At 43.1% G+C, this 229,433-nt stretch overlaps 30 protein-coding genes and 3 long non-coding RNA genes across 65 annotated transcripts; 19 read left to right on the top strand and 14 right to left on the bottom strand.

Moving 5' to 3' along the window:
* Window positions 1–333: 333 nt before the first annotated feature.
* On the top strand, window positions 334–2,471 carry LOC100116209 (UDP-GlcNAc:betaGal beta-1,3-N-acetylglucosaminyltransferase-like protein 1). Of its 2 annotated transcripts, XM_001600697.6 has the most exons (9): window positions 334–721; window positions 788–1,010; window positions 1,072–1,136; window positions 1,217–1,282; window positions 1,350–1,513; window positions 1,584–1,739; window positions 1,813–1,942; window positions 2,043–2,192; window positions 2,253–2,471. In XM_001600697.6, exons 1-9 carry the CDS (start codon window positions 692–694, stop codon window positions 2,331–2,333), a joined length of 1,065 nt encoding a protein of 354 aa, XP_001600747.2. In that variant the 5' UTR covers window positions 334–691; the 3' UTR covers window positions 2,334–2,471. The 2 variants fall into 2 exon arrangements, with proteins under 2 accessions (XP_001600747.2, XP_008207961.1); XM_008209739.4 differs by having other exon boundaries at window positions 2,043–2,466.
* On the bottom strand, window positions 1,948–4,708 carry LOC100679130. The gene is made up of 5 exons (XM_003426764.4): window positions 4,013–4,708; window positions 3,686–3,939; window positions 3,001–3,611; window positions 2,830–2,935; window positions 1,948–2,756 (listed from the first exon to the last, which is right to left on the bottom strand). Exons 1-5 carry the CDS (start codon window positions 4,249–4,251, stop codon window positions 2,608–2,610), a joined length of 1,359 nt encoding a protein of 452 aa, XP_003426812.1. The 5' UTR covers window positions 4,252–4,708; the 3' UTR covers window positions 1,948–2,607.
* On the top strand, window positions 4,590–8,445 carry LOC100116284 (inhibitor of nuclear factor kappa-B kinase subunit beta). The gene is made up of 12 exons (XM_008209743.4): window positions 4,590–4,730; window positions 4,821–5,153; window positions 5,223–5,413; window positions 5,588–5,746; window positions 5,826–6,043; window positions 6,132–6,239; window positions 6,332–6,461; window positions 6,563–6,981; window positions 7,072–7,356; window positions 7,440–7,601; window positions 7,679–7,918; window positions 7,996–8,445. Exons 2-12 carry the CDS (start codon window positions 5,048–5,050, stop codon window positions 8,048–8,050), a joined length of 2,073 nt encoding a protein of 690 aa, XP_008207965.1. The 5' UTR covers window positions 4,590–4,730; window positions 4,821–5,047; the 3' UTR covers window positions 8,051–8,445.
* On the bottom strand, window positions 5,155–6,717 carry LOC103316373. Its single transcript, XR_004226598.1, has 2 exons — window positions 6,628–6,717; window positions 5,155–6,469 (listed from the first exon to the last, which is right to left on the bottom strand). It is a non-coding gene; the product is annotated as an uncharacterized LOC103316373 (long non-coding RNA).
* A 555-nt stretch (window positions 8,446–9,000) lies between the features above and the next one.
* On the bottom strand, window positions 9,001–14,158 carry LOC100116321 (translocation protein SEC63 homolog). Its single transcript, XM_008209741.3, has 11 exons — window positions 13,735–14,158; window positions 13,384–13,486; window positions 13,195–13,309; window positions 12,997–13,102; window positions 12,520–12,905; window positions 12,217–12,445; window positions 11,993–12,138; window positions 11,783–11,924; window positions 11,301–11,708; window positions 10,803–11,221; window positions 9,001–9,858 (listed from the first exon to the last, which is right to left on the bottom strand). Exons 1-11 carry the CDS (start codon window positions 13,856–13,858, stop codon window positions 9,718–9,720), a joined length of 2,319 nt encoding a protein of 772 aa, XP_008207963.1. The 5' UTR covers window positions 13,859–14,158; the 3' UTR covers window positions 9,001–9,717.
* A 428-nt stretch (window positions 14,159–14,586) lies between these two features.
* Window positions 14,587–18,479, top strand: LOC100116360 (FACT complex subunit Ssrp1). 2 transcript variants are annotated; one of them, XM_008209740.4, is made up of 13 exons: window positions 14,587–14,830; window positions 14,915–14,976; window positions 15,171–15,356; window positions 15,439–15,654; window positions 15,732–15,907; window positions 15,983–16,118; window positions 16,199–16,302; window positions 16,381–16,509; window positions 16,587–16,878; window positions 16,966–17,274; window positions 17,356–17,799; window positions 17,972–18,043; window positions 18,127–18,479. In XM_008209740.4, exons 2-13 carry the CDS (start codon window positions 14,926–14,928, stop codon window positions 18,220–18,222), a joined length of 2,211 nt encoding a protein of 736 aa, XP_008207962.1. In that variant the 5' UTR covers window positions 14,587–14,830; window positions 14,915–14,925; the 3' UTR covers window positions 18,223–18,479. The 2 variants fall into 2 exon arrangements, with proteins under 2 accessions (XP_008207962.1, XP_031778511.1); XM_031922651.1 differs by having other exon boundaries at window positions 14,657–14,976.
* On the bottom strand, window positions 18,423–20,087 carry LOC100116397 (TP53-regulated inhibitor of apoptosis 1). 4 transcript variants are annotated; one of them, XM_001600856.6, is made up of 3 exons: window positions 19,770–20,075; window positions 19,077–19,241; window positions 18,423–18,930 (listed from the first exon to the last, which is right to left on the bottom strand). In XM_001600856.6, exons 2-3 carry the CDS (start codon window positions 19,209–19,211, stop codon window positions 18,844–18,846), a joined length of 222 nt encoding a protein of 73 aa, XP_001600906.1. In that variant the 5' UTR covers window positions 19,212–19,241; window positions 19,770–20,075; the 3' UTR covers window positions 18,423–18,843. The 4 variants fall into 4 exon arrangements, with proteins under 4 accessions (XP_001600906.1, XP_016837792.1, XP_003426814.1 ...); XM_016982303.3 differs by lacking the exon at window positions 19,077–19,241 and adding an exon at window positions 19,270–19,454 and having other exon boundaries at window positions 19,770–20,065; XM_003426766.5 differs by lacking the exon at window positions 19,077–19,241 and adding an exon at window positions 19,270–19,436 and having other exon boundaries at window positions 19,770–20,005.
* Window positions 20,088–20,539: 452 nt separating this feature from the next.
* On the top strand, window positions 20,540–23,636 carry LOC100114665 (probable nuclear transport factor 2). 3 transcript variants are annotated; one of them, XM_003426767.5, is made up of 5 exons: window positions 20,618–21,106; window positions 21,237–21,308; window positions 21,548–21,646; window positions 21,939–22,090; window positions 22,846–23,346. In XM_003426767.5, exons 1-4 carry the CDS (start codon window positions 20,999–21,001, stop codon window positions 22,050–22,052), a joined length of 393 nt encoding a protein of 130 aa, XP_003426815.1. In that variant the 5' UTR covers window positions 20,618–20,998; the 3' UTR covers window positions 22,053–22,090; window positions 22,846–23,346. The 3 variants fall into 3 exon arrangements, with proteins under 3 accessions (XP_001601236.1, XP_003426815.1, XP_031778513.1); XM_031922653.2 differs by having other exon boundaries at window positions 20,646–21,106; window positions 21,939–22,087; XM_001601186.6 differs by lacking the exon at window positions 21,939–22,090 and having other exon boundaries at window positions 20,540–21,106; window positions 22,846–23,636.
* On the bottom strand, window positions 23,327–26,095 carry LOC100116430 (4-hydroxyphenylpyruvate dioxygenase). Its single transcript, XM_008209744.4, has 10 exons — window positions 25,714–26,095; window positions 25,524–25,550; window positions 25,386–25,448; window positions 24,864–25,094; window positions 24,690–24,779; window positions 24,513–24,613; window positions 24,347–24,424; window positions 24,031–24,265; window positions 23,703–23,942; window positions 23,327–23,547 (listed from the first exon to the last, which is right to left on the bottom strand). Exons 1-10 carry the CDS (start codon window positions 25,714–25,716, stop codon window positions 23,473–23,475), a joined length of 1,143 nt encoding a protein of 380 aa, XP_008207966.1. The 5' UTR covers window positions 25,717–26,095; the 3' UTR covers window positions 23,327–23,472.
* Window positions 26,096–27,280: 1,185 nt separating this feature from the next.
* LOC100116464 lies at window positions 27,281–57,308 on the bottom strand. Of its 3 annotated transcripts, none has more exons than XM_031922649.2 (9): window positions 57,063–57,308; window positions 32,622–32,856; window positions 32,322–32,552; window positions 32,143–32,237; window positions 31,985–32,054; window positions 31,733–31,897; window positions 30,250–31,644; window positions 29,943–30,169; window positions 27,281–29,857 (listed from the first exon to the last, which is right to left on the bottom strand). In XM_031922649.2, exons 1-9 carry the CDS (start codon window positions 57,149–57,151, stop codon window positions 29,683–29,685), a joined length of 2,682 nt encoding a protein of 893 aa, XP_031778509.1. In that variant the 5' UTR covers window positions 57,152–57,308; the 3' UTR covers window positions 27,281–29,682. The 3 variants fall into 3 exon arrangements, with proteins under 3 accessions (XP_031778509.1, XP_016837373.1, XP_008207978.1); XM_016981884.3 differs by lacking the exon at window positions 57,063–57,308 and adding an exon at window positions 33,967–34,298; XM_008209756.4 differs by lacking the exon at window positions 57,063–57,308 and adding an exon at window positions 33,691–33,973.
* LOC100116501 (pickpocket protein 28) lies at window positions 34,652–36,666 on the top strand. 2 transcript variants are annotated; one of them, XM_016981886.3, is made up of 7 exons: window positions 34,652–34,860; window positions 34,936–35,127; window positions 35,197–35,338; window positions 35,433–35,663; window positions 35,755–35,985; window positions 36,060–36,356; window positions 36,439–36,666. In XM_016981886.3, exons 1-7 carry the CDS (start codon window positions 34,667–34,669, stop codon window positions 36,643–36,645), a joined length of 1,494 nt encoding a protein of 497 aa, XP_016837375.1. In that variant the 5' UTR covers window positions 34,652–34,666; the 3' UTR covers window positions 36,646–36,666. The 2 variants fall into 2 exon arrangements, with proteins under 2 accessions (XP_016837375.1, XP_008208106.2); XM_008209884.4 differs by having other exon boundaries at window positions 36,060–36,360.
* On the top strand, window positions 37,283–38,276 carry LOC116738502. Its single transcript, XM_032596828.1, has 2 exons — window positions 37,283–37,641; window positions 37,704–38,276. The coding sequence occupies exons 1-2, from the start codon at window positions 37,498–37,500 to the stop codon at window positions 38,223–38,225; spliced, it is 666 nt and encodes a 221-aa protein (XP_032452719.1). The 5' UTR covers window positions 37,283–37,497; the 3' UTR covers window positions 38,226–38,276.
* Window positions 38,332–40,071, top strand: LOC100116567. Its single transcript, XM_001601361.6, has 2 exons — window positions 38,332–39,190; window positions 39,261–40,071. Exons 1-2 carry the CDS (start codon window positions 38,593–38,595, stop codon window positions 39,971–39,973), a joined length of 1,311 nt encoding a protein of 436 aa, XP_001601411.1. The 5' UTR covers window positions 38,332–38,592; the 3' UTR covers window positions 39,974–40,071.
* LOC103316378 lies at window positions 40,312–42,059 on the top strand. The gene is made up of 2 exons (XM_008209755.4): window positions 40,312–41,063; window positions 41,141–42,059. The coding sequence occupies exons 1-2, from the start codon at window positions 40,334–40,336 to the stop codon at window positions 41,851–41,853; spliced, it is 1,443 nt and encodes a 480-aa protein (XP_008207977.1). The 5' UTR covers window positions 40,312–40,333; the 3' UTR covers window positions 41,854–42,059.
* Window positions 42,487–44,159, top strand: LOC100116640. Its single transcript, XM_001601032.6, has 2 exons — window positions 42,487–43,207; window positions 43,277–44,159. The coding sequence occupies exons 1-2, from the start codon at window positions 42,640–42,642 to the stop codon at window positions 43,987–43,989; spliced, it is 1,281 nt and encodes a 426-aa protein (XP_001601082.1). The 5' UTR covers window positions 42,487–42,639; the 3' UTR covers window positions 43,990–44,159.
* Window positions 44,559–50,423, top strand: LOC100677982. Its single transcript, XM_016981890.3, has 3 exons — window positions 44,559–44,768; window positions 44,871–45,229; window positions 45,777–50,423. Exon 3 carries the CDS (start codon window positions 48,843–48,845, stop codon window positions 50,058–50,060), a length of 1,218 nt encoding a protein of 405 aa, XP_016837379.1. The 5' UTR covers window positions 44,559–44,768; window positions 44,871–45,229; window positions 45,777–48,842; the 3' UTR covers window positions 50,061–50,423.
* Window positions 51,635–53,263, top strand: LOC103316398. Its single transcript, XM_008209885.3, has one exon. The coding sequence runs from the start codon at window positions 51,792–51,794 to the stop codon at window positions 53,034–53,036; it is 1,245 nt and encodes a 414-aa protein (XP_008208107.1). The 5' UTR covers window positions 51,635–51,791; the 3' UTR covers window positions 53,037–53,263.
* LOC103316375 lies at window positions 54,367–56,316 on the top strand. Its single transcript, XM_008209751.4, has one exon. The coding sequence runs from the start codon at window positions 54,627–54,629 to the stop codon at window positions 55,869–55,871; it is 1,245 nt and encodes a 414-aa protein (XP_008207973.1). The 5' UTR covers window positions 54,367–54,626; the 3' UTR covers window positions 55,872–56,316.
* A 57-nt stretch (window positions 57,309–57,365) lies between the features above and the next one.
* LOC100114704 (pre-mRNA-splicing factor CWC25 homolog) lies at window positions 57,366–59,882 on the top strand. The gene is made up of 5 exons (XM_001601506.6): window positions 57,366–57,812; window positions 57,889–58,228; window positions 58,298–58,458; window positions 58,525–59,225; window positions 59,309–59,882. Exons 1-5 carry the CDS (start codon window positions 57,795–57,797, stop codon window positions 59,421–59,423), a joined length of 1,335 nt encoding a protein of 444 aa, XP_001601556.1. The 5' UTR covers window positions 57,366–57,794; the 3' UTR covers window positions 59,424–59,882.
* On the bottom strand, window positions 59,421–65,095 carry LOC100116818 (probable phosphorylase b kinase regulatory subunit beta). Of its 4 annotated transcripts, XR_004344584.1 has the most exons (20): window positions 64,721–64,898; window positions 64,504–64,625; window positions 64,282–64,417; window positions 64,013–64,220; window positions 63,587–63,943; window positions 63,320–63,517; window positions 63,114–63,252; window positions 62,773–63,047; window positions 62,605–62,619; window positions 61,923–62,153; window positions 61,663–61,850; window positions 61,485–61,600; window positions 61,271–61,413; window positions 60,926–61,201; window positions 60,662–60,864; window positions 60,463–60,569; window positions 60,244–60,381; window positions 59,925–60,165; window positions 59,740–59,847; window positions 59,427–59,664 (listed from the first exon to the last, which is right to left on the bottom strand). XR_004344584.1 is itself a non-coding variant. In XM_008209750.4 (19 exons), exons 1-19 carry the CDS (start codon window positions 64,762–64,764, stop codon window positions 59,488–59,490), a joined length of 3,315 nt encoding a protein of 1,104 aa, XP_008207972.1. In that variant the 5' UTR covers window positions 64,765–64,898; the 3' UTR covers window positions 59,421–59,487. The 4 variants fall into 4 exon arrangements, 2 of the variants coding, with proteins under 2 accessions (XP_008207972.1, XP_001601216.1); XM_008209750.4 differs by lacking the exon at window positions 60,463–60,569 and having other exon boundaries at window positions 59,421–59,664; XR_004344585.1 differs by lacking the exon at window positions 62,605–62,619 and having other exon boundaries at window positions 64,721–65,095.
* Window positions 64,886–69,307, top strand: LOC100116846 (golgin subfamily A member 2). Its single transcript, XM_001601187.6, has 13 exons — window positions 64,886–65,159; window positions 65,264–65,513; window positions 65,589–65,675; window positions 65,750–66,223; window positions 66,309–66,504; window positions 66,577–66,742; window positions 66,830–67,160; window positions 67,240–67,452; window positions 67,522–67,707; window positions 67,785–68,036; window positions 68,114–68,471; window positions 68,556–68,780; window positions 68,868–69,307. Exons 2-13 carry the CDS (start codon window positions 65,478–65,480, stop codon window positions 69,026–69,028), a joined length of 2,685 nt encoding a protein of 894 aa, XP_001601237.1. The 5' UTR covers window positions 64,886–65,159; window positions 65,264–65,477; the 3' UTR covers window positions 69,029–69,307.
* A 178-nt stretch (window positions 69,308–69,485) lies between these two features.
* LOC100679653 (serine-rich adhesin for platelets) lies at window positions 69,486–76,013 on the bottom strand. 4 transcript variants are annotated; one of them, XM_016981881.3, is made up of 11 exons: window positions 75,710–76,013; window positions 75,210–75,509; window positions 74,887–75,123; window positions 74,542–74,807; window positions 74,216–74,462; window positions 73,917–74,129; window positions 72,300–73,839; window positions 71,964–72,200; window positions 71,197–71,885; window positions 70,999–71,120; window positions 69,486–70,921 (listed from the first exon to the last, which is right to left on the bottom strand). In XM_016981881.3, exons 1-11 carry the CDS (start codon window positions 75,833–75,835, stop codon window positions 69,808–69,810), a joined length of 5,091 nt encoding a protein of 1,696 aa, XP_016837370.1. In that variant the 5' UTR covers window positions 75,836–76,013; the 3' UTR covers window positions 69,486–69,807. The 4 variants fall into 4 exon arrangements, with proteins under 4 accessions (XP_016837370.1, XP_016837371.1, XP_016837369.1 ...); XM_016981882.3 differs by having other exon boundaries at window positions 71,964–72,252; window positions 72,373–73,839; XM_016981880.3 differs by having other exon boundaries at window positions 71,964–72,559; window positions 72,659–73,839.
* A 1,728-nt stretch (window positions 76,014–77,741) lies between these two features.
* Window positions 77,742–118,711, bottom strand: LOC100678037 (zinc finger protein 395). The gene is made up of 8 exons (XM_031922652.2): window positions 117,322–118,711; window positions 109,559–109,722; window positions 101,686–101,876; window positions 100,944–101,386; window positions 100,087–100,161; window positions 84,477–84,595; window positions 84,108–84,342; window positions 77,742–84,012 (listed from the first exon to the last, which is right to left on the bottom strand). The coding sequence occupies exons 1-8, from the start codon at window positions 117,715–117,717 to the stop codon at window positions 83,791–83,793; spliced, it is 1,845 nt and encodes a 614-aa protein (XP_031778512.1). The 5' UTR covers window positions 117,718–118,711; the 3' UTR covers window positions 77,742–83,790.
* Window positions 118,712–124,411: 5,700 nt separating this feature from the next.
* Window positions 124,412–133,990, top strand: LOC100116996 (spectrin alpha chain). Of its 2 annotated transcripts, XM_016981977.3 has the most exons (9): window positions 124,412–124,691; window positions 125,149–125,322; window positions 125,396–125,592; window positions 125,660–125,891; window positions 125,994–129,610; window positions 129,774–129,818; window positions 130,183–133,150; window positions 133,237–133,403; window positions 133,481–133,990. In XM_016981977.3, the coding sequence occupies exons 3-9, from the start codon at window positions 125,440–125,442 to the stop codon at window positions 133,607–133,609; spliced, it is 7,311 nt and encodes a 2,436-aa protein (XP_016837466.1). In that variant the 5' UTR covers window positions 124,412–124,691; window positions 125,149–125,322; window positions 125,396–125,439; the 3' UTR covers window positions 133,610–133,990. The 2 variants fall into 2 exon arrangements, with proteins under 2 accessions (XP_016837466.1, XP_032452714.1); XM_032596823.1 differs by lacking the exon at window positions 129,774–129,818 and having other exon boundaries at window positions 124,666–124,691; window positions 133,481–133,983.
* Window positions 133,619–137,521, bottom strand: LOC103316379. Of its 3 annotated transcripts, XR_512384.3 has the most exons (6): window positions 137,408–137,521; window positions 135,706–137,263; window positions 135,432–135,635; window positions 135,015–135,357; window positions 134,629–134,914; window positions 133,619–134,538 (listed from the first exon to the last, which is right to left on the bottom strand). It is a non-coding gene; the product is annotated as an uncharacterized LOC103316379 (long non-coding RNA). The 3 variants fall into 3 exon arrangements; XR_004226638.1 differs by having other exon boundaries at window positions 134,629–135,360; XR_004226637.1 differs by having other exon boundaries at window positions 134,629–135,357.
* LOC100679808 (matrix-remodeling-associated protein 5) lies at window positions 134,398–140,361 on the top strand. Its single transcript, XM_003426773.5, has 5 exons — window positions 134,398–135,236; window positions 136,623–136,856; window positions 137,054–137,214; window positions 137,441–137,944; window positions 138,308–140,361. Exons 1-5 carry the CDS (start codon window positions 134,997–134,999, stop codon window positions 138,579–138,581), a joined length of 1,413 nt encoding a protein of 470 aa, XP_003426821.1. The 5' UTR covers window positions 134,398–134,996; the 3' UTR covers window positions 138,582–140,361.
* On the bottom strand, window positions 140,006–143,501 carry LOC100114744 (lipoyltransferase 1, mitochondrial). Its single transcript, XM_001601839.6, has 5 exons — window positions 142,626–143,501; window positions 141,955–142,414; window positions 141,760–141,867; window positions 141,450–141,663; window positions 140,006–141,355 (listed from the first exon to the last, which is right to left on the bottom strand). Exons 1-5 carry the CDS (start codon window positions 142,682–142,684, stop codon window positions 141,030–141,032), a joined length of 1,167 nt encoding a protein of 388 aa, XP_001601889.1. The 5' UTR covers window positions 142,685–143,501; the 3' UTR covers window positions 140,006–141,029.
* A 2,961-nt stretch (window positions 143,502–146,462) lies between these two features.
* On the top strand, window positions 146,463–148,391 carry LOC100117110 (N6-adenosine-methyltransferase non-catalytic subunit). Its single transcript, XM_016981978.3, has 4 exons — window positions 146,463–146,631; window positions 146,756–147,250; window positions 147,341–147,723; window positions 147,804–148,391. Exons 1-4 carry the CDS (start codon window positions 146,575–146,577, stop codon window positions 148,039–148,041), a joined length of 1,173 nt encoding a protein of 390 aa, XP_016837467.1. The 5' UTR covers window positions 146,463–146,574; the 3' UTR covers window positions 148,042–148,391.
* Window positions 148,392–148,411: 20 nt separating this feature from the next.
* On the bottom strand, window positions 148,412–166,570 carry Pten (phosphatase and tensin homolog). Of its 12 annotated transcripts, none has more exons than XM_031922463.2 (10): window positions 166,012–166,570; window positions 163,004–163,760; window positions 162,529–162,748; window positions 162,312–162,441; window positions 161,947–162,225; window positions 161,700–161,845; window positions 161,459–161,619; window positions 161,117–161,389; window positions 160,804–160,981; window positions 148,412–151,854 (listed from the first exon to the last, which is right to left on the bottom strand). In XM_031922463.2, the coding sequence occupies exons 2-10, from the start codon at window positions 163,175–163,177 to the stop codon at window positions 151,379–151,381; spliced, it is 2,037 nt and encodes a 678-aa protein (XP_031778323.1). In that variant the 5' UTR covers window positions 163,178–163,760; window positions 166,012–166,570; the 3' UTR covers window positions 148,412–151,378. The 12 variants fall into 12 exon arrangements, with proteins under 12 accessions (XP_031778323.1, XP_031778320.1, XP_031778325.1 ...); XM_031922460.2 differs by lacking the exon at window positions 166,012–166,570 and adding an exon at window positions 164,047–164,543; XM_031922465.2 differs by lacking the exon at window positions 166,012–166,570 and adding an exon at window positions 164,047–164,543 and having other exon boundaries at window positions 162,529–162,745.
* LOC116416117 lies at window positions 157,157–159,096 on the top strand. The gene is made up of 2 exons (XR_004226639.2): window positions 157,157–157,538; window positions 157,636–159,096. It is a non-coding gene; the product is annotated as an uncharacterized LOC116416117 (long non-coding RNA).
* A 2,165-nt stretch (window positions 166,571–168,735) lies between the features above and the next one.
* On the bottom strand, window positions 168,736–170,545 carry LOC100117186 (ATPase family AAA domain-containing protein 1-A-like; the record flags this gene model as incomplete). Its single annotated transcript, NM_001252187.1, is given in 7 exon segments — window positions 168,736–168,758; window positions 168,761–168,884; window positions 168,953–169,128; window positions 169,201–169,397; window positions 169,467–169,668; window positions 169,754–170,002; window positions 170,172–170,545. Coding segments are annotated over 7 exon segments (1,116 nt in total). The 5' UTR covers window positions 170,328–170,545.
* Window positions 170,546–170,863: 318 nt separating this feature from the next.
* Window positions 170,864–225,313, top strand: LOC100117262. 3 transcript variants are annotated; one of them, XM_032596824.1, is made up of 5 exons: window positions 170,864–171,118; window positions 202,023–202,581; window positions 214,991–215,112; window positions 217,244–217,337; window positions 219,341–225,313. In XM_032596824.1, the coding sequence occupies exons 2-5, from the start codon at window positions 202,333–202,335 to the stop codon at window positions 219,506–219,508; spliced, it is 633 nt and encodes a 210-aa protein (XP_032452715.1). In that variant the 5' UTR covers window positions 170,864–171,118; window positions 202,023–202,332; the 3' UTR covers window positions 219,509–225,313. The 3 variants fall into 3 exon arrangements, with proteins under 3 accessions (XP_032452715.1, XP_016838376.1, XP_031778793.1); XM_016982887.3 differs by lacking the exon at window positions 170,864–171,118 and adding an exon at window positions 198,209–198,790; XM_031922933.2 differs by lacking the exon at window positions 170,864–171,118 and adding an exon at window positions 198,227–198,310.
* Window positions 174,732–176,950, bottom strand: LOC100114779 (ATPase family AAA domain-containing protein 1-A-like). The gene is made up of 3 exons (NM_001252185.1): window positions 176,801–176,950; window positions 176,325–176,510; window positions 174,732–175,977 (listed from the first exon to the last, which is right to left on the bottom strand). The coding sequence occupies exons 1-3, from the start codon at window positions 176,859–176,861 to the stop codon at window positions 175,769–175,771; spliced, it is 456 nt and encodes a 151-aa protein (NP_001239114.1). The 5' UTR covers window positions 176,862–176,950; the 3' UTR covers window positions 174,732–175,768.
* Window positions 225,314–229,433: the final 4,120 nt, after the last annotated feature.

Here is a 229,433-nt window from a genome sequence, read left to right as displayed (position 1 = left end):
ATACAGTGTTTTCATTCTGTTATTACGAGAGATAAACTCGTGGGTGAAACTAATTATACTTCGTGTCGGAGCTTATTCGAGCTTGTGGTTTGAAAAATAATAAAGAGGTAATGATTTTTGGCGCGAATTTTGATTTACTAAACGCGTTTATTAGAAAAATCACGACATAATACGTTGGCGAGGCAAAGTATCATGTATAAACTCGAGGGAATTGAGGTAACTTGATTAATTCAATAAAAAATAAAAATACCATTAGCAAAGTATATAATTGGAATCTACCGTCGATATCTTACAACTCGATTGGAGTGCAATATGGCCGGATGTCGATACAGTAGATCACCAACTCAAGTGATATAGTTTAGATTATTTTGCGTGGGAGTATGACTCTGACAAAAATAACACGTTCTTGTTGTCAGAAAATATTTTGTTTTGTTATTGTATGTTATTGTATCCTAGATCAAGTTTTTACTGTTAGTGACACGTAAATACATAAATAATTTTATGTATAATTGCTAATTTAGCGTTTTATTTCTGGCTTTGATTAAAAATGTGCCTTCAGTGTGAAATGTTGCCTAGATTGTAGTTTGACAACCTGTGATAGGTTAGGCCTGTGATATAAAAAAAATCATTAATCAATCAAGCTAACTTGATTAACCCTTTTTCATAAAAATGAAAAATATCTGTGGTTCCAATGGCCTTAAATTCCACCAAGCCACTAGTAGTAAGTTGATTTTTCTTTAAAAAATTTGATCAATAAACTTCATGACATTCTAACTTTGAACTCTAGTCAATCATTATACCTATTTACAATGGAAAAAGTTGGATCGATACCTGCTTCGAAGCAATCACAATGCAGACTGTCATATCTTCTATGCACTTAGAAGTAGCAGTATGTGAAGATGCAAGTACCGATGGAACATTAGAGTTAATAGAGAGATGGAGAAAAAAATTTGATGAGCTATCCATCAGCTTAAAAATATTCAAAAATGAAACTGGGAAGCCAAAAGGAGGTACATATATTTGTTAATTTGAGTTAATAATTGTTCTCAAAACCAACCATAAAATTTTCAGTTGGATATGCAAAAAATAGAGCTGTGGAAGTTTCAACAGGGGACTACTTGTGTTTTCAAGATATCGTGAGTAAAAACAAATGTTAGTTTATCATTTACATTACATAGGCTGTAATAATTCTAACAAAACATTATCAAAACTACAGGATGATATTATGCTTCCTCATCGCATAGAAATTCAATATAGATTAGCCAAAGATAATCAAAGTGCAGTAAGTTTACAATAGTCAAAACTCAAAATAATGTTAAATACGAAAATTAGAAATTTATTCTATTCAGATTATAGGTGGTAGATTTAAAAGAAAACCAGAAAATTCCACAGAGAGATTTGTTCGCTGGGCAAACAATCTTTATCTAGAGCAATTAAAGATCCAAATTTATACATCTCATGGACCAACTGTAATAATGCCAACATGGTTTTGCCACAGAAACGTTTTTAATAAGTAACATTAATTTAATTGAAATATTCGATTTTACCCCAAACCATTGTTAGTTACACACAAAATATTTTAGTGTTACTGGTGGATTTTCTGAAAAAGGTCATGGCACACCAGAAGATTTACTGTTTTTTTATTCACACTTGGACAATAATGGAGACATTTTAAGAACTGATGAAGTTATTTTAAATTATATGTATCATCCTGCTGCTACTACATTTTCTATAAAACAGTATGTGTCAGAGCATTTAATCACTGTATCTCTGTGATGCTATTTTTTGTATGACATTTTTATTCTCTTATAGGCAAACGATATTTGAAATTAGAGTTGCTCGTTTAGAAAAAATAATTTTACCAAACTGGCCTGCTTTTACAATATGGAATGCAGGAAAAGAGGGGCGACAGTTGTTCAGAAGTTTGAATCAAAGATTTCAAGTAACTTACTTTCCTTTCATGCAAATATCATTTATTATAAAATATTTTACAAAAATTCAGTCAAGAAACCGATATTTAACATTTTTAAACTTTATTTCAGAAACGAGTGATAGCTTTATGTGACGTGGACGAGAAAAAAATAGGACGAAAATATACACCATACGATGCATTCAAAAGAAAAGCTAAAGATCCTATCCCTATAGTACATTTCACAGAAGCTCAGCCACCTTTTATTATTTGTGTAAAACTAGTAAGTTTTACAAAGTCAAGTGAAAACAACATTTGTAATAATGAACATTTTTGTTTGCAGGATATGACAAACGGTGTTTTTGAAGATAATCTTAAATCATTGTACTTAAAAGAAGATGTTGACTATGTGCTTTTCAATTGAAGTTTTTACATATCTATTAAATAATATAAATTATATAAAGAGATTTATAACACTTTGTTTACAACGTAAATCTTGCACTTAAAATTGTTTAACTGTATGAGCAAAGATAAAAATAAACTATTAAGTTACTGAACGAAATTCACTTATTTATGACAATCATAACGAAAAAATATTAATTTAACTTTTACTTGCGTCACCTAATAATATTTAACACGTTTGACGAAACTTGGGTAATACTTACACATTATAAATAAGAAAAGTACGATAGATAAAATTACGCAGTCCCGATCGCCGAGACTTTTGCTAGTTCCAAGAGTGTGGATTTCTCTAGAACAACCACATCATTTTCTTCATCATCCTTATCTTTTTCATCTTTTGGAAGTGAAAATTTACCTTCTGGGTCTTGCAGCTGTTCTCTACCATCTGAAAATGAAAATAATTATAAATTCGAGTTTATTAATTATCTCTTTTTACGAGATTCATGATCTATACTTACGCAATATTTTCATGGTGTATTGAGATTCATCTGAACTCTTAGCTAAAACTTTAGCAATTATCACACTTGATAATTGTGGAGTATAATCTTCTGCCATTCTAAAAACCTATATAATATTTTTTAGTAAAAACATTTTCAAAAATAAGCAATAAAAATGAATTTAACTGATACCTTGAAAGATACAGTATCATCTGCTGCACTTTTGTTTGACATTGAGTTCTCTTTTATCCTTTCTGGTTCAATCATTGATTTACTTGAACTCATACTATTTGCATGCGATTTATTTATATTTGTGCTAGTATCTACACTCATGGAAGTTTCATTTATGGTTTCTGGTATGTAATCCCTTTTTATCCTCTTGTGTTGAAAAGTTAAAGGCGTTGAACTCTGTCTCAAATTAAGGAGGGCAGCAAGATCCTTATTTACAGACTGCTTATGTTTAGTATCACCATTTTGAATGTTATTAACATTATTATCTGAAGCTGTATCTTCGTCGTCAAGACCTTGGAATCGAATATGTTTTCCAGAAGAAATCAGAATGGAATCAATAATCTTTGGCTTTTTACCAGAAGTTTCCATGAGAGATGTGTCACTTTCAGGTACTATCTCTGTTGGCTTCCTCTGCTTCCTTTTACGCACGCGTTTCCTTTTGTTTGATACCATACTGTCTTCTGTGATACTATTATCTTCGGTTATATCTTCTGTTATCTTAGAATCCTTGGTATCATCTGCGATTGTTTCATGCAAAGCTGTGCGATACAGGCTACCGGTAAATGAAATTCCTGCCAAGTCATAAATTTGTTTCAACTATACTGCTTTAAATATAAAAAAAAGCAAAAGCATAATGTTCGCAAACCTGATGTGTTTTCTATGGTTTGCATCAAGTTATTCTGTGCTGAAGACTTTTCCGAATTACAAGATTTATCAGAACTTGCATTACTGACCTTTTCTTGGAACAATGTAGGTGGTATGAGAAAACCATTTTGTACTTCGTTGGAAGCTTGGTGTGTTTGGTGTGAAATTTGGTTTAGGGATTGCTGTGAGGTTTCATTATGTCTTTCACTTTTCTCTACTACTAGGCTGCTAGTAATGCCTGTACCAGGAACAACGCTGAAAATACAAAAATTGTATAAAGAAAAATTAAGAACTAACATGTGATCACACCATCGATGATAATACTCACACGACAGTGTCGTTATTTTCCAAAATTCGAACGTCTTCTTCAAAAGGGAGGAAAAAGTAAGTCTCGTCGGACCTCGACAACAAGTGAAACGGCTTTTTGATATCAAATAACTTTCGAACGTGTTCGGCGAGTTGACTAACGTAGAGAATTTTCGAGCTGTCGATATAAACCCAACTGTTTTGTCGGGCGTCCTTATAAATCCTGGATATATCCGTTTTTACTCGGAAATCTCTCCTCATTTTCGCTGTTTTCCTTAATTCTTCGCCGGTTAAAAGGAAGTATCAGCAATCAACAAATAAGCAGCAAAATGCCGGTCCTCTCCTCTCAAGTTTTCTTCGAATTCTAACCCTATCCCTATACATTAACTTTACCGCCAGACTCGAAAGCGGATTTTCAAGTGATGCCTACACCGACAATCTTCAGATCATAACGACAATTTTGTTTTGGTGCTCAGTAACTATCTTCAAGTCACTGAATGTTTAAACGATTTCCCACGATGACTTACGTTCTTGGATTTCCTGAGACGTAGATTTTAAAAATAGACTATTCGAGTCCTAGGCTTATGAATAAATAAAATAGATTTTTAATCAAGTTTTTGTGTTTATTTTAATACATTGTTGTTAATTTTTACTCGAGTATTCGCGCTAATAAGATGGCGCATGTGCGACGTCAGTATTCAGAACGCGCACTGTTGACAGTCTGGCAACAATGTAAAATTGTAAATATAGACAGAGAAGGATTTCAAATAAAACATCGGCATTAGCATTTTTATTATTGTCTTCCTTGTTTTCTTTTTTTTCTGAAACAGGTGGTTTTTCGTATATAGAACGATGGGAATGATCAACAGGACTGTACTTACGTGCATTGGAAAGAATCGATATAAAAGCTTTGCTTATTACTGAAATTGTTTCAAGTGCTGTGCATTTTATAGTTTTTACTTATACATATGCTTTGAGTTATTCTTATCTTATCAGGCATTATCACATATATATGTAAAGATCTAAGTAATTTGATTTTTACTTTATTATAATAAATATGGCACAGAAAAGCTATGGAAATTGGATATACGAAAAAATGCTTGGAGCTGGAGGATTTGGTCAAGTTGAATTGTGGAAGGAAAAATACACAAATAAGAGAATTGGTTTGTGAAATGTCTTAAATATAAGTTTTATTTGTTATGAATTATTCACATGTCACATTTAACTTGTAGCCATAAAGAAATGCATGTTACCAAAAGGTAGTATAACAGATCGGCAGATGGAGCGATGGAAACAAGAGATTGAAAATATGAAACACTTCAATCATCCAAATATTGTCAAATCAGAGCAAGTTCCTCCAGAAATGGTCTTAAATTCACCAGTGCTATGTATGGAATTTTGTAATAAAGGTGATTTGCGAAAGGTATTGTCTTGATATAATTACATTTATGCTTATATATCAAAGAATTACAATTATTCTTTCTAATACATAGTATTATAAAAATACTTTTCAAAATGATCATCAAATTTTACGAATCATACACTACATTATTCAGAAAAATCTTATAAATTGATAAGGAGCATATGTTTTAAATAGGTATTGAGTAATCCAGAAAATAGTTGTGGATTATTACAAAATGACGCCTTAACAGTTATGAAAGATATTTCCTCAGCTGTTATGTATTTACATTATAATAATATAACTCACAGAGATCTAAAACCTGATAATATTGTACTACATGAAAAAAATGGAATGGTAAATAATAATGTCATACTTAAACTAGATAAATTGTGCAAATATTTGAATTATTAAAGAAATTTGTGTAAAACCATAGGTTGTTTATAAATTAATAGACCTTGGATATGCAAAAGAACTTGGAAGCACAACAATGACAGCATCTCTAGTTGGAACATTCAATTATGTTGCCCCAGAACTTTTTTGGAAACAAAAGTATACTTGCTCGGTTGATTATTGGAGTTTAGGTATTACATTTTTTGAAGTTATAAGTGGACACAAACCTTTTCAACCACATATACAAGATTTACCAAAGTGGTAATACTAATTATACCTTCTGTTATTATTTCAATGTACTCAATAGACAATAGACAATTACTAATAGATATTCATACATATTTTACAGGATAGTTTATATGAGACAAAATAAAACATATGAGCAGATATGTGCTCTTGAAATTGGAGAAAAAATTAAATTCTACGATAATATAATTTATCCTAATGATTTATCAGAGTAATTAAAAAAAAATAATAAATATTTTTTTTGTATGTTTTGATTTAGTAAGCACTGAAAATTAATGATTATATAATTTTTTAATATTGCAGAAGTATTTTAAATAAAATGGTTGAATGGTTTCGAGTGGTTTTGCAATGGAATCCAAGGAAAAGAGGTAAACGTCCTGATTCTGATGAAGTTGTTGTGTTCCCCATGTTGAGAGAAATATTTCCATGGAAGGTAGATATCTGAAAAATTAAATACTGTATCAAAAATTTATTCATATGTGTTCAATACCAATTTTAAAATAATAATTAAAATAAGATAATCCATTTTTGCAGACTATCAGTATATTCTTTGTTTCATTGTACCGAATGGTTCAATACACTGTATATAGTAATAGTACCTTTGGTGAATTACAGCTATGGATTGAACAACAAACTCGAATTCCTATCAATAGACAAGTGATAGCTGATACAGCTGGATTGGTGTTTAATAGAAATCAAAATTATGAAAGTATTAACTTGTCATCTATTCCTCAAACAATGTTATATGTGTATGATCACTGTAATTTAGTACTAACAGAAGAGGTATTATCAGATGGTCCTAAAATTCCTGAAATACTTGACACAATGGTATGTGAACCAACTGCAATCAAGGATCGTCCTTTGCTAAAACAATGTTATACTGCTATTATTTACATTATGAGATATGAAGTGATGTTATTTAAGCAATATACCTTCGCTTTATGCACAAAATTGTAAGAATCCTTAAAACTTTCTTGTATTAATTTATTTATGTGAATTTCACTTTCTAAAAAATATACAATTAATAACTATGCTCATTTTAGAGATATGATCATCGAACGATCAAACGTTTTGAACAATAATATCAAAACTAGTCTACCAGAAGCAGAAGGACTTTTAGCTGAAGTGAGCACATCAATAAGATCAATAATACCCGAAATTACACCTAGTGAAATAATGGGATCAATGAACAATCTATTTGATAAGATTCAAACTCTCTACAATACTATTAACGAAATAAAAAATGATACAGATCATTATAGTCAACAGATGAAAGAAGCTTTTGATACTGAACAATTTTTGCAAAACATAGATAAATACTCAAAAATGTGAAATATAAATTTGTTTAATTTTATGCTATTTATTACTATTTATCTAATTTTTTAAATAAAATATTCGGCTTTGATTTTAGGTATGAAGAGTTCTTAAAAATGTATCAAACTTTTAGCAATGACGAGAAAAAGAGTCCTGACTATATTACTGATCAAGTACGAGTACTATCAGAAGTTTTTTATAAAATTGATGAACAAAAAATGCAGCAACTACAAGATCCAACGGCGCTTAAAATTATAAGGTATATATAATTTTAGTATAAAAAGTAACAAAGAAAATCAACAATATTTTGCTTTTTCTAAACTAATATATTTACAGGCAATTAGTTTGTTTTGATGAAAAAATCCATTATCATCATGAGGTAATCAATTCGTGCATAAAATTAATAATGTCTTATAGAAACACATTTTCTGGATTGTTAGATAACGTAAATCAAAGCGTAAATTTGGCACCCGAAATTCCAATATTGCCAAATATGAATGTACAACCGATGGTGGGTAACAATATACCCATTTATGATGACATTGAAATAAGAGACAACATTGCTTTGCGTGCTGCGTAAGTTTAGATTTTACTTTTGTCTCCAATATTACAGTAGAAAAATATATTAATAGAGTCATATTCTCACTTAACAGGATGGACCAGTACTTACAAGATATTCAACAAAACTGGCAAAGAATGAATTTATAGAGGATAAAAACAAATATATTAGTTCATATATATTAGAGTTGTTAAAATAATAAATACTTCTATCCACCTAGTTTGTATCCATAAATAGTGTTATAGTAAATCTCACATAAAGGAGAGATGAGACATTGAAATTAATGAAATGAAAGTATATATTAAGGATGTTAAATTCGTTGTGATGTTAAATAATTTGATTTCTATTTGATTTTGTTAGTAACTCGTTGACATTGTACAGTTTTTATAAAGTTATTATATTTTGTGGACAAATGTTAAAATAAGGAATGTAATGCAATGTTTGTATTGAATAATGCACTATTTATATTTCATAGTTAAAAAACTGTTGGAAATACTTTCATATTTTCATCATCAATATTTTTAATAAAATTTATGTTACAAAATTACCTTAATTTCTTCTAGGTACGTAATGTCGAACGCCCCATTTTATATTAGCTTGTTCATCCGTTTTCACAAAAGAATAAACTGGCCCGTTAAAACCAATAACCGTAAGTCTTGCTTTCCAATCGGGACTAGAAGCTAGGCAATCATAGCAAAAATATTGAACAAAAAAAAAAATATTTATTCAAATTCTGTAATAAAATGTATAGTGCTTACATTTTGAAATTCCAAACAAAAATAAAAATAAAAAAATCGATACAAAATTTAAAACGTTCATTGCAACGATGATGTTGACTGTTAAGCAGTAAAGTATGCACTGATAGGTTAAAGACTCGAAGCCTAAAAGATTTTACAGTTAAGAGAATAGAAAGCGCAAAAAATTTCACGCTTGGTAAATCGTTAAAGGGCTGCGGCTATCGCGACAGCTTTCACTTCTATTCAAGAAAGAAGGTCACTTTTTAGCCGATGACAAACAATTAAAGTAAAATAACCATTAAAATGCTAATTTTTAAATTTAGGAAAGTTCGGGATTTAGAGAAAAATATATCGTTTCTGTATTAAATTAAAAATAAATATTGCTTTATTAATTCTATGAAAATATTTACGCTTCATGTAATAAAATTGGTGTTGAATAATCCGGTAAATCGATAAATGAATTAAAAAGTTACTCTAATTCCCAAAAAAATATTAACATAATCAGTGATTTCGATTGAAAGTTGACATTTGAGCAAATAAATAAGTAAAAAATCGGAACACAGAGCATAGTTGAGCTGCCAAAAATTAAAATTACTTAAAAAGACTACTAGTAAAAATTTATTTTCATCTTAATCAATATTAGACATTGTATAGTTAAACATATAGACAATTCCATTTTATTAAAAAGTTGTGCACACATGCTCTCCAAAAATCAATAATCAATTAACAATGATAAAATAAATATCGTACTCTGTTCCATTTCTTTCGATTTTTTTCATCATATATACGCTATGCACGATTCAGCTGAAAAATTCCACGTATTGCGCTACTTCCCCAGTATGTTGTTAAATTATGCACACATCAACTATATATACTATATATTTTCACATACAAAACACCCGTCCAGTCTATAGTATTTTTTCATGATCCTCTGATTCATCCTTCTCCTGGTTCTTCGTTATATAGTTTTATTTATTAATATCCCTTTCATGCGCAGAAGTCGACATGAGCCGTTGCGCTTGGTGCGCTCACGTCGTCGGCGCGTCTTTTGCCTTTCTATTCGGAGACACAACAAGTGTTCATTCATTGTCACTGATGTCTTCGTCAGTCGTGAACTCGGAATGTTCGTCTGCGGCGTCGACGTCCTCAGCCGTATCCTCGTCCGACATCTCCCATTGCGGGTGATCCATCGGAATGGGCGCTGCCTCTTTCACGTCCAACTGTTACAGATATTGCGATTAATTAATAAAAGAAATGATGCTTAATGGAAGAAGACACGAACGCATTGACGCCAATTATTCTGTAAACTTGTATTTATAAAGAATTTGAACTATTCAAGCGTGCAGAAATTACGTAAGACATTTCAGTTGATACATGCGCTGCCAGAACGTAAAATTTGCTTTGAAAATAGATAACACGAAACGCTTTATCGTAAAAATAACAAAGCTACCATTTTCTCTCAGCACGTTTTATTGAACTCATGATTATCAAACAGCATAAAGATTAACATAAACTTCGCGGCACCAAGGTTGTTGCGGAACATGCAGACGAAATAGTATTTAATTTTTTTGTAATTGTAGATCCAATAAAATACGAATTTTTTAATTCGCTTTTAGATATTGTTTATTATACTTTTCAAAGAATATTTTACGATCCACATATGTGATTTATAAATGAGGAAAATTTGGTATTTTTATAAGAATTCACGCGTTAAGTAAACAGTTGCTCAACACTGACGTGGTGATCGAAATTCATTCTAGAAATGTTCAATATAGAAATGCAAATACAAGAAATCCATTGAGTAGCTCAACGGACACGAAGCTGTGTAAAAATATGTTATAGCAATATTATATTATATTTAATAAGTTCTTCAAAAGTTATGCGACTGAATACTTCGTAATAGTAGATTACGCACATTAACGAGTTAACCGCGTTAAATAATGGCCGGTTTTTGTTGAACCATGCTAATTTACCGACCAATAGGCATGAGCTCGACAAAAAACGAATAAATGACTAGCTAATTAAATGCATAGTCATCTTTGTACTTTTTGCAAATTTCTTTCTATAAAATGTTTTAATCAAGGATTCTCGGGTATCGCATCTTTTATAAAAACTAAAACCACGTTAAAATTACGAAGAAAAAATAAACAAAACACAGCCATACCTTAATATCATGTAGTTGGTCGAAACCAAGGTAGGAATCGCTCCTGAGACAGACCGTGAAAGTATAGACGTTGGGCCAAAGAGGCGCGGTAAAGCGTAGCTGGAATTCCTCGGTGTCAACGAGCGAGGTCACATGAACCGGCGCCGTCAGCAGAGTCAAGCTCTTGCGATCGCAGATATACACCCACCAATATTCTTGCTTCACCTCGGGGAAGTAGGGGCAGTGTACCTGGTGCGAGTTGTTACTGCGACCTTCGAGAATGCGGTCGCGTTTCGATAGCCGCTGCTGGAACTTGTTCCATTCGGTATCGTCATCACCCACTTCCGAGTCCTGCTGTCGTTTTTTCGCAGTTTCTGGCGAGCTATCCTCGTCATCACTGCTGTCACTCTTGTTAGCCTCACTGTCGCTTGCGTCTGAAGCTAAATTAAGCGTTTTATTACAATCGAATATTTGACGATATCTATGAAAATCGTCCAGTCATTTTGAGCTGAAGCTTACCATTCGCCTTTTCCTTGGTACTTTCCTTGGTTTCCTTGGCTTCCCTGTCCTCCTTCTTTTCCTTCTTGATTTTCGGTGATGCGCTATTCTGTTGACTAGAAACGCCGTTTTCGCTCGCTGCTGTGGTTGGTTTGGTCGATGCTGGCTTCTTGTTTGGCCCCTTCTTGCTGTGCGACTTCTTTTGAACTTTACGCTGCCGCATCCATGCAGGCTTCTTAGCTGCTGCCTGGTTCTGATCGTCTACCTCGTCCTTCTCCTTTTCCACGTCTTCCTTTGAATCCTCGATGACTGTCTTCTCCTTGACCGTGTCGTCGCCAAACAGGTGAGCCATATCCTTGCGAGTGAGGGTAACGGTTACAGTTACGATTGCACCTGCCGTGTAATCGGTGGAGTTCTCGTCGTCGATAACTAGAATTTACGGATTCGTTACCACGTTGGCCGATGCAATATAAAAATAAGTGTATCTCAAAATGTTCAAGTACCTTCAGATCTAACTTTGAAGTCAATAAAAGGCATATTTCCTAATACTTTCATTATATCATCAAATTGACTATCAGACAAACCACGCAAAATTGATCTTCTATCCTCGCGCTTGAGCTGCGCAAATTCTTGAAGACTTTTGACCTACAATGAAGATTCATATAAATACTTAATTGAACAAGTAAACAATTTGATAGTTTTCTGATATATACCTTCTTAGCTTTGAAATATTTAAGGTGATCTTCTGAAATGTGAGGTAGCTGCAGTAGAGGATTCTTAAACTCCCAAAAAGCTTGGACAATCATAGGAGAAAGCTTCATGCAGTTTTCAATTGTTGTTATTGTTGGCAAGTGCTGAACTGAAATTGAACGTAATGTTAGATTGTTTTTACCAATATAAAAGTCATAAATTATATGATACTATTTTGTTTACAAACCTTGTCTAGCATAAGCTAATACAATGAGTTGATTTACACAAGAAATCATTTCTTGAATCAAGTATGGACATTTTTTTACAATATATTGTCTATCTTTTTCTAGTGTCTCGGGGTTCAAGTTCATTCGTGATAGATGAGCATGTATCAAAGCTCTAGCTTTGATAGAATACATTAGGCAAAGAGGATATTCTCTGTTTTTCTCGCCCAAGTTTTGCAACTGTCTAATAAGCTGTAAAGCAAAGATTCAATGATTGCCTGTCATGATATTCAAATAAAAAATCAACAAATAACATGCATACATACTGCAGGTACTTCTTCATTATCCGACAACCTCTCCACTATATCAGCATTGTGCTTTTTTTCAAATTCAAAAGAAGCTCCAAGAACCATGATGATTCTCTTCAAAGTCATAGTAGGAGTATTATGGAAGAAGGCATAGTACATCTTTGTTGTGGCTAGTAAAACCTGGTCACCAGTGTATCTGATACTTCTGTACCACCACATTCCTACAGCAATGGGCAAGGCCAACATAAAGACAAGCGCATAGGCACCTAACACCCACATAGAATTTTCTTTCTCAACAATCCATGATGGCAAGGCTATACCAAAACCCATTGCACCTGGACCATCAGGATTTCCATACTTCTCCCAATTCGCCATTGCTTCTTTATCAGTCAATGCTTGGTAAGCTGAAAAATTCATAAGACAACATGAAAGTTCAGTTACAAAATAGCACTAAGTGAATAATAATAATTAAATGTTCAACAGTTAATATTTCACCTTTGGTTAGTCTCATAAATGCTTTTTCATTTCCAGTCTCTTTATCAGGATGGAGAATCAAAGAAAGCTGTCTGTAAGCTTTTTTGATTGAAGCAGCGGAAGAACCCTAGAATGTTAATATCCAAGTAGTCAATAAGAAAGATTGATTTACTTAGTACTTGCAAGAGAATCAAAAATAAAAAGCAAGGTTCAACTTACCGGTGAAACACCCAATATTTCATATGGGTCGAAGTTAGCCATCTCATAATCAAATTGTGAGACTTTGTAGGCAAGGAAGGCAAGCAGTACCCATCCTGAGATGATGAGTAATTTCCTGAAATATAGAATCATTATATTAGTACATTATGGACGTATCAAATGCTTACAGAATAGCCAAAGTGCATATACCTGAAGAGAGCTTTGGTTTCCTTCCAAGGGTCACTCTTCTGAAGAATGATTTTCTTCTTTTTGCATCCATCGCAGTGACACTCCTTCGTTACCTGTTCAGGATCTAAAACAGCGAGAGAAAACTGTTAAGCCTCAAACTCGTGCACCAAGGCACACTTTTCATTAAATAATTGGCGAAAAAACCGTTAACACCTTGCTCATCTCATTCTCTCAGCAGCCAATCCGCACACACATAGCGACATAACCAAAAACGCCCGAGAAATATCGAGCTAAACCGAGGAGCGGATAGTGGCTGACATTGTGAGTATGGAAAATCGTCGAAAATTGCAAAACGATATTATACATGCTTACCTGGCTTTGGGCGACGTGGCCACAGGTAAAATGTACTGGGTATAAGTAGTAGAGCCAGGAAGGAGAGCAGAAAGTAGAAAAACGTTCCTCCGCTCTCGTCATATTGAAATTTTTGACCGCTCATCTCTCATTAAATACTGGCGTTTTTGCGAACGCGTTGTCTTTGGTATTAAGTACGGTTCATTAAAGGCCGCTTGAAATTCCGCCAGTTTTCTCTCACAGATGAGCTTTTTCTAGGTTACACACGCCACACTCTATACTATTATACACAGCGCGCAGCGGACAGACTTGTCACCGCCAAGCGCAAGATTGCCAACTCAGCTCGGCTTTTCCGTTATGTGCCACGATTTGAAAAACACACGCCAGCAGCAGCACGGGCAAATACGTGTGCGGCACGCATATGTAGCGAGAATAATGAAACAGAAAGAGATAGAACGAGAGAGCTTATGGAGGAAATGCTCACGGAAAACCGCATGTGCTGACACCTGCGCTCGATAAAAAATCAACAAGTGATAAAGTACACTGTATACTTTGTTGTATTGAAAAATGTTGCAACAGCTGCTGTTCAGCTGATTGACGTTTTGTTGATTTTGTTACTGAAATTAGGTTTCGAGATAGCTTATTGTAGAGGTTATCGAATTGGGTTTTTGAGATCTTCATTACTACAGCTTTTTATCATTGGATTTACTTTTAATTTGGAAAATCAAAAGATGTTTTATGAGGATTTCCACAAACATAAACATATTATAAATAAAGCTACAGCTCACGGTCGAATGATATTTGTTTGGTTTGGTTTTTAGCGCCGTGTTACAAAATCTTGATTTTGGCGCCAACTCCAGGTGGCGCAGCAAAATTGTTATTTCCGGCCCACCACTACAAATTCTCCTGTTTTAGCAGAGGTGTATCGTATATGTGTGTACCTAGACTGTAGAGCGACTTTAGCAGCGAGAGCACCGCGCTTTTCCGCGTATAGCTTGTGAATGACGCGCCCGATGCTTTTGTTCGGCGACGTTTGAACGCGCGTCGCAACTCGTTTCTAACCTCCTAACGCAAGTAGTAGTTTATATAAAGTGTTTTTTGCCGCAAAGAAACGAAAGTGAGAATCCGCGAGTTTGTTCTGCGAGTATTTTGCACGTGCTTCGTCTTCGTTACTTATTCATACGTAATAACTTTCTTTTAGTCATTGCAAAAATGGATTTCCTGGACTATCCCGACATAACCGCTGAGGTTAAGGGCGCGATGGTGAGTTTGTTACAATTAGTTTTGCAACAAAAGTACACTTTGCTTGCCGACTTAAACATGTGGTTTTATATAAAAAAGATGCTCTGCCGTGGAAAATTGTTTAGAAAAACTTGTGTTATGCCGTGTAATACGTGTATTTTTGAAGTGTTCTGGTCTTCCCATGTATACATATACTGTATTTCTTGTATTTGCAGACCCCTGGAAGATTGAAGTTGACCGATCAGCATTTGATCTTCAAAAACCAAAAAACTGGAAAGGTAGAACAAATTTCTGCGTCTGACATGGAGATGGTCAATTATCAGAAGTTCGTTGGAACCTGGGGTCTTAGGATATTTTTGAAGAACGGAACTTTACACAGATTCAGAGGATTCAAAGAAGGCGTACGTTCATTTACTTGCTTTAGATGATAGTTTAATTTGTAATTTCAATCCAGATTATAATGATAGAAATATTTGCTTTTAGGATCAAGAAAAGATAGCCAAGTTTTTCAGCACAAACTATAAAAAAGAAATGTTGGAGAAGGAATTAAGTTTGAAGGGTTGGAATTGGGGAACTGCTAAGTTCTATGGTTCAGTACTGAGCTTTGATGTTGGACATCACACAGCCTTTGAAATTCCACTTTACGATGTTTCACAGTGTACAACAGGAAAAAATGAAGTCACACTCGAATTTCATCAAGTTAGTTTTTCTTCATTATTGTCCTTAAATCACATTTCATATTATATTTTTATCCAAAATATATTTTTACTCAACAGAATGATGATGCTCCTGTTAGTCTCATGGAAATGAGGTTCCACATTCCAGTAAGTGACACCAGTGATCAAGATCCTGTGGATCAGTTTCATAAAGAAGTCATGGAAAAAGCTTCTGTTATCAGTGTTAGTGGTGATGCAATTGCTATTTTCAGAGAAATTCAGTGTCTTACACCTCGGTAAATATTCTGGACATAATATAATGCAAATTCAACATTAATTTTCAATCTAATGATATTAATTTCTCTTTTCAGTGGTCGTTATGACATCAAAGTTTTCCAATCATTCTTTCAACTTCACGGTAAAACGTTTGATTACAAGATTCCCATGTCAACAGTGCTTCGACTATTCTTATTGCCGCACAAAGATAATAGGCAAATGTTCTTTGTGGTAAGTTAATTATTTAGTTATTTAGTGTCTTATTTTAATATTCATGCATGTATATTAAATGTGTTTTTATTCTATTTCAGGTTAGTTTAGATCCACCTATTAAACAAGGTCAAACTCGGTATCACTATTTAGTTTTACTTTTCAATCAAGAAGAAGAAACATCAATTGAACTACCTTTCTCAGAGTAATTAGTCATTATTATTATATTTCTCCATAATTGTATTTTATTTCGTATCTATTTATAGTCGATTTTATTTTATAGAAAAGAACTGAAAGAAAAATATGAGGACAAATTAACAAAGGAACTTTCAGGTCCAACTTATGAAGTTTTGGGAAAGGTCATGAAAGTCATTATTAATAGAAAACTCACTGGTCCAGGAAGTTTCCAAGGGTATATAGTTATACTTGATAATTTTATGAGGTTCTTATTGAATGTTTTTTTTTATATTTAAATTTACTTATTTTCAGGCATTCAGGAACACCTGCAATTGGATGTTCATTCAAAGCCGCTGCTGGTTACCTTTACCCTCTAGAGAGAGGTTTTATTTACGTGCACAAGCCTCCTATTCATATTCGGTTTGAAGAAATTAGCTCAGTTAATTTTGCGAGAGGTGGAGGATCAACGAGGTCGTTTGATTTTGAAATTGAATTAACAACTGGCGTTGTACACACGTTTAGTAGTATTGAGAAAGAAGAATATGGAAAACTTTATGATTTCATCAATTCTAAGAAACTGAGAGTTAAAAATAGTAGCAAAGGTGTAAGTAGAACAATAAAAATACAAACAAAGATTGATATTTATATTTTAAATTCATACGGCTTAAATTTGATTCTTTTAATTCTATAGGACAAACCAGGCTACAATGATGACTTTGGAAATAGTGATCAAGAAGATGAGCCAGATGCCTATTTGGCTAGAGTTAAGGCTGAAGCAAAGGAAAGAGATGATGATGACGACGATGATGAAGATGAATCTACGGATGAAGACTTCAAACCTACAGCAGAAGAGAGTGATGTAGCTGAAGAGTACGACAGCAATCCTAATGACACCTCAGACAGTGATGCTGACTCGAATGCATCAGGTGGAAGTGGAAAGATGGAGAAAAAAGAAAAGAAGGAGAAAAAGGAGAAAAAGTCCAAGTCTGCCAAGACAGTGGTTTGTATTTAACTATGTAAATTATTGGATTTCGTTCAAGAAATGAGCATTTTCGTTCATAAAATAATTTTGAATTTACAGTCCGAAAAGCCCAGAAAACCGCGAAAGAGCAAGAAAGAAAAGGATGAAAACAAACCAAAAAGGCCAGCCAGTGCCTACATGTTGTATTTGAATAGTGTAAGAGAGGAAATTAAAGCAAAATACCCTGGACTTAAAGTTACAGAAGTTGTGCAGAAGGGTGGTGAAATGTGGAAGGAATTAAAAGACAAGTCAAAATGGGAAGAAAAAGCAGCAGAGGCTAAAGAAGAATACCTCAAAGCTATGGAAGAATACAAAGCTAGTGGAGGAGGTTCTTCTAAGGAGCCCAAAGAGAAGTCCAAGCCGGAAAAGAAGAGTAGTTCAAAGAAAGAAGTTAAAAAAGAAGTTAAAAAAGAATCCCCTAGCAAATTAATGGCTGGTGGATCTTTCAAGAGTAAGGAATACATCAGTGATGATGATAGTAGTAGCGATGACGGCGATTCGAAGGTGCGTATAATGCACACGTTGTGTGAAAAAAAAGTATTCGATAATCGTACGAGAATGTGATTTCAGCTTTGTGCACAATCGTTCGCACAAGATTAAATCACGTTATCGCACTAATATGGAAATTAACTCTTAAAGTTGTAATCTAAAAATTACATATCTGTTTCTTTTACAGAAGAACGATAAACGAAAGCATTCTTCAAGTGAAGAAGAAAGTGAGAAGAGCGACAAAGAAGAAAAGAAATCCGTAAGTGAACTGGCCTTTTTTAAAATTAAACATAGTTAGCATTATTTATGACTGACATTAAATTGTATTTTTTTTCCAACCAGAGCAAGAAACCTGCGAAGAAAACGAAAAAGGAATCGGAATCAGAAGCCAGCTACGCGGCATCTGATGAAGAATTTAGCGGTGCTGATAGCGACTGAAATTTTGGTCACATGCTGGATATATGACCGAATAATAAGTTGCTATGTTTCGGCAGTGTACAAAGTTAAAACATACATTTGTTTAAGATGCCTTCCCAAGACTATAGAATGGATACGTTTTCAAAATTTGTAACTGCATCACTTATTTTACCTATTTGTAACGAAATATTGCTATTGTTAATTTAATTGTTCATGTCGTGTTTCATGATAATAGTTTTATTTTATAACATTAATAAATCCATTATTGATTAAAACAATACATTTGTTTCTAATGGTCATTTTTTTATCTACAACGATCTTTGTATATTCTTACATTTGTGAGAAACGAAATTTCACTGTGAAACAATAGCGGCAGTACATAAAAATATTCACACGTGCTTCATCAAGTCACTTAAAATTAAATGGAAAACGTGTTCAATTCACATAACTAAATCATTGTAAATACACTATAGTCACATAAAGCAATTATACATCGGTACTATAAGTAGATAATAGTTGAGTTGACTTCTCATCATAGTATTTTATTTGAGGTAAAGATGTTGATGGTATTGCTTGCATAGAACAGGGAGTGCATATCACATATCTTAGCCATCGATTCAGGAGACTAGATTGTTGCCACTGTCAGCTTTGCGGAGTTTTTTCTTTGTCGGTCTCCAAATGGTTTATTTGTACATCATGCAGCTCGATTTTCTGCTCCTTCATGGCATTCTACAATAAAAAAAAATCGTGTTTAAAACCTGAGATTAATTTTTATCTTTCTGCAAGATATAATACTAGTATATTTATTATGTTTCGAAAATATTCTGGAAAGATTATTACTTTTCATACGTTTTTCTAAGTATCATTGAGCTTACCTCGATGCATTCCTTATACACTTTAAGGAATGGTGCACACATGGAATCATTATGATCGCCTTTAAGAAATTTTTCAGCGAACCAACTATTGAAGCAATTGTCATATTTTTCTTTTAAATCCCTGCATGCTTCCATATTGCAGCAGTTAAAGATTTAACAGAAAACCTGTGGTCATAAAAAATAAATAATTTACCTTGACGCATTGCTGGTAGACATTGAATAAGGAGGCACACATGGAGTCATTCGTGTCACCTTTCAGAAATTTGTCAGAAAACCATGTATTAAAACAGGTGTCGTATTGTTTCTTGAAGTCACTGCATGAATCAGCAAGACTATTCATGTGCTCTCTGCGATCCATTACTGAAAGAAGACGTTAGACTCCAATGGTACCGTATTATATATATATATATTATATACACAAACACGCATGGTATCAACATACAGTACATTTGTTACTAAAACAAAATATTCAATAAAATTAGCTCTTAAAGAATAATACTTTGAATTAAGCATTCATGCTATTTAAATTCATCGTTAGATATTAATAAAATCAATAAAAGCAATAATTTAATCGTATGCTAAGTATTTCAAGAATGTAAAAGCAAAAATTAAAGTACTTTTTTATAGCAAGGTTATGTTCTTATTGTTACTGTGCTAGAAAGCATGATAAATAATGATAATCATCTCACTTACTGTCTTGAATTATGGTGAATTAATCAAGCTTCAAATTTAAGGTGTCCATTTGCCATTGACCCGTCAGATTTTGCAATTATATCAAGGTAGATTCTCCAAGTGATGCAATTTGCTCCGAAAACGCGCTGCAGACACAGTAGGTGCGCGCGCGCATCCTATTCGATAAGTATTTCTGCAGTCTGCTAGCTACAAATGCTCCACGTGATTTCATGAAAAAATTGTATTATTTATCATCCAACAATTTCTTTTATAAGCTCGGACAGGCTTTGCAATTATATACGATTATGATTATCAAAGAGTGTATTGATAAGCATACGCATTAAACATCAGTTTACTCCATTTTTAATTAGTTTAGAGAGATAATTATTATTATCTTTATGGGTAGATTTTAAACAAGGATTTATTAAAAAATGCATAAAGCGTTAGCAAAAAAAAAAACAAAACGCGGGTCTAAAACACAAAATTAATTTATTTATAAAATATATATGTATAAGTACTCAAGAACTGGTAAATCGATATTTATACCCTGTATGATTTAATACTTTATTTAAAGAAAAAATCCTTATCACGCCTACTATACGCCGGGGTTCTAGTGGTTGGTCGCCAAATTTTAATGCTTTAATAATTATTTATTTCCAAGTGGTAATAGGATTATTACTCGAGTTGAGGTTTACACTCATAATTTGGATTTAGTATACGTAAATGCAAAGGAAATTAAATATTGCTTGAACGTTTGTTTTTCTCCCTGTCCTAAATTTCACCTTCATTACTAGAATCTAAACTAACAGGGTGGACTACTATTGCGGGGTTCGTTCATGTTGCTATGTATTTGTCGTTATACTTGTACAATATATAATAAGTATAACGGCCGCTGCCGCGCTGCCCCGGTTGCCCGCGCGATTCGCGAAAAAGTGCATGTGTGTGTGTGTGTGCAGTTATACACAATCAAAGGCACGGAGGGAGCCGCAGCCGGGTACGGAGAACCTTCGCCAATATATATATAATATAATCATCGTTCTCCAGCTCTCCTAGCGGATCCACAGTTTCGAGAGAACTAAGTAGCCGAACTCGGACGCCTCGAAGAGGACACGCATCTGTTCCCTCGACAACTACTGTGCGGTTTTTTATTTTTAATTTCTCACATTGTATAGCCGGAGAACAAATTCGCGCGAGCGCGAATAGGTTAACCCGGGGAGAGACAGACAGAGAGACTTCCTAACCTCGAAACCATGGCGCTGAACCCCTCCTACGAGGCCATCGGCAAGGGCTTCGTCCAGCAGTATTACGCGTTGTTCGATGACCCGGCTCAACGACCGAACCTCATCAATATGTACAATGTGAGTACTTGTACGGTGCTAGATCTTGTACATACCTGTATCTCTTAGCCGACTCATGAACGGTTAACCTCTAAGGAGAACGGGCTATACATTTATTTATGACTGCTAATTTGTCCGTTACGCTTTTCAGACGGAGTCGTCCTTCATGACGTTCGAGGGATTGCAAATTCAGGGTGCCATCAAGATCATGGAAAAGCTGACGGTGAGTACTGATTTTGAATGTACCAAAGTTTTGATTTTTCAAAGTCAGCATATAGCGCTGCTGGTTTGTAAGTTTGAGCTTTGCTGCTTGGCATGTATTATTATTCACGCTATGAATTATTATAGTGAGAGACAAAGTTTGATATTCTAGCTGATTGTAGTTGTAAAGAGAGAATATCTTACAGTTGAAGGCATAAGATTGTACAACTCTGAACTAATGGAACCTTAATTTATTTTCAGAGTTTGTCTTTCCAAAAAATTAACCGAATAATCACAGCCATTGATTCTCAACCGATGTTCGATGGTGGTGTACTCATCAATGTACTAGGAAGGTTGCAGGTGAGCTTTAACTTGAATACTTCAAACAATTTCTTTCTAATGAGACAATGGAGAGAGATGTATGATATGAGATTTTTATGGGAGATCTTGTCGCAGAAACTTGCATAGAGCCTTTTATTATTTTTTCTTCTTGTTGTTTCTTAAATGTTGACTGGACACTGTAAAATTTTTAGTTTTATCGCTTAACAATTTTTCATGTTATACATTAAGCTAATGACAAGTGTCCAGCGACTATCTCTCTTTAAATCTACATCTATAATGGAAAACTCAGTGATCGTTCATGGTTGGGCAGACCGACGATGATCAACCACATGCGTACATCCAGACATTTGTCCTGACGCCAATCGGCACGAGCTTTTTCGTGCAGCACGACATCTTTAGACTCGCGCTGCACGACACTGTATAGACAACTAGGAACGGTTGTCCGCCGATCTTCATATCGTGGTAATCGCAGCCCCTCAAAATCTGTTGCAATTATTTTTGCTTTATGTTACATACTCTATATGCTTGGCTTGGTTTTGCCACCATTTGTGTACCCTGCCACACCCATCATGAAAATCTTTAGACTTAAGAGTCTAGTAACACTTCAAACCACCAGGATTTCAAAGAATATCAAAATTGACTCCACAATTGTTTAAGACATTTTGTTTCAAGATAAGACTTCTATTTAAAATAAATGCATGCTTATTCATTCCTTGATTAGCAGTGCTAATCAGAGTATGTTTTCTGAGGTCAGTTTATCAAAAAGCAATAAAATGCTTAACTTTAAGTTATTTTTTTCTTAGATTTTACAAAAACTTTAATTCAAAATCTATTACTAATCCTACTAATTGTACTGATAAAAATATCACATTAAAACTTTACCCTAAACACAACACACTAGTCCATTGTTTGTTTAAATCATAAATTTGCACTGCCTGTATAAATTATAAGAGTTCAATTAAAATGATTTTCTAGAGCATATTAAAGATTATTTTTTAATTTTTTTATTGATTAAGTTTTGATAAGCATGAGACAGAATAGAATATTGGAAGATTATTTTATTTTATTTTGTTAAGGGGATGTTATAATTTTACTAAACATAGTTGTCTTTACATGATTAACTATGCATTATAAATTCCCGCATAAAAATATTTATTCAAACAAGTTGAGATTTAATCATGAGAATTTTTAATCATCAATTAAATTTTGTATTACAGGCAGACGAAGACCCGCCACATGCCTTCTCGCAGACATTTGTGCTGAAGCCGCTAGGGCAATCGTTCTTCTGTCAACACGATATCTTTCGTCTGGGCATCCACGATACCATATAAGCGTGCGATTCTACTGACTCGAAGAGATCAGTGGTTAATAGCAAGAAATCGCGGTTGAAACTAATCGAGGACAAGTGAGCTAATTTTTCATCGTAAAAAAAAACATTTTTTCATTGTAAAGCACAGACAATGTTTGCCCCTCTTTAGATATCACTGTTTTATACAAAGCTGCTTACGTCTCGGCGAAAAGAGGATTTAAGAATAAATAAGTTTAATAATAACTAAGCCTCATTCTTTTATAATATTTTGTATTAAACTAATGATGAGGTTCTTTGAAAAAAAAATGCATAGATTCTCAGCTTTTTAACAACAAGAATATGGCAGGGCTATTATCAGATTCAGACAATAAAAATATGAAGTACATCAGTGAAAGTGATCTCTTCAAAATAGCTTTATTATTTACAATCTTATTTAAACACAATAGCTTTTATCACAAAAACGTCGTTTTTATTAACATCTACAATTAAGTCTTATTATTTATTTCTTAAAAATCCTAATCGACACGTCGAATTATTACAAATTGCCTCTCTTCGCTTGCTCCATTTCAATTGCTTCAAACAATGCTTGGAAGTTTCCAGCGCCAAAACCCTGGAAAAATTTTCAAAGTTTATAAAAGACATGTTTACCTACGTTTAAAAATTGATAATAAAATATAATATTTTTTTCAAAAAAAAAAATACGATTAACAATTTTATAAGTATAATCTGTTGACCATTCTATAATTTTATTGATTTTTTACTCACGTTGTGATTGCGTCTCTGAATTACTTCAATGAAGAGAGTCGGCCTGTCCTGCATGTTCTTGGTAAAGATTTGGAGAAGATATCCATCTTCGTCGTAGTCGATGAGAATTTTCAACTTCTGAAGAATGTCGAGATCCTCAACAACATTGACTCTGCTGGACTGCAGTTTCTTTCTCAGCGCGTCGTAATAGGTGTCCGGTACATCAAGGAATTGTACTCCTCTCGTTCGTAAATTAGTAATCTGTTACAAAAGCGATTAACAATGCTCATTAAAGTTGACGTTTTTTAAATTAAAATAATATATGTATTTAATAAATATGCAAACTTACGGCTGTTATGATGTCACTGGTGTTAAGCGCGATGTGCTGGACACCGGCGCCACCGTAATAGTCGACGTATTCCTGAATTTGCGAACGTTTCTTGCCGGGGGCCGGTTCGTTTATCGGCATCTTCACGGTTTCCTCCCAGTTTGTCATGACGATTGATCGCAAGGCTGAATATTCCGTGTGCAATTGAGTATCGTCGACCGACCAGAATCTGTGGAACTGCAGGAATTTCTCGTACCTGTATCGAAAGATCACGAGCCATGTATAATTGAGTTTACTTTCTTTTCTCTTTTTCCAAGTAATGTGTCATTTCTCTTACCACTTGGCCACTGATTCCATTTCATTATCTGGTTGATTTCCAACGATGTGATCGATAAACTTCAAGTCGATGGTAGGCCTGAAAAATGAAAGTAAATAATGTTAAAATTGTTTTAAAGTTAATGTAAAGTATATAGGAAGTAAAATATAAGCAGTTGTAATCTTACAAAAGTTTGACGATTGGGTCTGCAGCTTCTCTGCGATATCCTGGCAGGAAGAATCCCTTGTATCTCGTACGATCGACGAAAGTGTGCAGCGTGTCCCCATACTACAGTATGAACGTTAATTTATCAAATGTCCTTAACAGAATTTAACGTTTCAAAACTAATAGCGTTCACACTTACAGTCTGTACAGTTGCAAAGCGGACAACGCCGTATTCGTCTTGTTCTTCCCACAGATCCCGCACGATTTTCGCTCCTCTTTCTTTTGCGACCTGTAATTTCACAAAATTTTTGCGATAAGCATCAGATTATAGCCCTCGAATCTAGAAATGCCATTAAGATATAAGCGCGCGTACCTTGAAGATGGTATCGATGTCCTCGACGTTGAAGGCGATGTCGTGGACCCCGTCGCCGTGGCGAGAAAGGTGACTCGCCATTTCCTCGTCGTCAGGCTCGTAGGCTGACTCAAATACGAATACAATCTTATTCTGTCTAATAGCGTGTGATGCTGTACGCCTCGAACCAGTCTCCAGACCACTGTAGCCCAGGGGTTCGAACCCCATCCTCGCGCAGTAATAACTAGCCGCCTGTCCAAAACACATTAGGCGTTACACTTATATTTATAATTTTGAAATTATTCGAAAAATACGTATGCGAACTACGTGGTTACGTCGGGGAAATTAGAATCGGCTCTGCGAACGATAGCAGGATTAAAAAACAAACTTCAAGTATTTCCAGTTCACGCTCTCGAAGCATTGATTAATTATGCATTCTGGGCGATCAGTTTTGTTTGTTGAAATATTTCAAGTTTCCTATCGAGCACCTAGTATCTACTTTTCGATACGTTTAGCAGTAGGATAATTTGGCATTTCACTCACCTGCTTTGCATTTCCGACCCAGAATCTTATGTGGTCGAAACTCAGAAATTTTCCTCCGATTGGCTGTAACAAAATGCGACGATTAATTAGAAATCTACGATTGTTGCCTTTTATCGTGTCTTATTTGCATTTATTTACCTTGGGTCCTTTGTCGGTGTAGCTTGTCTGCGCAAATAAAAATAAACGAGTTAAATCATTGCAAATATTGAATTTAATCAAATGCTAACAATACACGTGTTTTTCCAACTTAAAAAAATACGTGTATTCAAATTGCAATTCTAAATATATTGCGTCCCTCTCATAATCGAAAACTCAAGCCGAAACTCACCATCGTGCCTTGCTAAATTGAGTGACGCTCGTATCCCGCAAGAAAAAGATCCTCGTCCCGGACAAAAACTCTCGGTATCGCTCTTGGTAGGTAAAGTGTCGCGGGTTCGATACCGATCCCGCGTTTAAATAAGCTCGAGCCCCCAACAGGTCTTCCGTGAGCTTGTGAGCCGATTGGTCGAGCCGCGGAGGCTTGTTTACCACCTAAACGAGTCCTCGAATCGCATAAATTGATAGCCGCTTTTTTCGTCTTTCTCTCTACTTTTTCACGTTCCTTTTAACGCGGATCGGCCGAGGTGGGATCGGCGATGCACACGACACCGGTGCGTGACTGGCTGGAGGCTTGTCCTCGCACGCGTACGCGTGTCACGCTGGCTCGTGGACTATTTCGCAAAAATCTATGGGTGACGCCTATTTATGCTTGTTTAGTAGATTTTTGCTTACGTCTGGAGATCGCGCGATCTGTACCGTAAGGACCGGAGGCGGGGAGTAGATGAGGGTGGTTCCGAGGTCTCGGAAATTTTTCAATTTCAAGCCGGACATCTTTTGTTTGTTTCTTGTAAGTTGATAAACTCGTAGAAAGAGATGCTGACGCTTGATTGGGTAAAAAGTTGCCGAGGTATTTAGCACAATAGAAGAAATTCAGTCAACAAAATTTTTTTGATTTATTATAATGAGCCTATTGTCGTTTATCCAAACGGCGTTGTTTATGTCATTCTATACTTGTTGTTTGTGTACAACTTTATGAATCCAAGTCAGCAATGGCGCGTAGTTCTCAAGGATCTGAATATTTAATTTTGCTACTTGTGCTACTTTGTTTATGGTTCGACGTTGCTCGTTGAGATCCTTCGCGAAAATCACAAATATTCTTCTTAGAACTTAGAACTATAAACTTGCAATTTTTACTGAACTATATTTCATGAATCATTGGTAACATCCTTTGTTGGATAAATTCAACTATATGTATACGTAGAAAATAAATAGTTGTTCAATAGAATCGCATGCAACATCATAGTTACACGTATACAAAAAATCCATGATAACACTACTCAACAGCAGCTCACTTTCGAAAGCCATAAAACGCTTCCGCGCGGCCACGAGTTTCGTCGGGTAAACAGGGGAAACCTGTTAATATCGATACCAATATATAAATATACAAATTAGCCGCGAAGAGATATGTCTCATTCGGCGTTATATGCGAGAAATATGATAATCAACCCGTCGAACTGGGAGGCTCGCCTCGCCGTCGACTCGTGCGCGCCCAACGACCGACGCGTGCTAGAGCAGGAATTCAATTCATCTGGATGTGGAGGAAAACTGTACGGTGACGTTGTGCTACGTATAATTTCTCGGCGCTTTGAAATTCCCAGCTTCTCGAACTTTACCAAGACGAGATTTTGTTGGAGATTTTCGAGACAACCTGCACCTCATGTTGTCTTGATTATTGAGATTCATGTCAGCGCTGTCTTGATTTGGTATTGTTCGCATAGTTTAACAATTGTATACAACATTTTTCAGTCCGTTTGAACGAAGCTTCGAGAACGTTGATTATAATAAGAACACCGTCGTACGTTTTTTTAGCAGATTTATTAAATTTTATATACAGATGGAATGGCTTCGTCGGGGACATTGCAAAATATTCCACATACCGATCATACAGCGTTAGTTTTGTCATTAGCAAAATACTGAAAAAATCGCGAATCGCGTTATTTGTTATACATATGAAGCGCAATCATCGTGTACAAAAATTTGCTTGTACATTTACCGTGTATAATACTGAGCGGTTCTTACACATTGCACAATTCTTAAAAATCTCTAACTAATGAACGAAAAAACTTTCTTCGATCTTTCATATACGATCGACTGCGCAGTCGAACGTGTATACAAAATGATCGAAGAGCGAACATGAGCTGGCGACTGATGTGAGACTATTGCACGAGCCAAATAAATTATTCATACTAAGTAAGAAATACATCACTGCTTATTGCAAATGCTCTATCTGACGCAGATTTAAATTACGCTCACAATAAACAACAACGTGATTTAAACATTTATACGTAGTGTGTATACGTATACCAGAGAATATTTAAACTTTCATGCTCAAATATAGCTCTAATAAAAATATGCTTTAATGCTCTCGATTTGCACAGTTGATAAAACAAATTTGCGCCTTATAATGGTATTTATTTATGATATGAAAGAGTAATTTCTGTGGAATCCGATGACCGCTCAGTTGCAGCATAGGTGGTACAAGAATTAACAGTATTTTACAACATAATGTAACGTGATTGTTAGTATGCCCTATCATGCTCACTTTTAGTTCTACTTTATTTGACTTGCGTATATGTGATTTTATGTTCTAATCTTTTTAAAAACATTACATGACACTTTACAAGAAAAAAATGGCTTTTCTTAATAAATTTGTAATCAACTACGTTTTGACTTTTTCTGATTTTTAGAAAATCTATAAAATAAGGCATTTAATTATCGTCCAAAGTCAACAACTTTTTCTATTTTGAATAGCAAAATGAATGAAAAATATGTAGTTGTACTAATTTCCTAAACACAGCTGCTGATTCTTTCTAGAAAGATCATGTAATTTTTCTCAAAAGGTTTATACAACCAATCAGTTGATATGATGCCTGAATTATGATTTTCTTATTACTACAACTTATTTCTAATTGGTGATATCAACAATTTGTAATGAATATTGATATACTCTACACAACAATGATCCTAAAAACGAATAAATTTTTCTTATACAGTGTTCACCTGTAGTTTTAAGCTCTAAAAATGAACTTATATTAATAAAATAATAACGATATATTATAATTTTCAAATTACAATATGGCAAATTCTAATCGCTTGAGTTAACGTTTACATATTTTTATATGCAAACATAAGTTTGTGAATCACTTTATAATTTTATAAGCATGATAAAAAAAACATGCTTTTTGCATCTCAGTGAAAACACTGATTGGCGCATGGAACAGTGCATTACTACGGAATGTTTGGATTTGGCAAGTTAAGTACTCAGCGCTTATATTTTCATTCGAGAAATCACAGAACAAATCTTTCAAAATGGTCCACACTGTCTTTGATTTAATTGGTATTTTTTATTTATTTCGTTCGTTTAGAGGTCTCGTTAAATAATTTGGCAATCGCGTGAGTAAAAGTGTCCACTCCTAACTCATTCGATTACTTATAAATATAGTCACATATACATAATATATCTCTTAATAAATAAAAGCTGCCAACATAAAAGATTGTAGCACATTTTTTGGACGCTTATACAACATTAAATAAAAATGTTTATAGATCATATTTCATAAGTTGGAGTGGACAGTTTTTTCTGAGAATGTAACATTACAATTAGATCAGGCAACGATTTGCCAGAACTTAACTTATGTATAATACAATAGAGAATTTTTTATAAAAATACACTTATAAATTTACTCAAAAATTGTCCTTATCTTATAATATATTATAATATACCTTGTTTTTTCTTAGCAAATTCATTTTTCATCGACTTTAAATCAAACTGGTGTAACATATGAGATACAAGGCTCATTGATCAGTAAGCTTAGTAATTAACAAATTAGACGGATAGATCGCAAGTATAGAATATTGCAATTCTTTCAAATACTTTGATTACCTACTTAATGGCAATATAAAACATTTCATATATTACAGTTAATTAAATCTGGCATTAATTATTAAAAACTTGTGGAAGATCTAAAGTTACATTAAAAATGTATGCATGAGTAAGTACTTTCGATACGGTTATAATTTTTTTTTTTTTGCATATTGCACATAAAGATAAACGAAATCAAACATACGGAATGATTACACTTATAATATCACTGTCAATGTAAAAAAGATCTGATGTTAATTGACTAACAATACACTGTACCTTTGAAAAATCTCTGCATGTATGCACGCTGCATATTGTTTTTGTATTATTATATTTTTATAGTATGATTATCGCATGATCTCTTTCGAGTCTGCGCTTGGCTTTCAGAGGCACTATTCCCATTAAATCAGCCGGTGTGGGAAGACCGCCAGTCGTATTAGGTGCTACAGCTTGTTGATAAAATACTTCAGTGTTTCCACATTGATTTCCATAAACCACCGTATCGTCCGTCCTGAAAAATTGATTTATTTATTTTGTGTATTAACAGTAAAACAGCCTGTGGGATACAAGAGCAATAAGAAACATAAAAAAATTACCTGACTATCATCTCTGTAAGATTTTTGTTTTGCCTAAATCTGTCATGAAGAGAAGATACAACTTCTAGTTCTGTAACGCCCCAGAGCCCAGATCTATGGATGGTATCCCAATCAGAGTCAACACTTAAAACACTGTATAGTTCTTTGCTTTCATTAGAGGGAAGTGGTTCTAAACACTGCTGTAAACGAGTTTCTAAACAGCCCAAAATGCTAATGGAAGTCTCCCACTGTAATAATAATAATAATATGAAAATTACAGTGAATAAATATCTAATAATTATATTGGAGGAAACAAATTGAAACCCACCAGCGAATGAATCAAGTCGGGATCATTAGCGGTGCCATCTTCCATCAATAAGAATAATACCATATTTTGATGGCCACAAAGAAATAGCTCCCCTTTCTCGTAGATACCTTCATCTTTAGTCGTTGTTGTCCAGTCCTCGTCTATTTCATCATCGTTATCACTACAACCATCTTTGCTTACAGCTTCCAGTTTGTTCTTCACAAGCTGATTGCTGACCATCGAAAAGCTTGGCAAATCGCGAAACTCACTAGGTGTAGTCTCTCTACTGCAAAAACCACTCGTTCTCTCGTCGGCTAAAAGGCTCAATTTTGACATGAGTGGTGTAAGTTGAAGGCCATCCAATTTTCTGCGCTGTGGTAAGTCGAAAATACCACCACACTCCGAAGTCGACTTGCGCCTATCATCATTGTCCAATGCGTTTAAGGGTTTCAATGGAAGACTCATGGATCGACGATAAGTTTCTTGCTTGCTCTTGTTCTCTAATCTTACGTCCAAGGCTAGATTTGGTTTCGACTCCGTTTGATTGCTACCGTTTTCAGTGCTACTGTTGATTTTTAAAGCGAGCTTTTCACTTCGCAGAGGCGGTAAACTAGTTGAAAAGTCAGATTTCAAATCTGATATTTTGGAAGTTTGATTCAGCTCTTGATAATGACTTGCAATATACTCATCGTACAATGACTGAGATACAGGTAGACCATCGTTCCTAAATACTGGATAAAACGGATCGGTTATAGTGTTGTAATATCGACGGCGCTTCTGCTTCTTTGGTGACTCATCATCGCAATCCACACTCATACTGTTGTTCAGTTTTGGTATTCCTATACTATAAGTTTTAAGTACCATTTTGCTTGAGTGTTTTTTTATGGAATCGTCCAAATCTGTAAGACTAAGACTCATTGCATTTCGATCTTTTGCCTTCAACATAAGTTTTTCCTTGGGCGGTGCATTTCTTAGTTTGTTCAAACGCTTGCATCGCAACGCCTCTTTTACAACGTCGGGAATATCATCCATATTCTGCTCTTTGCTTTTGCTGTCTAATTTGTTATCTTCATTTTGCTGTTTATTACTATCTGTAGGTTTTGCTTCATTTTCCTCTCCTGCAGCACATATTGATACAGCGAAACCGTGCAGCACTCGATTTACATCTTTTAGAGGTGTCGAGCAGACACTTGGTGTCAGAGGATGTTGATATTTCGGTCGTTCGGTTTTGTTATTGGCTTCTTCTTTACGTTTTATAGGAGAACTATACGCTGTAGGGTACAAAGGCGGAATACAATGCGCCATGTTGTAATGCGTAGCATCTAACTCGGCTTCTTCTGGCACGGTAAAAATACGAGATACATCCCGTTTCATCATGGAGACTGGTTGATCTTTGGGTCCAGGTTTCGCAAGATTCTAAAGAAAGTGAATATTTGTGATCAAATCTATCATGGCGTGAAATTTATATAATCAAGAACTATATCATGATAATCATTTTTATTACCTTTTTATGAGCTTTTTTGGAAGCATTGTCAAAATATGAACTGTAACCACGTTCCATATTTGCCTCTTGGATTAAAGTAGACAACTGTCTTTGTTCAACGTAAACTCGAAACAGTTGAACCCCGACTGGTAAGTGAAAATTCGTTGGTATTCTATCAGCTGGTGCCTACATTTTATAAAAATTATGATACCTATATTAATTGGTGCCAATAATAATATTGTTTTAATACATTCTATAATAAACAATTCTAACCTTGATTCGAAAAGGATCTGTTATAACCAGTTGCTTAGTCATTTCAGCACTTAATTGTGATGCAATTACTCTAGAATTTGTAATAGGACATTTTTTTAGGCATGTCTAAAAGGTTTATTCAAAAACTGTGTTACAGGTGATTTGACAAAGAAACTTACTTGTTGTTATAAAAAAGAGCTCCACCAACAATACCATTTGTTTCCTGGCAATATTGAAGAACTTGCATTGCTTCTAAAAAAACATTGCTTGCACTCTGGAATAATTAATAAAAAATGTTCACTATAAAATAGCAACAGTTAAATTTGTAGCAATATTTTGTAATGAAAAATGTGCATACCCTTGGAAGCTTTAACATTGGAAGATTTGAGAATAAACTGGCGCTGTACTGCAGTATTGGCAAGTACGTTTCAAACATTTGATATAATTTTTCTGTAATTTTATTTCTATCATTATTGAGAGACAAAGAAATTGTCTCAAAATCACAGTGAAAGAATTTAAGTAATGATTCCAAAATATCTGCTCGTCGCTCTAGAATCCAGTCTTGTATATTTCTATCTGTACCTACAGCCTGGAAGCATTTAATGTTTATCAGATAAATTAAAAAAAATCACTTTATCACAGATTATAAATAACTTACAAGCACATATGATCCAAATTTTTTTAAGACAAATTTTCCACCCTGAAGTGATATCATAGATGGAGTTGAAAAAGATGTTGATAAAAACTGGTTCACTCCCATCAACTGACCAGCTAAAGCTAGTCTTTGAGTTGGTGAAACCCATGCTGGATGAAAGTACATAACAGCATCGGCAGGATCATCTTCTTCTTTACAACACCTTGTGGTGTCGTAAACAAACACTATCATCATCTCTCTATAAGGATAGAAAATTGAAATTAGTAATACATCCATGTACTAGAAATAACTTTGTTGAGTTTGGAAAGTTTTGGTTAATTTTCTAATTAAATTTGTTATTACCGCACAACAGTATTACTTGATTGATTACTAAAAATTAGCAATCAATTCAAAATATACAAATATTGTTCTGATTTTATATTCAATTTTCCTTTCATTATTTTAATATTTATGTGAAAAATGTGGCTAGCATTTGTGGCAACAGTATGAGTAGCTAATGAGCCATGAAGGAATTGACAACATATACTGTTCATTGATAAGCTTTTGATACAATCAATCAGTGATGAAATCAGCATAATTACTAAGTATAATGGAATAAAAAAATTGTAACTTCATGTTACAAAGTAGTTATTTTACCCTATTTATTCTGAAGCACGACTTCCTCACTTGGACATCTAAAGTCACAATAATCAATAAAATGATTTTGCAAACTTAAAAGATGCTTTCAGATCTATAAGATTATTGATATGATAAAACCATTGACGTCAATTCCTTCATAATAAACAATCGAACTAACTTATTCTCAGAAAGGAAAGTGACGTTAAAAGAAATAAATGTCTTTCCATTGTTCGATGAGCCTACACTCAAAAATAATTGCATAGCATTCTTCGAGTAATTGAAAATAATAGAAATTGTGCCAAAGGCTAATCTACAAAAGTACAGAGTACAGCAAAACTAACAAAAAAAGCACTAGCGCAGAAGGACTGTGCGTCGATAGTGATCAGCAAAGGATGCTATCAACCCTATCATACTATCAGGAACAACAAGCGCCAAATGACGCACGCGAACTTACGCAATCTTGTAATCAGCATTATCTTGGACAAAAATCAAGGAATTAAAAAGTGACATTTATAAAATCGAACGCCACACCGTTCATCGCCTGTACAGACTATTCTCGAGCGCCCACCAACGATAAGAACAACGACGACGACGAGGAGGAAGCCCCCCCGAGAGCACAAAGTAAACATCAGTCAGTTCGCTGTCTCGCGTCAAGCTCATTATGCTCTCCCACTTTCTCTCTAACATATATCTATCACTTGCACAAAAGGCGATTACGCAACATTCGTACTTTGCCATGATGATGATGCGCTGCGTTTACGTCGTCGGGGCTGTCCAAACTGCTGCAGAATGCACTTCCTCGTCGGCCGGAGCGAGCGGATAGCAGCCGACGCCCACGAGTAACCCGAGTAGAGAAGAGGCACAGCGCACGAGGACTCGCCTGGAAAAATGCACTTCGATGGAAATGCAGCCACTATGCGTTATGCATAATGCATGTTATGTTCATAATAACCTAAGTTGTCGAGCCGCAGCCACGATCTGTAATTTTATCTTATGCTGATGTGCAAGAACAAGTCTATATGACACTCTAAGCGCATTATATATAGGAGCGCGCGTAAAAACAATATGGCGATAGGGGTCTGCACTCTGCACTCTGCGATTTGCGCATGCGCCGATATAAGGAGTAAAAGGAGAGAGTGCGTTTCTGTGTTTGTCATTACCTGAAATTATAATGATAAACTATTCGAATAAATGCACGATCGGTAGCAATTGTGTATCTAAATTCGAAGCTGTATAGGATGTCGGATATTGTGATTGTAACATTCAGCCTGTATAAGCCACAGAAGCACATTATATAATATACTCAACTTTTCTAATGAACTCGAAATAATTGCAGTCGTAACATCGATGATAAAAACTTGACAATATCACGCAATCGCGCAATAAGCTCTGATTGCACTTAATAATTTTGCATGCGGCCATAATATAGTATGAACCGCGCACCGATAAGTATAGGTACTAGAATTCCATCCACTTTTCCATCTCTGAACCAAACATTTCATCCTCCAAACTTCACCAAAATGCATCCACGTAACTTGATCAGATGGCTGGAAGCCTATTTGAAAAGTTCCAATATCCACGGCCTGAAGTATATAGTGGAAAAGAATTACCACTGGACTGAGCGGTAACATTATTCGACGACAATTCTTTTGAGTCAACGTACATTCATAATTATCATCGACCATCGTACATCTTCCAGTTTATTTTGGCTCATCATGTGCGTGTTGAGTTGGTACGCCTGCGTTGCGACTGTCCTTAGCATAAACAGAAATTTCGTGGAGAAACCAGTGGCTATCACCGTCGACACGTCGTACCTCGATTGGCAGTCGCCCTTTCCAACAATCGCTATCTGCAGTAGTTTCAATCAAGCCGCCAAAGAATTCGCGGCTTCGTAAGTTGTACCACGTTCAAATAAGTCAATGTCATTGATATATGCTGATTGATTCCGTTTGATTTGCAGTCTAATAAATAAATACAGTAACAAGAGTTTGAACGCTCATACGCTTTCGGAGCAACTGTTTTTACCCTCGAGAATGGGCTACTTGAAACGGCTCGAAAAATTAAATATACCGGCTGAAGACTACGTGGCAGTGTACGATCGGGTAAATTATAATTTATCATTTAATTACAGATTACAAAAGCTTGTACGAAAGCATCGAAATTAAAAAAAAACAAAACAAAAACAAAATGTCACAGGTAGAACCAAACTGTTCGGAAACCTTCATCGGTTGCTCATGGAACGGCAAAGCATTCAACTGCTGCAACGAGTTCGTCACACTGCACACCGCGGTGGGCTACTGCCAGATGCTTAATTCCAAGCACGCGAAGCCCGCGAATCCAGCGGTGGACTTTAGCGTCAATCGAACGCACAGATACGCTCAGCTGTCGTTCGACTTTACCGAGCGATTCAAAAAGGCTAATTCCGATGTTGGTGAACGATCGTATAATAAATGCACTGTATTAAGAAAAAAAAAAGAAAGATATTTTACAATAACGATTTGTCTTATATTATGTATAGATTCAGATTTTCTTTTTGAACAACGTGGAGATACCGACCATCTCGACGAGCAACAACAAGATACTGAAGAACATCGAGAGGGTCGTCGGTATCGAATTCAACATTCTCGACATCGTCAACGAGAGCGGAGTCAGGAATACACCACCAGACAAGCGTGAATGTCGATTCCCGGAAGAAAACGAGGATACGCTCATCTACAAGCTTTACAGCTTCGACGGATGCATCACCGACGTGTGTATTGCGGCAATGAATAATGACTATTTCAATTTTTTTTTTTAACAATTCAAACGATCGCCACAATATAGATCGACGTGCATCGAATGCAAGAGAGCTGCGACTGCATAAGCTACGCGTATCCGCGCAAAGCCGGCCTGCGCGTCTGCAACATGACAGGCATGCGGTGCATCGGTGAGTACAGGCGCGAGGGGCAAGCTTCCAGCAGCAGCAGCTGTTTACCCGACTGCGAAGGTGCCTCCGTCGATTGGTACACCTACGAGCTTATCAACGAGGAATCGACGAGAGGCTCAGGCCTGAGGATGAGAATGCTGTCGATGCCGCATATGCGCTACCAGCGCTACGTCGTTCGCAGTCTTCTCGATGTTGTAGGTGACTGTCGTCGGATGCATTTTTTATTTTTAATAACTATAGGTTAGAGATATTGTGCGAAATCTAATCGATTTGCAGTGGCAAGTGGCAGTTCGATCGGCTTGTTCACCGGAGCCAGTGTACTCAGCGTCGTGGAACTTTTTTATTGGCTGCTGTTTAGACCTCGTAAATCTGGCTGATCCTCGCGCATATAGGTATATGCTAATGCCGTTTCGAATTAGAGAATGTCAACAAGTTTGTAATTTAATTTCACGTTTAAAACTGTGTTCTCAAACAAAGCAATAAATAATCAACCGAACGAGTGAATGTGCCTTTCATTTCGATGTTGAATCAAGAATTTACAGCGCTTATCCCGTTTTGCGATTGGTCTATTCAGTCGGCGATCATCAAACTTTGCAACAAAATCCTCATAACCATATTTGCCAACCGTTACGTGCTATCGACGAAGCAGGTATTATTTTCAGAAAAAAATATCGATGTGATTTCATATCAGCAGGAGATGAAATAGTTAGACGAGTGTGCATGTGCGGTTTACATCGGTAAAGTGCCAGTATAACATGATGCAGTCATAAAACGCGATTCAAAGTGCACACAAGAAGTGTGTATAACAGAGAGTCAACAGCGCGTGACTCTAATAAAAATTGTAATCGCAGGCAGATATATTGTTAAAAAAGCCTTACTGTATATCAGACCTTGTCTTTTCAAAATCAATGTATAACGACGAGAATGCAGACTATAAAAGGAACCTGGATTTGATGTATTGTGGGTCTATTTGATGTCCTTTTCTAACACCCTAGACCATGACTAGAAAAGCTCGGAAGCATCGCTTTTCCGTGAAAGCGTTTCCGGAAACCCCGACCGAGTTCGAATACGTAAAGGGCAGAGGCGTTTTTTACCGGGAGACGGTATTCTTTCAGAATGCCATTCCCGAGCTGACGAAGGGCGTCGACGTTGAGTCTTGGAGCCCGAAATGTTATTTGACGAACGGCGAGGTTCTAGGTAAGAAAATGACTCTTCAACGAAGAAATTACGAGATCGGCTCTCAAGACACTGGCCCACTTTCACGCCTCTTCCATCCTGACGGAGGCTCGTCTGGGCAAATCCCTCTACGAGCTGTACCCTGATGCATTCCGAGAGATGGGATTCGCGGGTGTCGGCAAGAACCAGGATTGGGTCATGGCTGGCAAAGACACAGCCGTCACAGTAGCCGACAGCCTGGGTCTGGACTCCTCGAAGATTCACGACATGTTTGCCAGAGTCGTTAAGACGGCGAGGGAGCAGGTATAACTGCCTTTCGCGTGTTTCAATTTTCAAAAGCATGATATGATCACGATGAATTTCAGGAACGAACGAAGCCAACCGACAAAACGATGGTGGCCCAACAACATAATGCTCGACGACAGCGAACCACCTCGCTGCAAGCTCGTCGACTTCCAGTTCGCTCGTTACGCTCCACCGCCCAGGACCTCGTTCTACTCCTCCACCTCAGCACCAGTTCGGAGTTTCGCGCGAAATTCGAGCCCGAGATTGTCCGGTTTTATCATTCGACCTTCAGCGACACCATCGAGAAAAACAATCGCTCGATCGAAGTTCGTATGAGCATCGAAGAAATGCGTGAAGAAATCCTGAAGCAGAAGCTCCGCGCTGTGGTCACAGCTGCTCTGTACTCCCCAGCCGTTTTTGCCAACGGCAAATTTGCCGAGGACCTCATCGCCGATCCCGACGAGTTCGAGAAGTTCCAGTACGTCGATCGACGAGAGAATGTGTTCGAGCTGATGCGACGCAACGAGATGTACCGGAGCCGAATCGAGGATGCCGTGAGGGAACTCGTCGACTACGGCGAGCGATTTTTCATGATCGAGTGACACCGTTTTGTTTATGAATAAATATAAGACACGACGCACGTTATCAGAAAATTAACCCGTTCATTTCGCAACCCGTCTCTACATCGAATTGTAAAACAGTCGGAGAAGTTGCGATTAACAAACACGAAGCGCGATTGAGGCCGCGCGTCAGAAAAGCGAGTATCATAATGAGAAATAAAGATTATAAATTTACGAACAGTCGAGGAAAAAGAACGCGCTGATTTACGAATCTGACGAACTTCGTGATAACGAACGTCTATTGATAATACGCGGAGTAGCGAAGATAAGCCTGGAAAAATCTCTCGCTGCAAGTTTCTTTATAAACCTATAAGCAAGAGTGCGCAGACCGGTAACGCAAGGCACAGTCATGTCCAGCCCGACGATCTTCGAGAGTCCGGTGAACGTCGTCTCGGGATTTCCCGAGGACAAGGCCGCCACGAGAAGCAGCGGTGGCAACAACCCCAAGCTCTTCTTCAGAAACGTCGTCTCGCGCGAGGAGGCCAAGACTCTGGCAAGGCAAGTGATATACCCCGACGCTGAGCTGGTGGACTTCTATCTGCGACCCTACTCCGAGGAGAAGCTCGGCTTCCTCGGGACACACTTGTGTCTGATTATCGTGGCCAAGAAGCCAGGCTCCGAGGAATGCGAGAGGCGAAGCTTCTTCGTGAAGACGATCCCGAGAGATGTGCCCGGTCAGCTGGCTTATATCGAGGAGAAGGGAGCTTTCAGGAAGGAAGTTGGGTTCTTCAAGCTGTTGGTTCCGCTGTTGATGGAGGGATACAAGGGCGAGCCCTGGGCACCGCCGTGTTATCTGATCAAGGAGGATACGCTTGTCTTCGAGGACATGACCTGCAGTGGATTCGGGAACAGGCCAAGACTCTTCGACGAGCCCACGGCTAGGGCTGCTGTAGCCTCGCTTAGCCGCTTTCACGCCTCTTCCTTGCTCGCCGAGGAAAGATCGAACGGTCGGTTGCAATATTTTTTAATGATATCGATTGTTCAAGCACTCGTAACAGCTTTCTGCGTGCGTTCCAGGCAAGCCCTTGAACCAACTGTACCCCTCCCTTTTCGAGGAATCCGAATACAAGGATACCGAACGCAGCAGGGCTTGGTTCCTGAGCGCCATCAACCTGAGCATCTCCGTCGCCAATGACCTGGGTCTGGACACGAGCAATATGCTGGAGGCCTGCAAACGCATCTTCGACATGGCCATACCCTCGAAGACCAAACGCAACGTCGTGACCCACGGCGACCTCTGGAGCAGCAACCTGATCTTCGACCCGGCTGACCGATGCATCATCGTCGATTTCCAGCTGCTGCGCTACTCACCTCTGGCTCAGGACCTAATGCAGCTGATCTACCTCAGCACCACGAGGGAGTTCAGAAGACAGCACGAGACGCAGCTGATCAAGCACTACTACGAGTCGCTAGAGGCCGCTTTGAAGCTCAACGGATTCAAGGGCCCAGTGCCGAGCTTCCAAGAGTTGATGGAGGGTGTCGAGGAGCAGAGGTTTCCGAGTCTCGTGTCGGCTGTGATAAACTTTCCCACGATCATGATGGACGGGAAAATCGGAGCCGAGATTATGAACGGGCTGGACGCGTACGAGTCGTACTTCTTCGTTAATAGAAAGCCGTTCGTGGACAAGATCGTGGCCCGCGATCCCGAGTACGGAAGGAGGGTTGTCGAGGTGGTCAAGGAGCTCGCCGAGATGGTGCAGAAGGTTGAGAGCCTGCCGCGACCCAAGTAAGCCAGAGTTCCGAGGTCGGATTTGTAAGATTAATCATGGAGAGTTTCACAGAGAAATCATGCAGCAATAAAATAATTTTTAACAAACTTCAAGATGCATACAGAGTGGAAAATATTATGACATTCCAACCCGAAGAACGTTATGTTCCAGCAAACGTCTTTATCAAAAGTACCAATGCTTGCTCTACCACGTCACAAGAGCAGTAAAAATGAAAAGCAGCGCATCGCGAACACGCGTTATAAACAACGACGGCGCATTTTAATTTACGGTCTTTGATTTGAGATTACTTTTCATTTAACTCACCAAAATAATTCATTTACTCGAGACAATGCATTTATACCGATACGCCGAGCACACTCGATGCGCAACTGGTCTAATCGCGATTGTGTATCAGCGAAATCTCTTGGCATTGCTTCCGACAACCTCAAAAGATATATAACTGCATTAATTGTTCGCGAGCAGCCTTCTTTACTAAAGCGAAGCGAACGTGGCGAAGTAGTACAAGCCATGTCTAGTCAGACGGTCTTTAAACCCCCAGTAGTCACCAATTCGACGGAAATTCCGTTGAAACCTACTCAACTGCATTTCAACGAAGCTTTTCGAAACACGGTGACTCGTTCGGAAGCGGAAAATCTGACGAAATGTGCCTTCTCGCCAGACGCCGAACTCGTCGACTATCACCTGCGTCCTTATTCCGAGGAAAAACTTGGCTTCCTCGGCTCTCACCTTTGCCTCATCATCACGGCTCGAAGATCAGGATGCGACGAGTTCGAGAAACGAAGCTTTTTCGTCAAGAGTATTCCGTACAATATACCAAACCAAGCAATCTACGTTGAAGAGAAAGGGGTGTTCGAAAAGGAGGAAAAGTTTTTCAGGTATCTTGTTCCGCTTATGACGGACAATTTCAAGATCGAGAGCTGGGCACCGCGATGTTACTTGACCAAGGACAGCGCTATCGTTTACGAAGACATGAAACTGAGAGGGTTTACGAACAGGTCGAAGTTCTTCGACTTGAAAACCTTGAGAGCTGCGGTAGCCTGCGTTGCGAGGTTTCATGCCTCGTCTTTGCTAGCTGAGGAGAAGTTAAACGGTAAACCTTTTATCTCATTGATTAATCATCAACGCTGCATTGAACACAGGTTGCTTACTCTGAAATCGTACGTTTAGGCAAGTCAATACATGATCTCTACCCGGAAATTTTGCGAGAGTCCGAGTACAAACAGACAGGTCGCAGCAAGACCTGGTTTGCGGTGGCCATCAACCTAGTGGTATCCATAGCCGATCAGCATGGTTACTACTCCAGTAACATACGTCGAGCCAGCGAGTGCATCTTTGACGCTATTTTACCTTCCAAAACGAAACGCAACGTCGTGTCCCACGGTGACCTCTGGGGTAGCAACCTAATCTTCGATGGCGAAGATCGATGCAACCTAGTGGACTTTCAGTTGTTGCGGTACGCACCTTTGGCCCACGATGTCATTCGGCTAATATACCTAACGTCGAGAAGGGAGCTTAGACGGGAACATGAAGCGCAACTGCTGGAACACTACTACGTGACTCTGAGGAAGACTTTAGTTGACAATGCTTTTAAGGGGGTGATGCCAAGCTACGAAGAGCTGCTGCTCGGAGTCGAGGAACAAAGATTGGGCGCTGTTGTGACGGTTGCTGTCGATCATCCGACAGTTATGATGGATGGGAAGATGGCAGCGACGATTATGGACGATCCTACGACTTACGAGGCTTTCTTCTTCAAGGACCGGAAACCTTTCGTGGACAAGATTATGAGCGTGGATCCGGAGTTCGAAAGGGTTGTCAAGGCGGCGGTTCAAGAGTTGGCAGAGATGTCTTTGATCGTAGACAGTTTACCAAGGCCGACGTAGTGATATATTGCGTGTATAAATAAGAACATAATGTAATATTAATATTGTCAAAAGTTGTGTATTGGTCGCATGAGTATAATTATCATGATATTTTTTAAAGTAAACAACAAAGAAAATGATTATCCGAAGACGAATCATAACTGGAAATCGTCGATTTTTAAAACTATGTGGTTATTAAAAAGCATCTATTTCTATTATACAATGTATAAGGATTGTTTAATTATTTCACCTTAATGGCATGTCATCCCAAAAAACACTGTTTTTCTATTACATAAAACTTTTTCAATAAAGCTTACAAATGAAAAACCGAGTCTGTAGCGCCGTAGTCTTAAGTTTAATGAATCGTTCTACCGAAAGAAAAATTCGATCGGACTTTCTGTTTTTCTATAAGTTTGGAAATACAAAATACCCCGTGGCGGATTTGCGAAGCTTTTGGGACGACAGCCCTTTAATTTCTATTATTAACTTTTATAAACCCCATCTTTACTTTATCTTTACTTCTACCCAGCCTTATCTTTATTTAGCTTGAATGTAAAATTTGTCATTGATTTTTCTACTGATAACGAAAGCAGGATTTTCAATTTATGATCTTTGGAATTAACATCCTTTTTTCGTACTAAATTTGTTATACTTATCAGTTACTCTCCATTAATATGTTTGCCGAATCGCTGATTAAAATTGTCAATACGAGATACAAGATACAGAAGCGTAGTCAAGAGTTTTCTTATAACCCGATAGGCTGATCTGTCCATCAAACCTTCCCGAGACCGTAAAAAGCATACAGTCATGTCGGGGGACACGATCTTCGACATCACGCCGAACAGTAGCTTCAACAAGCAAATCTCTCAAGTGTCGTTTAGCAATTTTTTCGACAACGTAGTTACGCGGAAGGAAGTGGAAAACCTAGTGAAATGTGCCTTTTCACCGGACTCCGATCTCGTCGATTACCACCTGCGGCCTTACTCGGAGGAGAAAATCGGTTTTCTCGGCTCGCACCTCTGCCTCGTCGTCACGGCTAGGAGGCCATCGGGATGCGAGAAACGCAGCTTTTTTGTCAAGACTATTCCACGAGACGATCTCAGCCAAGCGGCTTACATCCAGGAAAAGGGAGTCTTCAAGAAGGAAGCCGATTTTTTCAAACACGTGGTACCGATCATGATCGATGAGTTCAAGGGTGAAAGCTGGGCACCGAGATGTTACCTGGCTACGGATGATACTTTAGTCTTCGAAGATATGAAGCTCAGAGGCTTCGCAAACAGAGGTAGATCGTTCGACGAGGCGACTACGATGGCGGCGATCGCCTGTCTAGCGAGATTGCACGCGTCGTCGTTATTAGCGGAGGAGAAATTGAACGGTAATACATTATCTTTGACTACTTCTTTCGTTTTATAAAATTCTAAAAATCAAACTTGACGTTGCGCAGGAAAATCGCTGATGGAGCTCTACCCCCAAATCCTCCAAGAGACGGAATTCAAACGCACGACTCGCAGTATGGTCTGGTACACAGTAGCCATTGACTTGGTAATCACCCTGGCCGAAGAACTCGGTTACGACTCCAGCAACATCCGTCGAGCCAGCGAGTGTGTCTTTGAGCTTGGTCTACCTTCCAAAACCAAACGCAACGTCATCAACCACGGTGATCTCTGGGGCAGCAACATGATCTTCGACAGCAAGGATCACTGCAAGCTCGTGGACTTCCAGCTGATCCGCTACGCCCCTCTGGCTCACGACGTCATGCAGCTACTCTACCTGTCGACCTCCAGAGAATTCAGACAGAGACACGAGCAGCATATGATCGATTACTACTACGCCGTGTTAACCGAGTGTTTGACCATCAATAGCTTCAAGGGAGACCTACCGAGTTTCGAGGAAGTTATGAATGGAATTGAAGAACAGAGACTGCCGGCTGTGGTTACCGCATGTATATTCCATCCAACGGTGCTCATGGACGGCAAGACGGCTGGAAGGATTATGAACGATTCGACTACGTACGAAGCTTATTACTTCACGAGGAGGAAGCCGTTCGTTGATGCTATCATGGCCGAGGATCCGGAGTACGAGAAGTGGGTGAGGGATGACGTTAGAGAGCTTGCGGAGATTACTTCGAGAATGGATAGTGTGCCGAAACTAACATAGATTCCTTTTGAGGAAATCTATTTTGACGTTGATTGCTTTTGCATGCGATAATAAACTTTTTAGCTATATGCTTTTCGTATTATATTTTCTTTTATATGTAAATTTGAATATATTATAAATAATAAAAATTCACCTTTGTCTGATTTCAATAAAAGAAATACTCGAACATAGCGAAGCTTTTTCATAACTTTTTTCTTGTGTTAGTACATATGGACAAATTATTGGGTATGATACTCAACTGAACTTTTTTAACTGACAAGTGGTTAATTAATTTGTAAAAATCGAATGAACGGCGTTCTTGTACTACGAGCAAAGTAAAATCGAAATTTATTTCGTATAGAACAGAGACAAAAAGGTAATAATAATATAGTTCGTACTTTTCCAAAACAGTCGCCAAACACTCACACTAATACATTTTTTTTTTCGTGCATACTCTATAAATCAAGCGATATTTAACCATTCATAATCAAACATAGAAATCTTATCTCGAATTAAAGTAATCTACTTTCAAACACATCAGGCACTATGGACGGGCAACCTTTCCGACCCTCTAATAAAAAATTCAGTAATCAAGAATAAATCAAATAAGATTGCTCAAACTAGCGATAAAATTAATGTGTTTACAAGCAGTAGTTTCCGCGTCTATTTCTTGCGGAAAATGCCCTGCGATGGGTACGTTTTATCATTACGAGTAACAGTAGCGAGAAGACACCTTCACATCTCAAGACGTTACGATCGCCATTCATAAAATTTTCAAAGAATTTAACAATAACAGTAAGGTACGCGTATCCAAAAAATATCTCTCTTGCAATAGCATACATTTATTATTATAGATCTAAAAATTTATCAAAATATTATACTACGTATGAACTTTTCCACAGGAAGAATGTAAGCAAGCCTAAAATCCTGATTGTCTTCATCAAAGTTGTGACTCACGCTGACAAGAATCAGGCAGAATGCCTGAAAGAAAGCATATTTATCAAGCAGTCGGCGTTCTTCAAAGAAATCATGTCAATAAGTCGGACGTAGGTCTAGACCAATTAAAAATGGTACCCTATATATTCTATTTAGCGAAGAAAGACGCAATGACAATGGAGTAAGGCCCGAGATAGAAAAGTCATGCGTTTCAAGACAGGTTTTACGACAAAGTGTCGTCACTGATGTTGGCCCTCGTTCCCCTGGATCGATTTCACAGCTGCTCATTATTCTCACAGAGGCCCCAGTCAATCAGCAGTGGAAGGTATGAGGCGAAGATTCGTGCTTGGAAATATAATTTTTGCATACATTACGAATTTCGAAATTTCGATTTGCACGTGAGATTCGAAGAAACCGGTATTTTGCTTATTAATATAATTGCTTAATGAATGCATGATTGGAAGATTGTTTAATTAAAACCGTACAGTAATACATATTAATGGAGACACGAAAGAACTTAAATTCGATTATTATCTATAAGTATATATAGTTGAGAAATCTAGCAGCGTATTTTCTCGACGAAGATCGATGAAGATTAATTTGAGAGATTTTTTTATTCTCCAATTCGTGAAATAATCATCAGAAACGTTCCTCAACAGTTCCACTATAAATGGCTTAATTTCGAGAAAAGTCGTATCAAAAAATTCCATACTTCCAAAATTCATAGATCATAAAAGCGATAAGCTCGAAAAAAAAAACATATTTATTGCTCTTTTTCAAACACGCTGCATTTTAAAAATATAATGAATCATTCATCGCAAGGCCACGTTAAAAAAAGTTTACGCATAATAACCATATAATAATTTTTCCAGCGTCCAGTTTTATCAAACGAATTTTTTCCGGACTCCTTCATCGCGAATCTCTCCGTCCGGGAAGGAAGGATAGCTCAGTGATTAATATCCGCTGGCGTTAACGTTAGTTGTCTATATCCACCTCGCACCAGTTGATATTTCTTTCAACGCACCTTAATTTAGGAAGAAAGAAGGAAAAGAGTTGATAGTCTACTACCAGCACTTGATCCTGAAAAGAAACCATCGAGAGAAGCTTTTCAGATCTTATGAGGATTTAAAACTGTTCGAAATGATTAATGTCTGTCTGTACTTCCCAAAAGTTTTCTTAAATGCTAAGATAATAACTGTTTATGGAATTACGCACAAAAGAATCGGGAACGCGCGAGGAATTTATATTCAGCGATCATGCGCAAGTTGCGTTGGATTATAATATGCGGAAGGATGAATAATCTACGACAGTATGATTAAGCGCAGGCGGTCAACGAATCGGCCGATATAAGCGAGATATCGTAAAGATGAAGGTGGTAAAATGATCGATTGCCAATTAAATGCGTATGATTATTGTTGTGCGTTTGTAGTTTTTTTTTTTCACTAACAATGCCCAGCTCTACGTACGTGATTTGAAAAAATAATTTAAAACAGATCATAACAAACTTCTGAAATTTCTCAATCAGTAAACAATGAATCCATTATTTAACCGCGTTACATAATGACACACACATGACACACATAAATCAAAACATCACCACCCCACGAAATACCTAAACGAATATTTGCTCTACGACTTCTACAGCGAACAAAGATAAAACAAACGAACAAGGAAATAAACACGACACAAAGTCGCAATAACGCATCACGTGACATTAAATTGACCCTCACATCACAAGCTCGATCGTAAAGTTTCACAGGTATTTGCGCAATTAGTCTTCGCCTCGCTTTATCTCACGTGTACACGAATACCGAACGCATCGCAAATTACGTCTTGGATTCGCCACATCGTGCGAAGATAAAAGCCGATCCCTTATCGCGCCGACCAGTAGAATCATCAGTCACTTCGCATACGCTTATACTCTCGAAACTAATAGTCGTCGTCGCGTTCTCGTGCATTGATATACTTACGCGAAGTACGGAGTCCGAAGTAAAAATTACCTCGTTAGAATCGAGCCTCGGAAATGGAGCACAGAGTTTTGCTCGGAGTTCAGCTTGGCGATTCCGTGCCCACGTTGCGTCGTTACGAAGAGGAGAGACGAGCCGCACGCGAAAGAAAGGTTGACAAGGAGTTGCCGATTTTTGGTCAGCGGAATGAGCTCACCGGTCTCGTCGTTGGCCAGAAGGTTAAGAGGTTCGTGTCTACGTATCTTCGCAACAAGAGTCTGTTCCCGATGAAGAAGAGCATCATTTTTCGCTGGCGGTAGTTTCTTCTCTGTGAGAAAGGAAGATTTTTTTTTTGCCGATTTTTTGTACGGTTTCATTGTATATTACTCATCGTTTGCTTGATCTCAGGATAATTTGATAGTGATTTAATTTTGTACTGCGATTGTTGCGCAGAGATATGGACTGGGATATACATATTTTATAATTTTGAGAGATGTCGCGATAAAAGTAATCTTTTTTTTATGTAAAAGAGTCATGCGTTATAATCGTTAACATTTTAAAAATTACTGCTGGTACATAGCGATAATAATTTTAATCTTTCGTTATCAACGTCATTACGGTTCAGTGATAACAAGATAATTTTAATTAGTTTTATGTGAAATTGTTTAAACACATGCATGCAAATTGGTACTATTCCATTCCTACATGGACTTTTTGTATCACTTTTTTTATTTCGTATTGTACTCGAAAGGTATTTTTGTAGAAAAAGCATGCTTTCTCTTACAACTAGTTCTCCGACTTAATTTTGAATGTCTATCTACAGTTTATTTTTGTCGAACTACTCTTCTTAAATTAAAACGCAAAGCTATACACGTTGAGAGCTGTTACTATAATATTCAATCATTGTTATCTCATTGATACAAGTTTACTGAATTGATGTGAACAATTCTGTACAAACAAAAGCATGTTTCTGGGTTATATTTACAAGCGCTCTACTTATTTAAATCAAGGCTACTCTATATACAACGAAGATTTTTTAAGTGTAAATACAATATAGTGCAAGTACAATATGTTCTCGAAAATATCAAATTAAAAGAACGATTATTTAAAACAACAAGCTTCATTCATGGGGCTTCTTACATGCATTACTCGAAGCAATTTATACGCATATACATATATATAAAATGCTATGAAAATAGCGCGCGTTGAATTATTAAAAAGCAAACGGTAAAGGCTAATCAAGTGCAGCTATACTTGGATATCATGATCAATAAACAGTTATCTTCCATCAAATTTATTACATAAAATTTCATCCAAACATTGTAAACATTCAGCTTATCGAAAGTGCACAATATCCTTAATTCAAACAATTGACAAAATTGTTTGTATCTTTTGAAAATCTCCTAGCTAATAATACCGATGCTGAAACGTCGCAACTCTTTCAAAAGTCACAACTTTCGAACGCACGTAAGAGAAAATAATAGATCGCGTAAACAACGCCTATACACTTCCCCCTCCTAATTCCTCGCGCGCTTTTCCAAAATTACCAAACGCTCCGCGTCGAGCCCCGCTCTCTCTCTCTCTCTCTCTCTCTCTCTCTCTCTCTCTCTGCCACCAAAAAAACACGATCAAATCTCGCCGATCGATCAAGCGCGGAGACGGTGTCCGCATTATTCCCACTCGAGCTCGAAGGAAAACGATATCAGGTAAATTTCGCCGAGTCATGTGGCCGGACTTTAAAAGTATAAGTCTCTGGCGTGCGTCGATTCAGTCGTATACTGTAGCTCGAGTTTCGCGCGCAACGCTGTATACTTATACCGATAATTGCCGCGCTTGTTATTTCTTTCTTCATATCAGTGCAGTCGCACTGCTTTCCCTGCGCTAATAACTCGATAATAGCATGAGATCATTCACAGAGGTGTATACTGGTTAGATAGACAGTGAAAATACCGAGGAGAGTGTAAAGGCCAATAATTTTACGCGTAAACAAGGATGTCGTCCATCGAAGAAATCCTTGACTCCGAGACGATCAGGAAGATCGTCGTACAGGCTTGCGAGAACGACGAGTCGGTGGAGGTGATCTCCGACCGCATCGAACGGTACTCCGCACACACGGTCGGTTTCCTGGGCAGTCACCACTCCCTCGAGATCACGATCAAGCGTAAATCCAATCCGGAGCCGGTCAAGCTGAAGTTCTTCGTGAAATCGGTACCGCGCGACAGCGATGGCCAGTCGCAGTTCGTCCAACAGCAGAGGGTCTTCAACCACGAGGCCGCGTTCTTCAACGAGCTCATGCCCAAGTTGATGGAAGCCGTCGAGCTAGGGGAGATTGAGCCCTGGGCGCCGAGCTGCTACCTGGCGAACGACGAGCTCGTCGTGCTCGAGGATCTGCGCGCGAGGGGCTACAGTCTCCTCAAGACCAAGTGCTTCGAGGGCCCCACGCTGAAAGCGGCAGTCAAAACCATGGCCAGATTACACGCGGCTTCGATTCTGGCGGAACATCGCCTGGGAAAGCCCCTGGGCGAGCTGTACCCGGACGCCACGAGGGAGCAGATGTTCTCCGAGCACATGGCCAAACACGGCTCGGGCTTACTGGAGTCGCTGATCAGGGACGTCGCCGAGAAGGAAGGACGCAAAGCCGACAACTGGAATCGGGGCACGAAGCACGCGTTCATGTTCGTAAACGTGGGCAACCAAGACAAGAGGGTCGTCTGCCACGGAGACGCCTGGCCGAACAACGTGATGATGGCCGACGACGAGGAGCCCAAGTGTCTGCTGGTGGACTACCAGATAGTGCGTTACGCGCCGAGGATGTTCGACGTGGCCGAGATGATCTGCCTGAGCACGACCAAGGAGGTGAGAGACAGGGAGGAGAAGTTGGCACTGAAGACTTACTGGAACGAACTGTGCGAAACGCTGCGGAAGTGCGAACCCGAACTGGCGAGACCGAGTCTCGAGCAACTGGAGGAGGAGTACGAGGAGGCCAAGATCGCTGGACTGTTTAACGCGATCTTGTACTACCCAACGATTCTTCTCGGCGAGGAAGTCTACCGAGAGTACGACGACGAAACGGCCGTGTTGAAGAAGTTCGTTTTCAGACAGAACAACGACTGCATCATGGAACACATAGAGAAGGACGAGGCTTACGGGAAGAGAATCGCCGAAGTGGTCATCGAGTTTCTCGACAGATGCGACGAGTTGAAAGACTGAGACTTTTTTCGCGCGAGAGATATTTCAGATGTTGATGCGTTTAATCGAATACATTATGATACTGTGATGGGTACTTGTAAAGAAATATTTCAGATGTAAATCGGCCGGTTTTATCGAATGTATTATGTACTGTGATGGATTGTCGTATTATAGATTAAGATTGTACGATCTACTCGAAGAGGCTGGTTTTATCAAGAATGTTTATGAGCATCGGGCGATATCTATTTTGCGAATCGATAAAGCGTACAGCTTACGAGGCTCGAATTTATATTGTGTATTATATATTTTTTAAACTCTTTTGTTGAAGAAGATTTTTTTCATTTTATGTAAATAAATATGCTGTAAGCGTTGTGGTTTTAAAACTTGCCAGTTGATTTGGCACACATTTATTTACATACCATATAACTTTTGATCCCTTATGGTAGTATCCTTATTATAGCACTTGATTTTGACTGACACTTGTCAAGAAATAAACGACACAATGCAGCACATTTAAGGTAACTACTTCTTTATCTGGTCAAATATTCTCACACTTGGTTCATTGCTCTTTGCTACTCACTTTGCACTCGTTTAGCACTTGACGCTCCGTACTCGCTCAATCACTGCTTGTTCGCGCATACTATATAGGCCTGATTCAATATATTCCATTCAAAGAAATCCCAACAAATAGGAATTACTTAATTATTTTACATTAAGTGTACTTGATAGTCCTTTAGACGTGTTCAAGTAGCAAAAAAAGTTTACTTTAGAATATTTAAATCATTCAATTAAGTAATTTTGAAACTGTTCCAAAAATCTTGAGATTCAAATAAAAGAAAATTTGCATCATCAGTAACAACTTTGCGCATGAATAATAATCGGCGAGGAATACAAGAAGCTCGTTTTTATTTTTCTTCGAATTTTTTTGCTATTCATAGTTTTAAACTACTGGGAATCATTTTTAAAAAACTCCTTACGCAGCTTTAGATCCTTCTTTACGTAAATTTAACAATGAAATTCGCGCCTTCATGAATAAACTGCCGAAGAAATTACAAACGGTATTATGACTCCGTCTCAATGCTATTCGTTTCATGAAAACGCGCATTTAGTATTTTTAAAGTTCTTGAAAAGGCATTATCGCAGAGAGTAAAAAATAAGATGATTTTGTTTGCTATCGTCGGCGTAAGAGTGTGTTTTTAGAATAAGCCAAAAATAATCAGACACTCCTATCTTATAAATCACCTGTCAACGATAAAGATTCGACTTTATTTAATTTATTTTCTTGCGACAATTAGGCGTATCTCTAATTAACGATCAATTTAGATGATAAAATAATGATTTCAATAAATCATTTATTAATTAAGTATATAATATTCTTTTTATAAAGTAGTTATGACATGTAATAGACTATTGAATAGTCTCAATGTTCATTTGTCTAAGAAATCACAATTGCAATGGCTGTAATTTAAGTAACGAACGTTAAAAGCGATTGCGATCAAGGCACTAAAATATTCAAGTTCTTCCTTATTTGCTGTTCCGCCATTTTTCAAATTTATAGGTAGTCACGCAAGAGCAATATAACTGACCAGCAACAACACGGTCGGCTTTAGTACGAAAGGAGTACGCGAGCCTTCAAGACTGCTATTGACATTTCGTAGGAAAGAATTTTCCAACTCTTCACTTCAGCAAGACAGACAAGACAAGTCGCTTTTCTGACATTTCTCGACACAGAAAGCATCCAACACAGGAAATATGCCCAGCCCCAGCGATATCAAATCAAACGTCATCACTTCCGACCACGTAAGGACGATCGTCAACAGGGCGTTCGGCGATCGCACCGAGATCGTCGATTACCAGATTCTCCCGTATTCCAACTACGCGATCGGTTTCTTGGGCTCTCACAAGAACCTGGAGGTCACCGTGCAGCGTGTCAATGCCACCGATCGGGAGAAACGCAATTTCTTCGCGAAAGCCGTGCCACAAGAGTCAGTGCGTCAGACCACCTTCATCAGACAGCGCAGAGTCTTCAACCAGGAAGCCGATTTCTACAACGAGATGATGCCTCTGCTGCTGGACTCTTACGAGGGCGAGCCCTGGGCACCGAAGTGTTATCTGGCCAACGAGGACTTTGTCGTGCTGGAGGACATCAGAGGCAAGGGCTACAGGATGTGCGAGAACAAGATCCTCACTGCCGATCACTTGAGATCGGCCGCCAGAGCGCTCGCCCGTATGCACGCCTGCTCGGTCCTGGCTGAGAAAAAACTGGGCAAGTCCTTGAAGGACGTTTGCCCAAAAGCTTGCGTCGAGCAGATTTTCAACCAGAATACCAAGGATCGTGGCCTCTTCGATCTGATGATAGAGCTGATCGAGAAGATCGCGCGAGAACACGGTCGCGATCCGGCAATGATCGCCGCAGCTTTCGAAAAGGCCTACAACAAGATCGGTAATCCTAGAGAGATAAACCAGGTGATATCGCACACGGACACTTGGCCCAACAACTTCATGTTCAACTTGGACGATCCGTCCAAGTGTGTTATACTGGACTTCCAATTGGTGAGATACGGTAACCGTATGTGGGACGTCGCTCAGCTAATCTACTTCAGCACGACTCGTGAGATCAGAGACAAGGGAGACGTTCAGCACTACGTGGTCAAGGCCTACCACGAAGAGTTCAACGAGGTGATTAGAAGACACGATGATGGCCTGCAATTGCCCAGTTTGAGCGATACTCTGGACGAGTACGAGGATGCCAGACTGCTTGGATTCTTCAGTGCTTTGTTTTACTTTCCCTTCTTGTTGGTGGGTAGCGAAGAGTATCTGCGTCTTAAGGACAATCCCGAGGACAGTTACAACATGTACATACTCAGATTGAACAACGACTCGGTGCTGAAGTATATGAAGAAGAACAAGGAGTACGCTCGCAGGATCACCGAGACGGCTTTGGAGTTGACCGACTACTGCAAGAAGTTGTTTCCGAAAAAAAGCAACGGTGCCTAAGGCTATATTAAACTGTCTTATTCTCGAATATCGCCAGTAATCGACATGTCTCAGTAACTGTAGGTATACTTTAAAGGAAAAATATTATGTTATCATTAACATATAGTTATTCAAATTTTAGATATAAGTATACAGATTGTTTTTGCAAAAAGGAATTGTGTATTGAATATTGAATCAGAGTTTTAAAAAATCGTCATTTAATAAACAGATTGGAAAATATTTCAAAACTTGACTATTGATTGATAGAAAGCACTTGTATTGATACTGATATGTCTGTCGCGTGTTAGCATTGGTTATAGGAATATGTACACAGTCATTGTCATTTTCACGGTCAAGGTTCAGGTGATTAATCGAGCAACATCAGACCGGTCATTACTATACTCACGCTCTCGTACGAATATCGCGGAATCGCTTGATGCTCGCAAGGTGTAATCGAAAACTCCATTTCAGCGAGAACATATTTTTTTCTGTGAAAACGTGACGTAAGGGCATAAACTCGAAATCATAATGACTTTGCTTTTTAACGCTGAAGGAATGAATTCGTATAAGCATGAGACAAGAAGAAGCTTCATTGAAACCATTGAAGCACTTTGTTTTTTTTTTTGTTTTTTTTTCACAAATGTAAGAAGTTGATCGTCGCGAAAAGCCTTGACGTGGGAAAGTAGGAAGCGAGGCCGAAGTATTTTACTTTACTGACAGAAATAAACGTCTCTCGCTGGGCTCTTACAATGGCGAGATGATCGAGTTAGATAACTGCGATGCCGCGTTAAAGCTAATTCTCCGAGAAACAATTTATGGTAGATCCGTTAATGATGAATTACGCAAGACTATGCATTCTTTTGCAATGGTATTGGTACACTTTAATTGCGAATGCGAATTGTGTAACGATTTTTCTTGGCTATTTTGCAAGAAAACATTGTGGATTGTTCGAATCTACATCGTGGGAGAGAACATTTCTTGTAACTAATAACAACACGAAGAAAAAACGTGTTATCTCTTCGACGTTCGCTCTATACTAAGTTCAAATTAAAGCTGCAGTTAACAATGTTTCTTATCAGCAAATGATTTTCGCAGACACGTGGCGATCGGTTTGAGTCAAGTATTTTATTGCGCACAAAGTGGTAAGCGGCGCTGAGCAAGCGCGATCACGGAAAGCCTATAAAGGAAAAATGATATTTTTTCAATTAAATCTACAAATACAAGCAAAACTTGTACGCAAGTCAATCATTTTTTAGCTAAATTAGCAGCGATCGAGTACAGAGGAATTCTCGCGTCGAGTCAGGAAGACCAAACAATTTCTCCTCTCTTTTTCTCTCTCCGGCATCGGCGCGAGCCTATAATACCGCAGCTCATTGACGACTGTGCGCCGGAAAGTTTCTCGCGTAACGTTCCTTATAAGCCTCCGCCAGTTGGCCTCTTGAATCAGTCGTTCGCCAGGTCCACTCGCGAGCGAATCTTAACAGCTCTACTCCCCCTCTGCGTACTGTAAATTCGCGCGTGCGGCAACATCGCTTCCCACACCGTCCATTCGTCAGCTATTATACGAAATTTATAAACGAAAGACACGGGAGAGTGTAGGAAAGAGAGTAAATGAGAGAGGAAATGTTAAGTTCCGAGGAAATCGCTGGCATAGCAAGGCGAGCCTTCGACGGCGAGAACGTCGAGGTCGTGGAGCACCAAATGAGTTCGCACTCGAAGAGCAGGGTCGGCTTTCTGGGCGAGCATCAGGACCTTCGGATCACGGTCAGGCGTGACAAGGCCGCCGGACTCGAGAGCCTCAACCTGTTCGTCAAGGCCGTGCCACAGGCCTCCGAGCAGCAGTCCAAGTTCATCCGGGAGCGCGGGATCTTCAAGCAAGAGGCCCAGTACTTCAACAAGCTGCTGCCGCTGCTCCGCGAGTCGTACGCCGGCCAAGACTGGTGTCCCAAGTGCTTCCTGGCCAGCGACAAGCTCCTCGTGCTGGAGGACATGCGCGAGCGAGGCTTCGCCATGCTCGCCGACAAGATCCTGGACGGCGAGCATCTCGAGGCGGCCTTGAGGGCCCAGGCACGGCTCCACGCGGCTTCCCTCCTGGCCCAGGCGAAGCTGGGCAACTCCCCGGCAGAGGTCTACCCGGAGGCTTGCGTCGAGCAGATCTACAACGAAGCGCTACTGAAGAAGAACCGGGTGCTGCTCTACGCCGACCTGGCCGAGCAGGTGGCCCAGCGGCTGGGCCGCGACCACCGGCGCCTCCTCTCGGGCTTGATGCTCGGCTTCGACAGGCTCTACCGGCAGAAGGATTACCCGAGCAAGCTCAGCCCCGTCTTCTCCCACGGCGACTGCTGGCCCAACAACTACCTCTTCGACCGGAGCCAGCCACTCCGAGCCCGCCTCGTCGACTTCCAGCTGACTCGCAACGCGCCCCGCATGTTCGACGTCGCTCACCTGACCTACCTCGGCACGACCTCGGACATCAGGAGGCGAGAACTGAGGAGAGCCATCGAGGGCTACCACGAGGAGCTGTGCGACGCTCTGGAGAGGAACAACCCCGAGTTGGAGCGACCCAGCCTGGCGGATCTGCTGGAGGAGTACGAGGACATGAAGCTGAGCGCCTTGTTCACCGGGGTCATGTACTACCCCATCATACTGCAGAGCAAGAAGGAGCTGGAGAAGTACAGGGACGACCCGGAGCTTCTCTACAACAGGATAATGCTGCGGGACAACAATCGCTACGTGATGGAGCTGTACGACCGGGACAACGAGTTCGCCAGCAGAATTAACGAAATCGTGAGCGAGCTGATCGACTACTGCGAGGAGCACAACATTCCCATCGGCGAACAAGAGAACGAAGTGTAGTATAGGGAAGAAAGATTTGTAATCGTTTATCTCTTTGTGTGTAGGAAAGATTGTGTAACCCTAGTGGAAAACAAAAAAATTTAATAAATTGTGATAAAATATAAGAAAATGTAACAAATCGTGCCAATTTGTACGTTCTGGTTGGATTTCGGGCCTTTTTTACGTTTTATTACAACTTATTATACAAATCCATTGATCCAGGACTTCGTGGGGCTCTCTTCTTTGAAACGTCAATTATGTAACAATACGTAAAAACGTATAACAAAATGTAAAAAAATTGTCTGTTACATTTTATTATAAAATGAATAATTAAAAAAATACATTGACTATATTAGAATGTAAAAGAAAGTTAACAAATCTGAAATCTTACATTTTTTTAAGAATTAAAGAGTAATATTTTTTGCTACTTTAATTATTAATATATTCGTCGTTTCGCCAATTTTAACTATACTTTTTCACTTTGGTTTCTTTCGCTGCGTGCACAGACGATGAGTGATCGAGTCACGCAGACGCTTTTTAATTTTATATGACGATCGAGGGAACAGGAAATGTCTGCGTTATAGAGAATCGTGTGTAAAAACATTATTCGTGCGGAGTTTTTGCAATTATGATGGAACGATAAGTTACGGTAAACTTGAAAGCCTCCTTAATTTAAACAAAAAAAAAAATTTTTTCTCCAATCTCAACGCGAATAACCATCAGCAATTACTTATATTGCCAGTCGTGTATCGTATTCATTTGCATAACATACATAATAATCAGTATGTATTGGCAAGCATACGTGTATACTGTTCGATCATTTGCGAAAACTACACATGAAGATATATATATATATATATATATACACATCAATGCAAATTTGTTTGCGATTAGATAATTTTATTCGATAATATATTATAATATCTAACGAAGCTGTGAAAAGGTGCTAAGAAAACTTTCTTGTGCAATCAACGACAAAAATAAATTACAGAAGAAATGGTCTCTTAAACGAAAAATTTAATGGGTTCTGATATTATATAGAGAAGGCGATTATCTACTACACATGCTATAATAATTCAATTAAAATTTATGACATTAGGGTAAACTGCACTTTCGCAATAAGATACAGAAAACGTTTCAATGCACACGATCTTTCACGTGCATAAAAATTATGAAAACCGTCATTTTCACAATATTATTTTAAATGCTTACCTTTTAATCTGGTAAGTTATATACAGCATCCGATGTGACACAACTGTTTTCTTGATTTTTGTTCTTGGCGATTTATAACGTTTGAGCATCAGTCACATAAGAATTCAGCATTTTAAGACCTTCATCAGCGCCCGCCAAGATAGGACTTTCTTCCATTCAGCCGTCGATATTTTATCTATCCTGTCACTTAAAAATGATCCTGCACTATAGATGATAAATAATTCAGCGTTGATAACCGGTTATACAAGTATCATCAAACGACCAAAAACATGAGGGTCCGGACGCCCGACGCGCAGGTTAGGTAGCCGATCTCTTCTCTTCTACCGGCGCCGCTAATAACAACGTAATTATAATAATCCCAGCTGACAGATCTCAGGGGTGGCGAGTTGGCGATGCTCGACTGCCGCCAGAGGACACTACTGATGCTCTGTAAAAGCAACGAAGATAGACCTTATTATCTTCGTTGCGTTGATGGTAAAAGTATCAGCTGATTCGCGTCGAAACGAAGTAGAGGTTAGGTACCAAGTCAACAGACGAAGGTCATGTTTGCTCCGAGCTCCAAATCCATCTTCCATATATATCCATCTTCCTCCTAACGTAGTGTTTTGAGGCACCTTGGACTCTCAGACGGTTTTACTCCGATTTCCGAAAGTTTATGATATATATATATATATATATATATATATATATATATTTTTTTTTGTTGTATATATTGTAAATAAACTCTTCAAAATGGGTGGAGGAGATTTGGTAAGTAAAGTGTACACTTTTCTATAAAGAAAAAGCTCGACTATTTATTACTGATGTCAATTTTTTAATCCTGTAGAATTTGAAAAAATCGTGGCATCCATCCACTATGAAAAATATGGAAAAAGTTTGGAAAGCCGAGCAAGAGGACAAGCAAGAAAAGAAACGAATAGCGGAGTTGAAGCGGGAAATAGCAATGGAAAGAGACAGAGAAGAAATGAAAGCTTTCGCGATGGAACAGGGGGCCATAGAAAAGAAAGAAGATAAAAAATTAGATTGGATGTACAAAGGGCCGCATGAAAATGTAAACAGAGAAGATTACTTGCTGGGTCGTCCAATTGACAAACAATTTGAGCAGATGGCTCAAGCTGAAAAAAACACTGAGCAGTCACAGTCAGCAAAAAATCACGTTGAGCATGGTTTGTATTAATTATTATTCTATTTTGTTCAATTGAATGTATTTGTAACGTTTACTCATGTTATTCTAGAGTGCATACCGCCATCCTTGAGGTTCTTTTCTGGCAACGAGCAAGTTGATTTAGCAAGAAAACTCCAAGAAGATCCTCTGTATGCCATTAAAAAAAAGGAAATGGAAACTCGTGCTCAACTACTCAAAAATCCAGTAAAGCTAAAGCAGCTGCGTCAATTGGTAAGTTATTTGATAATAACGAAATCTTGCAAATAAATTTGCTCTAAAATTTTATTTATTTTACAGCTTGAACAGCAAACAAAAGATGACAAGGGTCAAGAGAAAAAGAAGAAGAAGAAGAGGAAGAAGTCTGCTAGTGAAGATGAAAGTGATCTGGATGGAAAGTTGGATGACATATTAGCAGCTAAGTATAAGAAATTAAAAGGCCGTATTAATGAAGAAGACTTAATAAAGTCTGTGAAGAAACGCAAAGAGAAAAAAAGCAAGAAAGCAAAGAAAAGGAAAAGAAAATATAGCAGCAAAAGTGATTCGAGTCAAGACAGTGACAGTGACAGCAGTGAATCTGAAAGTAGTTCAGATGAAGCCACAAAACGCAAGTCAAAAAAGAAAAAGCAGAGAGACTATGAATATAATAGTGATGTCAAACACAAAAAGAAAAGTCATGATGATAAAAATAGTGACATAGAATATAAATTAAAACATTTTGGCTTGATGAAAGCAGATGGTACAAAAATACACACAACCAACAAATCATACAGATCATCAGAGAAAAATAAAAGTGAGAAACAAACCGTAAAAACAGAACAAAAATGGTTGCCTCCTAAAAAGCAAAAACTCACAGAGGAGGAAAAGGAGCGACGAAGACAAGAAATGATGTCTAATGCATCTTGGCGAGACAAAGAGCGAGAAAAAAATGTTAAAAAATATGAAGAGCAAGAAAAAAAGGAATCTATTAAGGAGAAATCCTTTGACAAAGATTTTGCTCAGTAAGTTCATGCAAAGATTCGTGTAATCATCTTTAAATGCTATGCATTTGTATGTTAATTCATGTAATATACTTTTATTCCAGAAAACACTTAGCTATGGCAGCCGATAAGGAAACTGTGGCATCAAGAATCAAATCAAACATAAATAATATTCAAAGGTTAAAACATTCCATGGACAAAAATTTTGCAAGAAGATAGCAATGAACAATCTCAAAACGATTTATTTATATTAAAATACATTTTTACAACAACTTTAAATCTTTCACGTGATCTTGCACATTTCATTTGTTTCTAAGGCATCATGGGTATCGGAAATATTAGTGACGCAATCCCCTGTCAGTACATTATTGACAATGGCCCTAGCGAGAAAACTCGTTGTTACAGAATAGCTGGCAGAGAAAAATGGTGTCATATCATTTGTTTTTTCTAAATTGTGATCCTGAAAATATAATATTTGCTTTTACGATCAAAGTTATTACTTAAAAAAAAAAAAAAGAAAAAAAGTTTGATTTACCTTACAAAACATAACAAAAGCATCGTCGACTAATTTATTTAAATCTAATTGTCTTTGGAAAGTCAGCTCAGGATTTCTCAACAGAATTGTTGATACGATGTTCAAAAGCTAAAAGTAATGAATTACCATAAGTTACATGACAATTATGCGTTTTTATTGAAATTAAATCTAGATTTATATTATACCTCGACAACTATTTGACGATATTCTGGAACATGTATATGATGAAGTATAGATTCAACAAGAAGTGCAAAAGTAAGCTCAGATCTTGTCATGCTTGATAAAGTCGGCTGTTGTGGCACATCTCTTCCATTAACACAAATACCACCTGGGCATCTCTCCAGTACTTCCCAAACTTGATTATAAAAATGAGCCGGTACACGACAAAGACTGCCTTCGATCCTTCTTCTTCCAAGTATGGATAAGCTAAATTTCAAAAGATGATACAAAATATTACTGGACCTATGTCGGCATTGAGTTTATTGATTTACAAGAGTAACTTACTCTTCATCAGCTGCCCATTCTTTGACTGTAAGAACCTTTATGAGAAGTTGTCTAACTTCATAGGGGCTATAATTTTCAATCGGCTTCAAAGTTTTTCCAAATATTTGCAAGTATAATTTCATTGCTTCCAAAACCCATCTGTAAAGAATTAAAGAATTTTGTAAACGATTTTTTCGGAAAAGCGTATGTTAAGTATTTGAAAAAATACTTTGAATTTACTTTAAGAACTTTTTGATTTTTCAATCGAGTAAATTGGACATCATATATAGGATAAGGCTGGATTAATAGAGACAAACTATTTTTTCTCCAATAGTTGCAGTCCCAATCTAATTATATCCATTTACATGACAAATTAAAAGTTATTTTGTCAAGACACTGTACTTAATTACTTTCATAAAAGAGCTATATGATTTCTTACCCAATTCGAATTTTCAATATACCCTTGAACATTTCTGGATTTGTACCAATTAGTCTACCACAATATAACAACACTTCCTGCTGCAGTACAGCCTGTACCACATTATGGGGTTGAATTGTCGAGTACATTACAGACTGAATTTCAGCAGGTGTCATGGGTTTATCGAAAACTGTTTCTTGGTGTCCTATAACACCAACCGTGATCTGTACAAAAATTATTTTATCAGTCAACTGTTTAGAATGAAAAAATTTTATGTATACTTGCCTGTTTGCCTTTGACAAGAACACCCGTGATGAAAGGACTAATACTGTCGACAGTATGATTTAATAAACTGCTACAATAACGCACAGCCATCCAATACCGCAAACTACCAGCTTGTTGATACAAGGACCTCAGAATTTCTCCGACTGTCGTACCGTTAATTTCGTAATTTTCACCTTCTCGTTGTAAAATTATACCATACAGTTGGCATTTTGCATACAAACCGGCCGTATTTCTGAGTGTTTGCAATATATTAGGAGTAGATTCACTTTTGAAACTCTAAAAGTTTTATATTGCAATTATATCACTAAAGATGTTGTAAGAATCAAACTAAATGTTATAACTCACTGAATAATCTTTAATATCTTCATCGTAAGACAGAGCTTTTGGCACATCTGTCAAACTTTGATAACCGATATAATCATGCTCCAATTGCTTAAATTGATTTAAATCCAGATCTGTTTCCATTGTACTTATGAAATCCAAATGTTCTGTTGACATGAGAAATATATAAGCACTAAGTTTTTATAAAATCTGATAGTCAATAGCTTAAAATGCATACCTATACAAGATGATGATATTAAATTTTGAAGTCTTCCAATTCTTACTTTTGTTCCATCGCAATATCCTTTTTTTAACATGGCGAAAAGATCCAGCATTTCTTTGAATTGGGGATCCCTATAATAATGGTAATAATAACAGAAACAGTGACAATTTTAAAATTCTGCATTTTATTCTACCTCATATGCTCTTCTCGAATCAGAAGACAAACGGTAGGTCTTCCTGATAGTCTCCAGTATTTTCCCACAAACTGCAGCTCTGTCTTTATGTCATCAATGAGTAGGGCCATATCACGGTATAAATAAAACTCTGATACCTCAAAGATAAGAGGATAACATAAAACAGTCATACCACACACTCGGTATATCTGCAAAATTTATGCAAATTTTCATTACATTTCAATAGATTGATTGATTAAAAAATTGACCAAAAATGTTACCTTGCTTGTACCCAGAGAACCAATAGGCCTTGCAGGTCGGCCTTCAAGATTTAACTTACTATTGACACCTAGACATTGATAAACTTTGACCAGTTGAGTGGACGAAAGAATTTGTACTGGTTCAACTTCATGAGGCGTTTGAGTTTGAATGCCATAAGTAGCCATCATAGCTTGCAGTCTCATAGATTCGGCAATTAATACGATTTGTACTACAAGATCAGTATGTGTGCCCTATAAAAAAAATTGATATAGCATAAAATTTAAGTTGAATTTCATTTAATCTGCAATTCTGATAAACATGCTTCTTCACAATGCATATAGCAGCTTTTAAGCATTAAGTACTTAAAATAATCTGTCAAATATTTCTATGTGCATACATTTTGAAAAGCCAATTGAGTCTACAATTAAAAAAAGCAGCGAGAAAAAAAAATAAAGAGTAAAGATACACGCAAAAACATGCAATTTTTAATCAATTAATTTGTTTCCCTGAAGAGGACTTCTATTATTGCCTACAAATTTTGATTAAATTTTGAAAACAAATAACTTTTTGCAATCCAGATTATTTTAAATCTAGTATCAAGTTATAAATGTGATAAAAGCCTGTCTGTGCTTTGATTAATACACCACGAGTGCTTTCCACATATAGATTTACAACAGGCAATATTGATTATACGCTACTTACACAGCTGGGCTTTGCCTGTATAAAACGCAAGAAAAAATTGGTTACTTAATAAATTATAATTTTCATGATTTGTGAACTCTGTTGCTACTACATGATAAATCAGTACGTTTTACTATAATAACAATATGTAAAATGTTTTGGTTTATTTATTTTTTTGTCTAACATTACCTGAAAAGCTGAGTACCGTCCGGCTTTTCTTGGCCTGTTGTACGATGGTAAATATCGACGAATGGGATCTAATTCATTGATGTGCAATAAACTGGCAGTCAGTAATTGTGCAATGACAAACATTGCTTGATTCCATAGATAAATAGGCGCCGACTCGTCCCCTCCTCTGTGTCCTCTTCCAATATCACTGGGAACTTTCAATGTGCTTCCTGGTTCATTTTTCTCAGCTTCAATGCTGTCCTCCGGAACATAGTAGTACATTGGTATTACAGGATCTAAAAATCATTTTGCAATTGATTGATTGACCAGCTGATCGCTTTGTAAGCAAATGTATTATTTACCTCCATGAGAATCTTTGGATAATCTAGCTTTAAGCAAATTTTGATATTCTTCTACTTGTTCAGGTAATGTATTAAAAACTCCATCTATGATCATAAAAATATAAAACAGTGGCCATTCACATTCTATACTATCAAATTCCTGGAAATAATAAAGTAAACTCATAAATAATAATCACTTCTAAAAATCAGTATGTATATACACTTACTTTGATTTCACCAGACTCGTAATATCGTTTTTGTGGATTCTCCAGTACTGTTTTAAAGCCATCCCTGCCAAATCGTTTAAAACCATAAGTACCCTTTAGTCTTCTTAATATGTTGGCTTTTGTTTCATTGTACAATACTTCTTCGTGAGTGGAAAAAGCAGGAAATGAAATTGTTGGAAGTAGCGCTGCATCTACACTCTGGAATATTAATTATAGTTAATGCTAATTGATTTAAGTGATGTAGCTAAATAACAAAAAAGATTGTACTTTAGAGCTAGATTCCCTTGGAAGCATTGTTTCAAAAATACTACGATTACGATTGTGAGCATCTATGTCAACATATATGACAGACCAGGATGCACCTTTTTCTCCAAAAAGATTACATCCGTTGATGGCTTCAAGAGCACTTTTTGCCATACCAATAGAACTAGCGTGAATTTCTGGTGTACCATCATTGTAACGACTACCTCTCTCCCACATTCCATAATCAGGTGTTCGATAAGCTCTTTCAACGTAATAAACTAGATTCTGAACAAAAGCTACTTCGTCTTGTGTATATATTATTTGTAGCCCGGATGATATCATTTGTACCAGGAAAATTAGGTACAAAGATACAACATCAATCTATAAAAATAATTATCAAGTTCGGCATACAAAATTAATTATTATGGGTATGTATGGCTTTTTGGTTACTTGTAAATGATTGTAGTCTTCATCTTTGAAAATTTCATCTCCCGTATCTAAGTGAAACTTGCAATGCAAAGCAAAGCGGTTGGATTGATTTTTCTTAAATAATTCTACCCTGGAAGACTGCTTCATCCAACATTCTAAAATTCCTCTCATACACTTGATAGCTGACTGACCAAGCTCATATGATTTACCACGATCATCATCTATTCTCCTGTAACGTTGAGCAAAGTTAGTCCAAGTTGATTTAAATATGATAATTTATTTGTAAATACCTGTAGGCTTGATATAAACTCCATACTGCAGCTGCACAGTATATACTTTCTCTGACACTTCCTACTGTTTTGTCTGTAGATATTTGAGGAAAAAGACCTGTTATACAACTCTGATAATGAAGAATTTGTCTCTTGACTGTAAAATATGCAAATTATCAAGTAAATTATTTACCATAAAGTATATTAATTAGTGGCAAATTTGTCTAGTTCTATAAATCTCACCAATCCCATAGTAGATGTCAAGTTGTCTGACAGTGTCTTCATAATTGGATATTTTTAAAAACATATCAATGTCAAAGTCAATAACACTTCCTTGCCTGGCATTTCTAAACTGAGGTATATTCCTGAAATATTCAAGTGGGTATGATGGTATTACTTATCAGTGGGTGCAGATTTTTATCCGTTAAGATAAAATTAGATTTGGCATCTAAAAACAAACCTCATAGATCCAATAGGATTACCAGCTGTAATTGCAGCTGCCATGTCGTTAAACTATTTTTATTTTTCAAAATTATCAATATTTATTTACGCGGAAGCTCGCCATTTATATGATGATCAAAGGTGACATTAACAAAGTTCAAAGCATGAAATATAGTAGAGGATGTTTTTATTTATAAACATTGGCAGTGGTGTCACATAGTCACATATTATATACTCCCCAATCTGGCAACACTGTGACTGCGATATATAGTCACTTTTGTGCGGGAATATTCAAAAGGAAATTTATTTAAATCAAATTTCATTTTATAAAAAAATCTTCATTACTTTTGACTCAATAATAAAATAACAATTGAAGCGATTCTCTACGCGCTTAGGTTATAAAATATTTGGCAACGCTTTCATCGGATGCGGTATTATGCAATGCAACACAAACAAGTGTAATAACTATTAGCGGTATACATGTACACACACACACACACATATATATATATATATATATATATATATATATATACATATATATATATATATATATATATAGGTGACAGGTGGGATAGCGACTCAAATAATCAACTGCTGAAGTGGCACTTGCAGTGGCATGCAGATGGAAAGACGAGACATAACCTACACACACTGACACTGCTGTCAAATGTTTGATACTATTTTTATGAAAACAGAATGTAAATAAATGTTGCTGCTTTCAATTAACTTTTCAAAATTTTGACTACCATTGTTTGAAGTGAAATACTTGAAAAATGGACAAGGAAAAGCTGTCAGCAGCTAGAAAAAGAGTAAAGTATTGTTGCTTAATTATAACAATTACTGCACATCATGATGTCATTTAATTTGCTTTATATGCTTTGCAGCTTAAAGAATTTCAACGTAATAGGAAAGGACAAACTCAGAAAAATGCCAAAGAAATCACTGATCAGCAAAATCAAAACTATGAGAGGGTATGATTTTTAGTAATGATATTCATCTGAAAATTAATTGGTGAAAAATTTTTTATTTTATCATTTCTATGTAGAAAACGTCTTTGGATAGTAGTTCACCTGACACTCATCATAATGCAAGTAGTGAAGTGGAAACAAGAAACATGAGCGAATGCCCTACTTCAAGTAATGAAGAACTTTTTCATCATTCACATATAAATCAACAACAAGAACACCCATCGGTAAATGGTATAACAGAAAATATGTCATCACACAATAACTTCATAGTAGGTGATAGTAGTAATAATGGCAACTCTATCATATCTTCTGAAGCTCCAATTGAAATTATAAATCAAAACAATAAAACCATTAATACATCTAGTTCACTTCAAAAAGAACACCTTTTGCAAATGGCAAATGCAGTTGCTGATGTATTAGTCGATGAGCAAAGCTTAGATGAAACAGCACTCAATAACTGTGATTTGGAACAAAGAAATCAATTTCTAACTTGCTGTTTAGAAGAACAAAAAAAAATTATCAATGAGCTAAATATGCAAATTGGTCAGAGTGTAAGTATTGCTATTTAAAATAAGTTGAATAGTTTTTCCTGGCAATCTTTTCATTAATTTTTGAAACACAATAACATGATTACAGAATAGCCGATTATCAGAATTAGAAGCAATTGTCAGTACTAAAAATGCTGAATTTGAAAGCAGACTTATAAGAGAAGTGAACCCTTTAAAAGAGCAAGTACAATTGGATGCTCAAACTATTGGTATTCTTGTTGGGGAAAAAGCTGAACTAACTGCTATCAATTCTCAATGTCAAGCAACAATCAAGCAAAAAACAGGTATAAATATTATCTTTGATACCCGTTAAAACTTTTCAATGATTATTTGATTTTTGTTTCATTGGATCATAGAGGAGGTAGTTGAATTGACTGGTAAATTGAAAACTTCACATCAGCGTGTGACAGAATTGGAAAGAGAACTGACAACCTTAAAAAATACCATGCAAGAATTTGCACAGTCTTATCAAAATCTACAAAAAAATTATGAAGAACTTGAAGCAAAATCAAACAAACTGATGTATGTATGCATTGCTCTAGATATATGTATATATTTTTGCTAAAAACAAAATACCTTTAAGATTTACGTTATTTTATATTTTTGTAGGAAGGATAATGAAGACTTTGAACTAGAAACATCAGAATTACGTCAAAAACTCAATTATAAAAATACTGAAGTAACAACTTTGAATCAGGAATTACAAGAGAAAATAGCACTGTTATCTTTGAGTGAGCTTAGAATGCAACAGTTATCAAACTCGCCACAAGAAATGAATTCACTAGAAACGCAGCATCATGCAACCAAAATGCTTGAGCAACAGTTGTCTCAGATGAAGGAAGCACTTGAAAATGTAAATGGAGAAAAAGATGAAGTCAGCAAAAAGTATCAAAGTTATGTACAACAGTTGGATGAACAACATAATAAACTCTTAGCAGAGGTAAGTCAACTTTAAATAAAATACATTACTTGGTAATACATTGATTCATGTACTCTGATTATTTTTCCGTTTATAACAGCTAGAGTCATCTAAAAAAACTATTGCTGATTCCGAAATTCGGGAGCAAAGTTATATACAAAGATTGTCTGAATTAGAACAACAGCTTCAAAGAGAAAAAACCAAATCGGTGCCTGAAATAGAAGACCAATCTGAAAAAATAGAAATGTTGACTAAAAGTATGGATAATCTGGTTTTGGAGCAAGAAAATTTCCAATCATTATTGAATGAAAAGGTATGATAATGCTGACTATGTAAATTATGAAAACTCAAAATCTACAATTATTTTGTTGAATACTCCTAGGATAACGAAATAGAATCTCTCAGAAGAGAATTAAAAGAGCTTCAAGATATTAGAGAGCAAAGTGTGGAAGCATCTAAATTGGCCAAGGCTCTACAAGGTGAGCAGCTTGGCGCTTCTCGCGCTGTATCACAAAATCAGCAACTAAAGACTCAACTCGATGAAATGCACGATGCTTTTATTGCTCTCGTATGTAATGATTTCGATTATAAGTGATTTAACTAACTTTCCGTGATCTTCACAAAAATTAAACTTGTGATTTCCAGAGCAATACAAAACTCGATTTAACGGAACAATTACAAGCCGAACGTACAATTGGCAAAAAATTGAATGCCCAACTTAACATCGTTGAACAACAATTAGACGAATTAAAAGAGGAGTTGGACAAAAAAGAGGCTGCCCTGGTTGAGTTTGAAAAAGAGAAGCTGCATGCAGCACAAATAGAAGATCAAATTCAACATTATCAAGCTCAATCACACAGTGCTAATACACTACAGGAAGAGCTTCGAAAAGCTTTGGTAAGCAAAATTTATGGTATATCGATAATGAGGCCTTGATTTTAAAAATAATGTGTTGCATTAAAAACTATTTATAGATTACGGTTGACAATTTGAAAAAGGAAAATCAACTGTTGCAATCAAAGCTTAATCCAATCTCGCAAAATGTCATTAAGCCAGATGCAATAGGAGCTGATGATACTACTGATAGAACTGCTATCAACTGTAATAGTGAAGACAAGCCTCAAGACGGTACCACCACTATTATGGATGGCGATACTTCAAAAGCACTAACTGTGATATCCGAAAATAATGCTATAGTCAATATTCCAGAAGCGTTTGAAAAACTTGAAAGTCGATTTAAAGAAACAATGGAGAAACTCGCTGAGGTTACAGATGAAAAACAAAGACTTGAACACCTTGTTTTACAATTGCAAGGAGAAACGGAAACAATAGGTAATTAAAATTTACGACTGACTTTAATTTAATCACGAAATTCACTAATGTATTATCGAAGTAATAATTAATATATTTCTTCAGGGGAGTACGTCACTTTGTATCAGAAACAGCGTGCAATTCTTCAAGAGAAAGCCAAAGAGAAAGAAAAAACGTTTCAACAATTATTAGAGCAGCGTAATCAACTACAGGAGCAATTGCATAAATTAAAATTACTTGTGGCTGGTTTATTGAAATCTAAAAATTCCAACACAGTCGTATCAACGGCAACTATAGCTGAAGAGGGTATGATACTCTCCGATAATATAGGTAATGTCACAAATTTCAAGTAGATTTCCTTCGAAGAACACTTAATAAATAAGATGATGCAATAATTTATTGCTTTTTTCTCAATAGAAAACGAGAGTAATGGCGAGGTATTGACGCATGAAAAAGATCAAACTACTTCTCAGATCCTAGATCTTTTGACGGAAATTAAAGACTGCAGCGATGTATGTATTACGGAACCAAATTTTCATCCATGCCCATGGTGTTCTGGTAAACTAATAACTGTCTAGCGACCAGCAAAAATCAAGTGCTATACTAACATTTATATCAACTTTGTTATTAAATGTATTATAAGAATCTTGTATGAAAACGCCAGAAGTATTGTAATAATTGTATATAGGCGCAGAAAATTTAAACTTTTCCCGTTTTCTTGTTTTATAATTTACTTCATTTTTGAGTGTATAATATTGCATTTCTGCACGATTGATAAATGTAACAGCAAATGCATAAGAACCTTATTATGAAACGAATATTCTCGATATATACATATATGTAGTTGAAAACTATAATATTTCCATTGTTTATTATAAATAATATATTTATCATAAATTTTAATAGCTTTGTATAAACCAATAATGTTAGTAAACATTCTGATATATTTTAGCTACTGTGATATCCATTATTTTTTATCCATGTGCACCACCGAACACGAATTGGAAGAGTACTACGTGACTTAGTGATAAAATATGCTTTAAAATAGTATAAAATTTATTTTCGAGTACAACGATTTTTTACAAATCATGCTCATAACAACTATTTTGTACAAAAATCATCAATTTTACCTAGTCTCTTAAACATAAAAAGTTCAGTCTGTATGCATTTAAATTACTTCAACCACATTTAAATTAATAGAAAAATAATCAATAGTTAATACAATACAAACAGCTTTTTTTCTGCAATAATGTGCGCTGTGTAAACTTAGCTGAATGCTTAAGATAAAACAGCATTAGCACAATACTGAGCTCATGGATTTTTTTAACTTTTAGTCCTTACCGTATTATAATTATTATCAAATTTGTTTATTAGAAAAAGATATGTTAGGAATGGTCATGTCCGCACTTTGATTTTGAACAACGATGTTCAGCTCTGACGAGAAACTACCAAGAGTCGATGAGGTTCTTTCCGAATTCGAGTTGGAAAACCGATTCGGCGTTGATGTTCTACCCTTCACAAGTACTGATCTCTCTGTGCTCTTATTCGCATGCTTTATTGATATCGATGAAACGTCGCTAATCTCTGGCAGATCGTGCGCAGTAACTTCTTGTTGCTTTTTCACAGGAGATACGAGCCTCGTAGCCGTATTAACAGGAGTGACATCCGAACTGGAAGAGGACCCAAGAGCACTAGCCTCGCGAGTTTTCTTCAATGTCGAGACAGCCCAGCTAAGACCCCACTTTTTGAAAGCCAACTCCATCTCTTCAAGAGAAGAGGGACATTTAAACAGATTAAGATCCGATGAAGGACTGGTTGTTATTTCGGAGACACCAGATATGCCAGAGAAGCTTGCGGAGCTTGATGAAGCTATTAGAGCATTCTCCTCTTCTTTTTGCTTCTCTAAACTAGACTTCTGCAAACAAAGCGTTGCAGACTTAGCAGATTTATTTTCCTCGTACAATTCACTAATCACGAGTTGATCAATATTCTCGTCAGGAAGTGACTGTAATTCGGAAATTTGACTGACTCGAAAATCAAAATTTCCATCTGTGTTGTCTTGACTCTGCTGCAAATGTTCGATGTGTACGTCTGGCAAAGTACACATAGAGTCGGATGATGAATTATTCTTGGCCTCATCTTTTATTGAACTCTTCTTATCCAAAGCCTTGCTACATTTTTCTACAGACTGTCTGGGTGACTTGTCGCTGGACTTATTTGACACATTTAATTGGGGCGATCGGTGAGCCGGCAGAGGAGCCACATGTACCGACGGCTTGTTTTTAGGTTCTCTTGCATCTGACTTTTTCGTTGGCGATGAAATCTCCGATGGACCTGGCCCTCCGGCAGACAACTTTCTCCGAGCCCTATTTGAGGGACTTCTAGTGCTAAGCTGACTTTTGTTGACTGTTTCTGGTGTATCAAACTCAACTATGGTAGATAGTTCGTGTGCAGGAGAAAGGATTTCAGGCCTATCAAATGATAATGATTTGAATACATTTGTTCAATTTCGACCAAATTAGTAAATGATTAAGTAGCGCTTATTTACCTGTATGGTCCGCTTATCAAGGTAACAGGTGGTCTTCCTCTGCCATTAGAAGATCCCTTAGCCAGAGACCGCGGAATTTTTGGTATACCAGCGAGCAGAGGGACGAAATCGTTATCACAAACCTATTAATGATAAAATAGATTTTTTTTAAAATGTTAACATTCATTTGACAATAATACTCAAAAATGTAACACGTACCTCGGAATTTCCCTCTTGATTTTTATCATCAGACTGGCCATCAACTGCGAAATTACGATTTGACTCGCCTGAATCCTTCACAGGTGCTTGACTTGATTTCAAAAAGGAATCATCAGAATCTTTCAAGCTATCAGCGGGTACAGACTTATTTATGCTTTTACTTTGCTCAAGTATCTCGTTCTGCAGCATCTCGACCATATGTTCGCCCTGATCAGGAGCTTCTTTCACCGTGCTAGACATCACCGTGGTCATCGCCTTGCTAGTACGTCTACCATTGAACGCGCTTCCCGAGGCTTGATTGCTTATGAACCGATCAAGTCGAATGTTCACTCGCTCGTTATTCAAAATTCTAGGCTTGCCAGAGGTTGACGCTGTTTCTGGGCATCTCTTTGGCTGCTCCACAGCCTCTGTAAGACTCTCACTTGGAGTAGTATTTCTAGAAAGGTCCATGCTTATTGACGGCGATTTCTCAATGTTTCTGAAGGGTATCGGGAGATGAGGTAAATCGAGACCCTCGCCCGAGATGAGCTTCTGTGATTCCAATAGAGTTTTCTTCAGTTGAGCATGAATGGATTGGACATTTCTTACCAATAAGCTCGCGTTGCCATTGTCGACCGATGTCTGAGAATGTCGGAGCGTCTGACTTGAGGGATGAACTGCCGTGTCTTCGTTTGTCACTGTGGATAGTTCTAAATCAATTAGGAATTAATTTGTGTATTCATAGATAATATTTAACATTCATTTCATGTGATAAAAGAAAAAATTACCCTTCTGTTCGTTGCGCACTTTTTCAATCAAATCCGTCAATGAAGCGATGCGTTCTGTACACACGTTCTGTAAATCCTCGTACTTTTTCAGTACCTCGGGGCAGTGCTTCAACGCGTAATCCTGAGTGTCCTCTATTTTGTCATGGAACAGCTTACACTCCGGATTCTTACACGTGCACGGATGCATCTGCCTCATCTGTCTTGATGGCCTCGTACTCGTTGCCCGGTCTCTGGACACTGAGCAACTCGTTTTGGCACTCTTGATAACGCTACCCTGGCTCGACTTTGCCTGCATATTGGCCAAGGATATGAATTTCAAACTTTTGTTTACTTTACCATTTCGGGGTATATTTGACGGTATCATCGTTGTACGCGGCGAAGGCGTTTCGGGTGAGGAAACAGGGCTCACTTCTGACATCTTTCGTTTGATCGTTTCGTTGGCCGAGGAGTCGAGCAACTCTAGAATAGACGTGCTGCTGCTCATAGCATTGAGCAGTGCACCAGCGACAGCCGTTGGAGGACTTGCATAGGTAGTCGAGGTATCCGAGTGGTCTTGCAGCTGACTGATCATGCGACTGGTCGCCGTCGCGCGAAACCTGGAATAGGATTTGCCGTTGCCAGAATCGGAAAAAGAATTGAACTGCGAGCTCTCAGTACTAGAGTCTATCGAAACCTGTGTGATCTGGGTTCGATACCTCTTTTCTTCGGTCTTGGTGCCGCACTTTTCCGAGCGTTTGGCAGGACGCGATTGCGGTAGAGTTGCCTTGGGACTCGACTGTTGAGAAGGTGGTGCTGACGTCGAGTGCTTTTTGGACGGTGACGTTACTCTACTGCCTGGCAAGGACTGTGACTTTTTGGAATCCGTTGATTGTTTTGATGCATTTCTTCGCTCTGGTTTTAATACAGTAATCTTTTTTGTACATGGGTCAATGAGAACACTCGCTACTTCAATGGCACCCATGCCGCTGCTCTGCTCGAAAGAAATTTTCACCGGCATCTTCGTAGCTGAATGTTTAAACGATTTAGAAGACGAAACTTTCGAAGTATCTTTCAAGATGTTCATATTGTTCTCTTTTGATTTGACTACAGTTACGTCTCTTTTACTGACGTCTATCACCAAGTCGGTGGCGGTAGAGGAATCACTGCTGCAGATGCTACTACTAGAATTTCCATTTTCAGGAGTTACAATTGTAACAGCTGGTTCTAAGGGATAGCTCAGAACTTGATTTGGAGTCTGATCATTGCTTAGTTCAACCTGTACTTCCTGATCTCGAGTGACCATCGTGCTTTTATCGGCTGATTTTGGTGAATCTTTCGAAGTTAGATTACTCTCGGGAGTTTTCTTATTTCTCGGCATTTTGCAGGTGTATTTACGGACAGGTTTAGCAGCTTCATCACAGCTGGACATGTTAATTACTTGAATTTCAGGCGCTGGAATTAATTTTGATGTATTTTGTGCCACTCTTTCTTGACTGGTTGAAGTTGACGTTTGATTAAAAAGAGACTTTAAACTTGCGTTAAAAATATCGTCCGGTAAATTGGCTCCGTATTCTTGCAAAAGACTTCTTTTTAACTTTTCAATTTTTATCAACAATTCGGAAATTTTTCTTTTGCGCGTAAAATCATTGTCATCTTCGGAATAACTTTCCTCTTGCTCTTTTCTATCAGGACGACACGGCTCTTTCCATGCAGTTGCCGGCGTAGTATTGGAATGTATGTAGTCGTGAGGTGTAAGAGTTATAGATCTTTCAATTATCTCGTTAGTATTCTCTGGTTCACGCGACGTACGAAGAATATTTTCGAAAGCTCGATCCATCTTTTTCTGGTGCTTTTTAAGATTTTCTTTATTTTTAGATGGTGCAGGTACCTGTTGATTCTTTTGGAATTAAAAGGCAAAATTTGAATAAAATTATGAAATTAAGAAATAGATTTTTGTACTGATTATTTACTTACAGCAGCGTCTGAAGCTTGAGTTGCTCTAAGTCTTCTTTCTTCTTTAGCAAGTTGATCAAGTTGTTTCATGAGAGCTTGGTAATCTCGTCTGGCTTTTTCTCGAAGCAAGGCGTCTTGACTTCTTTGTTTTGAACATTCCTTTTGATTAGCAAGAACTTCAGATTCATTTTTTTCCAATTGAATAATATCTTGAGCCATTTCGTCAGCGGTTGGCTAATTAATAAATGTAGTAAAATAAACTCAGTTAAGATAAGAGATTCCGTTTTTTAACACAAAAAATAATTAGATACACTACAAACCTTATTCTTAATATTTAATCTTTCTACTAAACCAGAAGGTCTTTCACATATTTTTTGATGCCGCGTATTATGGTCATATACACTAACTTTACTCGAAATGGGAGATTTAACATGTCTAGGCGTTTTTCTAACCGCGGTAACTTTCGAAGTGTTGTCGGAAAAATAAGAAGAATCTTCGCTTATAGAGGAGGATGATCTAGAAGTACTACTTACTTCAGAAGAACCATCCTCATAGTGTTCTGTATACCTGATAAAAAAATGTTTACTAAATGAGAATTTTGGTTACTTAAGCATAATGTTTCAATACTCAGAATATTTTTTTTTACCTGAGGAGTCTTTCTGGTTTATTAGAAACTGTGCTTGTAACAGGCACCGTTCTACGGGGTTCATTGTCATCAGATTCACATATGCTACCTCTACTTAATTCTTGTATTGCATTTGAAACTGTTTTAGGATCCTTGCTTAATTTACTTGGACTATTAGGTTTAGTTTTTGTAGTAAAAAGTGTTGCTGTAGTTGGTGTCTGTTCAGTACGTTCATTATTCACGGATACAGATATATGAGGAGGTGTTTTTGTATGACTCGAGGGTACCTTTAGAAACGAGTTTTTTAGTACAATTTAAGAACTTTTAGAATCTCAAGTCTATAACATTAGATTTTTTTTAACTAACCTTGGAGTGTTTTGGTGTTTTTTTGATGGGTGTTTTCTTTGAGACTAGACACTTTGCTTTTTTTTGTATGGATGTAGACGTTGTGGGTTTCGTAATATTTTCATTGTCCAAAGAATCAGATGAACCATTCACTGGGTAGGATTTTTGTGGTAGATGAGACACCATTTGTGAACGTTGATTTTCTAAGTTTCTAACTTTGGCTAACCTCTCTTTCTGTTTACTTTTTGGACTTGCTACCTGCACATTTTTCAGTAAGTACTTCTAGATTAATAGAATGCAAAAATTTATTTAGAAAAATGCTTAACATAAGTAATGTCAATTACTTTGTACGTTTCTTGCAACTGCTGCAAAGCACTAGCTCCTCTTTCCCTTGCCACTGCTTGATTCCTCTGTTCTTCTGCTTTTTTCAAACTTTCTGTATCCGGCTGACGAGCTGCATTTTCATGAGCGTAACCAATATTTTCCAGATCGTGGTATCTTTTTTGAATTTCTAACAACCTTCTTTCATGCTCCCTTCTCATCTGCGTATTTCCATTTTTCTCAAGACGGTCAAGTTGCTCTTGCTCTATTTGTCTCGTTCGCTCGAGTATCTTTTTTGCAAGGGCTCTCGACTGTTCGTTTACCTAATGATGAGAATGACGAGAATAATAAGAAGTTCGAAATTACAGTAGACGTTTTGGAGCAGAATACGCGGAGGCATTCACTCGAGAACTCGTTCACAGCACAATCAAGTGAGCTAAGCTTAAACTAGTGTTAAATCAATCGCAAACTTGGACTTTTTAAGTCAGAAATCTGAAAATAATAAAGTTTGCGCTGTAATCACCTGTTCCAATCGTAACCTCTTCCGATGCTCCCTCTCGCTTTTGCGCATTTTCTCGAAATCCGAGAGAGCCATTTTACCCCGACGTATGCTGATTGGGTTCCCGGTAACCGTCACGTTGATAGACATCTTTTACGAGCTACACTTACGCGTTTACATTATTTAAATAACAATTTAAGAGGCGATTGATTGGAATAAGTAAACATTCGAGTCGAAAACACACTGCACTGACACGAAATCTAGCAACGGCCATTTCAAAAACTAACCAATCGCGCTTAGGCGCATTCGCATATCCGCCATATTTCATGTCACGACGCTGCGATTGGTCGCCGCGGCGGCGGTAAAATTAGGCGGGAAATTTGAATGTGCTCTATGCAGTCTAATGTATATGAAGGGGACAAAGGGAAAAGGGATTCGTTGAAAGAAATTCGAACGAGAATGTATTCTATGTAACATTATACTTATATATTTATCATATGCATATGTATACGTAATAATTAATAAAATATAATGTTTATAATGTTAATCGTAAGTCTACAATATATTATTATCTCGCTTCTTAGCATCGCCATTGTCGTCGTGTTTTGTCATATATTTATTTTTCTTTCTCTCGTTACAATCGTCATTTTGCTTATAGTAATCAAGTGATCATGTGCGTGTGTGTGGGGGGGGGGGCGGGGAGAGGGGGTAGAATGCAAACGTATTACAAGCCGGAATACAACGCAAGTCGAACGCATATATGTGTATTCAATGTTCCTCTTTTATTACATGTGACTCGAATGTCGAAGTTATCTATTTTTATACTATGTTTTCGGCTGCATGTCTGTGTGTAAAAAATTATCTCTCTCCGAATATATCATCATTTTAGCATGAAATATATCGCACATATAATATATTTATTTAGAGTTCTATATAATGCTTCGTTTTATCGTAACTTTTTTTTCTCTGACGACGACTACGACGACGACGACGACGAGAGTATATATCGAAATAGCGAAGATCAGGTCTCCGCGGTCACGGCGGCGGCGGCGGCGGCGGCGGCGGCGGCGGTGGCCAAACGCTCGCGTATTCGAAATCCTAAGAACGAAGGATCGGCTGGAAAAACGAACGTGTGTATAATCATAATATGTAAACGATAACGCGCGTTATAACGATCAAAATATGATTAAGCTTGACGAGGCGCATAATTCGCTGGAGAAAATATATAATCGGGGTTCTTCGATTTTTCGCGTGTATATATTATAATCATCGCGTATTTTGTATTTTAGTTCGACTGACGCTCGCCGATCGAACTTATCAATTACACGCGATGCATACGCTCTATATAGCTCCTTCGGTTTCGTATTTGCGTTTATCGCTATTATGTATACATAATCGGCTCGCTCATCTCTCTCTCTCTCTCTCTCTCTCTCTGCTTATACATAGTATTTATTTATCTATCTTTTTTATTTTTTGTTTTTTAAACACTTTAAGAAAAAAGGACTACGTACGTAGGGATGATAATTATCAACTATGACCGATAAAATTCTCTTTTTCTCATTCAACATACCGAAATGTTCGTGAATCTCCGCGGCATAATGTATAAGTATAATATGGATAACATACACTTGCATTCACACCGCCGTTTGCACGCGCGCACTCGTGAAATTCGCTCAGTCGTGTCGTGTGTATGTTATAATATCTGCGCCGTCGCGGCGAGAATTGGTATTTCTCTCGATATTCCCCGTGACGAAGTGTCGATTTATCCGTTAGTCATCGATATAGGATTTTTTGCATTTGCCATTTTCGTCCGCCACATTGAAATATTATGTGCAAAACCACGAGGATCAGAAAACAACCGGAGATTCTAGATCTTGCAAAATTACAATATTCGTTATGAAAACTCTATTTTCAAATACTCTTCTACGTTTATGTCTGTTTTAATTTTTAACAATAACAAAGAAATTTGTCATGGTTGTTCGCGGAGTTGCACATTAGTAATACACGCGGGGGCTCCAGGCCGCGACGGAGCATCAAAAGTACCGATTTTCTCTTATTTTTCACTCTCGCACGTATATGATGAAGTAGCCAAATATTCGACGAAGGATATGACGTAAGATGGGAAACGCATTCGCCACTATTGCTTTAGGATATATTGCACAAAAATTTTCGCGTGTATATGCATCAGCGCATTTCCAAATGAACGCCTTGTGCGAAAATGAAATTATAGGTACATAACAATGTATAAATGGAAGATTAAAAATGATATTCATCTGATAAATACTCGAGAGTATACACATCGAATGGCGTTTGCGGTGCTTTAATACAATGTCGATCGCGGAGCCGTCTCTTATATATACATTCGGTGTTGCGGAAAAAGTCGGGTAAAACATTACTGGGCAAAAATATAAATTTTCGTTCGACACACCGGCTTGGATAGATCATCGAATCAACTGATTTCACATCGAATGTACGTGTACATAGAGAAGGCGGGACCCGCGCCGCGCTTTTACCAGACTTTTTCCCTGAGATATTTATTATGTTATACATTATACGACACGTGCTGCACCTTGGCGTGCGATTATTTATTGTTAATGCACGCGCGCGCGTTTCACTCTTTCTCTCTCTCTCTCTCTCTCTCTCTCTCTCTCACACACACACGCGCGCACTCTCCCTCTCTCGCCGCAACTACACACGTATAACGAATATGTATATGTATATATGTATATATATATATACGTATTATATATTGCAAAAATGCACGCGATCGATTTTCATCAGATTCCTCCGATATAATATATCATGTTTATTATGTAGTATCACGCGGTGAGATGCGAGACAAGACTGCGATTGTAGCGAATAGGTGTACCGCCTGTCGTTTATTATTATTTTTTTTTCTCTCTGTGTTCTACTATATATGTTTGTGTTACGCGTTTATTTACTTCTTTGTTTATTCAATTGTTAAAAGTGCGACTCTTCGCACTCTCATTGTTTCGATAAAAAAATATGGACGCGAATACGAATGTCGAGTTCTGTTTCTCTTTTTTTCTTTGTAACTCTCTTTTTTCAAGCTATGTATGCTTTATAGACTTCATTTTATAATAAATCGCTGCGTTGGACGACTTTTGCAAAAATTACACACCCAGTTCGTTAGAAGATTGTACTGTTTTGCGGAAACAAGACTTTGTTTGTATTTTACTTTAAATATACGATAGACACGCACGTGTACGTATACGTGTGTTATCTCTCGCTCTTTCTATCTTGTACAGATTCGATTATGTTATATTAAATACGATAAGTATGTATTGTATGGATTTCGCATTGATGGTTTATTTATGCTTCTGAAGGAAAATGAAAAATCCATCGATGGCAGGATTGATCAAAGTCTCATCTCCGAGTAGAGTCTGAAGAGGCGAACGTTTCTTTTCTTTCCAATATAGTGTACGTTTTTCGAGAAAAAAAAATCATATCTATATATAATATATATATATATATATAATGTATATAATATAATCCGCATTAAAAATCGGCGTTTCTTTTTTTCGTTCAAAAGTATAGGTTTATTTGAATTCAAAGATATACACATTTCTTTCCTACTTTTAATACTACGTATACTTTTACGTATGTATATAGATATATTTTATTTATTCACTTTATTCTTATATATAATATATATTTTCTTCGTCCACACTCTCCTCGGCGAGAGTTTCATACGAAATATGCATGGGGTTTTTGACTTTCTCGCAAGCGCATATCTATTTATCTACAGTACAGTAGTGTACGCGTGTGTGTGTGTGTGTGCGTGTCAGGTGTGTGAGCGTGTATTAAAACGAGACAGATAGATGAGTCGATGTAGATTTTTTTCGCGTACGCATTTGCACTGAAATAAATTCGTAACAGCAGTAGCACCACCACCGCGTCAAAAATAGCATTCGCATACGCCTACTTGCACACACACACACACACACTCTCTCTTTCCCGCGTTACACATTTATTATGTCATATAATAATAGCACTCGCGCGCAGCTCGGCGGTGCGCGCTTAATTAACTATGTATAATATTTATGTATATATATATGTCTTTTTGTTTTGTCGTGTATCGTCGTCGCGCGCTCGACGTGAGTGCACATATGTATATAATATTATATACGAGCGGCCAGTCTTAAAAAAGTCTTTAGAAACATATAGACTCGAAAAAGAGTAGCCCCATGCAAGCCCACGCGCGGATCCCCCCCCCCCCCCTAAAATTGTCTATTTTTATGTTTTAGGGTTCTTGCCAACGTATATAGTTCATATATCTATATGTTATCCAGCAACGATCTCGCTCTGGGTGGTGTATATGCACAGTATAATAAGTATCTATGTGTTTCTCAGCGACTTTTTCAATACGGAACCTTATGCCTGCCTCTGCTGCTCTGTTGCTGCCCTTTCCCTTCGCCCTCCTCGTCTACCCGCGCGTCTCGTCATCTTAAAGTTTTCGGGAAATCATCCGATTGTAACAGTGTATAATATTTATATATAATAGATATCGCCCTTTTAATCAGAGTATTGCGAAATACTAACGAGTTTTATCTCTCTTTCATTCTCACAGTCAACAGCTCGTTTTGTTCTCTTTCTCTCTTTAGCGAAACATCAGCAAATGTTAATAATTATTTTCTTCTCGTATTGAACACCGTGATAACACACAATAATATTCACTAATGATCATAATAATAATAATGGTTTTAATAATGATATATATGTGTATGTATAATATAATATAATATAATATAATATAATAATAATATGATATAATATAATAGTATAATAATACAATCTTGATGATGCAATAATTTTGTAATGAAATGATATTCAATAACTTATAATATAATATAATATCAGTAATAATAATAATAATAATAATAATATATAATAATATAATGTTTGTGTCGTATGGTCGACCGAAAACAAAAGCCCTGACGGGTCACAAGAACATTGGAAGAAGAACATTTAAAAATGAACAGCGTCTTCTCGCTATCAGTTTGCCCCTCGCAAGAATTACAATTACAATAATAATTATTACAATTAGAGTAGTAATAATAGTAATAATAATAATAATGATATAGTCATAGTATTAAAAATAACACGTTAACATTAATAATACATTTAATTTAAATTAGAATAGAAGAAACAAAATTGAAGATTTCTTAATTAGAATTTTTTTCACGAAAATAATGATCCTTATATAGGTAGTTGATTGCATCCAATTACAACTTGATATACATATAAACGTAAAAATACGCATACATAATGTATCGATTGCTTATTCGTAAATACTTCTCAATTTATCCGATTTGGCGAGAAGTGGGCAGTGAATGCTTCTTGATCGACTCGAGGACAATTGGGTCGACCATACGTTAAAAATTGCATTAAAAATTTGTATTTATTAAATTATATGAGATCGTTTTGGTATGATATATCCAGGCCATCGAGGTATCAACGACATAGTATTTTTTTCTCTCAAGATTCATACTTAATTGTTTGCCTTTGTTACACGTCTTGGCATGCCTCGAAAAAGCAGCAGCTTTTTCATTGTTCGAGACATGCTCTCTCGATTTATCTTAAAAGTGCATGATTGCGAATGAATTAATCGAATCAATCGTACGAAGCAGTAGTTGCGCTATTCATAACTTAACTTTCGCTTGCTCCGACTTAATACTAATTTACGTTCTCCCCTTCGAAGACTTGGTTTATCTATGAGTGAAACCATCATTGATTAAAAAATATCGTTAAAATATTATGTCAACACAAAAAACATTACACCTAAATATTATCTACAATCTCAGGATTCCGATTTTATTTTAAAAACTATGTACAATTTTGAACTTATGTACAAACTCGCGTTAAATTTCGCTCGTCAGGGCAACGTCAATCGAATCGAATCTCTTAGTCGTAAAAACTTTGGATTCAAACATAGCCATACAAATTAATTACAATGATACTCTGAAGTTCAAAAAAACTCAACTTAACAAAATTGCGCCATTCATGATTAATAGAGGTTCATAATCATGCATTAAAAAAGAAAATAAAAGTTATAATCAAACCAAATTCGAATAGATTTATTCATGGTGTAATGAAAAATAGAAATCTTTTCAATTCCTTCAATAAAGCTGAAGACGTCCGTATGTTCTCAGTTATGTAAAAACGCGCGATACAAAAGATCGTTTTTAGCCAATTACGAAGTATACAAATTTGTTTAAAGTATATAACGGATCGCAAAGCGCGAAAGCGACCATTCATAACGTGTAAAACGCGTTAATCGATTATTATAATATCATCGAAGATTTGCATCTCGTCAAAAAATCAGAAGTCGCTGTAAATAGCGCGGCTCACTCAACAATAATTCTACGGATGAAAGGGAGGGAGAAAGCGAAAGTGCAGAAATAAAAAAAATTATGCGTTACATATCGTCGCAGGTCGAACGATCGATTCGAATCAAGGCGATTATCTCTGGCGCGAGATAGTCGCGTCGATCAGCTCTGGCACTGAAAGCACGCGGGCAAATATTTATATATCGGTAGATACCAAGGCCCGTCTATATGTACATATTTATGTGTGTAGGTAAAATCTTTAATTTTTCACGTAATTTTTTTTGTCGATTTTCTAATCTTTTAATATACGCAATGTATAAGAAGGGTTCGTAGCAAATGGGTACGCACGAACCTCGATTTCTCGAACAACGTCGAATCTCGATAAACATTATTTAAACTTTTTTTAATTCACGCTGGCAGTATGCGTTGGTGTCAGTTGTAAATAATTTTGCCCTCCCGATTCGTATGCCGTGTGTTCTAACTTGTACTACGTGCGCCTCTGCCCTTCTTGAAGTTCCAATCAGATATAATGTCTCCTATCTCTCCTATATATATTTTCTCAAGATCCGTCTTTTCTTCGATATACACTTTGTATTGCAATTTTTCTATCGGCCCTGGGTGGGGGGTCTGATTTATTATACATGAAATATCACAATTTGCTTTATATATATTTTTATATATATATATATTCTTTTTTTTTAATTTTTTTCGCGTGATTTTTTACTCATCTCTTTTTTAATTTACTTTATTTTCTTTAATAGTCGCGCCGGTCGGTTGCGCTCAAAATAACCTCGTGAGAGTCGAGGTATCGCTCGCAAAGTCGACGACCGTCGCGAATGTCGTCTATTAAACATTTCTCTATCTATAATATTTTGTTTGTGAAATTTGTCATTAGTTAAGACGCGCGACGAAGACAGAACGAACGCATGCGCGCTTTCGGGTGGGTCTCGGTTTTAAGAGAGCACCGGTCCCTTTCCCTCTACTCGCCGCGGACCTCTCGCAGCCGCGCGCTCATTCGCTTTAATCGCTTACCCCCGAATAACGTCCTCGTTTATATATCTTCTCTTCTTTTTTCTTCATCTTGATTTTGTTTGCTTCTCCTCGCTACTGCATGAGCGGTTCGCCATTCCGTCATGGGATTGACGCTTGTATCTTGAGTGTCGGCGTGTTTGCATTTTCTTTTTTTGTATCTCATTAGATTTCAGCAAAAAAAAAAACGCCACTACATTTACATACACAACTTACCGATAGTTCGAGAAGTACAGCATACGCATAGGTATCTACGCATTGTCGTTAGCTAACCCTTCGTCTTTCTCTAGTAGTTGTTCTAGAATATGTACGCGTGTGTTGTATATGTATAATGTGTATCTTGGAATAGACCGTATACAGGTATACGGACTCGACGCGAAGGAGAGAGAGTATAATGAGGAGCCAGGGCAGAAGTTGGCTCCTCTGCTGTTGCGCGTGTGTTAGCACACGAGTACGCTCAACCCCGCTTTTTCTCGTTTAATTAATTAAAATTAACGAATCATCAATTAATTAATATAATAGTACTTATAAATTAAGATTTGTGCATTGATTAATCGAGGCGATATCAGATCGGCAGTTGGCGATAATCGGCGATCTGGCGCGGCTGCTGGCTGAGGCTGCGTCGGTCGTCCGCGTGTCGCTGTTTTGCTGCATTACTGCTGCATGATAATCGGTGAGCCGTTGTCGCCGGTCCCCGCCGAGCGAGGAACCGACGCGCGCTGCGGCCTAATCGCTGAACCGCGTGCAGGCCTTCTTCCACTTGCACTGTGTGCACCAGAGTTCCTTGTGCTCCATGCCGTACACTTTGCGGCACTTCTTCGTCTCGCCGCGAACGCGACGCGGCGAGTGCGGCATTTTGCCAAGCGACACCGTCACCACGCTTATGTTGGACGCGTTGTAGGCTTGCAGTGGCCTCGGCGATGGCTTGAACTGCTTGCTCGGTGTGCTCTGTTATTTCAGGGACAAACAAAATTTTTATTAGTAAACCAGTGAAACAAGCACTGATGTAACCAGGTTACGCAGTATGCTAATATTCGACTTACCGGGGAAGCCATGGAGAAGACATCACGGATAATGATATCCTGTGTGTTAACTGCAGCGGCAACTTGAGGGCTGTTCTGTGCAGGTGAGGCAGCAAGACGTAGTTGCTTCTGGTACTCTGGGTCCTCGCTCCTGGGCCTGACCATGTCCCAGTGGGATTTTGTTGGTGGCGAGCAAGTTGGTTCAGGCTGCTCGTCAATGTAAAAGTCTTCTTCATCTTCGAAGTTCTTCTTTCCACTGCAATGCAACAATTGGAAGAATTAGTTAATTGCAGTTGCATTTATGGGCAACTGATGAAAGATTGGAGCTTGGACCGGTTGGATTTGTAGACAACAGGTATAAACATGATATAGAATAAGACAAATGCTCACTTTAAGTGCGTTCGAAGAACGTGTTCGGCAACGACATTCCAGGAATTGCTGACTTCTCCGCACCGTACACTTCGGTTGCTTTCGTCACGCCAGGTGCATTTGTAAATGGTCATGGATTTCTGTAAAAAGAAAAGGTAAAAGGCGTTAGAACAGCACATTCTTCAACTAGCAAGTCCGCTTATAAATATAAAGTCGCGTTTTACATGCAGTCTAACTTCGGGTCCGAATTGCTTCATATCGATGACACATAAATAAGAAGGATGAGATAATTCGCGTATTTATTCGAATGATTATTCGCGATGGGAATATTGGAGGTTAGGGCGATACTGTGTATAAACCTGGAGCGTCTCATCAGCTACCGGTTCCCGGCATCGGATAAGCCGGCCGTTAGCTCTCGCGACGTCAGCGCCACTTGCTGTAAACGCGCGAGTTTTTGAATCCAGAAAGAGCAATTTGTCGTTTTATCGGTACGCATACTAGGCAAATTCGAATTTATCTTAATTGCACGTTGTCCCTTAGTAAGTGCAGAGCCAAGATTCCTAAAATATTCTCAGCGAGGCTGAAGAGCGCTCATACTAAATTACAGAACAAGTACAACCATGGCGTATCTCGGGTAGCAACGCCGATGTCAACGCAGTTCACAGAGTCTCTCTCTCTCGCAACTCACGCTCGCGCGCAGGTAAAATCGATGCTTTCGCGCGCGCACGCCTCTTTGTTTACATCGAAGCCGGCTCCCGCATCAGCGCCCGCGAGACGAGCGCTTGCTACCTATCCTCGTCTTCTATATATTGCCGTACAAGCCGCCGCCGCCGCCGCCGCCGCCGCCACGTGCTTATTGATCCGCCGCGCGGGCAAGACTGCCTTTTCGACCCTCTCTCTCTCTCTCTCTGTTCGCGAGTACTGTGCGTTATCGAGCGCCGTGCGCGAGAGAATGTGTGTTTTCAGCCTGCAGCGACGGGATATTTTTGGGATCGAGTTGGCGTAGATAGCTGCGGATGAATCGATGAGCCTATGCGCGGCGTTGTTTCTCTCGTGTCTAAGCAGGAAAAATCAAGTAAGTAGAGGACAAAGCGAACGGACGAAATGATCAGAAGGATGAATCGATCGGGCCGCACTGTGTTTTCTCTCTGTCTTTCTCCTCCCTCGGAACAAAGCTGCTGTGCAACTCGCGCAACAAAGAACAGCGAATCTGTGGCCTACTGCGCGAGAGAGCGTCGGGAGATAAGTAATGGAGCTAACGAGTAAAAGTCAGCGTTTATAGCTTGGAAAACTCGAAGGGGGAGCGGTATAATCGCTCGGACGCTTCTTTGTTAGAGTCGCGCAGCTTGACGGCCCTATATGCATGGCGGAAAAGCCTTTATTGTCCATGCGGGCCCTTGTGCCTGGGTGTGCGTGGAAAAACCGTCCGTGGGGAGATCTGGCGCAGCTGGAGCTACTACTCGGAAATTAGTTTACGCAGCCAGAAGAAATGGCCCTAAGCGTTTTAGCGATTAGCCCGACGCGCAGTATCTAAACTACGCACGTGCTTGGCAAATGTGCCTTCGAAGATGACGGTCACCGTTGTCTCTCTCTCTTCGACCCACGGAATTCTTAGGGTAATCGAATTTTAATGTCTACGCCGTTAACGAGCGCCTCTCTCTCTCTCTCTCTCTCTCTCTCCGATGTCCAACGCTGAATGAGAGAAAAGAAAGACAGCCACTTCCAGATTTGTCGTTTGCTCGAACGCTTTTCGGAATAAAAATAGAATCGGTTGTGCTGCTGCCATTTAAAGAGCTCGACGCCGCTCTCTTACTTCGAGTTCTATTTCCACGCGGGTTTGTATGTGTGGCGGTGCACGCGGTAGCCGCGCGTAGTTCGATTAGGATAAACAACGGATTCTTGCTCTCTTCCTCATCACGGCCCCCTGGTCGATTTAACGACACACTTGTTGCTTAGTCGGGAGAGATCGAACGATCGAGTTTCATTGCGAATTTCGAAGCTCTCCTCATCTCGGGTTCGTGCGTCAGAGCGAGAATAGCCGGGAGCATCCCACGCGTCGATCCTCTGTGACGTGTGTTGTACATAGCGACGACGACGACGACGACGGCGCAGCATCTCCGTGCGTCCGACTACGTCATCGATGCTATACTGGTGGGACGTGCCGGTCGACGGTTATGAACAAGGCTGCGCGCGAAGGAAGCTATTTAAAATCTAACGGAGTAGATTTTTTTCATATCATAAGCTGTTTCAACCGGCAGGACATGCGCCAGTAGTCTTGTACCTATATGTGGATACGCGTCTTTGTAACCTTCTCTCTTCTATCCTCGCAGGCGCAGCTGTCGATTACATTACTTTTTTCGCGAGCAAAAGAAGCCGGTCTTGCACGGCCGCTTCGTTCCTGCAAATGCGCATCCATGTATAAGTACTTCTGTGAACAAGAACCGATGACTCGTATACAAGGGGCCTTTTTCAAGGATCGCGTATAACGATCGCTGCCGGGGCCGTTCCATTTTCCTCTCCCCCGACATCAGAGCGTGGAGTTGCCGTGCGCGCGCGAGGCGGCATTGCCGAGGTCAGAGACCTTTTCTGCTCTCTCTCTGCTGCAGCTCGAAGCTCCAGTATATAGTATAGTTACATAGTATGTAGGTATACGCGCTCCTTCGTGCTAGGCACCAACACACGTGCCCCGGCGCGCCGCTTCTTCGCCTCTCTGCTTTGCTCCGCTCCTTCTCCACAAACGCACACACGTGCGCTCTCTCTCTCTCTCTCTCTCTCTCTCTCTCTCTCTCTCTCTCTCTCTCTCTCTCTCGTCGTGCGGCTAGCCAGTAGCATCAGGCGACAGGAGCAAGCCCCAGGAGCGGCTGTATTCGCCGGCAAGCCCTACGCGTCCTGTGATGCGACGCGGTGCTGTATCATGGGGGAAAAGTCTTGGTCGGTTTTTCTCCGCGACTCGTTTGCACAGCTGAAGCGGATCGAGCGTATAATAACGAGTCGCTTTTCCGCAATCCGACGTCCGCTTTCATTCCAGCTGGTCGTACGCGCGTTATGTAACTCCCGTATGGGCTATACGCTCGTATTGTCTCGGCGTAAGTGGGATAATAACGGATCGACTGAGTCGCATGTAAATATAAGTGCACCTCGATACGCCGGCGCGGCATATACGTATGGAAACTCGCGAGTTTGTTGAAGAGAGGGCAAAAGATTTGCGCAGGGTTGCCGGTGCTGCACACGTGTTCCGCGCCGGCGGCGGGCCGAACAGCGTTGCCGTGGCTCGCGCTCGCGAGTCATCCATCGCCCCGCATTCCCTCGAAATTTCGACGCGGTGTTACAACTTTTCGTATAAGTATCTAACGAAGAGCCGAAATAACCGGTCGTCGAAAATCCCTCTCTCTTCTCTATACTAATACGTCCCACACACACACGTACACACACACACGTGACGAGTTTTTCTCCGTCGTGTGCCGGATACATGTATAATCATAGGCCGAGAAGGGAGAGAGAGGATCTCGAATGAGCGTTGCCGGCTTGTGCGCAAGCACGTGCGCCGATGGTGGCGACGACTCCGAGTTGGGCATCGCGGAGGGATTATAGCTCCAAGACGATGCGAAGGAAAAGAGCGCTGCTGCAGCGAAACCGGTGTGCGCTTCGGAGCCTTTTGCCGCATGCAGGCGCACAACAAGAGACAAAGGCGCTTTCACGTCTGCGTGTTTACTACTACTAGGCACAGATATCCCTCCCTTTCTCTCTGCAGCTCTCTCTCTCGCGCGCGCGCGAGCACTGTCTCCGTCGGCGCTTCGAGGTCGTTCCCCCCCTCTGCGGGCAGACCTGTGCATTACACTCCCGAGGCCTCGTCGTCGTCATCGGCGTATCCCGGTGTCAGCGTCTTCTCCTCGAGGATCGGAGAAAGAACGGAGAGAGAGGGGATCGATGCTGCTATTGGCTGCACACGTCAAATCCTATGCACGTCCAATAGCCGAGGTTGCGGCTGAGAGAGAGAGAGAGAGAGAGAGAGAGAGGGGAGAAGTGGGGGCACAGGGGTAACGCCCGGGGAACCAAAACAAACCGGCGTCGACGGCAGCCATGTGTTGCCAGCAACGCGCACTTGCACGCGCGCGTATACAGCAGTGGTGTGTACGTACGTCGTACACCGCGAAGCGCGAGCTGTATACGTATATATACGAGTACTCTCTCGCGTTCGAATCGAGGAGAAACTCGCCTATAGAGAGATATGCACTGTAGCGAAGCGAGCGGCGTGTATGTGCCGCCCGTACAAGCTGATGGTGAGGGTCGGACGTTGACCCTTCTTAAGCCCCCACTCTTTCGTGAATACAAGTAGGCACGTCACATGCGTTTGCGTATAGTTTCCAGACTGCACATTTGCCGGTGGCTTTCCCGCGAGTGACGAAATCGCCGGGCGGGCAGCCCACGAGCGCAGATGATCGGGGCTCTCGAATAATGGGGGCATATCTGGGAATTTCGGAGCTGACGGACAAAGCATCGATGAAACTCACACTAGGGGGAGAGGAAAGGATTCGAGCCTGGTTAGTTCGCAGTACACAGAGTAGAACGCGAGCGAGCGACTGCGACGGTGCGTTCTCGGGGGAGGAGATCGGCTGAAGGAAGAGCCCCGCGTGCGTCGCTACAGCTGGCCGGCCGGCCGGCTGTTTCCTCCTGCGGCAGTGCGCGCAGGAGGGGAAAAAAGCCAAGACGCGACACCCCTCGTCCTCCCGGCGTATTATACACTTACATATGACGGCCCTTTCGAACGCTCCAAGCTGTTGCACCTCGCGCGCATCATGTACGAAGTGCACAAAGGGAGCGTAGAGGGAGAAACTATAGGTGTATACAGTGCACCTACGGCCTATCCTCGCGGCTCTCCTTCTCCCGGATCCGGGCGCGCGCAGAGGAGTGCAGTGCAGCGCGCGCGTTCTCCTTTGTTCGCGCGAAGGACGAGAAGGGGCGGATAGAAAGGACGATCGGCAATCAGCGGCGGCGTAGGAGGAAAAATAATCCGCGGACCATATGCGAGTCGCGCCGTCTCCCGGAAGAAACCACCGACGGAGTCGAATCGATTCTTATCACTGATGCCAATGATGCACCTCTACCGCGTGATAACGGCAGGCGATCGGGAAAGCAGAGCGCGTGGCAAGGTCGAGCATTGCGCGATTTGTTAAGAAACAAGAGCTCGTTTATACTATGGATCACCGTTATATTATGGAGCTCGAACCGAAAATATTTTCCGTAGATCGTGAGCGAGCGAGAATGGAATATTATTACATATACATCTCGGGAGCGGAGGAGACCGCGCGTACTTATATAGTTGTCTTCGTTTCCAGCAAGCCGGCGTCCGCTGATGCCACGCGAACAAGGGAATGCGCAATTCGGCGCAATTCCCCGGCGAGGCAGCAGCTCGCGCCGAGGGTCGACGACACCGGCGAATCGTCCCGAGGGCGAGGGGGGAACGCGAAAGAGAGAGAGAGAGAGAGAGAGAGAGAGAGAGAGAGAGAGAGAACGCGCGCGCGATGGGCATGACTCACGACGCACACAGTCGTCTCTGATGCGACGTGCGTGTGTGTGTGTGTGTGTAATACTGTATCCTCTTGCTGTAGCTTTCTCTAAACTACGCCGTCTGTATTTTGAAAAAGGTTTCATCAGCGAATACCTGCAGGAATAGATCTGCAACTGCATCCACCTGTGGATCTCCTGCGAGTGAAGCTTCCAGCATGACGACACCGGGCTTACAGTTACGATATACACGTCGACAAAGGAGATAATGACAATACCCTTAGGTTTCGACTCGTGGCATAGGGGGCGTGAAAGTCAACCAGGTTATACCTAGGGAGAACCTAGTTTTTGTTCCCGAGCCGATGCGTGCAACACAACACGCGAGTGTAAGTATGGTAGATCGTTGACTCGAAGCCAAAGAAGAAGAAGAAGAAGAGGAGGAGGAGGAGGAGGAGCAGGAGGAGCAGGAGAAGAGGGAGAAAGGAACAAGGACGCTATACTGTATTATAGTCGCACACGAGAGCGAGCGAGCGAGAGAGAGAGAGAGAGGAGACAATATAACAGAACGGGCTTGACGCGCGCGCCTTAGACTCTCAGCTGTGGCGCAGCGGCGGGGGGATATCGGTGCACGACCGAGACTCCACAACGGAGTCCTTGCGCCTGATGCGATGCCCACTAGTACAAGTATACAAGAGGGAGAGGATAACGCTCGCCGGCGTCGGTGTTGTTGCATACCTAGGTCTGAGCCTCCTATACCTGTGGGGTATCGGTGCAACCGCGCATGCGCGCCGAGCTTGTTTACGTAGCCATTAGAGAGCGAAGAAGACGTAGTCCGCGTTGTATACACTGATGTGATCGCGATTATTCTCAGATCTGGATAGGCTGCACGAGTGGCCCCTCGAAATAGCATGCGTTCCGAATAGCCCGGGCGCACGCATGTACGTATGCAATACTCGGGAGTATCATACCGGAGAGTCGAGTGCAACCGCGAATTAGCAAAGAGCGTTTGCCCTCATTAATTTCCTCCCGGCTCTTATCGGAGGGGCGTTTATTATACACGGCGTCGCTCCTTTGTCGCGCGAGCCCTTTCTCGCACGCAATGCCATACCGTGCTCCGGATTGATTTTCGACCCGCGCCTCCGTCGCGACGAAACATAAAGCTCGAATTTCACTTGCAATCGCGCGACGATGACGAGGAGACAAATTATTCGGCTATTCCGTATAATGACGTACCCGCGGTGGATCCCGAAACCGGACGATAAGCGCGCCGCGCGAGAGCGACTCTCGTCCCGGAGTGTATACATATACATGCGCAGCGGCTCGCTAATTTTAAACCTGTCGCCAGAGCAGCAGCGGCAGCTAGATCTCGGGTGTTCACTGGGTCAGGGTTAAAGCAGGCACAGAGAGCGCGAGCTTAGAAGGATGCTTGGCGACGCGGCCAACTCTTCATCTCGTGTATATTAGACACACTATATTCGAATCGCGAAAATCCACCTCAGTCACGTACGACGACGTACGATAGGTAATTGTCGGCTCGAGTGAAATCGCTAATTGCGCAATTACGGGGCCGATGACGCGCGAGAGCTCGCCGGCCGGTGTAAATATCCGGCGCGCGAGCGCGAAAGAGAGCGACGAACGAAAAGAGGAATGCCCCGGCGGCGGCCGGGCGAGGATGACGCGTCAGCAGCAGCAGCACGTAGCAACGTGTTTATAGACTATACTCGCAGTCGGCCCGCCGCCGGGTCAAGAGCCGTTATCGGGCGTCGCGACTATGCTATATACACGTCGCCCTCCCCGGCTGCTTTTTCGGTGGAAATATTCGTGATAATGCGTCGTCGGCGGTGTGTTATATCGCAAGACCGCTGGCTCCTCTGTCTCTCTCTCTCTCTCTACTTATATGCGTGTGTGTGTGTGTGTGTGTGTGTTGCCTGTGTCTCGACGCTGCGGTGGCGCAGGAGAGCAACAGCCCCCGAGGAGGAGCGAAAACTCGCTGCCGCTGCCGCTCGGCAGAGTTCAATATCCAAGCGAAGGTCGAAGCCGAGCGTGCATTGTTCTACGGCAGTGTGCTGTGGCTGCACTCGAACAGAGAGTGAGCGAGAGAGAAAGCTTGTGTATACACGCGCAGCTGTTAAACCGTGCGCCGATTATCATGTATGCGTGTATATCGTTATACACTCTGTGCGTTATCTGCATAGCTGATAAGCTAAATCGGCGGGCCTTCCGATACATATATCCTCAGTCCAACGCACACGCACACAAAAAGAAATCGTCCGCTCTTTCTCCCCCCCCCCTCTCTCTCTCTCTCACTTGTTCCCTGTGTGCACACACGCGGTGCAGTGGAAAATTATCGGCGACGCGATTATCAGCGGCCCGACCCGACGAAATTCGTGGATCTCGAATGCGTCTTGTGTACACACATTTTAAGACGAGTTGTTAGAGGATCGCGGCAAGGTCATTGCGCCCCGCGACGAGCGCGAGCGACGAACCTGATGCGCCGATATACTTATATACACGAGATTTATTCGTTTGGCCGGCGCTTTCATTGTGCGCGCGTCTCTCGGTTTCTTTTCTTTTTAAAATTAAAACGACGACGAAAATAAAGTCGACGTAAAAAAAGAAAGAACCGACGAGCGATTCGGAGAAAGTCCCACAAAGCGCGCTGAATATAATATATTCTACGCAGCGTAAGAGAGACAAGGACGAGGACCTCTCTCGCGCGCAAGGAGGGAGAGACGGCCGGTTTCGAACGCGTGCGTGTGTATAAGAGCGAGGGAGCTAAGAAGAAGAAGGAGATCGGCGAACAGCCGGCGGCGTCCTTGACGATTGACGTCCATCGAAAGTTACACGCCGTGCGCTGCTGCTGCTGCTGCTGCTGCTGCATCCTCCGGCGGCCAACGCCTCGCCCGATGTCCTGTACAGCTTTCACGAACGGTCTCGAGCTGGCTTTTGCTTCTTTCGGAATCCCGAGGCAAAGCAGCTGGAAAATAAGCTCCGTCACGTGCTCGCGAAGCCGGCCGGCCGGGAGAGATACGTTATATAGCTACACGGAATCGCGGCGTCGCTGCTTTCTGCGCAGTTGTTGCCTCCTTCGACGCTGTGTGTGCTGCACAGGAGAGCGAGAAAGACGGAGAGAGCCCCGAGTTCGCTAACCTCGCGCAGAGCCGACTCGCGTTTTCTCGGGGGCCGACTCGCTCGCTCTTTCGCAGCTCTCGTTCGCTGCCGCGCGGATACAAACACAAACACTGTATTTTATATACGTGCAGCGTTTACGTTATACTCGCGGCTCGTACGCGGGCGCGCGCAAAGTAGATACGCGTATGAATACGTGTTGAGTTAAGGAGCCGCCGCGACGAGTCGTTATCCTGATCGATGAACAGAAAAGTGACGAGAGACAGTAGCTGTATATATGATACACACACTTAGGCGACGCTTGTAATATGTATAATGCGCGCGCCTACCTATCTATATCTCCCGAAACAGCTCTCGTCGCGGCGCGCGAGAGATAAAGGCCGCCTCGGAGAGTTTTATATACCCGTGTCTACGTATATTCATGTGTATCGACCATCGGAGCTCCGAAAGCCAAGGTCACGGACTCGCCAAAATCTCTCGCCGAGCGAAAGGAGAGGAGGGGGGAGAGCTTGGCACGCGCGCTGCACGAGAGTGCTCAGCTCTTCTACTGGCTGTGCGAACGCGGCTATAATAATACGCGTACTCGTGTACCTACGCGAGCGGCTCCGTATGTGCGCGATATGACGAGTGTGTGTGCGTGTGTGTGTGTGTGTGTATGTGTACGAGAGAGAGAGAGAGAAAATTATAAAGCACTTGGCAGAAGCTCGCGCACAAACACACACTTACACAGACGAGCGAGAATCGTAGTAAACAGGTGATGGGATTATAGGCGTATAATCTGGAGAAAACTATGCAAATAACGAGCACACGTGCGTGTGTACGTGTGCGAGAAGGAGGAAAATAAGTTTTCGCTCTTCTTTTCACGTCTACGTAATGGAATTTTTGACGATAAAATAGAGCCGACTCGCCGACTCTGATTAAGGAAAGAATAGCGCGGATGTGTACGTTATCGGCCGTGAGTGTCTGGCTTATATTCTGGGTACACGGAATTACGGAATTACGATTTTGTATATAAAATACGCATAGGGAAACCGAGCTGCGGCTGAAAAAGATCGCGAATTTTCGACGCCGTCAGCTCTCAAGTGTATACAAGGAAGGAAGACGGAGCGACGTGACAAAGGAGAAAGAGAGAGGAGAGAGCAGAGCTGCCGCGCCGCGAAGGATAACGTTAACCCAGGGCAGTACGGTCTTTTTTCCGCAACGAGCTCCTATCGGAGTCCGAGGCCGCCGCAAGAGAAAGCTGCCTCTCTCGCGCATATACACACTCCCCTCTTCCTCCGCGAGATCTCCCTCCTCGCGCGCAAATTACCCGCTATACACACACACACAAGCACACACTTGTATACGTGCATGTGTCGCTCGCTCCTTTCCCTCTGCGGCAGCGTATCGAAGACACACAGCTGTAATGCCGCCGCCGCGGTGCGCTCGAGTGTGAATCAGCTGGCCGTGAGAGCGTGTGTACGTATGCGCATGCAGAACACGCGTGTTTGTGTGCGTTGCGTACCAGCTCTCGTCTACTCTCTCAGCTGACTTACTTGACGCGTGCGCCGGCTGAGTTTCTCTTCGCGGAATAACGTTCTCTCCGCGTATATAGCTTGCATATTGCCTTCTTCGGATTTTGAATTCTCATTTTCCCGCCACACGCGGGAGACTCGTATAGAAATTCGGCGACAGCTGATCGGCACGCGGGACTCGAGAAAGGAAAACAAATCATAACTCAATTCCAGCAGTGCGCGGAGCACAGCTGACGTACGGCGAAAGGATTCAGGTCGAGCGTGAAAGCGAGTCCGTCGCGGTGAAAGTGACTCCGTGTATACCGCATCGTCGTCGTATACTGCACATATATATACAGGATCTCTTTGCTCCGGCTGATTTCGAAAGGAGAGTGCGCGCACCTATACAGGCCGTATAGACGCTCGCTTTCCATCAGTTCCGCTGCCGCCGCCGCCGCGCAGTTTCGTATATAAAATCGAGAAAGTGAGAGAGAGAGAGATATATATACTGCTCCTGTTGCAGGCCAAGGACGAGGAGGCGCGATCGAGCTGCGTGCGCACGGAGAGATTTCGTGAAAGTGCGCGCGCGAGCCGGTACATTACATTAATCGCAGTACACTCACGCGACCTTGTCCCGCGGCGTTTTTAAAATCCCCTTTTCGACGCCGGCCTTATGATAAGCGATATCGACGACGACGACGCACAAAAGATGCTGGCTCGTCGATGATGATAATAATAATAACAATAATCAGCATCCGTTGATCCGCGATAGGAGCCGAATTGAGGGGAGCCAAGACAGAAGTAAGCAGTGCCGTTGTCGGGCGTCGAAGTGGGAGGAAAAATAAGTCAAAGTGGGAGGGAGGGAGGGGGGCTCGACGCGCGGCTGAAATTCGCGACAACTATTGCGGCGACCTTGACTTTCGGCTCTATAGTCGGCGCGTCTCCTCGAGACTTGATTTATATACATGTGTATTAAAGTAGACTTGTGTATCGCTTCCGTCTTGCGCGCGTACCGTTACGACGCGCTGCAGACGTTCTCTCTCTCTCTCTCTCTCTCTCTCTATTATACTCGTGCTCTGAGTCTACGATATCGCCGGCTGACTCTGCAGCGTCACGCTTTTATACATTCAATTGTCGAATATAACCGCGGCGATACATTTCTTTTTTCTACCGCGAAATCGAGGTCGACTCATTGAAATCCCCGTATCGCACTGACTTGCACTGCGCATACTCGGTATACGGATGCAACGCGACGGCGAAACGTCACTTATTATTCAGAAGCGAACGAGCTGTGTTTCGATATTCCCATTTGCGTCACGCGATTACTTGCAGCCGGTGCGCCGGCTTCGGGGAATATTTCGAATCGTCGCGCTTAACGTAAGCGGGAATCCAGTGCGCGCGGATTTCTCGAGTTCCGCTTATTGCGTATTGTACAATCGATCGAGGAATAATTCTTAAAAAATAATAAAGAGAGACAAAGCGCTTCCACGAAGATTATGTTGAACGGAATAGGCCGAAACGGTGACGTCCTTCTGTCATTTCCGAAGATTCCACGCGGGCTGACGTCATGCGCGCCGGCAAAGTGTGTGTGACTGACTATGGCTATTAACGCCGCTTCCGCGCGCGAGAGAGCGGATTACCGCGCAGCTGCTTTGTACAACTAGTTATGAAGTATCAAGAACGTTAAACGAGTAGTCGCGGCGTTGGATAAAAAATTCATTATCTCTCCCAGCGGCGACGACGTAAAAAATACCTATATGCAAAGCGCGAATTGATCGGCAAGTTTTGTCATTTATCTCCGCTGCAGCGGCAAAGACGGCAAACGTACAAAGACGTCGCTCACGAGGTCAGTCCGTGAGTCTCGCAAGAAAGCGCTGATCGCTCGAGCTTTTTATCCCGCACACACCCCGCGGCGACCGACGCGCATATTATCCTCGTATAATATATCACCAGTAATGCAGCTGACTCTCGTTCGATATTACACGCGCATATACACTTGCCACTCGAGCAGCAGTGACAAAAAAAAACATACTGAAAACTAGCCTGCGTGCGTACGCTCGTTGCATAATCGCGACGCGAATATACGAGCAGAGCCTGCGCGCACGAGCGTTATGACGATTATTATCGAAACGCGCGCCGATGGCCCTGTGGAAAGTGGGGGAGGGAGAGCCACCGCCGCCGCCGCCGCCGCCGCCGCCGCGAGCGCGCGCCTGGGAAATATATAAAAGGTGCGGAGAGGAGTAGAGAGGAGGAAGAGCGCGCGAAGGCTACGCAGTTTTCTATGCGGTGTCACGGCCGTCGCCGCCGCCGCCGCCGTCTGTATGTCTCTCATTAGATAAAACTTGGCGCAGACGCCTTTTTTCAAGCTCTCCGCGGCTCTACGCGTTATATTCACGGAGCGGTTTTTCTCAAGTTTCTTTGTCCGTCGTTAACTCGTTCGCGATGTCGCCGAATTATTTTCGTCGCCCGTTAGGCCCACGTTATGTGGGCCCAGAGGCTCGTCGCCCATAATAACAAAACAGACACAGCTACGATCTTTACGACGCATCGAGCAATCTTTTGCCCCTCCACTCAGTGTGTTTGTGTGTTTAAAAACCGGAGGCCGCGCGACGATGTCGCAAGAGCCCAGCCGTGTTTACTAATAATCGCGCCGAATGCCCGGGGACGCGAGTCTGGCTCGCGAGCGATTTCGAAAGGAGAGAAAGCGCGCGATCTGTGTTTTCGAATGCAGCGCTGCTGCTGCTACGCCTTAATTTTTCCTTCTCGTTTCAAATCCTCAGCCGCGCGCGGTACTTACGACTCTAATTTTATTCACACGGCTCTCGCGTAACGAGGCGTCTCTCTAATCGAAGTGCAAACTCTTCCGGCTCGCGCTAAAACCATTATTTCCCCCAGTGAAAAATTTCTTGGCAGCGCGACCGGCTCGGATTATTCGTATACGTGTATTTGCTTGCCTGCATACCGCAGAATTAACCGTTTCTCTCTCGCTCGCTGAATGTCAAGGCAAGTTTCGCGCGGAAACGCCGGCCAAGTGTTACACGCGCGAAGTCGAGAGAGAGAGAGAGAGAGAGAGAGCTTTATTCATAACGTTATACGGCTGCATCGAGAGAAAGAAGAGCGCGGGAAGTACGAACGTCCGAAGTGTATCGTTCATTGACCAGAGACAACGCGCGCGCGAAGTTCAAAGCTCCGTCTCGCGCGTATATAGCGGAGCGCGCGCGACGCTGCGAGCGGAGCTTCATTGAAGTTTACGGCCGCGGCGGCGACAGCAGCGACAATGAAGTTCGATCAGCTGTTCGGGCCGGGGATACATGCGCACTCTCTTACTCGCCTGTTGCCGGGCGGCAGAGCGCCGATGCATAACCGAACTCGCATATGCGCGCGAGCGATGATATGTATGCGCTATGTACCAAGGAGAAGCCTATATGGAACTCAGGCGCAGCGTTCTCTGCGTGTATTACGCAACGCTGCGCTATTGCGTAAGAAGCATCAGCTGGGCGCGCGGGGAGCGGTGGAGAGTTGTAAAGCGTGTCACAATGCGAGCGAGCGAGTGACACTGCACATACGGCTCGCTTCGCGTCTCTCTCCCACTCTGCCTCGCTATATGTTATACGTATGGATCTTACATATACGCGAGTCTGTCTCGCTTTCGCTCTCTCGCGGGCAACGAATTTATTGGCACGACATTCGGGAAATACGGTTCTCGCGCGCGCGCGAGCGGCCTTGATCTTTTCCCCTTCCCCGCGTACACATACGTACACACACACACACACACACACACACGTGAGAAGCCGCGACGTTGAGATTGATTATTTTCTAGCCGGCGGAGGCGGTACATACACGCTAGCTTCTTTTTTTTTCTCTCTCTATCTCTCTCTCTCGCTCTCGCGCGCCTATTTTGTAATCTACGCGGGGATACGAGATACTAACGACGCGCGCGCATACGTGTGCATTGAATCGAGGGAATTGAAGTATTCGAGTCTGCCGTACGCGGAAATAAAGCCGCTGTATAATCGAGTGGGTTATAACTGCGTAGTTTTTAAAACGGCGTATGCGAACGTCGTCGGGGACGATTGAATGAATCGTCGCCGGTGTGTAATATGGAATCGACGCAATTAGCCCACGCGAGTTTGACGTGGAATAAAAAAAGCCGAGAAAGGAAGTGTATAGAGTCGCGAGCGGAAGGTTAATAGGTTGCAATGACGCGATCGATTCGGAAATTCTCAACGAATCCAATATGTTGCGTCGAGCCTAAGCTCTTTGTTCGAAAAAGAGAAGAAAATGCGGCTACTAACGCGCAGTTAGCTTATAAAATCCTCGGAGCTCGCGCGACTTGGAACTAGAAATAAATCTTCCGCGTGGGTCTCTCTCCCTCTCACACTCCCTTTCGTACATGCACACTAGCGCGGTATATGTGCACCGAATGAGCGAGATAGATGGATACCGCACACGTATAGGACGTGCATTACGCTAGAGCGCGAGAGAGAGAGAGAGAGAGAGAGAGGCTAGAAGCGCGCGTGCAGTCAGGGCCGCGGTGACCTTAGCGCCCCACCGCTGCAGCCCGGCGCGTCCTTCGCGAGGCGCGGGGGGTGGGCGGCTGGGGGGAGGGACACGTGCCGCTGCGCGACCACTGACGTCACCCGCGCACTGCAGCGATGTGCATTTCCCGATCCGCAAGGAGGAGGCGGAGAGGAGAGGGGGGCATCGCTGCTGCACACGCGCCACACCTCCCCCCACGTTATGTACCGTGAGTCGTGTGCAGCAACGCTGGATCCTCGGCGCTGCTGCTGATGACGATGGCTGCCGCGGACGAGGATCATAAGACGTTTCTCGCCCAAACTTGTCTATTTCATTGTCTCTCCCAACGCGCTTGCGAAGAATCCACGTGCCTATTTTAGAATTTTCCTCGGGCCTTGGATCGCACTGACGCAGTAGAGTAGTTCTGCGAGCTGCGTAGTGTTCGAGCTCGCTTTCGAAATCCGCGTTCGAAACGAGTTTCCACTCGAAATACTTATATATTACACCGATGCATTTCTATATGCATAACGTAGCCAATGGCGCGATAAGAAAAGCTAGGCGGAAGAGAAGCAAGTTCGCGAGCTTGACCTTGGGCGCGCGAACGACTGCACACAGCTCGTATGCTCTCTCTCTCTCTCTCTCGATGCAGTTGCGCGCATGTGCTGCATTCGTATACAATAAAGAGCGCGGGGCTTTGTGTGAGGCAATTTCGTAACCAGCGTAGTTTGGAAGAAGGAGAGAGAGAAAAAACGGTGTGGAGTAATAGCCGCGGCGATGACTGAAAATGCCTGTTGTCGCATTCGCGTAAGTTGAGTTACGTTGTTCTCATCTTCGCTATATTACACGTATAAATACTCGGGGCGTTTCTCCATTATGGAGGCGAGAATATCCGCGAAAATCCTATGCCCGCCAGCTGTTTCGCCTTCGCAGGTGCGGGTATGTAACGGCTGCAACGATTGAAAATAGCGAGAGTGAGAGATACTTACGACATCGTTATCGCTGCTCTCGCCGGCGTTCGCGCTGTCTTCGACATTGTCGTCGTTCTCCACTCTACACCGGATCTGCAAGCAAACAAAGAGTTGACTTCGATTCTGAGAAGAATAACAACTCGAGCAATCGGGGAAAATTGGAGGAAGAGAAAAAAATCAAAGCTCATGCACGCCGGCGCGAAAAAAGGACAGTATAGCGAGCACACACGCGGTACATAACACGGTCTATTTCGAGAGAAGGCGCGCGCGAGGTGCAGGGCCGCGGCTCGCTAATTTTAGATGCCGGTCTTCCCCTCCCGCCGGCCGAGAGGGATCGCCTATCGCTCTGTTACGAAATAGCTCCTCCTCGCTTTGTGTCTCTGCGCGGCGAGATATACGACCTGCATGCATCAGCGATCGTTGCGCGCGGATATAATTGAAGAGCGATACGGATTGGAGAAGAGAAACCGATAACAGCTGTGCGTGTACGTATGACAATGCGGACGAGTGAAAGCCGCTCGCGGGTTCCTTTCTCTCATCTCCTTGGACTGCGCTCTCGCTTTTTCTCTCTAAAACTCGCGGAGTTTCCATATCGGGAAACGCGCGTCGACGAAAAATATCCTGCAAGGTCTCTCTCTCTCTCTCTCTCCCTCTCTTCTCTGGCGTATAACTCTATTAAAGTCAGTCGGGCCGTTGCGCAATGGCTTTATCCGTCGGCACCGCTAATTAAGCCTGCAGTGGTCAGAGAGACACAGAGGGAAAGAGGGAGGGGGGGGGCGCGCTTCCGACCTTGTGCGAGTGAGAAGGAAGGTACATGCATGCGTATAGGTATCCGCGCAACGACGCTAAAAAAGCGCAAAGTCTTTCTCTCTCACCTTCTTCTTACGGGGCCGCTCGTGGTCGAGGTCGGCCACGATGCCCTCGTCGTGGGTGGTGAAGTTGGGGCTGCTCGAGGAGGAACTACCGGCGGCGTGATTGTTGTGATACTGATAATAGCGCTGATGATTGTGCGCTACCGGATGTGCAGCCAGATGATTGGCGTTGTTGCTGCTGCTGCTGCTGTTGTTGTTGTTGTTGTTATTGTTGCTGCCGCTAGCGTTGACAACATTGTTGGCGCTCGTCGGGGGAGCGCCGTTGGGCCAGGGGGCGCCCTCGTCGCTGAGCGGTGGACTCGGGGTGCCGCTGCGCCAGCTGGCGCTACTGCTGCTGCTGCTGCTACTGCTGTTGAAGGTGCCGCTACCGACGACGCCCGGCGAGCCTGCGACCGCCAGGTTGTGGCTGCCGCTACTGCTGCTGCTCACGCGGTCGTCCCAGGATCCTGTGCAATCGGCAGGAGAAGAAAGAACGCAGGGATTAGAGTCTTGTACAGCCAGCGACTTCTCGCGGCGATCGAGTTACCGCGCGCGGAAAATTTCGTCGCGGGCTTTATTTATATCCGCGTCACATGGACGCGGAAAATAAATCGGATGGACGAGCCTCGCGGAGGCTTTTTTCAAGGTCCGCGTGTACACATGATGGCGAAGCCTAGAAATAGAGACTCGGCTTGCCCGAGATGGAGGTCCGCGCGCGCGAGTTCTCTGAATCATCGATACGATGTTTACTACGACTACTACTCACCATACGTGTGTTGGCAGTGAATTGGTAGAGAAGTCTTCGGCGGCGTCGAGAGGGACATGAGTACTACGGCGGCTGTGCACTCGTCCATGCAGTTCCCGCCCTGGCCGGTGGACTTGTCGTTCGTCCTATCGTTCCAGCCATTATACGAGCGCTCGGATTCGTTGCTCGAGCTGGGCCTTCGCTTCCGCGACCTGTCGACACACAAACACAGCATATCGCTCGTCGTTATCATCATCGTCATCACCATTATACCATCATGATCATTATACACGCGTACAGAGAGAAAGAACGTAGCATATTCGCGTAAAAAGGCGCGAGAAAAGTTTTGGAAGGGGCGGAACTGCATAGGGTCTGCTTGTCCTACTTTCACCTCGCCGCTTCTCTCGCGGCGGCCGGTAGTTCCACATGCATAGGCTATCCGTATCTACGCCGGCGCGCATGAAAAAAAGGGGGAGGGCAACGAAAAAAAGCAGCCGTAAAATTGAGAAATCGCTGCGGACTCGGAACGACCTGACGTATCGATGACGTTCCCTGTACATGTGCTGCGCATGTCCTTGTATAGGAAGTAGTGGCATGCGGCGAGGTCGCGAATTATGCCGATTATTCCGGGAAAACATTAGGCCCCGCTCGCTCGTAAACTTTTGAGTTTCCCGCGAAAGCCCATAACTATCTTTGCCCTCGTTGCGCTGCACACGCGGCTGTTTTTTCAACGCGCGAAACTGGGACACCTCGCGGGAGCCAAGCTCCGTTGGGAGAGCTCCTTTTTTTCCTTCCATTTTTTACTGTATAGTTTCGGCTAATAAGCGCAGCTCCCGCGCCTACGCGTAATTATTATGGATACACGAGGCGCAATATAGAGACTGGAAGCGATTACATCGGAATTTTCGTTCGCGCGCATCGCGGGAGCTGGTTGTTTCGAAAAGAAAACTTTCTCGCGCTGCGCGCGTAACGATTGCGCGCCTTGCACCGCGCGGCTGCTGCTTACGAAACGCAATAAGGCGAGTTTACGTTTATATTTCTTTAAAAATCGTTGTTCGGACCTTTCTTCTCGCTGTAAAAAATGGCGGCGAAACGAGGCTAGCCGCAAGCGAGCCGCACCATAAGAGTCCGGTCAGTGTCGCGCGCTCACCTAAACCTAGAGATTCTCGCGAGCGAGCGAGCGCTGCATTGTGTGCAGCGGCAGTAGCAATGTGTCTAAAGAGCACGAGGACAAGCGCGCTCTCGCGGTCTGAGGCCGGCCGGCTGCGCCTACATGCTCCGCCGACCTCATGCGCACGGACACACTAGGCTAGGCGTTTATGCACTATTATACAGCGGCGGCCGCCTCCTCTTTTCTCTCTCTCTCTCTGCTCACCGCAGGCTTTGTCTATTTCCATAGGTGTTTTACAACGCGCTCGCGAGTCCGGGAATCCAGCCACGCGCGCGCGCGGCTAAACCATAAAAGACGCGAGCAGGTTAATAAAAATACACACGACGAGAGAGAGAGAGAGAGAGAGAGAGAGAAAGAGAGAGAGAAAGAGAGAGTCTTACATGCTGTATTATATACGCGCGTGTGTGAGGTTGCGAGACGCCCGCCGGTCTGATGGTTGCTGCAGTCTCTGGTCTTTTAAAAATAGCGATGCCGAGAGAGAGAGAGAGAGAGTTAATCGACGCAGCTCGCGACGCGACGAGCCAGCTCGGCGTTTCGAAAGAGCGAACTGCGCTGCTGACGGCTAAGCGCGCGCGCGCGCGCTCGCGCTCGAGTTAAAATGGGTCACAGCGCCTGCATCGGCGCTGCTGCTATTCTGCTAGCTGGAATTCCCGGGCGGTGCGCGCGGAAAGTGGGTCGCGGACTGCTCGGGCGATCGCTCGAAAATTTGTGTAACGAACTGGGGCGCGGAGAGCGCCAGGAACGAACCCCCATGAGCCGCTGATAAAAGCGTCCGGGCGATTACGTTACACGCGTGTACTGCATCCTCGCGGAGGAATAAACGAAAGCGTGGGCGTGGCAGCTGCGTCGCGATTCACTTTCGGCGAGAGAGAGAGAGAGAGAGAGAGAGAGAGAGAGCGCGCGTGTGTATGCGAGTGCAACCTCGTCGTCGTTGGGATAATCGGGGGGAGAACGCGTGTACGGGAATCAATAAAGGGCAGACGTCGTCTAGCCTCCTCCTTCATCGCCTCTACTAGCTACTCCCCCCGAAAGTGTATCGCGTCCGACTGCATGGAAGAAAGCTTCTTCTCTTCGATCCTCTCTATGCGCTAGCCTCGGCCGCGGCGCTCCTATAATTCACGGGCCTATCGACCTTAATCTGCGGGTTGCGTGGCAACGCGACGTCGTTGCACACCGGCGGCGGAAGAGAAAGAAAGCGCGCCGGCGGGAGGGGGCGAGCATTGACCCAGTTTCGCGCGGGGGCGACGCCGGGTTACCCAGTCAGAAGGCGCTGCAAGCGCAGGGTCAGTACGATCCAGGGGATGCTGCTCTTTTGTGTGCCGGAGAGAGGCGCGCGAATATATGGGGCAAAGAAGGTGGAGGAGAAGGAGGAGGAGGAGGCCCTGGATCGAGCGACCCGATTTCGACGCTTGACCCGGACACGCGCACATCCTGGATCGACCTGATTCTCGCTGGGCCGGCTTTCTGGGACGGGCTGCGGCCCCCCCTGGAAAATCGGGTCACCCGGACACGCTCGCCGGGCTCGACTCTCTTCGCCTGCGTAATGTGGAGAGCAGCCGGGTGGATGCTATCCTACTAACCCCCGCGCGCTCGCGCCCCCGACCTGACCCGATTTACTTTCATTTTCGACATCCTACTTTACATTGCTCGCGCGCTAGCTCTATAGCTGCGCTGCAGTTTTGTCCACCTCGCCCTATTAGTTTGTTCGCTGTGCGAGCTTGTTATGCCCTTTGTTTCCGCCGCGCTTCGACGAGGCTTGCGATGACTTAACTCTTTTCTCCCGATGTGCATCGGGTTAAAAATTGTTGGTACGTGCAATTTTGAGGAAAACCGCAAGCTCGCGGAATAAAGAAAGGAGAAAAAGGGGAAAGGAAACACGGCCCCATTGGTGTTCGGGAGAAGAAAGCTCTAAAGAGTATGAAGCGCGTGCAAGCTCCCCAAAGGTCGGGCGAAGGTTGCATATACAGCGAGAGGGAGGAGGGAACGAGCTGTCCTTCGCACCGAGTCGACGATAAGAAAAGCTTCGAAAGCTCCGCCGCGCGCACACACTGCAGCTATCGCGCAGTAGCGGCGGCAAGCGCATACATGAGTATATAGAAGAGCCTGAACCGGCCGGCGCCGGACGTCGGTGTTAGTGCACGTGCCGTTCTCGCGGCGGCTCGGCGTCCTCGCTCTCTGCCGCCGCTTGCACTCGACCCATTGTCCTAGTTTTCGACGCCGACCTCCCTCCTCGCGCTGCTGCTCCTGCTGCCACTGCTTCCGCACTCCCACCGCCCCCTGATGAACTGCGAGAGGGGGTGGGAGAGAGAGACAGAGAGAGAGAGAGAGAGCCGGCGCTATCAGCGTAGGAAATCGAGCCAAGCTCGCGAGCTGGGGGAGAAGCTGCCGGTGCAAGCTCTCTCTCCCTCAACAAGTTCGCCCTGCCCAAAAGTCGCGTCCCTCCCCCCCTATCGCCGCCACCGCTGCCGCCGAAGACGACCTATACCAAGGCAGAAGCTCTGCACTATTGACCGCTTTTCCAACACGAGCGCGCAACCTACCCCCCTGTTTTATGGTTTATGCGTGTCATGGAAACGCAGCGCAGCGCGGGATCGTGTGAACCGAGCTTTTTTCACCCTCGGATTTTTCTTCGGAAATCCGTTCGCGCCCCTTTTACGTACGTTCGTCTCTTATCGTACCGTCGGACGAGGGAATCTCCATAAGAAAAACCCACTCACTCGTATAATCAACGACACTACATCGTTATTCGTCAGCGGTGCAAAAAAGCTCTGCCGGCGTTGGCTCGGAGCCGCTAAAGTTAACATGCACGCGCGTGCAGGGGTTGTGTGTGTGTGTGTGTGCGCGTGCGTGTGTTCCGTGTACCTGACCCATTTTCGCGGCTGTACATATACATAGGGGGAAGGAGGAGAGTCCGCCGGTGGCGGTTCTCCGTCTGCGGGCCGGCGATGCTGCCGCTGCCGCTGCTACTGCTGCTGCATCGATCGACCCCGATTCGAGCCGGCGGCGGCCCCCTACTCCGATGCCAGGCACCGAGCGACCCAGCGCAATTTGTCACTAGCCCGGCACCGCCCGCGCGCGCGCGCGCGCGTATTGTGTGCGAGAGACACCGTCGCGGAAAAAGAGAAAATGCTCGAGGGTTATTTTTGATTCGACTTTGATCGTTTCATGCTCCTTTCAACTCTTTTAGAGGTATAAGATTCGAAAATCGCCGAATGATGAGAGCGCCGAGAGAGAAGACGATCGCGGCAAGGCCGTCCAGGCGCGACGCGGAAGTCTCCCTGCTTTAATGCCTTTGTATACGACATCTATGCCGAGTTTGCCAGCTAGCCGGCCGGCGTGTGTTATTATGCGGCGTTACGCAACCAGCCTGAGCGAGACGTATATAGTTGTTGCACTCGTCGTCGTCGTGTCGTCGTTTGGTATAAATCAGAGGACGTCGGACTTGTTGCGTCTTACAAGACGTTTTGCGACGCAGCTTCGGTGTAACTGGCATAACGTGATTTTCTCGCTTTTACTCATCGGCTGAGGTTTGGCAAAAACAACGCCGAGGAAGCTTTAGATCACAGCTGCTTCGTCGTCTCATTATATCCGCTGCGTAAATTAGCCAGATATCAATGAGTCCACGGGCCATGACTATATAGCACACTCTCTAACATACGCGCGCATCGTCGAAGGGAAACGCATAGCGCGCGCGGCAGCGACCTGAATCGACGCTGTGATGATTGAACTCAATTAGCGCACGTCATGCACGCCGGAGTGCGCATCAGCTCGTGTGTCCTATGCCTTATACGCAGCACGGGTAGCCTTTTTTTTCACAGTCAGACGCAGCTTAGCGCCTACACCATAATAATACTGGACTCTCGCGCAGCATCGTATCGAAATGGAACATCTGACTAATTGTCGCGGTGCGCGTGTGCGTGTAAGAGCATTTCTCGCGGGCTTCGCTTGTATCGTGCAGCCGACGCGGAGAGAAGAGAAAGAAAAAATCGACACAGCAACGAGTGAGCGAATCTCGTGGGTGATGTTATAAGGGCGGCATCGCGCGCCGGTGCACCTGACCCATTTAGCGCATAGCGCACTGGTATTGATCGACCTAATTTCCCGCGAGCGCTTCTGTGTGTGGTGGCAACGACGACGGGATAGCCGCTTCCCTCCTCTCTTCCCCTCGAGAGAGGAATATACCCCGACGGAATTTTGATCGCACACGGCCGCTGCTGCTTTTTATTGGTTTGCTCGATCCCGGAGAAGAGAGTTTATTGAATTTTAAGGCGACACCGGTTATTTTTCTCTCGAACGCGCGCTCGGAAAGCTTCTGGTAAGCCGAGTCGCACGCACGGATCGGCGTGCAGCTCGGAAACTCGAAAATATGCCGGCGCACGAGTCGGAAAAGCCGGGAAAGAAGGCCGTAAACTGCCCAGCTGAGCCTTCCCGCGTCTTTGTTTCCTCTCCCCCAATACTCGGTATACAACCCAGAGCAGCGGCGGCATCAGCGGCGCGTTGTGGATAACTCCGTCATAAAGTTCAACGATCCTACAACGGCCAGTCGTCCTTGCCCCTACTCTCTTCCCGTGTATCCGACTATTTCCGTCTTTCGCTTCTCTTCTCTCTCCTCTTCGTTCTTACACACCGCCGCCTCGCAGAGAGACAGCGATCCGGGGAGAGTCTTATGCGTTTCGCCGCTGGAATTCGTTAGTATTTTTGTGCGAGAGAGAGAGAGAGAGAGAGAGAGAGAGGAGGTTCGTCGTTCGCGCTCGGCAACAACCGCGTCATCGCGTGTACAAGCCGAAGATGGTAGAGACGCGGGCCGGCGAACGAGAATTTTCGGAGGGTACGTCGTTCGTGCCGCGGTGTGTCTCGGTTCGAATTTCATCGCCGAATGCAAGTCAGACGCTGATGTATCTGCGAGAGCCCGATTTTTTTTCTCCCTCGTCGTCCGCATCCGTGCAGTGTGAGGTAACTCGCGTGCGAGAGTCTTTAAAAACGGCGTCGCGTCGTTTTATTTAGTCGTTTTTCAGAAACGAGCTCACGCTCTCCAGCGGCGCAGCGACGAAAATTTTGAGAGAAAAACGACCAGGGATTCTCTGCCCCCCCCCCTCCCCTAGTCGATGCACGTGCGGCACATAATGCGAGCCGCGCGGCATTTCCTCCTTTGTCGGAGAAAACCGGCCCCTCGCTCGCTCTCTCCCCCACTCGGACTTTGGTTGTAAAGGTCGTGGACGCCGACGAGAAAGCCAGGTGCTGCAGTAGCCTGAGCTAAGCGCAGGTAGACGAGATCAGCGTCGGAGTATTTAAACAAGCCGGCCGGCCGGCCGGCCGGCGTTTTTTTTCTCGTCGAAGGTCGATGAAATCCCAGACGAGTGGGGGAGGGAGAGGGACCCTTCATCCCTTTAAATTCGGAGCTGAAAAGTGTTCCTTGAGTCGCGCAGGTACTACACAGCTGGCGGGACCTTTACGGCTATGAGTGACGAGCGCAGAGCGGCAACGGGGACGCACAATGGCGTCTAGGAGAGAAGTAGGAGGAGGGAAACTGCGCAGTCGTTCTGCATCGACTCCTCTTCTTCGGCTTATTTTTCCTCGTCGAGAGGCTTCGGAGAGAATCGCGACTTTACGCCGTACCGATCTTACACGCTCATAACGAGAATTCACGAATTTGGACAATTAGCCTCCGATTCGTTATAATCCGACCCTCTCGAATTTCGTGTGTAGAGGCATGGGAAACGAGAGACTGCAGGTGCGCGTATCACGGCGTTTTTCACGCTCTAGCGATTCCTAGCGCTGCGCAGCGCACGACTCTAAGGACAAAGTCAGACGGCGTGTATCCCCCCGGCGTCTCTTTTTATTACCTGATGCATCGGACTCGTTTTTTTTCTTCTCTCCTCTCCCGAGAACTCGTTCCCATACGCGCGCGCGCGCGCGCGCGACCGATCGGAGTTTGACCTTCTGCGTCTTATACGTATACACGTCATTTTATTCCACCTTCGCGTTAGCGTGTTCGACGTTACGAAGGAAAATTAACGCTCGCACCTTCGCTCAGCGTTGTATTTTCAACTGGAAAGACCTCGCTGCTGAAAACCCAGCGCTGTCACATGGGAGGCGCTTTGCCTTTGACGAGAAGAGAGGCCAAGCGCGCTCGACCGCGCACGAAACTCTCCTCGAGCGCTATCTATATACATATATATATATGCATGTATGCGTGTTCCCAATACTCGGCATGTGTGCATGAGCAGTGAGAGAGAGAGAGAGAGAGAGAGAGGTGCACGAGTGTGCCTTGTACACAAGAGAGCGCCGCCGCCGGCCGGCCGGCCGGCTTATGGTATTCACGTGAGCTCCTCGCCGGTGCCCCTCCCTTTTCATCGCCGCGTCTTCTTCTACTTGCGCCTCAGAGAGCGACTCGAAGCTATGTGCCCGTTCGACGCTTATCGGCCGGGGCCGAGGGTACAAAAATACTTCGGCCACCTGCAGCAGAGTCTCACGTCCTCTCTTTCGACTTTTCACACACGAGCCGCTAAATTTCCCGAGCCATAGCAGCTCTCCCCCTGTATTATAATCTCTCTGCGCCCGATAATGCATAGGCGCGAGTGGGAGGAGGGAAAATCGATCGGATCAGGTGTAATCGCGGTTCTTTCTCTCTGTATCGCGCTACTGCATACGCATATAACATAAAGCAGATCTACAGTCGAAAATGAAATACACACAAGAGCTGTTTCAGACAGCGACACTCACCCGATGACTTGTGGGACGTCGATGGAGTGCGACGACGCTCGCTTGCGGTCGCTGCCCATATCGGCCAGTCTGGCAAAGTCCGTGTCCGAATCGGCGAGCCTCGCGCTCTTGCGCGACTCCATGAGCCTCAGCTCGTCGATGCGCCTCGTCAGGCTCATCGTACCCTGTAACAGCAGAAAAAAGCACTGGGTTAACGATAGAATCGCTGGTATTACCTCGTATTAGACAAGAGATCAAACGACGCACTACAGCACCATCGGTGAAGAAAATAGAAAATAACAAGTGCGCGCTAGCAACTCGAAAACAAAAACAAAATCGCTATTAGAGCCGAGCTGAAAGCGTCCTCGTAGCTACTGCGCTGTTCGTTCGCCCGAGCGAGTCGTATACGTTTCGCTGATAAAACGCTCGGCGCGGAACAGAGAGAGGGAAGAGTTTATAGATTGCTGTGCGAGCGCGTTGCGTATTTACCTCCTGCTCTCTCTCTCTCTCTCTCTCTCTCTCTCTCACTCCGTCACCCGCATGACACGTACGTACGTCATCCGGCGCGCGCGAGCACGTGGACCGTCTAATACGCCGGTTCTCTTCCTCCCACGTAATTTCGGAACCTCAGATTTTTCGGCACTCGCGCGCGAGGAAAAGGCGTAGTATTATACCGCTATACTCGCTATGTATACAGTACACTCTCCGCAGCGGCGGTGTGTAAGTGTAACGGGATAAAGCGGTTGATTTTTTTCTCTCTTACTGCACTCGGCGCCGCGTTGTACATACAGACGCACAAAGTAAGCTGCGAGACGTTTGAAACGGAGAGAAATCTCGCGCGCGTGTGGGGAATCCCCCGAACGAACCACGTCACCGGCTGCGAATTTTTTTCTCGCGCGCCGTTCGAAATTTCGAATCCTGTTTCGTCAGCCGACAGACGCACGCCTGGCCCGGACGGTTTAGTTTTTTAATGTATGCGCGAACACTCGGCGGCCGAAAGAGAGCCATATGAATGGATATAACTCGCGGCCTACTGCTCGCGAGAGAAACGAGAGGTTTTCGTGCGACGACGAAAAAGTACCGCTCGAAAAGCGACTCGAGCGCGAGAGGCCTGTACGTTTAGCGCTAGAGCCTGTGCAGCTGAGAGAGGGAGAGCACTTGGGCTTTACCGCTAGCGGCGTAATTCGATAATCAGCGCAATCGTGTCGTAAGTCAGCCGCTCGCTCGCGCTGCGGCCGGGAAAAACGAAAGTATACACTGACAACGAGAGAGGCCCTCTCTCCCTCGCTTCACGGCCTGTTGCGACACTCTTGTAGTCTTCTATTCTCTCTCGCTCTCCCGTACATAAACGCACGGCTCGACGCGCTCTTGATAATTTTCCTCCTTGCCTTCCCGAATTAATGTACGCTACATAAGTCGGCTGAAAAGCAAAAGAATCGCAGGAAGGAGAACAATGTGCATGCGAACGAAGTGTATACGTATAGCGGCAGTAGGCTCGCGCGCGCGCGCAACAGCTGAGACGCGCGAGGATCAGCCGCTGGAAAGGTCGAGATTAGCGGAACGCGAACCGGTGCGTGAGCGAGCCTATCTCTTCGGTGCTACTCCTCCCACATGCTGCCGCTGCTGCACGTAACTGCGCTCGCGGCGATAGTGTAACGGTCTCCTTCCCTTCCCCCTTTCACCGCGCGCGAGCGGCCTTATGGCTGTACTCTGCGAAGCGGTGGTGTATACCAGTAGAAACTATAGCCAAGTTTACGTTCTGTGTACACTCTCGAAGCCGCTGCTGCTGCTACTCGTTATATACCGCGCGAGAGGCCCGTGCACTTTCTCCGACTTTCAAATTTCCTCGATCCAGCATTATATGCCTACGCGCGAATGATTTCCTATATATATATAAGAGAGGGAGCAGTCGTTGACCTTACGTATATAACATTAGACGCATACTATATACTGCGCAGCTCTCTCGAATCGTACACGATTTCGCAGTGTGTCCCGATCGGCGGGCAGAGAAATTTCGAGTAAGAGGAGACCTAAGACACTGCAGTCGCACCTAGTAGTGCACAGACGAGCGAGAGAAATCCGAGAGCCCCTGGCGCAGTGTCTCCGGGGCTGCCTCGCTCTCGCCCCCCAATAGACCCCCTCCTAAGTCACCGGAGACCGAGAAATACGAAGAGCGTCTGCCTCTCTCGCTTCTTCTTTTTTTTTTTTTTTTTTTTTTTTTTATAGCCGCCGGCGAGTTCGGTTTTTTCTTTTTCGCGCGAGGGCCGGTCGTAGGGCTCCGGAAATACACGTCGACGGCCGAAAAGAAAAATCGCGGAGTGGAGATATCGTTGCGCGCCGATAATGAGTGCGCGAAGAAAGTCAAACAAGCGCGAACGTGTGACGCGCATACGCGGACGTGCGCTGCAGCGGCGATAAGGCACGAGTCGATTGTACACTCGAAACGTACGTACACGCGTTACAATATTCGCGCTCGGTTATAAAGAAGAGGAGAGAAGAAGAAGAAGCGGCGCACGCGTGGCTAAGCGTGATAAGCCCGACCGCATTCCTGTAACAAACAACGCGGCCGATAACTGTAAACCGCGCGCGGAGAGAGAGAGAGAGAGAGAGAGAGAGAGAGAGAGAGAGAGAGAGAGAGAGAGAGAGCCGTAAGTGTGGCGAGTTGCAGTAGTCAACTCGCGACGTAGTCGATGATCAGCTGCGCCGCGCCTTTCTCCGCGCGCGTATTATAGCGAAGCTGATGAGCTGACGACGGAGTAAGTATAAGCGTGTAAGTAGGAGAAACGAAAAAGCGCAACGCGTGAGAGAGAGGGCCGGCGATGGAAATATCCGCGAGAGCTGACCGAACATCGCTGCAGCGCAGCGGTTCAAGGATGCAGGCCTTTGTCAGCCGAGTCCGTTGCCTTGTGTTGCCGGCGATGAATCAGCTGAGCGCGCTGCTACTGCTGCTCTCTCTTATACTCGCTCTAACACGCAGGTGTGCGTATATCACTGACGCGGTGCGCGCCGTTTGCCTTTTCGGATAAAACGCGAATTATTGCTGTCGAGTTTCTTTTGTTGCCGCTTAATTGGGGATAAAAAAAAGATACAATGAGACAGAGCGGGTAATCCGCGAATCAACAGCGACGACGCTCTTATAATTACCCGAAAGAGAAGCGAATGACCCTGATATCAGCGGCTCTTATATTCACACGTTTATTATCGTTCGTGCGGCGAAAAGAGGAGAGAGAGAGAGAGAGAGAGAGAGAGAGAAAGAGCGAGTTGACTTTATCGCGGCCTGCGCGACGACTGATAAAGACAATTGCGTGTTTCCCAGTGCGCGCGCTTGATGTACGTAAACAAAAGCAAAACACGAGATATTATTGTGCAAAGTGCGCGGCCGGCGCATCGAGTGTATTGCGACTTTGAGAAAACTCAATAAACAGCTCGCGCCGGTAGATATTTTCGACGGCGCAGTTTCTCTCCTCTGCGGTGTATCAGCTAGTGTATAATTGGAGATAGAGAGGAAAAAATAAGGATTTCCACGGCGTAGAAAAGCCGGAACTCGGCAATTACGCGCCGCGCGTATACGTCCTATTAACGGGGCCGTAGCGCGAGAGAAAGAGAGGATCTTTATTTCTTTGTGCTCGCGCTGACGACGGCGTTTCCGTGATCGCGGCTCAGCCGGGGCTGACTAATCTACGAGTGCACGCGCTCGATATATAAGTATAGAGAAGTTGAGACTTTCTGACTGTGCGCGATATTGACGCCGGCCGGCCGGTAATACTCGCCGGTTATTCGAAATCGAAATAAGCGCTTGTTTATTAGCCGAGTTTCTAGTCGTCCATCATCCGCGGCTAATTGTTTTGCAGCCGCGAGAGCCCGATTTGCATTTACAAAACGACCGACTGACCCATTGACCGGCATACTTCCGGCAAGCCAAGGACAGCTGTTTATTACGAGGAGCTTCGTCGCAAACCGCGTAAACACACGAGAGAGCGCGATACAGAACGAGAGAGAAATGGCTCTCGCGCACCGGTTGTCGCCGATCGGTGCCACTGTGTCGCGCGCGAAGCAAAAGTTATATCAGACCCCGAGCCCCTTTTAACACACCCGCGGCGCATAATCGAGGAATTCCGAGTGGTATTGTACGAAAATTCCACGTTCCTTATATATTCTCGAATGCATCAGCCGCGGCCTGTGTGTCCGGCTCGCGTATATTCGCGCTCGGAAGGAGGTCAGGGGGAAGAGCCGCCGCTGAGAGATCGAGGAGAAAGAAAGATAGCGGTAAACAGTGTGCGTACGCTCGCGGTGCATGCGGCTGGAAATTTCAGGAAAATCTCCGGTATCTCTCCGAGCGCACAGCGAAGCGCTTTGATTCGTGTGCCACGGAAGCGGTGTATCAGCGCGCGAACCGCCTCGACGCCGCTGTGTAGCATTCGTCGATACACACAAACACATACACAGTCGCGAGCGAGCGAGCGCGGGGGGCAGCGAAAGTGAAATTTCTCTCCGCGCGCGCGCTGAGTCTCTCGAAAACGTACACGCTGCACATATAAAGCCCTCTCTTTTCTCGCGAGTAACGCGCACCTTATCGGATCCAATCTGGGCTGCGACCCGCTTCTTCGCTCCGTATCATTTGGGTCATTGGGCTCGTGCATGCGAGCGAGCTCGCGCACGTCTAACCTAGGCCCGCTTCGAGCCGCTCTACAACTCGTTATCACCAGTATAAGTGTGTGTGCGAGTGTATACTCTTCGCGGCGCGAAATGCATTCGCGTGAGGTGTTCGTCGCTGCTTTCACCGGACCGACTTTTCTCTATAGTCGTAGAGGCGAGAAAGTTTCGCTTTCGTTTTGTCCGATAGCTTCGCAGTTTTAAAATATGACGATTGCTGCCCTACGGTGTAAATCATCGAAACCTTGAGAGAGCATCGCTTCGAATTCTGGCTTGAGGCTGATATAGAACGTAGACGTATTCCGTGCAAGGCCGGGCGTGTTGGACTACTCTTACTTTCCAGCGTCTGGAATATTATACGCGGCTAGAAACGTAATGCATAATTGCACGAGCGCGTGGGGAAAGAGAGTCGAGGCGCGTGCGCGCGCGCAAGTGTGTGTCGCAACGTTATGTATATCGGAGAGTGGTAGCAGCGCGCGTTGCGTAAAGTCTCTCTCTCTCTCTCTCTCTGCTCCGAATGCCCGATGGCGACACTCCCACGCGCGAGCACAACTGCCGCGCGCGCGCGAGAGAGAGAGAGAGAGAAAAAAAAGAAGCGAAGCTTTCGATGCAGTTCGACATTTTCTCTCTCTCCTAAATTTCGCGCACAGCTGATCCACAAAGGAACAGCTGACTCCGTTCCACTTAGCCTCTCTCCCCCCCCCCCCCTACTTTTCAATTGCTCGAGCGCGTTGCATTCGCGCAATAACTCTACGCGCGCTAAAAGCACCTGAGCAATCAATCGGCCGCGCGCGCTTTCACAGCTGAGTGGCATATGGCAGGCGCGCGAGAGCATAAACGACCCCCCGTGTGTGTAAGAAAGTATGCGCGCACGTATACCTACGCATACTTTCACGTTACATGCAGCGACTTGCGCAATCAAATTGTGCGCGCGGCCAGAGCGAGAGAGAGAGAGGCTGCACCGCTCTCTCAAGGGAACTTATACGCCGCTGCTCTACCCCGGACGCGAGCGGCAGCGGCGGCCTGACACACTGACCTCCTTTCGTCGTCGGCGCAGCTATATACTCGCTCTCCGGCGATCCTGCTCTCGCTGCTTCGGCCGGCCGGCCGGCGAGCGATTGCCGTCGTTTATTATTACTTGCGCGCACGCGCGTCTATGAGTGTAGGATATTTGCAACGTTTCCTATCTCGCGCACACGCCTCGATCCTCGAGAGATCGGCACGATAACGATCGGAGATACCTCGCGCATTGGACGTCGCTCTGGAATGCAGGAAAAGATCCGCGAGAACAAAGGAAAGAAGCGGACAAACAGTTATAGCTGTTTCGAGCGAGTGTTGAGTTTAAAAAGGCGCGACACGCGCAGCCGGACTTCCGGAGTGTACGGCGACGCGCACTTCCGGTGCGCGGCCGGGAAAAGCTCGCTGCTACTGCAAGTGCATGCTCGCCGATCTATGTACCGTTAGACCGTCGAGGCCGCTTCGTTCCTTCGTTCTCTCGCGCGAATTTCCTCGTACATGCTCATCACAGTCAGCTGAGAGAGAGAGAGAGAGAGAGGGAGAGAGATATATACTCTCACGAGCTTCGCGCTTTCGCAATCTTATACGTACGCGAGTGCGCGAGCCTCTTGCCCTCGAGCGAATTGCATTGGGCCGAGCCATTGATTTCTAAACTGCGCGGCGCACAGTTGTGACTTTCGACACACCGCACAGCACTCTATGCCGCCGCGCGTGTACATTGCGCCACATCGCCGCATTTTTCTTTTTCTCTTTCCAACGAATTCCTCGAGCGCTCGCTGCAATCGCACGGGTTCGGACGCGAGCTACCTTGCGCGACCTTCGCCCGATTGTTTCTTTTTCTCTTCGACGAATTTCCCCAGCTGTGTAGCTGCGGCGATCGAGGAAAATTATAACGCGGCCAAGGGCCACACTCTTCCGCCCCGCATTATCTCCCGTAAATCGAGCGCGATTCCGCTTCCGCTTCCCGTAACTACGCCGCTCTCTGTGTAATATACCTATAGAGACTACTCTACTGCATAGTCGCGAGAGCGCTAATTTGTAGCAGGAGTGAAAACCCGCGCGTGTATATTCCAAAGCCGTGTGTGTGCGGGTGCGCACATTGCGCAACGCAGCGAAAAGCCGAAGAGGAGAAAAATGAAAAGCAACGCGTGCAACTCCCCTAATAGCCACAAGACAGGCCGGCTGGCCTCCGCCGTTCTAGTTTGCCGCGGCAGCGCAGAGAGCTACTCTCACTTTTGCATCGCGAGCGTAACTAAGCGCGCTGTGTGACCTACGAGCTGCTCGATCTGACCCACTTTGCAGCCGCCGCAGCAGCAGCAGCAGCAGCAGCAGCAGCAGCAGCAGCAGAGAGTGAGAGAATGGCATAAGCGCTCGCGGCTGCTTAACATTGACTCTATACGATACGCGAGCCCAGCCGCGAGAACAAAGGAGAGGGACACGCGTTGCAAGCATTCGAGTAATTCGTCAGCGTACAATAGGAGAAAGCGTTTTTCTTCGCGGCGCTCCGCGCAGTGTCATTCAATATCCTCCGCCGCGCGCTGCTGCTGCTGCTGCTGTGTTTGTACAAATGGCTGTATGCGGCAAGCCGGCCGGCCGGTTCTATCTTTGGCGAAGAAAGAGAAGCCGGTGGAGCGCGTGCTGCTGCTCTTGCTCAATAGAAAACGCAGGGCGCGTAGAGTTGCGCGCGCCACTGACACCGGCTGCCGCATTATTTCGAACGCGCGACCAGTGTAGAGCTATACCTATATACTTATTTTCGTAGGCACGGCCCTACATATAGAGCCACCAGCATTCGATCCGAGATCGCCGGCTGGGCCGCTTTCCTCGCGCGCGCGAAGAAAATACGGAAAAGGCTGTGCTGCCCGCGGCGAGCCAGCTCGAAAATGCCTGAGTGTCTGCAGCAGGCACAGACTCGTCAAGGCAACGCATGCGCGCGACGAAAATGGGCCAACTACGACTGGCTCGCCTCGCCTCGCCTCGCCAGCGCGCGCGAGCTTCGAGAACGAGGTCAGAGGAAAATTAAGTTTTCCGATTAACGCGATCGCGCGCGCGCGCGCGCGCCCGCTTAAAAAGAAGAGATGGAATGTATAGAGAAAGAGGGCTCGAATACCAACCTCCCCGGAAGGCGCGACGACGTCGACCTCGTCGAGGTGCTGCCTGTGCTGGACGACCTCGGCGTGAATCTCCCTGCCGTTGTAGGTGAGGTAGACCTTCTGTCCGGGTACGAGCTTGACGCCGGTAACGCTGTTGAAGCCCGAGCCGATGAGGTCTCTGTCGGAGTACTCGTTCTTGGAATCGGGCGCCTTGCCTTGCCCCGCGGGCACCGGGTCGAACCTCACCGAGTAGCGCGTGTTCGCCGTTATGTTGAGCCCGCCGAGCTCGGGCTGCTGCGGCGATGTCGGCGTGTTAACGGCGCTGATGACGCCGCTGTAGTACTTGCCGTCGTCACCGGGCGCGCAGACCCGCGTCCCGATGATGCTGCGCTTGGCCAGTCTCTTTCCCGTCGACATGATCTGTCGCTGGTCGAGCAACTGCTGACCGCCGATTCCCTGCTGCAGCTGCTGACGCTGATAGCGCCGCCTTCGTCTCACTACCACCGGCGCAGCCTGCTGCTGCTGCAGCGGCCCCTGCTTAGCCTGGAATTCCGTGCTTGGACGATTTACCGGACCGGGAGACTTGCTCTATCCCCCTCGGCGGCACTCGCGCACTCTGTCCACACTTTTTTGTCCCTCTACGTATACTTGCTTGCGTAACGCGAGCGCACGCTTCCGAAGCTTGGTTAGGATCGGCCTGCCGCTGTTCCACTGTAGTCTTCCGAACTGCTGCTACTATTACTGATCCTCGCACTTTAGTCTCTGTTTCTCACTCTAGTCCCAATAAACGTATATATGTGTATATATATATACACACACACGTATCGACCACAAAATTAATATCTCACACACTATTCCGGAGGCTGGAGGTTCGTCAGGCTCGTCTCCGCATGCTCCAGTCGTAAAACTTTGCCGCTAGTCCGAGTTGTCCTGCTGATGCTTGCTGGCACTGCTGCTGCTGCTGCTGCTGCCGCCGATTGCCGGATGACGATAATGTCGCTCGCCAACTCCAACATAATACACGCATCTAGGGGGCAATACAACGACGCTGCCGAGATCGAGCTCCCTTTTCGGCAACGAGTGCAATGCCTTTGACTTTCGGGAAAAACCGCGCCGCACGACGCGAACGGAAGAGATTGCTGTCGCGGCCGCGAGACGTGCTGCTCGGCGTGGGTATAGCTTCCGACTGGCGAGAGCCGCGCGCCAAGAGCCCTGCGAGAGCGTCTTGGCTGGCGCGCGCAGGTGGCGCTGCTGCTGCTCGCTACGGCTCCACTGCGAGTATCTCTCTCTCTCTCTCTCTCTCTCTCGCTCCCTTCGGGCTGCGTGCAGTGCGCGTGCGTGTGCGAGTGTTGTTGCTCGTGACGACGGCGACGAGGACTGACGATGCACAGCTGAGAGAGCGAGCCGGGAGGTACTGATGAGGAGAAGGAGTCCGCCGCTGCGCTGCAGGCCGGCCGGGAAAAACAGCTGATAGATAACAACAAAGCCACGTGACTCGGCCCCCTCGGCCGATTGGCTCAGCGCGCTGACCTACTTACTCCGATTGGCTCGGCTCTGCCCCCGCTCTCGAACCCTCACGCGACTCCGACGCGAGACGAGGACGAACGCTGCGGACGATTCAGCGCGTTGAAGAGAGACAAGAGGAGCTCGGCCGCGGATGCCGGCAGCCGTCTATTCGCCGCTCTCCCACTATTCGCGCGCGCGACAGCCCCGTCATCTGCGCACGCAACGTGCGCTTGCTTCTCCCCCACCCTACCGACGCTACACCTCCGTCTCTGTCTCTTAGTCTGTGTAAAAGCCCTATAACTTGCAGCCGGTACAGCGTTGCCGCACCGGCTTTCCGCGAGTGCATGCACTGCGTCGTAGCCTCTGCACTCCCCCTCTCGGCTCTCTCTCTCTCTCCACACCTATAGCCGCTGCCGCTGCTGCTGCCGGCCAACACACCGTTTTCCTTTGTCTCTTTTTCTAGCCGGCACGCACAGGGGAAGGGAGAGCTGGAATTTTTCCATTTTGACTTTCCACTTGGACCGTGTGCGCGTCGACGCCTTTTGCTTACTGTTGCTAGCCACCGGCTCCGCTGCCGCTGCTGCTCTTTGTGCGGCGTTGTTCTGAAAAAATCAGGCGCACCATACTGTACATCGCATAGAGCGTTGCCTTCGAATGGCCAGCTCTATACAGTCAGGCTGGCAGCTCGCGAGTACAGCAGCGCCGCATAGGCTCTCTCTTCCACGTTTTGTTTGTAAACATACGGAGGGGAATGTTTGCGATTCTCTCTCTCTCTCTCTCTCTCTTTCTCGCTCGCTCGCGCGGGGATTTAATTGATGACGCTGCCTTCGCTCCTCTGTTGCTCTACCGCGCACTCGCGCGGATAAACACGATACCCGCTCTCTCTCTCTCTCTCTCTCTCTCTCGTGCACGCGCGCGCTGATGCCGCTGCCGCTGCTGCTGTTGCCACGGCCTCTATGCATTTATTATAGCTGTCCTATTTATGACAAAAAAGGGGGAGAGCGTCGGGTGTATACCATGCACAGACGCGCGCGGCTTCATTTCCATTTAAATCTCCGCGATTTCCTCATTTGCAATACAAAAAGACACGGGGCAAGAGCTGAGAGCATGGCAAAGTGCGCATCGGCTTCCTTTGTTTATCGGCGCTGGCGGCGAGTACGTTTTGCCTGCATTCGCAGCTTACATACGCGTCAGCTGGGCTCGTGTAATGTATAGCGGAGAGCTGCTGCATTTGCGGCGCGAGCTAGTAGCCGGACGACAAGGAGGGAATGCCGGGTGACGAAACACTTTCATTGCGCATGCGCGCCTTCACCTCCGATGCCGCTCTCGCGCGCGCACAGCGAGAGGATGGAGAAACGCCGGCATCGAGAGGCTCTTTCTCTCAGCTATATACCTATATTATTATGTAGCTATACAGGAGTCGCGGGCACGCAACGAATAGAATGCAATGCATGCGCGAGTTTCGCAAATCTCAGTCTATGACGCCGCGTAGGATATACACGGGTAAGACCCGAAGAAGAAGAGAGACGGAGAGAGGGAAAGGACTGCCGCTTCAGCTGACAGCGGCGTGACGGCCATTTTCTCTCATCAGCTGGCTGCTGCGGTGACGACACGGCCCGGCCGTGTAAGTGAGAAAGGCTCGGCTGCACCGGCCTTCCTTTCGCTTCTGCCGGCTGTTTGAGCATGTTCGGCAAAATTAAGATACTATCGCGATCGGAAAAGTCGAGAAGTTTTCACCGACTCAACTCCAGCATACAGCTCTCTTTTTTCCAAGCAATTCAGCATCTATCCCAGAGTAGCTAAGGACAATAAGTCTCGGACACGCATAATATACTTGACACACGTTCCACGTATTAGACAAAACGATGCGTAACCGCTACTACAATACAGCAGCGCAGCGTACATAGACACATATATGGGATGTGGGGGGGGGGGGAACAAAGGCGCAAAAATGCAGCTAGCCTCGGATTTAAAGAGCCGTGCTGCACACAGAGCTGGCGGGAGAGGGGACATTTTATTCCATCAGCTGCTAAAGAGCGAGCGAGCGAGAGAGAGAGAGACGCCCATCTCAAAGCCAGTAGTGTCGATGACGAAACAAAGCCGCGAGGCGAGAGCACGGCGGAGAGTAGCGCTTTTCTTGAGCAGCGTCAGTGGGCTGCAAGTTGGATTTCGAGCGACTCGCTTTCTTTTATATAATGTTAGGCCTCGATACCATCCGCAAGTCGCGCGTACTCCATCGGGAGATGGAGAAGCAGAAAAATTCTGCTGTACCGGGTGCGGTTCGACGGCACGGCTGCAGAGGGCGCTGCGCTCGCTCGCAGTGTACTTGTGGCCAGCAGCTGTGTACTGTTTTGGCCGCGAGCCGGAGACTTGAAAAAACGATGCTTCTGATGTGCGGATCCGCGACGTTTATGCCGATGCGTGTCCTTGCCGGATTCACAGCTGGCGTATTAGATGGAATTCTGACGGGAATAGGTCAGATATGGTCTAGCTTGGTGCGCGTACTTTTTCCAGCTTCTGAAAGAGAGAGAGAGATAGACGATTGTATTATTCGGTCTTTGCCCAGCGAATCTGCGCAGTACTTGAGCAAAAGGGAGCGTTGTCTCAAAATCTCCTAAACATAACTGCAGTCATTCTTCTCTCCGATCCTCTTCATACTCGCTCTCTGCTCGCCATATATCCTTCCTCGAACGCTCGTGAAATGACGAATTCGCCGCAAGCTTGTAAAACGTGTATAAAAACATACTCGGAAAAGCGCTGATGCAGCGGAGTAGCAGCGGGGACGATTGTCCCGGCGCACACAAAGCAATACTAGGCAGCTGTAGGCTTACTTATTACACAAAGTAAACGAGAGATTCGCCGATCGGGAAGAGAGACTTATGAACTTCTCGTTGTCCTTTCGATATCGGTTATAATTTAGGTCATTAGCAGAGATTTCGCGTGAGATAAACGGCTCCGTAAACACTATACGCTCGTTTTCAGATTTACGAGCCTTCAATTCAAAAGTGTTTTGCTAAATGTACAAACTTAACTATAAAAAGGTAAAGGCAGAGAGAGAGAGAGAGAGAGAGAGAGAGAGAGAGCATAAGAGAAAGCTGCGGATCACAGAACGCAAGGGCTACAGACGGGCTTATCAAGGCTGATGCAACAGTGGCATACGCTTCAAAAGGTCGCGGTGCCTTTTTATTTTCAAGATTGCGACGTTAGCATTATGCGTAAATAAGTAAACGCGTGTACATAGGATAAGAGATAGCGGAAAACAAAAACATCCTCCGCGGGAAAATGGGGGAAAACAACAAGGTGTTATCGCTCCTCTAATACCGCAAAACTAACAACAACGACTCTGTCTCATCGTGAGAGCGCGCGTGGCTTTCGCGCGTCCGGTCCGGTATACACGATGTTTATGGCTCTCCGAGTGACCGCACGATAGACACAAACAAGAACTCGAAAAGCCTATCCATGGGCTCTTAGTCATCGAGACTTTTCTTGGCTAGCTCGAGACCGGCTCATCATTTCGATATTATTTAGCTCAGATCGATTAATATTGATTCCCCTCTGAAAGCCATCGCAAGTGCGCGTCACACAACACACATCGAATCTCATGCCCGAGAGAGAGAGAGAGAGAGAGAGAGAGAGAGAGAGAGCCGCATCTTTCTCTTTGTCCCCTCCCCTCTAACTCGGCCGTCTTTCCCTTGTGTGTACCTATATATAAGTACACTCAGTCTCAGCTGTTTAGGCGTGCATAGGCGCGTAGTGCGCAGTAGTTTATAGTTATAGGTATCCCTGCAGCAGCGTGCACGGCCTATACGGAATGTAAATTACGCAAAAGCCGGGGAGAAACGATGTGCTGTATATCTATATACCGTTAGAATCGTTATACCAACTCGATGCTTCGATCGGTACACTTCTTCCTCGTGCGCTGCAGCAGCAGGGTCCCTCTCCGCGCGCGATGCAGTGTCGCCCGATTTCACTCTCGTATCGCGGCGTTAGATTATGCCTATACTCGTGCTCTTTTGGGCTTGGCTTAAACGAGTAGCTCGACTCTTGTACGCAACGGTGATGCTTTTGCGCTCGAACAACGCACGCACGTGTGCGCCGCAGCTTTTCTACCTATTAAGGAACTATTACATAGAAAGTCGGCTGTCCTCGGCGCAATGAGTCGGCCATCGGCTGTATGGTTGCAGCGCTTGGGACAATGACGAGTTGGGCATTAGTTAGTCATTAGTTTATCTTATCATCGGCGCACTATCCATGCGATTCGTTTTATGTACGCTTATAAGGATCTCTAGAAGGATCGTTTCCGTCAAACAGCTTTTTAACGATGATCGTTAATTGGCGTGACTAAAATCAGCCGGCCGCTTATGCACCTTGTGTATTATTATAGATATGTATATGCTGGACGATCTGATAGAGACCGCTTTTACCGGTGTTGGCTCGTCGCGATGAAAGAACGAGGCATACAGACTCGAGGCGTCATCTGGCGGGCGAAGATGGAACGATCTGCGTTTAAATAGTAGAAAGCTCGATTGGTCGACTATTTGTTAGTTTATTACCAACGATTAATAAGCAGAGGACACTTATCATTTGCCGATATACCTATAACACTGATTAAGCCTATCGCAACTTTTTTTTTAAATTTGTTTTGGATCTATGAAATACGTTTGTCCAAATGGACGCTTATAATCTTACAACAACGTGCTTGTTTAAACTATTATTGTATTAGACTCAGATCAGCACAACGGAGCACGCGCGGCAACGTCCCCAACGCCGGCCATGACATAATACATTATAACTACAAAGATAATTGCTAGTAATAAGCGGCGCATGACGTATAGTCGCTCTTCCTCGCGTCAAGGCAACATTTATATAGGTACGATGTAAGCAATGATCAACTTGCTTCTTTCTCTTTACTTGTAGGTATAAGTACAGTAGCAACTACTGTCTATATAAGGTACGTATGAGAGTAAAAACAGCTCTGTCGTCAACTTATTAATATACCTACTTAGGCTAAAAAATTGTTTGTATGCGCGTTAACTCAAGTCTAAATTATAAATATAGCTGAATAAATGATAAGAAGGGCACTTTCAATGAACCGGCTTTTCGGCTAGCAGACGCTCGACAATAAGCCGAGAGGCTCTCTTATGTCTTATCTGATTCCCTAAATACTTATATACCTATACCTACAGTGCACCAAGCCGGGAGAGACCTTCCGGAGTGACGACGACGCAAAGATACATGCACATGCCGTATACTATAGAGTACTGAGCGTATTCGGCAACCAGTCAATGTTTACGAATGACATCACGGTAAAAAATAGAACCTACGCCATCTTGAAATGCGTTCATCACTGGTATGCAGTCCGGGCGGAAGATAATACCGCTCTCTCCTAACGATAGCCAGTAATTTGGTCCCTCAGTCCTCGTCAAACTTTGGATTCAGTACTCGCTGGAACCCGCCCCCAGTACAGCATCATTAGCATCGTATATTGAGCGAATTAAACTCCTCTAAAACATACTACACTTGCAGGCTCGATCTCAATTCCCACTGCTCTCTCTCTCTCTCTGTGTGCCGCTCGACACGCCCTCGCCCAGTATACACACGCACATACTTCCTACCTACACTATATACCTACTATACAGATTCTTGAATAGTGACAAGCGAACACGCAACGAGTTAAAAAGAGATATAGAGAGAGAGAGAGAGAGAGAGAGAGAGAGAGAGAGAGAGAGAAAGCGAGCGCTATACAGTGACGTGATGCGAGACTACACTGTACGTTGATATACGATTAGCGATCCGAGCGCGAGTGTATAGGTGCGGCTGCTGTGCTGCTACGAGGACAGACTGCGGCTGGATCGTCCATTTTCTTCACTGGCGTCAACGCCACGGTAAGACCGCTACTCCACCGTTTATCCACTTGATTATTCTAAAATTTTTTCGAATTTTCACCCGATACTGCGGCTTGTTGTTTATTGACTTCTCTACTTACTCATTCGCGAAGTTTCGAACGCCTTTCCTTTGCTTTACTCCACCAAGGCTACTCTTCGGTTACTCGCTCTCCAGCTCTCTCTCTCTCTCTCTCTCTCCGTGGCTTTCGTTCCTGCGATCGATTACTTGCTTTTTCTGACTTTTGCCGACGGGACTCGTACATATTATGTAGTACTTGTGGTCTCGTACGGCGAGATTAGGTATCCTTCGTCCTTCGCTTTTTCTAGAAAATATCTACATTCCATCCAGTCGCGTTCATCAGCCAGAGCGAATATTCGGCGATATTTTTATCGCATGACAGGTGCTGCATACTCGACGATTTCTAATTCTGATTATTGTGCCTCGCCTATGTTGCAGAGATAAGCGGATATGACGTGAACTGTATCCGCCTCGAATAATATACACTGACGAGAGCTTTCGGGATACACGTACCTGTCCCTACGGATAGCGGTGAATGCACCGGAACTCGTAAGTAACGAACGACAGAGATATACAGAAGCAGAAGGGATCGTAAAATAAAAGGAGTTAGAGGTATGTTGTCGAAGCACTTGCGTTTATTTCTTCGAATCGATCGCGACACTTGGCTAATTTATCGATTTAACAGGATAATTGGACGGCTCCGAAAGGCAGCCACACCCAATTGCCAAAATGGATCAGCAGATCACCCCCAAGGAGGTGAAAATCCTCGAGAACCCAGAGGACATCCAGGAGAGGAGAGAGCAGGTTCTGGGACGTTATGCCAATTTTAAGTCGGAGGCGCGCAGCAAGCGCGACAAACTCGAGGACTCTCGTCGTTTCCAGGTATGATATCAAATCATATTATGGCCTATTCCTATTTTTTTTTTTATCGTTTGTTTGCCTCTTTCAGTACTTTAAACGAGATGCAGATGAACTCGAGGGTTGGATTTATGAGAAGTTGCAAGCTGCTTCCGATGAAAGCTACAAAGATCCGACCAACCTACAGGCAAAGATTCAAAAGCACCAGGCTTTTGAAGCCGAAGTCGCTGCTCATTCGAATGCGATTGTTCTATTAGACAATACTGGATCGGAAATGATTGCTCAGCACCACTTTGCTAGTGACATCATTCGTAAAAGGCTTGGTAAATATAAATGCACATGCTTGTGCGATTTAAACTTTTATCAATTGATTTTTACACTATTTGCTTAATACATTTAACTGATTGTCCTTCTATTTATAACAGAGGAATTGCATCGCTTATGGGAATTGCTTCTTAATCGACTGGCTGACAAGGGATTGAAGCTGCAGCAGGCTTTGGTTCTTGTACAATTCATTCGCCATTGCGATGAAGTCATGTTTTGGATACATGACAAGGAAGTCTTCGTCACCACTGATGAGTTTGGACAAGATTTGGAGCACGTAGAAGTACTCCAAAGGAAATTTGACGAATTCCAGAAAGACATGACCAGCCAAGAATATCGTGTAACTGAAGTTAACGAATTAGCCGATAAATTACTTTTGGACGCTCATCCTGAGCGCGATACTATTTTAAGACGCAAAGAAGAATTGAATGAATCATGGCAGCGATTGAAACAACTCGCTATTCTGCGTCAAGAAAAATTGTTCGGTGCTCACGAAATTCAGAGATTCAATCGTGATGCCGACGAGACAATGGCTTGGATTGGAGAGAAAGACGCAGTACTGTCTTCCGATGATTTTGGTCGCGATTTGGCTAGTGTACAGCTGCTCCAGCGTACTCACGAGAACATTGAACGCGATTTGGCTGCGCTCGAAGACAAGGTGGCTACGCTTAGCACTGAAGCTGACAGACTAGCCGGCATCCATCAAGCCGAGCACTCTCAGCAAATTCAGTCCAAGAGAGCAGAGATTCTACAGTCCTGGGAATCGCTTACTGCTAAGGCAAAAGAACGCCGTTTCAAGCTCGACGAGTCTTACTACTTACATCGCTTCCTTGCTGACTACCGCGACCTTGTTTCATGGATGAACAACATGCGAGCAATCATCTCAGCTGATGAGCTTGCAAAGGACGTGGCTGGAGCTGAGGCGCTTCTTGAACGTCACCAAGAGCACAAGGGCGAGATCGATGCTCGTGCCGACAGCTTTGATTCAACCGGCCTCGCCGGAAGTAAGCTTCTCGAACGTCAACACTACGCTGCGTCGGAGGTAGCCATCAAGCTCGAATCTCTCGCTGCTGACAAGGCTTCGTTGCTTGAACTTTGGGAAAAGCGACGCATTCTTTACGAGCAGTGCATGGATCTGCAGCTCTTTTACCGTGACACTGAACAAGCTGATGCCTGGATGGCCAAGCAGGAAGCTTTCCTCGCCAACGAGGATCTTGGAGATTCCCTTGACAGCGTCGAGGCTCTCATCAAGAAGCACGAGGACTTTGACAAGTCCCTAGCTGCCCAGGAGGAAAAGATCAAGGCGCTTGACGAGTTTGCCAGCAAGCTCATCGAAGGCGAACATTATGCGGCCGATGAAGTAGCCCAGCGCCGGCAGGCTCTTTTGCAACGTCGCTCAGCCCTCCTTGAAAAGTCGGCTTTGCGCCGTCGTGCCCTTGAGGACGCCTACAAGCTGCAGCAGTTCGAGCGTGACTGCGATGAGACCAAAGGCTGGGTCAACGAGAAGCTTAAGTTCGCCACCGATGACAGCTACCTCGACCCTACCAATCTCAATGGTAAGCTGCAGAAACACCAGAATTTCGAGCAGGAGCTTCAAGCAAACAAAACGCGCATGCAAGAAATGGTCGCTCAGGGCCAGGAACTCATCGAAGCCGAGCATTACGCTCGCGAGCGCATCCAGTCGCGCATCAAGGAGATCGTCGAGCTCTGGGAAAGTCTGACCGAAGCCACTGAGAAGAAGGGCAACAAGCTTCAGGAAGCTGCGCAACAACAGCAATTCAACCGCACTGTCGAGGACGTCGAACTCTGGCTCTCAGAGGTCGAAGGTCAGCTCTTGTCCGAAGACTATGGCAAGGACCTTACCAGCGTGCAGAACCTTCAGAAAAAGCACGCCCTGCTCGAGGCCGACGTCGCCTCCCATCAAGAGCGTATCGCCTCTATTGCCCAGGCAGCCGAGCAGTTCGTCGCTGGAGGTCACTTTGACGCCGACAACATCCGTCAGAAGCAGCAACAACTGCAGGGACGCTATTCTGCTTTGGAGCAGCCTATGCAGATGCGCAAGCAGCGCTTGCTGGACTCGCTGCAGGTACAGCAGCTGTTCCGCGATGTCGAAGACGAGGAGGCCTGGATCCGCGAGAAGGAGCCTGTGGCAGCCAGCACCAACCGTGGTCGCGATCTCATTGGTGTGCAGAACCTGCAAAAGAAGCACCAGGCCGTCCTTGCTGAAATCAACAATCATGAGCCCCGAGTTGCAGCCGTCTGCGCAGCTGGCTCACGCATGTTGAGCGATGGTCATTTCGCAGCTGAAGAGATCAGCCAGAGACTGGCTAGTCTCGATGAACATTGGGGACAGTTGAAGGAGAAGGCTCGCCAGCGTAAGAACGACCTTGATGACTCGCTCCAGGCTCACCAATACTTCGCCGATGCCAATGAAGCCGAGTCTTGGATGAAGGAGAAGCGCCCCATCGTCATGAACGCCGATTACGGCAAAGACGAGGATAGTAGCGAGGCTCTGCTCAAGAAACACGAGGCTCTCGTGAGCGATCTCGAAGCTTTTGCTAGCACCATTGCAGCGCTCAAGGAACAGGCAGCCGCCTGCCGTCAGCAAGAGACACCTGCTGTCGACGTAGCTGGAAAGGAATGCGTTGTCGCACTCTACGATTACACCGAGAAGTCTCCTCGCGAGGTCTCTATGAAGAAAGGAGACACCCTTACACTCCTCAACAGCAGCAACAAGGACTGGTGGAAGGTGGAGGTAAACGATCGTCAGGGCTTCGTGCCAGCCGCCTATGTCAAGCGCGTAGAACCGGACGCGGGTCTTAGTGCTTCTCAGCAGAATCTGGCTCGCGAGCAGGGCTCCATTGCCGCTCGCCAGGCCCAGATTGAAGCCCAATACGAAGACTTGCTGCGATTGGCCAGAGAAAGACAAAACAAGCTTAATGAAACCGCCAAGGCGTACGTGTTGGTTCGCGAGGCCGCTGAACTGGCCACCTGGATCAAGGGCAAGGAGAACCATGCTCAGGTACAGGATGTAGGCGAGGATTTGGAACAAGTCGAGGTTATGCAGAAGAAGTTCGACGATTTCCGAGCTGATCTGAAGGCAAACGAGGTGCGTCTCGCAGAGATGAACGAGATCGCCGTGCAGCTGATGAGCGTCGGCCAGACCGAGGCAGCTCTTAAGATCCAGACGCAGATCCAAGAGCTTAACGAAAAATGGACGAGTCTGCAGACTCTAACAGCCGAGCGCGCCAGTCAGCTGGACTCTGCTCACGAAGTACAGCGCTTCCATCGCGATGTCGACGACACCAAAGACTGGATTCGCGAGAAGGATGCTGCCCTGAACAACGATGACCTGGGCAAGGACTTGCGCAGCGTGCAAACTCTGCTCCGCAAGCACGAAGGTCTGGAGCGCGACCTCGCTGCCCTTGGGGACAAGATTAAGCAGTTGGACGAAACAGCAAACCGCTTGATGCAGTCGCATCCTGATACGGCCGAGCAAACCTACACCAAGCAGAAGGAGATCAACGAGGAATGGACTCAGCTTACTGCCAAAGCTGATTCTAGAAAGAAGAAGCTGCTCGATTCTTATGACCTGCAACGCTATCTCAGCGACTATCGGGATCTTATGGCCTGGATTAATTCGATGATGGGTCTGGTAGCTTCCGAAGAATTGGCTAACGACGTCACCGGTGCTGAGGCTCTGCTTGAACGTCACCAGGTAAAAATAGTTGCCTTTATTTTTACCAATCATTGTCTTTTAATCTCATCTTGTACATAATTAACCCAATGTGTAATTGTCTATTATGTCTTTCGTCGTCCTTTCCTGGAATATTATATTTATTATATCTCTATACTTAGTGAATAAATAATTTGAATTATAGAATCACAGAACAGAAATCGATGCACGATATGGCATTGTTCCACAGGTATTTGGATAGACATAATTAGGAAAATGAGATTTTGCTCCAAGCTCAACTAATAAATATTCTGCAAATGTACTTCTTTTTTACACTCATGGATGGCGATCGAGTGATGAAATAATTAAAACTGTATCATTACGTTTTTTGTTTTATGCTATAATTTTATATATTTAACTTATGAGCAAATAATCCAATATGCCTCATGTGTTTTTGATAATCTACGATTCTGCGAGTGGCTTATCAGTATATAGATTTTTTCAATTGCAATAATTTTTTTTATTTTTCTGCTTCTATTTACGTTTGTTTTGATTTTGCAGAGTTGAATAAAAGCAATAAACGTGTATACTAATACCATTTATTTTATCTTCAGGAACATCGCATGGAAATCGACGCCCGCGTTGGAACTTTCCAAGCTTTCGAGCTCTTCGGCCAGCAACTCTTGCAATCCAACCACTATGCTAGCGTTGAGATACAAGAGAAACTCGAATCTATGAACGAGGCTCGTCAAGAACTTGAGAAGGCTTGGATACAGCGCCGTATGCAGTTGGACCAGAACCTCGAGCTGCAACTCTTCTGCCGCGATTGCGAACAGGCCGAGAACTGGATGTCCGCTCGTGAAGCTTTCCTTAGTAGCAGTAGCGCTGATGCCCTCGACAGCGGTGACAATGTAGAGGCCCTCATCAAGAAGCACGAGGACTTCGACAAGGCTATCAACGGTCACGAAGAGAAAATAGCCGCTCTTCAAACTCTGGCTGATCAGCTTATTGCTGCTGAGCACTACGCTGCTCGACCTATCGACGAACGTCGCTGCCAGGTACTCGATCGCTGGCGTCACTTGAAAGATGCTCTCATTGAGAAACGATCACGGCTTGGCGAGTCCCAAACTCTGCAGCAATTCTCTCGCGATGCTGATGAGATGGAGAATTGGATCGCTGAGAAGCTGCAGCTCGCCACTGAAGAGAACTACAAAGATCCGGCTAATATACAGTCCAAACATCAAAAACACCAAGCCTTTGAAGCTGAGCTTGCTGCAAATGCCGAACGTATCTCGTCGGTGCTGGCTATGGGTGGTAACCTGATCGAAAAGCATCAGTGCGCTGGCTCTGAAGATGCCGTGCAGAAGCGTCTTGCCTCTATTGCCGATCAGTGGGAGTACCTCACTCACAAAACAACCGAAAAATCCATGAAACTAAAGGAAGCCAATAAGCAACGCACCTACATCGCTGCAGTCAAGGATTTAGACTTTTGGCTCGGTGAGGTCGAGAGTCTGCTGACAAGCGAAGATGCTGGCAAGGATCTCGCCTCAGTGCAGAACCTCATGAAGAAGCATCAACTGGTTGAGGCCGACATCAACGCCCACGAGGAGCGTATTAAAGACATGAATGCTCAGGCTGACTCCCTCATCGAGAGCGGTCAATTCGAGGCAGCGGGTATCCAAGAAAAGCGTCAAAGCATCAACGAACGCTATGAACGCGTACGCAACCTCGCAGCTCACAGGCAGGCTAGACTCAATGAGGCTAACACCTTGCATCAGTTCTTCCGCGACATCGCCGACGAGGAGTCCTGGATCAAGGAGAAGAAGCTTCTCGTTGGTTCAGATGACTACGGTCGTGACCTTACAGGCGTTCAGAATTTAAAGAAAAAGCACAAGCGTCTCGAGGCTGAGCTTGGCAGCCACGAGCCCGCTATCCAAGCCGTACAAGAAGCTGGTGAGAAACTCATGGACGTCTCCAACCTAGGCGTACCAGAGATCGAGCAACGACTCAAGCTTCTCGAACAGGCGTGGTCTGAATTGAAACAACTAGCTGCCACGCGTGGTCAGAAGCTTGACGAGTCGCTGGCTTACCAGCAATTTTTGGCAAAGGTTGAAGAGGAAGAAGCCTGGATCGCCGAGAAACAGCAATTGCTCTCACTCGAGGATTACGGCGATACAATGGCTGCCGTGCAAGGTTTGCTCAAGAAGCACGACGCTTTCGAGACAGACTTTGCTGCCCACGGTGAACGTTGCCGTGAAATCCGCGAAGCCGGTGAGGGACTCATAGCTGCAGGTAACCATCGTGCTGAGGCAATCGAACAGCGCTGCCAGCAGCTAGGAGCCAAGCTTGAACAGCTTGGAGCTTTGGCTGCTAGACGCAAGACTCGCCTCAACGATAACTCAGCTTACCTGCAGTTCATGTGGAAGGCTGACGTAGTCGAGTCCTGGATCGCTGACAAGGAAACACACGTACGATCCGAAGAGTTTGGCCGTGATTTGTCCAGTGTGCAGACTTTGCTCACCAAACAGGAGACCTTCGACGCTGGTCTGCACGCTTTCGAACACGAGGGTATTCAGAACATAACTTCTCTCAAGGAGATGCTAATCGAGGCCGGTCATGAACAGAGCCCCGCGATTCACAAACGTCACGCTGACGTTATCGCTCGCTGGCAGAAGCTGCTTGCCGATTCGCAAGCCCGTAAGCAGCGTCTCTTGCAGATGCAGGAGCAATTCCGTCAGATAGAAGAGCTTTACCTGACTTTCGCCAAGAAGGCATCGGCCTTCAACTCGTGGTTCGAAAACGCTGAGGAGGATTTGACCGACCCTGTCCGCTGCAACAGCATCGAAGAGATCCGTGCTTTGCGCGAAGCTCATGCGCAGTTCCAAGCTAGTCTGTCATCGGCTGAGGCCGACTTCCAGGCTCTTGGAGCTCTTGACCGCCAAATCAAGAACTTCAATGTTGGCCCCAACCCTTACACCTGGTTCACCATGGAAGCGCTCGAGGACACCTGGCGCAACTTGCAGAAGATCATCAAGGAGCGCGACGTCGAATTAGCTAAGGAAGCTCAGCGTCAAGAGGAAAACGACAAGTTGCGAAAGGAGTTCGCCAAGCACGCCAATGCCTTCCATCAGTGGCTCGCGGACACCCGTACTTCTATGATGGAAGGATCGGGCTCACTTGAACAACAGCTCGAAGCAACAAAGAGAAAGACACAAGAAGTCCGAGCGCGGCGTCAAGATCTCAAAAAGATCGAGGATTTGGGCGCAATACTGGAAGAACATTTGATTCTCGACAACAGGTACACAGAACACAGTACTGTAGGACTGGCCCAACAATGGGACCAGCTCGACCAGTTGGGTATGCGTATGCAGCATAACCTGGAACAACAGATTCAAGCTCGTAACCAATCTGGAGTGTCGGAAGGAGCCCTCAAGGAGTTCTCGATGATGTTCAAGCATTACGACAAGGACAAGAGCGGACGACTAAATCACCAAGAGTTCAAGTCGTGCCTCAGAGCTTTGGGTTACGATCTACCTATGGTGGAAGAAGGACAACCAGATCCAGAATTCGAAAATATTCTAGGTATACTATTTATTTAAATACATTTAAATTCATAATTTTCTTCTAAATTATTTCATTAAACGAATTTTTTATTCGTTTCTTAACAGACATTGTCGACCCGAACAGAGATGGCTTTGTTTCCTTACAAGATCACATGGCATTCATGATCAGCAAGGAAACTGAGAATGTCCAAAGTTCACAAGAAATCGAAAACGCCTTCCGAGCTATTACAGCTGCCGATCGTCCTTACGTCACGAAAGAGGAACTCTACGCTGTAAGTTTTACAATGAAGATTGTGCAAAGAAATGTGTTTTATCGCATGTTATTGATTGTTGAACGTTTTCTTTTCAGAACCTCACGAAAGAAATGGCGGACTATTGTGTGGCGAGGATGAAACCATACGTCGACCCGAAGACGGAACGACCGATCACCGGCGCACTAGACTATATAGAATTTACACACACGTTATTCCAGAATTAATTTATTTAGTTTTTCAGTTTTAATCCGCTCTTAAATCGTGGTATTGGTGAATTCAAAAGGCACTGCGCTTTGTACTGAATTTATACATGTAATAGGTTGTGCCTGTCACTTTCCTACCTTGGCTATACAAAGAAACAGAAGTAAATAAAATTAAAAATTAAGAAACATACAAATAATAAGATCCAGCAGCTATTAGATTAGATATATTATTTTGTGTCTTTTATTAAATTAAATATATTAATTCATTCAAAGAATGGATCAATTTTTATCATTATTCTCGACATGTCTTCAGACTATATATATATATATTATACGCTTCAAATATATTGCCTTGTGCTTCTGTAGCAAAAAATAAATATTATATAAATACTGTTAAAAATATCCTATTGTGCGTTAATGTATTTCGTGCCTTTTAAGTCGTATACCAATAAAATGATGCTCATCCTCATCTAGGTATTCGTAGCTTGATAAAAGTAATAAGCTTTGCAGAGCACACAGTGTGATGGAATGAGATCATTTCTAAATTGAGATTTTGTACACCAACTCTACAAAAAGTCTAAGGTGTACTAAAATATCTGTGGTTCGAAACACGAGCACCGCGCTTACACGTCTCTACATTTGGCGCGTAATTTGAATAACTAACGTTTATATAAGAAAATCTAAATCAGGTGATACAAAAGTTAATAAAAATTTACTTCAAATTTCGCGGGCGTAGGCTTGGCGGTTGGCAGAATTGGAAACGTATATATCTTCTATATAGCGCCAAATGGTCGTGACTCGTGCTGAGCGAGAGCCGCAGTAGCTTTCAGTTCAGGTGTGTTTTTATACCGGATCGCAGGCCCTGTACGTAGTTGGCTCGCTCGGCCGAAGAGCGCGAGTAAGAGTATAGAGCGACTAGACTGTAGCGCAGTGTCCAGTGGGCCGTCGCGCTGATGTAGGAGCAAAGAAAACAAAAATAGTAAAGGTGCAGTTCATTATTGAAGAAGTAACCGAGATTAGTTCATAGATCAAGGATCCACCTTAATTATTCCTTGCTAATCGGAGTCTCAAATTCAGCTCGCCGAAGACTGCAGCCACAGAATCCTCGAAAACTGAGAAAAGATGCGACTGCAGCATCAGATTCGAGAAGCGGAGCGAAGCGTGGCGGCGTCGTTCATCAACGGCGGCGCAGCATCCGAGCCTTGAGTGCCTGTGTCTGTGTGTCTGTGTGTGCGGCGCATGCAGCTGCTGCAGCGGCGAGTCGTGGAATACTTGATCGCGATCACACGAGAGGGAGAGAAGAGGAGGCGGACCTGCTGCATACAACTGCACCAGAGAAGCTACTATCGTCTCGCAAGTGCAGCCTACTGCAGGAGTTGGAGAAAAACTGGGGCAGTGCAGGTGCGCGATGTGGAGGGCGACGAACCTGTTGCTCGTCCTGGCGGGCATCGTGGGGCTGGCCCAACCTTTGAGTCTGCAACCAGGGCGATGCACCAGCCTCTGCGAGTGCGGCACGTGGCTGGGCTTGCCCTCGGCCGTCTGCACCGGTCAGCGACTCTACAGCATCCACACGGGTGCTCCGAGTTACATTCAGGCTCTCGATTTATCCAACAATTCCATCAGCAAGCTCGATGATCGGGAATTATCGGTGAGTGGCTTTGCTCTTTTCCCTTGTCTTTGTAACTGGATCCCGATGCTAATTGAACAAGCGATGCTCAGGAATGGGCTCTACCCCGATGTTTACGCGGTCCGCTAGTTGATTGTGATACCTACTTATTATAGAACGTTCAATGGTGTGGCTTGTGATCGGCTTATACAATCTTTCCAAAGTTTTCTATTTTACCTGTTGAATACACAAATATAAATGCTTGTTTCAAAACTTGTATTCCTTTTCTTTTGATTGTTCTGTCCTCTTCGAAGACTTTGTGAAAGCTGATCGTACCTAAAATGTAGCCTGCGGAACGAGAAATAATTTTGATAGCATAACTGGTTAGGTTTTGCAAAACGAAATCTTATCCAAGGCGAATCTGCTAAATCCGAGCCTTTGCTGAAAAATATAAATAGAATTATAGATACACAAACGATTTTAATAAGCTGTAACATGCAAAATATACAACCTGAAGCGTTGCTTTTATCCTCTCTATAGGCCGTATATCATACCTAGCGTGTTAGCGATTCTAACCTCAAAATGATTGTTTAATACAAATTTTTTACTTGTTTGTTTGCAAACAGTTTTAAGTAATTTTTTTTTTTTTACATATACTTTTGAATACAGATCCAAGACTCATATGTATAGCTTATAACTTTCATCTTATAATGGAATTAGATTTAAAAAATGAAATCGCGTTTCTGTACATTTTCCGAAGATGATAGTATATAAGTGAAGAATAAAATGTACCGATTTCGGAAAAGATCATTAGTCTACCGATCAAACAAGACTGGGCTATACCCATTGCATTGTCTAATCGATACCACGAAACGCTGATTTATTTTTGCAGCAGCGGCAACAGTAAAATATTGTAGACAGTCGATCGCCGCGCGTCCGATTGCAAAAGATGACGCACTGCGAGTAAATAAATTGCTTGCTTTTATCAGAAAGATGCCGAAGTCAATGATAACATGGGACCATAACAACATAGGACAATACGAAAATTTGGAAATTAAGAGCGCAGTTTAAGAGGATAAATACGACATCAGCATTGACCGCTTTTACGGCTCGATTCCTTAGATTACAGCGATATTGATCTTTATTCGGGGGAAATTAGGCCTCGCAGTTGACAGGATTAGGCGTAAACTTTAAAACATCTGTCCAATACTCAGAAGAATCTCAGAATGTTATCCAAGTATGCGCTTCGTACTCGCGTTTGGAACACTTTCTAATGCACTTACTCGCAGTGCGTCGTTATTATATGCGTGAGTGCTTGGCTTATTGTTCGATCGAAAATAATAGCTATAAGCGTCTTAGCCCAGTTTTGCGCATGCACATTCTATTCAGCGTACATTTATGAAATATGTCGTTATGTTTCTATTGCAGAAAGCGGGAATGACCAGATTGAAGTATCTCAACCTGTCGATGAATGCCATAGGCGAAATCGGACTGGAAGCCTTTGTTCATTTGAAGAACCTCACCGTTCTCGACTTGTCCTACAACCGTATAGATTACATAGTTGCGGACACATTTTATTCTAACAAAAAGCTGAAAATCCTTAATCTTGCCGGTAACAAGTTCAATCTCCACGTGCCGAAACTCCACAGCACGACGATCACGGTACGTTATATCTTTATGGAGATAATTCTTCTTTTATTATAGCTCTATGATTTATGGTGATTTATTTTGTGCGATAAAGTTTTACCGCTGCTATCTTCATGATAGTTATTATTTTATTTTTTGCTATGGATATTCTGATGTTACTTATCAAATTTATTAATGACGGTCTTATTTGTTTTCTTGCAAATGTTCCGCAGAGCCTGAATATGAGTGGCTGCCGAATCGATTACTTGCATGCGGACACCTTTTTGGGATTGACGCAACTTCGCAAGCTGGATCTGTCGAACAACTTGCTGGAAAATCTGGACAAGGATGTTTTGCGCGCCATGCCCGATCTGGAGTCAGTAGTTCTTGAAAGGTATGTTTCGATTTAAAAAAGTCTTGAGTAATGATGCTATGTAGTCATACTGGATTTAATTGGAGAACGAATCGTAAATACGTTGATTTTATTAAGCGTCGTATAAATGTTCGTGAACATCGTGGTATTAAAAATAGTTCTTCGAAAAGTTATAAGTACATTTGAATAAAGCATATTACAATTATTTACATACCTTTAGTATAACTGGTTTTCCGTCTATTTGCAGAAACAAATGGTCATGCAATGGAGCCACCTACGAGTTGGAGCTCTATCTGCGCGAGAATAAGATTCGAGCAGAACCGCTCTGTCGAAAACCATCATCAGTTTCCAAAAAATTCGAAAATATAATCGAGTTGAAAGCAATTAGCAGCAGCGAATCCCAATCGTCGGCCAAAAAGCTGCTACCTCGAACCTCTTTTACGAGTCCAAACAACAATAACAAGGTCTCATGGGATATGACTCCATGGCACGACCTGATGGAGGAAGCGATAGAAGAGCAGGAAGAACAACAGACGGCTGATTCGGGTTCTTCGGGTATCTTCCCCAGTACTCTTGGCAACGTTTCACCTTTCTGGTTTCTGCTGATTGGATTTCTCGTGGGGAGTGGCGCTACCATGGTTGTAACATATCTTTGGCTTTCGACTACCATATCGTGCCTGATTCCAAGGATTCGGCGAGCCGAGGCCGCGGATTCAGTTGATGCCAGTTCTCAAAGGGTCTCGTTGCTCAGGTAAATTCATCTGCTGCTAAACGATTACGTGGTTATTCAAATGTTGCGATTCTGGCGATGGCCAAGCCTCATATCTGTAATGCTAAATGATTCAATAAGTCGAGATGTAATGAGCTTTTGTCGGCGTACCGTGTGGCTCTCTTTGTTATGTATTTTTGTAGCGTTTAAAAAGTAGGACGCGATAATAATTTAAGTTTGTATACCATACAATACGTGATTCGTCATGGAATATATTTATCATGCTAAGTAATTATAATCTTTGACGAGATCACATTTAAGCTTTCATGCATGAAATACTTTGATGAATCAAAGAAAACAATGATAATAGATATTTCAGTTGGCATGTTTTTCATATACTTTCAGACATTTGTGGCACCAGGAAAACTTGGCGAACTCAGAGGATAGTGGTAACGGAAGCGGTGGTGGGATTGCTACGGCTACGACTGCTCTTGTACCAACGACCGGATCTGCGACAACGATTCCATGTCCAGGTACTCCTCCTCCGCCTTATCGCGAAGTAATGCTTCACCGGAATCTTTATCCCCGAGCGGCAATGGCTGGAGCAGCCCAACAGCAAATGTCCGGTCGATTGCAGGCGAATGACGTGCCGACGGCGACTCTCTACAACATAATATAACGCGAGTCTTCCTTCGAGAGCGGTTCATGCAGTAGGAAGAAGCGATGTCTGCATATGACTGCGAGAGTGTTGCCAGACGGCGGCTTGCGTTTGAGTGCCTTGTACTACGTATTATAGGCTTTTGCGGAAACCTCTGTGCCTTTTCTTGTGCCTTAATTATGCGAGTATTGCGAATAGTTTTTTTTAAACTCTTATTTTTTGACGATTCAATTATTGCCTAGCACTGATTGGGATTTCAAAACAAATCATTATTATTTTATTACCTATAACCATTAGGATTCAAAGAATTGTATATTTAATGATTGAATTATAGAGCATAAGATAGCTACTGTCGTTTGACGTAAGTAAATGTTTTAAACGGCTTAATATTCATTAATATAAGTCTGTTAAGTGTATGCATTAAGCTATTTTATTTTATTTTTAATTCGCACCATGTTGAAAACAGTTTGATTTTAACTCTTGCTGTGTCCAAACCTAACAGTTAGAGACGTCTATCTGTACATACTCTGCACATACTCATCATCTTACACTAAATTATGAAATATTAAGATAAATTACTCACGCCTATTTTTCTTTACTAAAAAACTTTGTACTACTTCTGATCATGGTTATACGTTAATAGTATAACTATTGTTATATAAATAGTCTATCGATTCTCGTGAGTTTAGCAGTGAAGAAAAACTCGTTTGTGTAGAGTATGTTCCGTGTCTAAATGTTATTTTGCGAATCTTTCTTTATTTTTAATGAAAAGGTTGAGGAGCTAAAACAAAATTTTATTACTGTAATTAGCGTTATTCGCAATACCTAATGTTAGATAGATAATTACATTTTTAGAATATTTTTTAATTTAACAACTACACGTTAATGAATGAGAGTATATTATGATGATGAATCCGCTATTTATTTTTATAAATTTTAAGAAGAAAATATACTGATGATTAGCTTTTTTTATAATGTCGAACAGAATAAAAGATTTTAAATAAGTTCTAGTTCACTTATAAAAAGAACGCGTTGTCTGTACAAAGTACATTCGCATGGTGAGGTCTCTAAGGATTTCAGTATATTTTTATCTTAAACTTATTTTACTAGTTAACGATAAAATTACTGCTATAAATACTCTGATGTGGGTTTTCTCATGTCACTAAAAATGCTATTTTTTACACAAAAAGTCCTTCTAGAATATAAAACAAGCTGCAATTTGTGCAAAAAGGTTCCTTTTTAAGTGAATCCTTGCAAAGAAGATAGAATGGAGTTGTTGGAAATAATTAATATTACATTTGTCTTCCTCGACATAAATCAAAAGTGTGATAAATTACAATTTTTCAATCTTATAATATTTAAAAAAAGTTCATATTAGATTTCAACAAACACATAGTTGATTCGACTGAATGTTATGCTATTTAAATTAAAACAGTATTAGATAATTAGATTTAAAGGAAATAAATCATGATTTAGTATTTTTTACAATTTTTAAAAACTATGGGTTGCGCCTTGCAGAAAGCTACATTTTTTCTAACATCATGTTTGTATAAGAAAACGAATTCTAACATTCAGAAGAAATCTGGCAAAATTAAAAATGATCTGTCTTGTTGCAACTTTCAATAGGATTTTTTAACGAAGTTTCTCTCTACAAAAACCAGTGATATCGCCGATTCCACGCTTCAGTTGCCGGCTCGTCTTTTATAATGCCCCAAATGCTATAAATAATTAATTGTATTATAACTTGATTTTTACTATCAGCAAGCTACTATAAATAAGACATCGTACTACAATAATTGAAGAACTATGCCTAGCTTTTAACAAAGATAATGTTTTCCATCCGAATATTCCTTATCTCCTTTATGCTTTTTGATAAACGGGTAGGAGAAACGAGGACAAATTGGCCTTCGTCTATTCATTTTATAAATATACATGTATATGTGTGTTTCATCTTTTAATTTTCGTTTTGCAAACTTGTACTGATGCTGGTGATGAATGTTTGTATGCTCGTTAAACAACTGTATTTGCGAAAATTAGTAGTTTTCTAGTCTAAGAAGCGCCCGATAGCGGGGGATCAAGTGTGAACCCTAACTGCAGATAAGATAATTCAGTAAATGAAATGACATCATGAATAAAAAATGAATATTGGACTAAGGAATCACGTGATAGTCGCGCTATTCTACTTGTCGAGCCACGTGCACGCAGCTGCTATACGTACAACAGAGCGTGGTTTTATACTTTAGACTGTTTTTAAGTATGTCATGCAAATAAGGCCAAACACTTGTCAAACGTACATGTAACAATATGTGTGTATATATATATATATATATATATATTATTCTATATAATGTAACGAAATACAAGATTACAACAAAGAGAACATTCGATATTTACTCTCTACACTTATCTTTATCATTATCATTAAAATCAGGTATCTTTTGTACAATCATCAGGCGAAATAGGATTGAGCTATATGGCGGCGACGTTGCTTTCATCGACGACGACGTCTTGTGCTACGACCTTGCAGCCCGTAGCCTCGACGATGCTGTCCGTGAGCTCATGGCTATAGCGCTTACCGCGAAGATTTGTAATCACGCTAGCATCGCGATTCAAGTCCGATGGCAGAGTCATTTTTATATCTTGAACGATGCCCTTCTCCACCTCAATGATGAGTTTTAGAAGATGATTTTGACCGTCTTGTGTTGGAGCTTCCAGTAAACGAGTCACCGTGAAAACGGGTGTTTTACCGTAGGTCCAATCCCAAGATCGAAACTCTTCCGTTAGTTTTTCAATACCTGCGAAAAAGGTGTATAAGATTGTTAAATCGACTTGTTATAAATTTGCTCACTTGTGAGCTATTGTCAAGTTTGTATAATTTTGTTTGCTCACCTGGAAACCAATCTTCGGTGGGATTTATCATTTGAAAGCCTTTTTGCTGCTGTACCAGTTGGTGTCCGCCATCTTGTAATGTCAGAGACTTGGTGCGAAGATATTCCCAGCCAACAGCATTGAGTAAGTGCTCGGTTCTGATGTGGGAGTTGACTTCCTTCAAATTTTTCACCGGAGATCTCACAGACTCTGTAGCTTTACTAGTTATTCCGGTCTAATGAATGAATGAAAAAAAAAAAATCATAATTCAATCAAACTATTTCATTAAAAAATAACGAAACGCAAAATTAGATTTAAGCATATGCCATACCTCCGTTTTCTTGAGAGCCAGGCTCAAGGCTTGTTTATTAGCATCCACCAATAGTGTACAATGATGATAAGAATTGGGACGTCCCAGCTTTGCAGCTGTACCAGACACCTAAGGGGAGAATTCGAAAAATTAGCTTTTCAGCTCTAATTGCAAGAGTAAGAATATTTCTGGAGAAATTAATAAAAAAAAGCATACTTTGAATTCGCCCTGCACAACAATGTCCTCCTTCTTGTTGATAGTGGATTTCAGACCCCATTCTCGGAACAAAGCTCTCGTGATTACGTCCAAGTTGTATCTTCTATTGTAGCGTTCACGCGGCGTGAAAAACGACAAGTTGAGATTACCAGAGTCGTGATAAACGGTACCTCCTCCACTATTGCGCCTTGCCAATGCAATGTTGCTCTGCTCGAGAGCTGGTACATTGCACTCCACCCAGGGATTCTGGTGTCGCCCGATGACAACGCATGGGTCATTTTTCCAAAGCAGCAGCACGTGGTGCTTACTAAAATCGTAGTTGCGATAGAACCAGTCCTCCAGAGCCAAGTTGGTGTAGATGTCACTCGACTGGGATATGAAGACAGACTTTTTGATGCCCTCCTCAGGCACGTTCTTTACAGAGCTGCTTGAAGCATGTCTCAGAACAAGTGAGAGCTCTCTGCAAATAGATAAAATACCTGGTTAGAGCGCATTGCACAATAAGAGTTGTAATAGCTGTACGAGACTAGTGTGGAACAATGGCTAGTTATATAATGCAGAAGATAACTGTAGGAGATGAAGATCGGGAGGAACAAAACAGTTTCTTGAAATGAGATTAGAAGCAACAGTAGGGGAGGAGGATGGAAAAAAGAAGAATGAGCTTCGCTTACCCAAACTTGTTGTACAAGGCCTTGGCCTTGTGGATGCTGGTTCTACAGATCACAGACATTCTTTGGCTCTAATACGTATATATTCTCTCACAGGGAATATGTAAAAAAAATCAGTCTTTGAGAGCAGGTATCAAGAGTGTGTACTGTCAAGCCAGTAAAGGTTGCTCCAGATGTAGTGTTAAATAAAACAAAGTCTCTTTCTTGGAGCAACGAGCTTGCGTTTACTCTTAAATCCGCGAGTTGAGTTCTGGTGAGGATTCTGAGCAAGGCCAAGAGCTCCTAGTGAGTGGAATGGCACTTAAAATTAGATTGGCTGGCGGTGATGGAGATGAGGTACTCGTGCAGGGCGATGGTCTGGTGCAGCCACTTCCACGTCTGATCCAGGGTGTTGATGCGGTATCTGATACCCAGACAGTCTCGGCAGTCCTTTTGCATTCCTCTGTGTGTGGCCAGACCGAGGGTGAAAAAGTACGCTCGCTCTTGGTGAAGGGGAGTCTTCTTCTCGACGAGTAAGATATCCTTCGGACGATCTCTCAAGCTCGAAGCTTGTTGCGCTGCGCAGAAAAACACGCGGCGCGACGGCACTACTACTTCACAGCTGTCGCGGCGGCGGAAGACACGGAGAGAATTTATAAGCGAGTAGAAGAGAACAAGTGCGTGCGAGAAGAGTTCGCTCCGACGAATGAATGGTCGGAGAGAGGCGGAGCTTTGGGGTTATATCGCGCCTCGGGAGCCGACGCGACATCGTGTCTATACGGCGGGGGGGGGGGGCGAGAGCGAGCGGCGCCGATAAGCGAAGGTTATCAGGGTTCGTTGTAGCGCAAAGTACAGCTGATGTGCGCGTGTCTCGTCCGCTCGGCCGCGGTTGCTCTCGCAGCTCTGCCTCTGCGCCCGATGCTCTTATGTGTACATACTTACAAATTTTCCGATTTGATCGTCATGTGTGGCTTTTCCTTTCCCCGGCGCGACTCCGTGAAGAAAATCACGTTTTCATGCGCGATATGAAAGAAGAGATATAAGACGAAGAGACTCGCATATGAAGCGTGTCTCCCGCGAAGGACGGCGCGTGTGCAGTATAGATATACTGAATACTTTGATTTGCCCTCAGCATTAATTCGTGGAAATAGCCAAATCGTAACTCGCACAGTCGCACCTGACGGTCTTGTGGAAATTGGAAAAATTCCATTTTTTAAATATTCGCTACACGTATAAGACGCGTCTATTTATGCAAATATTTGTGCATCTTGAGAGAGAGAGAGAGAGATATATGAGCTTTCATTATCTCTATCCATTCGAGCGAAATTCGATAATCTTTGAAAACTCTAGTTTTGCACATGAATATTCGATAAGAGCTGATGCATAGCATGAACTAATGATGCGTTTAGCATCAATCGAGGCCCACACGTTATAATAACGGCTATAAGTATCCGCAGCTAATGCGCAGTATTAATATTGTAGTGCAGTAAGCGCGAGTATATTTTTAGCGAAATCCCTGAATGTATAAGCCTCGAGAAAAAAATATATAACGATGACTAATCAAATCGATCGAATAGGAGTTGGAAATTTTTCGATTATATTACAGCGATACACTGCAGCCAAGTCTTTTTATCATCGTGTCGAATTCGCTGCACGCGAGTGAAAAACATATCTATCACTTCCGCGACAATGGGCGCCGCGCTTTTTCCCAATCTTCGTATTTGTTTACAATCTGTCTGGGGGCCACGTACAAAAATACACTTTATTTAGACTCGCTGCGCCCGCGACGATGCTGGGAGAGAAAACGTCTTCGAATGCATTAATACGACACAATTGTGCCACTTGACTATGTTAAGGCGAGACTGTTGAACCAAAACACGCGTCGGCATAGGCTTGTTTTCGAGCAAAAATTGTGTACGAGTTGTCCTTTATTATTATATAATTGAACGAGCTGAAAATCGAGAACACGTGACTCCGGTATAAAATTGCAAAAGTACATAACGCTAGCGGTCATATGCGAGCTCTCTTCAAAGTGATGAGTCTGCTAGAATATCGCGAGATATAGTATATAAATCGCTCCGCCGGAGAGGCCGATATCCGATCGGAAAAATCGTCTCGCGCCAAGTGCGTATATTATACATCGGCTCTTTTGTCTCAACGTGCACCTTCGTCGCGTCGCATTTTGCATCGTACACGCATGTGTGCGGCTATACAATTACTACATTATACACGCGTTCGATTCATCGCCGCCGAGTCTAAAGGCGCAATTAAGGCCAAAAGATGAGGAGAAGTCTGTTATACAGATGGATGTATACGAAGCTATATATGTACTGCAGCAGAACTATAGTATAAATAATCGCGAACGAGTTATTATCTCGCGCAGTTTTTGTACTTTGATCCTTGCGTCGAATACGTATTTGTTTATTATGTCGTGCGCGGGTCCATCTCGACAGTGAACCGCACGAAAGTATGCTTATTATCTAAAAGTGTAATCTGCGCGACGTGAATATAAACATATAGCGAGGTACTCCAGCGTAGTGTAATAATACGCGTATATAGTAGGGATATAAGTTGGTCATTTACGTATGAGATCATTCATGTGCCTCTGCAGGTATTATAGCACAGTTTACATCAAAAGAGAACGATTTTAATTTGGCAATTTTGGAGCACAGGCATTTATGTTATTTCCACTTTTATATAAAAATGACGATTCGACGAAATATAGGCTGAAATGCACACACACACACACACACACACCGTGGGCGTCGTTTTGTAGAAGGCGTATTATTAAAACATCGGAAAATGCATATCCACAAATTGACATTTTTTATTAATTATGCATTTCACAATGCAAGAACTTTCTCGAAGCCTTGATGTTTATGCACTCTTTATTTTATATGTCGTATTATAGCTGTATGGTGGAACTTTGGTCGGAAAAATGAGCGTCAATACACAGTTATCGTGGTTGGAAAGCCATAACTAAATGTATAACGTAATATTGTATAGATATAGATAATACAGCTGTATAATACGTCAAGTTGAGCCGCTAACAAGCAATATTTCGTAATTATGAATGGTAGATTTTCAGCTGAGGAAAAGCAGAATCTCAATTGTAAATATGGCTCGATGATTCGGTAAAATTGTCAGCTGTAGTGCTTTTCTTGGATAAGCTTCGCGCCGTCGTTTTTGTTTCGAAATGATCGAATTTGGATATATCTTTGTAGCTTTTATGCATCAGAGCTTTACACTCGCCGAACTCTCGACGATCAATTTAATCTTTACGAAAAATAAACACTCATACTTTGAAAAACTAGTCAACGACGATATGTGTATACATCAGTTCGTTATTTAAAAAAGTTGATGATTTAACAAAATTTTTAAATATCTTGTGAGAAACGGAGTTTGACCTTTGATCGAAAAAGAGGACAGATAATTTTTTATTAGTTAATACATAAAAATAGTTTTCCTTGTGCGCAGATAATTGTTTTTGTTATAGCAGATGTGTAGAGAGCATAGCTATTTGATTCAGTACAAACAATCAAAGTCTTACAAATATAAAAACGTATGAATTTCGTTTATTATTTTTCAGCATACCTATAATATAATACGTAAATTTCTTAACTCTGCATGTTTCTTATTGGAGTATTATTAAAGATAAGGAAATTTTATATTTGATAATTCCAACGGATGTACCCCTAGCACATCAAAGGCACCCTCCTCGATGCTTGTGATTCATTATTTCAATTCTATTTATATCAAATTTCAGATATCTTTTCTGCAAGTTGAATTTAATCATAACATCTCATCTTTCTCTTCCTCTCCGGTAATATGGACAACTGAATTACCGACGGTAACTAAAGCAGTAAGCTACTTTGTCCCCGTCGTCTGGATCCATAATATACGCTTTTTACAGTTGTTACAGCGACGCAACGTTATTCCTGAGTAATACATTTATACTTGTTCAAGTTCCAGAATGTTACAAACTTTACGTGAACGTTCGCAGAAGCGAAAAAAGTTGCTAGCCCAAACGGTAAAATTACCACTTATTCGTGTTTGACAACTTTTCGACATATTTCACATCGAAATAAATACTACGAGAGGTTATGTTTTTATTAAGGCTTAATTGTTCTATTTATTTGTTTGCATTATTTTAGTTGGGGGCATCGAGTGTTGATGAGTTACGACAGATATTGGGCACCGAAGTCGATGAATCGCAAAAGAAAAAAATTAAAGTCGCTTCCAATAAGATTGAAGAGGAGGCAAAGGACAGACAAAATAGTGCAGCTTTGGCAGATGAGATTGTTTACAAAGATTCGTCGACATTTTTAAAAGGAACGCAGTCATCGAATCCGCACAATGACTACTGTCAGCACTTTATTGACACAGGACAACGTCCGCAAAATTTTATAAGAGACGTGGGCTTGGCAGACAGGTTCGAGGAGTATCCTAAACTTCGAGAACTCATAAAATTGAAGGATGATCTAATTTCTGAAACAGCAACCCCTCCAATGTATTTGAAAACAGATTTGTTTGCGCAGAATTTAAAAGACCTGAATTGTAAATTTGACGTGATTCTTATTGAGCCTCCATTAGAGGAGTATCAAAGGACTTGTGGTGCTACTAATGTACAGCTTTGGAACTGGGATCAGGTTATTGAACAATTGAACAATTGTTTTGGATGGTTTATTATTGCAATTAGTTTTAAGTATTATTATCATTGACTCGTATTATCTTTGTAGATAATGGAATTGGATATTGGCGAAGTGGCTGCCAATAGAAGCTTTGTGTTTTTATGGTGTGGCAGTAGTGATGGTTTGGACATGGGGAGATTTTGTTTAAGGAAGTGGGGTTTTAGGCGTTGTGAGGATATCTGCTGGATTAGGACAAATATAAACAATCCAGGGCATAGTAAAAATTTAGATAGTAAGGCAGTGCTCCAAAGAACCAAGGAGCATTGTTTGATGGGTATTAAAGGAACAGTTAGACGATCAACGGATGGAGACTTTATTCACGCCAATGTGGATATTGACTTGATTATTTCAGAAGAGCCTGAATATGGTTCTATTGAAAAACCTGTAGAAATATTCCACATCATTGAACATTTTTGTCTAGGCCGGAGAAGGTAAGATAATAAATTTATGTCAGAATATTAATATTATTTTTAAATGCAGTCATAACTGAAATTAAACTTGATGTTAAAAGATTACACCTTTTTGGACGGGATAGTACAATAAGGCCTGGATGGCTTACAGTTGGCCCAGAACTAACAAATACCAATTTCAATTCTGACATCTACAATAGTTACTTTAATAGCAATCAAGTAACTACTGGATGTACAGAAAGAATAGAAGCTCTTAGGCCAAAATCGCCACCACCAAAAGGTAAAGTTTCAGGTAGAGGTAGAGGTGGTTTTAATCGCGGAAGAGGACGAGGAAGGTGAAGCATTGCAAACTGCTATATTCATGGAAATATAAAATTGTCCACATACCTGATAACTATCTTACAAATGGTTAAGTTGTTTGTAAGATTGATAAATAATAGGTTGTTCTTCTATATTGTTGAATTTGTGGGAGTTTAGCCAGCAATTTTTAAAATAAAATTTATTTTTTTTAACATTATTTTTTTTTATTTTTTAAACGAATGAAATACTCTTATTATTTTGTATGCACTCTTTTAAGTCTTTATATCTACAGAACCTTAAGGAATAAATAATAAAATTGATATTTTTTAAAAAGTATTTTATTAATTGTCATTTAATGAGTGTGAAAGGGAAGGATTATAATGGAAAAATAAGATTTATGAACAACAGATATTATAAAGAACACCTTGCGGTACATTTAATAAAAAAGATGAAACCGTTTTGTGTATAAATGTTTTACATAAACTTCTTTGAACGTCATTTTGTTTTTAAAAAATCAATAATAAAAAAAATTTTTGACATAGAGAAAGAAAAGATTATTTTATTAACACATTATTTTGAAATTTTTCATATCATAAGCAAAATCGAAACGGTGAAGCGGCCATTGTTTGAAACCTAAGTGCACAAGTAACTCAATCACATGTAGTCATCGACTAATACAATACATCAAGCTTGATACAAACATAAAGAAATGATTTCTAATTCAAATGAATAAAGAAAAATAAATTCGAAACATATATTGCACTTGTGCCTCTTTTTCTCTAACAGTGGCATATAACTGATCAATCAATTACACAGTCATCAAATTAACAAATCGCCCAGAGTTCTAATATTCACATAATATCCGTAAAAGGAGTATTGCTCAATCTAAACGCTTCCACCGTTGTCAAGAATAAGAAAGTTTCTCTTGCTATAAATTCATATATTCAAACATTGTATCGTCGACATTAATACCTATTTATATATATTATACTATACGAAAATATTTTAGACTTAAAATCTTAAAAAGAATTTCGCGGTCACTGTACAGAGAGCTTTCTATGGACAGCGCTTTTGCAAAATTGTACTATCAAAGTGACGCTAACATAAACACGGCGATTAAAAATCATTAATAATCTATAGAGTTCCTCGATACAAGGCATATGCACACACACACACACACACATGCACACACACACACACACACACACACACACACACACACACACACACACACATATATATATATATATATATATATATATATATATATAGTTTTACAAATTACAGCGATAATGTTTCCTAATTATGTAAATGAAGATTTGTACTTTCATTTCTACAGAGGCCGATTTGTCGCTTTTAATAATAGTATTTTCATAAATGATAATAATATTAGTAATAATGATGAATGGGCGAAACATACACGAATAATATACATAAGATATAATAGTAATGAAAAGGTAAAACAGAAAATTCACATATAAAAAAAGTCTGCATTATGTCCTAGAAAATTGACTATTCACTACCTTTAACTAGAGACCGCAGTAACATAACATCGCACAAAACGCATATCGTGTATAATAAATAAATAAAAGTAGACTTCGAAAGAGTTCAATCCGCTCACAATCGTCACAAACAACATATTCACCTATATGCCGAAGACTTATACAATATTTTTCTGTAAAACCTACTCGATTTCTGCGTATATTCAACGTATTTGATGTTATAGTTCTATTCCCTCGATTATCAAGTGAAGACATAGAGAGAAGAAACAGTTATTCGTTTACAAGCATTGGCGTGTGTGTAACAATATTTACCTATAAACAGCAGAAGGCTTTGTTTGTGTTATGATGATATAAGTATAGCCCGAATCGTTTCTTCTCTCCTCGTATCATATAGCGTCTATCCGCAGTCCTCCGGGACAAGACGAGCAACAAAATAAGGATAAAACAAGACAATAAATCGTATACAAAATATATAACGAGGAACTATGCTTATGATTCGTTAAACGTAGATGCGAGTTAGGTAGCAGGCATTCTCTGCGTGTAGCCTGAAAAAAATTAAATTAGACGAACCTCACGTTACAAAAATGAACAGGGAACAAAGTTGTAGCGTTTTCGTATTATTTTACTATTAATCGCACATGGATTGTTATTATAGCAGAATCAATTATGCCAATATGTATCTAATAAACAAGATGATGAATAATAGCGTTGTCGGATAGGGTGTACGTATAGGCGCAGTATTATAGAGTTTAACAGTCAAGCTTGAAAAGCGAACGACGACGGATAAAAAGGAATATATAATCTAACGTTATTGAATAAACACGCATCGATGAATTTAATCACATGTCCTTTTTTATCACGAAATTTGTAAACGCTAAATTCTTAATATATATACTAGAGAATTCCTTTTCATCCGTGGTCAGCGTTTTCCACGCATGGTCTGCGCGTACTGCACCCAGGAGTCTTTACATTCATGTACTGTACGTACATTCGCATCGTTACGCCGCGCGTTCTGTTGTAAAATCTTGATGGTCATTTGTAGCGTGTTCTCAAGAGCTTTCTTCATAATTCCGCGGGAATTATAAAACGTCCGGAAAGTATATAAGACGGGAACGCGACGCGAGTATCGTAAAGTACAAGTATATAAGTATAAAGCACGCGATATCTGTAGAAAAAAGATAAATATATAAATAATCGATAAAAAAGATAGAAACTGATCAAGTATAAACAGAGGTACGAAGATGCGGTGAACGGCAATGCACAGCAAGCTCGTCGTCGAGTCGAGGTAAATTAAAACGTGCAAGAGCGACGGCATGACGATGTTATAGCATTATAGCAGCATCAGCGGATGCCGGTGAATAATAATAATAACAACGTAATAAATGTACAAATCAGATGCACCGTGTGCGCGCATGAACGTTTGCGAAAATCGACGATTTTGATATGCCGATATTATATATTAAATGATTGTTATATATATATATATATATATATATATCTACTATATAGAATAAGTAATTTACTCAGTCGACTGAGCAGAGGACCGATCGACGATTTGACATTACTGACATTAAATCGTATACTATGGGCGTAGATCTGAAACTTCACACGCGCGTCTATTTATGATATAGCGTGCGATGCGTGTATATACATGTTCCGTTATGTATAAATAATATATATGTGTGTGTGTGTATGTGTGTATATGTGTGAGGCGCGTGTTGCCGAGAACAGAGATGCGATTATAACTGAAGGAGGTGAGTCGCTCGAGTCTTCGCGGGTGCGCAAGAAGGTGTCTGGTCACTGATGGGCACCCGGCATCAGTCATAGTCTCAAAGTCACAAGTATGTCGATTCCCCTGCAAGCAGACCTAACAGTCAGCAAACATTACAGTCTATATCGTCTTTCTTCTGCTTTTTTTCTTTTTTCTCATTATTTTTCTTTTTTTTATCGCTTTTCTCTTTCACCTGCTTATTTTCTTTTTTCTCATTATCTTTCTCTTTATCATCGCTTTCCTCTTTCACCTGCTTATTTTCTTTTTTCTCATTATCTTTCTCTTTATCATCGCTTTCCTCTTTCACCTGCTTATTTTCTTTTTTCTCATTATCTTTCTCTTTTTTATCGCTTTCCTCTTTCACCTGCTTTTTTTCTTTTTTCTCGTTATCTTTCTCTTTTTTATCGCTTTCCTCTTTCACCTGCTTTTTTTCTTTTTTTCCTTTTTTTTCTTTTTTCCCTTTTTTTCCTTTTTTTCCTTTTTTTTCTTTTTTTCCTTTTTTTTCTTTTTTCTTATCTTTCTCTATTTTATCACTCAGTTCCATGTTTTTCATTCTCTCGCTCTCTTTCGGTGTTTTTCCTGTATATTTTATTATTCACAGAGTGCATTAGTTCATTATAGTAGTTGGCATGGCTTTTGAAACAGCAACATTATATTGGAAATAAGTCATATTAGAGGACATCTGTTAATTTTACTGAGAGATAGAAAGGGTTAGAAAGACAGATGAAAAATTTAAGGTACTGTATATACCAATCATATCTTAAAGTTCATCATACATTTTTTTTATGATCGGCATGTTAAAAGTAGGCGATTCTCATGTGTGTGAACTCTTTTGTGTTGGAGAGGGCAAGAGGTATTCATTACAACACGAGAGCTGGAGGATCGCCTACTCGCACATGTATTAAAACTTTAGAAAAATTATATACAGAACGATTACAATAACTAGGCTATTGTTATTCATTTACTTTGAAAAGACATTCAAATTAAGGCACGCACAGACAGACTCCACATACACACAAAATTTTAATAAACTAAATAAAATTGAATAATGATAGCGAGCATGGATTAATTCTATACCAAAGTGATCGATTTTAACTAAACAGAGGCCACTATTATGTTTTTCTTATAATTATGTATATATTATTTAGCAATATTATCACAGTCATCTCCATAATCATCATTATCATTATCATTATCATTATCATTATTATTATTATTATTATTATTATCTGAAACCTTTTCATTAGTTAATCCATTTTAAAAATTCATGACGGTCATATTGTTATCATGATAATAATTGGATTAGATAATATTAGTGCAAAAAATCTATCAAATTCGGGTAATATAATGAAAACGTTTTCATAAAAAATGGGGTTGAAAAGGATAAGTGTACAAAATAAAAATTTCGCATATAAATCATCTTCATCAAATCATAATGAACCTTGTTTTTACAAAATAAAACTGGTATAAAAATGATTTAAAAATAGGGATATTCGAGCGTAGCACTCGTTAAAAACATTAAAAAAGTACAAATTAGCCAACACGATGACGCGCTTTATTTCTTATTAAAATAGATTACATCGAACAACATATTTTCGAATGTTGTTAATTATTATATACTATTTAGCAAAATGGAAAGCGTTGCTGGTTCTTCCGGACAGGTGGTGGGTGTCTTGTGTAAAATTGCGATTTCCTTCCCCGTGATTTCTTCTTCCCACCACTTTCACTCTTTTATATTTTCTTCCTCTTCTCGTTCCACCACTTTCTCTCTGGTATTCTTTGTCATTTTCTTGGACGTATACACACACGCGCGCACGCATACATGCACCCTCTACACAATCAAAATTTGCCTCAGTTCTACAGTTTCTATTCATTATTTTATCGTTCTCCTTTGCATATACTTAAGTCTGAAAGATTTCTGCAGCCCGTAAAAATACAAAGAGTTCATTCTCCTTCGCATATACTGATCCGCAAATGCAAGGTGCGCCTAAGAAAACAAACTTTGAATTGAAGAATCTACTGTTTCTTACATAAATCTTGTATTTTGCCTTTGTTCTTCCTTTAGTTTTGTATGTCGCGCATCTTTGGCCTGACTCTTTTGTTTATGCGGTACGTGCCTACACATGTATGTATCTTCATAAAGTAAATCTAGAATTTTTCCAAAAGCTTGGAATAACACCGACACGGCTTCAAGTCCACTAATAAAATTAAATATCGCAGGTTCTAGTACGTATAGTAACATATGCGTCTGAAAAAATGTTGACGCAGCTTCAAATGTTGATTACATTTGGAAAATTATGAGAAAAAGTTGGTTGTTTTTTACTCCAAGTCCCAACAACATTCTTGATATTTCATACTTAATTGTGTGTTGTTCGTTTATTTGTTTATAGAAGTTTGATTAATACAAAGTGGCTAGAGTATATTTATTATTTATGTATAAATTACGACTGTTGTCTAAAAGAACCGTCAAAGTTCACAAATTGGTGGATCCATCAAATTGTCCAAGTTTTGTTATAACAGAAAGACCGCGTTCAAAAACGACAATAATAATTTTTTTTTCTCAAAAGTTACAGTTTTCTAAATTAAGTTTGATCCAGATAGCGGCAGTCACATGAACTCGATATCACCGAGGAAAATATTAAACTTTTTCCAATAATTTTCGTACAATGAATTTTACAAATACCGGCAATGTTTGTGTAAATCCATACGCAATTAAGATGGTGATTGTACAGAAATGCATCTGTAATTCCAAACCCAGACGCTTTTTTATCATTTTTATTATTCGAGCAGTCGGAGAGGCGAGATACCTTTTATTATTATTATTATTTTTGAATGGTATCTGAACAATATTTTCTTTTCATAACCCAGACTATATATTATACCTCACTTCTCAGAGAAAGTTTTGATTTGACAAGCAACTTATTATAGTTACTGCTATTCGCTCCACAAAATACGCGCGAATATGCACAGCACATTGCACATACACTGCACACTCTAGATAAAATAGGCGAAGGATGGGTTTTTCTTCCGATAATACATTATTTTACGTTCTTCTTTCTAACTGTAGATCGCATTAAACATTTATTCAGTTTTTAGTTCCAATTTCTAACACAAATACTAAATGCAGTTTAATGCTTCAAATTCTTTGCGTTAAGCGCAGGAGGCAATCTTAAATAGATTCTTTGATTTGACCAAGGTATTCAGCTATATAGATTCTCATTTTTCTTATTTTTCCTTGTTATTTTCTCTCTTTTTTATTTCTTCTATACGTTTTACACATTTTACATTAAAACTTGCATCCCAACACATTCAATGCTAGATACTATTTATTATTGAGTTCATCGTAAACGTTTAAAATATTCATATCACACAGAAGTTTTACTTTATCAAGTTTTCTCGAACTCGAATTCAATGATCGCATCTTTAAACATCAAGTAACGCTGATATTTTCTTTCTGTTTTCTCTTACGAGTCCTAAGCTCAGAACATCATCGAGATGGGCTCGTTCTTTATTATTCATATTTGTCTTTTAAATGTTATTAGATATGCACTTAAACATTGCCCTAAAGGTCGGATATAGAAACCGTAGTTCTTTATGTAAAAAAGTAAAATATCTCAAGCAATTATAAGTAATCGGCATCTGGTTACGGAAAAGGCGATACACGGAAACAAATCTGAAAATGTTTGTGCACTCTAAATATTTATTATAAGATACGAAGATACGAAGTAATATATGTAAGAAATGATTCAATGACTCTACAATTATATTTTTTTCTCATAGGTATACTATACGTACAATAAGTGGTTCTTCGAAGGATCGTCGTTTTTCCTAACGTGACAATTATATTACTCGGACAATTCTTAAGTAGAAAATGTTTACTTGCGGGATTAAAAAATTTTTTTTGGTACATTTAAACGTAGATTTTTTTTTCTAAACACGACGAGCCTGGATACTAAAAGATTTCTTAATTTCGGTATAGGTTCGGTATGTGTGGGTTGTTCATACATAGATCGCGGTGTAATTCAATCATTTGCTTTGTTCAAATTCTTTTACTTTAAATTCCTTGACCCATCTTCTCTCTATTTCTAAGTATATATTGACTTTTTCAATTTTCTTTCTTATGAAAATAGTTTGTAATCTCTTTTTGTCTAGCATTCTCTCTCGTTCCCTTTCTCTCTCCCTCTCTGTCTGCATTAGTTTCGTATCAGTCATCACTTTACAAATAAACGCATATTTGTTTCTCTACTCGCTTAACGTAAACCAGTTACCTTGGATTTTGGAACTCTTCGTCGATGTCTGTTTGATTCTCGAAAAAAGACTTAAAACAGACAAAGTTTAAAAATCAATAAGTGACATTCGGTCTTAACATATCATATTTTTTTTTATCATTTCATGCAAACGGATTGCATACATCGTAATCTAATCTAAATTTTTTAATTTATCGAATATTTATTGTAAAACAATCTAAAACTAACATCATATTATAGCGTGAGTCAAATTATATTTAAAATACAATAACTATTTTAAAATGTACAGATGTAGAATCACTACATACTTCTCTTACAAACTTTTTATGTATCAGTGATAGTATATCATAATTTATTAGGTTTCTTAGTAATATTACGGCAAGTAAAAAATCTAAGATCTAATATAATAATTTACAGCGTTGTTATTTTACATCGAAATTGTACCGTTCGTGTAACTTCAAAAAGTTTATGTTAAAACCGAATTTATAGTATCTGTACCACGAAATACGTAATTTGACATTCGGCATAATTGTTATTATATATGACCTAAACGACGGTGTAAGACTACAGCGCTTTTGAGTCTATGCACATATTATATTTGTCTACATTTTCCTAGTATAATTTGTAGATTTGCTTAGCTCAAGAGTCTTTGTAAGAAGACTCGTAGATGGATTTAATTAAATTTCTTTACTTCCAGTTAAATACTAGGAAAAGTTCTTGTCTCAAAGAGAGGACTTGGACTTTGGAGAATAGAAACTAACTTCCGTGCCTATAATAATAGAGCCCAGTGCACAAAAGTTTTGGCGCAGCGACTTATTATAAGTGCAAAAAAATGGTTTCTCAGAGACCAGGTCCTCCTGTTAGTGCCGTCATGAGCAATCGTATTAGTATCAGGACAACATGCAACAAGATGCGCGGAAACATACAGAACTCATAAGAATAACCGAACCGTATTTTATAATTTTTGTATTTGTATTACAAACATTCGACATACTAGGACCGATAACATCAAAGATGAGATGGGAGCAACAAGAATGTGCAAAATGTTCTTTGCGATCATGAAATGATTTATTCCTGCAAAACCATTGAAACACATACTCAAAAGAATCTCCTTATTGATTTTTGCATTCCATATAATATTTCACGAATAATAATAAGAATAATAATAATAAGAATAATAATAATAAGAATAATAATAATAATAACATATGACTACAAATAAAACTTCGATCTAAATGTCTAGACTTACACAACTATTTGAATATGCGTCCCTTTCAGTTTTCAGAATCAAGAGCAGATGATTAAAACTCAAGTATTTCCCTAATGAAAATACACTGACAACAGCTCGATTGCAAACACAAGCGTACGAAATAATCACGTTCCCTTTTTCTCAAAAATAACTATGTCCAGATACAATATTTATCATTTAATAGCACATATAGTGCCGTTGCCCTCGTTAGTGAGAAGATTGTGTTTGCAAAAGAATGTCATTTGGGTCTTGGGAATGTGTGATGAACCAAATGTGCCGTACGCATGATATGATAACTCCAAAAAACAACACATTGCAGAGCCTGTGTACTGTACACGGCTGTATCGCTAGTTTGTTTGTTTTTTCAATGAGTCGATTGTTCCAGGATGAATGAGGATGATGGGCGACCACGGGCTCACAAAACATCTATCATCCCTCCGTCCGACAGGAGGCGATAACGTCCCACGCGTCCATGATCGAAGTCCACTGCGGGGTAACCAACACATTTTTGTTAGTTATTGGAAAGAGTTAATAAATAGCCAATGTGGACAAGATTAAGGAGATTAAAAAAGTATGCAAAAATCACACGTTTACCATTACGCTACTGTGCTTTCATTAAATACGCTTACAACAATCAAGTGATGAACGCAATGCAGTATTTTTACGCGTTTACTGTATTCGGGCATGAATATTATTTTTCTATCAGGTCGTGTACAAACACATGTTGAAGACTATTACACGATTGTATGAATCCGAATAGCAAATAGGTATGAGATAAAATTGATAAAAATGTTAGGTATAACATGTAATAATAACTTTTGCAAAATTAATCTTCACTGTTCAAAACGTTTTTCCTATGTGCAGACAACGTGAAAATGAATGGTGCGTTCTTGATTTTCTAAATCAACAATCATGCTGTACCAAATCAATCTAACGGTTCTAGAATACGTTTATTGGTCATATACTGTGTTGACATGCTTTGTTGATGAAAAACAAACAGGATAGAGAAACACAAACTAATTCAAGTACATTGCATTAAGTACTGTAACAAGATAATAAACACACATGCGTTTGAATAATCCTACGACGAAAAATGTTACATAAAGATTTTGTATGTCAGAAATAAAGTGAGCTGAGTACAAAAAATTTTATCCGATTTTGTACACAACGTAGCAAATGTAGTGAAATAATAATTCACTAAGCGACATAAAAGGTATTACATACTATATAGTCAGATAATGTATAATACATAATCTTTAAAAATAACTATTATATTATAACAAATAAAAATAATAATAATAGTATAAAAATATAACAATAGGAATAAACTGATGACAGCAGTGGTTACGGCTGTACGTATAGGCTTTTAACTAACGTAGCAAAATGAGTAAATACGATTATGGGCCCGCAATAATAATAATAATAATATATGTATCGTAGGAATAATATTAATAATAATAATAATAATAATAATAATAATAATAATAATAATAATAACAACAATGATAATAATAATAAAATAATAATAAAATAATATGATAATTATATACTAGTAACAATAATAGTGGCACAATGTATAATGTATAGTATCACAAAATAATCATTATACGACACAACTACCTACATTTATTAATGAAGTAAACTCTCGTAATGTAACTTAATTACGATTGTTTCAACGTTCGTGCTTTTACTAAAATGTGTGTACTGTATTTGTGTGGTTTAGAGGGCATAAAAATCCACACGGTAGCACCTGAACGATCATCCTATCCTTCAATTGTCAACATCAGAAATATTGATGTGAATTTTCAAAAAAAGGCAGTATTGCCAAAACTTAACCACCTAATAAAAAGGTACAACTTTTAAAATATGATAGCAAAAGTCATCACTATTTTTCACAAAATCTATGAGCTAATATTTAAAAACGATTCTCTCCTCATGCAAATGGAAACGCTTGGAACGGATATTTTTACTAGGATAATAAATAAATACAAAATCTTCTATGTAGTAACATTGTTATAATCCATCTGTTACAAAATTGAATAACTTAAAGTATTATGCGATTGATTTTGACCTAATATGATATTTTGTGATCAATTAAAAATTTCTTTCACTTAAATTTTAGATAATTGAAGTTTTATGCCACCGATATTGAAGGTGAACAAAAAATAATTATCGTTTTACAATTGATGTGTAACTAAATTTTTTCAAAACTCACGCGGAATCCATCCGTGTGACATAAAACTATATGATGTGCACTATGGGAAAGGAGACCATTTGCCTTTATTTATATCTTTGCCATAGTTGGCTTTAGTGCATAATGAGCACTGGGCAAAAGTCATTCTTTTCTGTTTTGGTACCGAATACGCTATTTTACAACGGCCATCCCAATAAGATATTTTAAATTAAATTCTAGTAAGAGCTATTATTCAATACAATTCTTGGATCCTGATTACATAGGCAGCCAATTTGGAATCAGTCTTATTTATAATTTATATATTTTTAAACGTTATATAAATATTATCTGCGCTTAGGTCTGTTGACTATTAATTTAAAATTTAAATATAGTCTGATTGAATGATTCAGAGAACTTGATACTATAATGATAATTTTTATTTTCAAATTCAATTGTAGCTGTAAATATCATAATAAATTATCAGACTTTAAATATGTATGCTGAAAATACTATGTTGTAACAAAAAAAGTTCTATTGAAACTCATCTTATCTTATATCATATTCTACATTTAAATAAAGAAATCAATCAGTTTACAAGTTTAAATATTGTTTAAATATGTAAATATCTATTTAGTTTTAAAGATTATAGTTCTTATGGTATATGATACACATATAATATTGCATTCTAATGCATGAGTAATATTAATATTTACGAAATATTGACAAACTTTCATCTCCTTGGAGCTTGTACAGATAAAGAAATTTAATTACTTATTTATTAATAATGTATCAACTCTGTTGTTTTCATATTGTATTAATCTATATAATGGCATCAATAGGCAACAGACTAATAATATTTACATTTTTTTCAATAATCTAATATTACATTTTTAATTTCAAAATATCAGCCTTTACTAAAATAGTTGAATTTAATTACTTATTATGTACAAAATAATGCATTTTTAAAATGTATTATTTAACTATAAAACAACAACTAAAAAATCCATTGATGTCAACATTCACTATATACGATATATACAATTTTTGGTTGTCCAACTTATAAATCTCTACGTCTCAATCAATGTGAATTTCAAATTCTATAGTCAAATTTTACGCATCTTGCGATTATTAAAATTATTATGTCCTGGTATTATTAATCCTCCTAATACCCAGTGATACTTCACATAATCTATTTTATTTTAATCAGTAATATTTTATAAAATTTATACCACAAGTACTATTTTAATCACTCAACTATTGTTTTTCTCATGCATCATTTTCATTGTTTCTAAAAATATGTAAATTGTGTAAAACCGCTACATATCAAAGGGTCAATCAATATTTTGTTAAGATGACTTATCATCAAATTAAATTAATACGTTACGGATGTCAGATCATTTATAAAAATTAATTTCTAATAATCATGTCTTGAACGCTTCAAATGAGTAAAGTGCAGCTGCACTTTTTACAGCGTTACTTGTTCCTTGGTAGAAAACAAAAACGAACAGTGAAGGTTCACGAAATAAAATAAAGGAATCACAATTTTTCACGTAAATGAATTTGATACTTATTGATACTTTAAAAATTAATAAAAGACCTAAAGAAAGCACATTTAAGTACAGAGGACAATGCAAAATATTATGTATTAAAAGTGGACGAGCGGAATAAACCGGAGGATCGCCTGGTGCTAACGTTGGAATTAGATTTTTGGCCACCTTTTTTATCTCTATCTTCTCGAGGAAGCGATTTTTTGGTGGCTTCTCCAATACTAACTCTGTGTTGGGCATTGATGTGTGTATTGTGGCTACTACCGTGTAAATGTGAATGGCGTTTCACTACCAGAGATGCAGAAGACTCACCCGATTCCCAACCATCTTCGTCTCCTGTTGTGTCGCACTCACTACTATCAGCCTCGCTCAACTCATTTGGTGTATCCTGACCACTCATGCCAATTTGCATATCATCTGTTTCTTGTCCTTCATTCGTTGGCACAGTTGGTGGTATGCTACCTTCAACCCGATGCATTATTAAACTAACCTGTAAAATTATTGATATAAATATACTGAATGTAAGCAACCATTATTAATGTAATATTAAAAATATCTATGTACATGTATCAATTGACAAATATAAAAGTAAGCAGTATCAATTGAAACAGTTTAAAATAAGTACCTTGAAGTCTTCACTACAGAGTTTGTGATGTTTGTCTTTATGTGCACCATCCAAGCCCCACTTGTCAATGGTCAATATCAGAGTTGGCGGCATGGGTCCCAAGCTTGCTAGCGAGCCCGTCCGCGGTTTTGTGTGAACCATTGGTAATTCCATGGCGCTTCCGTCACAGCTTAGTGCTCTTGTCGTTCGCTCAACTGGTCCTTCGTTATCATTCTCGGACGTTACGTGTTCGCGAACAAAAAATGTGTTGAACCAAAAGTGAAACAGTTTCTCCTGTAAAGAGCATGGTTATAGAATATGCGAAGTAGAAATGCCAAGGAAAATACGTATTTGTCAACTTACTTTCCGTTTGACTTTAGGTATATTGTAAAAATCCACTCTTATATCACCTTTAATGGGAACACCATGATTTAGAGGAATACAAAGTGTGGAGGTGCCTTTTCGTATTTCATACGTTTCTGAACTAAATATTTTGTTTTTAGCCTCAGATATCACAAAATGGTCTGGAAATAATAAGTACAAACGATTTAAGATATAAAGTAATTATGCAATAAAAGTTTAAAATATTTTTTAATATACTTACAACCCTGGCCTCCGTTTGTAGCAGATATTGGTTCGAGTTTAATCTCTCGAAGTATTAAAGTTACAGGTTGGTAGCTAAGATTTTCTTGGACAAGAGTAGCATAGTAATCAACATACCTCCTTTGGGATGGTATTGTTACTCCTTTCCTATAATTATAAAATGTATGCGTAAATATACTCTTAAAAATTGCTTCAACTACTTATAATTTATTTAATTATCTTATATTAATATTAGAATATTATATTACTTGTCAGTTGTTCTTTCGTTTCCATAAAAGTTGAGAGCTTCAGTAGCAGTTCTGAATTGTTTACTATGGAGGAGATAACAACATACCATCACACCCGTCCTACCCTTTCCAGCTTTACAATGAACAACTGAAACATTTTCATCATGCTGCAAAAGCCATGAATCCACGTCTTCACAGAATGGCTTTATCAATTCCAGAGGGGGTGGATTGTGGTCATCAAAAGCATAGGTTGCCACTCTTCCTTTGAACTTTGTGTGGTCATAGGATCGTTCTGAGCAGCTGCAAATAATGGAAATAGTAATTAGGAGCATCCAAATACAAACATGTTTAAAAATTATATTATATTTGTAAAGCAGTCTACTTACAGATTGTAAATCGTGTAATGATTTCTATGCCTGGATTCTAAAAATCTAGCAACTTCGTCTATGTTATTTCTGTATACACCTTCTAATTTTTCAGCAGGAAATCCCATAGCTATTAAATTATCTTTTATATCTATAGAAATTAATACATACACATGTTATTTGGCTGTTGTATAAAATAGATTATGGAAATATATATTATTTCTATAAACTGGCTTACATGTGAGATCAAGGTTAAAGCCATCTGCTGTAAAACGTTTCCGACGTTTACTGACTAACCCCTTTATGGGGTTAGTCATTTTCATGTTGCTTATAGTGTTCGCCATACTTGCTTGAGTTTGCTTCAGCTCACTTGCTCCAGATTGGAGCAGCTCTGCTCCAGTATCGTCCTCACAAGGATCTTCTCGGCTTCCCCTCTTACTATTCCCACCTTCAATCTGCTTTAAAATTATTACAATTTATTAATATTATTTTCAGTGATTCAAGAAAGCTGTTGAAACAACTGTGCAAAAATGTTGATTTATCTGAAGAAAATAAATAGATGATTATGAAGGAATGAGAATCTCTCAATATTTATATGAACAAGGTCATTGTAATGTTATGAAAATAAGGCTAGAGATTGATGGATGTTATTAGATTTAAGTCTATTAGAGTTTTGAAATAAGGAAACATTTCATGGTATTGAATATATTTACCTGTTGTCTAAGAGACGTGATATCACACAAGCCCAATTCTGGTCCTCTTGGTTCTTCAAAACAAACATGAAGAGGAGTTACCGATGCCGAAATATGCTCAGAGATCTTATTGTTTAATCGGTTGCTGGTGGGTCTCCTGCAGGAAAAGCATATACCCATCAATTCGCAGAACATAGGTCCTTTGTAACGTCCATCCTATGTGTATCTAATAATTTATGCCTTGCTAAGGCTCACAGTGTTGAACCCAACCCATTCGCAACTTCACTACCAATTTGTGATTTCAATTGTTCAAAAGATAAAATAGTGATGCAGCCACTCATAGGTATCAAAAGCACATTGGATAGTAGAAAATTTCAACAGCTGATGATCATGGCTTATATGATTTCACGTTTGTGGAAGCACCAAAATGCAATGATTATGTGCGTTACCAAGTCTTATACACATTTGTAGCACATTTGTCTTGATCTTTGTTTTTGCACAAATTATCTTGATGATGATTCTTTTGAAATGAAAAGTTCAGTTGAGTTAGCTACTTCAATGTGATGATCACATGCATCAAAGAATAGTCATTCTGTTAAAATCCTAAATATCACACGCTTGTAACTGTCATCTACAAGCGCACTTGAATATTATTGTTCTTTTTTTCTTTGTATTACTAATCTAAACTTATTTGAAGTGTATCAAAAAGTTGCGTACTGTCTTATACATTCTTCAAACTCAACACCTCACGCACCACGATGCACACAAATCCACAATCCTGAAGAGAAAAAAATGACATTAGAGAGTCTTCTAAGCATGACGAGGAATATGAACAGTTGAATGAAAACGTTAATTAGTTATCACAAATGAAAAGCATGGAGGATATTAGAGCGTTAGAGAAAAAAAACCTTTATTGTGACTGTGAAATACAAGCTCTATATATATATATATATATATATGTATGTATATACACACACACACGACTCTAAGCCATTTAAAATGAGGGTTCGGGTAAACCGTCGAAAGGACGAAGAAAGTCAAAGCCGTTGGATTGCCAATCTTACCGAAACATTATTGATTTTTGAGGTGGGAGGGCACAGAAAGAAAAGAACGGGTATCGACCTACGATTTCGCGTTCTAGGTTAAGTTCACGTCCGACGAAAATTCCTACAGCAGTTTTATCCCTCGAAAGCGAACGCGTTACTTCTCGATGTTGATCGCGAATGGCTGAGCGGTTAGTAAGTACGCGCTTTTTCCTGGGAATCGACGGTTGCGCGAGAACGAGCTTTGAGCCAACACAGACACGCCAGGTTAGAAATCCTCACACTCAGCCAGCAGCAGCACCGAGCCTACCTCTCTAGCTATATAGGTGTGTAATCGTGTGTTCTGCTATCTCTTTCTCTTTCTCTCTCTCTCTCTCTCTCTCTCTCTCTCTCTCTCTCTCTCTCTTTCTCTGACACTCGTTCCTCGCGCTCGTTGCTCCCCATACGCGATATATAGCGGAGCAACGATCCGCGCGCGCGCGCGCTATCGCCACTGGAGAGTACGACGGCTCGGTATATATACGTATATTAGGTATGTACTACGTATGCGTGAGTCTGCGGAGCATTGCTTTTTATTTTTGCACGAAAAAAGAAGAGCGAGAGATAGAGGGAAAAGCGCGTGCAGCCTGTATCAGTAAAATCGGATTCGGAGCGCAAGCGGAGAGTTATATCGTCGTCGGTCGTCGGAACGCGCGCGCGCGCGCGTGTGTGCAAAAAATGTATACATATATACAAAGTAACGAAGAGAGGGCGATCGGACGAGCGAAGAGCAAGCGACACTCCCAAGTCCCACTTTCTTCTCGAGGTTTGCTTTCTCTCCCTCTCTCTCTCTCTCTCTCTCTCTCTCGCGCGCGCGCTTGCGGATGGGGCAACCTATATATACAGCGTCTCCCGCAGGTGTCTTCCTTGTGTCCTCGCCTTTCTTTCTCTCTCGCAGCAGACAAGTATGCATTAAGCACCTATAATCTGGACTGCGGGAAGAGGAGAAAAATTCGTCATGTGTCTGTCTCTCTTTCTCTTTCTAACGTTCTGTATAAGCTAGTCTGGCTTATCGTCGCGGCCCCGCACGCGAGGGAGCAGCTCATGGCCGCGATCGCACGTGTTTATGAGCGCTCTCAAGGGACTTTAAGTACAGTATCGTCTCTCTTTCTCTCTGTACACTCTACCTATATGTGTGTTACCCGCTGCCGAGTACAATCTACTCGGTTCAAGAGATGCGAGGCTTGCATTTACATTGTTGCAAATGTTTTCTCAATTTGAAATTTTAGGCGAGCTTCTCTCCGTTTTTTTTTAATTTTTGCCTGCTGCCTCTCGAGTACTTGGCATCGAAAAAAAGTTTGTTTTTTTCTGTACCTATAAGTATACTCATACTTGAACTGCCGATAGACCGTGCAGGTATATATACTCTTCCGAGAGTAAGTAGCTATACGAGTGCGACGAGGGAAAAGAGCTGTCGGTCGCGAGCGCACTGCGCAGGCGCAGCCAGGCCGCCGTCTCTCCCGTCGTCCGGCGTAAACCGTAAACAAGGACTGCTGCATAAGGGAGAGAAAGAAAGGAGATATATAGCAGCAGCCTCGATGCACCGGGAGCACGAGCTGCAGCTGTGGCGACATGGAAAATCCAACACCGGCTAGAATGCACATGGACCTCGGATGCGCGCTTTCCCTTTGACATTTCGTTTATCCAAGCGTTATGCATCGGTATTATACATATACCGAAGGATATGCGGCTTAGAGATGTCAATGCTCTCGCGCGGAAGGAGAACGTTTACAGCGAGGTTATAACTGACAGAAGTCTAAGTAGACACATCCCTTTCCGAACAGGCTATGCGAGTACTTGGAAGCCGGAATATAAGACAATCATCACACTCACACACTGCGATACTTATTAGATGAAGCTGCTCAGGCACACTCGCACAGATACACCAGGAGTTGGCATGAATACTTAGTACAGGGGTTACTAGAATGAAAACTTGCACAGCCGTACTTTCTCGGGACGATGGTGTGTGCCGAATCCCGAGGTCGCGGAGAGTGCTTCAGTCAGCCCAGAGCGGCGGTAAGCAGCAGCAGTAGTTCTTGCCTGCCGCGCGGCGGATCATCATCTTCAGCAGTCGCGATTCGCGGCTGCACCGCCGCTACACATTACATAGGCTTCTGGGAGAGTATCCTATAGGAGGACGACCCGTACGATAAATCAACTACTTGTCGGCCGCGCTGTATACTTGGCTCGCAGCTATTATACAGCGAGAAAGAGAGAGAGAGAGAGAGAGAGAGAGAGAGAGAGAGAACTCGTCACATCAGCGGCAGAAGACGACAGTAGCAGCGGAGTCGCGAGCTCTGCAGCAGAGAGACGATCTTTCTCTCTTCCTCTCCCTCTCTTTGTCCCTCTCGCGCTTAGCGCTGATGATGCTTTCAACTCTTTCTCCGCGCGATGGCAGCTGCACTCGCGCTATATGTATATGCGGACGTATGGAGGTAGTTGGCTTTCAGTCTGCTTTGCTGCTGCTGTAGCTCTCCGGCCGTCCATGCAGCGGCGGCTTCCCGCACATACAATTCGCCTGTCCAAGTTTTATCAGAGGGCGCTGTGAAGATCACGTGATACGTGGAGGCAGTTACGATTTAAAAGCGTTCAAATCCATGTTACAGCCTCATTTTCCTATTCGATATTACTCGTTTTTAACGATTAAGAATTGGAAGTGCTACTTTTGCTTGGACAGGTGAATAGCGCACCGCGAAGCTACTTCTTCCTTGACAGTTGACCAAGTGCAGCCTATGTGCAGCATATACATACATGCAGTACGACCTATTGTTCTGTGACGAGAGATAGAGATAGAGCGAGAGCGAGCATGCACTTTGCAACGGGCCTGGGCCGTTTCGACTTGCGCAGCGACGGTCCCGGCGATGCACGGTAGCGCGCTGGATCTTGCTCAAGTACAAGAGAGTACCCGCACTGTATGCAATGAATTTGTTGCAAAGGCCTCAGCCCTACTGCTTTTTGGAGTAAAAATGAATTCATATATCTTTATTTAATGGAACAACAATTTTTATTATAAAAAAATCGTGATTACAACATTAGAACTGAGCTGGAATAAAGGTTTGTTTTTAGTTTGAAAAGAAAAAAAATAATCAGATGATTCATACTTATATAGTATTATATCAAGTCGGTGTTCATGCAATTCTTTTCTATTAGTTTTCTCCTAACTAGATTTTTATTTAGCTTTATAATTGTATACAAAATTTTAAGCTATTGTCCATCGTCAATATATATCATTCATGATACTTTTCAATGATAGACAAGAGTTGAAAACTCTACTAGTTTTACGTTGAAAATTGTCCTATACATACAAGCAATAATATAACAAAACAGCAACACAAAATCATCCTATTTTGAGTAAGTATAATGTAAAATGAAGACTTAATATTGTATAATATTTAAATGATGTTCAATGTCATAACATTTTGTTTTATTATTGAGCTTCCCAAAAAACCATCTAACATTGCTAGGTATATTTTAAATTTTTATTCAAATCTACATAATATCAGTTAAAGTCTGTTATAGTAGCATGTTTCTCTGTTCATGTCACTGCCATAAGAACTCTTTTTTCTTCCTCTACACTTGAATCAAATTTTACTGGTGTACCACAAGTATTTTTCATAGTTGATTAAAAAATGTACAAGCTGCTTAAAGATACTTCCTAAACCGAGTTACAAATTATATAGACGATTCTTTGTTATTTTCGTCAATTATTTTCTTATCCACCGAGCTTTCATTTTCTGCACAATAATATCTCACAAATATGCAATCACTTAGAAGTACACATTCATTGATTAGGAATCAAATAGATAATACATTTATGATATATACTAATCATAGAGATATTTACAGATTCTATTTTCATGTTTTTTTTTTTTTTTTTTTTTTTTTTTTTTATAACAATTCGTTTATACATTGCATTCTGAACAATGAATTTTATAGAATTACTACTACGTTACCTTGCACCTCCAGCACAATAGGAGATAGTTTATTCATTTCATCTATTTGTACATAATTGAATCCTCTATTTTGAAATATCTGTATGTAAATGTATTTAGTTTATAAGTTTGTCTTTTCCAATTTTATGTGGAAAAAACAATGATTCAATTACATCATTGTACAAATGTAAAAAAAAAAACAACATTTTAAATAAATAAACATAAGTAAAGATTTGTCAAGTAGAAAAATTATAGCATTCAATGATAATGCGTAAAAAGGCAAAAAGCCATAAATACTTGTCTCATTATTGAATCTGCAATATTTCTTAGCAATCAACAACACCATACACAATGAGTGAGAATATTCTTAGTGGTTTTATAATATGATTTTGAAAAAATCAAGTTAATAGTACCATTTATTTGGATACTAATCAAAGCAAAAATTGAAAATTTTTTCAAAGATCTATGTAAGTTATGATTCAGATTTTAAAAATTTTTTAAACATTATAAACTTTATAATTAAAAATACAAAAATAATCTTTAAATAGATTACTTACTCTATTCAATAGTGACATGATATTGTTGCAAGTAATTTAAAACCACTAATTTCTACAATTCTTTGTAGTAATAAATTTTCGGAAAAAGTTAGCCTATGCTTTTTTAATTATTAATTTGCTGATAAGGCAAAACACGATGAAACCATAGTTTTTCAAATGTTATGGTTTGCAATTTTTTTAGTCCAGATCCAATTTAGACATGTTTAAGCTACCTGTATGCACTTTTGAGGTCTTCATTTTCTTTAAAGAAGTTACTAGATCATCCATTGTTATAGGACGTACTGCGTCATGGTAAACTTCTTCATCCCCACTTGTACCAGCACGTGTAGCACTAAAATATTAAAATAAATTAAAATAGGAGCACAAAATTCATGCTAAAAAAATACTAAATAAACTTACTAGGAATTCCTGATATAATCCCTCACACGGTATACTGATGCATTTCTACAGAGTTCTTGCAAATCGGATCCAGAAAAGCCATCAGTCATTCTTGATAATTGTGCGATACTTATATCCTCTGCTATTGGCTCATTAGCCAGTATTAAATTTAAAATTTGTGTTCGTTGTTGTTCATTCTAAACAGTGATAAATATCATTTTGTATTATTATAAATAAGAGAACAATTTGGTAGTGAGCAAGAAACTTACAGGTAGACCAACATGAAAAGTTGCAGGCATTCTTCTAAGAATTGCTCTATCTAAGTCATGTGGCCTGTTTGTTGCACCCATAACGATGACTGTACATGAAGGATCGGTTATCAAGCCATCCCATAGTGACATGAATTGTGCCTTCATCATAGCTGTTGCTTCATGATCCTGAGAGTTACGTGCTCTCAAGAAGGAATCTGCAAAAACAATCTTTAATCAATTCAGGATTCCACAATGCCGTAGTATAAACAGTATTATCAACTCACCAATTTCATCGATAAATATAATACACGGTTGAAGCTTGACTGCTAAAGAGAATACAGCAGCAGTGAGCTTTTGACTTTCTCCGTACCACTTATCCGTTAATATACTGAGATCTAAGTTAATAAAACAAGTTTTAGCTTCTTTGGCCGTAGCTTTGGCGATCATAGTCTTTCCACATCCTGGTGGTCCATGGAGTAGCACACCCTGTAAAAACCAATAAGTAGAATGGGTAATCCTTAGCTATGTGCTAATGTTTTTATTGAAATAATACCAAAGACAAAATCCATACCTTGGGTGCTTGGGTCAGTTGCGAGTCTTCAAAGAGCTCTTTTCTCTGAATAGGAAGAATGACAGTCTCCTGCAGCTCTTGTATAACATGCTCCAGTCCAGCAATGTTCTCCCAAGACACTCGAATGTCCTTAGGATCCACCAAATGACTGGCAATCATCATCTCATAGTCAGTCAGCTGCTCAAGATCAATGGTCCTGGTTAAAGCTACGGCATCTGTCCTAGCCAGCTTCCTCAACTGTTCCTCCGCCTGCAAACGCAAGCAATGCGTTAAAACTCAGAGCATTTGAGATAACGGTAGGAGTGTGTAGGAAAGAAACGAAAAGAAAAGAAAGAAAAAAAAAATAGTCTGCTGCAAGGTTATGTCACGAGCGCAACGAGGGGACTGACGCAATTTCGGAGCAAGCCTCGAGCGGTACCTTCTTTTTAGCCTTGCGCTTCTGCTTGTTATTGGGGTCGAGCTGGTTCATAATATATTTCATGCTGAAGAAGCCGATAGCCGTAACGAAGGATAATCTCGCAACGAGCATAAAAATCTCGGTGCGAGAGAACCCCGATCCACCGGCCACGTTCATCCTCGTATAGGACGTGTTCACACGCGCGCTATCTCCTCGTCGACGCTCTGTTCTTCGGCCACCTGACGCCTGTCTGTTAGCGCGTTGATTTACACGCTTGTTTATTAACTACACATCGTGAAAATTGTAAGGGTTTTGTCTCTCGCTGTTTCTTCGCTCTTGCTCTCTCTCTCTCCCAACGATGCACATGCGCCGCGCTGATCGCTCTTTCCCGTGCTGCTGATCCCCCGTTTCACTGACTCGATGTGTGCACGTCGCACGAGTAAATGTATATGCGCATATATGTATAGCTATATACCGAAAGCTTTGTTCGGGGCTCGAGCAGAATATATAGTGTTGTATAGTTTACAAAAGTGAGTCGACTGAAATGCCCCGCGGTTCCTTCCGGCGCTGCTTCTGCGCATGCGCGCTTCTCGAGACCGTTTCGATTCGAGAGCTCGCATTCGCGCAACGAAGACCGCGACTGTGGCGACACCGCGGGAGAGAGAAAGAGAGGGAAAAAGGAGAAGGAAGCCGCCGACAAGTTCAAGCCGGTCGTTCGACGAGGTATAAGGATGTGCGCCGACGTGAGAGATTCGAGAAAAACGGGCGCCAACGCCTGAATCGTGTTCGCGTAAGTACTTACAGTTTTTTATCGGGCGGTTAACGCATACAACACGCTCAGGCCCTAGTGCTGTTTTTCGCGTGTATTCGCAAAACCGGATGTTATATTCGCGACGCAAATGAAACGTTGAGCTTCCGCGACGATTTTTGCCTGTGCACTCGAGGCTACACTGCACTTCAATGTGGCGGTGAGTAATATTGCTTCTAATACTTATTCCTGTGAAATATTTGCGTGATAATGATATAGCCCCCGTGAAAAAGCCCATTTTTATGTGTACATGCATGCTGTTCGGCTAAAATCAACCTGCATTGCTAACAATGAGTTTTTTCGTATCCCAATGGTCAGAGTTTTGTCATAGTGCATCAAACATTGATGTTCGTGTTTCCGATAAATCGGGCTCGAAAAAAGTTTCTAGAAATTCTTGGAAATTCTTTGTTTCGGCGAATCGCGTGGCAAATCGAATATATTCCAAAGGTCAGAGTTTTGTCACAGTGCATCAAACATTGATGTTCGTGTTTCCGATAAATCGGGAACGAAAAAAGTTTTTAGAAATTCTTGGAAATTCTTTGTTTCGGCGAATCGCGTGGCAAATCGAATATATTCCAAAGGTCAGAGTTTTACTATAGTGCATCAAACATTGATGTTCGTGTTTTCGAAAAATCGGACATGAAAAAAGATTCTAGAAACTCTTGGAAATTCTTTGTTTCGGTGAATCGCGTGGCAAATAAAATATATTCCAAAGGCCAGAATTTTACCATAGTGCATCAAACACTGATGTATGTACGTGTTTTCGACGAATCGGGCAAAGAAGACTCCTGGAAACGCTCGGTTGGAGTTGGTAACTTTGTACCAGTTTTGGGATTTCAATCTAATCTACGACACCTGGAGGATCGTGATATCTCTTTGTGAGCAAAATACACCTAAAAATAATTTAAGAACTGGCATTTCCCTGTGAGCAGCGTGCCGTGAGCGGTTCTTGCAACTCTTGCGAGACTCCCTTTACCCTGTGTTGATTTTTTTAAATAAGAACTGCTGCATAGGATTTATATCTGTGCTTTCGCGTAGATATTGCCGCATGTTTTGTAGATCGTTTTAACGTTTGTACCGCGGTTGATTAATTCGGATAAAAGCGGTGCGCTTAAAATTATGATGCCCTAATAGATACTTTTAAAACTATTGATTGCGTTTTACTTGAATTAAGGACATATGATTTTTACGATTTATTGCATAATTTATACAATTAGTGCTCGTCCTTATTACACCCTATACATCAAGCCATGCTCGCAAGTTCTTAAGAAAAAAAGTCTGTTCTTTCCGTGCTCACATATATAATAATATGAGCAAGTACCTATAGGGCTCTTGCTTAGGCTGCTTTTCTTCGCAATATCCGCCTTGGCTATCTCTTCATAAATATTTAGCACCGCCATCTCGTCTTGGATTAAATAAGGCAACCCATTTCGTGAGCGCTTGCGCGTTTCTTAAGAAGATTACTTTTCACTATAGGCATTACTTTTTTATGAATTCAAAAGATCTCTCTAAATCTGAAAGAGTGAAAAATGACTCATTTCCAGTCAAAATTGAGTCACTCTTTGCAAAGAGTGACTCAATTTTGCCTCTAATTCGAGAGATATTTCTGATTTCCCTATTTTTTTTCTATTTCTTTGTCGTTGTGAACTTATGTTCAAACAATACTCTTAATTAAGGTTAATTAATCAATACATCTTGAATTTTAATGGTAAAAAAACAAGATAATAAGTTACTATAGTTTTATTTATTTTTAGCAATTTTTTACATTATTAACAACGTTGAAAACCAGGATTGTATTCCACAGTCAATTTTCAAAATACGATCAGTTGCATAAAAAGTCAGGTATAGGTATATGCAGTGCTGAATAATGTGTACATAAGAAAAGCTTCGGAGGCCGAACGGAACGGCACGCGCGTGCAGAGCAGAGGCAAATAGATGGTGGGATTTGCGTTTTTAAGTCTTTGAAAATAAGAGGCTCTTTCTTGGCTTTGTTTCAAGAGCTTTCTTTCTCTCTTTCGCTCTTACTCTTTCCCTTCCATGCTCTTTCTCACGACCCTATCGTGATATTATTTACTCGAGAGATTGCGGTAGCGTCGACGGTTTTACCCCAAGAATCGCGCAGAATTTTTAAATTGTAAGCCGCGACCCACGCTGCCCCCGTGAATGAGATATCACTGCCTTTTCTTTGGCACTGCGCACCCCAAGACCTAAATGAGGATCTTAGTCTTTACAAAGATAATAATTCAGCTGCAACCTACATGAACTGTAAAGAAATGGTGCATGATTTTGTTCACATTAAAAATTGTGTTAACTGTACCTTCATCCTTTAAAATGTTATACAAAAAACTTTGCTTGTGCATGTCTTGCAAATCATTATCAAAGGAAGTCTTTATAAATTTGAAGTATAAAATGTTCATGGTCCCACGGAAATTCCGTTATTAAAGTTTTAAAGGTAATTGAACGCGCTAAGTCACTGTTACCAATTGAAACTGTAGGCTCGAATTCTCCGTTTTCAATGCATTGAGGTCGAGTGGCAAGTATATTATAAAATTTTTGTGTGACTTTTGCTGGATTATTGCGAGCTTTATTCGTTATCAACGTTTCGACGATAACCAATACTTGAATAGTTTCCAATAAGTTCACCAATCTGACTTGTTTTCTGGATCTATGATAGCCTCATTATAAAAATATGCATGTTCATCAGTTTGAGATATAGAAAGTTTCTTGAGTAAAGACACTTATTTCGGGCTTTGTGCTTGATAAAAATTATTACAAGCTATTAACATTATCACAGTGTTATTATTATTGTCATTATGGAGAATGGTTTGTTTCAACAAAATCAAGGTGTGAGCTAGTGAAATTCGAAAGCCACGAGTCTTACGCAGACGACGTCCTTCGTACCATATTTAAGAAGCTCACAGTCTCGTCTTAATTATACGTGGTTTCGCAGTATAACGAGGGTCGGCAGCAGTATAACCTATGCCGCCGTCGGTGACGACGTAATGCATGGAAGGGACCGAATAAGTATACCCGGCTTGTGCTCTGCGGTCCACTTCTCTGTTAGCGCTCCTTCTCGGAGGCATTAGTTGTCCGGCCTGATGTAATTACTTTGTGGCTGTTAAATTTCCGGTATTAACATGATGCCACCTTTGCTCTGGGTGTCTAGAAGCCAACCCTTGGTGGTGAATGTCAGACTGTAAATCACAAATTATTCCTTCAACAAACTTTGAACCATCAGATTAGGCCGTCTTCTTCAAGAAGGTCATCGCGATGGGAGAACTTAAATTTTAATAACTTTGTTACTTTTCCAGCATTGATTTACTAATTTTTTCGTAATATATGAAATCAAAATAATCAGAATAAATTAAAATTATTACGATGTTAAAACCCATCGAATAATCCTTATAGTAAAAGGAGCGTTAAAAGCACCCTTTTAATTTCAAAAAGTAGTTATTATTTTTGTCTTAATCGGAGATGGTCCTTGATTAGGAGAGGGCGCGGAAAACTGGAGAGAGATCGTATAGGGTGGCGGGTGAGGGGGGAGCTGTGGAGACACTTGTGACCCTTTAGCGAGATAAAAGCTCTTGCTATGGGCCCTTTAAACGTGCAAAGCACCGTCGTCCCTCTCGTTTTCTTCTCGCTCTCTTTCGTGCTTCTTTTCTCATGGTTGGTGTCAGTCGTAAAAGCACAAAATAACGTGTCTAATGGATTCGCCTCCAGAAATTGAAAGGAGGAGAGTGAAGGGCACAAGGAAAATAAGAAAATGCGTTGCATTGTTTTCTTGTCTGCTCTAGGTTTTATTTTCCTGTTAAGCAACTTTGTATGATTATCAATATAAAAAATACCAATAGAGTTGTTGGATTACAATGTTTGTCAACGTGACACGTGCACAATGGTAGTCTTGTTTAAAACAGTAGTATAATTAATACCTATATTTATTTACATTTATTTATATAAATGTCTTTCGCTTCGCGTTAATAAAATTGGAATGTGGGCGTCACCCTTTTTAGAAATGATTAAATGGCAACATTTAAAAATTAATACTCTGCATATCATTTTTGTTAACAATGCAGTAATTTTATGTTTTGTACTAAATTTTAAAATATGCTACGACCTAACAGATCGTTGTTACTTACATTACATTTAACTTTAATGGACGGATAATTAATGGTGCGTCATCAATTCTTTTTTTCATTAAATTGCTACGCACTTTCACAATCTCGGAATCGCATGGACGGAATCGAGTTTCACGGCATTTTCTCCAGTAAAGAGATGCGTATAAAACTTGTTCGTTTTATTAGAAAAGTAATTACTTCAATATAATTGAATTATATTTTTACAAAGTATGTATTTATAAAAGCTATAAAAAGGTAAAACATTTTACGTGCAATAATACTATCACAACGGGAAAAAAATCTACTCGTTTTTTATATTCAAAGAGATTGGTTTGGATCTTTAAAAGTTATTAGTAAAAGAAGAAAGTAAAAAAGATTATATCTACATGACGTACTTGAATATTTGGTATAACTTCGAGTTCAGACGATCCAAAATCTTTCTTGTCATTTAAATTAAAGACACTGTTTTCCGATTCTAAGAAAAATAAAGCACAATAAAATTAATAGCTGTTAATACAGGACGCACAAAACGAATTCGATAGCCTAAACAGTACGCATTATCGAGTTATAAAGTGAGATTCGTCGTATTCTCTCGCTATGCGAAAGTAAAAAGGTACATGGTGCATCTTTTTGTTGAATGCTGTGTTTCTATCTTCTTTTCTCTTCTTTACTTTCGGCAGATCGATAGCTTGAAATTACATGAGGTACTGAGAAATCACTAGAGTGGCGAGAATCGTGCTGAAAGCCAAGCCGAGATTTGTGGCCGAGTTGCATGAATCTTCGGAGCAGGAGCACTCCTGCCAGTAGACACCGTTCTCGTAAACGCCCCAATTGCATACGCCTGTGACACCTGTGTTCGCCACGGAAGCGCAGCGACGAATCACCTGTCTCCATCTGCCATCCCCTAAAAGTCGAGGATTAATGTAAGGAAACGGTTTAGTATTGTCATCGACGCTGCTGAATATGCAAATCGTTCAGCGAAGTGCGGAATAAACTATAATTCACTTTGGCTTTTTTGTTTCTTTTTAAAGCTTTTTGTATTTCTGCATTTTATTCGATTGTATTTTTATTCATGTGCAATTTTGTTTTCACTCTAACAATAATTGATGGATTTGTGAATGAAAAGAATTGAATTAGAGGTTATGTTTCATACATTGATTCATGTGTAGAAAAGGTCATAAGATTAATGAAAAAAATTAATTCGTGTGTATGGTATGAGATATTTTAGGAGTGTTTTATTCGTATACTCACAAATAAATCCACGGGGACTCTGCTGGGTCAACTTAACGCAGAAGGTACCAGGCATTTTCGATTCGTCGCTATTGCACTCCACTGGAATGTGCCTTTCCTTGTCGAAATTTGTATAGGCACCACAGTTATCTACGCCCTCCGGGTCTGTGTCACTGCTGCACTGGTAGCACTTTATACCAAAACTGCCTGGAATACGAATTTTTTAATTAATAATTGTTTCATTCATTTACGAGAATTCCTGAAAGATAACTTCATACTAAATTCAACGAATATTTATCAAATACACCACGTGCGTATCTCCTATTTCAAATCGACTCTAAAAACAACCTGGTTTTCAATGTTTTGAACGAATTTTTGTATATGCACGAAAAGTAATATTCAATATGGCGGCATTCAACGATACGTGAATCACGTTGTTTTTAGATTGACTTAAAATACTCGAACGAATTCTCAGTATCGAATCTTTCAATTCATACCTATCGTGAGAAAGGTCAGGATTGTAAAGACGACGATAAAAGATCGCTGGTACAGCAACATTTTTCGTTAGTTGCAAGATTCCAGGTGATACAAGAACGACTTCGCGCGCGCGTACACAAACTTAGGACACTACTGGAGTACGTCATTCTGATGGGTGTGTTCGCTCGTGCACGGTGAGGCGCGCTCTCTGTAGCGCGCAGGTTGAAGTGTAAAGCGCAGGGGCCGCTTTTTATCTACTGACCGGTGTTCCACGTGATGCGTGAGTGTTGCATTCCAACAGGGGCCCCAACCTTTTTTTACCAATAAGATATTTCTTATAACGTGAACGCTTCTTCCAATGGACTAGAATACAAAAATCCATTTGTACGATCTTTTTTATTTTTTAAATATTTTTAATTGATTATCTAATCTCTGCTCCATTCAGCTTGTTATCATCCACTCCAAGAGTGATATAGAGGTACCCTATAGAGTGATATTTATGATACCGTCTTATTCCCTCTCTTTCAATATCTTCTTATCCCTCTGCCTCTCTTTGAAGTCGAATTACTTAACCACCCCTCTCTCGCCTCTGCAGCTTTGACTGCCTCCCCCCTCGTCCAACCTCATTAAAATTAGCTCGTCCCAGGAAGAGGTCCTATGACTCTCTGACTGTGTCATTCTCCACAATACTTGTTCTTTGGCATCATTAACGGTGCCCCGAAAGCTGGAAGAGAAATTTTAGCTCTTGACTAACGTTCCGTATACGCGCTTATTCCGTCTTTCTTGGTCTCTCGGTGTACCTTAACTGCGTATTCTATACTTGTACACGTCAGCCCATTAGTAACGCTGAAAGAGGATTTTCATAGCCGAGCTGATACGCGCGTAATACATCATAAACACACAAAGTACCAGTCCCAGTGTAAAGGAGCCCTCCGAATATAGCGAGGCAAGAGAAGCACGCGCCGTGGTAATATTCTCCATTTAGCTGTACTCTAATACATGCAATGGATGCTACGTGATCTCTGTCGCGCCGTATCGCGCCGCGAAAGTTCGAGTTTTTGAGAATGATGAATGTTCGGCTTCTTCCTCCTCCCTTACATCTGTGTATATTACGTGCGGATGCGCCGCGCGAGAAACGGAGAAAGGAAAACGCGCGATGGTACAGGGATGTGAAAATTCATTTTTCTCGGGAGAAGGAATTTCTGTAAGTTCTCTCGCGCGTTCACGTCCTTCAGCCCGAAATTTCGTATAAAATTTGAAAAACTCTCTGTCTAGACTATTGCCGACATGCCGGAGAGCACGTACAGTGCGCGCGAGAGAGGCAGTATTTGCAGTGGCTATAGGTAGCCCAGGCGGGAATTGCAAATTTTCTGACAGCTACTTGCTTGCGCGCACGTTATTTATTGAGAGCTGAATATATAGTCGGCGAAGTTTACTTGCTGGTCTATTGGTCTGTCAGGTATATACAGTTTTTTTGACTGCGTATTCGATGATACTCTTTTTTTTCTGTCGAAAATAGAAACACGCTTTTTGACATGCTCGCACGTTTATCAATCTGTATCAATACATTCTGCTGAATTTAGAGCACCAACGTTGCAAAATCTATTATTTGTCTTAACAACTGCTTGATAAAATCCGTAAAATGCTCCCGCATGCCTCGAGGTCCTTTCTACCCCTTTTCCCCAATGGCAGCAGCTCGTCCCTCTTCCGTTTCTCGCATCACTGTCTCCTAACCGCACGTCTCGTACGCGTATACACACACGCGGTATGCAGGCGTTCGTCTATATATAGGAAGGAAGTAGCCTCGGCAACAACAGCAGAAGCCATAGGTAGTGCGGTTTTTCCGCGCAGGGTGCTAGGCCAGAGAGTTGAGCTACCCACATCGCCCGATGAAATATTCAACGCGCCTCGGGCGCACGTCATCATGGCTTTGTGTCGGTCCCGGTCTAAAATACTGATACCGCGCCGCTGCTGGCGCGTTGGAGATGTTCGATCTATAATATCGCAGATAAAATCGTACAGCTGTAATATGTTTTTTTTTTATTTTATTAACCATTTATGATTTTATCTGTATGCGAGGAGTAGAGAACGTGTGTTCTGGGAATTCTGCGAATTCGGGGTATTTAGGCTGTTTAAAGTGCAAATGACTTTACGTATATATACAGATTCCCATAGCGGATGCGTTTAAGCATGCTAATCTCGCCTTTGAGTATGCCGCTATATTGCCGTTGCTATACTCTGAAATTAATTCACAAATACGAGGCGATTTTGCGAGTGTCACCGATAAAATTGCTCATATATTCAAAGTTCTTTTAACCGAAAGTTATACTGTTATGAAATAAGAGAAACGTATGATCGTTGCTTTCACGTAATTATTAACGTTATAGTGCGCGGACGAAAAGAGAAATCTCCCGCATTTCCGCGGGGGAAATTTCTGAGGTTCGTAACTTTGATGCGCTCGCAGGATGCTTTTCTTGGTGTGGGCAAATTTACTCGCAGCGAGTTTATCATTTGAAATTTCGCCAACGAATGTAGCGCAGCTTAGCCGAAAGAGGGAAGAAAAAAGCGGAACGCGACGAGTAGTTAGAGGAACCTTTGCATTTTTGAGTTACGCAAGCTCATTCGCTAATCCCTCGGAGAGAGGGAGACAGAGAAAGTACTAAGCTGCTTTTTCTCACGGTGCCGGCCGCCTCTTCTCTTTGCTCGTGTAGTGTTTTTGCCGCCGCGGCTTTAAACTTGTCGACATATTTCAAGGAACGTCGCTGCTGCTGCGCGGGCATATACTCGCACTTTCCAAGTTTGTTGTAGCAAAGTCGAGGGTGTAATGATAGTATCACCTAATCAATGATGGATTAACTGCAAGAAAAGTCGTTCGTTTAATAAACTCCATCGTTCAGAATCGTTTCCCGTATAAGATCGCAGTAACCGAGCTTTCGCAAGCTCATACCGAATTGAATGTAGGAGTCAAGGGCGTCCTGCAAAGCCGTGCAAAGCATCAGCAGATCAGCGGCAGAGCAGCGTTAGAGTCTGTTCTGTGGCTGATCCTCGTACAGTATACCACTACACAGATTGAGTCTGGGTATATTAACCAAGTGACAAGCCACTTCAGGGAGCCCAAGGACTATAGCATAAGGGGCCATGTTGTTCTCTCGTCGTTCATAATCGAGCGTCCTGAGCAGCTTGCTTTCCTTGGAGCTTCCCTGGTCGTCTGTCTGCCGCGGTTGGCCCATTGTACCTGCGCTGAACTTAGACACAGAGCTGCACAGGACGTGTATACACATCTCTTCTCGAGGAATAGGAGAGAAATACCCGTCGTCATCGCTGCTGCTCTGCACTGCGAGATGACGATGCGACTATATATACGCGGCGTCTCGAGTATTCTCGGGCTTCAATTAAACCGCGGTGACGTTGCTTGCATTTATTGCCAATTTCCGGCTGAATCACCCTGGCAGTTTCCATCCTGGGACTCTAGAGTCGCTGGTGTGTACCTTTGTCTCGCTTCCAGTCTTTCGATTCATTGAGCGCCGCCGCATCAGTTTGTGTCTATTCAGCCAACAAAGCGCTATACGGTATTCCGAGATCTATACAGTTGTACGTGTTACATAGTACACAGGGCTGGATTTTTACGCTTGCTCAAATGGCAATCAGACCTGAGCGCGCTGCCAAGTCCGCGCGAGTCGTTTCGTTATACGAGAGCGGATTTTCTAATTACTAGTTTGTACGACCGATGTTTCAACGAGCTGCATGTATAGAACTCGTTGAAATAATTCATTAGAGAGAGCGTAGCAACAGGAACTTACTACCTCGTCGCGTATAAAATGTGGCTTTCTGAAAAAGACGCGCGCCGGAGCCTGACCTGCTTCGTCGAGGGCTTTTCAAGGCTCTCCGCGCAACGTACGCCAGTAGTGTATACATGCAGCGCGCGCACTACTGCAGATAGAACGAGTAGAGCTTGAAAGAGGAAGGCGCAATCGGTTATAGCAAGTCCTTGAAGGAAAAGACGAGCGAGCCTAGAGAGCACCTAGATAGTCTCTCGAGAGATCCCAGCTCTCTCTCTCTCTCTCTCTCTTTCTCTCCCTGCGCGAGAGAGGGCGAAGCGGGCCAAGCACTTGCCTCGTTAGCGAATCATTAGCGACTCTTGCTCGAGTCCGCAGTGAGCGACAGCGGCGGCAAGCATAATTGCTCGCAAACTCCTGCCAGTAGAGCAGCAGCGACGAGTCGTCGATTCCGATGCCGCGCTGTGAAACATACATATATAGAGTCGCGGCTCCGGCTTTAGAGCCATAAAAAAGCCACTTGCGCTTTTACATGCAAGCGCACGCCGGGTTCGACTTTATTTCTCTTCTTTTTTTTTTCTGTGATCAGAGGCGTCGTATACGCGCAGCCCTTGTCTGTTTTATTTTTGACTCGTTACGCGCCCACCAAATTTCGATTCTTGTCTGTGCTCGAGCGCTCTCCAAAATATTTATAACTATGCCACGCGCAGTGCAGTACGGTATCAGAGGTCGACAAGCTCGCTTAGCAGTTTTCGTGCAGAGGGTATATATACATGTATATAGAAAGCGTAATAGCTGAAATTCTCGTGCTCGGCCCCGAATTCTGCAGAGCGGAAGACTCTGCGGTGTATACTTATATATATACTGGGAAAAGTTCGAGCGGCGCAAACTTTTTAGCCTATCGCCTCCCTTCGCATCCGTCATGGTTTGAACTTTCTTCCGCCAGCTGCCCATAAACGAGCTTCTCGCTCGTGCATAAATGGAATTTTTCAAGCTATAATACCATCCGCGTTATGTGTGCTGCTGCTGCGTTCGATGGCCTCTCTCGGCTGGAGATTTCAATAAAAATACTCTTCTGTATACCTACGCGGCAGTAGATAAGGAATTCAAAAAACACCCTGCATGCGCTTCCATTTAATAAAGCTTCTTATTGTCGCATTTTGCATCTGTATTCGCAACTTTACGCGCGTGTGCTGTGTATGGTAATGTCTAATGTGACTTAGGCGTTAACAAATCCCCCCACTGTGTAGGCACTCGGAGGCGAAATTTTAGCCTTTTATTTTTGCTCCTTTTTTCACTCGCAGGATATGAGCGACGTAATTAAAACCTGCTCTTAATGCGCCTTCTGTGAGCCGCTCCTGAAAAATATGCAATTATATGCATACTTTTCAGGGCCGAGAGAAATTGCTAAATCCGGGTTACCCGAGTAGAAATGATACTTCCGGTTACGGTCCGGGCCGGATCCGAACTCTGGAAAGCGAATTACGGTCCGGGGCCAAAAATAACACGCGAGATTTTACGGCACGTAACATGGCTGGCTTCTGGGCCGGATACGGTGCCGTAAAAAGTAAATTTCGTATTGCGTGTATCAAATCTTATAAACAAACGAAAGCATAGTTTGTCTTCAAAGTTTTTACCTCCTCAAAGTTTTGCAATGCGATTTTCAACTATGTATATTAGGTTAAACTACGAATATTGAAAGTAAGAGAAAATATCGAACCAATAAAAATCACATTTTTGAGGTTATGTTTGCTCGGTCTATCGTGGGTTTGACAGTCTCACTGCGATGTTCCGGGTACAGTCCGGCAGCAGTATGGCCGGACCCGGCCAGATCCGGCCCAGACATTTACCGGGTTACATGCCAGTTAAGGCCCAGGCCCGGATACGGCAATTGTGGTAAGGGCCGGACTAAATTTCTACTCGGGATTTATTCGCCGTTGAACACTCGAGCTTATAATTTTTTATAAACAAGAACAAAGTTTCGTAAAAAAGGTGGTGAATGAAACCTTTAAATGAAAAAAATCTACGCTTGTGTTGATTAATCAAGAGCGAATATAAAAGAAGGCTGAAAATATAACTCAGCAATAATCTAGCTATCTGGTCTTTGTGCGAAACTCGTGAAGTAGCAGCCGAGGAGCGTCGTAAAGCTGCAGCAGGATGCGTTCGAGTGGAGAGTCTCTGCTGCTGCTGCTGCTGCAGATTCCAACAGAGAGACAGACGGAGATAGCTAGCGCGAGAGAGCGAAGGAAACTTCATATCCTGGAACGAGCCTTTAGGCCAGGGAACGACCTCCATTCCGCTCCCCTTCCGTTTGCGTCCTTATCATTCGAGAAATTTCTCTTACCAGCTCGTCTTTCGCGCCTGCATGCATCCGATATCTCTCGCTCTCTCTCGCTGAATCTCGGCGGGTAAAAAATTACCCACCCTGTCTGAACACCAATTATGGAGTTCCAAGCTCTGTTATTATTATTTTTTTTTCAACGCGGTGACTGAAAATTTTGCTCGTAACGTGCGCACAATGTACAAGGGCACTTGGCTTGCGCACATTAAAATGATCATTTTTCAGCCTCCGGAATTCCGTCGCTCAAACTTTCAATTTCGCCTGTCTTCAAAGCAAGAGCAGAAGCTGCCAAGCTCTGAAACTTTTCAGTGCTCAAGTGACCAGAAGTAATACGCTTAGAGGCGAAAAGCAAGTTTCCCTCTCTAATTAAATTCCTCGCGCAGACAATTTAAAAAGTCGCTTTCCGCTGCCGATTCCCTCTCTCGCGCCTTTTCCAAAAAAGAGCGCGGAAATAGCTGCGAATAACAGTGAATCCGATTCTTCGAGGAATTAAGCGCTTTGCTTCCCCTTGTGTAAGCTTTCTTGACAAAAGCTCGACGCATTTTTCGAACCCTTTGGCGAAGGTACAAAAAACAATATGTTCGAGTTGGTATATACAGGAAGGGAATTTTTCCGGGAGGAAAATTCGTTTCAGTTTGCTTTATGAAGGGGTACAAAGAGCGTCTGCGTTTTATTCACGGCTGCTGCATAAAATACGAACGTGCTTGGAATTCCTCTAACTTATACGTTCGCATCGTACATATTGAGAGTTTGACGCGCTAAAATCTGTCGGTCTGTGTAAAGAAAACTTCGCAGGAATAAGATCGTGCATTTGAAACTCGCAATTACGGGCTTGCTATTCAAATATTTTTCTTTCAAATCGCTCACGGATCCAACTTCGATTGCTAGTCCAACCATTACTGTATTTTTTTTTTTTTTTTTTTACATGGCATTTGGAACTCGAAAGTTCATCGCCTCATCTACGCAAGCCTTCCACGCTGCCCTATCTTGTGTCAACCCCACCCAAGATGCACCTCTCCGATCGACACCCACCCGTCCTATTTCTACTAGATCCGCTTTTACGTTGTCCTCCCATCTACGTCTAGGTCTACCTAGAGGTCGCGTTACCATCGGCCTGCCCTTCATGACACGCGCTGCCGTACGGTCGTCTCCCATTCTCGCTACGTGCCCTGCCCATCCCAATCTGCGCGATTTTATTATTCTGTTAATATTTGGTGACGCGTACAGATTGTGTAGCTCATCATTGTGTAGTCTCCTCCATTCCCCGGTTTCCTCATCTTTCTGCGGCCCGTATATTTTTCGCAAGACTTTATTTTCAAATACCCTAAAACGGTTGTCCGCCTGCTTAGTGAGGGCCCACGTTTCGCACCCGTACAGAACCACCGGCAGTATTATTGTCCTGTATATTCTTATTTTAACGTTTTTAGACAACAGCCTCGACTTAAGTAAATTACTCACGGCGTAGAAGCAAGCATTACCCGAATGGAGTCTCTTATTTATTTCGACATTAATCTCGTTTCTATCATTTATGGTCGTACCCTGCAGATACCTGAATTCGCTAACCTTTTCAAAAGTAAAATTCCCAACTCTGAGATCTTCCTCCCCTCTGCAGATCCCTAGCTTATCCACAATCATGTACTTTGTTTTTGATTCACTCACTTCTAACCCTGTATACTCCACCGCTTTTATGAGGATTTCCGCGTTTCTTGCTACCGTTTCCCTACAATCCCCCAGTATATCCAAATCATCTGCGTAGCCTAGTATCTGCGTTGTTCCATTAAGCGTTGCGCCCATCTGGCTAACCTGCATTTTTCTAACGGCATATTCTAACGTTAAGTTGAACAGCACCGTAGAGAGTCCATCCCCTTGTTTTAAACCATCGCGTATCATGAAGGGTTCTGATACATTACCGCCTACTCGGACCTTTCCCGTGCTTCCGTTCAGACATATTTGAATTAATCTCACGAGTTTTTTCGGTACACCGAGAAGTACTAGAATTTGATACATTTTGCTTCGCTTAATAGAGTCGTACGCTTTTTTAAAATCTATAAATAGTTGGTGTATGGTTTCGCAAAATTCCCACTTTTTCTCTAACAACTGTCTTATGGTAAACATTTGATCGCTCGTCGATCTGTTGCGCCGAAATCCGCACTGATAATCTCCTACTATATCTTCCGCGAATGGAGTGAGTCTAGCTTGTATTACGTTTGACAGAACTTTGTAGCACGTTGCTAAAAGTGAAATACCCCTATAGTTATTGCAGTCTGTCTTATCCCCCTTTTTAAAAATCGGTATAATGATAGATTCCTTCCAATTTTCGGGTATTGTTTCATTTTTCCAGATGGCACATACTAGTTTATAGATTTTGAAAGTGAGCTCGACGCCCCCATATTTGAGTAACTCAGCTGGTATAGAGTCATTTCCCGCGGCTTTGTTGTTTTTTAGTTTTTTAATCGCGGTCTCTACTTCTTGGTAGCTCGGTTCCTCCACGTGGGGTTCAGCAGTGTGAATTTCGTCCCCTAATTCTTCGCTATTTTCGTGCACGTTTAATAATTTATCGAAATAATTTTTCCACAGCGACAGTAATTCGTTGTCATTTGTTACGAGGTCCCCGTTTTCGTCCTTCATCAATTGCGCTCTACTCCTAAAACCCTTTCTGATGGCGTTAATCCCTCTGTACATTTCGCGGGGGTTATTTTCCTTACTGTTAGTTTCTATTCTCCTAATAAGATTCTTTTGATACTCCCGCTTCTTATTTCTGTAGATCGCGCTCGTCCGTTTCCTTACGTTAGAAAACCATTACTGTATAGTAATATCAATTCGAAAACTAGACCATATTACCTCCGTGGCAGCCTTCCGTTCGGCTTCACGTTTCTCCTCTCTCGTTTGAATAATCGTTGATCAGTGGAGCTCGGAGGCATGTCGACATCAATCAAGTAAACCATAATACACAGCGCATAATTTCTGCTCGCTTGAAATAAGTCGAAAAAATCGTGACGAGTGACTATAGGCATTTTAAGTATCGCCGGGTAAAACATGCGCCGTACATAAGAAAGTTTGAGGCGAGAAATGTATTTGACATCAAAGCACGTTCCAAGCATTTTAGCAGCAGCGCCAGCTGCTGACCCAGTTTAGTTGCAAGGAATTCTAGCGCGCATCCTCTTGTTCGGGCTGGGCGTGCGGCTCCTTTTGCATCTCTCTGTGCTAGTGCATATTATATATGTTTCGCGATATTGCTGGGTTGTCGAATAAAAAAAGAAAATAACGGAATGAGAGATGTTAAACTTTTGAATTAAACACCGTGAATATACTTTCGAAAATAACTGACTGGTTAGATCAAAATGAAAAATTTTAAAGTTGGGAACTATGTCTCTGGGGAAGGTTTTTTCGTGTACTGATGTAGGATATCTAGAAGATAAAGGATGCAGTGTTCCTGGCAAGCTAGTCTCATTATTTTGTAATATTTTCTTCACTAGAAGTTGGAAAACTTAGACCTTGTTTTTCGCTTTCTCGCTTCTCCCAAATTTTCACGTGATTTCACTGACCATCGTTGGGTTATCCTCAACATCAGAGACGAATATGAGAATTGGCGTAACAAATAACTGCAGACTCGACCAATGCTTATACATCAAAGCTAACTGTATTTCAGCTCGGGCTCTGCGGCGCCGGATACCCGATGTTTCTTCAGTCTTGTTCCTTCGCCAATATTATGAATCGACGAATTGAATTTTTTCGCCCCGTCCCGTTACTCCACGCTCGGCTGGATTGTTCGCTCGGTTGGGAAAGAGGAAATATTATTGGTGCGGGTATAGAGAGAAGAAGGGAGAGAGAAGAGTGCCGATTGCGCGGAAGATGAGAGGAAAGGAAGCGGAGCAAGCCAAGCCGCCGCCGGCGGCGGTCGTCTACTGCTCCTTTCTTGCGGCGGCCGCGTGCAGAGCCAGTACACTCGCATCGTCGTCGCGCGGACTACTCAAGGGAGCTTGCAGCGACGGAAAATAAAAGTCGTGGATGAGGAGCAGAAGAAAGACGCGAGGAGAAAGAATTCCTTCTCGAAGAGGATCCCTTGAAAAATCAGGCCGGATATGCGGCGGAATATTTGCCGCTTCGATGACTCGGTTTGATGAACGGGTTCCCCTCCCGGAAAATAAGAAGACCGATATAGAAAAAGTCGCGACTCAGAGAAGACCCGCCGCGGGCGTATTATGAGCTATATGACCACCCAGGGAGGACGAGCAATTAAACCGAGAGAGTCGGAGGGTACAGCCGCTCCTCGCAATCGGTCGGCCCGGCCGGAGATTGGAAAAACTTTAATTGCCCGCGAAGGAGAAAGAGCGACTTCTATTTTCTCTGCGATGCTTCCAAAGTCGCTGCACGCGCGCAGCCCCGAGCGCTCCCAACTTTTTTTCCTCCAACGCGGAGAAGCCAGCTCTAAGTATGAGGGAGTTGATTTCTCGCTCTGATTTTCTTTGTCGTCCTCGTCGCGCAGCTAATTGAGCCGATGAGTCATGGCCGTTAGATTTCGACGATATCGAAGCTTCATTCAAAGCGGGCGTTGAAGTGGCTGCGCTCTAATGGACGCGAAGAAATAAGCCGGCGATGCTTGCAGGTCTTATCGGGCTACTTCTCAGTCGCTTTAATTATTCAGCGCGGCTGCGGCCACTGGCTTCCTAAATCTGAATTAGAACGGTGTAAATTCCTCTTGGCAGCGTGCCTGCTGCAGCCTTTGCTATTGGCCGTCGTCGAATAAGAAAACCCCTTATTCTCTCTCTCTCTCTCTCTCTCTCTCTCTCTCTCTCTCTCTCTCTCCTCTTTCTCTCTTTTTCGGCAGTAAATAAATTAGCGAGCCCGCTCTCGCGGCTAATTGACAAATCGCTAATCCCGCCGCCGCCACAGTATAGCAGCGGCGAAATTGTAACGGATGGAGACTGAGAGCCGCTCGCAGCTGTGCAACGGCTGCATATACAGTCGGAAGAGAAAGCAATGATGTATGCGCATACGCCGCTCTCATATCGCCAACTCAATCGGGCTCTCTACACGGCCTTTGATTCATCAGCGCGAACGAGAACTCCGCTGATTTGATTCGCGCCTCGGCCCTCTCGTCGCTGCCTCTAAATAAGCTCGATGCGTATACTATATGCGCTCTCGAGCGTTAATCAGCCGACAGACAGACAGACAGACAGAGGGAGGGAGAGTTGCGTATAATGCGGATCGTTGAGAAATTTGTTGCTCTTATATGGAGAAAGAGAGAGAGAGAGAGAGAGAGAGAGAGAGAGAGAGAGAGAGAGAGAGAGAGAGAGAGAGAGGGAGGGAGAGAAAAGATGGTCAAGGCCGAGAGCTATGCTTTTCCGCACTGAAATTGCCGCGCGCGTTCTCTCCCCCTGCAGACTATAGTGGCGCAAGCGGCGCCGCACGTCGCGGAAAATTCCCCGAGGAGCTGTTTCTGCAGGGGTATAACACGATGACGACACGATAACCCAGCGTTCGCGGCGGCGGCGCGAGAAATATGGCTCTTAAATTATACGCCCCGCGTACAGCCCGACGACGACGAGTCAACAGCGAAATAACACGTAGTGCAGTTGCTGGTATACTGTTCTATGCTCTCTTGCCATTTTTTCTCTTTCGAGGATATCTTCATTACATTATTCTCTCCCACTTCAGCCCCAAACGCACGTTTGTGCGACAGTTATCGCTTAATTAGAAAAGTTTAAGCGACGATGTACGGCATTCAAAATTTGAATGTGTATCGGCAACCCCGATAAAGGAGGAAAGTTTTTCAGTCGAGGCGCGGATAAAGAAGTCTATACTCTGACCCAGTTCGGTTCGACGCGTATAAATTTCACCGCGCGGCGCTGCGGCTCCGTGGGTGGCTCATTGGCCTTCTTGCGCGCGAGAGGCTAATGTCCGCCCGCTGACAAATCTGCGGCCTGACGGCCTTATATGTATAGACTCGGCTGCTGGCGCCGCAGAGTCGCGCTGCGGGTGGCTGGCACCTCGCAAAAACACGTCGTCCTAGTCGTATGGACGACTCTCAGCCCCTAGGCTATACCAGGGGTGTGTGCGAAGAGCTCCGGACGAAGTTGGGATTTTCTTTATGCGCGCGACCTCAGGAATGCGCCTTCTTCTTTTTCTTCGAGCCAACTTTTGAGTTATGGATAAGAAAAAACTCGCTAAGTTTGGATCCGGAGAGAAGCTTTTTGCCCGATGCGTCGGTTGCATATTCAAGTGGCCGCGTTGTTATTATTAGGAGCCTCTCGCGGGATATCGCGTCGTTGTTCCGTCGTGAATTTCTCATCGAGCTAGACGAAATCGGAAATGATGTACATAGAACTTTGGTAAGGCGAGCTTGCGAGGGCAAAATTGTAGTATATAAGATAAAGCCGGGGAGAGTATCGAAATTCAAGCCCGTGATTACACCCACTTTGTTTTCCACCTCAGCGACGTATCCTTAATGTAGGTATAGATGTATACGCGAGAGACAGGACTCTCTGCTGCTGCTGTTGCTGCTGCTGCTCTCCGTGTATGGTTCCAACCAATCTCGGTTTCGCTGACGCAGCCGGATTGCGACAAGGATAACGAACGATCTGTGTATAACTTGGGAAAAGCTTTCCTCCTCTTTCGTTTCCTGGGTCGGGCCAATGCTCTCCTACGACTTCTGACTATTTTTGCAAGCATGAAAAATAATATTTCAAATTCTGCGTAAATTGCGATATTCAATCGGCATCGTCATTACGTAGTTGGAAAAAGTAATACAGTGGAAGAGTCGTAAAAGAAGAGCGAGGAGAGAAAAAGATTTGGCCAAGTTTACTCGTGCCGAGTCGTCGGCCTACTTGGAAACTACTTTCCCGAAAATCCACACACACGCACGCACAAAAGCAATCTCCCAAAACAAACCACACGCTGAGAGGGAGGGCTTAAGCCTCGAAGAAAAATTAACCCTTCCAATAAATAACTAGCCCCGAATCCGAGGGATAAAGCCCTGTTGATCAAGTCGTTCGTTTCTATTTAGTCTTGTTGTTTTATTGCTCTGCTTCTGTACACTCTCAACTCCCTCAAGCCCTTTGACCTTTTCCTGCTTCCCGCGGCTGCTGCTGCTGCTGCTACAGGGTCGATCAAGTTTTCGAAAGCCTTTATTGGGTATATCCACGGCTTTAACTAAGGCTTATACAGCTACTGCTGCACGAACGGTCGAAACGATTTCGCATCGCGCGTTCTCGTTTGGTATTAGACAAACAGGGAAATAAATAAAACATTCTCGAAAGTTCGTGCGGCGGAAGATATCACGCGAAAGTTTGTTTCTTGTATTTGCTTGGTCGGCGCTTCGCGATACTCGCTCGCTTGTATTTGGCTGGAAGTCTTTGCTGAGCGAGCGGTCTTATTGCCAATTTTGCGTTTAACTTTTCGATTAACGAACGGTCCGTGCAATTATTTATGTTTTGTGTAATTGGGCCGTTTGGACTCCTGCGTTGTACTTTTGCACAACGAATTGAGGAAATTGGTTAGAACGGGGAGCGAGAGCAAGTATAGTTGATTTACTTGAGTTAACATTTTACTTCTTGTCGGGATTTGAAAAACTTAGTCAACGGAGAACGAATTATTACCATTCGTTCGATATGGTCAGTAGCTTGAGCGGCCCAAGCTAGGCTATCAATGAAGACAATTTGGGCATAGGTGATTTACCGCTATATATGGCAGTGGGCTCGCAGATTTAGTCGAGGTTCGTGAGAAAGTGCCTATGCGTCACCTAGTTTCGTTTACCAGAAATACGCGAAGAATTCTAGTGGTGGCTGACAGTGTACGCGGACGAATCAAAATTGACTTTTTTTTTAAACTCGGAACAGTTTTTGTTCAATTTCTTAAAATGAATTTCAAAATACCCCTCTTCTCATCTTTTTTTTCCTCTTTGAGGTTAGAAATCGATGCAATAGTAGAGATCCAGTGAAGTAAAACTGCAGTTGAAAAAAGCCATAGGTTCAGCATTTCCACCCTAGAAAGCATAGTTTCGAGTAAAAACTGCAGCCTAAACTCCTCTCTCAGTCATATCTCGCGGCTGAGCTCTGCTCGAGCTCCCCGTATATGCCGGAGGCAGAAATTCCTCGCTCTATTGAAGTATCCGAAAAGTTTCGCGACAGATCCCACGAGAGCTTTCTCTCGGCGAGAAAAATGCGCGGCTCGCTGCAGCGCTGTGAAACGAGAGATCCGCGCGCGGAGTTGCGGCTTTACGGAATTTCGAGAAATCGCAGAGCTAGAATTTTTCGCGGCCCGGAGCCATTTTGCAAAAGCCGCGATAAAACTCCCGCGGGACGTACGGTTTTGGGATTAGATTTAATTTCCCTTTGTTGTGTGCATAGCTTTTTCGTTTTATTTCGTTCTTTGTGGAGAGTTATTATACGGAGCATCACGAACTCATTGATTTCTGCCGCTACAGGTGGCTCGTAATTTCGCGAACGCGGCGTGTTTTTGTACGGCGCAGCAGGCCAAAATGTCATTTCGCGATGTACATATTCCGCGCGATAAAGTCGAAAAATTTAGAGATGCATCGAAAGCAGTCTCTGAATTCCTTTAGTCCGGGAGAAAAACGTTCGCGGCTTTACCTCTCGAGCTTTTTTAACGCGCGCCGAAGCGAAGGGCTTTTAAATAATTTAGCGCGACTGCGCTGCATTTTACCGCGCGGATTTATGAATAAAAGACAGCAGAGGCGCAAATATTGTTCTGCTCTCTATTATTGCTGTTTACGTTTTTCATTAAAACGGAGGAGACCTGCGACTGTATTGACGGAAGAATAAGATCGATAGATCCCCGTGCAAACGAAGCGCGAGGGAATCGTAATCGAATTTATTTCGCTTTGGCAGAGCTCGTAAGGGCGTGTAGTTTGTAGAAATTTAATATTTATATTCAATTTATACGCGCGCTTGCGAGTCCGCCGCGGAAAGCGCTGCTGCTGCGCTGCACTCATGCAAATGGAATTCCCGCCCGGCGTGTGAATGCTGTAGGCGAGTGTATACCTATCGCGTTACCTTTGAAGCCGTATACTATACCGCGTGTTTCGCGCGATTGCATTTGTTTGGTAATTAAAATTGTTATTATGCTCGGGGTGGACTCTGGAGTCTCCTGATTGGAAAGCATTATCTTGCGCTGATTGAAAATTCTTTGTTTTTTTTCCCCTCATACATTATGACACGTTCTGTTGATGACGTCCAATTTATAATCACAATAATAGAGCCCATACAGGAATGCGTACAACATATAAGTCGATAGAATTCGGACAGCGAAATAATTTGTTCGTCTGCGTGCTCGAGCTGCAACTCATCTTGCTCTCGGATTCGATGGACCAGAGAGACCGCGGCTGGAATATACCTGCTGTATAGGTATCATTGCTCTCGAAATTCCTCTGCCGCGTCGTCTCTCTCCCTCAGGGCTTCGCTTCGAATATCGAACGCTAAAATTCCGTATATTGAAATTTCGCGGTGTAGAATTATCCTACCCGCGCTCGAATATGATGCTCTCGGAGGGATTATTCTTTGACATCCTTGTGTCCAGAGCGTTTGAAGCGTTAAGCGTGCCATTTTTTCGAATATCCGCACACCCGAGTGTATTCAAGCCGTAAGGGTATTGATCGATGCTCGAATACGTTATCTAACGAGTTTACCGCTATAGCACGGGGGCGATAAATATCCGGGAGCCAAAGTCGCGGTCATTAATCTGGGCGTTAATTGTCCTCCTTGGTGGTTGCTTTGTTCCAGGCGCATGTGTGTGTGTGTGTGTGTGTGTGTCTATACGGTGTGAATAATTGCTCGCGCAAGATTAAGCCGAAGTGTTGCAGCTCCGGTGCGGCTAGCCGCGAGTATAGTAGCGCGACTTAACTCGCTTATCGGGCAACTTTGATTTGCGATTCGGCTGCAGCGCTGCGCTGCTGCTACACATACGATCGAGTTTCACTTTCGAGATTCCATTACCGCGAGAGCGAGTTGCACCAGCCGAGATCAATATTTAAAAATCCGTAATGGAGGAGAGACTCTAATACTCGTCAGCTGCTGCTGCGCGTAAGAGGAAACCCGCTAAACTAGATGGCTTTCTTCGCCTATTAAAGCTCTCTACTATGGTGCAGTATTTTTCCTTCTCTCTCGGTCGCGACGATGATTATTATTTCAGCGCACAACGGACGCGACGCGCGATCGAACGAGAGATCCTCTGTTGCTCCGCCCTAGCTCTCGGGCGCGATATTAACGAAAAGAAAGAGGAAAAGTCGATAATGGAGGCGAATTGCCTACGCCGCGCTGAAGGATTTCCTTTCTCTTTCTCTCATCCTCTCTCCGCCAGCAGCGCTGGGGCGGAAATTTTAGAGCCCGGTATAGCCGCAGCGGCAATATTGGTTAGCATAGATTTGAATAAATTGCCAGTCCTGCAACGGCATTCATTAAGACAGCGAATTTTTATAAGCCGACTTGCTGTATACACTCCCTCCGTTTCTTTCTTCCTCTTCGACGTTCGTTGCGCGAAACAACAGACGCGCTGCGCTGGTTGCCTCCTTTTTTGTTTTAAAAATACGCAAACAAAAATCGACCGCGATTCCCTCCCTTTGAGAAATTCGATTATCGTAGAGCCCTTAACTCGAGGATTTAATTTTCCACGAGCGAAGCTCACGTATAAAAAAACGGCTGTATCCGAACGAAGCTCTCGGCGAGATATCCCGGCGAGGTCATCCCAGAGAGAGCATCAGCTATCCGATCGCGCGCGACAATGAGACGTCGATTCCTCTTCACGAGAGAGCCTTTGACTGCTGCACCGTAGCGAGAGCTGATCGGTTGGATCTCTGAAAGCTTGCAAGCTCTCTCTACTTTACGTACACACATAGCCAGCAAGCAGCGCAAAAACTGTACAAGAGCGCGTACAGCTGTGCGCGATATAGACCAGGAGCGTAAGCGGCCGCGTATGTGCAGGAATGAGAGAAAGGCCGGGCGGCGTCAGAATTGTGCGTGGATCAATAAATCGCGCGTGTAGAGAGTGAGAGAGAGAGAGAGAGAGAGAGAGAGAGAGAGAGAGAGAGAGAGAGAAGAGCCCGTGTCTGGCTGATGCTGCGCGGCGCGCCCGACGCTCCGAATAAAGGGGGCTTATACAGCCCACCCCACCGCCACCGCCGCCGAGATACGGGCTGAGCTGCTGAAGAGAAGCCGCCACACTGCGCGCGCGGCCAAAGTCAGCGCGCGCGCGATAAGGCTACACTGTCCCCTGTACCTATATACGTATAGAAGGTAAAGCGACTGCGATCGTTTGGCCGATGGCCCACGGCGTCGATTGTGCCAATAGTAATGCGGCGGCTACCTACTCGTCGTTAGATTGAGAGAAGCATTTTTCTTTTTTTTTTAAAGCGGCAGTCGGTTATATTGTGGAAGACTACACACACTAGATACATAGCGCCCGCCCCTCGGCAAAATGTTGAGCTAGCAGATTATGGAAAGCGAGAGCAGGATAGTTGGCGCTCGAGAAAGAGCCCTTATGGAAAACGCGGATTAGGCGAGTTCTCTCTCTCTCTCGAGAGAGAGGGGAGAGCGCTCTAAAACCAGCGTGATTTATTTGCGCGACTTTTTTCACCCCCAATCCTCGGCGCGCGTGGTATTCGTTTTGTTAAAATATATAGTTTTCGTTTAATAATACGAATTCGTGCTATGATGCACAGAGCGAAGCTGCAGCGACGATTAACCGGGTGAAAAGAGAGGTAGATTAAACGCGGACGTTATCCCGGTTAACAGCCTTTACAAAAGCACTGCTTAACTCGATCGAGCTGGCCACAAAGCCGCTTCAAGTTTTATAAGATGGTATAATCTGTCCGCAGCTTTATGCGCGGGAGTATAGTTCATTGGGCTAGTACATTACGTTATACAATGCTTGTAAAGGCTGCGACGCATCAGATTGTGAATGGAGAGTGAGAAAAAGCAGCGAACAAATGTCCTCCCTGATGAACATATACTATATGCAGCACCAGTCTGTACGATCAGTTCTTTGCCCGACCGGCAGACCGAATAATCCTCATCGGGGCTAACCCCATCGTCGAGCTTCGCGCAAAACTGCGTCAGGCTCGCGCGAATCAATCAGACCCCGTAGCTTATTGCCGCTTCAGAACCGACGACTGATTATCCCGCGCGCTATATCCGCTTATCGAGATTGTTAACGAAAATTAGACACACATACTCTGGGGGCTGACGAGCGAAACAAGAGAAAAAAAAAGAATAACCCCCATTAAAAAGCAAAAAGGCGAGTGTGAGAGGGAAAAAGAACCGCAGAGTATAAAATGTCCAATTATCCGTCGGCAAAATTGAGTATCGAACGGCCGTTATTTTCTGCTCCGGCTAGCTCTCTCTCTCTCTCTCTCTCTCTCTCTCTCTCCCTCTCGTCGCTGCGTGTGTACGCGAGAGCTTTTACCGAAATCTGGAGTGGCGCCAACAATTCGCAGACGCGCGCTCGGCCAAAGGCTTTTCTGGCCGGCTTCGTCCTCTCTCTCTCTCTCTATAGAATTTTTATGCGGATTTATATACGCGGCCAGTCTCGTCTCGCTGCTGCTTTTTCCATCTCGCTCTTTCGCATTATTAATGCCTCGCTCGCTGCGGATTCGCGTCTCTAGCCCTTTTGTACCCATAGCCCCCTCTCTCTCTCTCTCTCTCTCTCTCTCTCTCTCTCTCGTGTGCATTGAACAGCTGTAGATGTGAAACGCTTGTGAATGTATGCAGGCGGTCGGACAATTTTGTCATTGTTAGGATATCGAGAGGCGATCGGATAGATGAGAGAGCGAAAGGAGGAATTATTAAGGCGATATCGAAGCGTGTGGTGGCTGGGAAATAAAAGTACATAGTCAGCTGTCTTTGTCTCACTTTGCATGAACGACGAATAAGCTGCGGATGAATCCCCCAGCGATCTTCGAGTTCGCGAGAGTATAACTTGCCACTCCGTATGATTGACATTTTTTTTTCCTGATCGTATAAACTTCAGACCCGTAAGCCGATATGAAAAGTCCTCCGCGTCACGCACCCGCTGCGTCTGTCAACGCGCGTGACATTAATTTGGGATAATTAGTATACAAGGCTTTGCTCTTATAATTATATTCCAGCGCGCTAAATATTGCAAAAGCTCGAGCTTTTCGGATCGTTAATTGCTACACGGAAAGTTTTACAATTAGAAGCGTTAATGAGCAGAGCAGCGCAATTAGCGGAGTTTCGAAACTCTCTCGGACGTGGCACGAGTGACGCTGCGTGTGGAAGAAAATTACAGCTTACACTCGAAAAAAAAATGTATATCGTAATCACTGGCCGATCCAGAATATATGTGACAAGCGTTATAATTCCCGAGAGTGACGCGCGCACGAGCGAGCGAGCGCAGCCGGTGTCGGTCACGAACAGGAAGTTGGGATGGACGTGAGCTTCGCGCTGCAAAACAGTCCACACCCGCACACACATACAGCCGTCCCTTTGACATTAACAGCACACAGCGCTATAGCTATACCGCCTGTCTCTAGCGCGCGAGAGAAAGCAACAGATCCTCAACTCTCGTAAAAAGTGTGCACGTGTGTATGCGAGCGGGGGCTAGGCTGTTAAAGTATTTTACGAGGGCGAGCTTGCCTGTTGAAAATTGTAAATCCGCCGCCGAAGTTTCTGGAGCCTTGGCTCCACAGACATACGTGAACACAAACACACAGAGAGAGGGAGAGACCGCGAGAAATATTGAAAAACACTCAAGGTGCGGGGCGTGCGTGTATCGAGGACTCGTAAACTTTACGGCCGGCAGAAAAAGGGAGAGAGAGAGAGAGACGTGTGCCCGCGAATAATGCACTGTATGCGCCGAGGATCGTCTCGAAAAACCGAGCCACGTACATACATACGACGCTATACATAGTATATACAGTCAGAGGAGGTGCATCGAATGCATGGCTTTCGTTCGACTAAATTCGCCTCGCGCAGCGGGGAAGTATGAAGGAGCTTCGCGATCGCTCCAAGTTCGAGCCCATCGCGCGGCGTATTATGCAGACGTGCACCGGCAGAGAACGTCACGAGCAGATGCCTCGCTGATGCGCGCACACGTGTCCGTACGTTCGCTCGGATTAATCGCTGCTATGTATGCGCGCACTTGTCTCTCTCCACATACGCGAGTCGCGACTGTTCTCTGTTATTGTCGCGCGGCGCCGTCTTCTCGCTATATGCGCTTCGGCGATAAATTACGCCGTTATGCAATAACGCCTACTGATCAATGCGCGCGTGCACAGTGTGACCGCAAGAACGTAAAACCTGCGGAAGCGGCTTTAACGCGAAAATCCGTATTCACGACTAGCCTGCCGCTTTACAAGCAATTAACGCGCGCGCTATACTCCTCCTCGTCGCCCGGGCTTCGCGGCTCTTTCCCTATACCGTGTATTATACTCGTATGGGTGTATATGGCTGCAACGCGTCCGGTAGCGATTTATGCGGGCTTTTCCTCGCGTTAGTTTTAATTAAACGCTTCTTTTCCAGAGCTGCCGTAGCGAGCGCGCTGCTGGTGTGTGGAGAGGGAGCCTCGAATGAAAGATTAACCCAGATACGGGGAGGAGCTATACAACGCTCTCTCTCTCTCTCGCGCACTTCGGGATTCCGCGCGGTATACAGGGCGGGAAATAGCTCGAAGAAACGCGTCGGAATGTTCGCGCACAGCGTAAACAAGTGCGCTGCGCAGCATGGAAGCTCGTGGCAATTTTCATAAAAAGTTTCATTCCGCCGGAACGAGAGAGAGAGAGAGAGAGAGAGAGAGAGAGAGAGAGAGCAGAGGGTCAGTGTACTTTTAAATACAAAAGCGGCTCGATTATTCTTCGGTATATAGTAGTGCCTATACGGTGGTTCGCAAAGTGCCACTTGCGCGGCGGCGTTTCAAGAGCGCGCGCTCGCATAACACATAAATTAGAGAGCTGCGCGGATTCAAGTGCTCCGCTAATACTCTCACCGATCGAGAGACCGAATGTGTACACACTCGATGTAAATCCATCTCTTCTCTCCGTCGTGTATATAGTCCAACAGTAGCAACAGAGGAAAAGAATCGAAACAAGCCTGCCCAGCGCGAGCACAAGTGCATATCGCTCGGCACTTGTCCCATAGGCCTTGAAAGATCGGGGCAAAGACGCGCGAGTATAGCTATATATTTATACGAAAGCCGGGCATCAGGCAGGAAGACAAAGGTCGCGAGCGGGAGCGGGGGATTACACATCCAGCGGCAGCAGCCCCCGCCGCCTACTATAAAGTGCGCGTGCGCCAGCGCCTCGTGCGGACGTCGCCAGCAAGCGGAGCAGCGTCGAATCGAACAGTACGCCCCCGCGCCCGAGAGCGCGAGTGTCGTGAGACTCGCTCCCCAGACAGCTCTCAGTGCAGCCGCCGCGCGGACGCAGATCCAAACAAAGCTCCCTCGTACGTACGCGTATACGGTTCTGCTGGCGCTGTGCTAATCGAGTGTAGGATTTAACGAGGCTCCGCAGTAAACACGGGCTTTTATTCATGCCGCCGAGACTGAGAGAGCTGCAGTTATGTCACATACTCGCGCACAATGCGCGAAGGGCTGCTCTGCACGCGAGAGCAGTAAATAGCCGAGAGGAGAGGGCGTAGATTATTTTCCAGCAGCGGCGGCAGTGGTATTATAGTCGCTTCAATGCAAAGTCGTTCGTTATTGTGCTGCAGCCGTAGTAGCCGTCGTTCCGCCGGAAATTGCCGTGTTTCATTGTCGGATAATCCCCGGCATCACCTACGCTCCGCAGTTGCAGTTATTGTTGTTGTTTGTTTCTGCATCGGCGCTACGATCCTGTAATTCCGCATTTATACAGCAGAGGTGCAGGCGGCCAGCAAAATGTTACGGGCCGACTTTCAGTCTGCTTCTGTGATACCTTGTTGCAGGTAAGCCGTCACTCTGTACGATCGTCTTGCGCTTCTCTCTGATTTTATTTTTTGAGACGATTTTCTCTCTCTCTCTCTCTCTCTCTCTCTCTCTCGCGCGCGCGCGCGCGCGAATCCCCCAGCACAACCCACACATGTGTGTACACACGAGAGTCTACCGGAGTCTGCAGCTGCACGCTGGGTTTTGCAGCACACGTGACAGCTCGTTTCTCTCTTTCTCTTCACCGCTTTTTTCTCTCCGGCTGCGACGGTCTTTCGCTCTCCCGCACACATATAACACGCGCCCGCGCGCGTATAACTCTCGCAAGACAGGATCGATGTATGCGGTCGAAGCTGCATCAGCCCCCGCGCGCCGCGTTTCGCGCGAGAGCTCGATGATGATGCTGCTGCTGCTGCTGCTGCTGCTTTGAGGTCGGCCTAGTGCTGCGGTCGACTGTGCATATACACTTGATAATGAACGCGGAAATTCGGAGGAAACTGCTCCGCGTGTATACCCTCGCTGTACTGCAGCTCTGCGAAAGTTATTCGGGAATTGCGCGCGTGACTGGAATACACGTCTCGTGATGATATTGTGGATTGCGAGCTGCCCTTCTATTATACACGCTGCGTCTACGCTTAGGAAATGTGAGCAGATTAGGGTAATGAAAGAAGCCGCGCGCGAACTTTGTCGGCCTCCTATCCCCCTGTAAACTGGAAATCCCAACACACGGGGCGCATGTTCGAGTGACGCCCGCCGAGAGCACTTTGCTCGAATATGAGGGGGGAAAGAGTAGAGCGCGACGCTTCGGAGACAGCGAGCGGAGATTCGAGAAGTTTGCGACTGTTTTGGGGCTATCCGCTCATCCCTGGCTAAGCATTATAACGAGATTATCGAGAAAGCGTAAAAGGATTTCGTCGTGTGCGGTGGAGGAGTATTTAGTTTTTGGGCGAGGATGTTTTCGAGAGCAGATGGGCAACTGGGTACGTCTCTTCTGACTCCGAATGCTGGCTCTCGTGATTAAGTTAGAAACAAAGTTCGTCCGTTAAAGAAGCCAACTGGGCTGTGGCTGATTACTCGCGCGATCTTTGAAATTTCATTTCCTGATCCTTTCTTTCTTGCACAGAAAGTAGCACAATTCAAAGCGAAGCCTTTTCGAACTTATAGGTGCTATTAATTTTTTTAAAAAAAAAGGCGACTCCATGGAAGGCATTTTCTTCCGAGCAGCATACACATTTTAATAGCTTCCTTTCTGACTCTCCGCAGGCTCGTCTCATACAGCGCAAGCTGATGGCCCGCCCCGTCGTATAAGCCCCCGATAGTTTCCGCGTTTTATTATGAAAGCCTACAAGGAGTAAAGCAATCCGAGGGCGTATAATATCGTAAAGCCTCGATGACGAGCCTTTAACGTGTCGCTCCCCTGCAGCTTCTGAGAGAAAAAAAGGGACAAGGCACGCAAAGTGCGTATACAACGACGTGCAAGGTTATCGATGTATATTTATAAGGGAGTGTCGAGCCTCGGGCTGCTTCGATTCCGAGAACTTTGCTGACCCGAACGACTCTCCTGTTTGACGCCACTTTTGACGTAGCAGCTTTCACGACGAGAAAAAAAACGTATAGCCACTGCGCACTTCAGCGATGCAGCAGTTCAATTAAAACTCTCGTCGGCTGCATCCAATCGAATGTGCACATCGGTGCAGGGGCAGAAAGAACGGCGCCCAATAACATTTTTTGCTATTCCTCTCCTCGACGAACGAAAAAAAAAGATAGCCGGCGGAGGTTCACCGAAGCAGTTTATTAGCTGGAGAAACTTGCAGCCGCTGCTGCGATGATCTATATGATGGAACACGAGCGGAAAAAGTTCTCCTCCCTCGACTTCGGCTCCTCTCTCGCTTGTGCGCGGGCGGGCGGTTGTTTGCTACAGGCAAGAACCGAATTTGAAATCGCGGCCGCTCGCGAGCTTTTCCGAACTTATTCAATCAGAACAATCAAACTAGTTCGGGGAATCAAACAAAGCGAGCAGCAGCAGCGAGAATGTCAACGCTCGCGCGCGCCAAAGTGACGTGGAATCGAAGCTATATGTATATATACGCGCAGTCGTCGCGCCCGAGTTTTATAGAACGAACGAACGAAAGGTGGCTCGGCTGCGCGCTCGCGGAGCTTACAAAAGCACACTGGCTCCAGCTCTCTCTATTTACACGGTCCTTATAGCTGCAGCAGGAGCTTCCATTTGCACGAGCGGGAAACTCGCGCGTTCCGAAACACCTCTCTCGGCTCTGCGAAATGCGATCGGCTCTACTGCGCCTGACAGCTGCACCGCTATATACCCTGGATTGTCCTCCTTTTCTCTGCGCGGCGCTCCTTTCAAAAGAGCCGCGCGCGTTTTCGTATATACCTACGGCTGTGTTTCAGAAGGATGAAGTAGTGCGCGGAGAAAAGAGCGCGCGAGTTGCCTTACGCGCGAGAGAGAGAGAGAGAGAGAGAGAGAGAGAGAGAGAGAGAGAGAGAGAGAGAGAGAGAGAGAGAGCGAAATTGCGGGAGTGCAAGGAAAACAGAGGAAAGTTGAACGACTGCAGCGCGGCCGTTTTTCTCTTGAATATAAGGAGCGCGTTAAATTGCATCTACTTTCCCACCCGCCCGCGCGAGTGAGGTTAAAGAGGCTCGAGAGTGTGTGCAGGCGCCGCGTTTTTATCCCAAGAGTTCAGTCTAACGAGCGGGGCTCGACGCTCCATTTGACGAAAATCTCGGCGCGCGCGTTTAACATCGAATCAATTCGGATGATTAATTGAGCCGCGGAGTTTAATGGGGCCCGATTCGCTGCGCGGACAAAGTTATAATGTGTATATTTTCAGATGCTGCGCTGCGAACGCTAATTTAACTCTGAGCGTTTTTTACGGTACGTTATTAAGTATGCATTTTCCGATTCGTTAAACAACGCAGAGCGACGTCCGATCACGGGCTGTGTGCGCGGGACGCGTCACGCGAAAATATATGAATAAATTTCGAAGGCCGCTCCGGCGCAATTTAATGCAAGTTGCGATTTAAATTTTAATTAAAAACGATTAAAGCGTTCGGAAGAAGAATTAGCATTGTATACGGAGGAGCTCAGCCCCCCGACTTTTCAGCGGCGAAGACTTGATTTAATCGACTATCGCCAGCTACGATTAATCCAAGTCGATGGATGGAGCTAGCTCCGATAATTTCTCCCCTTTCGAATCTCACCATTAATCGTCCAATAAACATCTTCTGTTGCAGATCCGCGCGCCAGCCGACTGGAGAAGAGCCCGAAGTGACAATACCGAAGATGCAGCAGCAGCAGCGAGGCATCGGCAGTCTGCTTCGCGATCTCTGGGCCACCAATCCCCTGTCGCACTCGAGACGCGAGTTCGGTGGCGGCTACGCTTGAATGATAGCATGAATCTTTGAGAGACACAGAGACAGAGAGACAGTGAGAGACTAAGAGCGAGAGATAGAGAAAGCTCGCTGTTGGTTTTGTGCGCAGTGGGAAGAGGGGGGTGGAAGTGGTGCCGGTGTGCGGGGATAATTGCAGGGCAAAAGGTGTGATATGGTCTCGGGGTGGTGTCCGTGCGTACCCCTGGGGCGCCGGGATACGCCGCCCCCGACGCAGCAGCAACAGTCTAGTCAGCAGCAACAGCAGCAATCTAGTCAGCAGAAGCAGAAGAATCGGAGAAGCGCGGGACCTTTCACGGTCAGCGCCGCGACCGAGCGCGCCGAGATGGTGCAGATGTTCTACTACGAGAACCGCGGCAAGTGCTGCAAGAAGCTGCTCAGATACAACGGAGTTTCTAACAAGGTATGTCTTGTGGCATCTCATGTATTTTACATTCTCGCTCGGCTGGATCTATGATAAACGCGCGCGCGCGCGAGAGAGAGAGAGAGAGAGAGAGAGAGAGAGAGAGAGAGAGAGAGAGAGAGAGAGAGAGAGAGATTTTCAATAAGTCACTCCCGAGGCTCTATCGGAGCACACATACAGGCATTACGCTCGGGAGAGCGGCTCGCCTCTCCGTAAAAGACTCACGTAATGGGAAACTTTTCGAGGGCATTCGCTCGGCTCGCCAGCAGCAGCAGAAGCCAGAAGAGACTTACCTATACCCGAGGTACGCTGCACGCTGGAGGCGAAATTGCATTTTATTGGCCCGCAACGGGCTCGGAAAGCCTCCGCTTGGATCACGATTTTATTTCCTTCGGCTGCATAATACACTCCCTCCTCTCTGACCGCGATAGGAAGCAATGGATGATTCGGCGCCAACTTTTCTCCCCGCAAACGAGCGGTTATCGAGTAGCGCCGCCACGTGTAACCTCTCTCTTTTTTATTCGCGCTTTTTGCAGCCCGGCGACGCGGCTTCAGAGAGAGAGAGAGAGAGAGAGAGAGAGAGAGAGAGAGAGAGAGAGAGAGAGAGAGAGAGAGAGAGAGAGAGTCGAGGGAGTATTAAAGCTTTTTGCCGACGCGCCCGAGGTATCGGAGACGATTAATCCAGGGCTCCTCGGGGACAAAAAGTTTAAGGAATCTGCGAGCTATTAGGCAAATTGCCGTAATGAATTGCGCGAAGAAACTTTCATTCGCTCCCGGGAGCTTGTCGCGTATACAATCTATACATTATGCCCGTGTGCGGGAAAAAGTCGCATTGAAAGATTGGCTCTCGTTCATCGTTCGCAAATTCAATTATACACCGCCTCCTACACACATCAGAGATCGTTTCTATGCAAAAAGTACTTGCGTAGTGGAGCGCCAAGGTTGAACGCTGGGTGTCGCGGAGTCCCTCACCACAGAGCGCAGCCGGAGCGAAAGTGGCTCGCGCCGTGGTCGACGTACACTCGACCGGACCCCCCCTGAGGGGATGGATGCAGCGCGCAGGCTTACGGCAAATCCACTTCTCCTCTGGGCAAACTGGCTGGATATCTCTGCCCAGCGCGCGTGTTGCTGCTATATAACCACTGGCCGATCGCGCTTATTCGCGCGAGCTTGAAAAACGCCTGTTTCGTGCGAGCGAGCTGCAATTTTATACGGGCAATTACGGGCACGCGACTGCTGTGTGTATAGCTCGTACGCATAGAATCGGGCAAATGTGACGTGAATATAACGATGATTCTTAAGCAAAGTGTATTTACTATAGCTGTTTTTTGCTAAATGGATTCGTCTCTGTGTCGGCTTTACTTTTCAATTAGAGTATCCGAGTGCTTTCATGATTTCGGACTGGCCTTTTCCCCAGCTGTCTAAACGATCCGCGACTCTTTAGTTTCTATATCACATAATCCAAAACAGTTAATTCACCATTTCGATGCAAACCTTCTGGTACATTATTACGAGCGCCGAGAATACAAAAAATATGAAAATTCTCCCTTAAAGATCGGCGTCATCTGGAAACGATCGCGGCCATTAAGTGCAGCGGAAGAAACGCTCCCGTTGGAGCCTCGTCGTCTGCAGCAGCGCCAGGACGACGTCGGGGGGAGGATTTTCCTCGCTCTTTATATTCGGTAGCGGAAGGCATTTGCCAGGGCAGGTTGAATTTTTATGAGCCCGGTAATCGCTCGCCTCGGGAACAATGCGTCAGCTCTCTAGCGCGCTGCTGCATCGACCGGCCTCGTAAAATTGCGAGAGGAGAGAGAGAGAGAGAGAGAGAGAGAGAGAGAGTAAGCGTGCGCGGATGCGTCCAATGGAAGCTTCGCACTCGATCTGCCGATGCTAAAAGGCGCGAGTTTATTATTCGCTTTCGTCCGACGACGATGAGATGACACACACACGCGCGCGCACACAGAGACACTGTGTATTTACAGTTCCGCCAGAGCGCGTATACTGCTGTCCAAATGCGCTTCGATAACCTCCAGTTGTCGTCCGCGTGTACACTGATGCATAGACGAGCGATGCCATATAACTTCCGTGTTTGATGCTCTCCCTCTCCCTCTCTCCTCCGGACGAGCAGTTTATTGCCGCGATTGCAGATCGGAATCCAGATTTATCTCTCTCTGCCTCTATCTCTCCGTTGCGTCAAATCGACCGGAATCGCGCTATAGTCGCGCCTCCGAATCGGAAACCGACGACGAATAATCCACGCGCGCTCGCGCTGTTTCGAAATGACCCCGTGTGTGTGCGTGAGCTGCGGTCGTGTGCTCGCGAAAATCAATAAAGCTCCGACGAGCTTCGATCCTTTATTTTTGCCGGTATATTTTTTTGTGCACGTTGCAAAATCCAGTAGCTCATTCAGCGCACCATTCCCGCGGTGGGCGGCTTCTCGGCTTTGAAACTAAATCCGCGCGACTCGGAGCCTGTAAGAGAGAAGCATCACGCGTATAATAGCACTTTAGGCTTGTCACCGTCGACGACGCGTTGGGCTGTTCTCTATTTTCGCTCTCTCTCTTTCTGGATGCGAGGCTGCTACACGCGTGTATGCTTAATAGAGAAGGGCCTTCGTTTCCGAGCTATTTTTAGCCGACTGTGGGAAAGTGCTGGCTAATGCGCGCGCGAATGATGCTCACTGCGCTAATGCGAGCTAATTATACAGAGCGGCTCGACGGTAATAAAGAAAATTGATATTATTACGTTACGCGAGTGATGCGAGAACTGTATCGTAAAATGCCTCGCGCATTCCGTATACGATTCGATCAGAGCCCAGGTACAGCCTTCCTGCCGACCTCTCTGGACCGAACGAAATTAGGCGATTCCCAGGGCAGCGAAAGTCGATGTTTCGCGGAGAAAAAACGAAACCTGCTTCGATTTTCCACTCCGCTACGTCCGCGCTGCTACTATACGATGCAGCGCTTCCTTCCCCGGCGCTGCAACACACGCGAGTCTCTAGCGATCGAAGCTCTTTCTCGTCTATTTCTCTTCGCAACCGCATACTTCTGCACCCACGCACGTTTTTAACGCTCGCGCGCAACAAGAGCGGAATAATAATCGCCGCTTGAAGAAACGACGTTTTCAGAGCTCCCGCGTGCACGAGGTATAGAAAAAAATCCAAATTTTTTCCACCCTCTAGAACGCGTGTGCGGTATGTATAAAAAAGCCAGGCGCGCGAACAAAGTAAAATCCGCGTGTTCTTGTCAACGGGAAAATTAGTTTTCCCCGACGACAGGTTGCCTTCGCACATGAGCGACGAGGCTCTCTCTCTCGCGGCGGACAAAAACAAGCAGCAGCAGCAGCGGTAGAGAGCGAAAGAAAGAGAGAAAGAGAGAAAGAGAGAAAGAGAAAAAAGTATAGCGCGGTGCGTCGCTCTGCGGGAATTTTAATCCATCACGCGCATTACGCGCCGCTTGATTAACGAGCCTTTTGTTTCTATATACACGTGTTTCTTTACGGTATAGCACGATATGCGCTGCACTGCTGCAGTTCGACGAAGATCGACTTTTCAGTCGGCGCCTGTTCGAGCTCTATGAGCTTGATGAACGCTGTCACCGCTCGTCGGCATAGCTAGCCGTCGTCGTCGTCGTCGTCGTCGTCGTCGTCGTCGAAGCGAATTGAAATTTCCGCTTTACGCGCGGGAGTGGATTGGACTCTTTTGTTCGCGCCTCGATGGGCTGTCGATTGTTGATCAGCTCTTTTTCCACTTTCCGCAGCTGCTGATGTCGTCTCGGTCGGACAGTCTCTTGGTTGAACGCCAAGAGAGGCGTGTCATTCACGCTTTGCAAGTTTATAATACATATGTACATCTATGAATCGAGTAGTAACGGCCTTGCTCGCGTCAGACGACGTTACGCATTCTGAAAGAGAAACAAAGAGGCGCTCGCCGGTTGAACACCGGCCGCCTCCGTGTGTGTACACAGCAGCGCATATAATATCCCCGTATAGTGATTAATCGTTGTTGCGAGGCGAGCTTTTCTCGATGATCAATGCGCTGCCCGGGGGAATACTATATACATGCGCGCGCGCGCGCTGTCTCTCCTGTGTACAGTTTCCAGCAGCGCAGGCGTTAACGGGTTATTAACGATTCCTTCCTCGCCGCTGTCGGACGGGCTTTCTTCTCGTGTCATCCTCTTTTTTTCCCTGGCAAAAATCACCGGATGACCACCGTCGAATCGCTGCGAGTGTAGTATCGAATATTCGAACACATTATATACAAATCGTCGATACAAAGGTACTTTCTCCTCTCCTCGACGACGTGGACGAGACAGCGAAGAAGCGAAAGCTCGTGCAGGCGGAAGAGGAGCCCCGCGTAACCATGGAAACGGGGAATCGCAGGTCCGCTCTCTATACGCGATGTGGGAGAGAGGGAGAGCTTTGCTTTGCCGATGATAGCAATAATGTATCCTGCGCTCTCTCTCTCTCTCTCTCTCTCTCTCTCTCTCGACGCGTCTTTGTAAACTGCATCCCTGATGAGTTGAGGCGAGAAAAATTGCTATATTTAGCTGGCCAGCAGCGATCGATGGCTCATTATCACCTTGGCGGAAAACGGCGTGTGCAGGTTTATTTTTATAAAAAAATCTACGATGACGATGCGTACACGACACAGTGTTATCGTAGCAAGTGTTTGCCAATAAGCAGCGGCCCCTACTTTTTGTAATCGCGGCACCGTTTGCGCGCCACTCGTTCCTAACGAGGCCCCTTTGTCTAAACTCTTTTGCGGGCGACGGCGTTGGCACTTGAACAGCAGAGCAGCAGCCGCCAATGACGCGAGTTCCGCACAGCTGTTTTGCTTTTTTTCAGACCTCTTGTTCTTGAGCTGCGAGTTTTTGCACTCCAACAGCTGCGCGAAAGCTTTCCTGTGTTATTATATACCGGCGCAATTCACCGGTGTATAATATTGTTTGCGATACAGATCAGCTCCCTGGGATGTGCTATTTTTAATTGATATACGGATATTATAAAGGGAGGGAAGGCTGGCGATGACTTTCCTTTGAAAAGCTCTACATAGCCGTACACAATTAAAATAGATACGCTCGGATGCTTTGTAATGAAAATGAGCGCCGAGAGAGAGAGAGAGAGAGAGAGAGAGAGAGAGAGAGAGAGACGAGCTCTTTGCAGTAGGTCAGGGAGCGCAGCTGTACAACGCTTTCGAATTAATCTCTGACCCCTTCCTTCCCGTGTATACATGTATATACACTGCTGTGTATCGCGGCAAACTGAAGCTGTACAGCCGGGGAGAGCCTTATCTCGGCACTGATCTCAATCAATCCGTCTTTCTCCGAAAGCTATGTAAGCTTTAACCCTCTTTCGAGAGAGACTCTTCTCTCTGAATTTCTGCATCGACGTTTCCCGCCGAGAAGTCGATACTCCCCTCTCGAAATTAATTATCAGGGACTCGACGTTCCGACGTCGAACTGCTCAGCGGAGTATATCAAACTCGCGACGAGCTCAACGGTCTATTGCAGTTTTTCGTTAAACAAATCTAGAACAAAAAAAATGAGGAGACTGCTCGTTATTTTAAACGAGCCTCCTTGTGCTCGCGACACATTCAGCCCGATAATTCAGCCATAATAAGTCGCCTCTAATAAGATCGTTCGCAGAAAGAGAGAGGGAGAGAGAGAGCGCTCTCGCGGCGTTATATAACCCGACTAATGAGATTACTTTGCGATTACTCGCGAGCCGAGTCGAGTAGAGTTGCTGGCGCTGCACTGGAGTACCAATAGCGTCACTCAGTCTGATTGAATGCCGGCGTCGCTGCCGCGCGCACTCGATATGTCATACGAGCGAATTTCTCGCTCGTGCGTGGGTATGCGCGGAAAATGCGAATATTAAAGTTCACCGCACGTAATTGGCTCTGAAAGTCGAGCAGTCGAACTTTGTGTACTCGATTTATGTATGATTAATCTCGTGTGTATGGCGTTTTATTTGTTTATGCAACGCCACGATAATTATATGATTTATTCTTATGAAAAATTGATTGAAAATGATAAGTCCACGCACGAGCTCCTTATTTGTCGTTACATATCGTTCTTTTCACACTTCGATTGGTCTTTTTTCTTCAAATTTTTTCTCTCCCGCACATAATACCGCAGTGCAGAGCAGCGACCGTCGCGTTTACATACTCGGTTTCAAAGAAGATTATGCGCTTAATGCAACTTTCTTCTCACCACTCGTGTTGCTTCTTTCCCGTTTTATACTTTCACGCGAGCGGACCGGCCTAAAGCCAAAAAGCTGCTGCGGATGCATGCTACCCTCGGCTGATAATCCGCGACGAGTATGGCTCGAGTTTACAAGCAAACAGTCTCGGAATTAAAGTTTCCCGACCGTGACACGCGGGTATACAAAATGTATAAGCTATAAGGAATGAGAAAAGTCAGCGCAGTAGTGCATATCGTATTCGATCAGGCGAAAAGCCAGTCCCTCCCTCTGTGCACACACGTGCTCGCAAACGAGAACGTATATAGGCATATCTCTCAAGTAAAGCAGCCTCGGGGCAAACGACTTCCCCTTACCTACACACCTACACACGCATGCACCTAAACACATATAGCTCCAGTATGGAGACGGTCTGGCGGCGGCCGCTACGCACACAGTATCACCATAGGTACGCGCATTGTAAACAGAGAGAGAGAGAGAGAGAGAGAGAGAGAGAGAGAGAGAGAGAGAGAGAGAGAGAGCCGTGTGTCTGACGAGCTGTGGCGGCGCCGTTTTCCTCCATAGCTTTGCCGCCGCCGGCAGCGTTGCATGTGCCGTGCAGCCGTGGTGGTGCTTTCGTCGTCATGAATATATGCATCGCTCCGGTTATTATCGGCATTGTCGCGCGCGCGAGAGAGAGCTAGCTGGCTGCAGCGCCGGCAATCTGTCCTCGAGAGAGCGAGCTATTGCCCGCTAAACGACTTATTCACTGCGCTCTCACTATACAGCCCCCGCAGCACAGCCATTTACACGAAAGCGATGCCATGTTAATGCGAGCCTGATACCGCCTCTCTATGGATACGATAGTCCTACTTGTAGCGCAGATCGGTGAGGATTTGTTCCGAAATAGAGAGAGAGAGAGAGAGAGAGAGAGAGAGAGAGAGAGAGAGAGAGATACTTTCTCCCCTGTATGTACCTCGGATCATAACGCAACAAGACATCGGATATTGAGATTATTGATTACGCAGCGCGGCGGTGCATCTTTGAGCCAGGGCTATTCACCCTCGCCGGCGCACGTACAAGCTCATCCGTTCTCAGATTACTGCCTAGCCAGCCGCCGTATTGCACACTGCAGAGAGGCGAATCACACCAAGTGCTCGTGCGATATTGAATGTCCCCCCGCGTCATGCGCTATGACAGTCGCTCCCGCGAGTGCGCTTTCGTTTCTTCCTTTTTCGTCAATTTCATAGTATTTAATTCAGCCGTATAGAAAGCTCCCGACGTATAACTCGTATAGGTGCGCGGGAGGATGCAGAGAACTGCACACACAGCCTTAATTGGATTTCGCGAGTTCATTTCTTGCGCGCGCGCGCGCGGGATTAGACTGGGAAAGTGGGCCATAGCAAAAAGATGAGGCAATGCGGGTGCGCGATCGCTCGCTCGACCGGACTCTTAAACGGGATTATTGGATTTAGCTCCTGCCTGCCTGCAGTGTATATAAACTGCATCGACTGCAGCGCGTATACGTATAGAGCGAGAGAGCTGAGTTAATGCAGAGATAGGATGATCCTGGCAGTGCGCGAGCGTATAAATGCAGCCAGCCGGCTTAATACCCCCGGCATCGATGCCCGAATTTATGGGCGCCTCTACTAATTATCGCCCAGGCGACTGGGAAGAAGGGGCCAGAAGGTGCGTGCGCTCGATTATTATCGGTATGGCCGCAAAGCTGCGCGCATCTCGGCGCATACGCGCGCGCGGCCAGTTAAAAGACACAAAAGAGCAAGTGCAAGGCACGAGAGGCTGCAAGCGGCGGCGGAATAGCGGGCCAATGGTCCGAACGACCAGATTATCGGATTAAGCGCACACACACACACACACACACACCGGGGTGCAGCAGCTCATTCGAGGGGGCCATCATTCACCCCTTTCTCTCTCTCTCTCTCTCTCTCTCTCTCTTTCTCTCTCTCTCTCTCTCTACGACGCGCTCGGCTGAATTCCAGCAGTGGGTATACCATATACAGAGCGCGCACAGTGCTCTCCCCCCTCGTCTGTCCGTCGCAGCAGCTGGATTTTCCCTAATTCAAGGGAAACAATTGTTTTGACCTCTCGCCGGCCGAGCATCTCTCTTTCCGCTGGACTTGTTCCGGGCGCGCGGAGCTGCCGCTGCTTGCTAATTTCCGTTGGAACGACTCCTCTTTTTCGATGCCGTACACCCGTTGCCCTCTTTTCACGCCCGAGGAGCGCCGCGCGGCGTCGCTTTTTTCACAGTCGAGAGAGCCGCCGGTCTTTTTTAATTAAAAAGTTATTAAAATGTCAGGCCGCGTAACACGCGCGCTTATCCGCGTGCGCATTTGTACGCGGAGTGCGTCGTCGTCGGTCGAATCGGAGGGTATACAGCAGCGCTGGGGGCGCAGGATCGATTATCCCGATGATCGGCCCTCTTCGATCTCCATCTCTCTACACCCTTATCCGCGCGAGTGCTGCTGCTTGGACTCTCGCGCGGCGATTTATGTGGGCCGCCTAAACTCTCCATTTTTCAGGCAGCGGCGAGCTGTGGGTATATTTCTTCCGAAGCCCCGGAAAATTTCAGACCATCCCTCTTCGAGAGAGGCACCCGGAGAAAGATCCTCATTGACTCTCTCCTAAGAAAACAACGAACCGCGCGAGAAGAGTATCTTGGAAAGCATTAATCAGTCCGCATGTATATAGTGTCGGGATCAAAACTCGAGACTTAACGATCAAATCCCCGGCGTGCCAGTCACTGCTGCAATTCCTTTTATGGGTCGTTTGCAGCGTCGCCCGCCGCCAGCCGACGCACTCTCTGCTCCTTGATTAAATTGGCCCCGTATAGTGGCGCCCTCTCACCCTCGCTCTCCTATTACCTATACGTGTATAAAGTCGCGGATATCGTCCGCTTAATTCCCGCTCGCTCTCTGCATTGTCGTGTATATACTTTTTTCTTTGTGCATGGAACTCGGCGAAGAAGTTACGGGAGACTCGAAATCCCCGCGCGTACGCGCCGGAAATCCGCGCTCGATCTTCTCGGCAACTCGCTGCACGTATACTCGCTATAGATATACGTGTACCGCAGGTTTCTCGGTAGAAATAAAAAGCGGGCACTTCGGAGCTACAACTGCATGCGGGCGAAGTTAAGAAAGGGTTAGAGCTTGAAGAATTTCGGAGCCCTTTCTTCTGGCGCTCGACCGATTAAATCTGAAGGAGTTTCTTTACATCTAAGTGTATTAATAAGGGAGCACAGCGTAATAACGGCCAAATCGTCAATTGCAATAACGGGGCGCCTGGTTATATCTGAAAATTTAATCGTGCGCGAACGCGCTCTCGTTCGCCCCCGCTGTAATCCTCCCTATAATCGCGCACAGCTGCAGCCGAACAGGTCGCGCGCGCGGCAGCCTTTCCGACTTCTTCATAATATGCGGATATAGAGCGCCAGGGGGGATAAGAGTGTACCGAAATTTCAACTGTTATTAGCATTGTCCTGGAGGTATACCTTGAATTGCTCTCTCCTATAAGCTGCTTTTACTGCTCTCCTTTTTCGAAGCGTCTCGTATTAAACTTCGCAATTACACGGTCTTGCTATAGTATGTGCTTTTAATTGGTCGATAAAGCCCGATCAAGGAATGTCAACCGCGCGTACGACATCATATGGCAAATAACGCGTTATTGAAAGGAAAAACTCGAGAGCGAATGAGAGTAGCGAAGCCGTAAAAAACTTTATCCATATCCCTCCGGTCGTCTATACTCCTTCTGGCGTTATACATTTATTTTACGCTCCGTATAAAAACAGAGCCGGCGCAAGATTCCATCAAAGGAAAACTTGCCGCATAAACTCGAACGTTGACATCGCGCGAGTCGAATCTCCTGCTCTCCGCTTTTTATTTTACCGCGCGCGCTGACCGATAGCCATCAAAGCGCCGCGACCACACCGAATTGTAAACATCCCGCGGTATACATGAATGGAAAAAAGCGAGTTTACAGTGGCAATAAAATGCGAAGGATAAAAAAACATACTCGCGGCTTTTGTTTCACTCGTTTTCTTTTTCTCCAGCAGTCCTCTCTCGGCATATTGTATGTATTTTTATTGATTCTCCGACTGTTCCGTCGCGTCCACCTCATTCGCCAGCCGCGGCACTCGCATATTACGAAACGGCCGCGCGGATAGAGAGAAGAGCCCTTGGTGTATTTTATTATTCTTTTCGTCGCTGCAGTCCACTCTCGGCGGCGGGTGTAGGCAAAATCAATGTGATAACGAAGTAAAGGACGCGCGGGGGCCAGTAGTAGTCGCGCCGTCCATTATTCGCACTATGTGTGCTGCAGCGGGAGAATTTTAAGACGAGCGAAGCACTTTATTTCATTAATGCCCGCTAATGGAAGCGCTCATGCGCGAGCTTTTACTATATCCGTGTGTGTGTAACTTAACGTTATTATACACGCATCGATTTACAGCGATTTAGCAAAATAATTATCGTACAAATTAAGCGGTGAAGCCAGAGATTTCATCGAGAATTTTATGCCGCGAGTACTTAAATACACTGCACGCGCTGAGCGCATTTTCCGAGCCGACCCCGTATAATCATCGTCAAAGTATAATTGAATTTCCCGCACGAAATTCCCTCTTGCGCGCGTCGATCGCCTCTACCCCCATATGTATGATATACTCTCATCACGCATCGTCGGGGCTGGAGTATAAGGCGCAGAGAAAAAAAACCGCCGAAAATATAAAGGAGCGAAACTGCTGCAGCACATCATCTCCCCTGTGTCGGTTGAACGTCCATTACTGATCGCGTGTATATAATGTCCGCACACTCGAATTCGCGTTACACAGCCGTAGCTCTCTCTCTCTCTCTCTCTCTCTCTCTCTCTCTCTCTCTCTCTCTCTCTCGCTGCTGCTGCGGTGCGCCCGAATATGGCACCCAGGAGAATTTCAATATTTCGGTCAGATATTACCACGCTCGCGTGCCCCGCGCAATACCCATACACACACGCGCACGCGAGTGTATACACTCTCGCGGCGCTGTGATCGCGCGAGGAAATGCGAGGCTCTCTCTCTCTCTCGGTCTGTTAGTGCGCGAGAGGGAAACGGAAGCGATATTTGTGCTGCACGTATATACAGCTGCCGCATTGGCCCCCAAGGCGCTTTTTCCGGGCTCTATGCTCGCGAGGGATGTGCGCGCGGCTGTATGTAGGTCGTTTGTATGTATTACTCGGTATGTGGGTTATGTTGTGAGTGTAACTATAGTATGTGGCATCTTTTTTATATAATATCGTTATGTCCCTGGTAGAGACGGTATCCAAGTTATTTGGAAGTTCTGAGGTTGTCAATCTCAGAACTTGGTAGTTTTCTTTGTCAGTTTTTGTTACAAGATGTAACGCTTTTTATCCTAGTTCTTTGGCAGTTTTTAGATTGAGTATTCTTAAATATTTTCTTCCGAAGATAGTTGGAGAAATAATACGACACAGGTGCACGTGGTTAATGGCGATTCGAGGTTAGAATTGGAAAATCATTACTAGCAGGCTTGAATTTGGCGAGTTTTTTTTTAAATGGAAGTATATAGAATAATGATTTGCATGCGAAAAAACATCCGAAATCGTCGCGCGCCTTAGTCAACCGAGCCAAGTAAACGTTGTGATTTGACCAACTATCTTGGCCATTACTTTTCAAAAACAGCTCGATCTAAGAACTGCCAAAGAACTAGGATAAAAAGCGATACATCTTGTAACAAGAACTGACAAAGAAAACTACCAAGTTCTTAGCTTTTTCACCATTTTAAATCGGCCAATTTCTATCAGGGGTATGTAACTTGACAAAAGCGAACTTTCAATATCGTCGATCCTTCTCGAGAGCTCATCCCTCCCCCGCGTAACACCGCAAAATCTTCTCCGGATGCATTTATTTCTCGGCCGGCTATCGCGCGCAGAGCTTATATATATGTAATCATCCGCGATACCCCGCGGGGAATTCACTACACATCGACCCTCGGCGTTTCTCCCGCCGACACGCCATGAAAAAGATCATGCAATTTTTCATTCTTTCTTCTCCTCCTGCTGCTGCCGCTGATGCCGAGAGTGATGCCCCTTGTGCAGGCGTGTTCATTTTTCTCTCTCTCTCGCCTCTCTCTAGAGAATCCTTCAATTTGACAAAGTCATTCGAGGCGTATAAACGTGTAACAGAGAGTGTGTGCTGAAAGCTGCCTTGCCTTTCACGTTTCAGGTCCTTCTCTTCCCGGAGGAAGGCTGGGCGAGGAGCGCGAGCAGTTCCTACTGGACGCTCACGCCGTTCTGGTGGAGCCGGAGCCGCTGCAAAGTCGTCGAGGTCGTCGCTGGAACAAGAAGGTATTATTATACATCTATAACTTATAGAGCAATTACTCATTACACAGCGGCTCTCCTAGCCCAAAGTCTCCTTGTCGGAATATCACAGAGAGCCGGACAATAAGCCGTCCCCCGAAACTATATAATGGGGTCAGACGGAACTATACAATTTTCCCTCTCTATCAGTGTACTAGCTTCTATGCAGATAGTGTCGAGAGAGCTGGGAGAGGAAATTGGCTCGGAAAATGCTCGCACAAAAGAGAGCGCAAAAAGGAAAGAGATTCTTCCTTTTTTTCTCGCGACGAAGCATCAACGGATATCGGATGAAAGCTGCGAAGAACTCCTGCCAAGTACTTTTCGATTCTACTCGCCTTGCTTTGGAAGAGGCAGAGGCAAAGTTCCGCGAGAGGAACAAAGCCTGCACCTCATTTTCGTTCTCGCCGCGTATGCTGCAACACAGCAGCAACAGCGGAAGCCTTTGCCCGTATAGTGTATAGAGAGAAGACACACGCGCGCGCTTTCAACTCGTCCTCTCACGTACTTGATTAGACTTTCCTCTTTCTCGCTCGCGCGAGTTCTCTCCCCAGCTCCGATAATGGTATGCGAAGACTTTGAGAAGAGCGGCTTTATATAGCAGTAACCGGCTAATTGTCACCCTCTCTGTTTTCCTTGACGAGCGCGCGTGGATCTCTCCTTTCCGACGACGGGCGAGGGGTGTGCATATAGTGTCGCGAGGGTAAACTCCTCTTCCTCAAAGGAGCCCGCATTGTATGGCTCGACTTTCTCATTTGTTCAAGTTTCGAAGGAATCTCGTCTCGATGTGGAGGATGATTACACGCGTCTCTGTTGTCGTATGTTTTTATCTTCTTTTAATATTGAAAACATGTCAGCTCCACGAGATAAAAACATTCAACAAACCACACGCGTGTACGAGCGCAGCTCGTTATATTTCCCAGCATCATACAGCCGCCTGTCTATCCCCGTAAAGCATCGAAAGAATACACTGCATCCGCGGAAGCGACGCTGCTGCTGGAAACAGTGGAAAATATTTTATGCAATCATCTCTCTCTCTCTCTCTCTCTCTCTCTCTCTCTCTCTCTCTCCGATGCAGAAAAAGCGCTTTAATTCCCTCTTGCCTGCGGGATTGCCCGTTTAATTAAAAACGTCGCGAAAGTTTTTCGCTACGACCGTACAGCGTATATAATACACGGCAGCGAAGAGAAGCTGCCTCGAGCAAAAGAGAGAGTCGCTGAGTGTGTGCGTGTGTGTGTGTATACGCGCTGGAAAGCCGCGGAGGTATAAAGAAGTAGGAAAAAACTTGAGGAGCACTATCGCCGCTGCCGGAGCTTGTATAGTCGCTCGCTCATTTATATCCGCATGCAAGCTCGGGGGAGAGACAGATTTTTATATCGTGCGTGCACAAGTTCAAAGAACGAGCATAAGTGCTGTGTCGATAGCGCGTAATCGCGGCTCTTTCAACTCGTTCTCGTCCCCCCTTGCATCGCACTGTACATGCAGTGGACGCTATTAGTCCGGTCGTTCGACTGGAAAGCGGAATGCCTCTCTTTTTCTCGCAAGCGCTTCTCCTTTGTGCGAGCTTCGGCACGGGATTCAAAATGCGCATCGGCTCCGAGAATTCCGAGCTCTAGAATTGGCTCTTTGCTTTATATATTTCGAATCCTTGCTCGCCGAAAGGGTACACGCATTATTTCTTTTTCCCGGCGAAACGTCTGCAGCGCATTCCGGCCGCGCGGAGGGAAGAGGGGGAGAAATCTTTGAAAAGAGTTGAAAGCTCTCTCTCTCTCTCTCTTTCTCTCTTCGGCGAAAGGGAAGCAATGCGGGCTGACTCGAATTCAAAAGTGTGAGCCGAGTGGCAACTGTGGAAGCCGCTCTTTGCTCCTCCCCCGCCTTGGATTCTCTTCCGGCGAACTTTTCGAGTGAGCGGCGGGGATAAAGTTCCTGCGCACTTGTTACGCGAGAGAGAAGGAGGGACACTGTGCGGACTACTCCGTTTCGTCCCCTGCTCGCTCGCGTGAAACGACGATCGCTTCGTTAGGGACGAGAGAAGAAGAAGGAGCTTTTTTTTCTCTCTCTCGCGGCGCAGGCTCTAATGAATGAGAACTAAGAGCGAACGTGTGTCGTTTGTTTGCAGGCAGAGCACACAGGCCAAGATGGTCGACACGGGCACGGGTACCCTCTACATCATCGGCTCCTTCAAAAGGATGACCACCGACGCGGACTTCAAGGTAAGAGCTTTACTATATCATTGGGTGTTCGGTGTTCTTTTTTGCATGATACACGCACACGCATCTTATTTTTATTTTTAACATTATTGTGCACGCGGCTGGACAAGTTGTCCCGATAGCCAGTGCGCTTCATTGTGCAGCTACACGCGGTCCTTTTCTTCGGGAGGTGCATGCGCGCAAGCTCTCCGGAAGTTCGGCTCTTGCCGACGAGCTTATAACGGCTTTAATGGGTCAGGCAAGACTCGATTATACGCCGGGACAATCCTCTCGAGTTTCCCCGCGTAGCCTCTGGCCCTCCGCGCGCTATTATACATATATCCCACTCTCGGCTCTTGCTCCGCTTTGCGGAGATGCACGGGGCGTAGCCGTCCATTATGGCTTGTGTATAGAGAGAGAGAGAGAGAGAGAGAGAGAGAGAGAGAGAGAGAGAGAGAGAGAGAGAGAGAGCGTTCTGCAGTAGCCCCTGCACCCCCTTCCCCTTGGCCTTCATTGATGTGCGCTTTTGTAGATAGGAGTTTGCTTTATACTTGTAGCCTTTTTTCCGACTCGTTACGCGCGCAAGTGTGTTGTGCCGGAAAAACGGGGCTTTTGTAAGCTCGTGGGCTGCGCGCCGGCCGGAAAACGTTTATGCATTAACTAGGCAAAAAAGCTTGACCTCCATCTCCAGGAGAGCGCGAGCTACTACTGGCTGAAAGGCTGCAGCGTGTCGTCATTTTGTTTTCTCCCTCCTAATTCCGACGATGTGCGAAACGAAACGCAGCGAAAATATGCGAGCGTTCCGTCGGGGAGGTGCGCGTTGCAATTAGAATTTCGCGAGATTAAGAGCCGCGAGCTTTCGGTAGGTTATACCTACGTGTATATAAGTTCTAGCTTCCCGCTGATGCCAAGACGGCAAATTCCGGCGCTGCAGCGCGAATTACCGGGATTCTGTGCGCGCGGCTATATCTCCCGCTAATTTCGACGCGATCTCTACTCCGGCTTTCAATTAGTTCACCTAAATCTCGCGCGAATCCTATCCTCTGTGTTCGAGAATACGCTGCACTCGAGGTATAAAGAAATGTCTCTCGCGGGTTGTCTTGAGAATCCTCGTGCTCCACTGACCCGTTGCTGTCTGTCGTGTTCTCCCTTTTTTATTTCCCGTATGCCTGCACATCAGGGAGACGCACTCGGCCCTCTCTCTCTCTCTCTCTCTTCTCTGCGGTGAAAGCTCGTTCAGCGCATGTTATATATGATGTCTCTGTGTGACTAGCACCACAGAGAGAGAGAGAGAGAGAGAGAGAGAGAGAGAGAGAGAGAGAGTGAGTGAGTGAGAGAGAGAGAGAGTGAGAGAGAGAGCGGACAGTTCCTTTGGCCTCGTCTCTCCCTCTTCTATTTGCTCGAGACTCGAGAGTGGTCTCCAGCTCTGTTATATTGAGTTCGGTCTCCTCCGCTATGCGCCCGCGTTGAAATAAACATGCCTAGTCCGCAGATGCGCGACGACGAGAGAGTGTATTTGATGTATTTTGCAGCGGCGCTCATTTCCAAGAGCCGGGAAATAAAAAGGCCAAGTCGCGCGACGAGCGTTAATTGGACCCCGAGAAGAGAGAGAAGTCAGTGCCAGAAAGCTCGAGTATATTATATAGTGTGAGCAGAGAGCCTGGCAGTTTTTCTTTTTTTTTCTCGCACCCGCTTGCGTCATCGAATTCCTAGCGAGAGAGATTCTTCTCGTTTCCCAGCACTGCTTTTTCAAGCCACGGCGAGGATTTTTTGCATGCGTTGCACCGCTCCGCGACAGCTATCAGTATCACTCTGTGTTATACCTCCTTTTTTTGTGCTTTGACGTGCTTGCGCAGTGATTTATCACGTAGAATTTTTTCCTGTATACAGCAGTGTTATGTGCAAGATCGTATCTCTCTCACAGCATGCGCTAAGTGGAACGAGTCAATGTGTGGTAAGACCGCACGAAAGAACATGAATATATCCTTTCTGTTCTTGGCCTCTTGGATCACCACCTACACCCGCAGCTGTACCTGACGTCCAACGTCTCGTCGAGCGACTTCAACATGGGCTACAGCATGACCGGTACCCTGGAACGCGGCTGCAAGAAGACCAACACCTTCCAGATGACACACTTCGCGGTGATACGCAGACGAGACTACGAGAAGGCCTACGAGGATCCGAACCCCACCTAGTGCCCGTCCACACCCACGCTGTCCGAGTCCGGCGACTACCAGCTCTTCGCGTAGTCTTGGAGCACAGGGGGTGCCTCGATCGAACTTTTTTTCATCCATTGTATATGCCTCTCACGTACGTTCGTCGGATCGAAGAAGACGTGTTGGGCTAATATATATATATACGTTCTGAACACCTATGCATCGGCTGCGCTTTTGCGACTGCGACGGTATGCAGCAGCACAGCTGGTGCGCGAGACTTTTTTTACGTCGGATTTTGTACACAAGATGCTTATATTCCTAGGGGGTGTGCAGGCGCGATATATATTTTTCTGTCGTAAAAACGCGAGTCTTATATTGAAATTTGTTCGCTGTATACGTGAGCGTGTATGTATAGTAGTGCGTTATATATTTACGGCGAATTTTTTCTCTCGGTATTTTGTCACACTCGAAAAAAGGGGAGGCACCCCGTGACAGAGCAAAACGTCCATAATAGGTTTAATATAAATAGTGTCTCTCGCACATTTGCGCGAGAATAAACAAAAAATTCACTAAGCTGCGTTGTCACGCAGGAGCTGAAGGTGTCGTGTGCCAAAATTCAAACACGCGCGCAACGGATTTACTTTTTTATACGCTACGTTTGTTTTTATTTTTCGATACAAGCACAAATTCAAAATAGACTTGGGGAACTCGATGTCCAACAGCTATGTATTAGCAGTATGTAGCAGCTAACGACGGAGCTATCATCGGTGACAAGCGAAAGGCGTATCGGATCTTTACCAAAGTATTAGCTCGTAAGTTCTTCAAGCACAACAGTCAACGTGGCTTTGCGCATTACAGGATTACTTTTCGACCGAGGATAACGAGATGCGTGTGAATAATCGTCTAATGCTATATGGGGGAGGTCGTTACTATTTCAAATGAAAAACTAATCACAATTTACCTACGAGATACATACGTATAAATATTATAAATATTATATATAATGATATAAACTGTATAGGCGTATAAAATATAGAATATATTTGAAAATATGTAAGCATATACACACACGCGAACCTCTTGCTCGGGATCATAATATATACTGTACGTGAATAGGGCAATCTGTGTCTATGTATATGGCGCGCGACACATTTATTTTTGCTATCGAGTAGTAGGTACGACAACAAACGTCGACTCTGGTATGCTGTGCGTATAACCTGGCGCATTTGCTTTTCATTGCGATCGTTGTCGAGAGAGAGAGAGAGAGAGAGAGAGAGAGAGAGAGGGGGGGGGGGGTAACGACGCTACTGATAATACTGCGTATACTTGTGTACTTTTCCGCTTTTCCCCGCGCGGCTCTGTTTTCTCGGTTGTACACATCGCGCGCGCTGACGCTTCAAAGACCGATGGAAAAACAACGATCACACCATCATTATTTCCCGTCGTTGCATTGCCTGCACTACTTGTAAATACGTTTGTTTATACGGTTAAAAATTAAGCGCACGCATCAGTTTCGAGGTAGAACGAATTCATCAACTCTTGTTTACGTTTATTCGGGATCGAAAATACATTTCATTATATTCGTGGAACTGAAAAGCGCGGGTTTCACGTATAGAACAAACACACGCGGAGATCGACTGTTTCGAAACACAAACTTTCGCTGTAACGTTTATATACTTTCGCGTGAGAGGAAATCACGGCAATCATCGTTGAATCAAAGTCGGCTGGTTGTGACTGCAAGAGAGAACATTATGACCTAATCAAACGACATTGAAATATGCAGGTAACGATAAGCAAAAGAAAAAAGTCTGTCTCGGTATTTCACCGAGCGATGTATCGGAAAAATCATAAAAGTCTCGCGCTGCTTTTTCTCCGCTTCGCGACACATCGACGCTGTTCTATCCGTAGTTGTTAGTGCGAAAGATTAAAATAAAGATACATGGATCCTTCCCTGTGTAAGAGGCGTCGTATAGTCCTATATAGAGAAAAAAAGTATGTATCGCGCGCGAAAATAAATAAACGGATAATAAATATAACGATAAGTAACAAAAGGTTTATCAATATATATATGGGTATAGACGAAAGCATTACATCTATATATTATATATAGGGTTTAAGGAAAGTTGGACTCGATCTATTTTTTGTGCGAGTGGGCTGGCACGATAACAGGGTTAAAACAAGGAGAGAAATGGCGCATAAATTCTTCGCTCCGAGAATCAACGAGCTGTGTCCGGTGCTCTTCTTCGGAATAATCTCGACTCGGCTCTGTCGCTGATTGTCGGATTAGAAAGAATCGGCATACGTCTATATATGTAGAAAAGCAAATTGTTCTATCCCTTAACACGGAGAAAGAGAGCTTACATAGTGTCGATGTTATAGACGCAGTATAGTAGAAGGCGCTTCTAGTCCAGGAAATTTCCATCCCTCGTCGTTACATACTAGCCTAGCGATATAGTTGACATATTATTGAGTATCAAGACTCTAGTGCGTAGTGTTAGCAGCAGCTGTACCGCTCGATGTGCCAAAATCAGTGAAATCCAGCAAAGCTTGGCGATCAAAATTTATAACCAATCGATCCACGCGTTTCTCGTATATTATAAACGATAGCTCTCGCGCTTTCATTTCCGAAGCTTCGCAGCCTATGTAGCTTAGCAGCTTTGTGTAGAATGAGTGCGAGAAAACTTTTCTCGCCTCCAGCCGGAAAGTCTAGCGCTTCTTAACTAAATAATCCTCAGCTTTAGCGCATAGCATTAGAGAGAGAGAGAGAGAGAGAGAGAGAGAGAGAGAGAGAGAGAGAGAGAGAGAGAGAGAGAGAGAGAGTAGTCTCTCACTCTCTAGTAGCGTGTCTCTGTGTCCTCACTTTTCGACTCGTAGCTTAGCTATCTCGACCTAGGATGATTTAAGTCAAAGTAACGTCCGATATCACGGTCCCTCCTAACTACTTAGCCGTAGCTTAGACCCATGAACGATGCACGCTTTCTTCGAGTTTCTCAAAGGTAGAACCGGGCAAAACAAACAACGTCACTATCTTCGTCGGCTGCACGCGGGTCTCTAGTCACTTTTTCGTATACGTATAATACATAACTATACTCTGTAGCGAACAAAACGCGCTCCGTCGAAGGCACACCCTTGCACGCACACGCTGTCAGCGAAAGCTCTGACCCTGAGAGGGGGACAAACAAGCGGCCATAAATTTTTCCAGCTGACCCGCGCGCCAAGCGGCAAAACAATCTATGTAATATCGAGAGAGAGAGAGAGAGAGAGAGAGAGAGAGAGAGAGAGGGGGAGAGAGAGAGAAAATAATAAAGATATCTCTACCGTGGATAATACATACGCAGACGAGGAGGAGTCGGACAGCAGACAACGTCCTCGCGGCTCTCCCCCGCGCTATACACCCTCATCAGAGCGGGCGCTTTTACAGCGGATCTTGATCGATCACTCGTTCTTCTTCCTTTTTATTTCTCTTTTCTCCTCGATTCCGCGCCCCCGCGCGGACCTCTCGACTTTTTACCATCGGCTCGTGCGTGTGGGTGTGTGACTTCTCGACGGCGCGTATATAGATCGTAGATCGTATATAGTAGTATACAGCGTAGAATCGATGTTGTCGTCGTTCGTCCTCGAGCCACAGAACTTTTCTCCTACTCGGCTTTTCTCTCCTCTGTCTCGAATAATGATCGAAGAAAACATCTCTGCCCCTCGCCGCTGCCGCGGTATTATCGATTATGCAAACAGTTCGCGGCGCGGCGATCGGAATTACGCATTCAGATTCATTCAAATTTATCTCCGTCCGCGCGAATCAAAAGCCATTGAGTTGTCTGCAGTCGTATTCTCTCCCCTTTTGTTTAATGGATTTCAAGTTCGGCTCTCTGTGTACGACTGGGTTTTTTTCTTCGTTGTATAAATATTCTGGGCTCGAGGACGATTTTCGGCGCGAGAGAGGAACGAGGGCTGCACTTTTCCAATGGAGAGCGATCGTCGGTTCTCTCTCCGCCGAGAAGCTCTGTAACAGTGTCAAAAAATCGGTGTTTATAGCTGACAGGTCAGAAAAATCGTAGGGTATAAATAGATGACTAAAATTAGGGTTTATTGAATCGGTGATGGCGAAAACGGCGAACAGCCGAGTCTTATCATTAGTCGTGTACCGCTACGTATATAATATATATCAACGTTATATAATTGTGAACAGGTCTTAAAAAAATACGAACGGGAATTTCGTATTCAAAGCTATGGCTGTGATCCTTACTAATCAGTACGGTTCGTATTGTATTCGAAACACACTACGCGTATCTCATAGGTATATTCACGATTCCATAATTTATATACGCTATACATAGGCTTATACATAAATAACGTATTAAGCGCCGCCTGCGAGCGATAAGCTGTATTAGTAATGAAGCGTATGTTGGCGTGTGCCTCGTAATCCCGGAAGAGAGATGTGGCTTCCTTTTTCTGATACTTTCATTTCCTCCACACACACACACACACACACCGATCGATGATCAGTCACAGCGAGGGAAACTCCGCGAAGCCTTTTTTATTTTTTATTTTACCAACAACATAGCAGCGTTGCGAATACGCATTATTTCAAGATAACGAACGTCACCGACGCCCCATGAAAATGCGTTGCACACACGTGTATCGCTGCAGCGAGGCGAACGATGTATTGTAAGAGTTTTAAAGGGCGACCCTTGTTTTCGCGGGTCTTTTTCCTTTTTTCAGCGACCGCATTGGTATTGCGCCCTGCGTCCCTGATATTCTCGTGCCAAATATTTCAAGATGTGTAGTTTACCTGTGTATATGCATGTGCGGAGTGAGAAAAAAGCTTCTTTCGCGAAGAGACGAGAGTTCACTTTCTTGTACGCTGATCATTTTCGAATAGTTCCAAAGATTTCACCGAAGACAAACTCGCAGCACGGATTTTTGCGTTGTCGTTTGACTAAAAGGATGTACATTCGCAATTGTGATAGAGGCGACTTTTTCGTTTTTGTTTTCTCTTTTTTTTCGGTATCAATTTGTGATAGCGAGTAAGGAATGATGCGAGAATTATATGTATATCGCTCGTGTGTTATATACTTTCAATCAAAATTGTAAATAATCGTTATAAGCACGTACGAACGCTTCGCCATGCGTAAATAGAATAATAACGAAAGAATCAAGCGTGCGTCTCGATAAAGATAGAGACGATAAAAGCTTCGTATCACATAGAACAACAAAAAGAAAACGAAATATGTATATGTATGATAATAGATGCGATAAAGCGCGCAGGATGTCCGAAAGTATGAAAAAAAAACGGGGGCAAGTGAAAAGAACAAAGGATCGCGGTATTCTCTCAAACGAACATACGTCTCTCTACTTCCTAAGTGTTTCCCCTCGTTTCCACGAGGGCTAATTTCCATTGCATGTCTTCGGCTCGACTTTTATACGAGTCAGCGCCGACATGTCGCCGGCCGTCATCGATCACACTCTGATTCTTTTGATTCCTTTTTTCTCTCTGCCTTGCCCCTGCGTGTTCGAGGGAGAAAAGCACTAAAATTTTCGGACGCCCTCGCGAGACGAGGAGGAAGTGCAGAGGCGGTGATGTGTACGTGACGGCCGAGAAAAATGAGCGCAGAGAGAGTATAATACAAGGTGTACCTATAATATAAGAAAACGAGAGAAAGAGAGAAAGAGAGAGCGTCTGCGCGAAAGGAAGGAGGATAGAGGCGAGAGAGAAGGCTTTGATGTATTTTCACTACACAGTCCTGTCAATACAGTCAATTCATTTTTGTATTTAAACTTATTAATCCGTGTATATCTATTGTCAGAAATCATGCCAAAAATAAATGTTACATTTACGCAGTGGCAGTATATGTGTTTTTCATTGACAGCCCGATATTCTCACAGGTATACATACAGCGATGTCAACGTCGTCGATCTCCAGCGAAGACGCCGCGGAGCTGATGCAATTAGCGAGTTTTCTCGCAGCTCGACGCTTGGCTCTGATTATTGTCGCCAAAGTTGGCTATCCATAGGTATACATACGCTTCGCGCGAGGCTTTGCCGAGGAAATTCGTTCGGAACACTTGCCGACGCCAGGCATCCCTTTGTGACGCTGGCGACGCGACAACGAGTGCTGTCTCTGCCAAGGAGTTCTCGAGGAGAGCGAGTCTTGGCTTGGAAATTATACAACTTTGCAAACTTCCATAGACTATACGTCTCTCGATGCATAGACCCTCTAAAGCTTTTTGACGAGAGCCTCGTCCCTTTCTCCCTCCTCCAATTGCTTTTGATGCTCGAATTAAACGAAAAATAGATCGGCGAGAGAAAAATCCGAAAACTAGCTCTCAGTGTTAATCACGGATGCAGCCCCTTATAAACCGATTCAGCCTTTGAGCCCCCGTACGAAGATAAACTCGCAAACGAATCGACCCGTAATCTTTGGAATTACGCGCGGCTGCAGCGCGAGGAAAAGAGATTATTCGCACTATTTCTTGGCCGCCACCGCCGCTGCAAGTATATAGGGTTTCTCTTTGCGCCCGTAGGCGAATCGTCGGGGGGACATTAATCTGAAGCCAGCGCGAGCACAAGGGAGAGAAGTGGATAGGATTTTGGCTCGCGGAGAATTTCGAAATTTACATAACCGTTCTCTCCCGCGATGAATTCCGGGTAGAGTATACTTTGCATACAAAACCCTTATACCTCCCCCTCAACTCTCTTCCTCCCCCGCTATACATGCGTGCAGTCGAATATATATCTACACAGTGTCTAGCTTCGCTCCGTATATTTACGACGCGTACGTCATGCAATATTCCGGAGCTTTTTACTCCGAAGGCACTTTGAGAACCAAACGATTCAGCCCTCTATCTCTTTCTTCCTTTTCGGATGAAAGGAAAGGAAGAAAAAAATGCGGAAGAGGATCCAAAGTCCGAATGGCTAACTACGTAGGCACACGTATCTATAGCTATCCCGCGCGCGCTCTCGTTAACGCTCGCGCGGCGCGTCTTTCCGATGATTGATACGGTTTCCGCGCGCTCGCTCGCGGCAATAAAACTCGCCGCCGGGAATTCAAAATCTGACAAGATTAATATGCGCGCGCGGGCCGCTCCGCGAGAGAGAAAATCGTGGAAGAAAAGGAGGAAGCGGTTAAAAAACAGCCGCACGAAAATGTAATTTCCTCGCTCGCAAGCTCGGTGATTAACGATTAGCTGCCGCGCGATATTTTCCAGAATGTGTACACTCGCCGTATACGATAAAGATACCTAATGTTCCCGCTGTGTACGAGTGTATGCGTGGTAACTGGAAAATGGCAAAATGCACAAAGAAAGCATACGCTCGACTGGTTGATTCGAAACCGCGAGAGAGAGAGAGAGAGAGAGAGAGAGAGAGAGAGAGAGAGAGAGAGAGAGAGAGAGATTTACGATTGAAATAAGCCGAGATAGACCAGCCAGAGAGACGACTGACTTAATCTGCAATGAAGGAACGCCGCGGCGCGTCCCTCAGTTTGCTCACGGTAATTGAACTGTCCGAGCGGAGAGCTGGTCGCGAGATAGGCGCAGAACGCAGTGGCATCTAGATACAGCCGTCCTGCGCGAGAACTCGAGGTTTACATATGCGGGAATATCGTCATTAACGCTAGTCGGAGTCGAGATGCGCAACGTCGACAAAAAATCAATGAGATCCCACAGACTTATCGGGCCGTGTTCGAAGATCAGCCTGATCCATTAATCCAGCCGAACGACCGGCGATTATACAGTTATAGGTATATCTAAGCGCCGAGGCTTGCACCGATGACGTCGTGAAGAAATCGCTTATATTATCGTATTCAGATCGGCCACACGCTAATCAGTGCAGAAAAGAGATGAACAATCCACCCACGCACACACGCGCGATTTAATTGTACAGCAGCACGCGAGCGAACCGTAATTATCGCAGCCCCGCACGCCGACTATCTAATTAACGCGAATGTCGATGCTGTATATGTATATATGGACGTGCAGAGCTTGTACGTATTATACGAGGCGCTTTATATGCAGCGCGACGCTCAGAGACTGTACTCTGCAGCCTCGCGAAATAATTCAATTTCAATAGCCGGCTAATTTAATTGCCCCACCCACTCCTGAGATAATATCGCGCTTCCGTGAATTTTAAACGGCCTCAAATCGTTCCCAGCTGATTCCGCGTATTACCCTTACGATAAGCGGGCAGGGCTAATTTATCGGAGATTCGTGCGTGTAGCTCTATAGAGCCGCGGTCCTTTTTTCCCGACGAGGTCAGCAAAGCTTCGAGAGTCACGTAGCGCATAGCGAGAGGACGATGCAGACGCGCGGAATTAGATGGGACCCTGTACACCCATATCGGCGACGGTCATCCCTATTCTTCTTTCTCTCCTTTGCTCTATAACTCGAGAGAGAGAGAGAGAGAGAGAGAGAGAGAGAGAGAGAGAGAGAGAGAGAGAGAGAGAGAGAGGCGTCTTAGTCAGCTCTGGCAGCAGATAACGAGAGCTTCTGCTGCTGCTGCTCTGCCTCTCAGGAATACAAAGTATATCGTCGAGGAACAACAATGAGCTAGAGTCTTGTATACCGGCAGTTGGCGCCCGCGGGGAGAACTGTCAGCAAACTGCATTCGCCCATTCTGTAGCCTAACTTCTCTAACGATCTCTCTTGCCTGCTTGGCCTCTATATAATCCGAGATGTTTTCCCAAAACTGCGGACATCGCGTCGCGTGATGAAATAACTCGCTTTGTTCTATCTCACAGGGCTCCTTATGGTTGCAGGAGAGAGTTTTACTTGAAATATTAACGAATTATTTTAGATGGAATTGAAACAGTTATAGCATGAGCAACTCGACGGTCTAGAACACAGGATTAGCATGGGTATAAGCACAGTGCTATATATGTGCCCTGTATTCGCAGATTCTGACGATGGAAATCAGAAAAACGCGAATGCGCCACCTATCCCTCGCCGCATGAAACTAAATACACCACCAGCCCGTATAAGAGGTCACTTCTGAGAAAGAAAAAAAGCCAAGCCCCTCAGCTCAACCAATATCGTCTGCGGCGTGAATCCGTATAGGTAATCGTAATCCCGGGATTTTCCAGGCAAGAAATTCCAGAATTTCTCACAGTCGAGATCATCTCACGTGTTCCGAGTTCCGATGCACGGAATCGCATTGGCCCGTCTGCGGAACACGCTCAATTTCGCGCCATCCAATAATGCTGCGCGCAGCCAAGCCTCGCACATATAGCGTAGACCGGAATTAAATCTTAGCCGGGCTGATGCAGCTGCCTCGGGATTCTTTCCCGCGAACGCAATCAGCCGCCGCTGACGATCTATATACACGATACGACTTCTCGCCATGGCTTTTGTGCATACAGAGAGCGAGAGAGAGCGAGCTCTCGTCGTTAGGCGCATCCGACTGCGCAATTAGTCGGAAATGTAATGGCGCACTGCCGAGGTATTCTCCCCTCGTCGTCTTTGTGCATCCGCTTCTCGTCTTTCTCTCTCTATCTCTCTCTCGCTCCCCCTCTCTATCCGGCATTGCCTTTCCGGCGGGGCTCCTGCGGCTTGCGGCATCGATTTGGGAAGAGCCAAAGCCAAAGGCGAAGCTGCAGCTCGCTCTTCTTTTACTTTCAGTTATTCCGACTTCGCGTTTCGATTGCGCGCCGTGTTTTTTCAAGCTCAAAGGCTGCCAAGCGGCTTTGAGAGCCAGCTCGCATGCCATTTACATTCGGTTCTCGCGCAGTTCTAGACCTCTATTTAGTTTCTGGCATTTTTTCTCCCATCCGATATGCTCTCGCGAATTCTATACTGAAATGGAAGAGCTGAATAAAATTGGATATAGAACTTGACCCGATGTTCCACTGTAGCAAACATCGATTCAAGATGATTGTTAATTGCAAGTTTAATCAGGCACATCAGTTAGAGCATGAGCGGCCCAAGAAAGGCAGCTTCGGCATGGGTGACATACCTCTAGATATGCAGGCTGC

The sequence above is a fragment of the Nasonia vitripennis genome, chromosome 2 (genome assembly GCF_009193385.2).
Source record: "Nasonia vitripennis strain AsymCx chromosome 2, Nvit_psr_1.1, whole genome shotgun sequence".
NCBI classification, from domain to species: domain Eukaryota; kingdom Metazoa; phylum Arthropoda; class Insecta; order Hymenoptera; family Pteromalidae; genus Nasonia; species Nasonia vitripennis.
The sequence above is the reverse complement of the archived record's forward strand: the minus strand, read 5'-3'. Positions and strand labels throughout refer to the sequence as shown.

Excerpts from the sequence above, each read along its gene's own strand:
- LOC100116501 (XM_016981886.3), top strand. The coding sequence starts at position 34,667 with ATGAACCGCGCACCGATAAGTATAGGTACTAGAATTCCATCCACTTTT. Across the intron at positions 35,128-35,196 it reads GCCAAAGAATTCGCGGCTTC|TCTAATAAATAAATACAGTA; the intron begins GTAAGTTGTACC and ends TTTGATTTGCAG. Across the intron at positions 35,986-36,059 it reads TCGACGGATGCATCACCGAC|ATCGACGTGCATCGAATGCA; the intron begins GTGTGTATTGCG and ends GCCACAATATAG.
- LOC100678037 (XM_031922652.2), bottom strand. The coding sequence starts at position 117,717 with ATGTCGACGGGAAAGAGACTGGCCAAGCGCAGCATCATCGGGACGCGG. Across the intron at positions 101,877-109,558 it reads GACGTCCCACAAGTCATCGG|GTCGCGGAAGCGAAGGCCCA; the intron begins GTGAGTGTCGCT and ends GTGTGTCGACAG. Across the intron at positions 84,013-84,107 it reads TCTTCTCCATGGCTTCCCCG|AGCACACCGAGCAAGCAGTT; the intron begins GTAAGTCGAATA and ends CTGAAATAACAG.
- LOC100116640 (XM_001601032.6), top strand. The coding sequence starts at position 42,640 with ATGTCGGGGGACACGATCTTCGACATCACGCCGAACAGTAGCTTCAAC. Across the intron at positions 43,208-43,276 it reads AGCGGAGGAGAAATTGAACG|GAAAATCGCTGATGGAGCTC; the intron begins GTAATACATTAT and ends GACGTTGCGCAG.
- LOC100114744 (XM_001601839.6), bottom strand. The coding sequence starts at position 142,684 with ATGTCTGTGATCTGTAGAACCAGCATCCACAAGGCCAAGGCCTTGTAC. Across the intron at positions 141,868-141,954 it reads TTGTGCAGGGCGAATTCAAA|GTGTCTGGTACAGCTGCAAA; the intron begins GTATGCTTTTTT and ends TTCTCCCCTTAG. Across the intron at positions 141,664-141,759 it reads TGGCTCTCAAGAAAACGGAG|ACCGGAATAACTAGTAAAGC; the intron begins GTATGGCATATG and ends TTCATTCATTAG.
- LOC100679130 (XM_003426764.4), bottom strand. The coding sequence starts at position 4,251 with ATGAGGAGAGATTTCCGAGTAAAAACGGATATATCCAGGATTTATAAG. Across the intron at positions 3,612-3,685 it reads AACCATAGAAAACACATCAG|GAATTTCATTTACCGGTAGC; the intron begins GTTTGCGAACAT and ends ATGACTTGGCAG. Across the intron at positions 2,757-2,829 it reads ATACACCATGAAAATATTGC|ATGGTAGAGAACAGCTGCAA; the intron begins GTAAGTATAGAT and ends TTTCATTTTCAG.
- LOC100116567 (XM_001601361.6), top strand. The coding sequence starts at position 38,593 with ATGTCCAGCCCGACGATCTTCGAGAGTCCGGTGAACGTCGTCTCGGGA. Across the intron at positions 39,191-39,260 it reads CGCCGAGGAAAGATCGAACG|GCAAGCCCTTGAACCAACTG; the intron begins GTCGGTTGCAAT and ends CGTGCGTTCCAG.
- LOC100679653 (XM_016981878.3), bottom strand. The coding sequence starts at position 75,835 with ATGTCTATCAACGTGACGGTTACCGGGAACCCAATCAGCATACGTCGG. Across the intron at positions 75,510-75,709 it reads AGAGGTTACGATTGGAACAG|GTAAACGAACAGTCGAGAGC; the intron begins GTGATTACAGCG and ends TCTCATCATTAG. Across the intron at positions 74,463-74,541 it reads AAACCAGAAAGACTCCTCAG|GTATACAGAACACTATGAGG; the intron begins GTAAAAAAAAAT and ends TTTTTTTATCAG.
- LOC100116209 (XM_008209739.4), top strand. The coding sequence starts at position 692 with ATGGCCTTAAATTCCACCAAGCCACTAGTA. Across the intron at positions 1,011-1,071 it reads AACTGGGAAGCCAAAAGGAG|TTGGATATGCAAAAAATAGA; the intron begins GTACATATATTT and ends TAAAATTTTCAG. Across the intron at positions 1,514-1,583 it reads CACAGAAACGTTTTTAATAA|TGTTACTGGTGGATTTTCTG; the intron begins GTAACATTAATT and ends AAAATATTTTAG.
- LOC100116360 (XM_008209740.4), top strand. The coding sequence starts at position 14,926 with ATGGATTTCCTGGACTATCCCGACATAACCGCTGAGGTTAAGGGCGCG. Across the intron at positions 17,275-17,355 it reads CCAAGTCTGCCAAGACAGTG|TCCGAAAAGCCCAGAAAACC; the intron begins GTTTGTATTTAA and ends TTGAATTTACAG. Across the intron at positions 17,800-17,971 it reads GCGATGACGGCGATTCGAAG|AAGAACGATAAACGAAAGCA; the intron begins GTGCGTATAATG and ends TTTCTTTTACAG.
- LOC100116996 (XM_016981977.3), top strand. The coding sequence starts at position 125,440 with ATGGATCAGCAGATCACCCCCAAGGAGGTGAAAATCCTCGAGAACCCA. Across the intron at positions 125,593-125,659 it reads AGGACTCTCGTCGTTTCCAG|TACTTTAAACGAGATGCAGA; the intron begins GTATGATATCAA and ends TGCCTCTTTCAG. Across the intron at positions 133,151-133,236 it reads AGAATTCGAAAATATTCTAG|ACATTGTCGACCCGAACAGA; the intron begins GTATACTATTTA and ends GTTTCTTAACAG.
- LOC100114704 (XM_001601506.6), top strand. Across the intron at positions 58,459-58,524 it reads TAAAGCAGCTGCGTCAATTG|CTTGAACAGCAAACAAAAGA; the intron begins GTAAGTTATTTG and ends TTTATTTTACAG. Across the intron at positions 59,226-59,308 it reads TTTGACAAAGATTTTGCTCA|AAAACACTTAGCTATGGCAG; the intron begins GTAAGTTCATGC and ends CTTTTATTCCAG.
- LOC103316378 (XM_008209755.4), top strand. The coding sequence starts at position 40,334 with ATGCGCAACTGGTCTAATCGCGATTGTGTATCAGCGAAATCTCTTGGC. Across the intron at positions 41,064-41,140 it reads AGCTGAGGAGAAGTTAAACG|GCAAGTCAATACATGATCTC; the intron begins GTAAACCTTTTA and ends TCGTACGTTTAG.
- LOC103316398 (XM_008209885.3), top strand. The coding sequence starts at position 51,792 with ATGCCCAGCCCCAGCGATATCAAATCAAACGTCATCACTTCCGACCAC.
- LOC100116464 (XM_031922649.2), bottom strand. The coding sequence starts at position 57,151 with ATGCTCAAACGTTATAAATCGCCAAGAACAAAAATCAAGAAAACAGTT. Across the intron at positions 32,553-32,621 it reads AATTTGGATCATATGTGCTT|GCTGTAGGTACAGATAGAAA; the intron begins GTAAGTTATTTA and ends AAATGCTTCCAG. Across the intron at positions 32,055-32,142 it reads GCTCTTTTTTATAACAACAA|AGTAATTGCATCACAATTAA; the intron begins GTAAGTTTCTTT and ends TACAAATTCTAG.
- LOC100679808 (XM_003426773.5), top strand. The coding sequence starts at position 134,997 with ATGTGGAGGGCGACGAACCTGTTGCTCGTCCTGGCGGGCATCGTGGGG. Across the intron at positions 137,215-137,440 it reads GAGTCAGTAGTTCTTGAAAG|AAACAAATGGTCATGCAATG; the intron begins GTATGTTTCGAT and ends GTCTATTTGCAG. Across the intron at positions 137,945-138,307 it reads CAAAGGGTCTCGTTGCTCAG|ACATTTGTGGCACCAGGAAA; the intron begins GTAAATTCATCT and ends ATATACTTTCAG.
- LOC116738502 (XM_032596828.1), top strand. The coding sequence starts at position 37,498 with ATGGGATTCGCGGGTGTCGGCAAGAACCAGGATTGGGTCATGGCTGGC. Across the intron at positions 37,642-37,703 it reads TTAAGACGGCGAGGGAGCAG|GAACGAACGAAGCCAACCGA; the intron begins GTATAACTGCCT and ends GATGAATTTCAG.
- LOC100116284 (XM_008209743.4), top strand. The coding sequence starts at position 5,048 with ATGGCACAGAAAAGCTATGGAAATTGGATATACGAAAAAATGCTTGGA. Across the intron at positions 6,982-7,071 it reads TTCGCTTTATGCACAAAATT|AGATATGATCATCGAACGAT; the intron begins GTAAGAATCCTT and ends TGCTCATTTTAG. Across the intron at positions 7,602-7,678 it reads ACGGCGCTTAAAATTATAAG|GCAATTAGTTTGTTTTGATG; the intron begins GTATATATAATT and ends ATATATTTACAG.
- LOC100117262 (XM_032596824.1), top strand. The coding sequence starts at position 202,333 with ATGGTCTCGGGGTGGTGTCCGTGCGTACCCCTGGGGCGCCGGGATACG. Across the intron at positions 202,582-214,990 it reads ACAACGGAGTTTCTAACAAG|GTCCTTCTCTTCCCGGAGGA; the intron begins GTATGTCTTGTG and ends TTCACGTTTCAG. Across the intron at positions 215,113-217,243 it reads GTCGTCGCTGGAACAAGAAG|GCAGAGCACACAGGCCAAGA; the intron begins GTATTATTATAC and ends GTTTGTTTGCAG.
- LOC100677982 (XM_016981890.3), top strand. The coding sequence starts at position 48,843 with ATGTCGTCCATCGAAGAAATCCTTGACTCCGAGACGATCAGGAAGATC.
- LOC100116818 (XM_008209750.4), bottom strand. The coding sequence starts at position 64,764 with ATGGCAGCTGCAATTACAGCTGGTAATCCTATTGGATCTATGAG. Across the intron at positions 64,418-64,503 it reads TGACATCTACTATGGGATTG|TCAAGAGACAAATTCTTCAT; the intron begins GTGAGATTTATA and ends CATATTTTACAG. Across the intron at positions 59,665-59,739 it reads CTTTTGTTATGTTTTGTAAG|GATCACAATTTAGAAAAAAC; the intron begins GTAAATCAAACT and ends TTATATTTTCAG.
- LOC100116846 (XM_001601187.6), top strand. The coding sequence starts at position 65,478 with ATGGACAAGGAAAAGCTGTCAGCAGCTAGAAAAAGA. Across the intron at positions 66,224-66,308 it reads ATATGCAAATTGGTCAGAGT|AATAGCCGATTATCAGAATT; the intron begins GTAAGTATTGCT and ends ACATGATTACAG. Across the intron at positions 68,037-68,113 it reads AAGAGCTTCGAAAAGCTTTG|ATTACGGTTGACAATTTGAA; the intron begins GTAAGCAAAATT and ends AACTATTTATAG.
- LOC103316375 (XM_008209751.4), top strand. The coding sequence starts at position 54,627 with ATGAGAGAGGAAATGTTAAGTTCCGAGGAAATCGCTGGCATAGCAAGG.
- LOC100116397 (XM_016982303.3), bottom strand. The coding sequence starts at position 19,434 with ATGGATCGCAGAGAGCACATGAATAGTCTTGCTGATTCATGCAGTGAC. Across the intron at positions 18,931-19,269 it reads TCTACCAGCAATGCGTCAAG|AATGCCATGAAGGAGCAGAA; the intron begins GTAAATTATTTA and ends TTTTTATTGTAG.
- LOC100116321 (XM_008209741.3), bottom strand. The coding sequence starts at position 13,858 with ATGAGCGGTCAAAAATTTCAATATGACGAGAGCGGAGGAACGTTTTTC. Across the intron at positions 13,487-13,734 it reads GCCACGTCGCCCAAAGCCAG|ATCCTGAACAGGTAACGAAG; the intron begins GTAAGCATGTAT and ends TCGCTGTTTTAG. Across the intron at positions 13,103-13,194 it reads AAATATTGGGTGTTTCACCG|GGTTCTTCCGCTGCTTCAAT; the intron begins GTAAGTTGAACC and ends TTAACATTCTAG.
- LOC100114665 (XM_001601186.6), top strand. The coding sequence starts at position 20,999 with ATGGCGCTGAACCCCTCCTACGAGGCCATCGGCAAGGGCTTCGTCCAG. Across the intron at positions 21,107-21,236 it reads ACCTCATCAATATGTACAAT|ACGGAGTCGTCCTTCATGAC; the intron begins GTGAGTACTTGT and ends TACGCTTTTCAG. Across the intron at positions 21,309-21,547 it reads AGATCATGGAAAAGCTGACG|AGTTTGTCTTTCCAAAAAAT; the intron begins GTGAGTACTGAT and ends ATTTATTTTCAG.
- LOC100117110 (XM_016981978.3), top strand. The coding sequence starts at position 146,575 with ATGTTACAAACTTTACGTGAACGTTCGCAGAAGCGAAAAAAGTTGCTA. Across the intron at positions 146,632-146,755 it reads AAAAGTTGCTAGCCCAAACG|TTGGGGGCATCGAGTGTTGA; the intron begins GTAAAATTACCA and ends GCATTATTTTAG. Across the intron at positions 147,724-147,803 it reads TTTTGTCTAGGCCGGAGAAG|ATTACACCTTTTTGGACGGG; the intron begins GTAAGATAATAA and ends TGATGTTAAAAG.
- Pten (XM_031922463.2), bottom strand. The coding sequence starts at position 163,177 with ATGTTCTGCGAATTGATGGGTATATGCTTTTCCTGCAGGAGACCCACC. Across the intron at positions 162,749-163,003 it reads TCACGTCTCTTAGACAACAG|CAGATTGAAGGTGGGAATAG; the intron begins GTAAATATATTC and ends ATAATTTTAAAG. Across the intron at positions 161,390-161,458 it reads TACCTAAAGTCAAACGGAAA|GAGAAACTGTTTCACTTTTG; the intron begins GTAAGTTGACAA and ends TGCTCTTTACAG.
- LOC100114779 (NM_001252185.1), bottom strand. The coding sequence starts at position 176,861 with ATGTTGCTGTACCAGCGATCTTTTATCGTCGTCTTTACAATCCTGACC. Across the intron at positions 176,511-176,800 it reads CCTGACCTTTCTCACGATAG|GCAGTTTTGGTATAAAGTGC; the intron begins GTATGAATTGAA and ends TTCGTATTCCAG. Across the intron at positions 175,978-176,324 it reads GAGTCCCCGTGGATTTATTT|GGGATGGCAGATGGAGACAG; the intron begins GTGAGTATACGA and ends CTCGACTTTTAG.
- LOC100116430 (XM_008209744.4), bottom strand. Across the intron at positions 24,425-24,512 it reads GACCCAATCGTCAAACTTTT|GCCTACCATCGACTTGAAGT; the intron begins GTAAGATTACAA and ends TTCATTTTTCAG. Across the intron at positions 23,943-24,030 it reads CCAGTGACATCATAACAGCC|ATTACTAATTTACGAACGAG; the intron begins GTAAGTTTGCAT and ends CTTTTGTAACAG.